Raw genomic sequence first — 255,316 nt, 5'->3', positions numbered from 1 at the left:
GGGAATTTTTTCGTTATTTGTAGGTCATCAAAATCCTAGCCCTATTAACGATATTAGTAGTACTAGTAGCAGCAGCAATAGTAGTATTAGTAGCCCAGATAAATCACCCAGCTGCTTGTCAGACGTGACACAAAATCAGGCGAGAGTCAGTCATTTTGAGGGAAATTTTTTTTATAAAAATATTGGAAGCAGTTCAAGAAACAGGTACTTGGAATGGCAGAAACTACAAAACAATTTATCATTTTTTAAATGACTCTGATATTGTAGCCAGAATTAATCAAGACGACTGTGTGAGATTGCACATCTCCTAGCAGCTCGGGATGAAAGAAGAGCAAAAAGAATATATATTATTTTAATGTACCAAAGTACATATGACATATCCAAGCAGATATTCTGCGTCATCATACGATGAAAGAGGAATGGTACGGAGAAAAATTCTCTCTGGCGCCGGGATTTGAACCCGGGTTTTCAGCTCTACGTGCTGATGCTTTATCCACTAAGCCACACTGGATACCCACACTGGCGTCGGACAGAATCCGACATCATAGATGTCTATGAACGTAGGACTGAAGTCCACACATGTACTGAGGTGCACTCGTTATGAGTGACTGGTTGGTCGGGATCCGACGGAATAAGCGCCGTGTTAAATCACGAAGTGATTTACGCATATCATATATATTATTTTAATGTACCGAAGTACATATGATATTTCCATGCAGATATTCTGCGTCATCATACAATGAAAGAGTAATGGAACGGAGAAAAATTCTCTCCGGTGCCGGGATTTGAACTCGGGTTTTCAGCTCTACGTGCTGATGCTTTATCCACTAAGCCACACCGGATACCCATCCCGGCGTCGGACAGAATCGTCTCAGATTAAGTTCCAACTCTTGGGTTCCCTCTAGTGGCCGCCCTCTGCACTACGTCATAAATGTCTATGAACCTAGGACTGAAGTCCACACATGTGCTGAGGTGCACTCGTTATGAGTGACTAGTTGGCCGGGATCCGACGGAATAAGCGCCGTCTTAAATCACGAAGTGATTTACGCATATCATATATATTATTTTAATGTACCGAAGTACATATGATATTTCCATGCAGATATTCTGCGTCATCAAACAATGAAAGGGTAATGGAACGGAGAAAAATTCTGTCCGGCGCTGGGATTTGAACCCGGGTTTTCAGCTCTATGTGCTGATGCTTTATCCACTAAGCCCACCGGATACCCACCCCGGCGTCTCAGGAGGAATGTAAAATACTTCAGGATATTGTAGTTTGAGTTACCCTACATCGATTTAACTTCATATACCTATATCCGAAATGTAACAGTTGGGAAAACTTATTTGTGGGCGAACTTTTAAATAGACGTATTTCTATATATTCTGATAGGATACATTACCGATATTGAAAATGCTGCATTTTACGTTGTTCCAACAGGTTTTTTTTTTCATAATGAAATACAAACTCTGTAAGAAAATAAAATAATTACACAAGACAAGTTACTATGATTACCCTTCTTATTAATTCCATTGATTGAATTCTTATCAAGTGCCGGTACCCGTTCTTTTTCCGACCTCAACATTTGGTAGCTTAGCAGTTTCAGATAATATCCGATAAACAAGGTAAAACACAGCTATATGGAACCATTCGATTGGGAAAACGTCATCTGTGTTCCTCAACAGCAGCCAATGCACTGCCTTCTTGTCCAGGTAACTCTCTGTATGTTGGGGACATAATTCTTGAGTGGGTCATAAGAGACTATAGTTTTAATTCATGCTCAGCATAGATATGTAAGTCGGCCTGGTTGCCGCAGTTGGTATAGTGCTGGCCTTCTATGCCCGAGGTTGAGGGTTCGATCCCGGGCCAGATCGATGGCATTTAAGTGTGTTTAAATACGACAGGCTCATGTCAGTAATTTACTGGCATGTAAAAAGAACTCTGCGGGACAAAATTCTGGCACACCGGCGACGCCTATATAACCTCGGCAGTTGCGAGTGTCGTTAAATAAAACAACATTTCCTTGTTTTTTTTTTTTACATATGTAAGCGAAGTGAGTACCTGGTCAACATATAACTAAAACTTTGAGCCTAGAGCGTGTGCAGTGAGGCATTCATCGATACGAAAACACTTGAGTTGCTCAACTATAGTCATTTGGGGTAACATTGTACCACTTATATTTTATACTTATCTAAAATAGTGTCTAATGAAATTTATGTTTAAAAGTAAATTATTTTAGAAAACTACTTATTTTATTGGTTGAGACATAATAAAAATCAAAATCCATATTTTAAATAGGTAAAATTTGGTATTTAATGATGGTACAAAGTTACACGGCTAAGTGGGAAACTTCGTACCACATATGTGTTTTCCTATTAAATTTAATTCTCTACATTCCCCTTAGTATCCAAGGTAACTTTTGACCAAACACTAACAAGATACATTAAATTTTATTTTATATGAAGTCACAAAAGAAAGATTACTGAAAACGTAGGACATTTGCTGTAACAATAAAATATACTAACACAAGAAAAGAAAATATTAACACAATTGTTATGTGTTTATTGTATACATATATGTTTGATATAAGTTATTTTCAATTCACTAATCAAATTCATAGTCCTGACATATCAGTTCATAAGTGCCCCTTTTAATTAGCAGCTTATCAACTTTCTTTATTACTTCGAACTGGTCAGGCCCCATCCTATGCAGTCCCTTCTTGACCTTACAACTGACTTTCTATCTGGAGATACAGTTCAATGTCATTGAATGTATGCCTACCAGGGAATAGTGATCCTTTATACGAGACTATTACAAAATCATCATAGCACCGAGCAACAACATTTTCGGTGAACACGTATTTGGCCTTCCAAAATTATTTCTGTGTTTATTTTTCAACTTATTCACTAGTGTTTGTCTTGGGATGGAATACAAACTTGCAGCTTCTCGTTGAGCAAGTTTTCTAGTGTTTATATCATCTAGTGGCTGCTACAGCTCTTCACTGCAATACCTTGTCTTTATTGCCTACTGTCTTCTCTCTGGAGAATCCTTTTGACTTCTTGTCATCAAAAAATTTCAACGCATTGTGGGAATCCAAGATGAGTGTAAAAATTAGAACAGTAGTTGAATAAATCAGATGAAAGGAAATTGCATTAATAAGCCAACTACGCTATGCAGTACTTTTAAAAAAATTACCCAAGTCTTCTATATAATACATCACATATTCATTATATGAGGTCTCGCCACCCTCATTGAATATTATCACGACTACTATGAAGTAGTCAATGTGTATTATCTCCTTTAATTCGAGAAAAATTCGTTCCGGCACCAGGAATCGAACCCAGGACCTCGCAGCTCTGCGCGCTGAGTGCTCTTTCTAACTGAGCTATGCCGGGACACAATCCACGGTGCTGGTTGAACTCTTCTCATTGTAATGTTTACGGCCTACTACCTGCATTTTAGACACACTGACTACTTCATAGTAGTCGTGATAATATTCCATGAGGGTGGCGAGACCTCATATAATGAATATGTGATGTATTAAATGTTAACAGTTGTCACAAACTGTTGTTGAATATGGCCATAAAGTCATTTATGCTCGACCATGCCGAAATGTAGTAATTATACACCTGGTAGCAGTCCTTTAATGCATGTCATTAAAGTACACCTATTCATTAAAGTTCAGGTTTTCGATTATTCTCGGATATGCAATCGAAAGACAACTAGCAAAACGTCATGTAGGCTGGAAATGCAATACTGTCGCAGAAGGTTATGTTCTGTTACTGTAATAATTAGAGTTAATTGTAAATAATATTCAAATAAATTCAATTTGTCATCTCGTTTTTCAATGTCGAATTCAATTTCAAGGTTATATCAAGTTTAACGTTTATTTTACTCTCTAGGTTATATCAAGGTCATCGACATTCGTTGCCCGGAAAAGATCAATACTTTCGCGTCTGCGCACATCTCACAATTTACGAGATTGCACAAGGTCAGTTCGCTCCCCAGTCACGTAAGAATAACACGAATACTTATGAATAATTTCAAGTTAGAAATATGGTCGAGCATAAAAAGTCGTATGAAACTTGCCTAAAATGGTAATTAAGACGCTCGTATGAAAATTAAGAAACTCGCTTGCGCTTGTTTCATAAACACCCTCGCGTCTTAATTACTATCGTTATAGGCTCGTTGCATAATGTACTATTAAATATGCGACCATGCATATTGATTTACATATGTTTAAATGCAGGTAGTAGGCCGTAAACATTACAACCGGCACAGTGGATCGTGTCCCGACATAGCTCAGTTGGAAAGAACGCTCTCCGCGCAGAAGTTAGAGGTCCCGGGTTCGATTCCCGGTGCCGGAACGAATTTTTCTTGATTTAAAGATCTTCTATATAAACTTAGTGTCTGTAATAGATCTAGTAGTTACATTTATATTAATTTTGTGTAATAATTGTCTCATATTATTCAATAAACAAATTGTTATGTTTATTCATAATCAAATTTAAATTATTATAATAGAATCTATGTTATGTTGCAGACTTTGTAGTGGTACAAAGTAATCCTGAAATCGTGCCAAATTGACACTGTTGGATTAATTTTATAATTTACAAGACATATTATATGTTTGTCACGAGGTTATTATTGTATTTTAAAGAAGAGAGAATAAGCATTAATATTAATAATAATTGTAATGCTAAGATAATATTATATACTTACAATATAAAGTTGAAATCGTTCATAAACCAGCTACCATACTATGAAGAGAATGCAACATTTAACCACATGGAGCCTTAAATAATATTCTTCAGGGACCAGACATAATAGATAGACAGCAAAGCACATAGATCGTATATTATGGAGATGGCCTCAGTCCAAATATATTAGACTTAGGATATGTGAAATTAAGTCTTCTAGTAAAATTGGTACAAAGTTACACTGACCTGTGCAAATTTACCCCAAATGACTGTACTGTGTCCCTCATTATAGGCCTACAGTTTCTGCCAGTACAATATACTCAAACTGTGCTTGAGACAACTATGAAAGTAAACTTCCATGAAAATAAAAACAGTATCCACTGTTGTATTTTCGATCTCTTGCATTTCCTCTCCAGTCAGCATCAGAGAAAGCTACTAGGCCTACACCTTTTTCTTTAGGCTTGTTTCCAATTTCAAGTGCATAATTCAAAGTTTTCTTCAGATATCGAAATACACCTTTCACTTCCTGCCAGTCTTTAATTCGAGGATTATTAACCCTTTGTGTTACAGTGGATTTTGCAGTTGCTAGATTAGGCCTGGTGTTTGTTGCTAAATGTAACAATGCTCCAATGGCACTTCTGTACATTACAACATCAAATTCTTTGTGTTTAACTATTCTTTCCGTGTTATAACCTGTGTCAAGTAGAATGCTTGATGGTTTAGCATCTGTAAGACCAATCTTAAATTTTTTACTGTGTAAGGTTTTTGATGTAATCTGAATATATTATCATCCCACTCATTGGGTTAATGTACTTCGTACATTTTGAGTTTTGATTTTTACTCGCAGCCGTGCTTCCAGTGACATATAAATTAATTGATTATTGTTTGGAACCACAAAACTCCTCGTGCAGTAAGTTCTATGTTGCATTATGTATGCATTATTCTACTGTCGTTTCTTCAAGATAAACATACCGGTACTGTTATCCTACATAAATGTACAGAACCCGTGTTAGTCTATATATATATTCGGCGTATTAAAAGTGAAGTGAATGAAAGTGTTAGTGCGTCCATCATACGGGTAAATTATACTTATATTATTTGTTTATATTTGTGTTGTATTAATACATTACGTTTTAATAATAATAATATATTGAACTATGGATAACACATGGAGACCCTGGGAAAATAATGACAATCATGATGGCAGTGAGAATAGTTGTAATGTGACACAAGACAATGGTGAACATGGTTGTGCTAATATTGAAGCCAGTGGGGAAAGCGTCGAAAGAAAGTCATCTGTAAAAAGCGTGGATAAACGAATACAGGGAATTGTATGTTACGTGCATGATTCAAATAAAACTCGTGTCGAAAAGCGAGGAGCAGTAGTAGAAACAGCAAAGGTAATTAAATTAAGCAGACAAACAGTCAGTGAGATTCTAAATAGGGGACCAAAAAATCAACCCAAATTCTGCAAATTAATGTCTCTTTCATCATTTTCTCTTCCAGTTGCGATGGATGTGATCAAGATGGAACATGAGGTCGACCCCTTGGTAAGTGACGACACTGGTTTGGAAGGAAAGAAGTTTGTGTCTCAGGTATATTTAAAGTATCTATTTCCTGAATGCGACATTTATGGGGATATACCATATGATGGAAAAGCATACAGCACTTCTCCCTAATTGAATGTAACTGTAAGCCTACCAGATTTCTACTGCTGAAAACGGAGATGTTTTCATAATAACAAGTGACTCACAGCCTATTCTCATAAAGATCTGTTACTGCAGTTGGTGTACTGAAAAATGGGCCCCACAATTTTTTAACTTGAAGAGAAATTTTTCAGTCCTATGGACCCTTTTCAGTAGCTGTTCTGAAGATGTTTATTTCTATACAGGATTAGTTTACATTGAATTTCTCATTTACTATTGGCAACCTTTGTTAATGATATTTACTCTTTTATGAAAACACCCTTTTAATTAGGACCTGACAACGAAAATGAAAATTTAATGACCAAAGGAAAGACTTGATTTGCTGCAAACATGAATTGGAATGACTAATGACATCCAACAGTCTCCATCTTTTCACCCATTCTTAGGAACATTAATCGCTTCTTTAGCCAAATTAGCCTCTTTCCTTTTTCTAAGCAACTTGTATGTAGTAAGTGTTTTGACTAATATAGCATCTCCTTTCTCTGTGTTCTTACGATTGTATGAAACATAAGCCAAAATTCACAATCTTTTTGTTCCAAAAATGATTTTATGATCAAAGGGTATTTTCTCCAAATTAAAAAAATTCCTTTAGTTTAGGAAACAGTTTTATTATTCTTTCAAGAACTGGCTTCATTTCTAGCCTGCGAGTGCTACTGTAATCAAGTGGAACTTCCTCATACTGAATGTTAACTAATTCTCAGAATTCTTTGAGATGTTCTGTGTGGGCAGTGAAAATATTAAAATATTGGAATACCTTTATAATAATTCAACCGGCCATTTTGAAAATGAGTCACATCCACTTTCTTAAACTTTACAGGAGAAGCAAAAAGCTATATTAAATCCTTTATAATGTCAACAAATTAAAGCAATAATTTTTTAACATTAAAGGACATTGCACATAATATGACAAAGCCCACATACAGCATGCCCAAGAAAATTATTTTTCTTTGCTGGAGATTACCCGTTTTCAAAATGAATCTCCACTTTTGTAACTGAAATTTATACTTTCATGAAAAAGTAAGATCAAAGGACACAAATAGTGCTGCAAAATCTTGCTAAAAGAACGTAAGTATATAAAATAATAGGCAAAATAAATGTGAGGAAAGTTGCAGATTTTCTGGAAAACTTCGTCCATTGAAGCCACTCCCCACTTACGAACACATGAGATCCGAAAAGATAACTTTATGGATGTGCATCATGCAATGCTTTTTTTACGATACCGTAGCATAGATTTACATTAAATAAATATTTCAAGTTGATTGGTTATAATATCACAATGTTATGGCCGTCTAAACTTAGAATCATTAAGAAATAAGTATCCATGGAATGCCATGAATGATGTTAGGGCGAGGGGAGGTGTCAAGGATGTATCTAGTGCTGCTTCCATCTCCTCGGATCTGAACGGTGTATTGTAATATTCTATGTTATCAGATCTAAAATTTAGCTCTCGCTTTCCTGCACCATCTTTGATTTTTAGAAATTCCGGGTCAAAATTCCTTGAGCTGCTTATTGTTGCAAATGTGTTAGCAAATATTTCAACAATTTTTATGGGACTGGTGGTCGTTACGCCATTGTTAAAAATACCCAGGATTACAGAACTACGTTTCCTCATTATTGCACAAACCTTGTCCCATATGATATTAGCTGGACGTTCTTTTTCAAGGAAGTGACATAGTTTGTCCAGGTTATCTTCTTAGCATCGCACACAGTGCGACGAGCTTTGGCTCGAAGACATTTAAACAGGACAAAATTCTCTTGGGTTGGATGGCGCTGAAATTGGCGTAAGGCACGTTTCCAGTGTCGGATTGCAACTTTGCAGACATCCGTCCACCAGGGAAAAGAGATGCATTTTGGCCTGCAGGACGACTGCAAGATAGACAATTCTGCCAACTTAATCACCACATTTGAGAAGTGTTCTATTAGGGAGTCCACACTTTCCTTCCTATTATCATCGAAAGAAATGGACTCCAAAAATCCGACCTCTTTTTAAAAACCCTGTTTGGAAAACGAGATTCCACAGGATTTAAAGTGGATATTCGTATTCAGATAGAGTAGTAGTCACTACTATGTAGGTCGTGAATAACAGACCACTCGAAATGCGTGGACGAAACTGGGCTACAAATGCAGATATCTATAATGGAGTAAGTCCTGTAAGCCAGGGATAGGTGTGTGGCCTCAACTGAATTCAGGATAATGAGATTTATACGGGTACATACCTCTGCTATTTTATTTCCTCTATCATCATCGGAATTAGAGCCCAAGAGTGATGGGATGCATTGAAATCCCTCACTAATAGGTATGGAGCAGGTACCTGCGTCAGAATATTTTTAATGTCATACACTGTGAAAGGTGTATCGGGGGTATATACACACAAAATATGGAAAACTAAATGCTAGATAGAGTTATTGTAGCGTCTATGTATTGATGTGTGGTGTTAATATTGATGAGATGACAGAGGAAAAGATACTTTGCCTGAGTAGGATGGCACAACCTCCATTGACCCGAATACCAGAAAGATGATCGTATTGGTAAACATAGTATTCTGAGATATTCAGGGAGTTTTTAGGTTGGAGGTGTGTCTCCTGAAGACAAAAAATAGCAGGGTTCTCATAATATATCAATTATTGTATTCTGATACGTACATTGTTCACATTCCACTGTACAATATTAGTCATCAAGAGAAGCTAAATCATGAAGGTGGCGTCACAGGGGTTTTTCTCTTCGTATTTTTTCTGTGATTTGGTGCCTTCAACTGCGACAACTTGGTCTTCGACTGACAACTCACTTGCAGTTTGTCGCACCCCTGATCGTGTTCTTGACTGAGGTTGGGATCGAGAGCATATTCTCGATTTCTCTTGTGGACGAGGAGTGCGACATCTTGACATTCTCTCAGGCCCAGTATCTGTCTGTGATATCACAGCAGATATCTTTTTTCGGCATATAAGGCCTGATGTCAAGGCCCAGCTGTCATCTGCCAAGACAATCTGAGTTGCAATGTCCACATATGTCTGGGTTGTGGTCTCAACTCGCTTTCCAGGTACACACTCAAGAGGTGGGATTTGAATTGAAACATTGATACCATCCGTTTCTTTTTCTAATGCTGCAGCATAGGACTTCTCTTTCTGTTTCTTATCTAAATCAAAATAACGTTTACGTGCCTTGAAGAGGGTAACATTGTCTCTGACTCGGAGCTCTTGTATTGCTTCCCCTACCAGATACTTCGGACAATCTTTGGAATTTTCTTTATGGTCCTTATCACAATTCACACAGTGCTCGGTTTTGGGATATGGGGAATCTCCATGGTCATCACTGCTGCACTTGCACATGTGATATAATTATTGCAATGTTTCTGTTTATGTCTGAACTGTCGGCACCTAAAGCAGCACATTGGCTTTGGCACAAACGCACATACAGAGACACGCTCTTAGCTGACAAATATGTACTCTAGCAGGAGGGATTTCTGAAAAGTCGAGAAAACGGTGCTCAATGGATAAGTTCGTCTGTGCCGCTTATGCAACAAATGATTGCCCTTGAACACGGACTGGTCTGCCAATTCTAGTTTTATATCCTCATCTGACATACCATTCAGAGCATCCGTATGAACTACTTCCAACGTGGTATTCAGTGAGGAGTGCCATTCAACGTTTATTGGGAATGGCTCCAGCAACTTTGCCTTCAGTAGCATCTCACTTTGTTTGGCAGACAAAGTTTCGATGAGCAGGCTTCCACTGCGGAGTCTAATGGCATTCTATACTTTTCCCACGAGTCCATCAAGTGCTCGTCTGACGTAAAATGGGCTGATGTTTTTCATCGTTTTCTCCGTGCTTATTAGTGTAATACTAATAAATCGAGAAGGTGTCATATATACTTTCATATTCTCAGGAGCCAGATCCATAGCATTTTTCGTCATAAGACCGTGAATCTCTGTACCTTTATGCTGTTCTTCTTTCCGTTGTTTCTTATATGTGTTAGGGGAAGAGGAGCGTGAAGAGGCCATTTTGGAACTGGCTCACCCCTACGGAACTCTCGGCGTAAGCCTGCCACCGGGGGGGGGGGGAAGAAAAAAATACCTAAAAATTCTTTATGGTCCGTGCTGGCTGTGAAAACCCTCCCACAGCTCGAACCCAAGCAACCCACCTCACGTAAGCTACCCTTCAAACTGGGCATTACACACCTAATGGCATCTCCTACACAACTTTATTGCCCCTAACACAGGAATAATCGCCCATGGCTCCCCACTATACACTGAACAATGCCACGAAACCCAGCTACCTTAATCCAAATCGTGAAAGCTTGCCCGCACATAAGCCAAATAACCCAGATCACATAGCTTTAGGAGACTTGTGGTTGGTTACATTGCGGTAACATTGTCAGAGCATTACATCTGCCCTGGCGAACAGAGTTGGTGTCCAGGGCGCCTAAATCGCCCCAATGTGACTGTACATGGCCAATGGTCCGGGCTCCGCACCTAGACTTGCATATAGTGCAGTACGAAGGGTACACTGTCGCTTCATTGCTGGGCGCTCTTTTGGGCCACACAAGTCGGAAGTCACGTAAAACCTTGGGAAAGATCCACAGAAATAGGAAAGATCCCTGCTTGTGAGACGGAAGTTATAACCCTAGGAAACTTAACCTACTAATGGATATAAATAACTAGAAGAGGAAGAAGAATGAAGCCTAACCAGGCATTCTTAACAAATCCCATCATGTAGGTGGACATGGAAGAATTAACAGCGGGTATGGAAAGATGAAAATTACTGTGATGATGTGGTGGGTGTGCCGCATGCAATGGTGGCCAGCAGAGAAATATAGTGATGAAAAAGAAGAAAGAACAAAAGAGACGATTATGTTGTAAATGCGTTTTTAATTAGTTAAATTTGTACGTTACATAAACGCAGCGTTTTTCGAACAAATAACAAAGGAATATTTTTTTTCGGCTTGTTTTTCATATTGATATCATACCACTTATATGTCTCAATACCCAATACTTTTACCATAAACGGGATTCAAACTTCAGACTCAATTTTTTTTTTGGCTAACCGTTATACAAACACCAAAATGACATTTGACTTGTAGTTAATTACAATCTAAAGATTCTGTTGTTAAAATTAATGCAGTTATACATCTTTGACTCTGTATACATATAATGTAGTATCGGTATTGATAATCCTTTTGCCCTCAATGTGAACGTAATGAATCTGGATCGTAAATGAGGTACATCAACAACTTTCTGTGTAGCAGTATGTAGCTCTGAACATCTGGTCCCCATTTAATATTTTTTACAGTTTTATTCTCGCCTTGCTACAAATAGTGGCCAAGCAAATATAAATTACCCATCATGGTGTGTGTGTTCTCCAGGAGAGGAATTCATTGAATCAGCCCTTAACTAAGATAAAGGCAGACTGCGAGGACCACGGCTATGATCTTACATCACAGATGAAACTAGAAGAAGCAGCAGTGCCAATTAATACTGCCACAATGAAGTATGAAGCTGAGGTGAGTAGAGTTCATGATGTGCGCTGGCTCTTCTCCCAGTTTTCAACTCTTATGCCATTCGTCATATGCACCTCCAGTACTGTTTGCTATATGAGAGCCGTTTGCTCTCTCACTGTATAATTAATTAGTTACTTGTTCCATATACATAGGCCACATGTAATACATTACTCATGATGTGCTTGTTTTTAGTAAATTCGGAATATGTAGATCATAACATGGTCTAAGATTACATTTTAAATTTGAAGAAAATCAATTGTCATTTAGTTGTCTCATGCTGAAATGAATGGCTCTCGTGACTGGAGATTGTGGGTGTTGTGGTTCTTCTCTTTCTTAAGATAGTGAAGTACTTATTTCATTAGTGAAAACTTCCATCTATTTCACCAGCTCTTAATCTTCTTTCCTAATTAGTAGTAGTAGTAGTGGTAGTGGCAGCAGTAGCTGTAGCCATACTAGTGGTAATGTCAGTGATACCGTACAGGCCATTCGGTGTGTCTGCGCATCAGGAAAAGATGAATGTGGACTCAGAAGCTTCCCTCCCTTGTTACGCTTCTATTTGTAGCAAGCGTGATCACTTATCCTCACCAAGAGGTTTTTACCCTATGCTACAGTGCACACAACCATTTCATTTCACGAGGTAAGGAATGACCACCTATAGTGTTAGTGATATGGCGGATTTTCTTTGCAGTTTTTGTGATGGAATAATATCTTCAATTATAAAAATGTGAAAATTATCCAGACAGGTCCTTTAAAGGAATACATGCTCTGTGTAAATTTGGAAGTGCTTTACGTAAATTTTCACTTGAATTTCTTTCATAACATAGAAGAGTATTGTAAGAGTAACCAAAACCAACTACAGGCTCTACTTAATGTGATCAGTTCTTTAAGGCAGACTAATATACATATACGTATATATATATATATATATATATATATATATATATATATATATATTCGTTTGGTTCCAACAAATTTTTCAGGCATTTGACCTTGAATAAAATGCTCCTGGATGGCATTACGGCCATAGCACAGTGGACCAGAATTCTAATCTAATGGGAAAAAAATAAATAAGTATGGAATATAATTTTAAATGATCCTATTTTACTAAATAATAATACTAATAATAATAATAATAATAATAATAATAATAATAATATTTTATATTTGATATTTATGTGCTGGACAACAGCCATTGGGTAATAAAAGTCCAGCACAGTGATACAATTAATACATTAAAATGAACAACTATGGTACAAATTAAATACTTGAGTTGACAACAAAGTATAGTACATAGATTACAATAATTAATTTACAAGAATTAATACTATAAAGTATTAGGGAAAGGAGTTGATTCTTACTATCAATTTGTGTACAAGGATTATGCAAATAATATTAGCAAAGACATTGCCATATTCTAATACTTCTATACATTGAATGGATCGAAATTGCCTACATGTAAGTTAGCATGTTTAATACATCTGGAGACCGGCAAGGAAGATTTAGAATTTCTAATATAGAAGAGTTTGTGATGTCTCATGTCCTTCATAGGTATACGAAGGTAGACACTGTTTAAGAAAGATTGACAATTAATGTCACCTTTAAGGACCTTAATAAGAATAAGTAATCGAGATCATGACGTTTGGCATACAGGCTTCGACATTTAAAGTGCTCGCATTTTGATCATAGTTATACGCATAGTACGAACATAATGAAATAAATTTCCTTTGAATATTTTCCAGTTTTGCCGAATCAGAACTAGTAATAGAGTTCCAAACTACAGATGCATATTCGAGTTTCGATCACATTAATGTATAGTATTAAAAGAGAGTCAGGTGTTGAAAAAGAATAAGTAATTGACCGAATTATTCCTTACATTGTTATTGCATGGTTATAAATATAATCAATATGGATGTGAAAATATAATTTATTGTCAATACAGCGAGGTCTCTAATACAATCTTTTCTGTTAATTAATACATTTTTTAGATGATAGTTATATTTTAGTGTAGAGGTTTTCCTTGAAAGTGATATTACGTAAGTTTTGGATTCATTAATCATCATGCTGTTATCAACTGACCAATTGGTAATTGAATTAATGTCATCCTGAAGAAATTGACAGTCAGCAACACTATTGATTTTTCTAAAAATTTTAATAATAATAATAATAATAATAATAATAATAATAATAATAATAATAATAATAATAATAATAATAATAATAATAATAATAATAATAATCCGAGGTATGACAGCCCATGAAAGACCATGACCGACCAACTGGCTGCTGATCTCATGTCCATATGCCGAAGCAGAGGTGGACGATCATCCAACCAGAATGGAGGTATTGTGTGGTTAGCATAATGATCTCCCCAGCCGTTATAACTGGCTTTCGTAACCGGATTTTGCTACCTATTGTTGCTCTCCAAGTGCATCACGATTCTGGGTGGGCACCACTGGCCGAAATTTCTTGAGAAAATTTGTTCCCCTGTGATTGAAATAATAAGTAATTTTAATATTAATTAAATAACAAGTGACGACATCTGAATGACAACATTATAAGCTTAAAAATGGGCCTAATATTCCATTCCCTGTGACATATTCAGTAGCAGATAAAAGGTGTGTAATAATGTTACACCCCCATTTCACAAAATTGTGAATGGAATATAAATCAAAATACCAGTATATTGCATAATTAAAAAAAATACGTGTTAGTTCTTTGGGCTATTAATGTATTACACAGAATTTGGAGATTATATAAAAATGTTGTGTTTTGTGGGCTTTGCTTGGATATGAAGATTGGAAGGCATTTCAATCATGGCACTTTGGTCACGGACATTTGGGTCATATTTTTTTGATGGAAGCCCAGTTTGGGTCTCGAAATTTTTGTCACTGTGGTCAATGTGTCCATTCTGTTGATACATATTAAATGTTTTTCTTTTTTTATTACATTTAACATTATAATCGAAATTAATAACTCTAATTTGAAATTTATTATTTCAGTACTTCTAAAATTTATAATTAACTTAAATTTATTTTGTAAGACTCTTATCTTTTCTGTCTCCCTCGTCGGTGATCTCATGTTGATCAATTTTCAGTTTGGTCGCTTTCCTTTTATTGCTGGCATTTTTGAACTGTAGCCAACAGTTGCGCTTGATTGTTAATATATTTCTTCTTCAATGGTGGCCTCAGATGTCTTTGGCCTTCAGGTAGCCAGATTATGTTCATTATCATGTTGGTCTTATATTCAACTTGTCTATGAAGTTCCAGTTGGAAGTGTGACTAACAGATACTGCTTTTTGAAATTTCTTATGCCAGCCTTCGACTGAGTTATTTCTTCTCTCTTCGCCAATGCATACATTCCACTATACATTTGATAGGATACATAAGGTGGTCTAGCTTGTCGCCTTCCGTGGGCATGTATACCTGTCCTACACCTGATCTATGTACTCAAACTCTTGTAAGTTGTCATCTCAGCTTTCTGCTATGAAGTCCAAGACATTATCTACATTGGGCAGAGGAACAAAAGGTACAGTGAAGCACATACTTGCCTGTCGTCGTACCTAGCTATCAATGGTACAGTATTCTGTTTGCAATTCCACTACTGCAGTGCAGTGAAATAAGCAACCCTTAATTTCTACACTGGGAAACATACTTAATCAGCCGGCATGTCTGCCGTTTCGAAGTTCATCATAAAAGTAAGTGTACCGATGTTTATGTGCCTTTGCCGTGCACTGTCTATGACTGACTGATATATACGTGTATAAGTGTCATTGGTCTTCCTTGTTGTTCAAGCATACATGCTCCCGGGAATGACCATGCAGCATAAACAACTGGATGAATTGCCTAGTGCACTCTTGAAGGTGCCAGCACAATAAATTGTGGAACTCTATGAGGTATTGTAGATTTTGCAAAGAGGCAGTTATTACGATAAGATAAAGATCATTGCTTCCAGTATCGTGGAGCAGGAAATTGTCACTATTATGTCGTCCAGTTACAGCAGTGTCTGCTAAATTGCTCGGATTGACTAGTCCACCTTTGTTTTACATTCTAATTACTTGCCATTTTAAGGTCTTCTTTAGAGGTAACATCTTGAGAACTTCTTATTTAGCAACTTGTGACAAATGCTTTAGGAGAACCTGACTAGGTGATTCGTTAACGTGTTCCTGTGATCATCTTCTCTGTCATTAAAAACATGTATGCTGACCCAATGTATTCCTGTTGTATATCTTGCTGTACATGAATCTCACGCCTCAAATCGCCATTAGCGAAGAATCTCTGTTTGTTGTATGGCACTGATAACAATATTGATTTAGGAGTTAATTATTTCACTCATTTTGCACTTCTTAATTTCTTGAAATGCAGGAAAGATTAGGTGGAAAGTTGTTCACAAAGCACTGTTCCCAGATTACAGACCACAAAATTGTGTGAACAATAATAGAAATGACAAAATTACTGTTTGAATGTAACTATCATAAATAGTTTGAACAAAATTAGACTTGACCCAAAATTGTGATACTGTACATAGTGCATTCAAGTTATAACACCTGCAATTTTTTTCCCACAAACTAGACGTAATCTCTCTGCAGCTATACACATTCTTCACAACGTCGACGCCATGTGATTCTATGGACGCTGCGAATGCTTCTTTAGGAATCTGTTTTGACCGCTGGAAAATTGCTGATGCAATAGCAGCACAACTAGTGAATGTGCAACCGTGGAGAGTGTCTTTCATCATTGGAAGCAGCCAAAAGTCGCTAGGAGGCAGGTCAGGTGAGTAGGGAGCGTGAGAAATCACTTCAAAGTTGTCACGGAGAACTGCTGCATCGCGTTCGTCTGATGCGCTGGTGTGTTGTTGTGGTGAGAACACACGTGCAGCCTTTTCCGGCCGTTTTGCACGCAATACTGGAAGGAGCTTCTTCTTCAGAATGTCTTGGTAGGATGCACCTGTCACTGTAGTGCCCTTTGGAAAGCAATTAGTAAGGATTACGCCATCACTGTCCCAGAATAGGGCCACCATAATTTTTTCAGCACTGGTGCTTACCTGAAATTTTTTTGGTGGCATTGAGTCTGTATGTTCCTACTGAGCTGACTGCTGCTGCGTTAGGATTGAAAATCGGCATCTATGTCTGATCCATTGTCATAATCGATGAAAAGAAAGTCCCATTCATGCTGTGAACATGCGTCAACATTGCCTGGCAACTTGCCATGTGCGCAGCCTTGTGGTCGTCCGTCAGCATTCATGGCACCCACCTGGAGGACACTTTTCGCATTTTCAGGTCTTCATGCAGGATTGTGTGCACAGATCCCAAGGAAATACCAACTTTGGAGGTGCTGTGTTCCACACTCATTCGGCGACAAAATAACTTTCTCCACTTGCTCGATCATGTCGTCAGACCGGCTGGTGCGAGGCCAAGATTGTCTTGGTTTGTTATCACACGACGTTCTGCCTTCTTTGAACTGTCGCACCCACGAACGCACATTATACACATCCATAACACCATCATGACATGTCTCACTCAACTGGTGATGAATTTCAATCGGTGTCACATCACGCAAATGGAGAAAACGAATGATTGATTACACACTGATCTGGTAATGAAAACTTCGCCATTTTAAGTATCAAAAACAGTCGTCACTCTCGCTGCAGCCGCTAGAGTTCTGTGTGCCATACAGCGCAGCCATCTCTGTTACGCACAGATATTTTAAAACAAACCGCTTGTTTCTATCTGCTCCCAGTCCTGTGCAAAAAAATCGGAGTTGTTATAACTTGAATGCACCTCGTAATGCCCATGTGACCGAAGTGTCGTAATGACCGAAAATATGTGTTACCCAATAAACATGACCGGAACGGCCGAAAGTGTTGTGGACTCACTCATGTACATTATAAGCTATCTTATTTCTCCTTCTCACGTGAAAGTCTGATGACATTTCCTTGTGTGACATTAGTTTTTTAGTTTTATGCTTCCATTTCGTTGTGTCATCTTGAAGCTCAGCGTTTCATTAGGATACATGTCGTGGATAACCGTAACATAATACTACCATGTCGTAGCATCATGATCTAAGGCGGCCTGTTCCAATGTTTGTTTGTACTCGGCACATTTGAATGATAACTACAGGTGCGCAGGTGTCAGGTTACGATTCCATTACTTCGACACTGCTGCTACTAGTACTACTAATACTACTACGACTAATAATAATCATCATCATCGTCAGCCATACAGGTTATAGTCCCAGAAGGACTTATGATCCACAAAAGTTTTCAGCCCATTTCTTCATTGGACGGCCAGTTGACTAATAATAATAATAATAATAATAATAATAATAATAATAATAATAGTGGTTAGGACAAATATATGAAATTATGTTTACCCACATAATAATTAGGGTGAAATCTGACACTGCATGCTCGCTGCAAGTTGAGGGAAAACTGGCTGTTCTTAACGTATCATCCAGGTGTGAGTCTATCAGCCAGAATCAGTATTTGTTTTTGATGATGTTCATAGACGAAAATGCAACTTCACAAAGATTGTTGAACCAAAACACTGGTACATTTTCAGATCAACACTATGGAGAATGGGATATTTTTCTCTGTTCACCAGAGTCCAGAAATTGCCACATGTTGCATAGGAGGATTTCAAAGAAAAGTCTGATTGAAGTCTTAAAATTTCCATTTCTAATTCTTCATGATTATAATTTTCGAAGATTTCACACACCCTACCTCCAAGCACACAAACATCAACAGAAGTGAATGGATTATTGAGAAACATTATCACAGGTTCTAGCAATGAAAACTGGCTAAATATATTACCAAACTCCTACTGAAGATGATTGATCTGATGAATGTACTTCGGTACATCACAGTAATCCGACTGAAGAGTTTCAGTATGTTTGGCAAAAGATGAAAGATCATGCTTGTCGCCATTTACCGCTTCTGCTATGGGTTTCAAATTTGGAATGTGTGAAGACGAATTTCTATTTAAATGGGCAATCCATAACTTTAGTTTATTTTCAAATGCATTAACAACACTTATCATACCTGAAATATTACGATCTTTTCCTTGCAATTCGAGATTGAACTCGTTTAATTTCGAGGTGATATCTGCCAAAAAAGCTGAATCTATTAGCCATGATATATCATCAAGTTCGTGATAATATTGCCTGGGAGATGATTTCAAAAAGTCTCCTATCTCAGTCAGCAGAACTGTTCCAGTGTTTTTCCCCTACTAAGTCACCTTACGTCTGCATGAAAAATTACGTCACCATACTCAGCATCTGATATATTCAAAATATTTCTGAATGATGACGAGTAGAAGACGATCTGATGTAATTCACCACATGAGTTACAATTTTCATAACATGATCGAACTTCAAAACCTTTGCGCATAATACTTTGTGGTGGATAATATAGTGATAAGAAAGAATTTTGAAAATGATTCATGCTTAGCACAAAGAGATAGAAATCCATTATTTCTACTAGTCATAGATGGCACCCCATCTGCTATTATAGCAACAATATTTGGAAGCAGTAAGTTATTGTCTTTGACATACTTAAGGACCACATTAAATATATTGTCTTCTCCTCTGGTACGTCCATGAAGTGGCAAGTTTGACAAACTCTTTCTTTACTGTAAACTCATTAAAAACCATTTTAGCAAATACAATTCAGCAATGTCAGACATATGAGTACTTTCATCAAACTGGAGTGAAAAATATTCATATGATTGCAAATCCTGATGTAATTGAGATTCCAAAATGTTCAACCGACCTAGCAACAGTTTGGTGAGACAACTGAAATCCTTTGACGGGAAGGGCGCAAATAGCCATAGTAGCCTCAGTAACCACTTTGATAGAAGACATAAGTGCAGATTTATCTTTGTGACAATCAAACAGAGATTGAGCGGCATTTATCATTGCTTCTTTTACTACTTTCCCACCAATGAAAGTTTTTTTTTTTTTTTTCCCCCCCAAGAAGATATCACATTATAGGTTTGCTGAACAGATCTCGTAAACACACATTGTTTCAATGTTAATTTAGATTTTAGGTCTTTCACTTTGTGTTTTCTTAGTTCAGAATTCACAGTAAATTCACTGTTACAATTTTTGTGATTAGCCAAAAAATGTCGCACTACAGTAGTTTTTTTAGGAACAGACACGCTATCATTATGCTATAAACACACAGGCTTTCCTGTGCTTTCAATAAAACAATACTGGTCCTCCCATTCGCTGTTATAGCTATAATTTCTTTGTCTTTTAGCCATATTAAAAAGAGTTATGTTTAAAGTATTACTTATTAATAGGCAGCGGAAAAAAAGTCATTCGGATGTGAAGGTAACTACAACGTGACAAGTTTGTCTCGTCAGAGGGTTATTGTTTACGTAAGCACAGTAGGTGCGTGCAGGTGTAGGCCAGGGAAAATGTAAATTGACACATAGATAATCACTGAATATTGGTTATACATTGATATAACTATTGTAATGGGATATTGTCATAGCTACTTATATGAAACAAATTAAAAATTCTGATGATAAAGTTGCAGTGTAAGTATTACGTTAATTTATATATACAAACAAATACACATATTTCTATCAAATTACCTCCAAAGAGAGAAGATAGTCATGTCATTCCACGTCCTCGGTCGGATCCATATTGCAATGCACAACAATATACTTCCGAAAGTTGTCAAATGTGAAGTTTTTCCGAATTCCTAGACAATGTTTCTATTGTGAAAAACTTCTTTCAACATCACATGATGTGATTATAGCATATTTAAAGTATGGCACGTCAGTAGCTTTGACTCCTAGTTCATTTTTTAAATCTATATACTATAATTGCATAGTAGACATAAGACAAATTGTATTGTATACTTATTAATTTCAATTCAGGAATCCGCCTCTGAGCACGAGTTCTCCTCTTTCAGGGGCGAGCTAAAGTTTTTTTCTGTATATATTATATTTTATGTTATAATTATTAGCAAAATAATAAATAAATAAATAAATTTAGCTGTTCTAATTGTTCGTTATCAGTCAAAGCACGTCTCATGGAACACACTGCAGAGTAATAATCATTTTTTTCAAGAACACTATTAAACTTTTCCTCCACTTTCAAGCTGACCTGTGACGGTACTGAGCTAGCGAGCATGCGTGACAGTTCGTCTACTACATTTAAAGCTTTTGATAGTTCTAAATTACTTTTTCCAGAAGTGTGATATTCTTTGACACAGTTGGAAAGTTATGTTTTATGAAATTGGTATTTGCCAGTAGACTTTCTTATATTAATGATTTTGTAACTTTAATTGAATTAAATACATTCACAATATTTACAATCTTATTGTAATGTTCAGCGTAGTATAGCACAGCATCTAACCACGTTCCCAGCGAATTAATACAGGTTGTGGAGGAAGGGCAAGTTCTGGTTCTATTTCTCTTATTTTCATTAATCTATAAGAGACTTTTAGGAATATTTTCTTGACACTAAATATAAAAGGAATATTGCAACTTATCATGATTTGACACAAATCCTGGCAAAAGTCATATTTCATATTTGAGGCGGAATTTGAACTTGAATACTTATTTTCTTCTAACATACGAGCAACATTTTTCATGTATTTCTGTGTATTACAGTGATGTTCGTTCGATTGTTTTGTTATCTTTTTTAATGCACTCATACATAACTGATATTTAATTGTTTCACCAGTATTACTACTAAAAATATCGACACCATATTCTTGTATTAACAAATACACCCTATGTTTTTTAACCTTTGTCTTCGGCATTATGATCACTTCACTGAACAAAAATGAAGAATATGTTATGTATCTCAGTGTTCTCTGTTCACGTATGGACGAGGACTGACTGAGAACGCAGAGTGGCAGTTGTTTTCGGTGTTGGCATGGTGCTTTCTGCAGACGGTGCAGTGTTGTACCTACTTGGGATACCTGCACAACTCATATTATAGTCTATGCGTACAGTACTTGTAAACTTGTAAACATGACTTTTATTAGACTTTTTTTCCCCTTATTACTTATTAATAACTGAATAATTTAAACAGTAATGGAAAAACACTGAGAACATGTTGAATATTCAACTTGTCACAACACAATACACGATAATATTGAACTAGCACTCTCAGTGTACTTCACAAGCTCACAAGTAATACTGAATGTTCGGCTGAGAGCAAGGAACTTGGAACTCAAAACTGTTTTCCATTCCTATTGTATGACAGTTAAAAATCTTTCGTTTGTTGTTTGAAGCACTGCTTTGTTGGGTTTCCCATATCGTCTTGGCAAATCTCTGTTACGGTAGGAAGTTTATGGCACTGCAATAATGTGAATGACAAGAAAGTCGGCCTGTTTGACAGAATAAAAATGGCGCTAGAACAAATTTACTGAGCTTGAGAATGATGCTTTTAAAATTAAATATATAAAATCAGTATCGCACAAATAAAGGAATGTGTAAGTAATGGCATGCTTCATTGAAATACTGCGAAAACATTTAACGTCTAACTCTAAACTTAAACCTTTATTCAAATGCTGAAAAAAAACTTTGTTTTAAAATATGAATTAAAATTGAAAATCGGCAATTTGAAATTTCATTGCCAAGGGCGCGGGCACCATGTTGGACAGGGCTGTCTAAGGTATCATGCCTGAACTAGCATTACGGAATGACACTGCTTCGAGTCTTTGTGGAGAAGGAATTTTCTCATGGGACTGGTGCCCACCCAACATCGTGATGAATTTGAGCAGCTGCAGTAGGAGCAAATCCGGTAGCGAAAACCAACTGTAATGATCATCATGTTAATTACATAATACATCTGTTCCAGTTGGATGATCGTTCACCTTGGCTGAGGCATGTGAATGTGAGGCCAGTTGTCGGCTGTTTGGATATGGCACTTCATGGGCTGTCATGATACGGATTATTATTATTATTATTATTATTATTATTATTATTATTATTATTATTATTATTATACTACCGTGGTTTAGCTATGCAAGTCTTAGCTCTCAAAAGAAGGAACAGAATAGCACTTATAACAACAATATGAAGCTACATTCTTCACAAGTCATAAATTATTGTTGCCACCATAGGAGAAAAGTGAACACGAGAGTTAGATGTTTAATCCACCAGACTGGATGTTGAATTTACCATGGCAGTCGAAGACATGCTAAAGCATCTATGAAGGAGCATCTCTGTTGTCATTGGGTTAAGCAAGATATAATGGAAGCGGGGGCTAGGTGAGGACCACCACATATGGACATCAATACAGCCTCTAAAGTTGTATAGTTTGATGGAGTTAAATAGGCAACGCATTGCTTTTTATCCTCCAAATCAGCAGGCTAAGATGCTATATACCCAGCCCTTCTACAATAAGAACTGAATATATTAATCAGACTGGTCATAAGAGCATTACTGTTGGATGTGTTCTGAGATGTCGGAGAAATGTAAGCTTCGTGTTTATATGAAAGGTAAGGAATGACACAGCAGCATTATGAAGCTGGTTACCCACTGTAGTCCCCCGGGTTGAATTCTAGTCTGTGAAACACACAATATTTATTTATTTATTTATTTATTTATTTATTTATTTATTTATTTATTTAATCCACTTAACAATAATTACAGAATAGAGAAAAAAATAACAGTAGTAATACATATAATAATGGCAATTTAAACTTAAACTTAAACAGTTACAATCCAATACTACTCAACAAATGATATCAAGCAAATATTACATGTAAATCTCGGTAAACAATAACAAAAGTATTTACAGTATGAAGAAACTTAGATTATATTAAAGTACCGGTAATAAAGCCAATGATGAAATGCAAATAACTAGTCACAGATTAGTAACAATAATACAATAACTGATGAGAGACTAGACCTACGTTAAGTCAGAATTAGGAATGAGTTAGTAATGATAATTGATATGAAATAATTTAAGAAAGAAACCAAAAATACAATATGCAAACCAGTTAAGACCTATTCATTAGCAAATTACTTATGGAGTGTTTTGAACGCTACCGGTATTTATTTCTCTCAAGAGTGTGGTTCTATCCTGAAAGATGTCAATATTGCTCAGTTTATTATAGGAGGAACAGATTCTAAGAAGTGGAGAGTACTTATAATAACATGTCCTAGCATAGTTTAAATTAAATGTTTTACTGGTCCTACAGTTCTCTCTTGGTACATGTATTACCACAGTATAGAGAACATACAGTAAAGACAACTAAGCCATTTCGTGGGAACCGGGTGTATTATCTGGAACCTCCACCAGATGGATCTCCATGTACGACAGGTCTGGCATAATTTAATATTAACTGAAAACATTCATTACTCATCTTTTAATAATTTTAAAGATATGAGGCAAAGGAATGGCAATATAACCATAATAATAATTACTTCCGTATGCAATCATCATGAAAATATTCACTAATTGACACTAACGTTCAAGTCACTGTTTGAGGTTTATGTTGGTAAAATTGATCCAAGTACAACATAATACATGATGGCGTCCGTTGTGGTGAAGTGCGAACATGAACGTCAACAATGGATATAAGTATTTTGACTTGCTAGCGACATAATATTAATGACAGATAATATACATACAAAATTATTTGTATTACTGACCAATAAAATAAATAAATAAATAAATAAATATTTTACTAATATTTTGATAGTGATTTGATACTAGTAATATAGTTGGATTCATTGAAAACTAGATCTTGCTGAGCTTGAATTTAGTACCAACAACATCAAAGGTGCCGACAAGAGTTGTCCCGACTGATTCTTCTTATACTGTGGTGTTGCTATCCTAGACAGTAGATGACTCTTTACAGAACTTTTTAATAAATTATGAAGGCATTTTATATCAATATTATTTCTTTTGTGTTGCAAACTTTCAAAATTAAAGAGAGACAAAAGAGATGAGTACGAAATACTCCTTTCATTATTCCAGGAGGAATAACCAAATGATTTAAGAAACAAAAATCTAATGAATCTTTTTTGAACATACTCAATTTGTTATTGAATATGTTATTCGTGTTTAAGTACTTTAATAGATGCCTGCCTTACTGAGAAAGAAGGAGACAAAGAGGTATTTAATGTCAGATAACACAGGACTGAAGTAAATGGGAATCTGAATGTGTAATTCTTTATTTGGAATTTGCTACTTACAAGGTTGGGTATTCAGTTTTTATGTTAATGACTCTATAATGCTCTTAATTCGTAACATAGTTATACTGTTCTTTTTCTTTTAGATTTATGACAATATTGTAGTAGTCTTTATATAGGCTACTATTTAACCATGGATTTAGTTCAGAAATGACGACCACAATGGGATGATAGTTGTTGTGGCTAGTGCATTACTAATGAAATGGAGGTGCAGAGAACAGAAGAACTCTATGCTAACTTTTCCAAAGAACTTTTCCATCTACTAAGAATAACTGTACTTAGAATCAATAGCAATTAATTTCATATCTCCAGCATATGATGTCGCCTAATATTGGCGCTGCATCTCCTGCTTATTTACAGGAAGAATTGTGTGATGTAGACACAGTGAAGGAAGAACTTTTGTTGGAAGCAGCAACACATGAGGGTGAAGTCATTGCAGAGGGGTGAGTGTAGTGTTTTGTTTCCGTAACTTCTTTTATTTCATTGTTTCAGTTTTTTGATGATGTAATGGATAAATTTGTGCTGTTTTTATGCAATTTTCTTCTCTATATAAAGAATTAATTCGTGTGTGTGCACGCAAAAAAGGGTTAAGTCACTAAAAGTAAGTTTTGGTATTATTGCAAAAAAACACTTTGACGAGATATGTAGGATCACTGAATCAATTTATTCGCATTGAAATGAAATGAGATTACAGATCTTTCCCAGTATTATCAGATGATCAACAGTGCTTCACATAATGGTTGATGCTGCACAAGAGTGTTATTTTTATTATATTACTTATTTCCTTTTCACATGTTCATGTTCATGTTTTTTTTATATAAAGGAGCTTAGAATTAATTAAATGGCATAAAGGTTACTTTAATGTACTATATGAGCCACTTTCAACCAGTGTGAGTGTGCCACGAATGATCCACTGGTGTGCCACAAGAAAATGAAAATATAAAGATTGTATTAGCAAACATTTGAAAAGTAGAAGTAGCGACTGGAATATGTAGCTCATTCGGCCAAGGTGCTTGCCTATCGATCAGGACGTGGGTTTGATTCTTGCTTCGGCTGATCTTCTGGTTGGGTTTTTTCTGAGGTTTCCCCCAACTGTAAGGCAAATGCCAGGTTATCTATGGCGAATCTTCGGCCTTACTCGCTATCACCAATTCTATGGACGCAAAATAAACTCATAGTTTATACAGCGTCGTTAAATAACCAACTAAAGAAAAAGATAAGTGACTCCACAACAATCTACTTTCAGTGAATGCGGCACAAGTCAATATTCAGTAAACACATTCCCTCCTAGAACCCTCAAAATCCCCTCCCCCAATTGAGGAAGTGAGTATGCCCCAGGATTTTAAATAAAATTATGCTTCTGGTGTGCCACATGTTGAGTAACACTGCACTATATGATTGCAGTAGGAATACTCTGCAGTATATTTGAGTTGTAATGTGCTGCATTCCTTCATTATTATTATTCTTAATGCTTGATGAATTAAAAACATTGAAACACACTGAACCCGTGACTTTAATTAAAAAATAAAGGAAGAACGAATATTTTGAACAACAAATCTTTACTATTGACACATCAATCACTCTCATTATATCAGAGTCTTCATAAGGTAAAATATTTTTCACATTAGCTTCTGTTTTCAAATTTTTTATAGGCGTCATGAAATATGAAAGATAGTGTTGTGCCCTCCTCCCATGAAGAGGGTGGATGGAATTCGAGCGGTGAGCACTGTGTTCATTACCTCGGATTATATCCCGATTATACTCAATGTTGTACTAATGTGAATTCTGACACCACTATTGCTATCAATAGAATTATTTATTTTATTTATTTATTTATTTACTTATTTAATCTGACAGGATTAAGGCCATAAGGCCTTCTCTTCCATCCCTCCAGATAGCACATATAAATACAAAAAAGAAATACAGACGCTGGTGAAAATAATACAAATTAAATTAGAGCCCTATAGAAGGTCAACAGGGTCAAAAGAACACTATAGAGCTCTCATCGAGCTAATGCAAGAAAAAAAAGAAAGAAAAACAGAGATAGCAATGATGATAGAGATAACTGATAATAATAATACCGGTACTTACTTACAAGTGCTTTTTAAGGAACCCGAAGGTTCATTGCCGCCCTCACATAAGCCCGCCATCGGTCCCTATCCTGTGCAAGATTAATCCAGTCTCTATCATCATATCCCACCTCCCTCAAATCCATTTTAATATTATCCTCCCATCTACGTCTCGGCCTCCCTTAAGGTCTTTTTCCCTCCGGTCTCCCAACTAACACTCTATATGCATTTCTGAATTCGCCCATACGTGCTACATGCCCTGCCCATCTCAAACTTCTGGATTTAATGCTCCTAATGATGTCAGGTGAAGAATACAATGCGTGCAGTTCTGCGTTGTATAACTTTCTCCATTCTCCTGTAACTTCATCCCGCCTAGCCCCAAATATTTTCCTAAGCACCTTATTCTCAAACACCCTTAACCTATGTTCCTCTCTCCAAGTCCAAGTCCAAGTTTCACAACCATACAGAAGAACCGGTAATATAACTGTTTTATAAATTCTAACTTTCAGATTTGATAATAATAATAATAATAATAATAATAATAATAATAATAATAATAATAATAATAATAATAATAAATATATTGCATATTAATTGTCCATTTTACAACAGCATAGTTACAATATTTACTATATGTCGTGGGTTAAGCCGAAGTTGCGCAACCTGACAGGTGTTCAACAAGCAATTCCATGAACTAGAATGTGATTTTTTAATTTAAATTTGAATTTTGATATTGTCCGACAGTCTCTGACATGGTCAGGGAGAGAGATCCAGAGGCGTGGAATAGATATGCTGAAAGATGATGAATAGAAGGATGTTCTGTGCAGAGGAATAGAGAGAAGGTACATGTTCCGGGTTCGAGGTAGTGAAAGGTAAACAAAACGAGATGCTAGGTAAGAGGGTGTGGATGATTTTAAATAGTAATGAGAGTGTTGAAGAATCTTCTTTCTTTAAGTGGATTCTAAGACAACAATTCTAGTGATGGTGTTACATGATCGAATTTTCTAATGTTACAAACGAAACGAACGCAGATATTGTGAACACGCTGTAGTCTATGGGCAAGATCAGTATTTAGATTCGTGAATAGAGAATCGCAATAATCGAAGTGAGGCATCACTGAAGTTTGGATCAGGTTATTTTTAAGGCTGAGAGGTAAAACGTTGGTTAAGTGTCTGAGGGAATGAATTATGGAAAAAGTTTTCTTACTTAATATATGTAGGTCACTTGACTTCGAAAATTTAAATTTGAATCCAAATATAGCCCTAAATTTTTTACTGGCTTACTATATGTAATTTTGGTATTATTTATTTATGTATTTGATACAGTGGCTAGATCTATTTTGTTTGATGCTCGTTGGTGGCACATTATTATAGCTTGTGATTTGTTTGGATTTAGTCTGAGTCCAAAATTTTGCGCCAATTGAGCTACAGGTGCTAGATCTCTTCAGGGTTCCGCCAATTCCTGATATGAGCTTATTTACTTTTTAATCTCTAAAATATAATGCTATAACACATGAAGAAGAATAAGAACAGAACTATAACTATTTATTCAGCCATTCTATTGGAAATTATTATGACAACAATGGGTACCATTTACGGCAATACGATTGCTAATGCACATTGTTGAAATAATAATAGGTGCGCTTGAATAACTTCAGCTTCTGTAGCTAACTCATTTTCCAACAATAATGCACAGGTGTAAATTGTATATGGAATTAATTGAAAATTATGTGAAGAATATTTCCCAGTGTTGTTTTGATGTTCCTTCAAGAAATCGCAGGAAACTTCTTCTGGAGAGGAAAGACCATTATTTTGAAGTTCAAAGTGAGTTAAGTGATAATTTTGTGTCTGAAAGTTTATATAATACTATCAGAAAACAAGATCAAATGTTTTAAAGAAAAATTGTACTAGTTTTGTCATTCCTCTTCCAAAATCGTGTAAATAGACAGCAAGACCGATCATTGCGAGCTGCGTCATCCTATTTTTAATACAGAGTGATACCGATCCTAACTCTACTTTTTTTTTAGTACAGAGTGACACAGAATCATGGATCGGTGACCTAAAACAGGATCATTAAAACAATTAACATCCAAGTGTGCCACTACAACTTCAGCTATCCCTAAACAAGTATGTGGGTTGATAATGGCGAAATGGAAACGCCAGGTTTACAAAATAGCTGCTCATCTTCTGAAAATGTGAAGGAGCCAACATCCAAAACACAACATGAACATGTAATTTAAAAACGTAAATATAATGAGAGTTACTTAGCCTTGGGATTCATAGATACTGAAAATTTCCCTCAGTGTGTAATATGTGGCAGAATTTTACCTAATAATTTGATGGCACCTCCAAAATTACGTTGCCATTTTGAAACAAATGATGCTCAGTATCATGACAAGAATATTGATTTCTTTGATAGAAAACCTCGTTAGTTACTAAATTCAGGAAAGTTCTCAGCTCAGACATCTTATAGTACAAATGAAAAAGCAACAGATGATCTTTCATTGTAAGCTACAGAGTGGCTCAGTGAGGTGAGTCCCATACAGTGTCCGAAAAATTAATAAAACTCTGCGTGATTGACATGGTTAAGTGCATTATCAATGAGAAGGAGGCTAAACAATTATCTTCCGTGTCACTTTCAAATGACACAGTGGCTCATCGCATTCAAGACATGGCAGCTTACATCAAGGAAGAATTAAACCGTCGGCTCAGCTCATGTCAATTTGCACTACAGATAGAGTCAAGTGATGTAGCAGATCTGGCAGTTGTACTAGTGTTTGTCCATTACCATTATGAAGATGTTATTCAAGAAGATATGCTATTATGTAAACTGCTGCCAGCTAATGCAACAGGATCTGAAATTTTCAAATTTGTTATTGAGTACTTGGAAGAAAATCATATACCTTGGGACAATTGTATTCATGTCTGCACCGATGGTACAAAGGCAATGGTTGGGAAAACAGCTGGTGCATTATCGCGCATAAAGTCAGTTGCAAAAAATTTCAAAAGCAGCACCATCAAGCTTTGGCCACATCAAAAATACCACTGTCCCTCAAAAATGTCCTCAATGAAGCAGAAAAAATCGTTAATTTTATAAAGTCCAGACCACTAAATTCAAGACTCTTCAAAATCATTTGTGAGGACATGGGAAGCCTTCAGAAAATCTCTGTTTCTCCATACAGAAGTGAAATGCCTTTCTCGCAACAAAACTTTAACTAGACTCTTCGAACTTAGGACTGAGGTGATGGCTTTCTTCATTGATCACCATTTCCAGTTATACGATCGTTTGAGTGACAAACAATGGCTCTTGAAACTTGTCTATTTAGCTGACATTTTTGTCAAAATGAACGAATTAAATGTGTCATTGTAGGGGGGAAAATGCTAATATATTCACAGCAGCAGATAAAATCAGGGCTTTCAAGAGAAAATTCCAGTTCTGGATGAGAAGTCTAGCCAGTCATGAATTTGAAAGCTTTCCTGTTTGAAAGATTTCCTTGAGGAGAACGAAAAAACTCTCCGAGAACTTGAGGAAGTCAATGAAGAATTTGTAAAGCATTTGGAAGATATGCGCGACACTATAGAACAGTATTTTCCAAAACAGGAAAGTGAAAACAATTCTCAAAACTTGTGGGTTAAAAATCAATTTAACATCAAAGAAAAACCTTCTTCCCTCGCTGCTGAAGAATACGAAGCATTATTGGAATTGACGTTTGATTCATCCCTGCAGTCTCAGTTTAAGAATCTCCCTGTGCTGGATTTTTGGCACAGCCAGAGAGTACCCAGTGTTATCAAAGAAAGCTATTACAATTCCACTTCCTTTTATAAGTACTTACCTATGTTAAACTGGGTTTTCTATGTATACGTCCATCAAAACTAAATACCGAAAGAGATTGGATGCAGAACCAGACATGAGACTTCAGCTTTCCAACATTAAACCCGATATTAAAGAAATATGCAGTTGTAAACAACAACAAAATTCGTCCTACTGATCTATTTCAAATAACTTAGGTGTTTTTTTTTCTAAAAAATAGATTAAGTACCTGAATTTTAGTGTGAACTACAAAACAGTGTTAACAATGCAAGTGGACTTAATTTAATTTATGCTTGTTACATATTTAGTGATCTTTGTAACAGCATCAAATATATTTCAGAAACATTTATAATTTATATATACGAGTATGAATAATGTGTGAGTTCAAAAAACGTGTTTAATGTTAGTGGTAAACATAAGCCAGATTACTAATCTTTGTAATAACAAATACAGTTCAATAACATTATTTATAATTTTTAATTATGTATAATTTGTGACACCAATAAAATGTGTAATGTTATTGGTAAAAATACATTTGGTAATTTAATATTTGTCTGTAATATATAATATACATAATACATACACGCAGAAATTACTTATATTCCGCTGGGTTCCACAGTTTTATTTTGGTCTTAAGAGGGTTCTGTTAATAGAAAAGTTTGAGAAACGCTGCTCTATAGTAAACCCTCGATTGTTTTTTATTATACATTTATTTACTGCATGTTGCTATTTCGTGGATATGTTTTGCTGTAATAGGAGCCGTATCTTTTACTAAATGCTTCTATTGATTGCAGCAATTTGAATACTGACGGGAATGAAACCCTGCAGAAGTGTACAACCCCTGAAAACGCTGTCTTAGAAAATTCTGCCTTCAGAAGTACATGTGATCGCCAGAGTTACGACCAAATGCTTCGAAGTAAGAAGAATTTGCAGTCACATTTCCCCAATCACACAGAAAATGGTTTATTTAAGTGTGAGATTTGTGAAAAATTATTACATACTCTCCACAGTCACAAAATGCATTTCCGCACACATGCTGGCGAGAAGAGATTCAAATGCGATATCTGTGGGAAATGTTTCTTCAAATCAACTGATCTAAGATCTCATATACGTACTCACACGGGCGAGAAACCGTTCACATGTGATATGTGTGGGAAATGTTTCGCTGAATTAGGTAATTTAAAATCTCATGCACGTATACACACAGGCGAGAAACCATTCGTATGCGATACCTGTGGGAAATGTTTCTCAACATCAAGTAACAGAAATACTCACGTACGTACACACACGAGCGAGAAATCTTCCATGTGTGATATCTGTGGGAAATGTTTCTCACATATGAAGTCCCTCATGATACACAATTGTACGCATTCACACGAGAAGCCATGCAAATGTGAAACGTGTGGGAAGTGTTTCTCACATGCAGAGGCTTTGCGAAAACATATTATTCGTACACACACTAGCGACAAGCGATTCAAATGCGATGTCTGTCAGAAATGTTTCTCGACAACCAGTGATCTAAAAGCTCATGTACGTATCCACACAGGTGAAAAACCATTCAAATGCGGTATATGTGGAAAATGTTTCTCCAAATTGATACATCTCAGAGAACATATTCGTACACACACAAACGAGAAACCATTCAAATGTGGTACGTGTGGCAAATGTTTCTCAAGTTCAGGAAATCTACGAAAACATAGTCGTACTCACACGAGTGACTAGCCATTGAAATGTGAAGCCTGTGGGAAATGTTTCTCAATATTCGTCGACAAGAAGCCACTAAAATGTGATATATGAGGCAAATATATCTGAAGTTCAGGAAAACTACAAGAACATTAGTACTCACGCGGGTGAGAAATCATTCCAGTGTGATATTTGTGGTAAATATGTCTCACAATCTGGAACTCAGCTCGTATTGGGTTGGTGCATAAGTTCGTAGCGTTTTTGTTTCGCGTGTTGGTACTCTGGTTGCTACGGGTTTATTGATCGATTGTCTTGTTTTTATTTGAAATTCAATTGTTGTGTTTGAGGTTACATATTGAAGTTTTAATTTTTGCAGATAGTGAGTGGAACCATGGACGCTAGAAAATGGAGTGTCAAGTGGAGAAAGTGGAACATTTCCGACATATTCTTCTTTTTGAGTTCAATAGATGGGCGAAGGCAGTGGAAGCGGCCAGAAACATTTGCGCCGTATATGGGGAAAATGCTATCGGAGGGAGTATGGCAAGAAAATGGTTTTCTCGTTTTAAGTGAGATCGTTTTGACTTTTGTGATACGCCATGTTTAGAAAGACCTTCGGGGTTTGATGAAGACCGTTTAAACACATTAATCCTCAATGATCCACGTCACTGTACCCGAGTACTGGCAAATGTTATGAACTGTGACCATTCCACCATCGTGCAACATTTGAATGGCTGCCTAGAATAACATAAGTCCGTTTTTGGCCAAACTGAGTTTTCGGCTGAAAAATGCTGTATCGCACATCTTGCATCATGTGCTGTCATCGTCTTGCTGATGTTCACACTAGCACTCGATCCCCGTTTGACCAGATTACCTGGTTGGATTTTTTCCGAGGTTTTCCCCAACCGTAAGGTGAATGCCAGGTAATCAATGGGGAATCCTCGGACTCATCTCGCCAAATGTCATTTCGCTATCACCAAACTCATTGACACTAAATAACCTAGTAGTTGATACAGCGTCGTTAAATAACCGACTAAAAAAACAAGGAGCGATTGTGGTTGAAGTAATATTAAGATCCATTGTCACGCATGCACGAATTATCCAAATTGAATTCCATATAATTAAACGATTTTAAAAGCTTAAAGTGTCGAGATTCATAATATGTTACAGACGATTACATTATGTATACACGTATGTTGTGTAACTTTTGGAAAATTATTATTTGCGTATAGCTACATATGTACAGTATCTACCTAATCAATTCCGTTTATAAACAGAGTCAAATTTTTCCGTTTTCTGTATTTCTTGTGTCCATTTGTGTGTTTTTCATTCCTTTTTCATTGATTTCTCTCTCTTTGCCCTGTTTTTATTCCTTGCAGAAGAACTATTTGAATTTGTTAGTCTGTGCGTGCGTTGTAAACTGTATGAGCATTTGTTTGCCTGGCGAGACAAATGACGATAGAATGAAAACTTTAAAGAAGAAATGAGGTTATTTACGTAGACAAGAATGTAACTGATAATAACTGATAACATGAAAAACCTAATTGCTTCGTAATGCATGTAATATATTTTCAGAGAGTGTGTCATTTTGCTGTCACTTTTTTTTTCTTTAATGTAAGCATTTCATTATTTCTCCTTCATCCTGATCAAAACTGCTCTTCCTATTTGTTCAACTTTTTTTTTTTTTTTTTGTATGTACCTGGAATCCCTTTCATATTTGTAATAGAATTCTGACTGCATACAATCAATAGAGAAATGCACATTGACAATTTAATTTAATCTTTGCTTTAGAATTGTCCAAATAATTGCGTTATCCCTCCTAGTAACATACTCTTCTATAAAGGAAGGACACGATTGATGTAAGACATGTAGCACTCTATATGTTATTGTGTCAGAATTTATGCAGTTGGACATGTATCAATCTTAAGTTTCCCAGCTGGTAATCTGGTATAATTATGTTAATGCAGCTTCCTCTTGACATGTTTCCCGTAATTATAGACGAAGAGCAACGCAAAGGATTCATATCAGGCATTTCACTTCTTTCTTTGCTAGTGGATGTGAATAACGGAAATCCTCTGTACAAACTTGTACTTGCTTACAATTTTATTGTTCTATTCTCATTTCGTTATTTGTAATTTCCTAATATCTGAGTAGTTCCCTTTCATTGTGTTACATATCTGTGTTAAATATATTACTGATTTTGTTCTTATCTTTTCACATACATAAATTTCGTTCTTTAGCACCTTCTTCACATGTGTGTATATTTGTATGCCACTTTAATTCTACAACTAAAAATGGCAGAAGATTGTAGCTACCGCATTCTGAAGTTACGATATTTATTCATGTCTTAATTCTCAGTTAAATGGTGGGCCTATTATTAATTCCTGTTGTGAGTTTTAACATCTCTGATGTAACAGATAACCCTTTATGCTATTTCATTAAACTATGAAATTTTAAAGATATTCACAATCGTCCACACCTGTGGAGTAACGGTCAGCACGTTTGGCCGCGGAACCAGGTGGCCCGGGTTCGATTCTCGGTCGGGATAAGTTACCTGGTTGAGGTTTTTCCGGGGTTTTCCCTCAACCCAATATGAGCAAATGCTGGATAACTTTCGATGCTCGACCCCAGACTCATTTCACCGGCATTATCACCTTCATCTCATTCAGACGCCAAACAACCTAAGATGTTGATAAAGCGTCGTAAAACAACCTACTATTCACAATCATTTTCGATGACTAGCTTAATTGAAGATAAATTCTTTACTTATATTATGTAAGTTAGTAAGCACAGCTGTTATGACGACCACATAAGCACTGCTGTTATGACGACCAAATGGCATATGAGAATCTACAATTTTTTTATGAATCGTATGACGAAGAGAAAACTTTGTCCTCACGGAGCCGCAAGGAATAGCCTATGGATGCCAAGGTTTTGTACATGGATAAGATCTATATTTTTACACAGAGATCTGTTCTTACCTTAGATGGTCTCTTGCTGTTACTAATAAGTCTTTCCAGCTGTTCATGAACATAAACGATCCACCTCCACAGTGCTAGAATCCAGAACCAAACACCAGCCCGGGTTCGATTCCCAGTCGGGGCAAGTTACCTGGTTGAGGTTTTCTCCGGGGTTTTTCCTCAATCCAATATGAGCAAATGCTGGGTAATTTTCGGTGCTGGACCGCGGACTCATTTCACTGGCATTATCACCTTCATCTCATTCAGATGCTAAATAACCTGAGCTGTTGATAAAGCGTCGTAAAATAACCTACTATATATATATATATATATATATATATATATATATATATATATATATAACTATGTTATTTTTCCAGAAATGCTGCACCAAAGGAGACACAATTTTCTTTTCTTTCATTGGTCCCTTTGGAAAATATGTATTGATAGACACATGATTTTAGTCTGCAGCCACAAATATTTTCAACAGAAAATAGTTTGTTACATGTTTCTAATAATGGACTCTTTTGTGTCCCCCCCCCCCCAACGATTACTAATTATCACCAATATAACATGCGTAAGGTTAAGGAAATTACTAGGAAAGTGGTCTTTTCTCTTACTATTGCTTCCTGGACCTCTTGAGTGTCATATTTGAAACAAGTGGAAGGGGCTAGTATAATGAATTACAATATACAGGTATCAAACGATTTTTATGTTGAAAGTATTTGCGGCTGCAAACTAAAACCACATGTTTATAGCTACATACATTTCACTAATGCCAGTGAGGCACTGGAAAATTGTGCCTTTTTTGGTGTATCCTTTCTGGGGAAATACCAAAAGAATAGTTGAAAAACACATTGTGCAGCAGACACACACGTGGTGCAGACACACATTGCACTGCAGACACATTGCACAGCAGACACACCGTGCTGCAGACACACATTGCACTGCAGACACACATCGTGCTGCAGACACATTTCACAGGAGAGACACATCGTGCTGCAGACACATTTCACAGCACACACAAATCGTGCTGCAGACACATTTCACAGCAGACACATTGCACTGCAGTCACACATCGTGCTGCAGACACATTTCACAGCAGACACATCGTGCTGCAGACACATTTCACAGCAGACACATTGTGCTACAGATACATTTCACAGAAGACCCACATTGTGCTACAGACACTTCACAGCAGACACACATCGTGCTGCAGACACATTTCACAGCAGACACATTGTGCTACAGATACATTTCACAGCAGACCCACATCGTGCTACAGACACATTTCACAGCAGACACATCGTGCTGCAGACACATTTCACAGCAGACACACATCGTGCTGCAGACACACATCGTGCTGCAGACACATTTCACAGCTGACACAAATCGTGCTGCAGACACATTTCACAGCAGACACATCGTGCTGCAGACACATTTCACAGCAGACACAAATCGTGCTGCAGACACATTTCACAGCAGACACACATCGTGCTGCAGACATTTCACAGCAGACACACATCGTGCTGAAGACACATTTCACAGCAGACACACATCGTGCTGCAGACACATTTCACATCAGACACAAATCGTGCTGCAGACACATTTCACAGCAGACACATCGTGCTGCAGACACATTTCACAGCAGACATACATTGTGCTGCAGACACACTTCGTGCTGCAGACATACATCGTGCTGCAGACACACATCGTACTGCAGACACATTTCACAGCAGACACACACATCGTGCTGCAGACACATTTCACAGCAGACACAAATCGTGATGTAGACACATTTCACAGCAGACAATCGTGCTGCAGACACATTTCACACCAGACACACATCGTGCTGCAGACATATTTCACAGCAGAGACAAATCGTGCTGCAGACACATTTCACAGCAGACACAAATCGTGCTGCAGACACATTTCACAGCAGACACACATCGTGCTGCAGACACACATTGCACTGCAGACACACATAGCGCTGCAGACACATGTTGCACTGCAGACACACTTCATGCGTCTACTGTTAGACCTTCATGGCATCTTCTTTAAATCAAGCTTATTATACAATTAAAAAGTAGAACAAAGCAATTTATTTTCTTCTTTAACATAAAAACATCCATTAAATGACTGTCGAAGTGCTTGAGAGACGAGAGTAAAATATATTTAAAAGGGGAAGAATGAGTGAGATGTATCCATGAAATAAATTGTCATAGTAAGATAACCTCAGTGGCTACTGCCACTTTGCATAATGCAGCCGACACTTCATGTTGAGAATATAGTTATGAATCTTCGATGAGAACGGTAAATTCAGCATCTTGATTACACACTTTTAACACTTGATACCACTTAGGAATATATCTAGAATAACCAGTTTCGTGTGTTAGAATAAAAACTGAGTTGTAACTTGCCTAGTTGACTAGGTTGAGCTTAGTGTTAGCCATAATCAGAACTAGTGATGTCCTTGCCTCTTCACTTATTCTGATGATGGCTGATATAAAGCTGAAACTAGTCAACTACCAACTAGGAAATTCATAACTTAGTTTTTAACACATAAAAGTGGTTATTATAACTATATTCTTAAGAAAAAGTCAATCTACGATAGAATACGTGAAAGCGAGAATTTTAGAGTTTATATGTGATTCCTTAGTTAGTTTGTATGACTGCTTCTGTATTTTATAGTGTATTTTATGATAGTTTTCCAGATATCCATGACAGTGCTGTATCATCAGAATGCAAATATGTTGCACTTGAAGACTACGTGAGTAGAAATCTTGATCTCAGTAATTCTGTTTCCTCGGCCAAAATTGTGCGGACTCTTACATACGAAAAACGATTCAAATGTGACCTGTGTGAAAAATATTTCTCGCACGCGGCAAGTTTGAAAAGACATGTGCTCAAGCACACAAGCAATACAAGTTACAAATGCAATATCTGTGGGAGGAGTTTCTTCGATGAGGATCATCTGAACCGACATACACGTGTACACACTGGAGAGAAGGCTTTTAAATGCGATGTTTGTGGAATGTGCTTTTCGCAGCCGAGTTACATAATAAGACATAAACGGCGGCACACGGGGGAGAAACCCTTTAAGTGCGATGTTTGTGGAAAGTGCTTCTCGCAGACGAGTCACTTAATATGCCATAAACGGCAACATACCGGCGAAAAACCGTTCAAGTGCGAAATTTGTGGAAAGTGCTTCTCGGAATCGGGTAATCATATGAAACATGAACGGCAGCATACAGGCGAGAAACCATTCAAGTGCGAGGACTGTGGTAAGTGTTTCTCGCAGTCTAGGTCCTTGAAAATCCATGAACGTCAACATACTGGCGAGAAACCATTCAAATGCGATACCTGTGAAAAGTGTTTCACACATAAAGGTAATCTCAAAAGTCACGTTCTCAAGCACACAAACTAGAATATATTCAGATGTGACGTTTCTGCAGCGCGCCTCTGATTCGTCACGCCGTAAACAAGGAAAGAGCCATTGAGTTGCAGCGCCCATAAAAATTGTCTTTCGCGATCTGGATTTCAAGTCGTGGTGTGTAGCATGCTGATGCTGAGACATATAAAGACAGAATTGTGCACAAATGTGCATAGACGTCACTGCAGCAAAAATTACTTAATCTGACACATTGGTCTTGCCGTTCACTCACTACAGAATTGTGTCAGTGATTCTTTCCCTTGTTTGCACGTAAGTACATAGTATCTGTCACAGAAACACTCGCAAAGATCACATATACACGTGGAGTATGTATTGCCAGGCGTGTGGTCACATGCCTGAGATCGTAGGATGCCCTCTTCCAGTCGTGTGAAGTCATTGCATGTGTGGTGTAGAAATCGTCCCAGATCTGGTTCTTCTTGCTTCTTATCTCCGATCGTAGTGTCACATAGTGTTCTGTTGCCGGTAGTAGCAGCTGGTGGCGCAGGTCCTCTATGTAGAAGGTCTCTCTGGCGAGCTCATAAGCTAGGCGCGATGGGGAAAATTTGGAGATGCAGAGTATCCTTTTCAGGTATGTTGCCTTGACTTTTTCTATTTGGTTAAGATTGCTTCTAGTTAGATCTTCCCAGATGATCTCCAGACCGTATGTAATTATGGGGTTGATTTTTGTTTTGAAGAGCTTGATGGCTGTGTTGAGCGAGAGCTTGTTGATATTATGTATGTCCTGCATTGCTCTTGTGGCGTGTGTTACATTGTCCCGGATGTGGGTGTTGAAGACAGTTCCCTGGGTCTGAAAAGTTATTCCTAGGTATTTGAATTTATTTACTTTTTGTAGTTGTATTCCGTCATTTAAGGTATCATCCGCAGCTGTCCTACCACCTTTCCGAAATATAAGGTACACTGTTTTTTCCAGATTTATTTTGAGATCCCTTTCTCTTGCCCATACTGCTAACCAATCGAGTGCCTCTTGGAGTTCTTCTCTGGAAGTGGAGGATATTGCAACGTCATCTGCGTACACATAGATTTTTACTGCTTCCTTTGTGATGATCTCTGATATATCTGCGGTGGCTATGTTGAATAATAAGGGGCTTAAGAGGTCTCCTTGGAGAACCCCGATGGTTTGTTGGGTATGTTTTGATATGCAGATGCCATCGTATATTGTTATATTGTTATTGTGTAGGATGTCTCTTGTTATCTTGGGGATGTAGTGTTCCCTGCCGATCATTTCTTCCAATTTGAGTATGATGAGTCTTCTGTCCAGGAGATCAAACGCCTTTGTATAATCTACGAACACTGTATATAATTTCCCTTTATCATGGCTTAGAGCTTCTGTTATGTCCTGTTTTAGACATTGTACCGCCCGTATTGTGGATCTCCCAGTTCTGAATCCAAACTGGAATTCGGGTATCATTGCGTCTACTAGTTGCGTTAGTCTCTGTGTTAGTATTTTGGTGAGTACCTTAAGTAGGGTGTTTTCTACAGCAATGCCTCTGTACGAGTTGGGGTTGCCTGCGTCTCCCTTTCCTTTATACAATATCTTGATTTTTTATGTTCTCCATTTGGTAGGGATACGACCTTGCCTTAGACATCATTCGTTCAGTAGGGCGGTCCAAGCTTCGATCATTGTTGGGGCTGCTGCTTTAAGATGTTCATTACAGATTTGATCTGGGCCTGGTGCTTTTTGGTCTTTCGATGTCCTTATTACCTCCATAATCTCTTGTTTCGTGATTGGTTGGAAGTTTTCTGATGTTGAGTAGGTAGCAGGCGGCCTTGTTTCTTTTCCACATATTGTGGTACTGAGGTGATCTATCCATACTTCCATTGGGATGTTCTTGGGGAACTTTGGGTTTCTTGGTTTTAGTGCTTTGAAAGTGTCTCTTTCTGCCTCTTCTTCATGGCCATTTCTTGTTTAATTTCGTAGGCTTCTTTGGCTGCCTTCAGTGTTTTCTTGTACTGTTTCCTCAGCTCACTGTAATTGCGTAGATTTGAATCTGTTGGGAATTCTTTGGTCATATGGAGTGCTTTTAGGGCCAACCTCCTTTCGGCGTAGCATAGCGTGTTGAACCATTGTTTGACGATTCTTTTGTTTGTTTCCAATGTGGGGATGGCCTCTATGATGATTCTTTCTAGGCCCTCCTGTGTTGAATCTATGCTTCCTGTCTGGATGCTCTGTAGGGTGTTTGACAGTTGTGCTCTTCCTAACTTCTCTGTGTCCAGCTTCCTGGTGAGCTTTGTTTCATGGGTTTGTTTTGTGTTTCCGTTCATCTTCAGAAGTAGAGTTGTCTCTACTGGGAGATGTTTCCTTATGACGATATTGTACAACATGTTTTGGGAGATGGCACTTAATCTGTCGTTCACAAAGAGTAGATCAATAGTGCTACTACCATTGTAGCAGTAGTATGTTTTGTCACTTGCTTTGTTTACTACGGATAGTCCTTCTTGTAGGTAGTCTAGTACCGCTGATGTTTTGTTTGATTGAGAATCAATGCGTGTGTTTAGGTCTCCTGCCAGTATGAGCGGTTCTGAGTTTGGTATTTTTGTTAGTGCTGCCCCTATTTCAGCTATGATGTCTGCTTGTTTCATATCTGGAGGGAAATATACACATATTACTGTGCAGAGATTCGCTTTTACCATAAGGACAAAGTCGAACTTAAGAGTAATTTTAAAAGGTGATAGTTTTGGTTTCATTAGTATTGATGTTCCCCCTTTCGGTCTGCCTCGATCGCCTTGCTTTGCCATGTTGTTTATACAGCAGAAACCTTGTAGATGCCATTCGCCTAAGAGGAAGGTTTCAGTTAGGAACACTAGGTCGTATATGTGGAATATATTTTGTGGTAGTAGTGATGTTGCGTTTTTCAACCCCTCTGAGTTCCACAGTAGTGTCCGCAAGGGGCTCTCGCTTCTTTGTGTTTTCCTAAGCAAGGCGCACTCCCTCGAAGGTGGTGCGGCGAAAGGAAAACCGTCTAACTAGTATGCCTTCCGACCAGATTTCTGGGGTTGCCCTTTCTCTGTCCTCGAAAGGGATGCCTATTTTGAAAGCTTTTGTTCTTCCCCTTGTCTCAATTTGCTCACATTCTATTTCTCCCTGTATACCCGCATCCTTGAGGTGGAAAGTAAGTGTTTTCGCATCTGTTGTCGGATGTAGTCTGCCAATGACATACATATGCGATGTGTATAGAAAGTGTTCTAAAGTATTTTGTAAAATTGATGACATCTTCATACTGGCAGAAGTGCATTAATATGCTAAATTTGTGGAAAATGATTGACAGAGTGGCACAATTCTATAGATATGAACGCCAGCATATTAACGATATCATTGAAATTTATATGCATGTGTCAGGAAATCAAACAAACCAATATACATACACATGCGATTTCTAGGAAATGTGTCTCTTGAAGAATGTAGTGCTCGTAGTTCATGCACAAAGGATTATTGGCGAGAAATTATTCGAATCATATTATTGCAGTTGTCACAGTTAAATACCGGTATATTTTCCCGCCACACACTGGGTAGGATATATATTTTTTTTAGTGCCGTGTTTGCAGATTACATTTGTTGAACACAGAATGTCTAAAAGGACATTCATTTCAGAAAACATGCGAAATTCCATTCAGTAGTGATGTTTCTGCAAGATGTGTTTGATTAATGGGAAATTTTATAATTCATGCAATTCTACACGTGGACGCGCCCTTTTTAAACCCCACTAACGAATGTGGGGATAAAAATATAGCAGGGATATCTTTATAGGGAAAAATGGAATTGAATAGATGCAGTTTCTCAAGTTTATAGAATTGTCTTTTTAAACCAAGTTAAAAAAAATAGGAAAAGAGACTCCTTCTCTCTTGTGGATAGGCAAATTTCGAATGCTATATTGAAAGAATAAGAGGAAAATGTGTTCCAGCATTGTTCATTACAGAATGTAATTAATCATTTATTGATTTCAACTGGACATGGAACACTTTGGTTTTATTGCTATAATGATTTCCTTACACAATGCCCATTTATATTTAGGAATGAAATTAATTTTTTAATTTCTTTTTATTAACTAACGATGCCAAAAACAATGTTAAAGACATTCTAGCGACATAATGTTAATATATTATTACAATTTCCGAGGTGAGAAATTTAAAATAGCTCTCCTGAAAAATTTAGTAAAATGGACTTGGAACAGTCTGGTTCTCAGCCATCGAAATATTGAGTTTGTTTTTGCGTGCATAGTTAATTTTGCACAGTTTGAAATAACTATTTTCTATGTATATTTTCCGTAAGAAACTAAAAAAAAAAAAATTCAAGAGTAACAGATGAATCTGAATTTATTTTTAGACAATTGTATTGAATTAGCTGAAATTCAGTATTAAGAAAAGACTCACTGAAATATGTACTTACTGATGGAATATTAAAAATTTACTCCTTTTTTTTCGCAGAGCTTTGACCAGTTTTGTATCAAAAGAATGTAAGAATAGCTCGAGATTAAAATAAGTTTTTGAATTTTTTATAGCATTTGCAAACTCGTATTCATGCAAATTAAGTTTCTCGCCATAATTATTGTCATCGTAATAGAAGCGAAAAGTTCTTAAAATTGAAAATGCTACCACTGTATGTTTGTATTGATTATAGAGTTTGAGAAGCTACCATCTCAAAAACAGGCATAGTTATCTCATTAATCATATTTTTTATACAGCTACTGAAACATTCTTTTAATTTTTATGTTCAAGATTGTTTATGTTTCTGAGTACAAAATAAATGTGTTATTAATAAGGCGTTTTTTTGTTTTACTTTGTAAATCATGTCGCGACCTCCCTCTGCTTTTCACACGAACCCTCAGGGGGTCGCGACCCACACTTTGGGAACCGCTGATGTAGAGTAGTATGGGACTAAAAGAAAAGAATGTCGTAGAATTTTTCATGTTGTTATGGAAGGTTAATGAGGAGTCACAGAACTGTCATTTTCGTGGCCATTGTGATACAAACTGTAGAATAGAATAAAAATATCTTTAAAATAATCGTGGCCAGATATGTAACACTGATCTACACATTAACAATATGTAAAGAAAATGTAAATTAAATAAATACATAATTTAAAATATCTGTGAAACTTATCTCATTTTTGTCCGATTTTGTGCATTTTAACTTTAATCATTCCTGAGTAGGCTTATTTATGACATAAATTACATATCCGGGTTCTGTTTCTATCTAGTTATCAATGTATTTTGGGTGGATATGGGCGTTGAAGTTAGCTTCTTCCCGTAGAGTTTGCTCCAACTGTCCCATATCTGCTTGGAACAGAATGTTGCTAATCATGTGGCCAACAACACGTGTTCTTTCACTGTACAAGCAATGTTTTGTGGCATCAAAGTCTCTGAATATGGCACTTGCGTCTTTTATTTGTTATTTTGTAACAGTTACTAGTAAAATGGCATAGGTATCTGAAATTCTTGCGTCTTCTTTCGATTTTTTTCCTCAGTCCCCCAGATATAACAGAAACTGCAGTGGAAGGCACTGGAGTTGAGGATAATGAACCCATGCCATCAGTAAAATCTTGTGACATGATTTCATCAGAAACATTGCGATTCTGACTTTTCAACTTTGTTCTCGTTCGAGAAACCCAAAATCTCCTAATAAAAAATTAATTATATGCAATTACGAGTTTCCAAATTTAAAATAGTAACTACAATTTTTCCCCTTAGAAATGCCTTTAATAATTCCTTAATATAAAAATAATAGTACTTAGAACATCTAAAAAAGTAATATCTTTATGGATTCTTTCTCTTCCCCAGATGTCACCTGTCACCTAGTCCTGAAGAATGGTGTGAAGTCAAAACGTTACAATGAGGGCTGGAATTTTCCACAATGCTTGGGGACATTTTAAAATCACCCATTACTAGTGGCACCAGTCCACGCTTGTGGAGTAACGGCTAGCGCGTCTGGCCGCGAAACCACGTGGCGCAGGTTCGGATCCCAGTCGGGGCAAGTTACCTGGTTGAGGTTTTTTCCGGGGTTTTCCCTCAACCCAATATGAGCAAATGCTGGATAACTATCGGTGCTCGACCTCAGACTCATTTCACTGGCATTATCACCTTCACTTCATTCAGATGCTAAATAACTTGAGATGTTGATACAGCGTCGTAAAATAACCTACTAAAATAGTGGCATCGAGTTCTTCAATTACAAAGGAACATTTAGTATAGTTTTGTAGGGAATGGTGGATGCTAACTAATCCTTACAGGGTGAGTCAGTACCTCTGTGACAAACTGTGAGTAACGATAGACCTCGCAATGAGGTTCATTGTTCGTAAAACAAACCATTTTCTCTGACGCGTCGTTTAGGAATTTTCCATCATAGAAGAGAAGACAAGTTTTGGTTACATTTACATTATTATGAAATGAATTATTCATATATTTCTTCAAGCATCCTTGCGGACACGCCACAGAATGTGTTCAAAGTGTCTTGCCTGAACATGATTACATTCATTACACCGTGTATCAGTCACTACTGCCGGACTCTGTCGAACGTTTCAAGTCTGTCACCAGCAAAGGTTTACCGTAAACATCTGGGCTGGAATTGCCGGTGATCATCTGCTGGGACCTGTCATTTTGCTATCATAGATATGGAGAGGGGGACCTATTACGTTGCCAGCGCGATCACCCGACTTAACGTCCATAATTCATTTTTCTTTGGGACATGTGAAGAGTGTCGTGTATACCACTCCAGTTGACACCAGAAAGGAAATGATTTTGCGAATATTCATTGCTTTTGATGAAATTCGGCAAAACCCTGAAATGTTCAGTAGTATCCAACATTCACTGCTATGACGATGAAATGAATGTAATAGATTCAGGGTAGACACCTTGAACACTTTCTGTAACCTGTCCGTAAGGGTACTTGAAGAAATAAATTAATAATTCATTTCTAAATTGTAAATGGCACTAAAACCTGTATTTTCTTCCATGTCGCTTAGCTCCCAAATGACGCATCAGAGGACATGGGTTGTGTCACGAAAAATGATCCTCATTGCCAGACCTATCACTCCTCAGCCTTCTACATATACAATGCATTCAATTTTAAAGATAACCTCACATTTAGGATTACATAACTATTTGTATATTTTGTTTAAAGTAATAATAGATATTCCTATGTTATACATAGACTCACATGTCATAATCAGTAACCAAGCAACAATGAATTGTAGTGGACAAATGCACTGAAATGGAGAGACATCATTTCCAGCATATTATGCTGTAGTTATCTATGGTGAATCTTTTTTTAAATTCAACGGGGGCTGTCATGTCACAAATATTGGGCGAACTGGTAATGAGACACATTTTTCTATAATGCTACATTAATGTGTAAATATAACATACGGGCTGTTCCATACGAAATCGGACAACTTTTCAGAAAACCTGACCTCGCATTTAAAAAAAAAAAGACAGTGCTTCTGTCATTGAAAGGCCTTCACTGGGCAAGCCTAATGGTGGACTAAAATATCCCCAACTAGTATTACTTTTCATTTTATAGAGCATCAAGTTTATCGTACTTTCCTAAAATTCTTAGTTTTGGAAGAACATTGCTCAGAGATATTTAGTGGTAGGATTTTCAACGGCATCTCTTTTTAAAGCAGACTCAGAGAGTAATATAATGACTTTGGAAGGATTTTTTTAAAATTCTTACTCATTTGACTAGGCAGATTTATTTATATTACTTTTTTCTCTTGATTAATAGCTAAAATATAAAAATACGACAATATGGGCGACTTCATATAGAGTAAAATACAGTTTCTCCAGATGGATTGACACATAACCAGATAGATCACATCTTGATAGATAAACGAACACATACTAGTATAGTAGACATTCGAACCTTCAGGGGGACAGACTGTAATTCTGACCATTATATGGTAATTGGAGAACTAAGAGAAACACTATCAGTAGCCAAGCGAGTAGAGCAACAAGTTAATATTAGAAGATTCAATATTCTGAAATTAAAGGACGAGGAAACTAAGCAACATTATCAGGTCGAAATTTCAAATAGGTTTGCCGTATTAGCAAGTTCTGTCGAAACTGAGAAAGAGTTAGAAGTTTATAGCGTGTTGGATAATATCCGAGATAATATCAAAATTGCAGCTGAACAGAGCAAAGGTTATTATGAAACTAAGAAAAAGAAACCGTGGTTTGATGAAGATTGTTGCATGGTAGTAGAAAGAAGGAAACAGGCAAAATTGAAATTCTTATAGGATCCAGTTGAGGCGAATAGAGATAATTATTTCAATAAAAGACGGGAAGCAAATCATACACTTAGGAATAAAAAGAGAGATTACTTGAAGGAACAACTGAATGAGGTAGAAACAAATAGTAAAAATAAAAACATTAGAGATTTATATAAGGGCATAAAGGAATTTAAGAATGGATATCAGGCAAGGGTAAACGTGATCAAGGATGAGAATGGTGACTTGCTTGCAGACTCTCATTCGATCCTGAACAGATGGAAAAACTATTTTGGGCAACTATTAAATATACGAGTACATAGGCCAAATAGAAATGATCGGGACGAAATTGAAAAACAAACTGCTGATCCATTTATAACCGAACCCACACTGTCTGAAGTCGAAATTGCGATAGAAAATCTGAAAAATTGTCTCCAGGTATCGATCAAATTCCAGCAGAATTAATACAAGAGGGTGGAAGCGCATTATCTAACGAAATTTATAAATTTGTACTTGCTATTTGGGAATAGGAAATTGTACCAGAACAATGGAAGGAGTCCATAATCGTACCTATCTTAAGAAAGGGGACAAGACTAACTGTAGTAACTTTCGAGGAATATCACTTTTGTTGACGTCGTACAAAATTTTGTCCAATATTCTTTTGAGAAGATTAACTCCATATGTAGATGAAATTACTGGGGATCATCAGTGTGGTTTTAGGCGTAATAGATCAACTATTGATCAGATATTTTCTATTCGACAGATAATGGAGAAAAAATGGGAGTATAAGGGTACAGTGCATCAGTTATTCATAGATTTAAAAAAGGCATATGACTCGGTTAAGAGAGACGTTTTATATATTCTTATTGAATTTGGTATTCGAAATAAACTAGTTCGATTAATTAAAATGTGTCTCTGTGGAACGTACAGCAGAGTCCTTATAGGTCAGTTTGTGTCAGATGCATTTCCAATTCACTAAGGGCTAAAGCAAGGAGATGCACTATCACCTTTACTTTTTAACTTTGCTCTAGAATATACCTGCACAAACAGCGCTGAACAAGCGCGCGCGCTCCTTCGGAGCGGGAGAGCTGTGTCTACCACTCGCCAAAACGGACAGAAAGATATGTCAGAATGACATAGATATGCTATAAGGTAGAGGAGAGGGAAACGACCACTCAGTTATCTAGTGGAATGCAGTGTGTAGGCCTATTCTCAGTAACTGTTTCACGTTGCTTACTTACAGCTACAGTACAGTATGGAGGAATGTAAAAGACGGAACATAACATTTAACATTTAAAGATTTACAGCTCGAACTTATTGATCTTCAGTGTAACCTAAGGGCTAAAGATCGTTTGAATAATATTACTAGTCTTGTTGAATTTTACAAGACTAAACATTAGCAATAATATCCACGACTACACAGGCTGGCTGTGAAAATGATTGCTATGTTTGCCTCGACATTTATATTTGTGAGCAACAGTTTTCTATAATCAAATTTAATAAAGGCAGGCATCGAACATCTGTAACTGATGTTTCAGTACGATCAGTAGGCTACTGTTCCTTTCACCTGCCAACAGCATAAAACCTCGTTTTGATGTTCTGATAAATAAAAATATAACAAAATGATATTGTACATTTAAGTAGCTATAGAATTTCTATTATTTCTGTAAAATAAATATTTCTTTATTAATTAATAATAGTCCAAGATAGTTTTGCAAACACTGATGGGAATTCTTTTCATAAACACTCGCAATAGTACTTCCTTATGTGTATATTTTGTACGAGATCACCCCTTATTCCAGTCCACCCCTATACAGAACGCAGCTAATATCTGCATTCTGCTCATGAGCTGTGAGCCGGCTTGGAGAGCGCAAACCTTGTGCAGGCCTGCTCTAGAATATGCCACTAGAAAAGTCCAGGATAACAGAGAGGGTATGGAATTGAACAGGATACATCAGTTGCTTGTCTATGCGGATGACGTGAATATGTTAGGAGAAAATCCACAGACAATTAGGGAAAACACGGGAATTTTACTTGAAGCAAGTAAAGAAATAGGTTTGGAAGTAAATCCCGAAAAGACAAAGTATATGATTATGTTTCGTGACGAGAATATTGTACGAACTGGAAATATACAAATTGGAAATTTATCCTTTGAAGAGGTGGAAAAATTCAAATACCTGGGAGCAACAGTAACAAATATAAATGACACTTGGGAGTAAATTAAACACTGAATAAATATGGGTAATGCCTATTATTATTCAGTTGAGAAGCTTTTATCATCCAGTCTGTTGTCAAAAAATCTGAAAGTTAGAATTTATAAAACAGTTATATTACCGGTTCTTCTGTATGGTTGTGAAACTTGGACTCTCACTGTGAGAGAGGAATATAGGTTAAGGGTGTTAGAGAATAAGGTTCTTAGGAAAATATTTGGGGCTAAGAGGGATGAAGTTACAGGAGAATGGAGAAAGTTACATAACACAGAACTGCACGCATTGTATTCTTCACCTGACATAATTAGGAACATTAAATCCAGACATTTGAGATGGGCAGGGCATGTAGTACATATGGGCGAATCCAGAAATGCATATAGAGTGGGAGGCCGGAGGGAAAAAGACTTTTGGGAAGGCCGAGACGTAGATGGGAAGATAATATTAAAATGAATTTGAGGGAGGTGGGATATGATGATAGAGACTGGCTTAATCTTGCTCAGGATAGGGACGAATGGCAGGCTTATACGAGGATGGCAAGGAACCTCCCGTTTCCTTAAAAGCCAGTAAGTAAGTAAGCAAGTAAGTAAGTAAGTAAGTAAGTTACTAAAATATGATGAAACAGCTATGAGTCAAAGGGAACTCCATACTAGTTATGTTATTGGTTTGAAAATCGCAAATGATTGAATTGCTGTAATTAAGGACAGTTCATTAAAACATGTCTGAATAAAGTTGCTAACATTATTTGTCCCGAATAACAACCACAAAAACAGATCTAACACAAAAGACAAATCACATGTCATTTAGCAGTCTGGAGTCAATTTCGATCAATGCGTCCTTCATGATAAGACATCCTCGAAGTCAGGATCTGGAAAACAGGAAGTAAATTTTTTAATTAAGGCGTTCCTTTCCTATTCAGTTATGGCAGTTTTCAGTAAATTCGTTGATACTGTAAAGCAGTTTTTGTTTAAAATTTCATAAAGAGCTTTCTTAAATTTTTTATGTGCAGATATTTCTTTAAGATAATTTGGTAGGCCATTATACATAAGAAGACCAGCATAGATGAAACTGTTTTTATATAGAGTTGTGTTAAAACTTTCAAGAAAAATAAACCTAAATCTAAGTACATATTTTTTGTCCTCTCTTTTTTAACAATGTCCTCCTTCCTCCTTTTTGAAACTTTGTGTCCTCTTTTTCATCGACGTGAATCTGGTCACCCTAAATATTCCACTATGTGTGTTGCATTCTGTAGAGATAACACAAATACCAACTTCGGTGGATTGATGCGTAATGGAAGCAATAACGTTTACCATAAACTAGAAGTAGAAATAGGAAAAGACATAGAAGGTATTGGTTGTCCAGCTCAAGTATTACACAACACCATATCAACAGCAGCAGGTAGATTATCCACAGATGTTGAAGCTATTGTTGTTAAGATATTAAACTATTTTTCCCTCTATACTATTAGGACTGAGAAGCTGAAAGATTTTGTAATTTGTCAAAATAATATAAGAAGTTCTGCTCTAAAACAAGGTGGATGTCACTCATGCCGGCAGTGGAGAGAATTTTTCAGTTGTGAAGAGCCCTAAAATCTCATTTTCTCACAGAAGATAAACCTCCTAAGACACTCTTTGATTTTTTCTCTGATCCAATGAGTGAAGCATATTTATGGTTCCTTCACAACCAGTTGCATCTTCAACAAACAGATAAATAAAATAAAAGGTTCAAGTGTGTCTGTGATTGAAGTAAAGTCATTGCTGGATGAAACATTGAATGTTTTACTAAAACGAAAAGAACATTTTGTGGGAATGAGAGTCACAGAAATATTATCCAATGATGCAATTAGTGAATATATGGTTTGTAAATTCAATGTTGAAACTGCTGATTTTTTGACACAGCATTTAACTAGGCCTGTCTTCAGAAATTGTCTTCATTGATGGGCCAACTGGACAGTTTTAATTGGATGACCTTGAACACTGTTCCCAAGTGGAGTGATATAGAAGAGACATTGATCCGTTTGTTTGCTTAAAAAAATTGTGAGTACAAACTTGGATATTATGAATGGGAAAGCATAAAATTTCGACACAAACACCGTACATTTTTTAATACTGTAAATAATACAGAAGGAAATCTTGAACACATATTTTCTCTGATGGCAGCACAATGGACTGATGAAAGAAATCGGTTGAACATAGACATTATAGAAAGCATATTGCACTGCCACTACTATTTAAACGTGACATGTTCTGAATTTTACATGTACGTGCAAAGATATCCATCCATCATGCAGGCTGTAAGCAAATCTGAAAAATATGGATGGTATGATTATGAAAAAAAGAAGCAAATAATATTGTATTAATTTCTTTGCAAATTTATTGTAATTCCAATAAAAATCCAATTTTGCACAAAGAACGGCTATTTTAATTACTGTATATGTCCCGGTTTTAGTTCCAAAATTTATGGCAACCTGTACAAAGGTCTCTGTCAAGATGACTGGGATTCCCGGTGACTGCATCGTATGTTTCGAAAGTTTTTTCAGGTACAGTATTAGACAGGGTTGCCAGATAAATGAAACGTAATCGTCGTACCAATTTACGAAAAATGTCGTACTTTAGCATAAAATTGTCGTACATTCATAATTTTACTATTTTGTAGGTAGTGTGCACAAATATAATTTAACTTAACACCCAAAAAAAAGTGGTTCATAGGTCTATAAATTTATATTCATTCATTCATTCATTCATAGTGTTGTCCAAGGACAGAGCTTTCACTGCAAACCCAGCATTCTCCAGTATTTCCTATCCATTTCTCCAGTCAATCAAGGATTTTAGTACTTATAATTGATATCCACAATGGCATTTAACATTCAAATTACCATTTCTTCATCAACACTGTCATTTTCGGTAAAGCATGCATGATGACGCTTGGTCCGAAACAACACCCTGCAGAAACTTTATCTCTGGTCGGCACAACGGCAGATATTTAATATCAATCAGTGTGGCAGCTGATGATTATATCAAATTAATCCACCTACAGTCGAGTCAAATCCGACACTGCTAAAATGTCAGCGCGTCTAAATTTCTTAATCCTAGCGCGGTACTATTTCATTCATAAAAAAATACTTCCATTGCCGAACATATAATGAAGTTAGCAGATCTCTGAACTTGTGTTACTTTGGCATAACCGCACCGTACGTGAAACCTGGAGCTCAAGAAGACGAATTTATGATTTGCATGGCAAGTGTTGTCACCATATGATTTTCAAAGCCTCTTTTATCCCTTTAAAGCATATATATGTGTGATCAGGGTTATTAGTCAATGACATACTGAATGAAGAAAAGTTGTCTAGAAAAGGGGCAAATTAACTTATTATGCAAATCTTACATTCGTTACTGGAGGTACGTTAACAGAAAGCCACAATTTAAGTCGCACAGCATTTGTGTACAGTACATTCACAGTTGAGTTCTGGCGTCTTGTCAGCTCATGTGAGTTGTGTGGATATAAAGGAAAAATTGTGATGGTGTCGTGTATAGGTCCTGGGGTAGCTCAGTCAGTAGAGCGTTCGCGCGCTAAGCGATTGGTCTCAGGATCGATACTCGGCCCCGGAACAATTTTTCCTTCAAATTATTCGAATTAACTTATTTTTTTATTATAGTCCGACATTGTCAGTTCCAAAATAATTTTGTCCCATCAGTAAAATAGTCGTACAAAATTGCGTACGACTTAAGAGTTCGGTCGTACCTCGTACAATTGGTCAAAATAGGTAGTCGAATGTATGGCAACCCTGGTATTAGATTTGTAGCTTTGCGAAGTTCTATGATCCATTATAGCGTCCCTAACATTTCTCTTTCTTTTTTCCTTTTTCTTTTTATAGACACACTTGCAGTCTTTTACACGACCGGCAGTCTTGATACCCCTTGTTTGCTGAACATGCAATTGTTGAAGTTTCTGTAATGTTGGAAATAGCGATAAAAATTTAGTTGAATACCAAAAATAGGTAAATAAGTAATTTTAATCGACACCATAGCACTGTATGTCGGTAATTAGCATTTTAATGAATCCTTTGTATCATGTTTTCATTTATTAGCATCGAATTGTTAAGTGAAACATGTAGAATCTTTTAATGTAACCACGTAAGTAGACTGACTTAAAATCTGGAGATACCATACACATTTGTCTCTTTAAATGTTAAGCCTACTTTAATTTTATTGCTTGGAAGTTAAAAGTCTTAGTAAAGGTTCAGTATGTATGCGCCACTAGAAAACATCCACAAAAATCCCTTGATAGAATTTATAGTATGACGTAGTGGAAATTGGATGTGATTAGTAAGTTAGGAGAGTTATATGTGGGTGACCAGATTTACATCAATAAAAAAGAGGATACAAAGCTTCAAAAAGGAGGACATTGTTAGAAAAAAGAGAATAGAAAATATGTACTTAGATTTAAGCTTGAGCTAACTTATATTATACTTTAAATTACGTCAATATCTATTTTATTAAAAAATATTTAGAGTACAGATTTTGGCTTATAGGCTATCATGCTTAAAACTAAGTTAATATCTAGGCCTATTTTATTACAAAATGATCACGAAAAAACTTAATGATAATGGTTTTACAGTGAGCTACATACAAAAGTCAAGGGACCTATAATTCACTTACTTAATTAGGTCTACTTAGGCCTACAAATGGGCGTCGTGATGACTGTTGCAACTTTTTACCCTTTTAAACGTCTCTTTTATATTTCATAAGCTGCACACATGTTTTTGCAGACTTTTATTCAAGGCAAAGATTCTGTAATTTAATATCTAGACTTTATAGAGGTTGAATTACTAGGGCCTACTACCACCACGCCTGTTTTCAAGTCATCATTTCACTTTGCCTTCTGTTTGTGCAGTTATTTTAATATTGTAATTTTTTCTCACGTAATGTATTTTATTACTTTTTACTATGTTGCATTTCATCTATGTCTTTATGTAAAAAGCATCATAATATGCTAACTAGACCTGAAGAGGCCATCTAATTGGCGAAAGTGCTAGTCACATATTTTATGTGTATAACCTAATGTAATTTCTTGTACTACTCATTAGGTTAAAAATAGACAGTTATTGAAGGATTTATGATACTTATTTTCATTTACATGTTAACTTGTCGCACCAACATGCCTTTTAAATTAAAAAAAAAATCTATTACTGGCAAAAAAAAAAACTGGCTATGTATGCCATTTTGTTGACATACATTTAGATTCTCTTAAAAATTATGTCCTTCAAATGGTTTCGTCTCTCTCTATGCACTCTTCAAGTCTTTACCTCAAGTTGCGTGTCGCTCTTTCCAACATTTCGCCGTCAATGTTAGTGATTTCCTGGAAAATAGCAATCTTCAGGTCATCAGTTGTTTAGGGCCTGTTTATGTACTCTTTGGACTTCAGTAACCCCACAGAAAGTAGTCACAGACGGTAAGATCAGGCGAGCGGGCAGACCAGGGAATGTTGCCATGCTGAGAAATGATGTGCCCTGGAAACATGCGGCGCAAAACTGTCATTGAATTTTCTGCCATATGAGCCATGGCACCATCTTGCTGAAACCATACTATTTATCTTGTCTATGAATCCCACGTAGATGCCTACGCAGTACTGGTTGAAGAAATGTCCTCAGCATTTCGACATACGTTCACTATTCACCGTCACAGTGTTCCGTTCTCCTAAAAAAAATACAGGCCTATGCCGCAGTATCTAGACACAGCACACCAAACTGTAACCTTGGCACAGTGAAGTGGACGGTTGTGTATGTAATTCGTTAGGATTTTCGAGAGCCCAGTATCTAAAGTTCTGCTTATTAACGTAATCATTTAATGGAAATGTGTCTCGTCACTCATGAACATAACAACTTCATTAGCCAAAATTTCCACCATTCTCTCAGCAAATGTTCTGCATTGGACGTAGTCTCTCTCATTCAATTGCTGAACAATTACAAGTTTATATGAATGAAACTTAAGATCTGAATGCAATATTCGGCGCACAGAACGGTTTGAAAGTCGCAGTGCTACTATATCCTGCTGTCTAGCTGATCGATGTGGACTCCTTGTAATAGCCACTCTTACTCGCTCAATGTTATCTGGCGTTCGTACACTTCGAACGTGTTCTGGTGGTTTCTTCTTGCAAGCTGATGCTGATAATCGAAAGTTTTGTACCCATCTCAATTTGATATTGCGAGCAGGAACGGCTCTGTGGCGGCCAATATTAAATTGGAGACGAAAGCTATGCTGGGTTTTCACAACTGAATCACCATTCTTGAAAAATGTCTCGATAACGAAAGCATGATGCTCCGAGCTCCATACTTCCATGATTACACAAAATAGCATAAAAAATGCTAACAAACGACGGTCGATCGATATCCATAACCCCTCATGTTGCTCAGTAAATGGCCTTCTACAACCATCCGATTCCTTTGCCACACCTTGTATAACAACGATGAAAATAGTTCGTGTAAAGTGGCACGAGAATTTTGAAGGTCTTGTAACCTTTCAAGATTCAAACTGGATGCAACATTTACTCCACTCTGCACCGCCAGTACTTTGGAACATTGGCACTGGGATATTTCATGGGAACTAAATTTTCTTAAGGCATGTTTCCAGTTGGAAAAGCCGGAGGAAATGAAACAAGGGTCCACTTTGGCGGCGAAATTTAATAGTTTTTTTTTTATCACTAGCTTCCTTGCATACTTTACAAAATAGCACTTTTTTGTGTTCATTGCACAAAATCCACTGATGTTTGTCCTGCCATGAATTTTGGAAAATTCTACCTTTACCAGCACCCTTTATTTTGCTTTTGCATAACAAAACAGAATCGCAAAGTTTTGAAATATGTGAAGAAGAACTTTGTACATCAGCTGATACTGTTTGGTGTTTGGTGGCACAATTTGGAATAATAGGACCATACTTTTGTGAGGTAGAAGGATGCACAGTCACTGTTTGAGGAGCGTATAGTTCGTTTGGGCGATATTTTCTTTAAAACAAAGTCATGTCAAAAGGCAAGCGTTCTTCTGTAAGATGGTAAAATAAAATTTCGAATGGGATCTATGTTGTTCTTTTTATTTATGTTTCAAATGAGAGAGATCATTCTGCCAGATCCTGTATATGACTCAATTAGAAGGTAAGGATTGCAATACATTTGTACGTTAATGTGGTAGGTTCACAGAAATACGTTTGCGTGTAAGCATTTTCGTAATTACTTCAGTTTTAAGTTATGGTTATATGAGTAAATATATAGTAATGAGCATAGTCATATGTCAGTATCATTAATCACCTCTTTCAGTTGTGATGGATTTAATCAAGATGGAACACGAAATCGACCCGTTGGCTATACATACAAGTGATAACACAGATGTAGAAGAGAAGAAGCCTTTATCAGAGGTAAATTAAAGATCAGTACTATATGTTATCCATGTTAGAACTTCTTGTAACATTATACCATGAGTCAACAAATATAAATCTCATAAATTAAATTCAACAGATTTGCTTGAAGTAGAGAAAGCCAGCTCTGGAGTTTCTCATCTTATTTGGTATTATGGCATATGTGTCTCATAGAGTTCCTCATCTTATTTCGTGCCTTATCACATGTTGCATATTCTAGAGTTCTTCGCCTTAATTGGTGCCATGTCACATGTTGTATATTTTTGGTTTTAATAGGTGATCATGTCTCCCGAATTTAATTTTGATTTATTAGGAGCTTTAATGCACGTTTCTTTTAAAACGAAACAAACATTGTCTTGTGCAGTGAAATTAAGAAGAGAGTGTGTGTTTGAAACTGTTGTTACAACGAAATGTCCATAAGGACAACTGTCAATCACACATGGTGAAGCAGATGAAGTCCGTTTTGCACTTTTGTAGCAAACCAGCATTTGTTCCCGTTTGGTCTGATTGGTTGGTTTCTTCTGAGGTTTTCCCCAGTCACGGGGCGGATACTGGGTGGTCTACGGCGAGTCCTCGACCTCACCTCACTTCATTACCATTAGGTTTGATTATCTGGTTGGGTTTTTCCGAGGTTTTCCTCAACCATAAAGAAAATGCCAGGTAATCTTAAAGCTTCAATGCTGATGTAAGATCTATGGAATACAATAAATGAAATGACACGTGCTGCAATCCATACACAAGTATGGGAGTATGAGTACTAGCTTGTGTGCTTGAATTGCTGTTGTAATATTAATTTCTCATTATCTGTGTGGTTATGTTGGTTTTTTTTTAATTGATTTATTTTACGACGCTGTGTGAACATCTAGGTTATTTAGCATCTGAATGACATGAAGGTGATAATGCCGGTGAAATGAGTCCGGGGTCCAGCACCGAAAGTTACCCAGCATTTGCTCGTATTGGGTTGAGGGAAAACCCCGGAAAAAGAAAAAACCTCAGCCAGGTAACTTGCCCCGACCGGGAATCGAACCCGGGCCACCTGGTTTTGCGGCCAGACGCTCTGATCATTACTCCACAGGTGTGGACGTTATGTTGGTAACAAGGTATTACATATTATCAGGAACACTTAAAGAAAGAAGAATATCTTTATTGAAGGTAACTCTAACCTGTAGCAATTTTTTTCGTGCTTTAAATGTCAGATTGTGGCTAAATTTGTAGTTGGACTCATCTGTTAGAGATTCATCATAGATAATAGTAAGTCACAATTTTTAATTGTTTATTTAAAGGCATTGTACCAACTGTGATGCTATCTGCTGTCAGTGGAATTAGTAAGAGCAAGATTGTTCTTGACGAGACAAGTTCGAGTGTTCACCATGTAATTACCTGTGGATTGGGCTTAACATTTGGGAGACAAGCAAAAATAGGTATTCAGAGCAAGCGACATTCCAGCGCAGCTTCGCCTTACAAGTACAGTTGCTTTCATCACAGTAGTTTCATAAAGTCATAGAAGACAGTAATTTTTACAGTCATATTTGAGAACATGGATTGTCACTTTTTAATGTGTATAGTAATAAAAGAGAGAGAACATGAACATGGATTATTGTATGTACATCTGTTCATTGCAGTTATATTCATTAACCCATTACTGCATAGCGTCCTAAAAATAGCACATGCGTAAAATACTGATTTTTATGGAAATTTTTCTTGTTTACTATAGTTGGAGGCATTATTTAGAAGGTAAATTATTACATTGTATTATGGTGTTGCAGTGTTTGAATTCCGCGCTAACATTTGTTCATACCAGCTAATTTTTGACAAGATGGCAGGTTAACAGTATTTTGTGATGCACTGCGGGTAAGTTTATTCTTGGTTACTCTGTAATGGTGATACAGAAATCTGATTTTTATTTTCACATAATGAGTTGAATACTTCAGTTTTCATGTGGTATGTAACAACAATAAAATATTCTTATATGTTGCTAGGTACAAGGTGAAATAAAGTGCCGTCCTAAAAATAGGACGCCATGCAGTGTGCACTCCTGTAGTATTCTTTATAATATGTATATGGTTTCCATTACACTGTTTTATTTCCAGTCTAACCGTGAGTGAAATTTTGGGGTTAATGGAAAATAAAAATAATAATAGTGAGAGTCTAATATATGTGACCCCTCCAGAAGTTTCCCATGATACAGATAAAGACAGTGATAAATCAGATGACGAGCATGAGACTAATTTGAATAATTTTGGCAGTAAAATGCTACTTAGTAAAGCGGAATTACAATATATATATATATATATATATATATATATATATATATATATATATATATATGTAATGATGATAATGAAAATGACATTGTTGATGAAAGTATGCCAGAGTCTTCTGACATAAAAGCTGCAACAAGTGATTTTGAAAGTACATTAGACAAAAATGAAACTGAGGTTTCTCACACAAGTTATTGCCATCCGAAAAGAAGGAAGCTAATATATAGAAGGCCATCATACTATTAGGCCTACAACTACAAGTACTATTATTACTACTACAACCACCAACGTACCGCGCCATGGCGTCGTGGTCTAAGGCATCCTGCCTCGGAATTGCGTTACAGAATGCGCGCTGGTTCGAGTCCACATGGAGGAAGAAATTTTCTCATGAAATTTCGGCCAGTGTATGGGACTGGTGCCCATCCAGCATCATCATGCACTTGTGGAGCTACGATAGGTAGCGAAAATCCGGTTTCGGAAACCAGCTATAACGGATGGAGGGAATCATCGTGCTAACTACACGATACCGCCATTCTGGTTGGATGATGGTCCACCTCTGTTTTGGCATGTGGACGTGAGACCAGCAGCTGGCTGGTCGGTCTTAGCCCATCATGGGCTGTAGCGCTACGGATTTTTTTTTACAATCACCACCATCAGCACCAGTGCTAGCAGCAGCAATAGCAGCACCATCACTAGCAGCAACAGCAGTACCAGCGCTAGCACAGAAACAGCAGCACCAGCGTTGGCAGTACCGATGTTAGCAATAGTGGCAACAACAGAGTGGTCGTCCATCTTCGCTTATATTCTTGATGTTGCCGTAGTAAATGCTTGGTTTCTATACAGAAAAATGAAGCCTCAAAACTTTTCAGAACCGCTCATCAACTTTTGCCGTCTCCTGGCTTTTACAGTACTGAAAAGGCATGGGGTGAGTTCCCACTGAGGAAGAATTGTTCCCATTCCACCAGGAGACATACGATTTGATGGTCAACACCACTGGCCAGCTGAAAATGAAACTCAGTGAAGGTGTGCTAATTGTACAGGGAAAGCAAAGTTCATCTGCAGCAAGTGCCAAATTGGAATCCACCCTAAATGTTTCTACCCTTACCACACAAAATAGTGATGTACAATACGTAGGCTTGTGTGAGAAGGGCAGTTGAAACACTGATTCTAATATGTATATGTATTTGCTACGTAATAAATACATAAATACTATTTGAACAAAAAAGGGGTTATTCTATTCAACTACTGTATCACTGACCATTATGCATAGCGTCCTATTTATGGGACGGTCCTTAATTTTTATCCCAGACAGTAAATAAAGTTAAAAATGGTAAGAAAGCATTCATAAGTCAACAACTAGCAAACTTAAACTCAGAAACCCATTTTTCAAGTCATTACTAACTTTATGCAGTAATGGGTTAAACCTAACAAATAAGTTCCTTGTTCATTTTCACTCTTTATTCCAAGCATAGGCGCCGACTTTTGAAATCTTGGGGTATGCTCATGCTTAGACCTCGGATTTTTAGGCTCTAATAGAATAGGTTGCAACAATTTTATGTAAAAATTCCTAAATGTATGCAACACGAGAAATTCTCGAGTGATGATATTGCCTAAAACTAGGTGCATTAAAGGACATATGTTTCAACCTACACTAAACGAGCCTAAATATCTTAGGTCCATGTTATAAACTGCGCTGCCTACATTTATAAATTTGTAATATAATTTTGTGTCCCGCGCCGTGGCGTCATGGTCTAAGGCATCCTGCCTTACGGAATCCGCGCTGGTTCGAGTCCTCGTGGGGAAAGACATTTTCTCATGAAATTTCTGTTAGTGTATGGGACTGGTGCCCACCCAGCATCGTGATGCAGTAGAGGAGCTGTGATAGGTAGCAAAATCGGTTATGAAAGCCAACTATAATGGCTGGAAGGATCATCGTGCTAACCACACGATATTTCTATTCTAGTTGGATGATCGTCCACCTCTGCTTCGGCATGTGGACGTGAGGCCAGCAGCTGGCTGGTCGGTCTGGGATCTTAAAGGGCTGCAGTGCCATGGATTATTATTTATTGATACAATTTTGTTGTGAAAATATGCAATAAATACTTACAAACATTATATAGGCCTAATCACTCACCTACGATGATAGAACCTGGAAGGTGTTTCTCCTGACAGCAGTTTTACTGATGACCTTGTTGATTACTTCATCGATGTTAAGTTTACACCGTCAAAATCGTCACCATAATATATAAATAACATAACTATTATCTTCTAAGCCTAGTAAAAATTGTTCCATCTTTACGAGATGTGACATTGTTTTGGGTAGAGTTCAGGTTTTCAAGCTTGTTGTTGTTTGATCCACTACCTCATAATATAAATCGCGGAACCTTTCCTGAAAGTCTGAGAAGTTACATGTCTCACCACTTCCTAACCTTAATGGGATTTTTCTTGGCCGTGAAAGTTTAAAGGGACTTAAGCCTGGAATGGTAACATGAAATTTCCTAACATAAATGGTAACGTGGGGTGTCATTAGACTCCTTATTATATTCAAGTTTGAAGACTGAAATATGGAAGAAATGTAATACATTCTTTAATATTACATAGAGCCAATATGCTTACACTAATAGAATTGGAAAAAAAAAAAAAAAAAAAAAAAAAAAAAAAAAAAAACAAAAAAAACCAAAAACAATAAAACTGTCCATTCGGCTGAGATATTCCAGGAAATAGGTATGTGGGGGACTGGTGGACCCCCCACGTTAGCATCCCAGGATTAATTGCAGTATATGAGAGTTTTCATTAGCATCTTTCCAAAGTGACAAAAATGCATCAGTATTTCTGGCTTCTTTTATAGAAGACAAAATAGCATCTGCAGAAGTACAAGCTAAGCGATAATTTAGTGAAACTTTTTGAATAATTGTCATAATAGGTAAAGTTACAATAATAATAATAATAATAATAATAATAATAATAATAATATCAAGAACTAGAAATCACATGAGCGGGTATGCTGAGAATGCCCAATTTCTTTCTAAGGTCTGCTCGAGCGACCGAGCATACCCATAGTCTGCACCTATGATTCCATGATAATCGTTGAAAAAGTTTCAGCTTCCAGTGAAATGGTATGTCTTTGCATTTGTAACTGCACTTGCAGGACACCAACCTAAAACCAATTTTAAACTAAATTAGCATAATGTAGAAATGGGTATCAGAAAGAATGACTAGTTTAGATACATTACAAAATAAACTTAATCCAAGCATGTAATTTCGTTAATGGTAACTACCATACTTACAATAATTAATTGTCTGAATGAAGTAAGTGCAAACATGAGCACTAGTGTGTATCACTAATAAAACTTACTAGCCCTATTGTCTGGTAACTGAGAGTTTAAAATTTGTCTTTCTCCTTTCATAACATTTTCAAAGTAGTCGTTGCTTCGTTTGTTCACTTCTCCAATTTTTTTTCTCTTTTCCCAGATCTCGAATTACTTCCTTCCTTCCTACAAATAATATTTTATGCACACAAGAGTGCACAGCTAACAATCAGCTGTCTGCCAGAGAGCTGGGAATTGTGATACATGGTACTTCGAACACGGAAGGACAGCATGGCTTGGCATTAGACCATACACCATCTATTGGTGATTGTTTCAATCTTTTGCTCCATGACTTCGCTCTTGGAACAAGGCTAGTGACATGTGCTGGGGACATAGAATGTGACTGTAGGAAAAAACGATTTTTTCACAAATGCTACTTAAACGTTTGACATTTCCACTCTTCATTTATTATCCATCTCATTTTCTTACTTAACACCTGGTGTTAAAGTTATCATATTATTATGTTGCAATCAGATCGAACGAAAGCTTGATTGGTTGCGGCACTTTTTTATCTCTTATTATCACAAAAAGATTATAGTGCATATTTTTAGAATTCTCATTTGTTGCGCAGCTGGCGATGTCTTCATTTGCGCCATTTGTCAGTGCTTTTCTTTTCCATAACTTTCCTCCTCTACTGCAAGCAGTGGCCCAGCACTAATGTACGGGGTCAGAGTGTGACCCCTAAAACTTAAAATCATGTTCAGAACAGCAAATGTAATTACTAGTTTATGGCATCTGTGTTCTGCAGGAAGTGAATGTATTGAATCTGCACACGACCCAGATAAAGAAAGAATGTGGGGATCGCACAGATGATCGCGATCTCATAACACAGATTAAAATTGAAGAATTTCCAGTGCCAATTACTGTTCCCATGGCAACATCTGAAGCTGAGGTGAGTTTGACTCCTAAGTTTTGCTGGCTTTTCTCTCAATCTCGAATTTCTGTTATTGTGGTCATCTCAGACACATCTCTTCAATCCTCTTTGCCATGTGAGAAGTGTTATTATTCTCAGTATCGCGTTAATTATTTGTTTCTCTATTTTACGATAATAACTTTACCTACTTTTTTTTTTAATATTCCTGAACAGATATCTAGTTTTGATTCTATAATTAAATATATTTGCCTGAATGTTATTCAGAGCCTGTAAATAGACTTTGATCTGTGAGTATGCAGCTGTGCATGGTGGCTGAAAGACTCTTTTTGCTGACAGAGTCTGATAATCATAGTCCTTTAAGCCCAGTTCATAGATCGCTCATGCAAATTGCAGTAACTACCTATGTTTCTTTTAGAAGATGTTGGAAATGATGTCCCTGTGCTACAACACAACTCTCACACCTTTAAAAAAATTTGCATTAACACATATTAATTGTTCTGAAATTGCTGCAGTATCCCTTCTGATCTTCTCTTTCAGTTCTTCCAACCTGTAACTTATGTGTTATTCTGATGCACTATATTTTACTTATTTCTTAAGTTCCCCCATAAATAGAAATCGCATAAATATTTCAAGAATATTCACTGTAAGGTCTGGAAATTAATGTTTCTAATAAAAATAGAAATACGCCAGTTTATTTCTTCAGGAATTGCAGCCATGTGATAATGTGAGCAGAGTAAATTGTTTTATTGAACCAGATTGAATTTTTTTTCATGGTTGAAGAATTGTTTTATTTACATGGTGATGAAGCTGCACAGATATGGGAGAAGAGAAAAACCCAATCTTGTACACAAAATGTCATTCATAACAAAAAAAAATGGTATATGGTGCGTAGTGGATGCTTAGAGAATTATAGGGCCTATATATATTTTTTTCACTATCCTTAATGTGCAGAGGTTCAGATTAACATTCCTAGAAGTGTTATCCATTATTCAATGCAGACAGGCATATTCTCAAGACTCTGCTGCAGTGTTTACAGCTGATCTCTCAGCACTGATTGCGGACATTTCTGAGGATAGGGTCATCAGTCACTAAGAGAATATGGTCAGTAAGATCCCAAAATCTTACTGTTTCCATCTTAAATTTTTAATTTCGGGAATATGTTTTTTTCGGCGTTCTTCGTTATTCCATATTGTGCATTCGGATAATAAAACAATTATTAACTTTTTTTATGTATAATGTATTCGTTCATGAATAATTCTTGAAACTATAATTGGTTGAATAGTTATTCTATGAGGAACAGAATTCATCATTCATTCATTTAGTGTTCTGCCTAAGGGCAGGTCTTTCACTGCAAACCCAGCTTTCTCCAATCTTTCCTATTTTCTGCCTGCCTCTTTGTTTCCTCATATGATCCATATATCTTAATGTTATCTATCATATGATATCTTCTTCTACCCCGAACTCTTCTCCCGTTCACCATTCCTTCCAGTGCATCCTTCAGTGGGCAGTTGTTTACGTCCAGAATCTTTTACCGTGGAAAGACTCATCATGCCATGTTTGCAGGAACAGAATAACCCCATAAAAAATATGTCCCAAAGATTGTCCGTATTACTCGAAATTCAGTTATTTAACCAATATGATTTGATGCAGTTTTATGGCATCTGAAATCTATCCACTTTTGTTCTTGTAAATTATTGTGCTAAATTTTTTTTTTTTTTTTTTTTTTTCACTCTCCATTTTCAGGAAGAATGGCGTGACTGGCACACAGCAAAAGATGAGCTGAAACTGGAAGTATCGGCAGAGGAGAACGAGGTATTGACTGATACGTGAGTGTGATGTTTGTATTTTGACTTGTCCTTTGTTTTATTGCTTCATCATATTGACTCCATTTGACAGTAATTTGCAATATGTTACAACATTGTTTACCACGTGCATGGTAACTGGCTGTAGTTTACATAAACGATTGAACATATTTTGGAACTGGAAGAAAATACAATGAAGTACCTTCATTTTTCATAAATGGGGGCAAAAACTATTAGCCAATCAAAGGTCATTTAATACGTTTGTACGTACTGTGTACTACGTTATGGGTCTTCTTTGCCTGCCCCTACCTTGACGATGCAACCACCCCTGAGAGATGACCTCAATGACTCTTAGACAGAGGACGTGGTGTAAAGAGCCAGGTGAGTGCAAACACTATTTACTGTTTTAATACTACGTATTACTTTATTTTTATTTTTTTTTTAATTGTTGACTAGGACACATGTTAAGAAGAGAGGATACCTCCCTATTTTTTTTTCCTTTCTTTGTTTCACAGTTTTCCTTTTTCTATTTTCTTTTTTCTTAAACTAACCTGAACACAACACCCATGTGCAAGGCGGGACTCGAACCCACAACCTTTTGGATCAAGCAGTAGAGTCATTCCATGTGCCACCAAGGCTGGCATATTGCTTAGGATGATGTATTTGTCTTTAAGCATTGGAAAGACCACACAGCAGATTCAACTTAATTTGTTGTCAGAGTGAATGTATTATGAAAGGGTATTAGTCTAAATTACTTAACAAATATTTTTGTCGTTAATATTCAAACAATTATTTTATTTAGAAGAATTACCACTGTAATTATTTATTCTTATATTTTTGTGTGTTACTAAAATATCTTCTCATATTTGTATGTGTGCATATTTATATGCTAAATAATTCTTATATAAATTTGTATTTTCATATATAAGTAAAAACAAGTTTCTTTCTTCTTCTTTACTGTATCTTTTGATGTAAACTCGAACATGATCAAAGCGATCACCTTATCAGTAACGTATTGAGTGGTGTTCCTGTGGTGGGCAGAGTCAGCTAGTTTTTCAAATCAGGAGTTTCCATAACAGAAGATTCCAATGGAAGGACTCCACTGTACTATATCTTAAAATTATGACTATAAGCAATACTTCTGTTGCTTCATTATCTACAAAACTTCAAGAGTGATGAACTCATTTGGAATGCCGATCCTCTCTTCTATATCCTGAGTAGGTGTCTCTCTTCCTGCCTGTGTTGGATTCCACCAAATTCATGACTAGAAACATAATTATACCTTTACAGATAGTAATTCCTGTAGCATTAGGTAATTCGGTTTTATTGTTATTCTATAAGGAACAGAAGTACTCCATGAAAAATCTCTCCCAATATATGTTTTCTGTTAATTAATATTCTAATATAACCTTGACTAACTCCTCTATGATTAACCAATTGGTGAATTATCCGACCCTTCCCTCATGGTGAGTTATTTTTTTTTTCACATTGGCAGCTATGCAGCTATATCTCAGACTAAAGAATTCAGATGCCGACAACAATAAGAAGTACACTAGTCAGTAACATGTCAAAGTAAAGTCTCTTACAAGAATTTCATAGTTCACATTAGACGATACTCCATTTTCGATATTCTTGCAAAAAAATGGACTGAACATACAAACCAAATTAAGCAGAGCAAATATGGAAAGAATAGAAATCTTAAGCATTGAATTGAATTGAATTTAACGGAGGGAGGCACTATGGCCCAGCACTGCGACCTGTTAAGATCTATTGCGCTGACCCTCTGATGACGCTTTCCCTAACCCATACCAGCTGACCACACTAAGGTTCTCTGTGTACCCAGGTTTCGAGCAGGCAACCCCACTCGTCCCTAGGCCAGCACCCTCCGTGCATCGCCAGCAAGCATTCGGGGAATGCTACGGAATGATAATGAAATGGAGAAATGGTGATGGAATGATGTAAATGCCTAATTTTGGGAAAAACGGGAGAACCCCAGGAAAAACTCCAACTGCGACCTCGTCTGTCACAAATGTCACTATGGATTTTTTCAATGAAAAAATCTCAGACCTGACCGCAGAGGGTAATCTTAAACATTATCAAAGTGTTTAGGAAAGCTGTGGAGATAGAGTAAATAAAGTGACATAATATACTTTTGCGTTGAATATTTTTGTTTTCTTACAGTATTGTATAATAATAGTTCAATCGAGTGTTTATTCAACTTATGTAGCAAGCAGACAATTGACATGCAAAATATTAGGAGCTTCCAAGTACTTCATCGAGTATGGTAGATGTTATCGTACTTTTTTTTTTTCGAGTAAGTGTTCAAGCCTTATACAGACCTGTTAAAGCGAAACTGCAGGGAAAAAGTGCGGGCGTCTGGCAGTCCACTACTAGCACGGTGATGGGCGATTTCGCATCCGTGTCTCTGGAACTTGTGCATATGAAGCAGTATAACAATAAATGTGCAATAATTTGGATTTACCATTCTCAGAGTCGATGCTGAAAATGCCCCCCATTCTTCGTAACATCGTCTGATGAAGGAATGAATAACATTCTGAAGTTCCACAGCACTGATAGCCTCGATTTCTTCACGTATATAGTCCTTTAGTTCCTCTAGAGAGTGGGGATTTCTCCTATACTATACTTTTTAGTGCCCCCCCCCCATAAATAAAAATCGCAGGGTGTTAGATCTGGGCTTCGTGGAGCCCACACATTATTGCTGATAAGTCGCGTACCAAAAATACATCGTAATTCTCGCCTTGATGCGGCAGCTGTATGAGCAGTGGTGGAATCTTGTTGGAAGTAACATGATAGACGTTCAGCATATGTCAGCTCATCGGAAAAGGGCTCCATAATTAATTGGATATACCACTCACAATTTATTGTCTCAGCATAAAAAATAGGCCCAATAATTCGATGTCCATTCAGCGCACACCACATCCCAATCTTCTCACCACGCAAAGGTGTTTCAAGCACTACATCGGTTTTTTCCACACTATAATAGCTGTAATTTTGTGAGTATACATGCAAAGAAAACCACGCCTCGTGAGGAAAAAAATCAAATTCGGATCAATTTCCTCTAAATTAACCTCTAATATCCAGTTACAAAATCGTACTTGCCTGTCAGGGTCTGCCTAGTGGAATTCTGTATGGCTTCAGTTTCAATAATTTTGTTGCATTTCTGGCAGAGGACACAGATACTCCAGTTTCCTGTGCTAAACGTTTTAGAGATTTCTGCGGGGTATGTTATAACCTTTCACCAATTTCATCGAACTTTCCCTCCGTAAGAATAAAACGTTTTGCGTTTGGTTTTCGATTTTGTACTGAGCCTGTTTCTTTGAATGGCTTAGCGAGGTTTCGAAGTGTATTCACAGTAGGCACTGGTCTTTTTGGAAACTTTCTTCTGAATTTGCGTCTTGTCTTTGCACAGGATTTTTTGCTTCTTATATACGAAATGTACATAAACACACGCTCACATAGTGAATATTTGTTGTTTGGCTTTATACCTCAACACACAATAATCACTCAACTGTATACATTAACACACCTTAATAATGACGATGTATACGTGTAAATGATGCGAACGATATTCTCCAACTCAGACTAAGAAATAACTGCGTATATAACGTAAGCGGCGCAGCAGACAATGCGCACATACCAGACTGCTTCGTATGCACAACTACCGGAGACACGGATGCGAACTCGCCCATCACCGCGCTAGCAGTGGACTTCCAGACGCCCGCACTTTTTCCGTGGAGCTTCGCTTTAACAGCTCTGTATTATAATAGATAACTGGACTCCTGCGAAGTATGGTTCCCTCTATAAACTTCATTTGCTCAAGATAATCTTTTATGTATTCCAATCACTTGTTCTTTCCAACTGTTTTGCAAACTGCATTTTGGCAACACTTCATTGACCAGTCCTTTTAGTTATTTACTAAAGGAATATCTCTCGCTCTTTCTGCAGTGAGGTTAGTTGGGGACACTCGGGTTTTGTCTTGAGCCGGCCTAGCTATCAATGTGTTGGTTATCACAAGGAAGTCGACCTGGTTGGCGAGTTGGTATAGCGCTGGCCTTCTATGCCCAAGGTTGCGGGTTCGATTTCCGGGCCAGGTCGATGGCATTTAAGTGTGCTTAAATGCGACAGGCTCATGTCAGTACCGGTAGATTTACTGGCATGTAAAAGAACTCCTGCGGGACAAAATTCCGGCACATCCGGCGACGCTGATATAACCTCTGCAGTTGCGAACATCGTTAAATAAAACATAACATTTTATAACAACCACAAGGAACACGAGCTCGTCTCTGGCCTATGGCCTTTTAGGCCTATAATCCAAGTCGCTCAAAATGTCCTCCATTTACTGCAACACACATTTGACATCTTTTTATGAAATTTGCAATCACTCTCGCAAGTTCTTCAATCTTTCACCAATCTCGTTTAGTTTCTCTTTTGACAGAACACGGCGTTCTCTTTTCGATTTTTCATCGCTTATCGTACCTGTCCATATGAACTTCTTATAAAGTGTTCTTATTGTACTGGCAGCTGGAACAGATCTCTCTGGAAACTTTTTCCGAAATTTGCGTCTTGTTGCCGCACAAGATTTTCGTTTCTGTATGTATGTATTATATAGATAAGCATGTTCAGGAAATGAAGAAGTCGTTACAGTGTAGCCTACACAGCACTTTAAACTTAACTTAAACTTTTAAGATTACAACTTTCACCTCCAACTTACTTCTCACAACACAACTAAAGTGAAACTGCAGTGTCATTCATTGCTTGTGCGCCAAGAATGCGGACGCACTATTCCCGATGATCATGCCATTTCTTGGCGGGGAACAGCTCCTGTCAAACCCGAGTGTCCGCAACTAGTTTTTGTGTGTGTCTGTGTGTGTGTGCGCGTGCGTGCGTGCGTGCGTACGTACGTACGTGTTTTTTATAACTGTTCTGCGTAATTCGTATTTATACGTAAGTTTTTATAGGTCCGTGTAAAATTACATTTAAAAACGTGTTAATTAAATATAATTTATACATAATGCATTTATGCGTAATTCTCTGTTATATGTATTAAATTTCATTGAAATAAATTGATTTTTGCGAAATTGTAATAAGCATATCATGTTGTTTTAAAATAAACTCCGGGCGAATTTTCCTTATCTCTGTCGACTTGATGCAAATAGAACGGGCAGCTTTCAGCGCGAAAACAAAAGACAAAGAGTGCAATTAGAGCGATTGGTTTTCAGAGAGGAAACAAAGACAAAGAGGCATGCTGATGTTTCAGACATGAGTATTTCCTTTGTGGAAACAATCGACCAGTTAAAAGTACACGATAAAAATTGCCGATATGTGGTGTTTTTAGTTGTCGATCAGCCATGAAGAACAGAAAGGGGAAACGTTATACACGAGATCAGAAAGTAATATTCATATGAGAAGTGGACGCTAATCTTTTTTTTTTAGTTGGTTATTTAACGACGCTGTATCAACTGCGAGGTTATTTAGCGTCGATGAGATTCGTGATAGCGAGATGGTATTTGGCGAGATGAGGCCGAAGATTCGCCATAAATTACCTGGCATTCACCTTACGGTTGGGGAAAACCTCGGAAAAAACCAAACAGGTAATCAGCCCAAGCGGGGATCAAACCCGCGCCCTAGCGCAACTTCAGACCGGCAGGCAAGTGCCTTAGCCGTCTGAGCCACGCCGGTGGCCAGCTAATCCACAGAAAACAGAAACTGAAATTGCTTCAGACTTAGGATTGCTATGTATAGTCATCAGTAAAAGAAGCGCTATTTCGGATGAGTTTTTAAAGTTGGGTGCAGAATCCGCAAAACGCAGCCGTCAGCAGGAAGGGAGATACATAGATTTAGAAAAGGCACTTTTCACTTCGTTGCCAGCAAAAACGGTCTGCAGCTCTACTAATCAGTGGCGACATGCTGAAAGCAAGGTGATAGATTTAGCTAAAATTATGATTTCAAGGTTTCATCAGGATGGTTGCAAGAATTTAGAGATCGAAATGTAATCACAAGGAGAAGAATTTACGGTGAATTGAAAGTTGTGGACGACGTCACGGTGCAAACTGGAATAAAGAGGTTATTGTTGCCTTACCAATTCCAATAAAGGTACTGAAAGTTTCAGAAGTACAGACTTACTAAATATGAAGTTACGAGCTCCGTAATATCTGCTTGGGTGTTCACAACACCCCGCGTGACGATTTAAGGGTTAAATATGCGCTCCTGCATATATATGGTTTGAATGTATTAAAAATGCAGGTAGTTAGGCTATTGGTGATACTAAGGAGAAGAGTTCAGCCGGCACCATGGATCATGTCCAGGTATAGCTCAGAGGGAAAGAGCACTCAGTGCGCAGAGGTGATGCGAGGTCCCTGGTTCGATTCCCGGTGCTGGAACGAATTTTTCTCAAATTAATAGATATACTGTATTTGTTTTTATTGGGAAATTTTAAGTTATTAGTGCATGATACCGCTAAGAAGCTCCCTTTCTTCTCATTCAGTTAAAAGCCAACGTAATCGTAAACATAGCTGCCATCAGAATAATTCATCTCAGGTTCTCCGCCGGATGAGTTGGAATGTTGCTTCCAAACTTTTGATGACTAGCTATGCCATCTTCTTCAGGGAGGCTTAGAACCCGAGAAGAATTATTTCATATCTACTTCTGTAACTCTTTGCTTATTTGATAGAAAGAGGAGTAATAATATGAAGGTTGACATAATTAGCTTTTTCTTTTGGAAAGAATTTAATATAAAAATTGAGTTGGAATTGCTTGATATAGGGATAACATTTTAATTTCTTCGTCACATTAAGATGTGTGAGGCTTCAAATCTGGTATTAGGTAATACTGTACAAATGTAAGTTCCTTGTACATTTTAATATTGGTGTGAATGATTTATTATGGATGTTTTATAGACTGATTCTATGTTTTCATCCCAGGATTGCAGTCTGCCATGCGAGTCCATCATCAGAGTTCAGCAGTACTGAGGGTGCAGATAACACGACTCTAGGTGGCATTCCCAAGGACTCAGTATCCTCGGAAAAACCTGTGCGGACTTCTATAGATGGAAAGAAATTCAAATGCGACATTTGTAAAAAATGTTTCTCGCTTTCTACAACTCTGAAAAGGCATTTATTTAAACACATAGACGAGAAAGCTTTCAAGTGTGATGTGTGTGGAAAACATTTCTCGAAGCAGAGGACTCTGGATCGTCATGCGCGTGTGCACTCGGACGTGAAGCCTTTCCAATGCCAAGACTGTGGAAAGTCTTTCTCGCAGTCAGTTTACCTAATAATCCATAAACGCCAGCATACGGGCGAGAAACCATTCAAATGCAATGTTTGTGGAAAGTGTTTTTCTCAGTCAGGACATCTTGTAACTCACGAACGCCAACACACGGGCGAGAAACCGTTCGAATGTGATGTCTGCGGAAAAAGTTTCTTGCAGTCTCAACACCTGTTAATCCATAAACGCCAGCACACGGGCGAGAAACCGTTCAAATGTGATGTCTGCGGAAAATGTTTCTTGCAGTCGAGTAGCCTAAGAATTCATAAACGCCATCATACGGGCGAGAAACCGTTCAAATGTGATAGTTGTGGAAAGTATTTTTCCGTGTCGAGTCACCTAATAAGTCATAAACGCCTACACTCTGGCGAGAAACCATTCAAATGTGACGTATGCGGTAAATGTTTTGCACATTCTTGTAACCTAGCAAGTCATAAAAATCTACATACAGGCATGAAATCTTTCAAATGTGAAGTTTGTGAAACTTGTTTTTCGCGTAAGACAAGTTTGAAAAGGCATCTACTAAAGCATACAGGCGAGAAACCTTTCAAATGCGATACTTGTACGAAGTGTTTCACGCGCTCTTGTTACCTAACAGCTCATAAACTCCAGCATTCAAATGTCAAATCTGTGATAAGCGTTTTGTGAGAGTGGGTAATCTAGCAAGTGATAAATTCCAGCACACAGGCGAGAAACATTTGTTATACTGTAAGTCGTTTGTGAAACTTATTTCTCTCATAAGTTAAATTTGAAAAGATATGCACTGAATGATGCATCCACAAAACTTTGAAATACAATATCTTTGTAGTGACTTTCTGCCATGAAATAATTTTGGAAAGACATGCACTCAAATTTACTGACGGGGAAACTATTCGAATTCTCCGTTTGCGGAAAGTGTTTCTCTCAATCTAGTGATGTAACAATCCATAAATGTCAGGATACATGCGAGAAACCGTTGAAATGCTATGTTCTAGTAAGCCACGAACGCTTGCAATAGTGCGAGAAACTGTTCAAATTCATACCAATATTTGTCCAGTAGACCTCGGCCTCTTAGGCCGGAAAATTGTTATTGTACTAACGCCGTTTCTTTCGCGGTTGACAGAAAAGAGAAAATTGTACTTTTGGTTTCAGCAGTACTCTGCCATCACACATACGGCTTAAGAATCATTACATAGAATAAGTGAACTGCTAGCTTATATGATAGAGTAATATTAATAAGTGTTGATTTGTGGCCGTCGCACTCTCTTAATTTAACCAGTTGTGATTTTTCTTTTTGGAATAGTTTGGAAGTCAGTGTTCGCACGAATTCGCAGACAGAGGAACTTCAAGCTAATACTGAGCATGAGATGAGACGAGTGACTGACAACATATTCTACCAATATCGAGCAGAAGGAAGGACTATGCTTTCAACATCTACTGAAATGTAGGTTTAATAATCCATTTCTGGTTTCGCCATTATAGGCAGCATTGTACCTGTCCACAGTGGGCCTTATATTCGTCCTTTAATTTGGATTTACTAACTCCTCTCTCTATTTTCTCGAGTAAATCACGCTTTCTCTTCAATGTGAGGACATTCCTCTTGCGCTTAACGGTTTTAGCCATGATGCTATCACACGATTAAACTTATATACGCTGTAGGAACAGAGAATTTCACACTTTCCTATTTAGACTCATCCAACACCCCCTCTAAATAAGCGAGTTCAAGTGGTAAATTTAAAAATACCGTCTCTACACATTGTTTACAAGGCACACGCAGCAACTTACCAATACTACCCGATCTACGCCAAAGACATACTGAGGTTTTTTGTCATTGTTTTCACGCGTGAACAGTGTAAACAGTAAACAATATGCAGCATGAGCGATCCATGAAAACCACTCACATCTTCGTCCGACTCTTCCTTTCGCATAAATGACTTTTTTTTTTGGCCTAGTCAAAAGTGCAGTTGTTTTAGTATTGCCGACTATTTGGGTGCCGGATACGAGGGATTTTACTGTACGTACATACTTTATTGTAGGCAGATTTCATAGTATTATTCTGCCTTCTATTACCTATGCCAAATGTGATTTTTTTATTCCTGTATTTTGAGTAGGCCTACTTGTACATGTATATATGACTTCGTTGTAATCATTTTAACAAGAATATATTGAATTGCAAAATCTTTGCATATATGTCAATTTACTTCCATAAAGACTCGAAGAGTTAATTTTTGATAATATTCATAATAAACTTCACTTGTTCAATATTCTAGTTGTAGGTCTAGCAGTAAAGCAACTTATGTATTTCGTGAAATGTAAATAAATATCGCCAAATGTAACTAATAATATAAAATTACTATAATTGTAGTTATTTTATAATAACGTCGAATTCTATTTTCAGTAATTGGCAACGACTACACCATTGATTTATTAGTTTTAGCGCTTGTAGGTGGATTAGGCCTACATGTTTAATTGTGACATTTTGTATGTGTTGATTGTTTTTCAATGTTAATTGGTTATAATAGAGTTGAATTTTTAATGTTTTTGGTTTTTCTCTTGTTTTTTGTTTAGTGATGTTTTTGTGGTGACTGTGTGTGTTTGACTGAATTTATTGAGCTGTAGTTGGTTTCTTGTGATTAAATGTTCAGATGTTAATGTACGTTAGATTATGGCTGTGGTTCGAGGTTGTTTATAGTGAGCGATTCATTCCATTTGCTTTTTGTATATAATATTGTGCGGTTGGTTTTTCTTCTGTAAGATGAACTGTAGTGGTTGTAAGAATTTATTTTTTGAATGTGTTAATAGAAGTTACGATGATATAGTTCAATTTTTATTTATCATTTGACTGTGAATCATAGTCTGAACTTTGTAGAGCCTGAAACTGGAAGGAAGTTCGTTCTAAGATATCCAAATTTGGAAGGAAAAAGTGTCATTTTGTTGGATATTTGGCCGAATACATGTTTAAGAGTAAATGTACTGTTGAAGACAGGTTGTGTGTAGGTCTGTTCTTTAAAGCAGCTCATCTCTTTATCCTCTTAGTTATTAGGGTAAGGTTTCTTTTTAATTTTCGTGTATTTTTGATTGGGATTTAGTATGCAGAATGAGGTGGCATACAGGGTGATTTACGAGGATTTACCGTCCCTCAAGAAGCTTATTTCCGAAGACATTTTAAGCAAAAATGTCATATAAACATTTGTCCTAATCTGAATATTTTTAGAGTTACACTAATTTGAAATTGTTTGTAAAATACCATTATTCTTGAGTTTTAAGGGTAAAAGAATATTACAGTTAAAGAATGAACTATTCAGGAGTATCATTTCTTTAATTAGCTAATATTCTGAAGCTAAAAATGTGTTCTGAATCCCATAGTTGCTTCGTACAGAATTGTTTTCGATTTCTAACTACAAAATTACATTTTCTTACGCATTTATCGCAACAATTGTTACAAATCACGCCACTCTTAAAATTCTTCAACACTTTACATTAGAATACATAATTAAACTGAAAAGAATCAGGTTCTAAGGTCGTATGATTTGTAACAATTTTTTTGATAAGTGCATAAGAATGATGTCATTTTTAGTTAAAAATTGTAAAACAAAATCTGTACAAAGCAAATGACAACCCATTTTTAGCTTCAGAACACTAGCCAATTAAAGAAATGGTACTTCTGAATAGTTCATTCTCTATTTGTAGTATTCTTAAAACTAAAGAAAAAGGGTATTTTACAAACAACTTCAAATAAGTGTAATTTTGAAATAGCCTATTGAGAGTAGAACAAATGTTTATACAGTACATCATTTTTTACCCAGAATATCTTCAGAAATAAGCTCCGTAAATCCTCGTGTAAGAAGTATGATTGAAGTATTTATTAATTTTAGCCTAGTTTAGGTTAAGTTAGAATATGTTCCTTTAACGAGTAGAATTAAACCACCTTAAAAATTAGTGTTGTGAAGAAAAAAAAATGTGGTGTAGGTTTTTCCGAAAAGAATTGTAAGTGCTTTTGAAAAACTCTTTTAATATGGGGTATTTTGAAAAAAAAAAAATCTGGTGGTGCAGTCGTTCTGAACTGTACCATGTATTCTTCTTCTTCTTCTTCTTTGCAGGTTCGGATGACGTAACTTGCCCATTCTGTGACTACACAAATTGGTGAATCTGTGGTGGGTCTTCCTAAATCCCTCCTTCCTTGTAGTTGGTAATTTAGTGCGTTTAAAGGTAGCCATTTCCCTGGCATTCTTAAAACATGTTCATAATTGTTTAAAAGAATACTTAAGTTATAAGGAGCCTGGCAGAATGGAATGAGGTTAAACTTATCTATGTAATAGAACATTGTGGCCTTGAGAAAACTGAATCAGCTGATGAACTTGCAAGACAAGGAGCAGCTACAAAATATATTGGACCATAGCCGGCTCTCGGAATACCTAGATGATCGGTCAGAGAGGCGATTAAAAAATGGTCCAAGACTCAATATTAAAAAACTTGGATCAGGACCTCAGGTATCAATCATGGGAAACAGTTTATTATTAGACCATGCAACAAGAGAGCTGAAATATTACTTCAGTGTAATAGATTTCAGCTGAGAGCAATTAGAGCTTTTCTCACAAGTAATGCTCCCATGAAAAAGCATCTTAATATACCGGTACCAGTAATGGGTATGCTTCAAGGTAACCTAGACTGTAGATTCTACGAGAAGGAGACTGATACAGCCCAGTACATCATTTGCTCCTGCCATGCTTTGGCTTGCAGAAGATACTTTATCTTTGGGAAAGAATCTCGAGAACAAAAAAATTTTGAACAGAGTTCTGTATCTGGACTGTAGCCTACTCCTTATAAAGCAAACAGGACTGATGAATCGGTATTAATTTAAATCAAAGAGTTTGTAATATATAATTAGAGACACCAACTGCGCTAGTTTCGCGTACAAAATTGAACCGCCATTAAAGGGAGTTGATGCTTCGCCGGGTGTGCGAGCAGTTCATGCTTAATTGAGGAGTATGAATAAATATAAGTACACTTGAAGGGAAATAATAAGAAATGGTGAAATACTGCGTCGCAAATATTGTTCTAACATAGCCTACTATTGTAGGATGCCCAGCAAAGCATGCATCTCTTAATATTTGGAAGAATGTTCTAAATGCAGTTCCTCCTTTGAATGTGTTTACAGAATGTCGGAACATTTCTTGGATAAAGTTTTTTCCAGAAACACATTCATCAGGTTTATAAGGTTTATTTCAACAATGTATGTAAGGGTTAGGTGCCATCATATTACAATGGATTATAATAGCAAAGTGCACAAGAAAATCCTCAGACAGCATCTGTATAATACTGTTTTGTTTCAGAATAAATGATATCGTATATGTTCCCGTTTTGTACAGTATGTACTTCTAGTTTATTGTTGAAAGTATAGCCGATGACAACCTATTTATTACCACCACCACTACCACAACTTGCCTTGCCACCACTACTAGCCTACTAGGCATACTAATACCACCAATACTAGGCCTACTATTACCATCACTACTAAGCCTACTACTACTACCACCACCACTCGGTCTCTATTATATCACTACTATTAGGCCTACTACTACTACTACTACTACTAGGCCTACTATTATTACTAGGCCTCTATTATATCACTACTACTAGGCCTACTAATATCACAAACACTAGGCCTACTGTTACTACTACTATTAGGCCTACTATTATATCACTACTACTAAGCCTACTACTACTACTACTACTACTACTACTACTACTACTGCTGGATTAAAAAGTCTGTACAGATCTCTAACCTGGTGGTCATCAACTATACAATTAATTAGATTATGATGATAACAATTTATTCTTACAATGTTTTAAATCAGTGATTCCAGAATTCTGATGATCTCATATTTCACCACTAAACATTTTCTAAGCACCATATACCTTCCTTTTCCTTTGCATGAAAGGACAAACGTATAGATTATTTTTAGATATATATTATTGTGGCCTTAAACAATACTGGTAATACTGACAATACATAATTATTCATGTTGGCATTGCCATTATTCAATATTTCACTTACTTATCCCGAGTATATATGGGTGATTTAATTAATTTTTTTATAATATCGCCAAAGATGAATCATATAATATTTCAATAAGTACAGCGCTCCTCTGTCATTCATATTTATTTCATCACGATCCATCCTTGGTAAAAGATGTTTAAAACAGTGATTATCATCAGGCTACATCAAAGTATTGTGGTACTGTTTTCGAATTTCGCGCCGCAAACACTCCCTTTAATGGCGGATGCTAGCCGATTCAAGTTGTGACATTTTCCTTGCCTGCCACTCACGGGTGTCTCTAGTTGTCTATGCTATTAAGTATTACAAACTCTTTGATTTAAACATAGGTTGCACAATGAGCTTAAGGTTAAGGTGCGTCCGGAGAAATTACGGGACTAATGTGGGGGGGGGGGGAGGTCATGAGAAGGGTGTAAAAAAATAGCATTCCTGGAGACCAGTAGTAGTAGTAGTAGTAGTAGTGGTGACAGCGACGAGACTTCCTTAACATCGGCGTTTACATGATCTGGTGTCACGGCAGTCTTGATATTCGTGCATACTGAACATGTTATTATTGTATACAATAGTAATGAATGGATTTGGCGAAAAATTACATTGAATCCCGAAAATAGGTAAATAAGCATATTTAGTTGATAAATAAAATATTCATCTACCAATACTGCATATTGTTAAACTGTTCTCCATATAAGACTGTACTCAATTCAAGATAAGAAAAATACTGAGGTAAACAAAAGGGTGCAGCTTTACCACTTCGCATCCATCGTACCAAATCATTCTTGTCCTATTCGCTAGTGTTGATGTAGACCTACACGTTAGAAATTGTTTCGCAATTCGCTAGCATCCAAGAAAAAGTCGCTGTTTTTTCGATCGACAAGTTGGATGACGTCCTTAATACGTCTTTACGACGTGAAGTATGTCCGGAGATTACATTGCAAGTATGAATAACACAGTTTTAAGAAAAAAATGTGGCCCTGTAGTAACGCCATCTTTCGAATAATTATATTAGTTTCTTAATTCGTGATCTATTTGCTACAGTATATTATTTACAGTAATAAGGGTTAATACCAAATTACTCACTTATATTATAAAGTATAATAATAAAGCCATATGTTTAATACCTTTGGACGTATTTAATGATAACCGTGCGTAAGTACAATGTTTAAGGGTTTGTTCATCGACGAATTCGTAGCGTAATGGCTATTATAGTAGTTTACTAAACGAAAGGTCCTAGGTAGGTAATTAGTAGAATAAAGTAGGTAGAGGAAGAAACTGAAAACTTAGCCGAATAGTCCCGTCGCGTCGGTTGTGTTCGGTGTAGAGTGGGGAGCCACGGGCGTTTATTCCCGTGGTAGGGACATAAAATTGCGACATGCCTCTGGTTTGCAAACTTGCCATTAGGTGTGTAATGTCCAGTTTGAAGGGTAACTTACGTGAGGTGGGTTGCTTGGGAGTGGGCTGAGTGGTGGTCCTCATAGCCGGCACAGACCGCGAAAAATTTTTAGGTGTCTTTTCATACCCCCCGCCTCGGTGTCAGGCTGATGCCGACGCTTCCATAGAGGGGACCAAATCAATATGTCCTCGCGCTTCTCTTCTCCCCCACAAAAACATCAAAAGAAGCAATAGCTAGAAAAAGGCAGTACAACTGGTGGTAAGATTCGGAATACTGCAATCAACTTGGACCCTTAGAATGTAGCAGTTAAAGTGCCGCCTCCAATGTTTATTGTATCATCTTGGATGGAAATGAAAAAAACTTTGAGAAACATCAGTCCATTCTACGTGAGACGTGCGCTCGATGGACTCGTTTGCAAGGACAGAAATGCAACTCGACTCCGCAACAGTATTTTCCTCGTCGAGACTGCATCAGCAAAAGAGGGTGAGATGCTGTTGAAAGCAAAATTGCTGGAATCATATCCCATCAGAGTTGAGCGACACTCCTCGCTCAACACCACGCGAGAATTTGTGCTTATGGTTAAAGCTCTTGCCTGCCGATATGAAGTTGCGCTCGGGCGCGGCTTTCATCCCTGCTTGGGCTGAGTACCTGGTTGGGTTTTTTCCGAGGTTTTCCCCAGCCGTAAGGTGAATGCCAGGTAATCTATGGCGAATCCTCGGCCTCATCTTGCCTAATACCATCTCGCTATCACCAATGTAATCGAAGCTAATTAACTTCGTAGTTGATACAGCGTCGTTAAATAACCAACTAAAAAAATAAAAGAACAATATTATATGTCCAGAGTGCGACAGAGCTGACCATGGGGATTCCCTATGTGCCGGCGCCGAGCACTGTGTTGATTGTTCTAGGGACCATGCCACTAAGTCTAAAAAGTGCCCGATGTATATGGTAGAGAAAGATATTTTTTATCAATAAGAAAAGGCGACGGAAAAGTCCTATTCCTCAGTACTGAAAAAAGGAACAATTGGAATTGATATCTCCACACAAACGCGACCTGTTGGAAATATACTTGGGAAGCGAATTAAGATTGCTACCCAGATGCATGTGGACTCTGTCACTCAGACTGCAGAGTCAGACGGCAATGTGGGCTTGATATCAGGTTTTACGTTCAAGACAATATCTTTGCCGTGGCGACACAGAGAGATTCAAGACCTGGTAGATCACAACGACGTCGCACTTCTTGTTCGGGTGGCGGATCGAGATCACGCTGTCGGTCCCGTCCTCGATCAAGATCACGATCAGGTGTGCGACGATCTGCAAGCGAGTCTCCGCGGTCGAGGGCTGAGCAGTCGCAGTCAAACTCACCAAATCATCGAAAAGATAAGAAGAGACGATCCCCTGTGAAGCCACCACCATGATTTAGCTCCTCGTGATGACCTATAACGTACAGTGAAATGTGAACGGTGTATGCAGCACATATACAGAACTACAATAATTGAGCTATTATGAGAACCCTGCTACTTTATGCCTTCAGGAAAACACCAGCCTGAAAGCTCCCTGAGTATCTCGGGATACTATGTTCACTGGTACGATCACCTGCCGGTACTCATGCCAATGGAGTTTGTACCCTCCTACTCCACTGAATTATCAATATCAACGCTCCACATCAATGCATAGCCACTAGAGTACTTTACCTACAATTTAATTTTCAATAGTCTCTGTTTATATGCCATCAGATACATTTTTCACAGTGCATGAAATGAAAGATATTCTGTCGCAGGTACCAGCTCTAAATCTGTTAGTGGGGGATTTCAATGCATCCCACCACTCTTGGGGCTCAAATTCCGATGATGACAGAGGAAATAAAATAGCAGAGGTATGTACTCGTCTAAATCCCATTACCCTAAATTCACGGGACCAACACACCCAACCTTGCTTACTGTACATACTCCATGATAGATATCTCCATTTGTCGCCCAGTTTTGTCCACGCATTTCGAATGGTCTGTGATTCACGACCTACATAGTAGTGACCACTACCCCATCCCAATGCGTATGTCAGCTTTACGTCCTGAGGGATCTCGGTGTCCAAACGAGGTTATAAAAAAATGCGGACAGAATCGGATTTTCGGAGTCCGTATCATTCGATAATAACGAACATGAAAGTGTGAACTCCGTAGTAGAACAGTTCTGGAATGTGGATATAAAGACAGCTGAATTATCAATTCCCTGGTCGTCCTGCAGGCCAAAACGCTTCTCTGTCCTCAGGTGGACGGATGCCTGAAGAGATGCAATCCGAGAACGCAAATGTGCCTTATGCCAATATGAATGCCATCCGAATGAAGAAAATTTTGTCCAGTTTAAACGTCTTCGAGCCAAAGCTCTTTGCACTGTGTGTGATGCTAAGAAGACGTGCTGGACAATCTACGTCACTTCATTGAAAAACAGTATCTCAGTTAACATAGTCTGGAACGAAGTCCGTCAAATAATGAAGAAACGTACTTCTGCAATTCCGGGTCTTCTGAACAATGTTGTAATGACCACCAGTCCCATAGAATTTGCTGAAATATTTGCTACCACTTTTGCACAAATAAGCAGCACAAGGAATTATGTCCTGAAATTTCTAAAAACCGAAGAATCTGCAGAAAATCGAAATGTAAATTTTAGATCTGATATTACTGAACACTACAATGTACCATCCACATCTAAGGAGCTGGAATCGGCACTAGACACATCACATGACACCTCCCCTGGTCCTGATAACATCCATAACTGTATGCTCCGCCATCTCCAACCAGCTTCAATATTCTCTTTCTTCTGGCAATGTACAACAAGATTTGGACTGACAAAGTATTTCCATGTATTTGGCGTTCCGCCATTATAATTCCAGTCCAGAAACCGAGAATGGAAATTTTTCTCACGAGCTGTGTATGTAAGGTTGTGCTACTCGAATCGGAAAACCGATTATCTAATATTCAGTGTGGATTTCATAAGCACAGATCAGGCGCAGACAATCATGTTCGGCTTGAGACAGGCATTAGAGATGCTTTCCTCAAGAAGTAATATCCTGTGGCAGCCTTCTTTAATCTAGAAAAGGCTTTCGATATGGCATGGCATTATGGAATTCTGCAAACTCTGCATATTTGGGGACTTCACGGCAGTCCCCCAACGTTTATTGCTGAGGTCATGGTAGAACGGTATTTCCGAGTGTAAGTTATGGAGTTTGACTATTTTTGGACAATTTTTCCTAAACTTCCATCCTCGCTGTATTTTACCATCGTAAACAACTGTCCGCCATTCCTTCGCACTCCACCTCGACTGCCACTGCCCTTCCCTGCTGCCTACCCCTTCCATCTCACCCGAGCAATCCCGCTTGCTGCACCTCTTCACCAGCCAACACTTTCACAACAAATTTCGACTCTTATTTTCGGTGTCAAATTGGCGTTGGCACTCAATTTTTTAATGATACATATGACTGAACTAGAAGCCGAGGATTTGAATATATTTGTGTCTACATGTAATGCAATAGTACATAATTAACACTTTTTCGTGGAAGCAACTGATAGTGAAAGTATCTTCGTAAAGACATGAAGTATAAATTAAACTTATATATTGTGTAAATGCATAGCAATGCACATAGTCATATGTCAATATTATTAGTTACCTCTTTCAGTTGTGATGGATGTGATCAAGATTGAGCACGAAATCGACCCGTTGGCTATACAGACAAGTGATAACACTGATATAGAAGAGGAGAAGCCTTCATCAGAGGTAAATTGAAGATCTTTACCATCTGTAACCCATGTGCAACATTTGTAGCAATATGCCATAAGTCAAGAGATGTACATGTCCAAAGTAAAATTCAAGAGATTTAATCAGAGTAGAAAAACTGGCCCTACAGTTCCTCGTCTTATTTCGTGCCAGTTATATGTTGTATATTTTCGTTATTAATAGATGGTCATGCCTCCTGAACTGAAGTGTGTTTTATAACAAGCATTAATCCAAGTTTCTTTTAAAACACTGCAAATATTGCCTTTTGTATTGTACTGGTAACCAAGCGAATATGTTTGAAACTGAATTGTTTTAATGAAAAGTGAAGGGCAACTGTCAGTCACACATGCGAAGCAGATGGAGCCTCTGTTTTGCACTTGGTGAGCTTGTAATCCAGGATCAGCTTAAACTGCACACATTGCTTACATTCATTACTAAAGTGACTCTTAGCATATTTGCTTGAATTATTGTGTTTTGTAATAATAATTTCCCATTAGCTGCAGGATTATGTTAGTAACAAAGTCTTACACATTATCTGCAGCACTTAGGTTTTCCCTATCGCTAGTTGCTACGCTACAGTATACACAATGGGACAATCTGCACTGTGTCGCTCCCCCTGACTTCATAATACAAACCAGCATTCCTTAATTCAATTAATTATTAGTTGAAAATATTGTAAGAACAACACTAAAATACACTCGAACATGTAATTATCAAACATCTGTGTGGCTGTATTTTATATTCACTAATCTACCTTATTTAATACGGTACTTCATTTTATTATTAATCTATTTTTTTTTATTGTGTACATTTTATTCAATTGTCGGTTTCTGATTTAATTATGTGAATCCTACTTACTTACTTGTAATCTAATACTAATATGTATACTAATGTGTTTATTTTTATTTTTACTGTGTACATTTTTTATTGAATTATCGACTTCTGTTTTTATGTGATTCGTATTTGATTCTAACAACATTAATATGCATTCCACTATGTTTACTTTTATTTTTTGAGGTAAATCTTATGTAATTTGATCTCATTATGTACCTAAATTGTATCAGTATGTATTACTTAATTCCGATCCAGTTGTATGTTCAACTCTATGTAAGCAAGTTTTAATCCTGGTTGAGTGTATGAGAAGGCCTTACGGCCTTAACTCTGCCAGGTTAAATAAAGCCATTATTATTATTATTATTATTATTATTATTATTATTATTATTATTATTATTATTATTATTATTTTATTTTCTTTTATTTTTTTTCTTTGTGTACAGCTTAGGGGGTGCAGGTATAAGAGGTAACAGCTACTGGTCTATCACTGATGGACTCAGTGCAAGTAGAAGGGAAAAGAAATGCCTTTGCATTCTCTCAACTTGTGTGAAATGTCATTTGTAGTTCCTCAGGTTGTGTATATTTTGTTTACAAAATTATGTGCTTTAAGTCTGTAGTTTGTACATGATTAATGATTTAGAGTTTACATTATAACAAATATTAATGGAAGTTTAAAAGAAACAATATAAATAATTTTCTTCTCCATTATAACTAACAGAATATGTACTCGTATTGTAAATTTGAAATTGAGTTTTCATTCAATTAAATGTCCATATTTACAACTGTCGAAGAGACTTGGTGTAGTAGGTGAAGCCTCTGTGTTGCAAACCAACCTCTGTCTTGTTGGGCGTGTCATTCTGGTGTTTCTGAAACTGTATACATTCATTACATTTCTTGTACAAGTGACAGTTAACATGTTTGTTTGAATTATGTTTTCTTATATTAATTTTTTCTTTAGAATATGTATTATATGTCTTTCTCGTGTTAAATTTTACTGTACCTGGTTACATGTTCAGAACTTCTGAAGAAGGCCAATAGCAGGACGAAACATGTTAATCAGGTACGGTAAAATTTGACACGAGAAAGACATATACTCTCAGCTCCATAAGTAAAGAACCCTGGCCTCATACCACTTCTACACAGATGACAGTGATTGACAGGCCAGTTAGGGGAGGTAAATTTGCTAAAACTTTCAGCTGTTGCCATGTTTGCGCTTGGCTTGACTCTTTAAATGTATTTTCTTTTGCAACTGGTTGGATTTTTTCAAAAATGGAAAATTCACAACACAGCATTCTCGGCGGTCTTCTGGCGGTATCTTTGTCCACAGTTTCACTAATTGGGGGAGCATGTCAGTCAGATTTATGGCTTCCTGAACCCAACCTTGCAACGAAGGTTCTTTACTTGTGAAACCAAGAGTAATACATTCCGAAATGGTATAGTGTTAAAAGTCGTGCAATCAAGATGTATTAATTTTTCATTATCTGCAGAGTTACGGCGTTCCTAAACCTTTGTCTTCTCTGACTTTACGAGAACACTGCTGTAGTTGTGATAGTAGTGAGTGTACTTGAAAAGTGATGCCACACTTAGACGTGGGTTCGAATCCTGCTGGAGCTGAATGCCTGGTTGGATTGTTCTCCGAGGTTTTCCTCAATTGTAAATCCATAGTGAATCCTCAACATATATAATAAAATAATAAATAATTTAATCAGATAATTAAAAAAAACTGTGAATTTGTTGTGTTTGTGAGCCATTTGTAACAGATACAGCTATGCAAATTTAGCCAGAATTTGACGTTTGTGTTTCGAAAAATGTACAATTTCAGTATCTGAGGGCTACCCTCATAAGGGTTTTTCTCTAGTTATTGAATTTTCGAAGATAATATGTATTACATTGTTGATATCTCGGGCTGGCAAGTCCTAAGACTAGACTGCATTGAACAATAGTTATCTGTTAATATCCCACGAAGTTTTTTGTTAAATCTTTCTGCATACTGTAGAGATATTTTTCTTGCTTCTAAAATTGTTGTTGTTTAGTCATCTGTTCGAAGACAGGTCTGAACCTAACAAGTGATACCAAAAAGGCATCACTTGAAAGGCAACTAAGCCAGCAGATAATGGGATAGGGTGGCCAATCCCCTTTCCCCTCCATTGGATACATCACCGATTAGCTACATGTTACACTAATCAGATTTCAGATGCATACAAACAATTGTTCTTCCTCTGACACATATCGTCATGTGAGATGTATTGTCTGATAATAATAGACGTACATATCAGCCAGAACATTAATCAGAGGATGCTCCTAAAATTGAAGTAATGATTATGAAATACAGCTGTACTATACATGTGTAGTGTGAACACAGCGCATTGGTTCTAAGCACCTCATAAGTTTTCCTCTCCATCCTACCTTGCATTTTTTTTTTTTTCGCAATTTCTAGCCTCTGGTGTAAGTAGTGACCAATTAGTGATACAAAGAGCCAAACTGCTTCATGTGCCACTAGAGGACAATTTAAAAATAGCAAATGAAAATCACTCATTAGTGACTCTTTTCACTTTCCAGGAATTGAAATTATTTAATCTGCCCTCACCTCAGATAAAGACGGAATGCGAAAACCACAGCTGTGACATCACATCAGAGATAAAATTGGAGCAAACTTCAGTGCCAAATAATTTTCCTATGGTGAAGTATAAAATTGAGGTGAGTATAACTATTTTGGTGTACTAGACGTTTTATTTGTACTTACTCTTGGACTTTTAACTTGTATTTTGATCATTAGACACCGTGTCTGTACAACTCTATCCCTGTGTTTTTTTTCTTCATATAGAGAATCATTGACATTTTCATTGTATTAGTGATGAAAAGTTTGTGGACAGAAGCATCAGAATATAATGATTATTCTTATACCGAAGTACAGTAGAACCTCTGTTTAACGTTTTTACGGGGACACAGAGTAATTACCCTTAAATGGGGATTCATGCTAAATATGGGTTTGCTACTTATCTTTAAAAATGTTTGAATACTTTTGCAAAACTGCAATTTATTTGCAAAAAGCTGCTATAAGTAAATAAAAATCGCCAATACTGTACAATAAATGGACAACATAAAGGGAAGCTGAGTATCAATCCTGTCTTTATCTCGCCATCTTGGATCTCAACATTTGGATTTTTTTCCATTTTTCGAATGAAATTCACTTTTTGCACGAGACAAAGCATTTTCCTCTTCACGGCCATTGGTTTCTAGTGGTATGTACAGCAACAGTAAAAAATTCATCTCTTCACTGTAGTAGTGCAGACTCCACACACCACAGTGAGCACAAAAGGGCGGGAATTAGCAGACGAATAGGAAAGCAGCTTCATATAGATATCCAGTCGAGGTGGGTTCCATCAAGTTGGTGACTGGGGGATGCAATGGTGGCCCTTGTGCTTTTCTTTTCTTACATTTATTGACTTGTCACTGAATTGGAAGTGATGGTGGACCCTTCATACTGCCCCTATATGCAATTTCAGGTGCAGAGCCAGACCAGTGGTCATGTAGAGCCCCCTATGGGACCCCAGGATGATTTAGGTGTCCCAGTGACTGAATCTGCTCACTGGGGCGCATATATCATTCTGACGTCTTACTGCTGACAAGTACGTATCGTGATTTAATCTCCTAAAGATGTGCGGTCTCGGATTATTCGGCTTATGGTCAGGCGAGCTTTCTACGTGTCAGGTTGTGGAAGCTGGGTAGTTCTGTGTAAAGTGGGGAGCCATGGGTGGTTATTCCCATTGTAGGGGCATAAAGTTGCGGCCCGCTTCTGGTGTAGGACTTGTCATTAAGTATGTAATGCCCAATTTGAAGTATAACTTACATGAGGTGGGTTGCTATGGGAGGGTTCCCGTGAAGAATTTCCAGGTGTCTTTTCTTTTCTGGTAGAGGTGGGTTCCTCCAAGTTGGTGATCGAGGGTGCAATGGTGCTTCTCATGCGCTTCTTTTCGGCAATTTTTGTCTTATCACCAACTACCCCTTTTCATTCTGTCGCCTTTTTCATCAATCTATTTCTCTCTCCCGGCCACCATTGCATGCGGAATGCCTACATATCATCAGAGCCATTTTCACCTCTCCATCCCCGCTGTTAGTTTTTGCCACGTCTGCCACCATGACGGGATTTGTAAAGGATGCCTGATGAGGCTTCATTCTTCTTCTCCTTCTAGTTTTTATATCTATACTTAGGTTAAGGTTCTTAGGCTTATAACTCCCGTCTCACCAGCGGGGATCTTTTCTATCTCTGTGTCCGACGGTTTCCAGCGCGACTTCCGACTTGTGTGGCCCGACAAGGCACCCAGCATCGAAGCAATACTGGACCCTTCACATTGCCCCGATATGCAAGTCTAGGTGCGGAGCCCGGAGCAGTAGTCATGTACATTCACGTAGAGCCCCAATGGGGGCCCAGGGCGATTTAGACGCCCCAGTGACCGACTCTGCTCGCCGGGGTGGATCTCTCCAACGTGTTACCGCTGACGAAAGGGTTACACTATGTAATCAACCACAAGTCCACTGAAACTTTGCGGTCTCGGATTATTCGGCTTAAGACGGTCGGGCGAGTTTTTTACGAATCGGGTTGTGGAAGCTGGATTGTCCTGGGATTGTTCAGTGTAGAGTGGGGAGCCATGGGCGGTTATTCCCGTGGTAGGGGCATAAAATTGCGTATCACCTCTGGTGTACGACTTGCCATTAGGTGTTTAATGCCCAGTTTGAAGGGTAACTTGCGCGTGAGGTGCGTTGTTTGTGATCGGGCTGTGGGGGGGGGGAGGGTCCCCCATGGCCGTCACAGACCGAGAAGAATATTTAGGCTGTCTTTTTCTTACGCGCCCCTAGTGGCACGCTGACTCCGACGGTTTCGTAGGGGAGGTCAGTTCCAAAATGGTCTCTACGCACTCTTCCTCTCCTCCAAAACAGAGAAAACAAGAACAGGGTCAAAGTACAGCAACTGGTGGTCAAGAAACGAATGTTGCTATGGATACGGACAACGCAAAAGTAAAGGTAAAAATGCCGCCTCCGAAATTTATTAGTATGACATTAGACGGAACAGAAAAAAAAACAATGAAGAACATTAACCAATTCTATGTGAGATGCGCACTCGATGGTCTTATGGGGAAGGTAAAGAATGCTAGACTTCCCAAACAAAGTGGGATGCCGCTGAAGGCGAAGATGCTGGGGTCTTAACCTATAAAGGTAGAAGGACAATCCTCACTGAATACCACGCGGGGAATGGTACACACAGATGCTCTGGACGGCTTGTCGGACGACGACATACAGCAAGAGCTCGCAGAACGGTCCATGTCCAAGGCTTATCGTTTGTTACATAAGCAGGACGGACTTACATCCCCTCAGCACTGTGTTCTTGACCTTTGAAACATCTGTCCTACCGGAGTATATATTTGTTGGGTATGAGCCTGTCCCTGAGCATATGTGTCGAACCCAGTGCGATGCTTTAGGTGCCAAAGGTTCGGACATAACTCAGAAACGCTGCACGAAAAACATCATATGTGCAAAGTGCGGCATGGTGACCATGTCCCAATACCGTACACTGTGTCAATAGTGATGGGGACCATAGCTCAAATTCTGAAGACTTTCCGAAATAAATTACAGAGAAGGCAATTCAAGAGCTCCAGATGAGAGACAGTATTACCTTCTTCGAGGCGCGTAAACGTATTCTCAAAGACGAAAAGAAACATAGAGAAAAATCGTATTCTTCAGTATTGCAGAAAGCAACGGAGGGTATAAATATGGGAACACAAACACCACCTCTTCAAGATCTATCTGAGAAGTGAACTGAGACCACAATCCAGACATTTGTTGACGCTGCCACTCGGACTACAGCTGTGGTCTTGAAATCAGGCCTTATAAGCCAAAAACAATAGTCGCTGTGACGTTCCAGATAGATTCAGTGCCTGTGAGGAAGTCACGACGAAGCTCTCCTCGTCAGGATGAGAAATGTAGGACACGCTCTCGATCTCGTACTCGATCGAGATCAAGATCAAGAGGGCGACGTACTGCAAGCGAGTCACCACAATCGAAAAGTTAGCTGTCGCAGTCCAAGGCACAAAGTCATAGAAAAGAGCAGAAAAAAATACCCTGCAAAGCCATCATCATGATTTAGCTCCTCGAGATGATTGATATTATACAATGGAACATGAACGTATGCAGCAGATATACGCAGAAATACAACAGTTTAATCTGTCAAAAGGACCCTGCTATTTTATGTCTTCAGGAGACACCTCCGACCTGAAAACTCCCTGAATATGTGGGGATACTCTGTTCACTGGTATGATCATCTTGCCGGTATCCATACCAACGGAGGTTGTGCTCTCCTACTTGGCCAAATTATCTTTTACTCTTTGATCAATATTACCATTGCATCAATGCATAGCTGCCACAATAACTTTACCTAACATTCAGTTTTCCATAATTTGTGTGTATATGCCCCCAATACACCTTTGACAGTAAATGAAATAGAAGACATTCAGACACAGATACCTGCTCCTTATCTGTTAGTGGGGTTTTCAATGCATCCCACCATTCTCGGAGCTCCAATTCTGATGATGACAGAGGAAATAAAATAGCGGAAGTATGTACATGTTTCAGTCTTGTTACCCTGAATTCCGGGGAAGCAACACATCTAACTTTGGCTTAGGGTACTTTCTCTATGATAGATATATCCATTTGTAGCCTAGTTTCGTCCACGCATTTGGAATGGCCTGTGATTCACCACCTACTTGGTAGTGACCGCTACCCCATCCGAATGCGTATTTCCGTTCTATTTCCTGCGGAATCTCGCTCTCCAAACTGGGTTATTAAAAAGGAGGACTGGGTCGGATTCTCGGAGTCCATATCATTCGATGATAACGAGCATGATAGTGTGGATTCCTTAGTAGATCAGTTTTCAAATGTTGTGATTCAATCGGCAGAGTTATCGATCCCCCAGTCATCCTGCAGGCAAAAATTCTTCTCTGTCCCTTGGTGGACAGATGACTGCAGAGATGCAATCCGAGACCACAAACGTGCCTACGCCAATTTGAGCGCCATCCGACCAAAGAAAATTTTGTTCAGTTTAAACGTCTTTGAGCCAAAGCTCGTCTCACTGTGTGTGATGCTGGGAAGACGTCCTGGATATACTACGTCAATCCATTGAACAAGAACATCCCAGCTAACATCGTATGGGACAAAGTCCGTCGAATGATGGGGAAACGTAGTTCAGTAATTCCAGGCCTTTTGAACAATGGCATAATGACTACCAATCCCGTAGAAATTGTTGACATATTTGCCAACACATTTGCACAGATGAGCAGCTCGAGAAATTATGACTCGGCATTTTTAAAAATCAAAGATTCTGCAGAAAAGCGAAACCTGAACTTTACATCTGATAGCACAGAACATTGCAATACACCGTTCACATCCGAGGAGCTGGAGGCGATACTAGACACATCCCCTGGCCCTGATAATATCCATAACCGCATGCTTCGCCATCTCCCACCTGTTGGTAAATCATTCCTGTTGACAATGTTGAACAGAATCTGGACTGAGGGAATATTTGCATTTTTTTGGCCTTCCGCAATTGTTATCCCCGTCCAGAAACCGGGAAAGGATCCTTCTTTGTCTGGAAGCTACAGACCAATTTCTCTCATTGGCTGTGTATGTAAGGTTATGGGAAGAATGATAATCAAATGCTTGATTTGGGTACTCGAATCGGGAAACCGATTATCTAATATCCAATGTGGTTTTCTAAAGCACAGATCAACTGCAGACCATTTTGTTCGGCTGGAGACCGCCATTAGAGATGCTTTCCTAAAGAAGGAACATCTTGTGGCAGTCTTCTTTAATCTAGAAAAAGGCTTACCACATGGCGTTATGAAATTCTGCAAATTCTGCATGATTGGGGACTTCGTGGTAGTGCACCAACGTTTATTGCGAAGTTCATGGCAGAGCAGTATTTCCGAGCTCGAGTAGGCACCACACTTTCTAACGAACATCTCAAGAAAATGGCGTTCTGCAGGAGTCTCTGTTAAGCGTTCTTCTTTTCTGCATTACAATCAATAGAATTGCCCACTGTGTGGGTGACCGAGTATCTTCTCTGTTGTACGTTGATGACTTCAGTTTATATTACAGCTCCCAATAACTTCCATCCATCAGTCGACAGTTGCAACTGGTCATCAACGTACTATCAGAATGGGCTGTTCGCAATGGGTTTGAATCCTCCACTCTGAAAATGCAGTGTGTGCACTGCATCCCCATCCTGAACTGCATGTTAATGGAGTGGAGTTGCAATATACAGCCACTGCGAGATCTTTGGGCTTTATCTTTGATTATAATGCGGAATGTCGAAATATTATCTAAAAAGAGAAATACTGTTATAGAGATATTATATTGTTAGAGAGATGTCTGAGTAGACTGACTGTGCAGTTAGACTTACGTGGTTATTTTTATTTAATTTTTACAATCACATTATCATACATAATTTGGAAGCAGTGGTCTATATTGTGGAATTTCATCGAAGGTTACCGCTGTCTAAAATAAAAATTATTGTAATAGTTTCACAGTTTGCATCATCAAATTGTATAAGACTGGAATACGAGAGCAACTACATGTACTGAAATTTTATGTCTATCAAACGCAAACTTCACATCACATAGATATGTAAACAATATAAACATTAATTACTGATTACAGATACGGCATGTAATATGGTTTATATGAAATGCCAATCATTCTACATGATAGAAATAAAAAATTGTAAACGAGTTTTCACTCACATGTAACTACTGGTATACAAAATTAATGATTTATAAAACAATATTGCATGATTTTAATTATGAACATACAACACAAAAATGTTTGTTTTATTAGTAAGTGAAGGCTCATAGTGTGTCTTTTAAAGTGTTTTCACTTTTTAACTTAATTTAAGTCTTTTAACATTCACCTTTTATATTGTGTTAACAATTCCTCTCTACTATATTACAATGAAATGCCATACAATTGAGGTTAACATATTGAAAATTGCATGTATCTGATGATGTCAGAATAGTGACGAAAATGTTCATACATATTGTAATATATATAATATAAAGAGTTCCATTCTATGATATATGATATGTCAATGACAGAAAAATATAGTAAAACATTTATTTGATATTACATAGAGACTTATCTGTTATTGTAACTTCGTATAATTAAGCTTAATGTTTAGTGACAATGACTTCGAAAATAGTTGCATTGAACTGCAATGTACCTGTATCTCTAGATTCACGGTGTTCTTAGTAGCGAGATTATTGCTTTGCAGCTATGGGTAAAAATATCTAAGACTCTAGTAAGATATTTATTGCAGAATATTTACGTGAATTATGTTTTATAAATTCACTGTCTCGTAAGTTCAAAGTGGAAAAACTTTTCAAGTGGCTTGTAATCTCATAGCTGCCAGTACCATTCTTCAAGATTACAGTACCGGTATTAAAATTGAGGTGATTTTACTGTATTATATCATTATCAGTACAATTAGGGCCAGTGTACTGAGACTTGTTAGAATTTATGAGGTGCTTGCAGTCTTTGTCCTGTAAGTTACAATATAAACATATAAATAAACAAATAAATAAGTAAAAAGGTAATAAATGAATGAATGATCTATGTTACTGGTATCTAATATGGTTACATTAGGAATACCATTAGGCGTTATATAGTAGAGGTAGGTACCTTCGAGTTGGTGACCAGTGAATGTGATGCTGGTTCCCAATCATTTCTTCAGTAGCAGTTAGCTCATTTCTTAATATATGGGAATGGAATAACGCAATGGATATGTTCCCCTACAACCATTTATATACAGGGTGTCTGTAACCTTTAAATTATACAGTTTATAGAGGATTCTAAACTGAGCATTTTGACGTCAGGAACCAGTGGACAGTATTGGATATTTCGGAAGCCACGAAATCTTGAAAATGTATATCAGGGACGTTTCTGTAAGCTGCTTTAATTTTCATAACAAACAGCTGCCTAGCACTTCCATGGTGATATTTGTTATTGCTTATAAAATTTCATGTGTCTTTGTAATATATGTATTGAGACAGGTGGTCGCCACTTACAAACAACTGCTCTGAGCTCTAAGTTGTTGCCATGTTGTTTTAGAAATAAACATGAAATATCTTGTTGTTTGCAAGAGAATATGGTTGTAACACTGCCCACTTCATATCCATGATCACCTGGGCAACAGATTCTTATCTGCCTGCCTCATTGTACAACAGACACCAGGGATATTTAAGAGAGTGGAGCAAAATGTCATGCGTTGTTCTGGATGTATCAAGGCTGGTGATCACCACTTTGAACAGCTGCTATGAGGTGTAAATTGTTTATGTGTGTAAAAAGTTAAACAGCTTGCAAAAATGTTCTTCAAACTTATTATTGTTCAAGACTTTATAGCTCCTGAAATGTGCATTTCCGACCATTGGTTCCTTCTGTCAAAATGCTCAGTTTAGAGTCCTAAAGGCTGAAGACATTCTGTATATAGGATATTCCATTTTGACTATAAAAAGAGTTAAAGTTTAGATCTCCCGTTATGGACTAGTTACAAAGTTCATGGTGTACCATCTCCTCTGGTGGAGTAGTTACAAAGTTCATGGTGTACCATCTCCTCTGGTAGACTAGTTACAAAGTTCATGGTGTACCATCTCCTTTTCAATTTACTCTTTCAGGCAGATTCGTGTGACATGAACAGAGTGAAAAATGAGGTGAAGGAGGAAGTCTCTGCAAAAGAGGATGAAGTGTTTATTCAAAGGTGAGTGTAGTGTATGAATCTTCACTTCGTTTTTTTTTTTTGTGTGTGTGTTTTCATTGTTTCATTAAAGTGTATCACATATGACTACAATTTTCAATATGTTACGGCAAAGTTTCTTGGAAGACATGGTGGTAAGAGTGCTTTAATGTAGTGGAATTGCGATGTTTGTGAGAAATGTATACTTTGAAAACTCATATTCTTCATGCAGAATAATACCTCCTTGATTAGTGGTTGTCTTCAGACAGAGAAAAAAAAAGAAATTATGAATTTTGCATAGCTTTTCTTGATGTAAGTAAAGCACTCTATTAGCCATAGTCAGATTAAAAAGTCATTGTTAGATTGGGACATACCTTAAAATTTGAGATCATTTATTTCTGAAATTATATGTGATAACAACATTCAAATTAAAATTCACCCACATGAAAGAAAACGAATTTTTATGAAACGACGAGGTTGCTTTCATCAGCTCTATTTGATGTAGTTATTGATAGGACATAAAAGCACTAAATTATTATGAAGTGGCTAACAAATTTTGATTTACTTTATGTGAAAATCTGCACAATTTGTCTTCCATTGCCTTCGCTAATAATGTAGCCTTAGTTGCAAAACATACTGTTAGTGTTACAGCTCTCATTGATCTAGCTGGTAATTATTTTGCTTCGATTGATCTAAAAGTAAATTCATCCGAGAGTGAGATATGGAATTCTCACCTATTTAGAAATAAAATACAGTATCAATAATTCTACATATATTTCTATTAGAGATAGAAATTAATCTACAAAATATCTTGGGGTGAATTTTAATGATGAAATTGTTTTGATGAGAAGGTGAATGTTTGTACTATTACAAAAAACATTTCCAATTCATGTAGCTCACATTTATTAAAGGCTGATAAAAAATTATACATAATAAAAGAATGTATATGGCGAGGTTTAATATATCCCTTACAATACGGACGGACCCCTATCCAAAATCAAGTTCACATTCTTAGATGATATAGGCTAGACAAAATTTTAAGAATCGCAGTCAAAGAAATGTAGGTCTGCCGCATAATATGTTATATGCATCCAATAAGTTTAGAGGTCTAGGTTTGATGAACGCAGGGTGGGAAGCATACATCCAGTATTACAACATCTATAAAAAACTAATGAACATGGAAGATCTACATCTTCATAAAATACGCGATTTTGATTTTGAGAAGCCACAAGCTCTTTCATCACTAGTTATGAGAGACATCAACCTCCCTGATCTGTTTCAACTTGGAGTGACAATTCTTTCACTGTTACGCGTTTGTCAGCCATAGCCAGGTTGTTAAAGCGCTGCACGTTGTCAGGTCTTCCACTGCAAAGAGTGTCCTGAATATTGGCGTGGCCTCTTTCACAAGATAATCTCCTTGCCCACCGACTAACCGTACTATGATCGACAGCTGCATCTCCATACACCATTTTCAACCTCTCGTGAATGTTTCCTACTGTCTCGTTCTCACAGCACAGGAACTCCATAACAGCATGTTGCTTCTGACGGATGTCAAATACAGCAGCCAATTTGTAGAAGTGTCATCATGGCGCCACTCACGGGAACGACTTAAATTAAATTTGAATACAAGGGGGAAGGATGTATCTATGACCTCCATAATTTGTAAAGGTTTAGAATAAAAAATAAATAAAAAAATATGTTGTGCATTACTTTTGGAGCGATCTTCGTAGAAGTGACTGTGGCTGATGACGCAGAATTTTGGAAAATGGGACTTATCTGGAAAATCATAAGGCATAAATCGAAAATTCTTATATCGAATTAAAGGGGAGAAAATTCTCTATTAAAATAGCTATATTTTGAAAATTGTAATATTTCATCACTTTTTGCGTTTTGTGGGTGTACATATACCTTAATGTCAGAAGCCCATTGACCACTATTGGCATAAGTTATTAGATCAGTTTGATTGTTGTTGATAGCCTTTGTGTAATATTATTGTTATTATTATTATTATTATTATTATTATTATTATTATTATTATTATTATCATCATCATATTAAACAGTGTCAGAGTGTAAGTTTGAAACAATAATGACACACATAAAAGATTTTGTATATAATGGATCGTTATTTTAAACGTCATCAGAATAGGAATGAAGATGAACTCATATTACTTCCGGTTCCTAATCCTAACAATGTGTGAATTCAAATTTCCCTTTATTAGCATGGACTGACATTGTCACCGAATAGGAGGAAGATCAGCTTGTTCAGTTATCGTCTGACACTGCTCGGAAAAACGTTTAAGTGAATGCCACCTTTTTTATTTATGGTTGAAAGTTAATGTGGGACAAAGAATTTTCAGAACAGAGCTTGAAAATGCTGTTTCTCAAGATTTATGGTGTGAGCAGGCATTTTTTGCTCCTTTCTGATATCAAGGCTGTTAAATGAAACTGAGTAAATATGACGGCAGATTTAAACATAACTAACATTTATCCTAAATATAAAAACATTTCAAGCACAAAAAAGTACAGAAAAACAGGCCCACCATACTCACTAAAAGAAGAAAACTCGTAAAAAATACTTGATTTCTGTTTCAGCACAAGAATGGGGTATTTTCAAGCATACTGAAAGTAGTGTATTGTTTTGCTTCACAAATTTTAATATAAACTCTGCTGTAACATATTGACCAAGGTCTTGTATTTTTTTGGGGACAATATTATATTTACATTTTAATTCATATATACAGTTAATATCGATTCAAATATGGATAATATGGCAGAAATATCACTAATATCCAGCTAATATCATCCCCAAAATCGAACTTAGATCTATAATATATTCAGACAGTAGGTACTTTTGGACAGTTTAAAAGATTTCCTGATCTGACCCGTTTTGCTAAATTTAGTTCTTGTTCTACTTCTTCAAATAAAATTGATAGTGTCCAAGGCCCTATATGTATCATATGTTGGTACTTATAGTAGACATTATAAGAATCCGCTTAAATTCTTTTAAACAATTTCTGCATATAATGTGTGTATCAAGATGTCCGATATTGTATTCTTAGTGCTGTTTTCCTAATGAAATTCACAGGAAACTCTACAAGCTGTAAAATTTTTAAAAAGTTTGTTTTTCGCCAATGAGTATATTTGTTTTTGCAGCTATGGCGAACTGTTTCACTCGAAATTGGCTAATAATGACGTATAATTGATAAGCTCTTAATATGAATTTTTATAAGTTGCTGCATTTTGAGTACCGATATGTTTAGACCACTGCAGGTGGAAGGAAGACAACAACGACTTAGAGGAAGGCCAATGGCTGACATATGTGACTGGTCGAGGTGGGTTCCTCCAAGTTGGTGACTAGGGGGTGCAATGGTGGCTCTCGTGCTCTTCTTTTCGACCATTTATCGAATTTACCACCACCCAGCCCTTTTCACTCTCTCGTCTTTTTCATCCCTATCTTTCTCACTGCCGGCCATCATTGTATGTGAAACGCCCACCACATCATCACAGCCATTTCCACCTCTCTATGCCCGCTGTTAGTTTTTTGCCACGTCTGCCTACATGACGGGAGGAACATAATTCCTCCTCTTCTAGATATTTATATTCATTCTTGGGTTAAGGTTCTTATATTTAGAACTCCCTTCTCACCAGCGGGGATCTTTCCTATCTCCGTGGTCCTGTCCCACGGTTTCGAGCGCGACTTCCGAATTGTGTAGCCTGTCAGGGCGCCCAGCAACGAAGCAATAGTGGACCCTTCATACTGCCCCTATATGCAAGTTTAGGTGCCGAGCCCGGACCAGAGGTCAAGTACACTCACGTAGAGCCCCAATGGGGACCCGGGGCGATTTAGACATCGCGTTGACTGACTCTGCTCACCAGGGTGCATATAGCACTCTGATGTGTTACCACTGAATTATGGGTATCGCATTGTAATCAACCACAAGTCCCCTGAAGCTGTGTGCGGTCTCTGATTGCTCCGGCAGTTGTGTTCAGTGTAGAGTGGGGAGCCACAGGCGGTTATTCCCGTGGTAGGGGCATAAAACTGCGACACGCCTCTGGTGTAAGACTTGCCATTGTGTGTGTAATGTCCAGTTTGAAGGGTAACTTTGCGTGAGGTGGGTTGCTTGGGATCGGGCTGTGGGGGAGTCCTCATAGACCGCAAAGAATTTTTAGATGTCTTTTTCTTTCAACCCCCCCCTCCCCCGCCGGTGGCAGGCTGACGCGGACGGTCTCTTGGAGGGGGAGGCAGTTTAAATGTCCTAGCACTCTTCTCTCCCCTCCCTCAGAAAAAATAACAGAAGACAGGAATAGACACGACTGGTGGTCATATGACGAAAATTGCAATGGAATTTGACCCTCAGAAAGTATCCGTTAAAACGCCGCCTCCAAAATTCATTAGTATCACCATGAACGGAACAGAAAGTACTATGAAAAACATCAGTCCATTTTACGTGACACGCACAATCGACGGACTCGTTGGGAAGGTCAAAAATGCAACCGACTACGCAATGATAGACTCATCGCGACTATATCTCCAAAACAGAGTGAGACGCTGTTGAAAGCCAAGTTGCTAGGGTCTTACCCTATTAAATTAGAACGGCGCTCCTCACTGAACACCACGCAGGGAAAAGTGCATACCGATTGTCTGGCCGGTATGTCATGAACAGATCCAATTAGAACTGGCAAAGCAGTCCGTGTCCAAGGCTTATTACGTAAGCGGGATGGACAGACTGTTCCCCCTGAGCACTGTCTTTTTGACCTTCGAAAAGCCTGTCATACCAGAATACATCCTTGTCGGGTACGAGCGTGTCCCAGTTCGTGCGTATGTGCCGAACCCAATCCAACGTGCCAACGGTTATTTCCGAGTTCGAGTAGGCACCACACTTTCTAATGAACATCTCCAAAAAAGGCATTCCGCAGGGGTCTGTATTAAGCGTTCTTCTTTTCTGCATTGCGATGAATAGAATTGCCCACTGTGTGGGTGACCGAGTATCTTCTCTGTTATACGTTGATGACTTCAGTTTATATTGCAGCTCCCGATATCTTCCATCCATCAGTAGACAGTTGCAACTGGTCATCAACGTGCTATCAGAATGGGCTGTTCGCAATGGTTTTAAATTCTCCACTCTAAAAACGCAGTGTGTCCACTTCTACAACCAACGTGGAATCCATCCACATTTTGAACTGGGTCTTAATCGAGTAATATACAGACACTGCGAGATTTTTGGGGCTTATCTTTGATTATAAATTAACGTGGGAGGCGCATATACGTGATTTCAGAAGATGTTGCGAAAAATCGTTAAATATTTTACGTCTTTTGTCAGAGGTTCGCTGTTCGCTGGGGTGCAGACCGCATAGTGCTTTTACGGCTTTATCGTGCTCTTATCTGGTCAAAGCTGGATTATGGCTGTTTTATTTATGGCTCGGCAAATAAATCCAAGTTACGTCTCTTAGACACTATCCATCATCGTAGGATACAACTCTCTATAAGGGGTCTTCCGAACAAGTCGTATAGAGAACCTGTATTGCGAAGCGGGGGAACCACGACGTAATGTCTTGTTGTGCTCGTATGTTGTTAAGCTCCGCTCACAGCCCGAGCACAATTGTTACGACTCCTTTTAGCATCTGTCTCTTTACGGCCGATACAGTGAAAATCCACGGAGAACTCGTTCAGCAGGTGTGCGGTTTCGTGAACTGCTCTCCGAGCTCGACATCCGCCTGCCAACAGTTTGCACACGGGAATATACGACCATTCTACCGTTGATTATGCGACGTCCCATGTTTGATGTAAGTCTGAGCCGAAGTTTTAAGAATTTTACACTGGCCTTTGTTTATAGACTTCGTTTTAGTGAACTTTTATCACAGTTTCCAAATTATGCATTAGTTTTTACTGACGGATCCCGAGTAAATGATTGTGTTGGTTGATCCTTCGTTGCAAATGGACACATATTTAACTATAAACTGAGCTAGTACACTAGTGTTTTTACCGCAGAACTATATCCTTTTTATAGATTTTTATTTTTTTTTGATTAGACAACCCCGGGACAGATTCCATATCTGCTCCGACTCATTAAGCACCATTCAGTCCCTGCAGCGTTTGAATTCTGATGATCCGGTTGTGTTGACAACCCAGGAACTCTTTCACACTCTCCTAACCTCTGATTATGAGACTGGAGTAGTGTGGACTCCGGGTCATGTTGGCATTCCTGGTAACGAGGCAGCGGATTCTGCAGCAAGGGATGGTGCTTTGAATGGGTCTGAGGTGTATTGGCGTGAGAAGTGGCAGGATATTCAAAATTACCTGAAACATAGATTATGGTGGCAATGGGAAGGAGAATGGTCTGCAAAAGTGGGACATCAACAAGAACGTCAGGACACAAAAGAGGTTTTACTCACCTGGTTGAGGATTGGCCACTGTCATCTTACACATGGCCATCTCCTACGTGGCGAGCCTCATCCGGAGTGTGATATATGCCATGTTCCTCTTACGGTGGAACATTTTTTATTGCATTGTAGGAAATATGACCATATTGGTCGACAGTATGAATTTCGGCCGACTCTACGTGACGCTCTTGGAAACTATTATAATTGTACAAATGCAGTTCTGAGATTTTTATCGAATATTGGACTCGACAGAATGATAAATTTTTTTACTGACCTGTTTTACTTATCTTCCAGATGCTTTACATCTGGAGGTTCGATTTGTTTTTTAGTATATGTTTTTAACAATATTGACATTTGGACCTTTTATATCCGAGCATTTTAGAAATGCACCAGATTATTTATTACTGGTCGTATTTGTTTTATTATTTTATTGTTTCTTTTTATACACCAGCTAAGGTATGTGAACTGCTCACTTTGATGGTTTTTATGCATCACCTTGTTGAAACTGCATTTGTGTACCTCGTTTTAACCGTGACAACGTTTATTCTAGTTCTTTTAATTATTCTGGTTATTATGTATATTATATTGTGAAGGGTTTTAGATAAGGTCGCGAATAGCCATAGTAGCTGACGCGCCCATTTTAAACCCCACTAACTAACTAACGAACGACATACGTGAGGTAACTAGTATCTGAGGTAAATGGCATGAGGTCAGAAAGTGGGAACGTAAGAAAGGAAGGGGTAGCTTGACCTTCCGTATGTTTACTATCACAAAAGTAACAAGCGGGAAAACCATTCTTATTACTAAAATTGACCTCATGCTTAATGACCCCCTTTATGTCCTTAAATTTAAAATGTCAATTTCCGATCGATGACCCTTTGCTGTGACAATTTCAAAATCACAATGCCGAACTTAGAAGAGGATTGGAATTTAACTCCCAAATCCTGTATTTGGCCATGGCCTCTATGTCGTCTTCAGCAAGGATACATCAATATTATAATGTTAAACTGCATGTCATAAATGGACGGAAACAAGGCGAAATCGAACAACACACGCATTGAACATTGTATACAAATAATTTTTTAAAGGATATAAGACAGCGAAATCATGGAAGTTGAGATAAATGCAAATATCGAATCCCCTTTCATTATAAGATATTCTCCCTTAAAGATTACTTCATAATAACCAATCCAATGACGGACAGTGAGCCTACATTGCGATCTTTTGATGTTTACTACAAACCGTCGATCTTCTGCTAAATATAAAATCAATGCATGTAAAATATCAGTGATGTACTGCTCTGGAGTAACGGTTAGCATGCCTGACTGAAACGATCGGTTTCAAGTTCAAATCCTGGTTGGGACAAGGTACCGGTTGAAGTCATTTCCGGGATTTTTCCTCAACCGGTTAAGAGTAAATGCAGGGTATCTTTCGACGTTGGACCCTGGAATTATTTCTCTGGAATTATCACCGTCATCTCATTCAGACGCTAGATAACTATAGCAGTTGTTAAAGCATCGTAAAATAACCAATTAAAAATTCCACTTACTAAAAATATGCGCTTCAGTTGTGTGCAGACCCCACTAGTTTTCAGTTTTCTCCAGTAGATTAAATTTCACACTTTCCATACTGCCAGGGAGAGCTACCCGAGGGGAATGAAGTATTCTGCAAAGTGATTCCTCACAGCCAATGTTAAAGGAAGCTCCTAGCAAGGTACATGGGTTCATAGGTTTAAAAGGAATCTTGTACAAGGTGTCATTAAAATTTGTTCAGTCTTTGCTGAGCACATAATTATGCAACAAGTTATAGGCGTCCCATTACAACCGTCTCGTAACCTCTACCATAACATAACCACGTTCAATATTATAATATACCGTGTCGAAAGCACTTGATCCTCGTAAAAAAATACGCGTATCAACATTAAGTAACTATTAAATCAGTACAAAGTACCATAATCCCAATTTGGCGCTGCCCCTGTATGGAAGTGCGTCCCAAAACTTATCAGGATGTTTCTTATAATGGCCAAAACTTATATAAAACAGTAAATAGGATATATAAAAAATTGACGTTCACGTCGTTGTTTTCTGTTCCAGGCTATGAGATCCAAAATAGCACTCACTTCTACATCCGTGATGACACACGTACAAACTTGTTCACTGAAAACATACACCAATGATGTGACAGTTTGTCCTTAATGTAATATATTAATACAAATGTCACTGGATGTGAGAAGTACTAAATATTTCACCTCTTATTGCTTGCAAAATGCCCTTATACAAGCATTTAGTACTGTTGCAGTATGTCTTGATCTTTATTCGATAACTTAATAATAACTTTCACGAATTGTACATTTGATTGCAGTTCTTGGAAGATAGACGAGGACGAATCGTCACATGTGAAGTGCCCGAACCTTGAAAATGGTCTCCTCTTAGAGAATCCTGCCAGTGGAAATAGTTTTGGTTCCCGCATTTATAATCAGTTACTTGGAAGAAAGAAAATGTTGCAGTCGTACACTCAGACGCATACAGACGATAGTTCATTTCCGTGTGCAGTTTGTATAGGTACCATACCAAATGCCAACAATCATGGAATACGTCTCTGCAGACATCTGAGAGGAAGAAAAAAATTCATTTGCTGTTGCTGTGGGAAGGGTTTTTCGAAATCTGGAGCTCTAAAGGAACATGTACGAACGCACACTGGCGAGAAGCCATTCAATTGTCCTGTCTGTGAGAAATGTTTTTCAAAATCGGGAACTCTAAAAGATCATTTACGTACTCACACTGGCGAGAAACCATTTGCATGCGACGTCTGCAGTAGATGTTTTTCGAAATCTGGAAGTCTGAAAGAACATTTACGCACACACAGTGGCGAGAAGCCTTTCAAATGCGATATCTGTGAGAGGTGTTTCTCACAGTCGGGATCTCTGAAAGAACATCTACGTATACACACAGGCGAGAAACCGTTTAAATGCACTGTCTGTGGGAAATGTTTTTCACAATCAGGAACGCTAAATGAACATGTACTCAAACATAATGGTGAAAAACCTTTCAAATGCGATATCTGTGGCAGATATTTTTCAAAGTTGGGAAATATCAAAGAACATTTACGTATACACACTGGCGAGAAGCCATTCAAATGTGATGTTTGTGGGAAATCTTTCTCGCAGTCGAGACACCTGAAAACACATATGCTAACGCACACTGGTGAAAAAAAATTAAAATGTGATATTTGCGGGAAGTGTTTTTCACAAACACAAAATTTAATGTTTCATATACGTACGCACACTGGTGAGAAGCCATTCATATGTGACTTTTGCGGAAAGTGTTTCTTACATCCTACAAGTCTAAAGAACCATGTACGTACGCACACTGGCGAGAAGCCGTTCAAATGCGATATCTGTCAGAAGCACTTCTCGGTATTCAGAGTTCTTAAAGTCCATTTACGTACACATGTGAATGAGAAGAAGCCTCTCAAACCCGATATCGGAGGGGAATGTTGCAGTTAGTAGGATTTTGTTCTAGCCCGCTTACGCATTCAGATGCCCCATTTGCGGTACACTTTCTTATAGAACATAGAAATATTCGCATTGTTTGCAAAAATGTGAATCAATTTTTAATATGAAATTGATGTGAAATCGTGTTCAAAGTCTGTTACGCACTCTGACCATCTCTACGCACGCAGAAGAGAAGCCGTCCGAATGTGATATACAAATTGCTTCTTACAGAAGCGAATTATAAAATTACTTAATGTAATCCAAAGGCCTCTGGTATTTCCTGTATTTTAAGTACGTCACAATCTAAACACGATGACACACTTATTCTATCGTTTTAATAGAAATGCGGTATACACAAAGAGTAAGATTAGATGAGAATCAAATATGATATATGTAACATCAGGTATTTGCAGGGAGATTGCGAAAGAATTTATAAATATATGGCTTTCCCCAGTATCTTCTTGTGACTGGTTGACGGTAAACAGTACTCGAATCATTTCCCTTGCACATTTTACTTAACTTAGACTATGACAAACTTGTTCTCTATGTCCCTGTAATAGAAATATCTTATGTACGAACAATAGAATCAGATGAGTGTGAAATAAGGTGCAATCAACATCAGATATATTCAGCAAAAGATTGCGGAAGTGTTCTTACATGTATGGATTTCCCTAACGAGTGCTTCCGAGTGATTGACGGTAGATAGATGGTCAATCATTTGTATTACAGATTTGCGCACTTAAGTTTAAAATACTTTATTCTAATTTATTCTAATTTTTCCCACGCAATTGCGTATGAATACTAATGTTCTTTAAAATGTTTATCTGCAATGTACAAGCATAATACTGCCATTTACCTTCAGTGGTAAAATTATTACAATGTAAAGAAAACTGGAAAGAACATATTGAACGTATACATGAAGACAGGTTCCCACAATTACTTTTGCACTATACCCCGGAGTATAAGTAGACCTTATGATAGATAGTAAGATCAATTTCGCTGAGAAGGAACGGACCAAATGGCCCAAACCTTGATGATGTTCATGATGATGATGATGATGACGACCTTCAGTGGGAAAGAGGCTTACCCGATTTTTCAGTATGTTGTATAAGTTTTACAGTGGTGAAGTCCTTTCGTATTAGAGTGAGCGGTTTTCTATATTCAAGATGATTGATATTTTAAGAACTATAGAAAATTACCGAGAAAACAGTTGACAGCGTTGTAGCTCGTTGCGTGTTCCAAATGTGAAAAAGAGCAGCGCAATCTGTAGAATATTGACTTCTTCCTAACATAAATGGCAACGAAGTTCATAGGAGACAATTTCAAAATGCATATCTACAGCTATATTATAGGGTACTTGTAAATGATATGTCTAAAGAGACTCTTGCAGAAAATTACTGAAGATGATATATTGTAAAATCGATTTAGTTAAGTTAGGATACCATGTAATAACTACAATGATGACGCAATAATAATAATAATAATAATAATGGTAGTGGTATAACAATAATAATAATAATACAGTAACGGTCATGAGAAAATTAACATTTTTCTATATCAAGTGTATGGAGCTATGTATTGAATTGTATTTGCCATAGTTTACAGAATGATGCATTGTCAGCCGAATAAGCTACAATGTTATTTAAATTAAGTCCATTTTCTACAACAATTGATTTTATTTCATTTCAATTGCTCTCTGCACTCTCATTACTATTTGAATTAAAGTATAGAAAATCGCTACATTTTCCTCTTTTTGCGGAAAGTTGTGTCACCATTAATGGGAAATTTTTTTTCTTACTGGTACACTTATTTGAGGCATCTGAGCCAATTGAGAATGGGACATTTTTAAGTCGTGCATAAGTCATAAGTATCTCCTGTGTGAATGGTAAAAGAACGCTCGTAACGAGAGCTTCAATTTTCGTTCTCCCACAGCCTATTTTTGTCACTATTGAAGAGTCATTAAAAACACAAGAGTAGCCTAAAGTTTGTTACTCTCAAAAGAATAATTTCACACTTTACATCGGAAAGAAAGTTCATTCACTCCTTTCACTAAACCAATCCTTGTATTTATCATTTGTCAACCACTCATATGAAAAGAACTTACATATCCTTTTTCCGGATTCATATTGAACAAATTCCCGCACTTCTGACAGCACTGCTTTGCAAAACTATAAGTAAGAATCACAGTTCATACACAGGTAAGAACTGAGCTGAGCATGAAGGAAGCAAATACTGAGCTTGTTTTGAATCTTAAATCGTTCCATTGTTACACATTCAGATTTCGTTAAAATAATGCTACAAGACTTGATTAATGACAAAATTTAATTCAAAATGGTAAGTTTAACACATATTTCTAATACATATTTTCAACATATCAAAGTTTTACGTTGATATTTTCGAAATTATCTTCGAATTGATGAAAACACATTTTTATACATTTGTTATCTCCGGCCCTGATAATTTGCAGAAGAAAAATACACATTATGAGAAGTGCATTTTGACACCTGTGTTTCATACCAACATAAACATGAAACTTGAAAATACTGACTCAGAAATCATCTGAGTTATACGTAATTTTTCATTGTTGCATGCAATAGCATAAGATAGTGTGTGGCTGTCTGCTTGACCGGTAAGTCAGTTGACGAGATGCGCTCTGCTATCACAGACTTCACTTCTCAAGTCACCTTGTTTGCGTCATTAAATGCCTGACTCAGATGCTCAATTTTAAAATATTTTTATGGACAGACGTTATTGTTATTAAAACAAATGAGAAGAGTTAATTTTCACTATACCGGTATTACTAATTGAAGTTGCAAAAGCAATTTCCCCGGGCAAGAATTTCCTGTCTGCTGGAGATGGATTCATGAAACTGGGCACTCCGGGGAGCACCTGGAGATCTGGCAATTCAAAATTGAACAGGTTACATCAGCTGCTGTCTATGTGGATGATTTGAATATGTTAGGAGAAAATCAACAAACGATTAAGGAAAAGACAGGAATTTTACTTGAAACAAGTACCGGTAAACAGGTAGGTAATGAAGTAAATCCCGAAAAGACAAAGTAGGCCTATATGATTATGTCTTATGACGAGAATATTGTAACAAGTGTAAATATAAAAATTGGAATTTTATCCTTTGAAAAGGTGGACAAATTCAAGTATCTTGCAGCAACAGTAACAAATATAAATGACATTCGGGAGGAAATTAAACGCAGAATAAATATGGAAAATGCCTGTTATTATTCGTTTGAGAAGCTTTTGTAATCCAGTCTGCTCTCGAAAGAGCTCAAAGTTAAAATTTATAAAATATTTACATTACTGTTGTTCTGTATGATTGTGAAACTTGGACTCTAACTTTGAGAGAGGAACAGTGATTAAGAATGTTTGAGAATAAGGTGCTTAGGAAATATTTGGTGCTAAGAGGGATGAAGTTACAAGAGAATGGAGAAAGTTACACAATGCAGAACTGCATGCATTGTATTTTTCACCTGACATAATTAGGAACATTAAATCGAAACTTTTGAGAGGGGCAGGGCATGTAGCATGTATGAGCGAATTCAGAAATGCATATAGTGTGTTAGTTGGGAGGCCGGAGGGAAAAATACCTTTGGGAAGGCAGAGACATAAATGGGAGGATAATATTAAAATGAATTTGAGGGAGGCGGGATATGATTGTAGAGACTGGATTAATCTTGCTCAGGATAGGGACCAATGGTAGGCTTATATGAGGGCAGCAATGAACCTCCGGGTTCCTTAAACGCCTTAAGTAAGTGATTCATTTAATTATGTCTTCTCCTTGGAAGGGATTTTGAATCACGGGTATCTTGATCTTGGTAGTGCTGAACATGCCGAGCATATAAGTTTCGCTAGTTAGTAGTGTTACGCTAATATGGAACTTAACTTGAAGATAAATTTGTTGCAGAACTCACATAACAGATACAACATTTATAATTTTTAATTATTCTTCGAAGAAACTAGCGCATTGTAGTTCCTATGATTTCGGAAATGAAAATCATTGTACCCTACGTATGATTTTTTTTTTTTTTTTAACTTATGTGATATAAGCCTATTAGAAGAGAGGAAAATTGTTCCAAAATGTAGTAAGTTTCGTTTAAAATGAGAAGTGCGTCGTACTAGAAGTTTAAATGTGGTGGTTTATATTGTGCACTTGTTCCTTGAGCACTAAAAAATACTGAACCATAACAATAACGAAAGAAAAAAGTTTTCGTAATGTACCGGTAACTTCTTTTGTAAATCCGTAATTACACTAGCTTATGACAAAGGGGCGGATTTCTATGAGATATCCTGTCTGTTCCTATGGTATTGTTGCGGTTTTTAGACTGATTTCAAATTGACTCCAAGCATTCTGAAGAAAATGGAAGGGTTTTCATTGGTCATATAGGCCTAAATGCATAATTGTACCTTTTTTAATTTTGTAGCATATTTAGTACGAAACTTCATATTAGGTCTAACGGTATATTCCGCGAATAGCTGTATGCATATTTAGGGATTTTTTAAGTTTTATAGCATATTCAATCAGTCATTTAAGAAAGGGCTCAATTCCATGTTTTCCCACAATTGAGTTTTCTACGTCTATATTTTCCTAGACGGTAGACCCAGCTATTCAGTATGAAACGGGCTCAATTCTGCCATATACAGAGGGTGCCAAAAAATGTATACGCACTTCAGACAAAGAAAAAATTATGTTAACATAACAAAGCTGAATTCACACAAACAGAAAATGAGCACTAGTCATCTTAGACTTTTACAGTTACAACAGTTGCTCAAAATGCCCACCATGGGCATCGACACACTTCTGAGTACGTTGAACTACTGTTCGAGCAACGTTTGCGAAAGAGCCCTCAGCGATTGCAGCACATGCCGTTTCAATTTCTTCCCGAAGTGCTTCCAATGTAGCTGGTTTTCTACGGTATACAACATTCCTAAGAGTCCCCCATAGGTAAAAGTCTAACGGAGTTAGATCCGGTGGAAACTCAATCGGGCCCTGGAAAATAATTACGACCCGGCGTTTTTAAAAATCAAGGATGCTGCGGAAAAACGAACCTTGAACTTTATATCTGAAACCACTGAAAACTTCAATGCGCTGTTCACATCCGAGGAGCTGGAGGCGGAACTAGACACGTCCCGTGACACCTCCCTTGGCCCTGACAATATCCATAACCGCATTCTTCGCCATCTTCCGCCAGCTGGAAAATCCTTCTGTCATTATACAACCGAATCTGGACTGAGGCTGTATTTCCATCTACTTGGTGTTCCGCCATTGTAATCCTAGTCCAGAAAGCAGGAAGAGATCCTTCTTTACCTGGCAGTTATAGGCCAATTTGTCTCACCAGCTGCGTATGCAAGGTTATGGAAAAGATGATAAGCAAATGCCTGATGTGGGTACTCGAATCGGGAAACCGATTATCTAATATCCAATGTGGTCAGTATTTCCGAGTTGGAGTAGGCACCACACTTTCTAATGAATATCTCCAAGAAAACGGCATTCAGCAGGGGTCTGTATTAAGCGTTCTTCTTTCTGCATTGCGATGAATGGAATTGCCCACTGTGTGGGTGACCGAGTATCTTCTCTCTTGTACGTTGGTGACTTCAGTTTATATTACAGCTCCTGATATCTTCCATCCATCGGTCGACAGTTGCAACTGGTCATAAACGTGCTATCGGAATTGGCTCTTCGCAATGGCTTTAAATTCTCCACTCTAAAAACGCAGTGTGTCCACTTCTATAACCATCGTGGACTGCATCCACATTCTGAACTGCGTCTTAATGGAGTGGAATAGCAATATACAGACACTGCGAGATTTTTGGGCCTTATCTCTGATTAAAATTAACGTGGGGGTGCATATACATGATCTGAGAAGGCGTTGCGAAAAATCGTTAAATATTTTACGCCTCTTGTCAGGGGTTCGCTGGGCTGCAGACCGCATAGTGCTTTTACGTGTTTATCGTGCTCTTATTCGGTCGAAGTGGATTATGGCTGTTTTATTTATGGCTCAGCAAATAAATCGAAGTTACGTCTCTTAGACACTATCCATCATCATGGGATACGACTCGCTACACGTGCCTTCCGATCGAGTCGGCTAGAAAGCCTGTATTGCGAAGTGGGGGAACCATCATTGTATCGGCGACGTAATGTCTTGTGCTCGTATGCTGTTAAGCTCCACTCACAGCCCGAGCACAATTCTTACGATTCCTTTTACCATCTGTCTCTTTACGGCCGATACAGTGAAAATCCACAGAGACTTCATCCAGCAGATGTGCGGTTTCGTGAACTGCTCTGTGAGCTCGACATCCACCTGCCAACAGTTCACACACTGGAATATATGACCACTCCACTGTGGATTATGCGACGTTCCATGTTCGAAGTAAGTCTGAGCTGAAGTGTTAAGAATTTTACACCAGCTTTTTTTGATAGATTTCGTTTTAGTGAACTCTTATGTCAGTTTCCAAATTATTCATTAGTTTTTATTGACGGATCCCGAGTAAATGATTGTGTTGGTTGTCCCATTTTTGCAAATGGACAGATATTTAAATATAAATTGCTACAGTACACCAATGTTTTACCGCAGAACTATAAGCTTTTTATAGAGCTTTTTTGGTTTTAATTAGACAACCCCGGGGCAGATTCCTTATCTGCTCCGTCTCTTTAAGCGCCATTCAGTCCCTGCAGCGTTTGAATTCTGATGATCCGCTTGTGTTGACAACCCAGGAACTTTTCCACACTCCCCTAACCTCTGATTATGAGATTGGAATAGTGTGGACTCTGGGTCATGTTGGCATTCTTGGTAACGAGGCAGTGGATGCTGCAGCAAAGGACAGTGCTATGAATGGGTCTGAAGTGTATTGACGTGAGAGGTGGCAGGATATTCAAAATTACCTGAAACATACAAAATGGTGGCAATGGGAAGGAAATGGTCTGCACAAGAGGGAAACAAATTACGAAGACTAAAGAACACTGTTCGAGTTTGGGATTCGTCTACAAGAGCGTCATGACAGGAATAAGTTTTACTCTCCCGGTTGAGGATTGGCCACTGTCATCTGAGACATGGTCATCTCCTACATGGCGAGCCTAAGCTGGTGTGTGATATATGCCATGTTCTTATTGCATTGTAAAAAATATGACCGTGTCCTTCGGCAATATGGAATTCAGCCTACTCTATGTGATGCTCTTGGATATGATTTTAATTGTGCAAATGCAGTTCTGAGATTTTTATGGAATACAGGACTTGACAGGGTGATTTAGTTTTTTAATGACCCATTTTACTTATCCTCCAGACCCTTTACATCCGGAGGTTTCATTGGTTCAGATATGATTTTAATAAACTTGACATTCGGACCTTTTACATCCGAGCATTTTATAAATGCGCCAGACAATTTATTTCTGGTGGCATTTGTTTTATTGTTTTGTTGTTTCTTTTTAAATACTACTTAGGGTCTGAGAACTTCTCACTTTTATGGTTTTTATGCATCACCTTGTTGAAACTGCATTTGTGATCCTCGTTTAACTGTGACAACGCTTTTTAGTTCTTTTAAGTATTCTGGTTATTGTATTGTATTTGTGTTTAGTGAAGGATTTTTAGATAAGGGCGCAAATAACCATAGTAGCTGACGCGCCCTTGTTAAACCCCACGAACTAATCATCGAGGCAACATTCAAAGGGAATGTTTATCTGGACATCTGCAGATCTTTTATTGTTGATCAACTCCCCCAGGATCGGTTTTTCAGCAACATGGGGCTCAACCCCATTACTATGGGGGAGTGCTTGGCTTCTTGAATGCAATCTTTCACAATAGGTTGATCGGGAAAGGAGAACCCTTGCCTGGCCACCTCGGTTATCCGACTTGACGCCCATTGACGAATGTTGTGTACCAACGTGGTACAGTTGACACTTTGGAAAAACTAAGACAACGCATTATAAATGCAGCTGTGCTAATCCCTCCACAAATGTTATGGAACACTTGGCAGAAGGTTGAGTACCTTTTGGGTGTCTTCAGGGTAGCTCGAGGCTCACACATCGAGTTGCACTGACCATTCTCCAAAACTCAGAGAGTTTTTACATCAAGTTGTACAAAAAGTTATGTTATAAAACCATTATTTATATTTTTTTTATACTTTAAATTAGCACTTATTTCTCGATCCCTCTAAGTGGGACACGGTGTGTAACATACAACTGGTTGGACATTGTATTTTAATCAATGTATAATGCTGAGAATTTAAAAAATCTAACATACATGTGTTACTGATAAGTCATATTTTTAATTTTATTGGTCATATTTTTATGCTTTTTAGGTTATAAATGCATGCATATATCCTGTTATTTAGGTCATAGAAATCCGTCCCCTACTTATGACAGAGCAATATTGACAATATCACTAAACAAATCATCATCAGCCTTGCCCAGCGCTTGAAGATCGTGATCTCAATTGCTGTCGTCTTCATATTCATGTAGAACCAGGGGTGTATTTCAGGCTGACCGGCCCTGTCGGTGCCAGGGTAATATTTTTCGAGGCCGGTCGGCACCAGGGCACTTTTATGATTTCCGTATTATCGTGAAATTTGGCAATTATAAAAAACAATATTTTATTCATACAATTTCATAGGGAATTCTACTCCGCAGACCTAACCTCTTTATCTAGATTCGAATCACTTATTTTTGTCTGACATTCCATAAGCATTCCTGCGGAAATGATGATGTTGATAATGTTGACGACGACGTCGTCGAAGAAAACTACTACTGGTTCGCCTAGCTATACTGGCTACGTATATAAACTGACAGAGCTGACTGGAGTGAGGAAAGAATGTTACGTATTTTGGATGCATAACTATGCAGTGTTCAATGTGATACTTATAACTGACATCGAAATTCTTAATCCTTGTGATACAATTTATGAAAAATGAAATTATTTTTTGATTAAGAACGTAACAACAATGCTGGAAAGTCAACTTATCAGAAAAAATACACCTAACACACAAGCATTTCCTTCTAGGTGGCTGTTAATGAAAGCATCTTTATAATCATATGAAATGTGGATTTATATGCTTTTATAAGAGGGAAAGTATTTTAGGACTTTTCCTAGGTTCAGCACGTTTTTGTAGATCCTTCAGCTCTTAAGTTGTTGTTGTTTTCTAATGCCAGGCGTTTGACAATAAAGTCATTTGACCTCTTGCACTCCAATATTTTCAGCTCTTAAGTAATCTCATTTAACCACAGCCTTCCTCTAATCCTAATTGTAGCATATAAACTTTGTTTAGGACAGAATTAGTTTGTAACAAGATGCTAAAAGTATTTCGCAGAAGCTCAAATTTTGCAAATGAATATCAGTTTCTCAGTGATTTTTTTTTTTCAGTTGTGATGGATGTGAACAAGATGGAAGCCAAGGTGGATCCGTTAGCTATGGAAAAAAATTATAATACTGATACAGAAGCAAAGAAGCCCTCGTCTGAGGTATATTGAAAGTAATAATTGAGGCATTGTCTGAAACAAGATCGTATCTGGAAAATTATGCATTTGAAATAAAAAGCATCAGTAATTTTAGATCTGGTATAACTGCATTGAGCAGAAGAACGCTCAAGTGTTTCTAGAAGGCCCTATGTTTGTTAGAGGAAATTATATTTTGTCATGAGAGAGGTGTTTTAAGGACTCAGTATATGCTGGGAACAGATAAGCAACATAATATAATTATGTTAAGTTGTTATTCCAAGAAATGCCTCAATTATTACATATTGCTTATGACGTTAATTTAAAACAATTTACTGAAAGACTGAAAAATATAGGTACATCTTCCAAATTATATTCAGCAGACATACTAAGTAAAATTAAGTCTAGGATGGATTGGCTCATTTAGCATCATGTAACATGTTGAATATTTTTTTGCGTTAACGTCATGTAATATGTTGGATGTTCTTTTGCATTAGCATCATGTAACATGTTGGATGTTTCTTTTGCACGTATGCTTTTTGAGATCTGTTCAGAACTATTGATTTAAAGTATGTTTGCAGCACACCAGTTTATTTAAATTTCTTTTATAAACCATGACATCATTTTTAACTTTTCTGTATATATATCTAATGGATATGTAAGTTTGCACACAGCTTCAGATTGGTGCCTTTTTAGCATGCCAACTCAAGTCTTGGTGTTCAAGTGAGCTGCTAAAGGAATATTCCGTACCATACATTCTTTGCAAGAGCTGCACTTGACATTTTGGCTTGATTTGAAATTTCTGGGAAAAATTTATATTAGTTACCTTTCAAGGTATATCATGTGCCAAAACTGTCGTCTTCCATAACTTTGTTGATCAGCATTTCTGATGGTCATGGACTTTGATCAACTAAATGAAATGGGTGATTTTGCGTATCTTGTCATTAGTTTACTTCTCTAGAATATAATGTTCTTAATACTGCGAATACATATGATTGAATAATAGCTACTGCTGATTCTAAAATTAGTAATGCAATTTTGGTTATAATTAGTAGTCTTAATATTGTGTATTCAGAATAAATCCATTTAAACATAACATTAATGTCTAATGTAAAACAGTAAAAATAGTAAGATAAGTCGAAAAGTGTCTAAGTGTATTTATTGACTAACTCGATGTATTAATGAATATAACGAAAATAAAATCCTAGTTTGTCCACTTTCTCGCGTATTTGCCACTGAATGTATATAAAAACGTATTATATTATGTTCAACTGGCTATGTTCAGACATAATGCAGCCATTAATATCTGATGCACATCCAATCAACATTTCATTTTTCCTGTATAACAGTTCACCTCTGCTAGAAATGGTGACCTCATGCTGACATATGAAACTAGAGTTCAACCTTTAAAACTCGTCATTTTCGTTAATATTGCAAATAAAAATTACTCATTTATAATGTGTTTGTGATCTCCAGGAACTGAATTTATTGGATCTGCATTCAACTGAGATAAAAACGGAATGTGAAGACAGCATCTATGTCACGTCAGTGATTAAATGTGAAGAAACTCCAGCCTGGACTGCTTTTCCCTTTGTGAAGTGTGAAGCAGAGGTGAGTTTGGCTCATGCCTTGTAGGCTACTGGCTCTTCTCCCAGCACTTTACCTCCATTCTGATCGTTGCATACACTGACTCTTTATGGGCCTCATACTATGTTGTTTTCATAGTATGAGAGTTGTTAATATTCATCACTATCGTGATAATTATTTATTTCTTTCTTCCAGTATATCCTGGATTTGAAGTGTAAATATGTACGGTAACTTGTTTTAACACATAGACAGTTCTGAACTAATAGGGTTAGGCCTATGTTTTTAAATTTCAAATACCCTGTGATTTTTTATGCCAGAAATCTTAAAATAATATAATATAATATTTTGTCATCACTATTTAACTTTAACAACCGTAATGTCTTTTGTCATAAGAAAGAGATACCGATATTAATATTCTCTGAAGACTTTTAATTAATTGATTCCTCTTTAGATATTATTTTCTCAATATGAACAGTGATTTTTAATCAGTTTTGAAATTAGAGACAATTGAATATCAACACATAACTTTCGAATGTTCTGAAGCTGCAGAGATCTCTGTCTTGTCGTCTTAATAAAGAAGCACTTTATACTATACGAACTAATAAAATTATTTATTTCACATACATAATTAACTTGGTACATCTTTGACTTTATTTTAATTTTCTTCATCTTTCACATAATAATTTTGGCAGAAAAGGACAATCATTTTGTCCAGGTTCTCTACTGCGAAATCTCTGTTATCTGTCAGAATTAGTTTAACTGCCGAGATCGATGATGTTCCGAATTTCAGTGACTGGTTCACATTTGACACTGAGAATGTCAGCAATGTGTAGCATTTCTGCATAGCTGGGATGATTCTGTAACAAGTGCTTAAATTTTGCAACAATTGCTCTATCTTGAGATCAAGAAACTTCTTCTGGTATGTATTAAACGAAACCTAAGACACATAACTTTAATAACAAGAACACTATTGGTACTTATAGCTCGCGCAAGGAACGATTACCAAAAAACAGTGGTGGCGTTATTGTCTATCTTGACGTGTGTATTAGAGCTGTGCGTTTTCCCTTTCAAGCCTGCCTGCCCCGTGCCATTCAGAATACGTCTGACATTCCGCTCTTGTCTATGTAAACAACAGGCCGAGCAAAAGCTTGCCTGGCAGTACCCGCTCCTTCTCATACCAAGCATAGTATGACCCAAGCGAGCCCAATGGGTTGTTACGAAGCCTGTGTGTAGTTTAACTGTACGCTATGGATTCTCAACAAGTGCAAGACAAGTTAAGGTGCGGAGAGGAGACTATGTTTTGGTTGATGGAAATAGGAATTGATGTGAAGCCTGGAAAAAATTCTCTTGTGTAAATGAAAAACAAACACAAAACCAGAGGATGCTGCGAAATGCAATACGTGTGGAAAGATTTTAAAAGTGAAAACAGATACCTCAGGCATGTTGCGTCATATATGTAAAGTGGAAAGAAATGTTCAAGATGGGTAAAATATTTTGAAAACTGTTAAAGATATTGTAGTAGAAAGATGTGTGGAAATGTGCGCGAAAGACTTTTCTGCTGTGGAAGTTCTTAAAGTTAGGACTGGCCCTATTAGATATAGGAAAGAAGTACAGGTCTGTAAATATTAACACTATTATTCCTTCTCGTACTACCGTGTCCCGTAAAGTGAAAGAATGCGCTGACCAGATAAGGGACAAGGTAATGCCAAGTATTGTTAATGCCATTCAAGCTAATAATTGTGCCAGTACTACTGACATGTGGACTGACAACTATAGAGGTGTGCATTACATGTCAGTTACAATGCATTACATCAATACAGAATGGGAGTTAAAGAAACATGTAGTGCAGTGTTCAGCTTTTCCTGAGTGCCCTAAAACTGGTGAGAATGTTCGAGGGGAGTTGGAAACACGTTTAGTACGTTTAGGAGTTTCCCCCAAAGATTTAGAAAGAATCACATTTGTGTCGGATCAAGGCAGTAATGTCGTGAAGGCACTCGAAAAGAGCAAACATCTCCCTTGCGCTGCACATATGCTCAACACTGTCCTCAAGCATGTGTTAAAGGAAGCTTTCCTGGAGGAGCTTCTCAGGTGTGAATTCTAATGCAGCAGCTGTCCTTTTCATTCTTAAGTTTTTCCATATTCAATTCTTCGTCACCTGTCTTTCTCTTATCTTCTTCAGACGAAAAACTACTTCGCCTATCAGCAGGACATGATCTGAGTTAATATCCGTTCTTGGTAGAGTTTTTGCATCTTTTAAGCAATTTCGAAATCTTTCCTTTACCAGTATATAGTCTATTTTATATTATATCCTTTCATCCCTTGGGCATGTCCATGTGTATCTTCTTCGTTTATGTTGTTGGGGTAATATATTTCCAACAATCATTGAATTTCTTTTACAGAAATTTAGCAGATATTCTCCTCTATCATTTCTTTTTCTCAATTCATATTTTTCAACTCTTCTTCCATCTTGTCCTTCTCCTACAACTGCATTCCAGTTGCCCATTGGATTACGCATGCTCCCTTCTTCACCTTCTCAACTATCTCTTCTATCTTGTCATAGCTTTCTTCCACTTCCTCGTCTGCTAATCCACTATGTGGCATATAAACTTGCACTAGCACTAAGTCCGTCTTCTTCCCTTGTAGTCTCAACATTACCATCCTGTCATCTACATAATGCACTGATATCACTTTATCTTTCACACGTGGTCCCAGTAATACATCAACACCATGACTTCCTTTGCACTTACCGTTTGAATAAACCAACCTAAATGCATCACTCACCAACTCACCACTATTTTCCCACCTCACTTCTGATATTCCCATCACATCCACTTTGTTTCTTCTCATTTCTTCCTTCAAGTTTTCCAACTTACCTGCTTGCAGAAGAGTTCTTACATTCCACGTTCCAATCCTCAATCTTCTTTTCTTCTCTCTGTTGGGTTGCTTCATAATGTGTCCTTCTGCAGCATCCCCCTCCCGAACATCCAAATGGGGGGATATATATATATATAGGGGGAAGTCTTCCAGCGCCAGTCAGCATGCAGTACCGGTCAGTGTGTGTTTTTAAATACCGACAACAATTAGCAGGACACGAAATATAGTGTACGTTACTTCTAACAGTCAGTAATCACTGGTAAATAATTCAAACTTAAATCTACATTCATTCGTTAACAAAGTCCGTTGAAAGACTTTTCTGTTTGCTGTGGCGCGAATCGACTAAATCTAAATTGACTGACACCAAGGCAATTCGGTAAGTATTGTTATAAATCTTGTTTCACTCGATTCAGTCATGATTTATGAATTACTTTTGTGCATGATCCATGTTACATAACATAATGATGCTATAGAAAAAAAATATTATATGTTTCGCTGCATGTCAGCCAGTACCGGTCACCTCTTGATCTTGCAGTACTGGTCATATTCTTCCATGTTAGTTATGTTCGTTTAATATTTTTTATAGGACGTTTATGATTCCTCCAGTGATAAGTAGACCTTCCAAAGGAAAATGACATCCATATTCTATGAAACAGGCTGTAGAGAAAGTGTTAACAGTCCAACTTTCTATCCGCAAAGCTGCTGAAATATACAATATCCCCCAAAGTACATTGATTGATCATATTTCTGCCGTAAAAAGAGGTAAGGAAATTACATTCACTCCTGTGCCAGCATTCCTGACACATCTGACACGTATGAATGTGATTTTTGTCAAAAGTAATATGTGACCAGTACTGCCTGCCAATTTTCTGATTGTATCGATTTTATGGACATTTAATTTGTTTATGTTTTGTATTAATATTAATTTCTGAATTTTTTTTGTATTTACCATTGAGTTCAACAATATATGTACTTACATTATATCAAAAAAGTGTGTCAAAAAGTTTAATGTTTTCTTATTTATAACCCAAAAACCTTAAGCGGTCGGTACTGCAAGACTTCCCCCTATATATATATATATATATATATATATATTAAATGTCAGTCTAATACTTAGGCCTACTTTATTCTCAAAATTGTGGTTGAACAGTACATAGGCGATCATATTTGAGATAATCCTGATTAAGGTTACTCGTACTTATTGCCATTTTCAGTTTAAAATGTCCATCATCACCAAAGAAATAATTTTCAGTTTATTCACGGCCACCTGTAACAATCAGTTGCTCGCTGCATGCTTCTGTTGAACGAAAAATCCTCTAGAAACCCACCGGTGATTGGTAGCTTTCAATTGTTGCATGCCTCCCATTTTTACTGGAAAAGAGATATACACAATTGAATGCATTTTGTTCACTTTTGCATGCATTGCTTGAATGCGTAAAGTTAAAAGAAAACTTGAACAGTTTAGATGCACCTTTATGGTTTCATGCCATTTCCATACAGTATATAAACCATACACGTTAAATATGGTTCTGCAAAATTTCAAATTAGTAAAAGAATAATTTTTGCACTTATTGTTCAAGTTACAATTATTTGGTCCTGTCTGAACATCCCCCACTCCTTGAACATGAAAACCTTTTAATTAAACATCGTTCTTCCATTCTCACAAGTGTGAGTTACTTAAATATTATATTAGATTTAAACCATGAAGAAACAATCCACCATTATAATTTTAAGTGGGATACAGGAAGACATTGCTTGGCTGTTTCTACCAACAATGACCAATATTTAGAATAAGAAATCACATTTCCTATTGACAGGTTGTTTTAAAACTGACCGATGATTTTCAAAGAAATTATGAAGCTATCTTTCTCAACATAATAATTAGATTTATTTAGGGTCAAGATCTGTTCATTCAAGTCCGCACTGACAGAGAATCGATTTTGCATTGTAAAAAATTTTGGGGTGTCTAAATTTATTTCAAATTTCATAAATTACGCAATAATTTTTATTATTTTCTTACAAGTTTGTTGCAGGGAAGTTATAGCAATATTCCTCCCCCCCCCCCCCCATCTTAAATTCCTAGCAACATTACTAATTCTGGCTTTGAATTTATAGGCGTTACTTCTATATGTTGATATTTCTATTGCTATATTCATCCTCCCTACAAGGTACTGGAATTTTGGTGGAAATTAGCACTGTATGGTTTTGTGATGAGAAATACGGTTTGTTTTTAAATTTTGATGCGATATTCTGGCTTTCGAAATTTGGCAACAGTGCTTTTGCATAAACTTGCGCCATCTTTCTGTTCTCTTCGCTCTTTATTTTAGGAAGACTTGTGTGACTTGGACACAGTGAAGGAAGAGCTAAAGCTGGAAGTTACGGCAGAGGATAATGAGATTTTGACTGGAAGGTGAGTATGATGTGCGAGTATTCACATTGTCTTTTCTTGCATTGCTTCATTACAATTATGAGATACGATATTAATTTGAGAAATGTTATGGAATGGGATGAAATGTCAGTTTATTAAGAATAAATAAGGAAAGATGGCCAAGGACCATAACAAGTGGGAAGGAGAAGGGTAATACAGAACTGTAGACCAGGAATCATGGAAGAAGTTGTGAAGGCAATGGGGGATGGGAGTTAAATATAAAGCACATGCAAAATCGACGAAATATTTGGGTATTCAAGTGACGAAATGTGATATAGAATTTAAAACTACAACTAATAACATTACTGCGAACACTGTCACTACAAACTGCCACTCTTGCTTTAGGTCCATTATCCTACAAGCTTCAAGAACCTTGGATACAGATGGCTAATAAATCTCAAACCGATATTTTGTCACAGGTACGAGGCTGTCATTTAGGTATCTGTGACTGAAGACGGAAAATATCAGTGACAAAATATCACTGTCGATTTCTGCTCCATGTCATCACGTAGTACCAAAGGGTATTGGATATTCAGTGCACTTGATATTTTTATGACTTATGACCGAAAAATATTCTTATGACTATTACCTCCTTTGCAAATCTAGTCTTTCAGGTAATGCTCCCTGTAAAGCAGATTTGAATAATTTCAAGGGAAAAATTGTTCCAGGGCCGGGTATCGATCCCGGGACCTCTGGTTCAACGTACCAGCACTCTTACCAACTGAGCTACCCGGGAAAATATTACCTCCTTTATTCCACTTCCTCATACCTGTACAGCATTGGTCTGTCCATGTGCATAATGCAATATCAGCAATCTGGCAGTGATATTTTTATCGATCTGCACATACTTTGGAGGTTTTGTTTAATATTATTTTCTACAAAGTGATGGTTTGTTGTAAAGTTATTAACTGCGGTTTAATAATATAATCATTAGTCTGATATTTTGTTTTTATAGTTACAGTCTGCGTAGGCCTATAAGTTTTCCTAAATATTTTATGTATTTCTTGAAATCCTTACATTTTCATTTAACTGTGAAGTTTATTAACTGGTATATATTTTCACCTTAATTGTTACATAGTTAGATTTTTTATTACAAACTGAATAATTAAATAAGGAGCCTACAACATTATTTCTAATAATTTGATTACCTAACCCTTCCCATTTGTTATTAGAGAAGAAAAATTCAATCCGGCTCTGGGGATCGAAACCGGATCCTTGGTTCTACGCACCAAGCGCTCTAACAGCTGCGCTATACCGAAGTTCAATCCACTGCACCAGATTGAATCCTCCTTCTCTAGTATTTTTCCCTTTCTGGCCTTACTCCATGTTCGACATATATGTTGACATATTATATTAAGTCAGCTGCCATTATACAAGGAGTATAATGAGTGACTTGGTGACCGGGATTCCACAGTATATGCACTGTTGGGCGAAGAATCTACGTAAAGATAACAATTGTTACCATAACAGATAAATTCTGTAGGACCAAAAATTAATCTTCACGTAAATTAACCTCTCTCCTGTTATGTATGATTCATTTTCATTGTAGGTATAGCATTAACACGAACATAACATAGCACGGTATTACTAATTAAAATAATTAAACTTAAAATAAACTCATTTGTAGTAAGTTCATTATGTTTATCGGTTATTAACTCTCAGGAAGTCACGCAGTGTTTCCTAATTTTTTTACGTGGTTTTTTAACCACACTGTATCAACTACTAAGTTATTTAGCGTCAATGGGATTGGTGATAGTTATATGGTATTTGGCGAGTTGAGGCCTAGGATTCGCCATAGATTACTTGGCATTTGCCTTACGGTTGGGGTAAACCTCGGAAAAAACCCAACCAGGTAATCAGCCCAAGTGGAGATAGAATCCGCACCCAATTACAACTTGCTGATGGATCGCATGGGATGTTACTGCAGCCCAATTAATAGGCCTAATCAATGTACAAGACTTAATATTTATTTTATTATGTGATATTTGTGTTGATATAGTTAAAACCACCAACTTGCAAGTAACTTCCAAGTTTTAAATATAATATTATTGGGTTAGTTACCAAAATTGGCAATTTTATAATTTTCAGAAAATCTGTCACATAGCAGAGACACACACGTTGTGGGGTATGTTAGATGTAGGAAGTACATATTTGGGATCATAATGAGAAGAACTTCGACGTTTTTATTGCTACGAAAGGATTTTCATTGTCGAACAGTCGAACATTGCACACAGTTTCCGAAAACCAAGCCTCTGGGAGACGATTTCGTGCAGCAGTGAGCGAGACGTCTGGGGTAATTCACCAGAGAGTTCCAAAATTGTGAAGTGCTGGTTCTGCAAAACTTCTTGCCGCACACTTTCCATCAATTCTGGCATCACCAGGGACCGTCCCAGTCAGCCACTATGGCTTCGTCGTGCACATTGGTTCGGCCTTCAGTGAATTGCTTGCACCATCATCTGACCATACTATCGCTCATAATTTCGGGTCTATACGTTGCACAATTGGCAGTGGATCTCTGCTGCAGATTGCTCCTGAGCATGCAGAAAAATATGAGAACTGCACAGATCTCGCAGTTGGCGGGAGACAATATGAGTGCAGACAATTTCTCCTAGTGCTGTGCAATAACTACTGCTGTCACAAGACTGAAACTGCACTGCATTATTCCCACATACCCCTTCTCTATTGTTACGCATGCGCATTCTCGTCCAACTAGTCATGCCATCTCTGGACGCGATAGGAATTTACTTCCTGGATGAACCTCGTATGTAAGCCAGCGATGCACCGTTGCCAAACTATACAGACTTTCAGCCTAATTTTCTAATTAACTGTGCACTTAATTACATACGCATAATAGATTCTTTATTTATTTTCATAGCACCTTCAATCTGCAGATTAAGGCCTCCTCCCTCTTAGCAGAATTGAACTGAACCGAACCATGTTGCAGTATATGCAGGGATTTACGGTTCTCCAAAGAGGCAGAAAAAGAAGAATTAAATATCTAAAACATGAAAAGGAAATACTAGACTCATGATATTTCAATTAGATATGCACTTATTCCGAAAAACTAGAAAACAATCGAAGTGACCCTAAAAAATTTTGGCAGACAATTAGAGAGGCAACTAACTTAGAACCGAAAGTGAAAGACGATATTACGGAATTGTATAATAAAGATGGTGTATTAATTACGGGCAAATTTTAAATCGCTCAGGAGTTTAATAATTATTTTTCAAACATTGGCATTGAAATTGCTTCTAGTATAAGAACTAGGAAGAGTGGTAATTTTTGTAGTAATATGAAACAACTACATTCTTCTATGTTTTTGTTCCCTGTAACAGATAATGAAATAATTAAACATATTTTCTCATTAAAAAATAACATAAGCCCTGGTGAAGATGCTATACCCTCCAAAATATTTAAACTGTTCAGTATTTTCTTGGCTAAACCGCTTGTTCATGTATTTAATTTGCGCTTCTTACAGATACATTTCCAGATAAATTGAAAAATGCTATAATTGTCCCTATTTTCAAATCAGGAGATAAAAAATGCATGAACAATTACCGACCAATATCTTTACTCTCATGTATATCTAAACTCTTAGAAAAATGCATAAAAAGTCGTCTATTAAATTATTTGGACAAATACAACGTACTTTCTTCAAATCAATTCGGTTTTAAAAATAAACTTGGCACAGATGACGCTAGTTCATGTGTTACAAACAAAATCATATGTGAGTTAGACCGAGGGAATAAATGCTTGGGTATATTTTTGGATATTCGAAAAGCATTTGATACCATTAACCATGATATTTTATTAGAGAAATTAAACTTGTTAGGCATTAATGGTCATGTTCTAACTTAATTTAAGTCATATTTGAATAACAGAAATCAAGTAACTAAAATTGTTAATGAATTTAGTTTTACTCAAAACATAAAAATAGGGGTCCCTCAGGGCACAGTTCTTGGTCCAATTTTATTCTTGATTTATATAAATGATTTGTTATTAACTGATTTACGCAAATATAATGGGGTTATATATTCATATGTGGATGATACTGTAATCCTTTTTGGTGAAAAATCTTGGGAAGGCACTTATATTAATGTGAATAATGGATTACAGGTAATTAAAGAGTGGTTTGATTCAAATGCTCTTTCCTTAAACACATCCAAAACAACTGTTGTTCCATTTTCACTAAGGTCCTGTGATCTTCAATCTCCTCAATCTTCCTTTAGGCTCAAAATTCATCATTCAGATTGTTCTCAAAATTGTGAATGTCCCATATTAACCGAATCCTCAGAAGTTAAGTATTTAGGCATTACAATCGACCAACACTTACGATGGAACAAACATATTACATATTTATGCAATAGATTACGTAAAACAATTTATATCTTTGTTATACTTCGGTCATATTTACCAATTAATGTTTTACGTCTCATTTATTTAGCTTTATTTCAATCCATTCTCCAGTATGGAATTTTAGGGTGGGGAAATGCTTGTAATTCTAATCTCACTCCACTAATACATATACAGAAAAGAATTATTAAAATATGCCTTAATAAACCAATTGATTACTCATCTGAGCATTTGTTTACTGATTTTAATGTTTTGAAAATTAAACAGATTTATTATATTGCCTTATTAATCTTCATACATAAAAACCGTAATAAATTCAAATTGTATCATCATAAATATGGAAATAAAGCATCCGATTTTATACGACTAGAGGAACCAAAGTGTTTTACAAGCACAGCTCTGAGCCATGGTACCTACTTTGGTCCAAGGTTGTACAATAAAATAATTGATAAATACCCAAATTTGGAAAATTTTAGTATCAGAAATTTCAAAAATAGCGTTAGGAATTTAATTTTTAAAGAATATATATTGATTTAATATGTATATGTATTTGTATGACTTAAATTGTTAAAATTGAAATTATATATTTAAATTTAATTTATTCCTGTAATTTTTTTTTCTTGACCCAGTTTTTGTCAAAAAATTATCTTTGTGTTTAGATATCTCCCTGAGCATGAGTTTTTTTACTCCTTCAGGGAAGAACCAAGATTATATTTTTGTCAATGTTACTTTATTAACAATAAACAATATTAACATATTATTAACAATATTAACTTGGAAAATTTTTCATTTTGGCTATATTCACAAAAAATTAATTAAAATTTCGTTCTACAGTGCTTCTTTCGATTTTAATGTTTAGCTGATGCTTCCGATAATTTACTTATTTCGATTCAAACATACGTAGGAAATAATTATTACAATAGTATTTTTTGTTTTATCACACAATAGCAGATAATCTGTAATAAAATTCATTAATGCTTTTTCGTTCATATTATTGAATTGAAAATTTGTGTATATGTACTATGTCAGCAATAGCTTTCAATAAACAAATTATGCTACCTAGAATGGATATGGATAATTTGTTCTCTTCACGAGAACTTATGATTCTCTCCGAAACAATAAATTGTGTTCCCGCAGTGGAAAAAAGTATTTTAAATCATGAATTCTCTTCCATTTGGTTCGATTCGTGCCACTATCTACTATCTTCCATTTAATTCCTTGTGATAAGAAACTCTGTTATTCAATTCCGCTAAGTGAGAGTAGGCCTTTGTATTCCTCCCACTGCGTGTATATCAGTGATATTACATCTAATTTTGGACGAAATTTAAAAATACTCGATAGAAATAGTGTATAACCTATTCATTCCTACTGTTTACATGTGATTCCTTGTAAAATTTTTGTTTTATGAATGCTTACTTTTCTGACTGTTTTATAGACTGATTGTGTATTTTAGTTTTGCAGATACGCACGACAGTATTATAGCATCAGAGTGTGAAGGTTTTGCACACGAAGGGCACATTGTTTCTCATCAGGCTGCGAAACATTCTGCTTCGTTGGCAAACGTTTCGCGGGATCATATAGACGAGGAGCGATTTAAATGCGAGGTCTGTGAGAAATATTTCTCGAGTTCGAAATATCTGAAAAGGCATGCGTTGAAGCACAGTGGCGTAAAACCTTTCAAATGCGATGTCTGTGGAATGTGTTTCTTCGAGTCAGCTAGCCTATTAAGGCATGAACGCGGGCATACTGGCGAGAAACCATTCAAATGTGACGTCTGTGGAAAGTCCTTCTCGGATTCTACTAATCTGAAAAGGCACGTCTTTAAGCACACAGGCGAAAAACCTTTCAAATGCGAAATCTGTGGGAAGTGTTTCTTTGAACCAAGACTGCTAAGATACCATGCGCATTTGCACACAGGTGATAAGCCTTTCAAATGTGATGTATGTGGAAAGTGCTTCTCGCAATCCTCACACTTAACAAGCCATAAACGCCAGCACACAGGCGAGAAACCATTCAAATGTGTTGAATGTGGAAAGTGTTTTTCTCAGTCTGGGACCCTAATAAACCATGAACGCCGGCATACTGGGGAGAAGCCATTCAAATGTGATTTTTGTGGAAAGTGTTTCTCTCAATCTGGTCACTTAACAAGCCATGCTCGGCAGCATACCGGAGATAAACCATACAAATGTAATATCTGTGGACATAATTTCACCCAGTCTAGTTCTCTAGTTAAACATGAACGCCGGCATACCGGCAAAAAACCGTTCAAATGCAATATCTGTGGATATAGTTTCACGCAGTCCACTACTCTAATAAGACATGAACGTCGGCATTTGGGCGAGAAACGATTGTAATGCGATATGTGGGCAATATTTTTTGGAATCTTGGCATTTTTATTTACATAGAAGTGCGAAACCATTCATATGCGATGTGTGCGTGGAGTGTAAAAAGCCGCGAACGTCAATATAATCAGAACTTTGACTATAGCGCATTTTAATGTAATGTCCCTGGATTGTGTTCCTGGAAAAACGAACGTTTGAAAATCTATGCATGCTAGAGGCGATATGCCATTCATATGCGATGTGTTTAGAGAGAGTTTGCCTCAATTGGTAAATTTTTTGTTGCATAATGACCTACACACGGGCTAGACATTGAGAAGTGGTAGCCCTAGTATTAAAATCGGGGGGGGGGGGAATATTTGGTTGTCTTGCTTGCGACTGTGGTCTATATTATTCACTGACCACAGTTTCACACCCGAGAAAGACAGGTCTCAATTTCAGTTGAGATTATGTGGTTCCTTGTGCCCTTCTGAAATTAGTTTCACCATCATTTCAGACATTTGGATCATTTCACAAGAAAAGAAACGAATTTTGTAAAAAAAAAAAAAATATGTATTTGTTCAATATTCATCTTCTGTGTCCCACAGAAGTGGTCTTAGATGGAGCAACATTAGTCATAAATATAATCTTGGCATCTACATGATTAAGTAGAGAGAATACTCCCATGGCTTTTAGAGAACCCGGAGGTTCATTGCTGCCCTCATATCAGTCTTTATCCTGAGCTAGAAGTAGAGAGAATATCTTGTAAAATTAAGATAATTTCGAAAGAAAAATGATGGATAGAATTTAATGTTTGAATTTTTGTCACTGTAAATGAAAATTCTACAATGCACTATCAGGTAAAGCTACTATTACTATATGGTGGATAACCACATGTGTTCACATGAAAGAACAATCAGTCTCTGAAGCTGGATATCAGAGGTAAATATTGGTATGCTATAACCTACTTATCTATTAAAATCGATTTGAGGGAGGTGGGATATGATGATAGAGACTGGATTAATCTTGCTCAGGATAGGGACCAATGACGGGCTTATGTGAGGGCGGCCATGAACCTCTGGGTTCCTTAAAAGCCAGTAAGTAAGTATAACCTACTTATCATGTTACTTACAAAATACGAATAACTTTCTCTCAGCATTGTAATATGTGCACTTCTTAGATACCGTGAGGTATAAGAGAATTCTGTACTTCTAACCAATAGCCCTGTGTCTATAAGTTACCATTAAGTAAGAAAGTTTATCTTATAATTAGTAACTCAACGTTACACAATTTCTCTGTAACTAACGTCACTCTTTTCTTTCACTAACGTTACATGTATGTTCCAGTCACTAACACAGAACCTACCATGACCAGACTTTTAAATATATCATTGACTATGTTGAAGAAGTTCCTATTGACCATCCTGTCAAAGTAATGTAATTGAAAAATGGAAACCTGGTGGAAGAAATTTTCACATCAGTGATGGCCATTTAATTTTAGAACATTTAAAAATATTCGTATAACATAGCAAGGCAAACTTCACAACTGGGGACAGTAATTCTGCTGACAAATTATGCCATTCCATACCAAAATGAAGTCATGGCAGTCACTGTTATCCTAATGACGCAGCTCTAACAATATATTAATACAGTTTTTGCTTATTTTCAAGAAGGAAATCTACAAGAAAAATCTTTTGTTGTCATACTATCATACTATATATTAAGGCGTTTTTCCACAAGCACTCTTTGTTCACTGCTATGCACACTGTTTAAATTTAGCACTGTCCCAAAGTGCTTCAAGTATTCCTGAATGCCGTACACTTTTTGCTACTCTTTTTGGGCTTGCAACTTTTTCTCCAAATCATCAAAGCACACAAAATTTCTTGATGAATTTCTGGATCGAAGATTACCACATGTTCCCTCACCAAGATTGAATTACTCGTTACGACTTACCAATACTTAGAATAGTCTTTTATAATAGTACTTTTAATTTTAGGCAGTAATTGCAGTAGATCTTATAGATTTTGTAAAAAAAAATGGTAGAAAATGCCAACGTATTTTTATAATTATTAACGTTATAAGTATTTGAATCCAATATAAATAGTAAGAAGAAAAAGAAAATTTGACTACGCAACTTCTTGTGTGATCACTGATAATGCTACAGCATGACTTTAAAAATAGAGGCATTTCCTCAGTACCATTATCCTAACGTCCATAAAGGAAAATTACAAAAGAATAAACTGCAGACACAAAGACATAGCGAAATAAATTGTGTGCAATAAATAATATTCAAATTCGAAATATTTAAAAAAGCAATATTCCATATAATAGACAGAAGAACCATGTAACATATAAAAGGTGCAAAAGTCTCAAGTTCATAAGAAGAAGTAGACTCATTCTGAACCTAACTTACAATGCAGGAAATACTATGTAGGCATCAAACTTTAACTATCCTACACTGATCAAAAAGGTATTGAAATACCTTTAAGAATGTAAGAAAATTTGTGTAAATTGTCCGAAGACAGATCTGAACCTCACAAGTGATAGGTCTACCGACAAGACACTACCTAAGACACAACTAGGCCAGGAGATAACAGGGTACGTGGTCAGTTCCTTTCTCCCTGCAGTGTATACATCACCGATTAGCTTACTAAATATGTGGCAGATTTTTGTTTAGCTCTTTCGGGCATGCAGTATTTCGAAGTTTCAGAAATACATGATATACTCACGGTCAGAATAATCTTTTTCCCAGCAACTCACATTTTGGGTAAATAAATAATTTTTTAACTCTTCCAGTTGTGATGGATGGAATTAAAATGAAACCATAGTTTGACTCGTCTGTTGAAACAAGCGACAACAAAGATATAGGAAAGAAACTTTCATCAGAGGTACTGGTAAATTGAAAGGCTCGTTTTAAATTATCGTTTAAAATGTGTTATATTGCAGATGTCTTGTAAATTATGCTAGATTTAACTTTTTTATTTAAGTAAGTTGGATATGTAAGACTTAAAGTAGCAGTATATCATATGTATATAGTCATATGAACACTTATTGGGAAATATGTCTCTATAAAAAATAAAGATCAGCATTATTGACAGAGTGAGCTACATCTTATTAAATCACAGCATCTTTCATGCGACACATTTCACATATGAGTGACATCTCCTATGGTAACTAAAATTGGAATTGCAAAATTAATTGTGATTATCGCTGATGGAATGTGGAACCGGTACCTCAAAACAGTTTGCCTTCTTTGACTTTGTTGGCCATTATCAGTGGTATGCGTCCAAAATAACCTACGTAAATTTGAATGTGATAACACGTTTCTAAGTAAGAAATCACCCGTGAAGGGTAGTCAGAAAATAATGTTTCCAATCAAAATATGATTAATTAGGCCCTATTATAATGTACTCCTGACTCCTGGTTGTTCCTCTCTGACGTGTCATCGTCGTGGAGAGAGGGTAAACGAGAGAGAAGGGACAAGAGGGCTGAAGCTTGGTTTCGGGGAGGTGATGATACCCTGATACTGAAGAAAATACTGTTACAGATTCAGGTGTTTATTTGACCATTTGCGTACTTCTCTAGTTCGTGAGCAGGGGAAACGGGAGTGCCATTGAGAAAATTTAGAATATCGAAAGTGTGGCCCTCTGACTCTGACTGAAGTTACTCGAAGCTGAGCTGTCAGGACACGATATGAGAGAGGTAACGGGAGTGCCTGGGGAGAACTGAAGACAATACAATGGGAGAATAGCTGTGGGGCTGGTATGAAATGAAGGGGATGACAACATAGAAAAGAGAGAATAAGGGAGTATTTGGGGGTGGGGGAAACAGGAGTGGCTTGAAGTTTCAAGATGTGGGGGGGGGGAGAGGAGAGCGAGAGAGATGGAACCGGGTTCGAGGTTAGTTCTCTTAATCGAGGGATCAACAAAAGTGCTTTGCGACTTTTCGAGAGAGAACAAGCTCTATAGGTGTCGAGGGATCACGAGCCTGGCTTCGCGACTTTTCGACACCAGGAGCGGGGAAACGGGCAACTCTTCTGTCGAGGAATGAACAAAGGTGCTTTGCGACTTTTCGACAGAAGAAGGGGTTCGAAGGCAGGACTCGGGTTGGGCAGACTGAGGCCGGAAAGATTGACGGGGAGTAAGTAGGGGTGCTCGGAACTACGGAAAGAAAGATTAGATGGCGAACTGTGTAGGAAAGAGTGAGAGAGATATGAGGGCTAGTCGGAGATGGAGCGCAAGTCGGTTCTCCGTCCCGGGGGTGGTGTACGTGCCGAGACACGTACGAACAAAAAGTAAGTATCTGCGCCTAAGCGAGAAGAGTGAGCACTGGACGAGGGTAGCTTGATAGCTATCCCCCGTCTGAGCCAGTGACTAATTCTGTTAGGTATCGCACCGTTTTATATACACCTTTCGGATTATAACGTCAACCAAACGTCTATTCTTTGTTTGGCGCGTTAGCGTGGTTTGGCGTCATGCTCTTGGCTTTACCGAGTTCATTCACTTCTGCTGTTTGTCTCTTACGCCGCGTGGCAAGCAGATAGCCGGCGGCATCGTCCATAATCTTTTACTCGCGCAAAGGTGCTCAGAGAACGCAACTAAGTAGTCTGCACGGGCATAAAAGATGACATACACAACAACAAGGTGGCAGTACATTTATTATACATTTTCTTAAATCCTCTTTATTTTCATTCTCAGCACAATTCATGCATTTCCAGTACAAACAGGTACGACGTAGGCCCACCTTCTCTTTTAATAATAACAAAATGGAGTTTGATGAGAATTTGATGGAAATTGAGGATAATTATGACAGGAAACGTAAAAAGGCTGTGAGAAATCTGGAGGAATGTGAACGAATTAAAAGAGCTAGACTGCAAGGAAAGGCGTATATTAACTGCAAGGGAAATGTGAAACTGAAGATTAGTACTGAGTCGTGCAGGTAACCTATTTGTACCCAGCATTCCAGTACAAGTGTTGTTTTACTAACGCCAACTTTCGGTATTCCTTTTGCCATACATAATCTCAAAACAGATGAGGTCAGTTTCTTCCTATATTATGAAGGGCAGGCAAATAAAGGACCAAATGAAACTTGCTCCTTCCTTGATGAGTACATAAATGAAAATTTGTCTCCAAGTATCAAAGAACAGAACCTCTCCAGCGATTGATGTGGAGGCCAAACTAGAAACCACTGCATGTTAAAAATTCTGCTTATCAATTACCGACTCTGTAAAGTTTGAACAAATTATTCACAGGTTTCCTAGACACGGTTACTCTTATCGTTCTTGTGATAGCGATTTTTTGGAATGGTGAAGCGGGCATTCAAAAAGAAAAATAGATTTTATGAGCTGATGGAAATCTGTGAAATAATTACATCTTCAAGTTTTCCAGGTAAAGTCACAGTTAATATGCTATCCTCTCAGGATATATTGGCCTTGTACCTCGTTTTTACCGTGACAACATTATTTAGTTAGTTTTAGCATTCATTTTATTTTGTACGTATATGTTTTGGGTTTTGTTAAGAATTTTAGATAAGGGCGCAAATAGCCATAGCAGCTAATGTGCCCTTTTAAACCCCACTAACTAATATATTGAACTTCAAGTCATGGTAGCCCAAACATTACAAAATAATTTGCTTGTCATTGAAAAACCGGGTAAAATTGTTCCTCAGAGCCGAAAGCAAGACTTCACAATTTCAAGTTTCATGGAATTCCAATATCATAGCTCCAAGAACTGCACAGTTGTTGCATCCCAATACATTGGTGGCATTGCGAAGCATACTGGAATAGGAATATCCACACGGGACTGACAAGAGGTAATATTTACTTCTGAAACTAATATCGCAATTATAAGAAATGGCGTATAATTCGTAACATAGAACAGGGAAGATCATCCAAATACAGTGTCTAGAATTATTGTCTTCTACGATTTCAATAGGCCTATTTTATTTCAAGGGTCAATGTCATCTAATTGTACAACGAGTCTAGTATATACAGTGAAGAAGCTCAATGCATAGGGAATATTCATCCATAGATGCTACTATCGCCTCATTACAGACAATGTGAAACAGTATCGGCACAGTCTATTGTTCCTAGTAAACTTACTCTAATCAACTCAAGCTTCGTGAATCTATATACTAGACTGTGGTACGTACCACAGTCTAGTTCTAGTATATAGTCACGAAACTCGAGTTTTGAGGGTACTAGGAACAATAGACTGTGCCGGTACTATTTCACATTGTCTGTAATGAGGCGATAGTAGTGATCCTAGTGGTTTGGAACTTTTTTTTTTACATTGGGGAATTTCATTGAAGTGAATTTATTTATGGCTGGCAGAGTAACTATCTCATGCCCCTTGTTTTAAAGTTGCTACCAGTGCACTTCATTAGAATCAGGTACCCAGCTTCGAAGCTGTTAGCCCTGTGAATTTACAGTATATTTATTTTCCCCTATTATCATAGTACAGGGTTGTTATCTAAGAAATTAGCAAGTTCTTTGTGATAGTAGAAGAGAAAGAGTGGGGGAAGGGAAGTGGTCCGTGGACCATTTCTTTTAGGGCTCATCCCGACATTTGTCTTATTACTCAAGGGAAACCACGGAAAAATCTTGAGCAGGATGAGGTGTCGTGCTGACGACAAGCCAATTGGCTTCTGTAGGGACTGTATATGTTGAGGTGGAAGGTTGTCGTTTAATCATGATTTATAATACAAATACAATAAAAAATACTTCAAAATTTTATGCAAGAAAATATCTAAAATGCATCTATGCAGCAAATAACGTGATGACCCTGAAACAGAGAAATAACATTATTAATGCATTAGTAGATTTATGTCTGTCTGTAGAGTCAAGTGATTGTTAAGTGTTCAATTTGATTTGCGTCTTGTACGTTGTCGTTCCAAGCTAGAGGGTGGAGTATGCTCTTAGGTCTTTTATGTTTATCTAAAGAAGGGTTGTAGTTACCCAGGGAAGAAATTAGTGGGTTGTTGCTTCTGTACGACTTTGTGTACGTGCAGAAGGCTTGATTTGAGATAATATTCTTGAATTGTCCAAATTTCTAGTTCTTTATGAATTAATCTAACAGGTGTTACTCTAGGCAGACCTGTAATGAATCTTAAAAGTTTGTTTTGGAAAACCTGTAATTTTTTAAGAAATGTAATAGGTGCATGTCCCCAAGCAGGACAAGCGTATAATATTACCGACCTAATTAATGCTTTATACAAAATCAAGGGAAAATTTTAAAACACGAACTGCACCTACCAAATTATGTCTTAAAATACTAAAAAGAGCAGATTTGTCTGCGTTTGCTGTATGTTTGTTTAAATGCCTGCTTGTATTTAATATTGGGTAGAGCTACACCATTCTAGAATTGGCAAGTCTGAGCTTTTGTAGTATATGTTCAGAAAAAGTGAGCCAGCAACTATCTATGGAAGCATGTGACTTATATACTAGACTGTGGTGCAACTTAGGACAGAAAAACTTCCGCTGTCTTGTACTTGAAAAAGTTGTCTATCTCCACTTTTACTCACCATGGTGTCATGGCTGCCTTGATATCTGTGGCTACTGAACATGCAATTGAATTGTTTCTGGAATATCTAGAATTGAACGCAAAAAATAGGTAAATAATATAATATTATACATTATTTTAGTCGGTAAATCACCATATATTCATCATGATAGAAACTAGCGCAGGACATAATAGTTTTCAATTAGTACCGTATATCGATGAAATATATTTTGATTTACAATAACGATTCAATTGACTGGCTTTATTATCAATAGTAATCTCACTAGAGCTTTTGATTTGTCTAGAGAAAATCAAAACTCGAGTGTGATTTAATTGACTGACATATTTTAGGAGAAAGGAAATTAATTGGGAAAATTTTAGAACATGGATTGCACCTACCAAATTATGTCTTAAAATACTAAAAAGAGCAGATTTGTCTGGGTTTGTCGAATGCACATCATTATATTTACGAAAAGGCACTTTTCAGTGCCAATAATTTATTTTGTGTGCACAAGGTTGGAATTTTGAAGTAAGAGGGAAAGGGTGCAATCCATATTCTGGAGTTTATCCAATTAATTTAATGGACATATTTCTGTAGGCCTATATTTACTACCTAGACACATTTCACTAATCAAGGATCAAGTTTATTCAGCTATTGGATGCAATAATTTATTGTTATAAATGAATGCTTCAGAATTATTTTTTGCACCAAGTCACATTGTATTGTATTTATTTACATTCCACGGTATTCGTACATAGCTTTACAGCTAGAATATGGAACACGTCAAAAAATCTTAATACTACCGGTACTACACAGTCTTAATTATAGCCTAGATATTATAGTCACAGTCCTGTTGAAATATAGAAAGAATGGTTTAAAATATAATAGTATAATACAAGTGGTTAGTATTGGTACGTAATACAAGACAAATATTCGTTCAGTGTTGTTGAATGTCATAAATATTTCATTAATCCTTTATCTGGAGAGGTCTTCAATTATAGAGCTGAATGCCGTCAGATCATGTGCAGGGTACACCACGAGGAAGTGGATTATGTTATACCCCAACTATACTAATAATAAATCTGTAGCCGAAATTTTTCTTGTAATTTTCGATTTTCCAAAAATAATTGGTCCTAATATATATATAATTAACCACCCTGAAACCGAAAATCGCATTTTTGAAATTTTTGTTTGTATGTCTGTATGTTTATTAACTTTTCACGCGATAATGGCTGAACCGATTTATATGAAAATTGGAATATAAATTAAGTTCGTTGTAACTTAGATTTTAGGCTATATGGCATTCAAAATACTTTATTTAAAAGGTGGATTATAAGGGGGCCTGAATTAAATAAATCGAAATATCTCGCTTATTATTGATTTTTGTGAACAATGTTACATAACAAAAGTTTCTTTAAAAATGATTTCTGATAAATTTTATTCTTTACAGAATTTTGATAGGACTGATATTTAATGAGATAAATGAGTTTTAAAATTAAAATAACGCCATCTAAGATGGTGCAATGAATTAAGAACAAATGACTTCGTCTATAAGGGGCCTTGGACAACAACAATCGAAACAGGGGCCTTGGACAACAACAATCGAAACAGGGGCCTTGGACATCAACAATCGAAAGCTATTAAACATAGCCTACAGAGAATGTTTCTGTGTTTGTATGAAGTAATATCAGAAGCTAAATTAACCGATTTGTATAATTAATTATTATTTCACCATTGGAAAGTGTAGTTTCTCTAGATGGACATAAGCTATAATGTTATTACAGTAACGTCTGAGTAAATCGAGGACAGGTAAGATTAAAATAGCTTCTTATGCACAGAAAATTTGATAGGCTATTTTGTACATTCGTTTTCTGTATTTCTTAAAATAATATTTATGTACACTCATTTTAATCTCAGAGAATTAACGAACAACGAGAGTGTATTGATTTAGTGTGCAGTAATAGTACGTTAGCTTAGCAATCCATTATTTTATAATTCAAATTTTAACTATGCTCAATTGAATCGTGTTAAAATACATAAAATATATATGTAATAAATGCAATGCAAAAAATTGGGTAATGAGCCAAGCAGATTATCTTGCGCTCTTGTAAAAGTTGTTCCCTGGATCAAACGTCCTATTTTAATTATGTAATTACTCTATATTTATTTCTAACAGGTGCAGCGGAGCGCACAGATACGGCTAGAAGATTAATAAATGAGTGAATGAATGAAGTCTTTAAGAATTGATCCATTACGAGTACTATCTTGAAAACTTTCAACTTTAAGTCTAGCATTTCCGTTATGAGCTACCGCACCATCTGTGCCAGCTGACTTATTGAGTGATGCAATACTTTAAGGAGATAATAGCAACACATTACCGGTACTCTAAGAAGTTAAAACCATTTTCCCACAGAAACGCTCACATGTACCTAAACCGCGCTGGAAACGAAGTGAGCCAAAATTCAATTTCACTAATGTTGGCTTCACCAAAACGTTTGAAAGGAGCCGCCATTTTCAGATGACTCTATGCTGTAAACAAATGACAATCCAAAGCATGTTTTATAGTAACGTAAAGAATTTGCAGTTTGAAATGCTGACAAACAAATAAATGCTAGGGTAGTGATAAAAACAAACAAGTGCTAGGGAGGCGATAAAATTAAAGAAATGCTAGTGACGCGATAAAATTGCGCGATAAGCAGCCATGATTGGTTGAAAGACGTCTTTTCCTACCGTTTTATTTATCAAAAGTAGTATGACGTAGTAAAAGTGTAATAGCATAAATGTTTCCTAAATGAAATTTCCCATATAAACTCCAGGTTGTTTTGAAATTTTGTGTGTGTACATATATTTCACAAAGAAAATGTTCGAATTAAGGAAATTAAAACCCGGGACATTTCAGGAACAAAAATTTAGCTGGCACCGGTAACTCTATTCTAAATAGGTACCTACCATACTATATTAAGATGACACAATGAAATACATAGACATTGTGAGGCTGAGATGAATTCCACCATACTGATGACTGGAAAATGAAATATTCCTTCACAAATAATTGTTATAACACTTGTTAATTCAATTGATGCTGTATTGCTTATGGAATAGAAGAACCTCATGAAAAAATGCCCCAAGAATTGTATTCCACTATCGGTATTAAACATTTTTCAAATTTTGGCGATTTGGAAGTGAAAGTCATAGAATTTTTGAGGAATTTTCTTTTGTATATGGCATGAATATTTAAGGATTTGATAGTGCTATATTTAAAAAACAATTATTCGAAAATGTAGTAAATTAACTTTAAAATGAGAAATGCATAATAATGGAGGTGAATATGGTGGTTTCTAGTTAAAAGAAGGAGACTTAGGAATTTTCCAGAAATTCTATACCAAAGAAGGCTGGCAATACTTCTTTTTTTTTTTTTGCTTATATAGATTGCGTGATATTAGTAATAAAGAAGTGGTTTCACCTTGCAGGGATACATACTTTCCACATAACTGTTCTGTAATACTTGCCTGTATTTGTATGCAGTTTAATCAATTTATGTGTATCATAATCGTTTCTGTTCACATTAAAATGGAGTACTGGTTGAAAAGTAGAAGTTTTAAAGGGAAACAGGGTTTAACAAAATCGCAAGTTAGTGTTGTGTCAACAGGTCATTCAGCTTCTAGTGATGTGTGTCAATCCGACAAAAGTGAACTGTGTGTAAAGAAAATAAATTACGATGATAATTACATTAGGTTTGGATTTTCATATATAGGTGACAAGAACTGTCTAAGACCATAGTGTGTTTGTGGCGGCATTCTTGCTAACAGTAGTCTGAAACCTTCTCTACTTAAACGCCATTCAGCAACTAAACACCCCACCCATGTAAACAAATCTGCTGATTTTTTTTTTAAACAAAAAGCTAACGAGTGGAAAAATTATTTAACTACCTTTTTATCTGCTGCAAACAGTGACATTGAGAATGCTCTTGAAGTGTTTTAGCGCGTTAGCTACAGAATTGCTAAAACTGCAAAACCTCATTCAATAGCTGAAGATTTAGTGCGGCCATGTATAAATGATGTGGTACAGTGCATGTTTGGAGAATCTTTCACAAAAAAGTCAGTATGATACCATTGTCCGACAATACGATCAACCGCCAGATTAAAGACATGGCAAATTATGTCGAAAATTAATTTTTGGAAATAGTTCGTGCCAGTCCTTCTTTTGCGATTCAACGTAACGAATTGACGGATGTTGCCAATTTAGCCATTTTGTTACTTTTCGTCCTTTATATTAATGGGGAGTCTGTAGAAGAGGAGCTACTATTCTGCAAAACCTTAAAAAAGAGAACTACGGGAGGAGATACATTTAAGTTAACCGACGAATACTTTTGCGAAAATTCAATAGACTGGACTCTCTGTGTAGGCATTTGTTCAGATGGTGCGAAATCTATGACAGGGTGTTATCCTGGGTTTGTTGCCAAAGTGAAATCTTTAGCGCCGAACACTTCTTCGACACATTATTGCATTCATAGACAGGCTCTTGTTTCTAAACGCTTGCCCGATGGATTGAAATGTGTGCTGTACGATGCAGTGAAAATAATTAATTTTATTAAGGCTCGCCCTACAAATTTCCGCATCTTTGCAGTGCTTTGTGAGGAAATGGGAAGTATTTATAAGTGTTTATTGTCTCACACTGAAGTTAGGTGGCTATCTCGAGGTAGAACTATTTCCAGACTGTATGAGCTTGGAGACGAAGTTTATGTTTTTCTCACCAGCCATGCCTTTCACGAAGCAAAGTACATGGAAGATGAAATCTGGCTTCAGACTTTAGCTTATTTGGCAGACATTTTCTAAAAAATTAACAGTTTAAGCTTATCTTTCCAGGTGTCAAATATAAATGTATATATTGTGCAAGACCGCACCGAATCATTCATTAAAACACTTAATTTTTGGGAAACGTGTTTCAATAGCAATCAAACCGAGTGCTTTGATACCCTTCACGACTTCCTGGTGGAAAATCATCTTTCTTTGGACGAAAATGTCAAGAACATGGTTAAAGAACATTCGAAGGGACTTGGGAAAAACCTTCAGAGATTATTTCCCTGCTATGTCCAATAATAACAATTGGATTTGCAATCCCTTCGAAGAGTCAACAAATTTAGAATCCACATTAAGCGTAGATGAAAAAGAGCAGCTTCTTGAAATTTCCACTGATTTTCAGTTACAGAAAAGTTATAAATCTTTGTCATTAATTGGTTTTTGGTTGAGTTTAAAGGAGTTCCCAGTGTTAGCGAATAAAGCCATAATGGCTTTATTACCCATTTGATCCACATATTTGTGCGAAAAGTCGTTTTCTTCATACGCCTATTTAAAAAATAAATACAGAAACAGACTTTGTGCTGAAATTGATTTGAGACTTTATTTAACTTCTGTGGTTCCTAGCTTCAAAGCTCTGTGCCATGAAAAGCAGGCGCAATCTTCTCACTGAATTCCAAGGAAGAGGTGAGTAATTACAATGAAAACTTGTATTTATTATTGCAACTAGGCCTACACGTTGTGTAACTTTTAAGCCGTAAATAGAGTAACTATATGTTTTAACCGTTAAGGGTTAATTTCATTTAAGGTTATTAAACCTTTTGCTTGGAATTAAATTTTATGTATGTCTACTGTATGTATAGTTAAAAGTCAGTGGTTCACCCAGCTCAGATCGTTGTGGAAGGGGTTCATGAGTCGAAAAAGGTTAAGAACCGCTGATTTTATTGTATTAATTGTATGACTGTGCTGGACGTTTATTGGCCAATGGCTGTTGTCCAGCACATGAATATGAATAAATAAATGAATAAATAATAATTATTATTATTATTATTATTATTATTATTATTATTATTATTATTATTATTATTATTATTATTATCATCATCATCATTATCAACGTTTCGAGTCCCCCTTATAACCCAAAGCCTCTGGCAGCTGCTGGGTCTCTCATACATTAAATGGTCTCATTGTATATAAACACTGCAGTAAGAATAATCACACTTACGAATGGCTTTTTAAAAAATCTGGAGATTCATTGCCGCCCTTACATAAGTCCGTTATTGGTCCCTATCTTGAGCAAGAGCAATGCATTATATCCCACGTCCCTCAGAACAATTTTAATATTATACTCCCATCTATGTCTCGGCCTCCCCAAAGACTTTTTCCTTCAGGTACCCCAACTAATACTCTGTATGTTCATAATGACCTACCCAATAATATTAAAGATGTTGATACTTTACTTTTGTATTGCAGAGAATTATTTGTAAGAAGAAGCTAGTAAGGCATTTCTATCGGATAAAATTCTGCAATTGAGTACCAATTTACTTAGTCATCTCTTTCAGTTGTGATGGATGTGATCAAGATGGAACGTGAAGTCGATCCATTGGCTATACAAGCAAGTGATAACACAGATGTAGAAGACGAGAACCCTTTATCAGAGGTAAATTAAAGGTCATTATTATGCATTACTCTTATGCAACAATTATAACAATATGCCATCAGTCAGGAAACTGTACATCTTCCCATTAAACTCAACAGACTTAATCAGAGTAAAGAAAATCAAAGCTAATTTGTTCGTCTCATTTGTTGCCCTCTGACATGTATTTTTCGTGTAATAGTTTATCATGGCCCTTGATTTTAAGTTTGGTTTATTACAGACATTGAAACCAGCTTCTTTTAAAATGATGGAAATATATTTTCAATTTAAATTATAAACCAACACAATATGTAAATTTGAAACTGATTTAATTTAATTAAATGTCAGTATGGACAATTATCGATGAATATGGTGAAGGGGATGAAATATTTTTTTCACCTTTGTAGCAAACAAGGATCTCTCTTGTTGAGGTTGTTATCTGGGTTTAGCTAAAACTGGACACATTGCTTACATTTCTTATACACGAGTGAAACCTAATATGTTTGCTTCAATGACATTGTCTGATATTAGGGCCTAATTTCTTATTACTTCTGGGGATATGATGTTCCAAAACTTTTATCTTCTATAATTTTATGAGAACTGAAGTAGTTGTGATGGTAGCGAGTGTACTTGTATGGTATGAATACCCGATTAGACTGTTCCCTGGGATTTTCCCAGCTGTAAATCCAACACGAGCTAATTACATGATGAATCCTGGAACTTGCCTCACTAGTACTAATTTTCTTGATGGTGCTTAACATCACAGTTGGTCGCCTTTAAATTAATATTAAAATAGTTACAAGTTTTTAAATTATTATCTGTGATGAATTCCTAATAGATAACATAAGTGCAAATTTAATATTTCATATTTAAATCATTAAATGTTAGAGGTTAGAGAGCTGAGGACTACCTTCATTAATGATCATCTTCTGTTGTTGAAGTGTTAGAGATAATATCTATTACCACGTTACTATTTTTATCTCGAATTTTTCTGCATGCTGTGGGTATAGTTTTCTTTCTCTAATAATGAAAATAATAATTATGAATCACCGCCAAGCAGGGTGTTAGAAAAAGGCATTGAATATATTGAGAAGTGGTAGGCCTAGTATTCAACAAAACAAGAAAAAAAGTCTTAATAAGTATGGATCCTAAAATTAATGGCTTCCAAGATACGAGTAGGCCTACTTGTTCATCAGCATCATAGGAGATGTTCAGTGTGATCTGTATTATTAAAATAGGCATTTAATATTCTGAGAGATGGTAGGCCTACTATTCTTCAAAACAAGAAAAGTATGCATTCTAAAATTACAATATGTACGAAACAAGGGCTTTGGAATTGCTATTGCAAGACTAGCATATCTTCTAATGTGAGCTCTTTGCTGTTTCTTATTGGTTACCGGTACACAGCATCATATCAAAAATGCAGTAAACAAAATGGTAACAAGATGTGAGTCCATAAAGGTGCATCTACATGGTTCAACTTTTCTCTCAATTTTAGGCATTCAACCAGTGTGTCCAAAACACATTTAATTGTTCTTGCCCTTTTCCACTAAAAATGATAATGCATGTGGCAATTGAAAGCTTTCCATTGCCGGTGGGTACCTTGCACGTTTTTTCGTTCTACAGTAGCATGTAGCGAGCAGCTGATTGTTCTAGTGGCCATGAGTAAACTGAGAATTGTTTTGTTTGATGATGTTTAACTTTTAAGCCGAAAATGGTGGCAAGTACGATTAGCTTCATCGAAGATTATCGCAAATACGAGTGCCTATGGAATGTTGAACCACAGTTTTGGGAAACAAGTAGGCCTAAGTTTTGGATTTATATTTAATATTTAATTTAATATTTATTAATTATATATATATATATATATATATATATATATATATGTATGTATGTATGTATACACACCATGTACTTAAAGTAATATAGCAGTTTATAGTCATATTATCACTCATATGAGGCGTAGAAAGTTCTTTGTAAGCTCAAATGAAAAAGGAAGGAAGACAGTTTTAATTGTATGCATGTGCTGATAGCTTTCCTTTGTTTTGTTCCTTGGCAGCGATAATAACAAAGATGGCGACTCCTCAACAGAAAGCATTTTGTGTTTTCAACTTTGAGAGTTGTAAATTGGTTATAACAGTTCAACGTGCGTTTTGTAGACAGTTTAATCGTGATCCCCCATATGCCAACAATATCAGTCGATAGCATAACCAGTTGGAAACGACCTGTTGCCTGTGTAAAGATAAAAATGTGGAATGATCAAGAGTGTGTGAGGAAAATGTTTCAGCGCATTTGGGACTCTTTCTTACGAAGTCCTAAAAAGTCAGTTAGGAAGGTTGTTCGTGAACTTGCAATGCCAGTGATGACAGTATGGAAGGTCTTAAGAAGATGTTTACATATGCGTTCCTACCGTTTACAATTGTTACAGGCTTTAAAGCCTACTGACTATGCTGTGAGCTACGACTTTGCGCTTGAAATGTTGCAGCAGGAAAATGATGACTTTCTTGATTGTGCTGTGTTCAGTGATGAATCAACATTTCATCTTGGTGGGAAGGTTAACACGCACAATGTCAGAATTTGGGAATTTGAAAATCTCCAAGAAATTGTACAATCTGAACGAGGCTCCCCAAAACTTAATGTGTTTGTGCTCTTTCTCTGCGAAAGGTTTATGGACCATTATTTTTTTCATTGAAGCTACCATGACTGGAATTACGTACCTGGATATGCTACAAAGAATGGCTCTTTCCTCAACTGCAGAATGAACCAAATAACTTCATTTGGCAACAAGATGGTACACCTCGACATTGGCATCACCTTGTACGAGATTAGTTGAATGATGTTGTCACTGACCATTGGATTGGTCGCCATGCACCCGATGATAGGGCTTATCTCCAGTGGCCTCCAAGATCACCGGATCTCATCCCATGCGATTTTTTCCTTTGGGATTTTTGTAAAGGACGAAGTCTACGTGCCTCCATTACCTGCTAACCTGCCTGAGTTGAGAGACAGGATTCGAGAAGCTGTTGCTGCCATCACTCCAGACATGCTGATTAAAGTATCGGAGGAATTAGCCTACAAGTTTTCTTTTTAATTTTTTCATTTAACAGAAGGGGGGGGGCACTATGGCCCAGCACTGCGGTCTGTTAAGATCTATTGCGCTGACCCTCTGGTGACGCATTCCCAAACCCACAACAGTTGACCACACTAAGGTTCTCTGTGTGCCCAGGATTTGAGTAGACAACCCACTCGTCCCTAGGTCATCACCCGCCATGCGTCGCCAGCCAGCATTCGGGGAATGCTATGGAATAATGATGAAATGGAGAAATGGCGACGGAATGATGTAGATGCCTGATTTGGGAAAAAACGGGAGAACCCCGGGAAAAACTCCAACTGCGACATTGTCCTCCACAAGTGTCACTATGGAATTTTTCAATGAAAAAATTCCAGAACTCATCGGGAATCGAACCCGGGCCGCCTGCGTGATAGTCTGAAGGTCTGACCATTCAGCCACTGCAGAGGGTAGCCTACAGGTTAGATGTGTGTCGCGTGACAAACAGGGCTCACATTGAACACTTATGAACTTATAATGTAAACTGGAGATTTTACTCTTTCATTTAACATGAGTTTTGTTCTTGTCATAGTTAAAGTATCGTTAAACACCTTTAAAATCGGTATATTCTTTTATGCACACACACACACACACACCCACGCACGCACAGCTATATATATATATATATATATATATATATATATATATATATATATATATATATATACTGTATACATACATACATACATACACATATACTGAAGATGACGTTCAACACGGTGCACTATTAAGACACAAAACCTGTATGCATTTTACTTGAACCTGCTTTTTGAATTTGCAACTTTCAATATCCTCCCCAAATTGCATGCATATATGCACAGATAGTGAACACTCTAGATCAACCATGGGGAAAAATGGCTCTGAAGGGCCACTGCACTCAAAGCCTCCTTACCTCACTCCACCGACCATCTCCTCCGCCTGATGCTCGTAGATACGCTTCATTCAGTGGCGGGTATGTCTTCGATGTTGGGACATAAGTTTCAGAAAGAGTGGCAGAAAGAATTTTTTATTACTTACAAAAAAAGAAAATGTCTGCTGCTTAATATGTGGGTTTAAAATTGCGCATGTGAAACGCTTTAATATTAAATGCCACTTTGATCAGAAGCATAAAGCGGACTTCGGTGATCTTACAAGTATTTATTTACAATTTTAAAAGCTATTTTTGTAATATTTGTGAAAAGATACAAATGAAGATATGTTTATGGTATTTTCAGGATTTAGTTACCTATTATTTTATTAAGTACCTATCTGGAACGGAACTTATTTATTTAAAACTTTGAGTGCATATTAGGCCTACTTGATGTGTTCTCTTTCATGAAAGATCTTCAGAAGTAGCCGCAATGGACAAGGAGATGTGTCTGTTCAATAATCCATTTGTATTTGATGTTACCCAAGCAGCAGAGCCACTATAGAGATGCAAAAGAGCATGCCACTAAAGTGTTTAGAAAAAATGTATTAGATCTTTTTAAATACCTACCACAGGAGCAATTCCATAATCTGCGCACATTTGCAATGCATATTGTATTTATGTTTGGCTCAACTTACTTTTGTGAGCAGTTTTTCTTTTCAAAATGAATATGACCAAAAGTATCTCCAGGTCTAGGATCACAGACATGCACTAATTTCAGTATTACGGTTGAGTTGTACTTTAGAGCCAAATATATACTTTTTAGTTAATAACAAGAAACTCCGAGGGCCATCAATAACAAAATAAATAAATAAATAAAAACTAGCAGTATAAGTCTACAGTAGTAGCCTATTTCGTTTCATTCATATCTCATATTTGTTTAATATGTTTTCAAATTAAATGACAATGGAACTTAGTTACTTTCCTTAATGATTTTAAAAATAAATAATTGATTAGGCCTATGTTGATTATGATATTGTGTTTAATATGTTTTCAAGTTAAATGACAATGGAGCTTAGATACTTTATTGGTTTTAAAGGGAAGAAATTTATTATGTTGATTATTATATTGTTTAATATATTGTACAGTTAAATGATAATAGAGCTTTGCTTTTTTCTTTATTGTTTTTAAAAAAGAAACAATTTATTATGTCGGTGAATGACAAGGCAGTTGAAGAATTTTTCGTGCACATGATAAAGGAATGGCTGTCTAATGACAGTAGGTGGCTGTAATAATTATTGTACTTCATATAAACAAAGGACTGTAAAGATTTTGAAACAAGAAATAAGAGCGGAGTAATTACTGATGCGCAAGATGTGTCGAATCCACCACTGCACTTGACTTAGCAAAACAACTGCGTTACCCCTCGCCTGCCAATCAAATGAATGTGGGGTGAGTAGAAACGTTCCCTCCCTACTTTGCTGATAGTCCCCATATCTGGTCTAGATGTATCGTAAGACGTAGGAATGTGTTGCAATGAATGGCAATCACATTAAACATCTCCTGTGATCCATGTTAAATTGGATTGTTTTGATTAATACTACAGGCTGTATTTGTCATATTTTCTGTGCAGCTTGTTACGCTCTACTGTTCATTCTATCTTGATTTTTTTTTTTTTTTTTTTTTTTGCAATTTCTAGCTGTTGGTGTAACTAGTGACCGAGCATTGTTGTATCTTTGACACTATATTTGAGAAAAGAGGAAATAAAAATTACTCATTTGTGACGTATTTCTGTCCTCCAGGAATTGAAATCATTTGATCTACACTCAACTCTGATAAAAATGGAATGCAAGAACCACAGCTGTGACGTCACAGGGATAAAATTTGAGCAAACTCCAAATAATTTGCCCATGGTGAAGTATGAAATTGAGGTGAGTGGAGGTAACACAATCTCTGACTTTTTAACTTGTATTTTGTTCATCAGATACAATCTGTGTAAGCTCTCTTGCATGTTTTCCCTATATAATTTTCATTGTAATAGTGATGAGTTATTTCTTTATTCTAATATGCCCTAGTTATGAACTCAGATTTCATTCGCTTATTCTGAAATAATCTTCCATTACTTAATCCTAGTTTGGAATATATGACAATAGTGTTACAATAAAATTAAAAACAAGTTTTCATTTAGATTGAAACTTGTTATTGTCTCAAGACTTAACTTTGTCGGCATTTAGCCGTTACTGTACAACCAACGACATTGTTTTCTAGCTTTGAAGTGAGGCGCTTATATTTTCAGAATTATATGAATTAACTGTTTCTTTGTGACAGAGACTCAATTAAAACAACATTTGCTATAGTCTTCAATAAGGGATCCTACTGTTTACAATTTTATATGTAGATGGAACTTAGGAGGGTAAGGTGTGATAGCTGGTGACGCCATTTCTATTTGATTTTACAAATTAGTTTGAAGTTGCAGAACATTCTAAAGTATCCAATTAATAAAATAAGTATTTGTTGTATGTTCGAATATTATAATATTTCTTGATTACACCTAATCTGCTAATCCTCTGTTTTTATAATTTTAATATAGTTTGCGTAGACACAATGTGATGTTTATTGTAATACTAGAGTAGCCTAGGTAATTTAACATTTCCATTGTATCATTATTCTGTTGTTATTTTGTTTTACAATATACTATGTTAATAATAATTTAACTGCGATATCATTTTAATTTGTAACTTATGATACGATTCATTCCGGTACTTTTAGTTATACAAGATGTGACTATAATATATCCAGACTGATGCTATAAAAATTGCTTATCGGTACCGAAAAAATTTACTCCACGAAAATGTTGTCTCCTTCAATGTACTCCTCTCCTCGATCCCTGCACTGTTCCATGCGGATCTTCCCCTCTTGAAAGCAGTGCTGCAGGTCCTCTTGTCATATGCTGTGCAAGAGCTGCATCACTTTTGCCTTCTCTGCATTTACGGACTCGAACCGGGCCCCTTCTAATGCAGACTTGACCTTGGGGAAGAGAAAGAAGTCACACGGGGCTAGGTCTGGTGACTACAGGAGATGATCTTACACAGGGTCCTTGTTCTTTGCAAAAACCTCTTGACACACAATGCATTGTGGGTGGGCGCATTGTCTTGATGGAGAATCCAGGGGTTGTTTCCCCACAATTCATGTCTTCTTCTTCTTACTTGCTCACGTAGGTTTTCAGAACCTCTTTGTAGTACACCTGGTTTAACGGTCTATCCTTCAGGTACCCCAGTCAATGTGAATGACTCTTCTGATATCGAAAAACATGATCATCATCGCTTTGAACTTGGACTTGCTCATCCGTGCCCTCTTTTGTCTCAGAGAAGCGGGACTTTGCCAATGCATAGATTGGCATTTCGTTTCTGAATCATATTGAAACAACCAAGTTTCGTCACAAGTAATGACGTGTTCCAAGAGTCTGGGGTCATTTTCAATGTTGTCAAGGATATCGACACAAATATTCATTCTGGAATCCTTTTGCTCCTAAGTGAGAAGTTTTGGGATAACTTTTGCACAGACTTTTTTCATGTGAAGATTTTCGTGTAAAATTTGCCTGACATTTCCTTTATCAGAATTTGACAGTTCACCAATTGGCCAATGCTCAGGTGACGATCTTTTCGGACAATTGCAGCGACTTTTTCAATGTTAGATGCAGTCTTCGATGTGCAAGGACAGCCAGAGCACGGGTCATCTTTTACATATTCCCTTCCCTCATCAAATCTTTTGACTCATTCGAAAACTCGAGTACGAGATAGGCAGTGTTCCCCGTATACTTCCCTCAACGAATTGTATGTTTCTGTAGCAGATTTTCGTAGCTTCGTAAGAAATTTGATGTTCACTCATTCATTTACAGCACTTAACATGATTTCTACGTGGGTTAGATATGCGCTCTTCTTCTTTCCACTGCTACACTCTAACTAACGAGTCGCGCGTGATACAACTTACGCAGCATGCAGAGGAGGGATCACAGGCCAATGCCTCAAAATCCCCTGTGTTGGCAGATGTAAGCAACGCTCGCATTTAAATCAGTGCAGATACTTTATAGCCACACCTCATATGTAATGGGCAAGGAACAAGACCCTCAGTTGTGTGCGCGAATGTGTGCTGTTAAAGGATACATATTGAATTTTATATTTACAAGTTAATCTATTAGTGATTTTCTCTTCATTTAAAAATGGTAGGCTATCAGATATCAATTTTCCCCCATTTTTAGCTGAAGTAATACGTGTCTTTAAAATGTAATAATTTTTCAACCGACATTATCTGGTGGTATTTATTATCATATGAATAGTAATCACTTTGCAGTGTTTCACTTTGGCATATGTGAGCCACTTAAATTATCAGCATACTAATAATTAGTTGTTGGTAGCAAAAATATGAACACTTGTTTGGCTTACATTTTTTTAATTTTAACAATTTATGCCTTCAATATTATATACAATATATATATATATATATATATATATATATATATAATATTATAAACTTCCTTCACTATAATGGAAATGGAACAAAACCTGATCTTCTCCGTGCTGACGGTGCAGCATTTCAATTTTTATTTACTCTTTCAGGAAAATTCGTGTGACTTGGACAGAGTGAAACAAGAAGTTGTTGCTGAAAAGGAGGGTGAAGTATTTACTGAAAGGTGAGTGTATTATGCTAGTTTTCGCTTCGTCCTTTTTTTAATGAATCATTTAAATGATCACATATGACATTACTTTGCAATGCGATACGGCAGTGCTTCTCGGAATGTGAAAGCCTTAAAAGAAATGCTCCTTGACGCTGGTGAAAAGCCTTGAAACTGACGGAATGGCTGTGAAAAACCGTACATTAAATACCTCGACAAAACAAGTAAGAATATTGTATTTTTTCAAAATTTCTAAATAACTAATTAAGAAAACATGCATAATACCATAATTATTAGACTAATATTACATTTTAATAATTTCCGTCATTGAATTTTACATTTCTATAGTGAACTTCAAATAATAATACAGAAAAGTGTGTTATATCAATTTATCGTACTCATTTATATTTTATAGTTTTCATTTCCTTCTGAAACCCTCAAACTTCTCCTCTGGTTAGAAACCTGTGGTATAGATTACTCATATATCGTCGGTCTACAGATGAAACACACTAAATCTGACTGACTGACAAACTCTCTTAGTGTGTTTAACTTTTAGGCCGACGATATGAGTGAGCCGCGAGGTTTGAATTTACGCCATTAGTTGAATAAGGTTGAGAATCGCTGCTCTAGGCACATTCAGATTTAAGAGCTATTTGAACTAATGTGACACGTCATATGGTCTCTCATCACTTGCTCTTTTATTTTTGCAGTCAAAAGTACTCACTAGACTTCCATGACTCCTGTAACAGAACTCCCTTCCCAATTTTAACTTTAGAACATCTGTTGGTTTAAATTGGACCTATAATTGTAGCCCAAATCTACTCTAACTTAATACATTACCCTAAATGCATTGTCAGCAGATGTTAGGACAATATTTCTCACCTCATCCATTCAAAAGTCGACCTGGTTGGCGAGTTGGTATAGCGCTGGACTTCTAAGGCCAAGGTTGCGGGTTCGATCCCGGGCCAGGTTGATGGCATTTGAGTGTGCTTAAATGAGACAGGCTCATGTCAGTAGATTTACTTGCATGTAAACGAACTCCTGCAGGACAAAATTCCGGCATATCCGGCGACGCTGATATAACCTCTGCAGTTGCGAGCGTCGTTAAATAAACCATAACATTTCCATACAAAATCTCACATACTTTAAGTTGTATACCTTGTCACCTATTTTGTGTGCTAGTAACTTAAAAGTGATTTCCATTCCACCAATGGCAGCTTTCATTGCAGTTCTTGGAATACGGACGGAAACGAAACACTACAGCTGAAGTTGCCAAGTAATGAAATGTGTGTGAATTCTTTCTGTGAAAGTGCTTCTGATCTGCGGAATTGCAGCCAGCAGCTTGAAGTAGAGAACAGTTTGCCGTCTTACATCCGCAGTCGCACAGACAGTAGTTCATTGAAGGCTGATATTTCTGGAGAAATCGTACCGATGGCTTGTAGTCCCGAAATTCATCAGCGGAAACGTGTTAGAGACCGCAAATTCAAATGTGACATCTGTGGGAAATGTTTTTCACGATCGATTATTCTCAAAGAACATGTACGTACACACACAGGTGAGAAACCATTCAAATGTGATGTCTGTGGAAAATTTTTCTCACAATCTGGAAATCTCAGAACACATGTGCGTTCGCACACAGGTGAGAAGCCATTCAAATGTGACATTTGTGGTAGATGTTTCTCGCAATCGGGAACCCTTACAGACCATGTGCGCACGCACACTGGCGAGAAGCCATTCAACTGCGACTATTGTGGGAGATGTTTCTCTGTGTCGGGAACTCTGAAAGATCATATTCGTACCCACACGGGCGAGAAGCCATTCAAATGCGACATCTGTAAGAAGTGCTTCAGCGTATCCAGACTTCTTACTGCTCATCTACGCATTCACAGCGCGGAAAAGCCTTACGTTTGTGATATATGTCAAAAATGCTTTTCACAAAAACGAGGCCTCAAAGCCCATTTATGTAACGATTTGGCAAGAAGACCCTGACAGTCCAAATAGCATGAAAAACTCTTCTCGGTATCTTTATAATTGAAATATCGCGAACTTGAAGGAAATACTTATTACTATACAATTTTATTGTGGACAATTTGGCAAAACTTTCAAATATGGAGTATAAAAGTTTTTCTCACAATTAGTGCCATCCAGCTATCTTTAACGGCCCCACATGTACGGGAAGCGACTTTGTGTGTTGCATGTCGCATATTTCTACATATTTAAGAAGATTGAAAGCCGTGTCAGAGATACCCTATCATTTAAGTATGTTTCTTAAAATAAAATTGTCTGAAATATAATGTTCACGCCACTGTGCTGTGAAATGTTATGCAAATGAATCTTTTTATAAATACATTGATCTAAATCCGAGTTGTACACATTCTATTGTGCTAACGGATTTTAGTTCGTGTTCGCATTCTTCGTATGATATTGTTTGTGTTTTTTAAAAGATTTTAGATAAGGGCGCCAATAGCCATATTTGCTGATGCGCCTAATTAAACATCACAGTTATCTTCATCAACACTTGGGCACGTACATATTTTCGTTGCGAACTCAGAAAAGTTAATCGTCATATAAAGCATCAAGAATTCATATTCCTAAATCAGGACTTTTCCACCACGTTAACCTGGAGTATTAGCACCTTTATAGTCTTCCAGTGACTTCCGTTATTTCCTAACCATAATTGCCCAGTGACCATTCCACTTACTGAAATAACTGCTGATCCTTTTGCCCCTCCATTTTATCCACTGTGACTACGAATAGAAGTCCTCAATTTAAATCGCATATTTTTAATGCTGTCACGTTCCTCATTGATAGCCATTATACAAGTTCAGCTGCATATCATGCTCAGACAAATGGCATACTTGAGAGATTTTATCGATCTTTGAAAGCTGTTTTGATGTGCCATGGAATTGATAACAGGACAGACATGTTATTTAAGTACAGTTATTCTTGATCTACGGAACAGACTCAAGAGATGTCTAAAATCCGCTCTACGGCTGAATTGGTCTCTTGATGTTCTTGGAAAATTTATGTTTTCGAATCTACATGCGGACCAATAAAATATTAATTGTTAAAAAATTCAGAGTTCATGCGTGAAAACAGATCCACGGAGAGAGCAGAATATTAAATAAACAAAGGTCTTTACATGATCTCAAGTGTTCCTTAGTACAAGTGAACCTGTACGACGTCCCCTTGAACCACCACATACAGATACACACAAATTTATATCTCGTATCAGTGATATGACTTTCGATATTCAGGTTGGAAATAACAGTGTTAATATACAGTGACACTGTTTTGTTTAGCCACGCGGTTTTCATTTTCTATCGCCCACCACTAGAAGCTTATCTGTGGCCACCCAGTCTGGCGGCACTGAAACATTTAGTATAGGAATTTGTACTTAACCAGCTCAAAGTAGGTGTTCAAAATGTCCCACACCAACTGCTACACACTTTTGACACCTTCTTATGAAATCGTTAATTACTTTAAGAAGTTCTGATTCACTGATTGACTCGATTTCAGCTCTTATAATGATAATCTTTAAGCTCATTTATTGTATGGGGCTTTTTCGCATCAACTTTATTTTTAAGTGCCCCCCCCCCCCCATAGATAGAAATCGTATGGTGTTAAATCTGGACTTCCTGGGGCCCACAAATTTTTACTGATAATTCTCCTTCTGAAAATTCGATGCAATTCTCTCATGGATTCTTTAGCAGTAAGAGCAGTGGCGGAGTCTTGTTGGAAATATACTAAGGAATGTTCTCCATAAGTCAGTTCATCTAAAAAAGGTCAAGAATGTCATTCACATAATGCTCGCTGGTCATTGTGCCAATAATTCCTTGTCCATTCATACCACACCACACATCAATTTTTTCACTGTACAAAGGTGTTTTGAGTACAAGCTTGGATTTCTCCTGACTATAATATGGATGATTTTGTGAGGATATGTCTCCATTTAAATGAAAATAGGCCTATCAGAAAAATAAATTAATGTCGGATCAATTTCCTCAGAATTTACTTTCTCTGAAATCCAATTACAAAAACGCAACCTCTTACTGGAATCTTGTTCATTTAACTTTTGAAATACCGGAATTCTATATGACTTTAATTAAAGTAATTCTGTTGCTTGACATGCGGACTCGTAACTTACTTCTGTTCCCTGCGCCAATTGCTTAAGAGATTTTTGCGGCGTGTGCTCTAGTTTGTCTTATCTCGTCTAATTTTTATTCTCTAAGAACAGCCTCGTCCTTTGTATTTTACGATCATTTACTGAATCTGTCTGTTTGAATTTTTTGGCTAATCTTCTTATTGTAGTGCCATTAGGCACGGATCTATTTGGAAATTTGTTACGGAAGTTCTGTCGTGTTCTCGCACAAGATTTTCTGTATTTTATGTACGTAGTAAGCATATACTCACGTTCACGTAATGAAAATCGCATTGCAGCAACGCCGAAAACACACACACACACGCAACACAACATGACTAATTCAACCTTCACGAACGAGTGCAGATGATAAACTAACTCGCAACTGTCACTGTATGGCGCGGTGTTCGTTAATGGAAGCAGGCAGGAAACTCACTAGCTGTGCAGGCAACGCAGCAATGAAAACCCTGCAGCGTAACAAAACAGTGTCACTATATTTAATATATCCACTGAACGATTCAAGCCAGCCTACATTATTGTTGAGATTTCTCCAGATGAATGATCATTACATGTTTATCCGATAGCAAGACAGAAACACACGACTTGGAGAAGTCGCACAAAACATTGAGATGCGCACGATTATGCTGTCGTCTTGGTTACTTTGTTATGTATGTTTCGTAAAAATAAACAATTTTCATTTTTTATCTTTTACTGGATACAATACCAGTACCGGTAATGTAAATTGTATTATTATCCTTACACCTAGGGTTTCCGGGTTTATCCAAGTGAAATTGGGATATTGGAAGATAATTAAATAAGTTATCAAGATTTTACCATTTATCATTTTCGTGCATCCACATGAGTATTTCTCAGAAATGTTCGAAACCGGAAATAACTCTGGGAATAAATTGCTGAACAGTCTATAGAAATAACTATGGACATGCTGAACTGAATGATGTACAAATGATGCTTCAGCAGTTGTCACATTTCCTTGTTCTACACTGCTATGCGTGGCAAAAAACAACTAACGTTCTTCAGCATTTTTGAAGCTGACTATAGAACTAAACTTTTATGTTTTGTAGTGCTTGTGTGCTCTTTAATGGAGTTGATCTGTATTTTTCGCTTCCATGAGGAACACTGAAATATGAAGGGCACACAGTACAGTCAGCATTATAATCATCTTTTCCTTTTATTAACCACGAATATGAACAAAATTAAAGGTAAAAACAATGGCTCATCTTAGTTTCCTCACTATACTAAAAGCCAGGTTATGAACCGACTAAACCGGAAGCAACGTTCTTTTGCTCTCTTTCTGAGCTCTATTGCCACATAGTGGCGCGAGATTCAAAGCATGTTCAACGTTTGTCACCCATATGTTTAAAATAACTACTGTCTATAGTTCTCGATAACACTATCAACAATATTAGTAATTAAAATTACTGTTTTTAAGAAAGCACGAGCTAATGACGCTGGTACGAATTGCGACTCGTAATGCACGTGGTACTGAAAATGAACTGGGAAGTTTGGCTACACTGTCTCCGTGATTCCGTTGCCAGATTTTCGTTAGCAGACGACATTTTCACGTGAGGTCCAATGAAAAGCTCCGTTCTCCTTCCCCCTTCCGACCCGCCATACTCAACGTGTCATCGCTGCGCAGCCTACCCCTCTAACCCGCACTTTCCTCTCGCCCTGCCAACTACTTCCTGCTTAGTCGGTTCATAACCTGGCTTTTAGTATAGTTGCTGGATCAGTATTACATCTATACCCTACTTATCGTTGGAACCCACTTTGTGCATTAGAGCCTGTAGAGGCAAGCTTCTATCTTGCAACAAATAACTATGCAACTGTTCACAGGACATGTCCTTGAAATTATATTTCACATGCTGAACTGAATGATGTACAAATGATGCTTCAGCAGTTGTCACATTTCCTTGTTCTACACTGCTATGCGTGGCAAAAAACAACTAACGTTCTTCAGCATTTTTGAAGCTGACTATAGAACTAAACTTTTATGTTTTGTAGTGCTTGTGTGCTCTTTAATGGAGTTGATCTGTATTTTTCGCTTCCATGAGGAACACTGAAATATGAAGGGCACACAGTACAGTCAGCATTATAATCATCTGAATGTCTGCATTAGCATGCATTTTCTTTCTTTTGTCCATTGAGCAGATATTATGGAAAATACTCTCTCAACACTTCCATTGTGACTTGGAATAAATAAATAGATTTGACATATTCTTAAGAGTTCTGTGAAAGTTTCAATGTTCGCAGAACTATTGGAATTGAAGAATTTGCACTGTTGTTTATCTAAACTTAAATCTTTGTCCAAATGAACTTGATTGGCATATCTTTGTACATTGCAGAATAAAAATGATAAAATAGCTTAGAATCATAAATAGTGACATTATTAGAATGTAAGAATTCAATACATGGCAATAGGTCATGATAGCCTATTTTATGTTTTTTATGTGCTTCAGCTTCAACCATTGAAAGCAGTTAAATTCTTTAATAGGTTTTCAGCATTTGTTTAGATATTCTATCGCAAATTATTCAATATTCATATTAATTCTAGTTGAAATGCGAAATGCCGGACATTTCAATTTTTTTAAATGCCTGCCAGATAGGATGAAATGATTGAAAAAGAGGACATGTCCTCCTTTTGCCCGACAGATGGTAAACCTAAACATAGGTGGTGATTCACGTGTATTTCAGCTATTGTATAAATTATTAGTATAAATAAACGATTTTTGAGATCGAAAACCCACGTCATGGTAAATATAAACAAACTCAAAGAAAAACGAAAGAAAAAGATTAGATGTTTAAAAAAATTCAAGATATTTCCATCCGCACAAATTTCACTCGCCAAAATTTCTAGTAGCCCAAAAATTCGCAAATCGCCTGAAGTAAACATTAATCGCAAACAGGGCTGCGGAGTAGCCCAATCTGTCAATCCTGTTCGCAACAATGTTGTCAACTTGATTCTTAAAAATCCGCTGTGAAATGCAGAAACCGCTAAATTGCTATATTGTCAGTGCAAAATTATATAATTTTGCCGCTGTGATTGCTATAAATACCCGCTAAATCTCTGTATCAGCAATACAAATTTAATACATTTTACCCGCTAAACTAACGCCGAAAAACGCTAGATCTAGCGGGAAAACCGCTGAATTGGCAACACAATTCGCAAGAAGTAAATCCAGGTAAGGATCATACTGACAATGCATGAGATATGTGACATGCGCTGTTGACAGTGTTGCCAATTAAGCGGTTTTCCCGCTAAATCTAGCTTTTTTTTTGGATAACCGTCTCGCGGGGTAAAATTATATTATTCCGCTTAGCGGGAATACTAGCGGTTTTTAATCTTTAAAGTTTCTGAAATTAAATTCATATTAGCATTATTGACGGCTTTGAAAATTACCTACATTTAATTCGTTCAGTGTGTGTTTTGTGAAATAATGGATGTGTTAATGTAGTGATAATTCCATATGTATGTTACCGTTAAAACCCAAAATCCGTCAAAACCAGTTTCAACTAGTAAAAACTAGTTTAAGCAAATATAGACACATAGGTTTTTGTTTGATAAAAGCCTAAAAAAACCTAAAGAAACCAAACCTAACCTGTCAATGATTCTAGATCTTACGAAAATTCGCTTCCTATTTATCTGCATTTTTAAAACTAGTTTTTACTAGTTGAAACTGGTTTCGTCGGATTTCGGGTTTTAACGTTAACATATAGGCTATGATGCAGTAAGGATAATTGAAATATATATGTTGTGGCTGGATAAAAGTGTTCAAAATTGCTTTATAAGGCCACATTGGAAATGATGAAAGTATACAAAATTCGTTACATTGGCGGGTGGATGCTCTATATTGAATAATTAAGTTCACATTGAAATCTAGAGATATTTGTTAGAAAATCGCGGGTTTTCGAAAGCCATCTAGCGGGATTATATAAACAACTGTTGGCAACGCTGGCTGTTGATCATCTCACAGCCTCCCTGAAACTGTCTAGAGCAGGGATCGACAGAAATGTTATCGTTAACACCCTAGATCATATATATATATATATATATATGATCTAGGGTTAACACTAGTAATAGTGACGTCGCAGGGGCAGCTGTCTTTGCCTAACCCCCTCCCTTCCGTCCAAGTTTCATACAACTCCAGATCACAAACATCTATCAGTGGCGGGTTACCTGATTAGACTGAAATTGATTCTTTCTCAAAACCTTCAACGTCTGTTCGGAAACTTGTGTTTAAAAAAAAAATGGGAGGAACAGTATTTGTTGTGCAATGCTGACAATGTAGACGCCTCTTCTGCTCTAAAATTCTAATAAGCATTTATAAATCAAACAATTAGCGACATCACGACACGTCATAAGGTTATCAAGAAATCATAGGTAAGCATGAACATATCCAATGTAATTGTAAACGGAAATGTATGCTGTAGTAGTAATATAAAGATAATTTTCTTTTCATAAGGCTGGACGGGGTGAAGCAATTAAAACATAAAAAACTAAATTCAAATAACAGTTCCGGTACTAAAGTATGATGAAAAAGGTATGAGTCAAAGGGAACTTCATGCAAGCTTTGTTATTGTTTTGGAATTCGGAAAATCATTGAAGTGCTATAATGAAGGACAGTTCATTAAGACATGTCTGAATAAAGTTGCTAACATTATTCGTCCCGAATAATCTGATGTTTTAACAGTATGAAATTATCCACACGGACAATACAAAGAAGAATAAGGGATATTGAAACACTAGCCGAACGAGAAATAAAAGCGAAGATGCATAAACAGTGGTCTAATCTCTCGTTTTAGGTGGAAAAACAGATATTGGACAGGACAGGGAATGTTCACCCGCGGAGTTACGAAGGATCTCTCTGTATAAGAATATTTGCTCGATGTCATTGCACTTAAAGGAAATACAACAGGAGAGGAGTTTTTCCAAGCATGAAGAAAATATATAGAAGAAATGAATGTGAACATAAAGCAACTTGTATTTGTAGTAACATACGGGACTCGAAATGTGAGTTTTAAAAAGTCTTGGAATAACGTGTTATTAAGAGAGCTGGAAATAAGTGAGGACATGAAACATTGCAGAACCTCGGAGCAGATTTCTTATCTGCTTCTATTCTTCAAGCGCCATTCAGTCTCTACAGTCCTTCTACTCCGACGATCCTCTTATTCTACGAATCCAGGCTCTTTTCCACTCACTCCTGTCGACGGTTCCGAAGTTGGAGTAGCGTGGATTCCGGGCCATGTTGGGATTCCAGGAAATGAGGAGGTAGATGCTGCAGCCAAGGACACAGCACTGAATGGTACACTGGTGTATTATCGTGAGGGGTGGCGAGACGTCTTCAGCGCTTTGAAACATTTAATTTGGCGGCAATGGGAGGACGAATGGTCTGCACAACAAGGGAATAAATTACGTATGATGAAGGAAAATGTTCGTCTAAGAGAGCGTCACGACGTGAAGAAGTTTTAGTTACGCGGTTGAGGATTGGGCATTGCCGTTTTACACATGACCATCTTTTAAATGGTGAACCTCCTCCGGTGTGTGACGCATGCCATGTTCTAGTTTCTGTGGAACATGTGCTACTGCACTGTAGGAAATACGGCCGTTCTCGACGTCAACATGCGATAGGTGCGACGCTGCGTGACGCTCTTGGAAACGATTTTAATCGTGTGAACACAGTTTTAAAGTTTTTATCAAGTACAGGTCTTGACAACGTTATTTAATTTTTTATCGGCTCCTAGACTCTACATCTAGGGGATACACTATCCACTTTTTATGTGCCCTGTACTCGGACTTTACATCCCATTACATATTAATATTTATATAGTCACCAGACTTTTTACATCTCGTGGCGGTTTTAGTAACTGACTCCCTTGTGATTTATATATATATATATATATATATATATATATATATATATATATATATATATATATATATATATATATATATATTCTTGTTTGTTTGTGTTTTCTTGTTTTTGACACCGAGATTTTAATTTGTGTCGATTTTACTTCTACCAGTTTTAAACTGAGTTATTGTACTGACTCGTGGATAAGGGCGCAAATAGCGCACCCTTTAAACCCCATTAATAATAATAATAATAATAATAATAATAATAATAATAATAATAATAATAATAATAATAATAATAATAACAACATTCAGCATTTCTCAGAAGATACCATTTTTATTGCTTTGTGAGTAAACAATAAAAGTTAGAAAAATAAAAGTTTCAGTAAAAGTTGTTTCTTTTAAAAAGCAGTTTGTTATGGTACCTTCAATGACCCATGTTCTCATTTTAATTTTCGAAGTTGACCATAGGTACCCCTACTTCCGGTTTGTTACGGGAAATGGTACTACCCAACGAGCACAGAATGCATAGAGTAGATATAAACAGCTTGGAGGTGAAGCCGCTTTTGTAGACAGTCGCCATTATGATGCTACCAAAACATTGCGCTCCCGGTTAGCACATGGGCAGTTGATTGTGATGTTGCATCGTTGTTTTAATTAATAAATTAACTAATTTCAATATGCCTACATGTTCTGCGTATGGCTGCACAAACAGGTTTCCAAAAAAATTCCTGGAATAACTTTTCACGGGTAAATATGCATGTGTGAAATGTACTTATTACCGGTAGGCTAGATACGGTAATGAATGATTTAGCCTAAGTTAGTCGGTTAGATTCGTATTGTTCACGTATTTGTTTGATTAAGAGAAAGGATTAGTGTATTGATATTATTGTAATTAATTTTTATAATCACGAAATCAGACATGCTTTGCAGACTTAGCATTTACGAGCGAAGCTAACCTAACAACCCATGTTGGAAGTTTGTGTCGAGTGCTATAGAAAACTGGTGTACCGAGGTTTCTCTTAAACCGAATGCACGTATTCGTTTGATGAAGAAAAAGAAATAGTGTATTAATATTATTGTAATTAATTTTTACAATCACGAAATCAGACTTACGCTTTACAGACTTAGTAGCTTCATTAACTCGGTCGTGAACTGACTTGACCCACTTGGTAATAAAACTTCACTTTTGTTCGCCGTTATAATCTAATTATATACTATAAACGAAGAGCCTATCAAATATTATATGGTTAAGAGCATTCCATTTTTTCTCTAAACAAAATCGGGACATCTATACGAAATACTGGCAAAAGGAAGAGAATGATAATTTGCGTTAAGAAGCAAGTTTCATTATTAAATCGAAGCAAATGGATCAACCTATAAAAGTAATTATTATAGGGTAGCATTTTTATTAGACTAGTAGCAAAATAAGGTCAAACTGTTATTTTCCTTTTTTATCATTATTGTTTGTTTAACCTTCCAGATTATCTATTAAATACCATACTGCAATTTGAAGAGCTGCCAATTTAAATAACCTGTATATATGTGATTTATCGATTAAAGTTTCGTAATTTTTGCTAAAAATACGTGCATAGCGATTCTGTATTACGAAACAAACAAGAAAGTGTGAGTCCTACAAGAAATTAGGGACATATGGAATTCTTATTATCATAAGATCTTCTATAACGTAATAGCTATTTTGCAATGTTTTGGTAGCAACAAGATGGCGTCAGGTCCATCAAACCGGCTTCACTCCGTCCAATGGTATTAAGATGCTAGTGTCTACTCTATTGTATTCTGTACTCGTTGGTACTACCACCAATAAATTCTTTACATAGGTTTCGGTTATCAACATTTTTTATGAACAAACAGTATCATATAATTTTCGAGAAAAAAGGCTGATACGAGTGGTCTGAAACACCCAGTGTATATATAATATTCCATGGTTACGTGGTGTACTTCGGCCTGCTCATATAAATTCTGGAGATGATGTGAACATAGCACAAAATATGTAACATATGTAACTGCCTGCCCACTGTTACTTAAGATGTTTCATACCTTTGTACGGTATATACAGTAATTTGTAACAATATGCTAATAAGTTTTTCCCAACATCTCACATTCTGAAAATGAGCCTCTTTCTCAATCACCTGTTCCAGGTGTGATGGATGTGATCAAGACGGAACGTGATATTGACCCATTAGCTATAGAAACAAGTGATAACACTGATTTGGAAAGAAAGAATCCTTTGTTTGAGGTAAGTGGAAAATAGTTACTGTTTATTTTGTACATGCTATAGCCTATTTAAATCAATAAACCATAAGACATTCCAGATTATATTCAGCATCTTTATTGGACTAAAGAAAATCAAAAGTAGAATATTCCACGTCTTTGCCAGCATGAGATATATTGCAGTTCTGACTGTCTGTAGGTGTTCTATTAATTTTCCTACAGTAAAACTGATAGATTCGGCTTTAATAAGCTTAAAATTAAAAGGTTTTGCAGAGGCTGTACATGAACCAAAAGAGTGTGATGTTAAATGATTTAATAATGGTGAGATACAGGGTCTGTCCTCACTAAGAGGAAACCTTGTCCGAAGTATGCTCTAACCTAATAAACACTTGAATATATGCAATGGGGAAGGAGTTTCCTCCAAGAAATGTAGCCTACCCGCCAACAAGCATGCCAGACGCGCTAACCATTACTCCACTCTCCCGAGGTGTAAGATGCTAATTTTGCCCATAACAAACACTGAAAAGATACTCCAAAAGGCATAGTGTGCAAAATGTAATAAACTGAAAACAATAGGATATTTTATTACTGCAAACCAATCCAATATATCTCACTGTGACTTTGTAAATTATAATGGAATGTAATACGAACACTGCAACAGCCTTAACGTGTAATATCCTCAAAATGAAATACATTGTTGTCAACATATGCTGTAGGCATTATCAGTGATTAGAAATAATGTCTTTAAGGAAAATATCATGTCTTACACACTGTACTGTACATCATAAATAACTGGATTTAGTTTAAAATTCAGCATTGATTTTATTAATGTAGCCAGGTACTGTATAATGTACGTTATTTAGTTCAGGCGCAGGAGAAATGTCTTATTTAAGAAATTCCCAGTACAGTTGTATCGCAAGGCAAGTCTGTGCAAACTGGAACTAATTTACTTTCAATTCGATCACTGACTGGTAGGGTTTAATTCCGGCCATTGCCTTAGAAGTACTGATTAAAATTAAGGCTATGGCAAACAAAGCTGTTTAATACTACTTAGTGTTCCTTTTTTTGCATCAGTCTGGGCTGCCATATTACAATGGCAAATGAACAGTGTTCCAGACACCACAGAAAACGTGGATTTTTTCGTTGTGGTATTCTTAGTGTCTAATTCGTTAATAACGAATAAAATAAATTGGTATTCTTTTAACCGAACAGGGCCTTTAATATCAGTCCTTTGTTGCAAGTACTGGTAAAACATTTATTTACAGAACCAGGGAGCAGCATGTAATCGAGTTCAAAAGAGAAAATTGAAATTACGTATTAATTTTCTTCTCTCTTTGTTCTACAGGAAGTGAATTTATTGACTCTCCAGTCTATTCCAATCAAAGTAGAAAGCGAGGGCCAAAGCTATAATCTCACATCAGAGATAAAATTTGAAGAAACGCCAGCGCAAATGGGCAAGTGGGAACCTGAGGTGAGTGAGGCTCATGACTCTTCTATTTCCAATTTGTTACTTGGTCGTCACAAATGCCATCAGTATAGAATTGTTTGCAGTGACTTTATTTCTTTGTTGCAATGTGTTCTAATTTTGAGATGTGATATTTTTTTCTCTTGAACAGTGAAAGCGTCCTCCCTTTCAGTATGGATAAAATAAAAACTTTAAAAATTGTAGTCTTTTACTGCATATTATTCGAAAATTTACATAATTAGTATGTTTTTCTCTTTATTCATATTATACCTTAACATAACCATCACTGATTACATGACACAAATCTAAACATGAGAATAATTGCCGTCATGTAATACTAAACCTCTAACACGTAATTTCTGCGGAAGCTTGGTTCTGAAATTAACAATGTCGTTGGGTTGTTATGCATATAGAATATGCCAGTGAACTCAGATGCCACCATGACCTCACCAGTTATATCAAACATGGTATTTGCAGTAACCATCACTGCGGAATTTTTGTCCTGACTTTTATCGACAATTGTCGTAACAGCACTAAGAGCAGCTCCTGTCTAAGGTACACACCTATACCCAAGTCTTTAACAGATGCATGGTTCCCGTTTCTTAAAACTTGTAATACAGCAGCATTATTCAGTAGAAATTTGGAGATTTTCGGAATCATATATATGAGAACACTGATGTTTCACTCCTGTAAATCTTTCAAGCTAACAAAATATAAAACACGTGTAATTCTTTGCTTTACAGTATTAGTATTCATTCATTTATTTTATTCCATAGATCTTACATGAGCAATGAAGCTTTAAGATGTGGAACATGTCAACATTTTACAATATTACAATTACAATTTTTACAAATTTTTATAGTTTTACAATTTAGTAATTTTCTACAATTTTTACAATGTTGTACAATTTTTTTTTTTTACATTTTTTTTTACATTTTTTTTTACATTTTTTTTTTTTTACATTTTGGCGAGATGTAGTGAGATGAAATGAGGTCCGAGGATTCGCCAAAATATTACCCGGCATTTGCCTTTTCGGTGGGGGAAACCTCGGAAAAACCCAACCAGGTAATCAAATCAAAGGGGGTAATCAAATCAAAGGTGTTGATGCCAAGGACTCGCCATAGACCATCCGGCTTCAGTCCCACGGCTGTGGAAAACCTCGGAAGAAACCAAAGTCCAAAGGGGGATCCAACCCAAGCCCGAACGCAGCTCCGGAACAGCAGCCCAGCGAGTCTGCCGACTGAGCTACATCGATGGCTCTACTAAAAGTATACAATACATAGCCAATCAGATTATTAAATTTACAAACGCAAACGATCATTCATAAGTTGAGCTATATTATAATACAAAACAATTTAATTAAATTTAAGGTATAAACAATTCAACCAGTTGTGATATACAGAAATTGATAATACATATCATGCAAACTACTTCAAGTTACAAACACAAACAATTTATCAGTAGAGCTATATAGATTACTATTCAATTTAAAGCATATACAATTCATCGGCCAAAACTATACAAATATATACAATACAAAGTAGCATACTTTCATTAAGCTATACAAATTTGTGCAATTAATATCAAGTAGATTAATTCAATTTATAATCATAAACAATTCATCAGTTGAGCTATACATATTACCATTCAATTTACAGTAGGTCTATATACAATTCATCAGTAGAGCTACACAGACTAGTAATCATTTTAAGAACATATACAATTCATCAGCCAAACTATACAAACATATACAATCAAATTAGTTCAATTTACAAACTTATTTTCGTTAAGCTATACAATTCATATGAAGTAGATTAATTCAATTTATAAGCTTAAACAATTCATCAGTTGACATATACAGTACATACAATTCATCAGTTATGCTAAACAAAAAATACAATACATAGTAAACAGATTAAGTCAATATAAAAACATATTTTAGTTGAGCTATATAAAATTGTACATGTCATTTAAGTAGAATAATTCAATTCACAAGCATAAACAATTCATCAATTGTGTAGAAGGTATGAGTATGTAGAAATTTGGTTAATTCTTTTCTGAACCTTTTCTCGTTGTTCTTCAAATCTTTAAGATTATTAGGCAGTGCATTGAAGACTGTTATACATGAATAGCGAACTCCTTTTTTAAAACAGCTTAGACTAACAGAGGGTAGATGAAGATCTGATTTATGTCTTGTATTAAAATGATGAATGTCTTGATTAGTACTGAATTTATCTTGGTTCTTAATATACAGCATCATTAGGGAAAGAATGTATTCACAAGGTAAAGTCAAGATTTCTAAGTTTCGGAAGATATTTTTACATGAGGTCCTTTTATGCACACCGGCCATTATTCTTATAGCTTTCTTTTGTAAAACAAAAACGTGTTTAGCTTCAGACGAGTTACCCCAGAATATTAATCCATATTTCATTACAGAGTGAAAATATGCAAAGTATGACATTTTAAGTAAGTTTATATCACCAATAGTAGATAAGGATCTTAATGCATAACAGGCAGAGCTCAATTTACGAGTAATACATTCTATATGCGTTTTCCAGTTCAAGTGATTATCCAATTCTAAACCAAGAAACTTTGTGCTTATAGATTCTTTGAGATGAGTTCCATTTAATCGAATACTGTAGGAAACCTGAGCACTATTGTGTGTACTAAATTTGACTGCACTGGTTTTATCAACATTAAGTGCTAGTTTATTTGCATGGAACCATTCATTCATTAGATTCAGCACTGTATTAGAAGTGTTTATAAAATGATCGTATTGTTTGCTTGAAATAATTACACTTGTATCATCTGCAAATAAAATTACATGGGATGAATTGTTTATGGTCAAGGCTAAATCATTAATATAAACTAGAAACAACAATGGACCTAAAATTGACCCCTGCGGAACACCATGTTTAATATTTCTAAATTCTGAATAAGTAACTTTATGACTATTTGGTACATTACTTTATGACTATTTGGTACATTTATTTCTACTTTTTGTTTTCTATTTGATAAGTACGATGTAAACCAACCCAACATCTCATCTTTAATACCATAAAACTTCAATTTTTTTACTAATATACTATGGTCTACACAATCAAATGCTTTAGCCAAGTCACAAAAAATCCCACCTACATGTAGTTTCGAATTTAATGAATTTAGTATTTCATCCACCAAACTAAAAGCAGCATTCTCTGTCGATTTTTGTTTTCTAAATCCAAACTGTTCTAAAACTAATATATTGTTGGACTCCAGGTAATGATATAATCTATTATACATAACTTTCTCAAACACTTTTGAAAATGTTGTTAATAATGATATGGGTCTGTAATTAGCAATAGTACATTTATCTCCCTTTTTGTATATTGGTTTTACTATTGAATATTTGAGTCTTTCTGGAAAAATACCACATTGCATTGACAAATTGCATAGATAGCTTAACGGAGGGGATAATATTTCAGAACAAGCTTTCAGAACTTTACTTGGAATTTCATCATATGCAGAGGAATATTTTGTTTTTAGCTGTTTTATCACATGCATGATTTCTGCTGCGGTAGTGGGAATAAATTTGAGACCTAAAAACTCAGTGTTAAATGCATCAGTTAGGTAACCAAGTGCAGCATCTTCTGAACAATCTTGAATGTTTAAGTTCTGAATAATATTTATATAGAAGTCATTAAAATGATTTGCAATTGATTTTGGGTTATCTATTTTACTATCATTGATTTTAATGCAAGTAATATTTTCACTCTTTGAATATCGATTAGTTTCATTTTTAATAATATCCCAAATAGTTTTAATCTTATTATCTGAATTTTGTATTTTTTCATTCAGATACATTTTCTTTGCATCTTTTATAACTTTTGTCAAAGTTTTACAGTAATTCTTGTAGTAATTAAGAACATGAGGATCATCACTATTCCTACTCATTAAATATAGATTCCTTTTTCTAGCACATGATATTTTAATTCCTTGAGTTATCCACATGTTTTTACTTTTACATTTTTTCACCACCTTGACTGGAAAACATTCATTGAAATAATTCGTAAATGTAGTGAAAAATGCATTAAATTTAGTATTAATATCAATGGTATCGGTACTATATACATTTTCCCAAGATTCATTTTGTAGACATGTATTTAAATGATGAAGAGATTCAGCATTTATAATCCTTTTTTTTATTTTTAGATTAACACTTTGGAATTTTTCACTCATATTGAAAACACTTAGAATTTGTGCATCGTGATCAGACAGGCCATTGACTAATGGTACTGTTGAATAGGAATTCAATCTACTTTTATCTATAAATATATTATCAATGGCAGTACTACTTCCAGCTTGTGTTCTGGTTGGAAAACTTACTGTGTGACTAAGTTTATAAGTTTCAAGAAGTGAGTTTAATTTTCTTTTACGTGAGCTTTCTGATAGATAATCTATGTTTATGTCACCACAGATTACAAATTCGGTATGTGGTTTATAAAGTCTTTTCAATAATGAATCTAAGTTAGTTGTAAATTTCTTATAATCTCCCATTGGCGCCCTATAAACACATAAGATAATTAAATTTGATATCTCATAACCAATTTGTATTCCGCAGATTTCAATATCTTGTTCAAGGCAAAAATCAGATATATCAATTTTACTAAATAATAGATCCTCTCTGATAAAAATACAGGCACCCCCGTTTTGGAAGACATCTCTACAGAAATGAGAACCTAATACATATCCATGTAAAGACAGTTGTAGTATTTCCTGTTGCTTCATATGATGTTCAGTTATACATAATATCTGAGGTTTATGCTTTTGAGTTGCTAAAGAAGTGATCAATTCATCAGTTTTTTGTTTTAATCCCCTAATATTTTGATGAAAAATAGTGAAGTTACTGTGTTCATTACTAGAAACATCAGAGCATTTACAATTTAGTTGAACTTGTTTCAAACACCTTCCTGGTGGGAGGTTTAACCTAAAAAAGGAGAAGCCCTAGCATTAACTAACACAGGAATATTACAACTCTGCTTTTTAACATGGCTGCCTCTGATGCTATTAGCAATAAGAACCGAAAGGTGCTCCTTGCCTCTGCCATTCAGATGCAGGCCATGTGACGTATATTCATATCTTCTTATAGGGCTTACATCTATCAAACCAATGTGTGATGCCCCAGGTCTCATCAGAGCCCGCTCAAGCCGCACATTCACACTCCGCACCCTCCTGTGAAGATACGGCTTGTCGTACCTGCTGAAAAGACTGAGAAATCCCACATTGGTATGGCTGCTCATCTCAATTATGTTGTTGACATCTTTCTCAATAGAATAGTTACAATCGTTATCAATACTATTACCTGGCCCACCCACTATAACTACATGATCCCTCTTAGAAAAATCTGAACTCAATTTCATCATATCCTCAACAACATTCTTGAGAGGAGCATTAGGCTTACATACACTAGATACTTCAAACTCATCGCCCAGTTTCGACTTCAAAAGAGAGGAAATACCTCTTGCATGGCTGCTTCCTGAAATCAATACTTTACTCCTACAATCATTAACCTTATCTGTTTTCTGACTTACCTTTACTAGTGTCGATACTGGGTCTGAGTTCTCCTGATCAACATTCATTGCTTGAAGAGCACTGAATTTGTTGGTCAGTTTGATTGATGCAGCATCATCCGCAGAGAAACGTCTACTCCTAGATTTGGAATTCTTCGGTTTCATCCAAGTGTGAGATCTCCCTTTATTCGAAACACTAATGCTATCCTTCAAAGCTCTCAATTTATTAATTTCACACTTTGCCTCATCTAATTCCAATTCTAGGGCTCTGATTCTCTCCAGTTGATCGCGCATCTTTCTATCATATATACAATCACTACATTTCCAATGAAAACAGAAATTACAATTATTACATACCAATCCTTTCACTACAATCCCTCTACAACTACGACAGTTTTCTTTTTCATTTGTTGTCATGGAAATTTGGATGTTTATCTCCGTCATACTACAAATACGAGATGTTGGTTCATATTACCAGGATACAATATATATTGAAGATGATATTGTTACGGAGTATAATTTTATTTAACTTCTGATAGAAAGTTCATAATAGTGATTTTGTTTCATCTGCTCTATACTTTTGCTACTTATATAGGCTATGGGATGTTTACGTGGTCCTTCCAAATTCCCAGTCAACTATATTACCTTTCACAGTAAGTGTTGCCAATGTCCTCCACGGGCATCCAGACACTTAAACTCAACAGTCCATATTATCAAAGGTTCTCTGCAGCAATTCCTCAAAAATAGTCCAGATTGCTGCTCTGTGGTTGTTTTCTAATTCTTCTATCGTGGGAGGCTTACTCCTTAAGTAATTGACGAGTCAAGTTCGTGAACGAGGTGGCAGCAGTCCTATCAGGATTATTTGGTGACTGTAGAAATAGAAAATATCATTCATGTTCACACGGAACTTGCGGCTTGTTCCGCCTTCCTGTTGAAGGTACCCTGTTGTCAAATCGATGTCTGTTAATTTTACCACATATTATCTGAAAATATTTACCTATGCCTCAAAATTTAGTGTATTTCTAAAGAAAGGAGGTCGAATTATTCTGGTTCAAATACAGCATATCTAACACACTTCTCAAGGAAGTATATCCTGGGTTTTCATATAATGCTTTTCGATTATTTATGGTCTAGATACGGAAATTTCAAAATTGACGTAACTCTCAAATGAAACCAATGCAAAATGAAATATGTTCGGCATAGAAGGTAAAAATGTCGGAAACGGTGGCTGTTGGGATGCATGGTGTTCAAGCTCCTATTCTTGCAACTCTTACACAGCTGTCACGTAGTACAGCTGAAGCTTTCCATATAGGTAGAAACAGAATATTCAGTTTCTTAAAACAAATACTTTAGGGACCTTTTGGTCGTACAAGCAGCCTATGACAAGGCACTTCCACCTTTCAACTTATAAAGTCAAGGACATTGCCTTCTGATAAAATTAATAGAGGGGCTTTGCTCCTCCAAATAGACTGAAGACAGGTTATTCGTGATAAAAATAATTAATTTGTTTGAAAGATAAACTGCGACATAAGCCAAAAATGGTTATTTGAAATTCATAGACAGAATGAGCTGTCGCAATGAACATGTTAGTAATGCATTTCACAATGCACCCTCCTTCCGTTTCCTCCTGCATTTAAGATCGGTGAATACACACACGATGCTATGGTCACTCTACTTGTTTCTGTATGATGCATTTTTCTTTAGTTCAGTTCAGGTCTATGAACTATTGCTATATAAAAATAACTATCGTAAGTATTACCAAACATCCAAACATTACCAGTCGAGGTGGGTTCCTCCAAGTTGGTGGCCGGGGGGTGCAATTGTGGCTCTTGTGCTCTGCTTTTCGAACATTTTTCGTCTTATCACCAACCACCCTTTTCGTTCTCTCGTCTTTTCCATCACTCTATTTCTCTCTGCTGCCCACCATTGCATGCGGAACGCCCACCACATCATCACAGCCATTTCCACCTCTCCATCCCCGCTGTTAGTTTTTGCCACGTCCGCCACCATGATGGAATTTAATAACATATATCAATATAATTAATTATTTATTCTTTCTTATGGCTTGAGCATTGATTATACATAAAACAAACACTTATGTTTTACATCTTATTTAGTCTTAATACTAACGTTTTCACCATTATAGGGCATCTTCAGGTATGAGATATAACAAATATCCATCTAAAATCAATTACAAAACATTACCTTACATTTGGAAATGACATAAATAGAGTGTAATATAACATAGTAACATAATCATCCAAAACAACATTAAAGAAGATCCGGTCGAGGTGGGTTCCTCCAAGTGGTGACCGGGGGGGTGCAATGGTGGCTCTCGTGCTCTTCTTTTCGGCCATTTTTCGTCCTATCACCATCCACTCCTCTTCGTTCTCTCTTCTTTTTCATCACTATTTCTCTCTGCCGGCCGCCATTGCATGCGGAACGCCCACCACATCATCACAGCCATTTTCACCTCTCCATCCCCGCTGTTTTTGTTCTTGCCACGTCCGCCACCATGACGGGATTTGTTAACAATGCCTGATGAGGCTTTATTCTTCTTCCCCTTCTAATTCTTATATCTATTATTAGGTTAAGTTTCTTAGGTTTATAACTCCCGTCTCACCAGCGGGGATCTTTCCTATCTCCGTGGTCCTGTCCCACGGTTTCGAGCGCGACTTCCAACTTGTGTGGCCCGACAGGGCGCCCAGCAACGAAGCAATAGTGGACCCTTCATACTGCCCCTATATGCAAGTCTAGGTGCGGAGCCCGGACCAGTAGTCATGTACACTCACGTAGAACCCCAATGGGGGTCCGGAGCGACTTAAACGTCCCGGTGACCGACTCTGCTCGCCGGGGCGGATATATCGCTCCGACGTGTTACCGCTGACGTATGGGTGTCGCAGTGTAATCAACCACAAGTCCCCTGAAGCTGCATGCGGTCTCGGATTGCTCCGGCTTTGGGAGGGTCGGTCGGAGTTAGCCGCAGTAGTCTGGCACTTGTATTCGGTGTAGAGTGGGGAGCCACGGGCGGTTATTCCCGTGGTAGGGGCATAAAACTGCGACACGCCTCTGGTGTAAGACTTGCCATTAGGTGTGTAATGACCAGTTTGAAGGGTAACTTGCGTGAAGTGGGTTGCTTGGGATCGGGCTGTGGGGGGGTCCCCACGGCCGGCACAGACCGCGAAGAATTTTTAGGTGTCTTTTTCTTTCGCCCCCCCCGGTGGCAGGCTGACGCCGATAGTTCCGTAGGGGGGGCCAGTTCAAAATGGCCTCTTCGCGCTCCTCTTCTCCTCCCTCAGAAAAAAATAATAAAAAACAGAAGACAGGAATTGATACGACTGGTGGTCAAATTTTGACGAAAATTGCTATGGACTTGGACCCTGAGAAAGTAACTGTCAAAGTGCCGCCTCCGAAATTTATCAGTATCACCTTGGACGGAACAGAAAAGACAATTAAAAACATTAGTCCATTTTACGTGAGACGCGCACTCGACGGACTCGTTGGGAAGGTCAAAAATGCAACTCGCCTACGCAACGGTAGTCTCCTCGTCGAGACGGTATCTCCAAAACAGAGTGAGATGCTGTTGAAAGCGAAGTTGCTAGGGTCTTACCCTATTAAAGTCGAACGGCACTCCTCGCTAAACACCACGCGGGGAGTAGTGCATACGGATTCTCTGGACGGTATGTCTGATGAAGAGATCCAACTAGAACTGGCGGAACAGTCTGTGTCCAAGGCTTACCGTTTATTACGTAAGCGGGACGGACAGACTATTCCGCTGAGCACTGTCTTTTTGACCTTCGAAAAGCCTGTCCTACCAGAGTACATCCTTGTCGGGTACGAGCGTGTCCCAGTTCGTGCGTATGTGCCGAACCCAATGCGGTGCTTTAGGTGCCAACGGTTCGGACATACGCAAAAACGTTGCACAAACAACATCGCATGTGCAAGGTGCGGCGGTTCTGACCATGGGGAATCCCCGTGTGCCAGCACCGAGCACTGTGTGAATTGTGCTGGGGACCACGCCTCCAATTCTAAAAATTGCCCGAAGTATATGGTAGAGAAGGATATCCAAGAACTGAGAGTCCGAGAAAATATTACGTTTTTCGAGGCGCGTAAGCGTATTTTAGATCAACAGAAAAAGGCGACGGAAAAGTCCTATGCAGCAGTTTTGCAAAAGGCAACACAAGCAATAGATGTATTTACGCAAACGCCACCTCTTGTTAGTATACCTGAGAAGCGTATTGAAAGCGCAACCCAGACGTATGTAGACGTTGCCACTCAGACTGCTGAGTCAGACGACTCGTGTGGCCTTGACATAAGGCCTTATATTCCAAAAAAGATTATTACCGTGGCGACAGAGAAAGACTCTACACCTGGTAGATCGCCGCGACGTCGCGCTCCCTGTTCTGGTGACGGGTCGAGATCACGGTCTCGATCAAGATCACGATCGGGCGTGCGGCGATCTGCGAGCGAATCCCCACGGTCGAAGACCAAGCAGTCTCAGTCAACGGCATGAAATCCTAGAAAAGATAAGAAGAGAAAATCACCCGTCAAGCCACCATGATAATTTAGATCCACATAATGACTGATATCATACAATGGAATGTGAACGGTGTACGCAGCAGATATGCAGAACTACAGCAATTGATCTATCGTGAGAACCCTGCTATTTTATGTCTACAGGAGACACACCTCCGACCTGAACATTCCCTGAAAATCTCGGGATACAATGTTTACCGGTATGACCATCTTGCCGGTATTCGTGCTAACGGAGGTTGTGCCCTCCTTCTCCGCCAGAATATCTTTTCCTCTGTTCTAAACATTAACAGTCCTCATCAATGCATAGCTGCCAGAGTAACCTTACGTACCATACAGTTTTCAATAGTCTCCGTTTATATGCCCCCAGATACACCCTTTACAGTACTTCATATTCAACATATTCTTTCACAGGTACCTGCACCATATCTCTTGGTGGGGGATATCAATGCATCCCACCACTCTTGGGGCTCAAATTCCGATGACGACAGAGGAAATGAAATAGCAGAGGTATGTACCCGTCTAAATCTTGTTACCCTGAATTCAGGGGAAGCAACACACCTTTCCTTGGCTTATGGTACATACTCCATGATAGATATCTCCATTTGTAGCCCAGTTTTGTCCACGCATTTCGAATGGTCTGTGATTCACGACCTACATGGTAGTGACCACTACCCCATCCGAATGCGTATGTCCGCTTTACGTCCTGCGGAATCTCGATCTCCAAACTGGGTTATTAAAAAGGCGGACTGGGTCGGATTTTCGGAGTCCATATCATTCGAAGATAACGGACATGAAAGTGTGGACTCCGTAGTAGACCATTTCTCAAATATGGTTATCAAGTCAGCGGAATTATCTATCCCCCGGTCGTCCTGCAGGCCAAAACGCTTCTCTGTCCCCTGGTGGTCGGATGCCTGCAGAGATGCAATCCGAGACCGCCGATGTGCCTTACGCCAATTTGAGCGCCATCCGACCCAAGAAAATTTTGTCCAGTTTAAACGTCTTCGAGCAAAAGCTCGTCGCACTGTATGCGATGCTAAGAAGACGTCCTGGACAAACTACGTCAATTCAATGAAAAGGAATGTCCCATCTAACATCGTATGGGACAAAGTCCGCCGAATAATGGGGAAACGTAGTTCTGTAATTCCGGGAATAATAAGCAATGGATTAACGACCACCAGTCCAATAGAAATTGCATAAATATTCGCTACCTCGTTCGCACAGATTAGCAGCTCAAATAATTATGACCCGGAATTTCTGAAAATCAAAGATGCTGCGGAAAAACGAAACCTCAATTTTATATCAGATAATACAGAGTACTACAATACACCGTTCACATCCGAGGAGCTGGAGGCGGCACTAGGCACATCCCCTGACACCTCCCCTGGTCCTGATAACATCCATAACCAAATGCTTCGCCATCTTCCGCCTGCTGGAAAATCCTTTCTTCTGGCAATGTATAACAGAATCTGGACTGAGGGAGTGTTCCCATCTGCTTGGCGTTCCGCCATTGTAATCCCCGTCCAGAAACCAGGAAAGGATCCTTCTTTGTCTGGAAGCTACAGACCAATTTCTCTCACCAGCTGCGTATGCAAGGTTATGGAAAGAATGATAAGCAAACGCCTGATGTGGGTACTCGAATCGGAAAACCGATTATCTAACATCCAATGTGGTTTTCGTAAGCACAGATCCGCCGTAGACCATCTTGTTCGGCTAGAGACCGCCATTAGAGATGCTTTCCTCAAGAAGGAACATCTTGTGGCGGTCTTCTTTGATCTAGAAAAGGCTTACGATACCACATGGCGGTATGGCATTCTGCAAACTCTGCATGACTGGGGACTTCGTGGTAGTCTACCAACGTTTATTGCGAAGTTCATGGCAGAGCGGTATTTCCGAGTTCGAGTAGGCACCACACTTTCTAACGAACACCTCCAAGAAAACGGCGTTCCGCAGGGTTCTGTATTAAGCGTTCTTCTTTTCTGCATTGCGATCAATGGAATTGCCCACTGTGTGGGTAACCGAGTATCTTCTCTGTTGTACGTTGATGACTTCAGTTTATATTACAGCTCCCGATATCTTCCGTCCATCGGTCGACATTTGCAGCTGGTCATCAACGTACTATCAGAATGGGCTGTTCGCAATGGCTTTAAATTCTCCACTCAGAAGACGCAGTGTGTCCACTTTTACAACCAACGTGGACTACATCCACATCCCGAATTGCGTCTGAATGGAGTGGAATTGCAATATACAGACACTGCGAGATTCTTGGGCCTTATCTTTGATTATAAGTTAACGTGGGAGGCGCATATACGTGATTTGAGAAGGCATTGCGAGAAATCCTTAAACATCTTACGCCTTTTGTCAGGGGTCCGATGGGGTGCAGACCGTACAGTGCTTTTACGCCTTTACCGAGCTCTTATTCGATCAAAGCTGGATTATGGGTGTTTTATTTATGGCTCAGCAAATAACTCTAAATTACGTCTTTTAGATACTGTACATCACCATGGGATACGACTCGCTACAGGGGCCTTCCGAACCAGTCGGATAGCGAGCCTGTATTGTGAAGCAGGAGAACCATCACTGTATCGGCGACGTCATATTTTGTTGTGCTCATATGCTGTTAAGCTCCGCTCGCAGCCTGAGCACAACTCTTACGACTCTTTCCATCATTCGTCTCTTTACGGCCGATACAGTGAAAATCCACGGAGAACTCTTCCAGCAGGTGTGCGGTTTCGTGAACTGCTCTCTGAGCTGGATATACATCTACCATCAGTCCGCACACTGGAGTATACCACCACTCCACCGTGGATTATGCGACGTCCCATGTTTGATATAAGTCTGAGCCGCTGTTTTAAGAATTTTACACCAGCTTTTGTTTATAGACTTCGTTTTAGTGAACTTTAATCCCGATATCCAAATTATTCATTAATTTTTACTGACGGATCCCGGATAAATGATTGTGTTGGTTGTTCCTTCGTTACAAATGGAGATATATTTAAATACAGACTAAGCCAATATACTAGTGTTTTTACTGCTGAACTCTATGCTTTTTACAGAGTTTTATTGTTTTTAATTAGGCAACCTCGGGGCAGATTCCTTATCTGTTCCGACTCTTTAAGTGCCATCCAGTCCTTGCAGTCTTTTAATTGTGATGATCCGCTTGTCTTAAGAACTCAGCAGCTGCTCCATACTCTCCTTTGCTCTGATTATGAGATTGGAGTAGTGTGGATTCCTGGCCATGTAGGGATTGCAGGAAATGAGGCCGCGGATGCTGCAGCCAGGGCTGGCGCACAGGATGGCTCTCTGGTATATTGGCGCGAGAGGTGGCAGGACATTCGAAACTACTTGAAATCTAAAATTTGGTGGCAATGGGAAGGAGAATGGTCTGCACAAGAGGGAAACAGATTACGAAATATAAAGAATACTGTTAGAGTTTGGGATTCGTCTACAAGAGCGTCGCGACACGAGGAGATTTTACTCACCCGGTTGAGGATTGGCCATTGTCATCTGACACACGGCCATCTCCTACGTGGCGAACCTCAGCCGGAGTGCGATATGTGCCATGTTCCACTTACGGTGGAACACTTTTTATTGCGTTGCAGGAAATATGACCATGCACGGAGGCAATATGGAATTCGGCCGACATTACGTGACGCTCTTGGAAATGATTTTAATTGTGCAAATGCAGTTCTGAGATTTTTATCAAATACAGGTTTGGATAAGGTGATTTAGTTTTTTATTGATCCGTTTTTCTCATCCTCCGGACCCTTTACATCTGGAGGTTACATTTGTTGTGTTATATTTGATTTTACATTGTTGACATTTCGGACTTTATACATCCGAATATTTTATAAAATTTTATGGTTTTAAAATATGATTGACAAGTTATCCTCGGTGGCCTTAGTTTTATTGTTTTATTTGTTCGTCTTGAATACCACCTAGTGTGGTAGAATTGCTCACTTTTATGATTCTGTAGAAATCACCTTATGTATACTGCATTTGTGTGCCTCGTTTTATCGTGACAACGCTTTTTAGTTCTTTTAGCACTCTGATTATTATATTATTTATGTATTTGTTACATTAAGAATTTTAGATAAGGGCGCAAATAGCCATAGTAGCTGACGCGCCCTTCTTAAACCCTACTACTACTATTAAAGAAGATTATGTCAAATATTAAAAGCAAAATTAAAACAACGTAAGCTTGCATAGCTATGAAGTAATACTGAATACGTGATGTTGGCATACAAAGTAGATCTCAATACATTGGTATCCTAAATATATTGTACTGTTGCCAATAATTTGTTGAAAGTGAATAGAGAAGCATGCAGAGAGTAGAAATCAATGTGCTGATCATAGTAAAATCATTAAATTACTAGAAATATATAAACCTGATATTATTAAATGTAGAGTCGTAAAAGCAAATATGAACTGGCCAATTTCAGTGGAGCGAGTAAAACTCGTGTTAAGTGTTCTATGCTCAACTATCTGAAAAACAAATGTATATTTATGATGGGTAAATTAGAGAAATTACTGAAAATGAATGCCATATGAAGGAATTAATTTACTTACAAAATCATGTGAAATTCTAAATCACCGTACACAGGTTTTCTGAAATGTCGAAATGAAGGGATGTATTTGTTATAAATGTGATCAGTTTAATTGAATAATATTGTCGAATATTCATTCTTATCTGCAACACACGTTTATATATCATAAAAATGGATTATTTGACAAGGAGGTCAAAAGGAATATATCGGTATTCAAAATTTACTTACGTACCTGAGCGATGAAACTGTATGTAGTTGTTGGCTTGCGTGTTTGCTTACAACTAACCAAATGTAACGTGTTTTGTGTAGTTCGTGTATCCGCGTAGTGATCTGAAGGGATGAAGGAGGGAACTATGTTTTTAAAGGGTGTACAATGGATTTTGGTTATGGATAAGATTTTCATTAATTATAGTGCCGTGTTTTAATTGTTGTTTGGTAATGTAAAATTCTTCTGCACTATTTATTAATTTGACATTGGAACATGTATTTAAAATTTTGAAGGTGTCTTTTCAAAGCCCTAATTCATGTCCTGTATCTATTAAATGGACGGGATATTTAGATTTTCTACGATTATTCTTAAAGTCTGACACATGTTCACTGTACCTGACTTTAAAATTCCTACGGGTTTGACCAATATATTTATTTTTACACGTTGTGCATACTAAACTAAGTGCCATTATTAAGTAATTTATTATGTTTATGGATATCATTGGCTAAATTATTTCTAAGTTTATTGTTAGGTTTATGGGCTATATTAATGGTTTTTTTTTTTTTTTTTTTTTTTGCAAAAAATTACTTAATCTGTTGGAAATATATTTATTATATGTGAGTGTTGCATATGTTTTGTGAGTTTTTTCTTTAATAGTAGTATGAGTTGTTAACTGTCTTTGTTTTATTTGTCTCTGTTTTTTCTGAATTAATCTTTTTATTGTTTTAGTATTATATCCATTCTCATTTGCCATTTTTATAATTTTATTACATTCTTTTTTGTAATTTTCTCTACTTGATGGTATGTACATGAGTCTGTCAATCAGAAAATTAAACATACTAAGCTTATGTGTCATGGGGTGTATTGAATTAGTTGAAATACAGTGGTTTGTATGACCTGGTTTTCTGTAAATGTTGAAGGCTATTTTTGATTTCTGTTTCATCAGTGTAATATCTAGAAAATTTATGGAATTATTCACTTCATTCTCCTGGGTAAACTTTAAATTACTATGTAGGCTATTGAAAGAATCTAGGATTTTATCGTCTATATTTGCATTATCGTAAATAACCAATGTGTCATCTGAATATCTTCTGTACAATTTTACATTGTGTCTTTGTATAATGTCGTTTATATTTTCTTCTTCCATATGTTATAAAAATATTTCAGCCAATATACCTGATTGGCTAATCCTTTGTTTTGTTAGTAAATTCTATCATTGAAGTGAAAAGGATCATAATTTGTTCTATTTTTATTTATTTTTTTTTGTACCTTAACTTTCTCTAATTTATTTTGGATAATGTCCAATGTTTCAGTAATTGGGATATTGGTATATAAGTTTTCTATATCAAGCGACATCATCCTAGTATTATTATTAATCTTTAATTCTCTTAATTTGTCTATTAAATGTTTACTATTGATTATAGTGTATTTATTTTCAAGTTGTAAGACCTGTTTTAATAACTTTTGGAGAAATTTACACAATTTATAATTGGGAGCATTTGTACTGTTTACTATAGGCCTCATGGTTACTGGGTTTTTATGTGTTTTCGGTAACGTGCTAAGTATTGGAATTTTGGGATTTTGATTGATGCACTGAGATCTAACTTTGTGTGCCAACACTACGTATTCAGTATTACTTCATAGTTATGCAAGCTTACGTTGTTTTAATTTTGCTTTTAATATTTGACATGATCTTCTTTAATGTTGTTTTGGATGATTAGTATTGTCACTATGTTATATTTCACTCTATTTATATCATTTCCAAATGTAAGGTAAAGTTTTGTAATTGATTTTAGATGGATATCTGAAGATGCCCTATAAGGGTGAAAACATAGAATTAAGACTAAATAAGATGTAAAACATAAGTGTTTGTTTTATATATAACCAATGCTCAAGGCATAAGACGGAATAAATAATTATATTGATACAGGTTATAATTAATTATCTCTTCTTTTCATTCCTCGATGCTGCACTCAACTGACCATTCACAGGATCGGAAGTTACGAGTAGGATATCAAAACAGTACCCCTACGAGAAAACTTTTTGGCATGGCTTTCCCTGTATTTTCTTTAATGTTTATTTCTTGCCTCTTGGGTCTCGTCTGATAACATTCCACTGGCAACATAACTTTTCTCCCGTTTACCATTCCTTCAGTGTATCCTTCAGTAGGCAGTTTCTTCTCAGCCAGTGAACCAAGCAATTCTTTATTCACCCACTCTTTCGAACAAGCTTGCTTTGTTATTCTGTCTGTCAATTTCACACTCTCCATTCCCACTTCAAAAGGTTTTCTAGTCGTTTCTCTTAATTTCGTCGTAATATCCATGTTTCTGCTCCACATAGAGCACTTCACTTGTTTCTTCTTTAGTTCTTTTTCCAGAGGTCCGCAGAAGATGCTCCTCTTTCTATTAAAAGCTTGCTTTGCCATTGCTATCCTCATTTTGACTTTCTGGCAGCAGCTCATGTTACTGCTTACAGTACACCCCAAGTATTTGAAGCTATCCACTTGTTCTACTGCCTCATTTAGAATTCAGACTTTTGCCTGCTTTATTTTCCTTCCCTCTTCGACTTGTTTGCATTTATCTTCACAAGTCGTTCAATTATATAATCTAACAATGACTGTAAATCTATTTCGTCGGAATATTCTGTAATTTTCATATTTTCTTTTTGTGGATAACTTCTTAATTTTGCTTCCCTGACAGTATTGTAAGATGAATATATATTATTGTGCTTCTGCTTACCTCCCATGCGTGTATTATTGTATTGGATTTTAGATAACTTGTCTACAAGAAATGACAAAGCTTCTTCTGGAGAATATGGAATGGGAAATATGTTGGATGACTCTGTATCTACTAGTTCTGGAGGGGTAGTTTCGGTAATGTCCTTAATTTTTGCTGCGTCCCTTTTACGGGAAGCTTGAGGTGAGATTTGAGCAGCCACTATTAATTCTTATTACGTTTGCTCTTTAATTAAAGCTTCTAACCTTTTCTTGTTTAGTTATATTCCTCTTTCTTCAAAGAGTTTTCTAGGCCTTCCATGTTTAGGGTGGACGGAACTAAACTGGCCGTTTTAAAATTTTGGGATGCAGCTTTATAAATTTCATCAAAAAAATGTAACTCTTTTTCTAACCAGTTGGAATTTATTGTTAGAAACCTAGTTTCATTCTATTACTTTCTTTCCATAGTGTAGAAATCTGCATTTCAAAACACTCAAGTGTCATTTTAATACAACGTAACACATCAGAAAAACAGTCCTCTATATTTAGTTTAGATTCTACATAGTGCACCAGCTGATCCTCACTCTGTGATTGATCACTCAACACTTCACATAGCTCACGGTGTGTTATGGGAGGTCACTGCGAAATTTGCACGTCTGCAATGAAAATAAAATTTCTACGAATTGGGAAAATTTGGGCACATACTGAAACTTTGCCCTTAATCATTATGAGTTTCTTTACATTTTGGTATGAAAATGTAAACAGATATATTTGTATACATTTTGAAATTACTGTGTAAATTTAGAAAATAAGAATTTCACTCACAATTACATTAGCTTGTTAACACCTTCAATATAAATGACTGATGAAAAAATTAGAATTTTAACCATATTGATTTGCAAGTGCATAACTATAGCTTTCTTTTCCATACTTCAGTTATTCACAATAATACACTGGCACCAAATTAACAACCAACAAATTTTTTTCCTGCTAGATTCGAATTCTGGCCCACTGTGCGCGATCCCCCATTGGGGCTCTACGTGAATGTACATGACTACTGGTCCGGGCTCTGCACCTAGACTTGCATATAGTGGCAGTATGAAGGGTCCACTATTGCTTTGTTGCTGGGTCACACAATTCGGAAGTCGCACTCCAAACTGTGGGACAGGACCACGGAGATAGGAAAGATTCCCGCTGGTGAGACGGGAGTTATAAGCCTAAGAACCTTAACCTAAGAATGGATATAATAACTAGAAGGGGAAGGAGAATGAAGCCTCATCAGGCATCCTTAACAAATCCCGTCATGGTGGCGGACGCAGCAAAAACTAACAGCGGGGATGGAGATGTGGAAATGGCTGTGATGATGGGGTGGGCATTCCGCATGCAATGGTGGCCGGGGGAGAGAACTAGAGTGATGAAAAAGACGAGAGAACGAAAAGGGGTTGTTCGTGGTAAGACAAAAAATGGACGAAAAGAAGAGCACGAGAATCACCATTGCACCCTGGTCACCAACCTGGAGGAATCCACCTCGACAGGCAAAAGAAAGATAAATTTTGATAAGAGTTAAGACAGGCTATATCTAGGCAGGTTATATCTAGGCAAAACAGTATTTATTAAATAAGTATATAATAAATTTTCAATCTGAAGACATATCAACTTGCAAATGTTTATTTGCTATTTAATAAGATATATGAACGTTTTCGCCGTTTGGGGCATCTTCAGATATAACAAAAAACATATAATCTGGACCTCTAATAATAAATTATGCACATAACAAAGAATAAAGAACAATGTATGTATGCAATACATGAGATTCATGAGCTTTATGTAAAATATGACATAATACAGGATAATTATTGATATAATCTTTGGATTTTGAAATTGAATTGGACGGATATTTTATACATATAGCTCATGTTACAAATAAAATATACGGTTATGATTAAAATTTGTCAATAATGTTAAAATTTTTAAAATTTATAATGATGATTGATAAAATAGATATTTTAAGAGTAATCATTAGTTGAGGATTGTCGTAGGATATACGATAATTTGCGTAGCTGATGTTCATGTGTTATGTGTGTGTTTCATTGAAAAACGTTCGCTAATGAACTAATGTTATTTTACGTTGGAGATTGCTGTTTTAATTATCTGACTTGGTGACATCTTATTGATTATAAATGACTGTTACGTGTAATCAGATTTGTTGAGATATTTGAAATGAATGCTCGTTGGTTATAGATGTCGTGGAGTATACGATGATTTCGTAATAGATAAATCATAAGTTAGATATGAATTTCAATCATTCAAGAGATCGTTCGCTTATGAAATGGATGTTGTTTGACGTTGGTGATTACTCTGATTTGATGGCATCCTATTGATTATGGCTATTGCGTGTCATCAGATTTATTGAAGTATACAAATGAGGATATTATTTGTATGTGTTGGTGTTGGTGTGTTGGTGGTTTTAAGAGAACTCTCTAGAGAGTTAAATCGAAGTTACGTCCTTTAAATATTGTCCATCATGGGATATGACTAGCTACAGGGGCCCTCTGAACTTGTCGGATGGAGAGCCTTTATTGTGAAGTGGGAGAACCATCACTGTATATGCGACGTAATGACTTGTACTCGTATGCTGTTAAGCTCCACTCGCAACCTGAGCACAATTTATACGACTCCTTTCACCATTCGTTTCTTTACTGCCAATACAGTGAAAGCCACGGAGATTTCGTCCAGCAGGTGTCTGGTTTCGTGAACAGCTGTCTGAAGTTGACATTCGTCCAGCACGAGTTTGCACACTGGAGTACCACCATTCCACCGTGGATTATGCGACGTCCCATGTTTGATGTAACGCTGAGTCAGAGTTTTAAAAATTTTACACCAGCCTTTGTTTATAACTTCGTTTTAGTGAACTTTTATCACGATTTCCAATTTATTCCACAGTTTTTACTGATAGATTCCGGTTAAATGATTGTGTTGGTTGTTCCTTCATTGCCAATGGACAGATATTTAAATGTAAATAGATCCAGTGTACCAGTGCTTTTACCTCCCAACTCTATGTTTTTTACAGCTTTATTGTTTCTCCTTAGACTATCTCAGGGCAGATTCCTTAAGTTTTCCGACTCTTTAAGCGCCATTCAGTCTGCAGTCTTTGAATTTTTATGATCTGCTTGTGTTGTGAACCCAGGAGCTTTTCCACACTCTCTTAAGCTCTGAGTCTGAGATTGCAGTAGTGTGGATTCCGGGTTATGTTTGAATCCTTGGTAACGAGACAAGGATGCTGCAGCAAGAGACAGTGCTATGAATGGCTCTCAGGTGTGTTGGCGCGAGAGGTGGCAGGACATACAAAATTGCTTGAAATATACAATATGGTGGCAATGCGAAGGAGAATGGTCTGCACAAGAGGGAAACAAATTACGAATATAAAGAATGCAGTTCGAGTTTGGGATTCGTCCACAAGAGCGTAATGGCACAAATGGAGTTTTACACACCAGGTTGAGGATTGGCCATTGTCGCCTGACACATGGCTATCTCCTATGTGACGAGCCTCAGTCGGAGTGTGAGTCGTGTACCACTTCCAGTCGAACACATTTTATTGCATTGTAGGAAATATGATCGTGTCCATCGACAATATGCAATTCGGCCAACTCTACCTGACGCCCTTGAAAATGATTTTTAATTATGGAAATGCAGTTCTGAGAATTTTATCGATTGCAGGACTTGATAACTTAATTTAGTTTTTATTGACCCATTTTACTTATCTTTGTGATCCTTTGTATCTGGAGGTTACATTTGTTGTTTTATATTTTTGTTTTTAATTGCCTGAAATTTCGCAGCGTTAGGATACGAATATTTTATATATTTTTTCTTTGAAATCCGCCTTATAATTTGTATTTGGTGGTGTTGTTTCATTATTTCATCGTCTGTTTTCAAACACTACCTGGGTCTGACAACTTCTTATCTTTATGATTGTTTACGAATCGCCTTGTTGCTACTGCATTGGTGTACTTCGTTTTTAATGACAACTTTTTTACTTCGTGTTAGCATTCAGTTTGTATTGTGTGTGTTTTCGATTTCTAAAGAATTTTAGATTAGGCCGCAAGTAGCCATAGTAGCTGATGCGCCCTTTTCAAACCTTACTCACACAAATTTTTGCACTTTTTCATCTTTTGTTGCAAGTTGTATACGAATTTAAATTTTTTGAAACAATTTAGAACTATAAAGCCTAATTCTGAAGGTTAGCACTGTCTGCTTCGAAAGCCTGAATCTGTTTTGAAAAACATGTTCATTTATATTTCAAAGTGGTGCACTCTACTTCGAAAACTTCTTGGCCCCATTGGCAAATCAGTAGTTTGATCACTTATTCATCGTCACTCATAAGTTCTTGGGAAACGTGTCACATCCATATGTAAGCCTATAATTGGAACCATCATCTTGTCCCTTGAACTGCAGTTTAAATGACAAAGGACTGCCGATCAAGTTAAACTCAAGTTATCTCAAAATTAACTGGTAGTTACGGTTTATAATACGAAGCAGAACAAGAAGTTGATTTTTTACTGAATGTAAGGTATAAACAGCGTTTATAATTCCGGTCCTTAAGTGGACTTTATTAAGATAAGATCTCACTCCATTTTAGAAATAGAATTCAACACTGTGTAGTCATGAGTAGCATTTCGAATATCCTCTTCCAATAAATTGTGATATTAAACATTTATGGAGCAGGTTCATGTAAAAGATGCGTGTCATTACTATAGTAATTTAAAACAGAAATACTGATTTAACTCTCTCTACATATCGCCATACGAAGTTTAACTTTAAGATTCTCTCTCTTATTGAATTACGTTACTTCCCTTTCAACACCTAAAATCTTTTTCTGAGCATTTCTTTGATCATTTGGTATAAGTTTTATATTTCCACATTAAGGTCGTCCTCATTACTGTAACAAACACATTTTGCAAGATGACTTCATCCCTTGTATGATATATACTTATCTCCTTATTTTACGATACGTTATTCATCTTCAGAATATAAACATTGGCCTCTCCGAGTCGTTCTATGTGTCTGTTCAAGTTTTGTCCCTGTTCATTATTGATTTTGTTCAGTATTTTAACCTATGCATCAAGGAATGTCTGTACGCAAAATCAGAATTTAACTTGCAACATCGAAAGTTACCAAATGCTGGTAACTTTCGGTTCTGGACCCCAGACTCATTTCACCGGCATTTCATCTTCATTTCATTCAGACGCTAAATAACCTAGATGTTGATACAGCATCGTAAAATAACTCAATAAATTAAAAAAATAAAATAAACTTGCAACATTGGTAATCTATTTCAAAGTCAAAAACATAATTAACCATCTATGACGGTCTTATTTTCACCAGGAAAGGAACCTTTTGGATCTGCACACAACTCCTATAAAGACGGAGTACGTTCATCAGAGCTGTGACCTCACACCAGAGATTAAGGCTGAAGAAACTCGAATGCCAGTGAATTCTCCAGCACCAAAGAGTGAAACTGAGGTAAGTGGAGTTCATTTGCTGTGCTACCTCTCATTCTTCCAATGTTTAACTTGTGTTACATTTTGCAAATTGACGTTTAGTGTCTCCTGGTATATTTCAGAATGAGAGTGGTATTAATTCAACATTTCTTTGTATTTGCCAACTTATGAGGTCAGAGCTTACGTAAACTACAAGTATAAAAGAGGATAGGAAAAGCATTAGAAACATAGTTCATAATGGCAGGAACATCAACCGAAGCAGTAGCCGCAGTTCTGGAAGCAGACGAGCTATACCAGTCGTCCGATGAAGAAACTACCACACAACCACCGGCACCTCCGATGGAAACGACAAAGTGGACAACAAAGAAAAAGACGCCAAGCTCCAAGCGTAAGCAAGAGCTAATAACCACCATCACTATCTACGTAACTCTGTACGAGCCAAGCTTGGAAGAAGCAAATGTAATAGAGTTTGTGCAGTTGATGCAGCAAGACCTACCACAGCTAGGAGATTATAATGTAATATACACAAATATTTTGGATGAACACCTGTTCAAAAATAAAGATCCACAACGTCTGTATACCCATATGCACCTTTGCATGCATCATTGTAAGAAAACTATTTGCGGTCACTGTGATGTAGTACACGACATTATCCAATCATACCAGCGTTACCAGTTGACCACACAAGATCAGTGCAAAGAATGCTTGCTAGAACACATGTGATGTATTCTCTATTGTAGGATGCAGACATTGTAGAGATCGCCAAACCAAAACGAAATACCAAGACTATAGCTGACTACATGCAAGGCACCACAGATACCCACGTCAAACTTTGCATGTACCTTAAATCACTCATCATATTTTATTATGATATACTGTTTTCGCTTCACAGTGCTTTGAGCAAAGTGTTGGAGAGTCACCGCCAACAGATGACAGCGACCACTCTGGTTACGACCGAGAATTTTCGGTCAATGTAGAGTATCCAATGCCCACTGAACGAATATTTCACTTTTATCACTGCCAATATTGCACTATAAAGCAATTTTCGGCAATCTAATGTAAAAGACTGCCTACAAATATTTGGATAGTTTCAGAGAAAATACACAAATTCAATATTCTAACACGATTTTTTTGTTTTTAACTTAAGTGTTTGTTGGGAGACATCGTTAGATATAAGCCACTCTTACACTAAACTGGAGTAATTTAAGCTTATTAATCAGATATGATTCTGCTTACTGTTTTTTATATGCTCACCTGTATGTAATTTCTATTTTATACATATTTCATTGTTATTGCCCATCCAAAGATCATTAAGAACGATGATTATTACTTAATATCTCGTATCTTTCTTCAAATAGTGTTTATATGCCATGTTAATTTTCATTTTATTTCATAAGTTAACAATGATGCACATTGGGAGCAACATATAAGAAATTATTTTCCTACACAATCCACGCTATATTCACGTTGTTTTGAAATGATTAATCGAAGATGGTTTGCTTATTGTTTATTACACGCACATTTGTATGTAATTTCTATTCCATACTTTTTTTTTTTCTTTCCCACGATCATTAAGAATGGTGAATATTATTCATGCTCTTTTCCTGTATTTCTTAAAATAATGTTATGTGGCATATTTGTTTTTATTTGTCGTTATTTACGTAAAAATGATGCGCCAAAAAATAATAATAATTTCGTACTCACGCGACATCCCTAAATTAACATTAATTTTTTAGTGATTTATTAAAGAAAGTACCGGTATTTAAAAGACTAATAATTTACAAACATGTTACATAAATCATCCTTGTGCCAAAAGATAATGCTCCCTGGACCAAATTATATTAAAGAATGTACCGGTATTTAAAAGACTAATTTAGAAACATGTTACATAAATCATCCTTGTGCCAAAAGAGAATCCTCCCTGGACCAAATTGTCGTATTTTGCGGTGGTTGTCAGTACTCGCTGAAATGGGTAACGGGTAAGAAGTGTTTCGTAATATGCACCATAGTGCAGAAGGGTGAGGGAGAAAGCATACCCGCCAGCAGCCACGGATGCACGCTAGTATATCTCTTATTCGTGGATAAGAGATGCTAGCCCGAGGGTGTGCTGTGCTGATGACCACTGATATATTCGATGCAATATCAATTTAAGAAGCATATTAAAGGAATTATCCTTGCAGTAAAATGTAGCCTATGTTATCTGGACAAAAATGATCGTGTTTTAATAAAATTATTTAAATACATTTGCATGTTAGGTTAGGTTAGGGTGGATTAGGTGTGTAGCATTATAAGAAAGGTATTATATGAGGTTTGTTTGGTTAGATTATGTGTGTAGTGTCCTCAAAGGTTAGGTTAGGTTAGGTTAGGTTAGGTGTGTAGCATTATATGAAAGATATTATATGAAGTTATGTTATGTATAGTATTATATGAGGTTATGTTAGGTTAGCTTATGTGTGTAGTATTCTCAAAGGTTAGGTTATGTTAGGGTAGATTAGGTGTGTAGCATTATATGAAAGATTAGGTTATGTTAGATTAGGTGTATAGTATTATATGAGGTTATGTTAGGTTGGTTAGGTTAGATTAGGTGTGTAGTGTTATATGAGAGGTTAAGTTGGGTTACATTTACAGTAATACATTTACAGTAATACATTTACAGGCCTACTTACGATTTATGGTTGTGGTGGATATAGGAGTGCCGTCCTTTTGTAGAACTTTCGCAACAGACGGGACCTGGGGAAGTTCGCCTGGAATATGTGCTCGGCAAAGTATTCCTCGAAATGCTCCTTCCTTCGGCCGAACATAGGCATTGAGTACTTCACGGACAGCCACTTCCTTTCGATGTTTTGGGTGTGAATGGGCAAAGTTTGTCCCGCTAGGTGCGTTAAGTTGTCGATGTGAATCTCACCGCTGGCGGCAGTGTCAACAAACTTCACAGAATGGTTAACACGAAGATGCACGAAGCCTTCATTTTGCAACACGTTATAGGCTTTCCGGTAGTCAGATACTATAATCGTTCCAGGAAGAATCCACTGCCTGATTATATATATCAAAGTTTCAGCGTTGCGGTTCTGTACAGGAACCAGGAAGAAGTTACCGGCATTTTCGCGTTCTATTTCCCCAAAAACCCATTGGCCCTCAGCGCGTCTGCCCCTGTTGTATTTTCGGCGTCCAAATTTACTTTCATCAATTTCCAATACACTTCTGGGGCCTCCTATCTGTCGCCTATTGTTGTAAACCCAGTCCAGGCACACCTCCTGACAGAAGCTAGACCAGTCTGTAGCCGTTTTCTTCGAAATTCTGGTTTCCTTGGTCAATACTCTGTACCTAGTAGGTACAGAGGGCAGAACTTCAGAATTTGCTCAACAGATAACTTGCTTCACCCACAAAAGAACCTTGTCTAGCACTGCGTTCAAAATTACATCTCGGTACGTTTCCGTGGCGTTTTTTGCACCTGTAATAACATCTCTGTTGTTCCTGGCTATTATCAAATGTTTCATGTCGCCACATGTTGGGCACGCTACTCATTGCCGGAAAATACCGTGTGAAACTAGATAATCCTTCCATTCTACTGTATTTCGCAGTATAGCTGCGAAATCCATTAAATTCATATCACATCCCTGGCACGCCATTACAGTTTCCAATCACAAACTGCGCGCGTCTCTTGTCACACTGAAACAATTGACTCTCCCTACCTCATATATGTCACAAGAAATATGGCTGTCTTCTTTATTCACGGACGAGGATTTTGATATTATAAATAAGGTACATGTGTTGGGCGGGTTGGATATGGTTCCAGCTCTTCCAGTGATCACATCTAATTTCTACTATTCCATAGTATAATTCAAAGGCATTTTCAGTTTGCAGTTTGCAAGTGTAAAATCGCCGGTAATTTTATTTACCAGAGTTGGCAACCCTAAACTTACATCGCAAAATCTCATTATGTCCAAAACTTGACATTCATTTTTTGCTTTGGAACCACAAATTTTTTTTGCGAATTGTTTACTGAGTAGAATTGTATAAATTTAATTTATTAAACGTAATATATTTATTAATTTGTGCTTTGTGAAGTTATTCCATTTCTCTGTTTAATATGATGAGTTAAAATCCATTACTCTGTTTAATATGATGAGTTAAAAAAATGGATAGAAAATCAGTTATTATAATATTATTATCTTGTACATAGCAAGATCTATTATTCAATTTATAGGATATTTTATGAGGATGTCATGACTGAGATATCTATTGTCAATTTGCTTTTATTTGCCAGAAGGCCTTGACTGACGGGTATATAAGTACTGGCGCTCTTGTGGGTGGAGGTCGGGGTTTGGGACGGCCCACAAGCAACAAGTTATACTAAATATGTTTAGTGTAAAATTGGCCTATGTCTCTATAGTGGGTGGGACATAAGTAACATTCACCGAATTTTCTTACGGCACTCATTTGTCTGATGGACACGCCGCAATCCAAGAATTCGTGGACAACGTTGCTTCGCTGAGTTACCCAGCTACCGTCTTTCATGATGTCATCTATAGCAAAATAGAATCGAGATTACACGAATACTATGGAACAGTATGCGAGAGACAGAGACATCGCCTGTCTACCTGGTCCCTCGTCTATTTCAACCGCGCCGGTAAGAGATCACATATCCACGTTGTCCACCAATGTCTTCAGCAGCGATGCCAATGTAATCTCCTCCGAGGATTAGCAAGATTGCGACGTCATGCACCAGCGTGTCATAAACAAATCAATTCCGCTACGGAGTGGACAAGGTGCATCCGCAATGTCTTCAAGTATTTCATTCATAAACGCCGGAGAGTGCTCCACATACAAAATACAGAAGAGTCGTCCAGGATCGCAGTTCTTCGACATCTCCATATACAACACGACCAATATTCTAACTCTACCCAGGATGGACTGGTGGAAGACGAGACAGAGTCATTATGCAGTCGCGTTGCCGGAAGCGACCTACATGGATCGTGCAAAGCATCATCTGAAGATGACGGAGAAGGTGATCCTGGAGCATCTCGACCATATCCTTACAAGCGATCCCGACGCGGTAACATTTGATATACGCTCAAACAAGACATACTGATGTATATCATACCTCATTCGTGTGTTCTTTTAGGCAACATTGTATATTTCATCGAAAAATTTGGTCTCGTAGATACAAAGATCGTAAGGCAAGTTATTCAAACGTGTGAAAAGATTATTGTCCATATGACATTTTTGGAAATGATCAGTATGTGCATAATCAATCAAAATATGGTTTTGTAAAGTGTTGTTTTGAAGCTACAAAATAACCGTTTAGTGAGATGTATTATACTGTATCGGAAACTCAATACCTTGTTAACAAATTACTGTTGCACCAATTCGATAACGATATTTTAGCAATATAGAGTTTTGTCTTGAATCTTTAGCAGTGGATTACAAAAGCAGCAGGGAAAAAATTATAATTCAATTGATAGGGCCAAAAAATTGTTTAAAGACAAAATTTACAACGTGGGTATGCAATAGTGTTTTGCAATGTAAAAAAGTAACACTTCTTAATAAGACCAGTAGTAGTTTTAGTCTGCAAGTCTTGGTCGATGCTAATGTAGCATTATTCGATGATCCGAGCATTAATTCTGGTCATCTACAGAGTTTATTGGCACTATTTAGTGGAGATGCCATTACTGTAGATGTCAAATCTGAGGCTCCAAAACAAATCCGACATGTGCCGGTATTTATATGTTCCAATAATTATATTGTCAGAGGCGAAATGTGGGATGTCCGCATCCAGCGGTACACGTGGAAAGAAGTCGTATTTACTAACGATTCTTCCCAAGTGACCACAACCAATGGTGTATTTCCAATATTATATAAACAATTTAATCCAATGTATGTATATGCCTGGTTTAAGGAATATGGTTTTCGGATATCGGGAGATATTGAAGAATCCTTTTCGATAAAAACACAAATATGGTACATCTGTTTATTTATTCACTATCTTCATCTTCCTCTTCTTCTACAATATCATAATCATCCAAAACATGGCAAGTGTCCTTTACTTGCAGATCGTCCATACGTAATGTTTCAGAAGGAAAACGCTTCTGAATGACCTTTTCGCCTTTCTCATATGGTGAACCATATGCCAAAGTATTTTACCCCATTTTTTAGGCAACATGTATAAGCTGACTGCAATTTTCCTTATTTGTATCTACATCTAGTTCCACATAAGATGAATCATAAAAAAATTGCCAATAATTAGGAATGCAAGGCTGTTTCAAAAAAGGAACGTAAGAATCTAACTGCACTACAAGCTGTGTATTGACTAGCCAATCTACATGTGACATGATATATGAATTATCGGCTGTCGGATTAGATGCATTGACAGGATTGCTACCAAAACATAAGATGGCAGGTACGTCACTATGCGCATCCAAATGCGGCATATTAATGGCAAAAGAATTGTGTTGCTTTTCTATCATTTGATTCCACGTAAAAAATTCTACATCTTTCAATGTCGGTTTTGTACCGCCGACAGGACCTACATCTTGTTAAACGCTTTCGTAATATCCAATAGGCCGTGTTGTGCCTTTTGTGTACCAACTGTTTTGACGGTAGCTGTTCCTTTCATGAAACTTAATGGATTTTTTACTACCCGACATATTATTCATGACTTGGTTATTTAAAAATAAACCTTGATCTGTAACAGTTTCCCATAGAATACCATTAATGAACGTGTGTTTATATGACCACGTCTTGCCATCGGTTATTGCACCGTGAATAGGAAGACGTGTCATATGACGTACAAGATTTGGCGCTCCTACGTTAGGTTGTTGATTATAACTGCCACTTTCAGGCCAGGTCTGACTTTTTCTTCCATCGGTTTTTGTACCACTACTGCAGTGTAATGTGGAAATGATTTATGACCTATAACATGGGCCGAGGCTACAGTAGCCTATCTCCCAATAACATGTCCGTTATTTCTATTAAAGTACCGTGACTAGATGTATCATAGTCTCACGTACTACCATCTTTATATGTAATTTTCATAGGCATGCTGATATATGATTTATCTAAATGGTGGGCTACAATACCTTCCACATAATGTGCAATAGATGCAGTACCCGGCAATGTAGAATTAGCTTCAAAAGATGCACTCACAGCTATCGGCCGTATGTGATATGGCTTTGTATTGCACGAACACGCGGAGATGATTTTAATTGACTAAATTCTGCAGGAGTCATATAATAAGTCAATATATTACTATCTAAATATGTTAATTGTGTGATCCACATCTTCCCTACGGGAATCTCTGGACCTTTTTTTTTATTTTAAATCCAAGTCTTTCACTTTGTACGGATGACCCCACGTTGTAAAACGATAATACTGTTGGAATGTCATTGCTGTTCCGCTGGGTGGTGACGCACCGTATTCAAAGTGCATCTTATTTTGTCCGACACTGTTGTTTGGTACACTACCGCCTGCTGCACGCGATACTCTCGGTCCTTCGATTTGCATTTGTTCCGCACTAACATCTACGAACGGATTTTCTTTTCGTTCCATCGGGCGTTCGATATTTGTTTCCACTCGCATCTGCTTCGCCGATGATGGTTCGTGGTCAGGATCGTAGCCTTCTACTTTGAGTTGCTCGTTTCAGTCCTCCTGCCCTCGTCGTCTCCTTGTGCGTCTTAATGGCGTACGTGATTTTTTACCTATTCCCTTCTCTTTTCGGGCGGCGTTAATTCCTCGGATAGCAGCCCAGTTTTTTTTTTTTTTTTCTGGAGGCATCACATGTTGTGGATATTGTACGCCGATTATATTTTCTGCTATATACTTGATACCGAGTCCCAATGCACCTATTCCTGCGTGAATATTGCCGTGGTATAGATATTCGTTACCAAACTGTCCGATGGCAGTCCAATCTGCGTTGCGGATTTCTTCTTGTGCTATAGCCCACTTGTATAAATTTTCGTGTTCGAATGCTACTTGGTCGTCACGGTCGACTGCCTTCTCGACCTCGTCGTCTTCTATGTCGTTACCCGGAACTAGATAGTTGTGGCCTATTAAACGTGGCATTATACAAATACATAAGTTTTCTTTTACATACTTGATGACCTCATAAGTTGGCTGTCTTCGGCGATTCATCAGCAGTGCGTGTGTGCTCATACGAAGTGCTATGTATTGCACTTTCATTTTTTTTTTTATTTGGGTAATGTTTTTTCAGTACTTAGTATTTTGTTTTTGGGATAGAAAGAGAAAAATAGTACTAAAATTTATTTTATTCACCTTAATCTGTCTGCTTAACAGATAGCATTTATTATCAATAGTGGTAAAACAATTTTAAAGTAGGTTAATTTTTATTTCCATCGTGTTTACCCATTTATGCCCATAACTTTTTTTATTGAATATTTTCATAATTTTCGCACCGCCACATGAAACTGAAATGGAAGTTAATTACTGTGCTGCAGGCTCCTTTTATTCTTCTAGTATACACAACAATGAAATAAAAGTTAAATTTGTAATTCATTTCTTGAATTTTTGCAGAACAATAATTAATGCAGAATGTTGCGAAAACGCAACACTAGGCAGATATGGGTTAAAAATACAGAAGAAGCACATTTTGTTAACTACTTCGTAGTCATGTTTATGTTTTCATGTTCTGCAAAAACACTCAATTTGTCATAACTCTTGTAATTGATATTTATGTAGAATTCTTAAACTGTCTGTAATGAAATATTCGGATGCACACTAGAGCTGTAGAACATCATTACTGCCTACAAGATGGGTGGTCTTCTTAATAAAATATTTCATTGTTGAGAATATTTTCTGCACTGCAGTCTAGCATACAACACTGCTCTAGTTCAGCTGTTTGTTACTTTTACAGGAAGTATCGCGTAACGTTGCCTCATTGAAGGAAGAGCGAACACTGGAACAATTCAAATGCAATGTTTGTCAAAGATGTTTCTCGCAATCTTCACATCTAAAATTGCACGCACGCCAACATAGAGATGAGACGCCTTTCAAATGCGATGTCTGTGAAAAGTGCTTCTCGCGATCTTCAAGTCTAAAACTGCATATGCGCCTACATACTGGCGAGAAACCATTCAAATGTGACGTTTGTGAAAAGCGTTTCTCACAATTTTCAGATCTAAAATATCATGCACGCATACATACAGGCGAGAAACCTTTTAAATGCGATATTTGTGAAAAATGCTTTTCGCATTCCTCTGATCTTAAAGTGCATTCACGTCTTCATACAGGCGAGAAACCATTCAAATGCAATGTATGTGGAAAATGTTTCTCGCAATCTTCGAAACTAAATTTGCATGCACGCACACATACAGGCGTAAAACCATTCAAATGCATTGTTTGTGAAAAATGTTTCTCGCAATCTTCTAACCTGAAATTGCATGCACGCCTTCATACAGGCGAGAAACCATTCAAATGCAATGTTTGTGAAAAGTGTTTTTCTCAATCTTCCAAGCTAAAACTACATTCACGACTACATACAGGTGAAAAGCCATTTAAATGTAATGTCTGTGGAAAGTGTTTCTCGCAAGCTGCGAAGCTGAAATTGCATACACACTTACATTCTGGCGACAAACCTTTCAAATGCAATATTTGTGAGAAGAATTTTTCGCAGTCTTCACAACTGAGATTTCACGCACAACAACATACAGGCGACAAACCATTCAAATGTGATGTGTGTGAAAAAAGTTTTTCGCAATCTTCAAAACTAAAATTGCATGCACGTATACATACGGGAGAGAAACCATTTAAGTGTAGCGTCTGTGAAAAGAGTTTCACACAGTCTTCGAACTTAAACTTACATGCTCGCTTGCATACAGGGGAGAAGCCATTTAAATGCACTATTTGTGGAAAATGCTTTTCTCGATTGGCACATTTAAAAAAACATTCACGTATGCACATGGAAAAGAAGGCATTCTAGTCTCGCTTTTGGGATCCCATTGAAATGCGATATAATTTTAAATTTCCTATCAGTATTGGGACGTCTCAGGTGGCGTACAGGACTACACTTGGACAAGAAATCATTCAAATGTAGTATGTCTAGTATATATTTCTCCAGAATTTGATATTTTTATATAGACGGCAGAAGTTAATAAATAATGCTCTCTGACGTCAGCGAGAGTGAAGTAAATTTTGTCAAAAGTAAGTGTCTGCCATTAGTGTCAACACAAAGTGTTATGCTCTCCATTTTATTATCTTTTAGTGTTAAATTTACGTATAAAAATTACGTGACCTATTAGTAGGTTATTTTACGACGCTTTATCAACAGTTTAAGTTATTTAGCGTGTGAATAAGATGAAGGCGTTAATGCCGGTGAAATGAGTCTGGGGTCCAGCACCGAAAGTTACCCAGCATTTGCTCATATTGGGTTGAGGGGAAACCCCGGAAGAAACCTCAACCAGGTAACTTGCCCCGACCGGGAATCGAACCCGGGCCACCTGGTTTCGCGGCCAGACGCGCTAACCGTTACTCCACAGGTGTGGACGTGATCTATTATGGAAAGAAAAAAAATGCACCGTTAGTTTCAAAGGAATGATTTATACACTTATTATTTAATCGTCTTTAGATCCCGGTCTTTTTACTTTGTTGTACTTTTAACGTGAGTTTCATCAATTAAAGTAGATTATGTGATGTACAGATGTCTTATGCATTTAGAAGAATGTTTTAAATTTAGCTTGGATACGAAATCTTTAAAAATCTCGCAAATAATAATAGTAATTATAAATAATTATAATAATTATTAATGTTGTTGTTAATATTATTATTATTATTATTATTATTGCCGTAGATTTTTATATTTTTGTTGGTTATTAAACGGCGCTGTATCAACTACTAGGTTATTTAGCGTCGATGAGATTGGTAATAGCGTGATGATATTTGGCGAGATGAGGCCGAGGATTCGCCATAGATTACCTTGCATTCACATTGCTGTTGGGGAAAACCTCGGAAAAACCCAACCAGGTAATCAGCCTAAGCGTTGATCGAACCCGCGCCCAACGCAACTTCAGACCGGCAGGTAAGCGCCTTAACCGACAGAGCCACGCCCGTGGCTTTTGCCGCAGAAGCAAAATATGTGATGCCATGGAAATTAAGAATATCGTTAATATACGAGACGAGGTTGGATCGGAAACTAATGCACAATATTTTTTTTCTGCGCTAGTATTGCGGCTGGGATGTTGACATTTCACCGAGATATAGTTTGAAGTTTTCACTATAGACGCAATTTGTTTTGCATGTGCAGCTCCAGCGAGAGAAGCGTTTAGTACGCAAAAAAGATGGCGCGCATGTTACTGTCGTCAATTTGTGAAGAGCAGCAAAGTGTTTTGCGATTTTTGTATGCTAAAGGATATAACCCGAGTGAAATTCACAGGGACATGTGTGGCGTGTACGGGGAAGACTGTATGGACCGTAGGAACAGGTGGTGCGCATTCTTCTCAGACGGCCGTTAAAACCTTTCTGATTCGCCACGTTCCAGGTGGCTGGTAACAACTGCAACCTAGCGGAAAGTCACAGGGAATGAGGCGGAAATTTTTAACGTCCCACAGTGGGGTCAATTACAGGAGAAGCTCGCAGAAAGTCCAAAAATCAAATCGAGGAATTATTTTAAATAAACATTGTTCAAGAAAGCTAAAGACCACCTGCAAAATATGTAGATAAGAAAATGACATAAGACGTAACCTACTCCTCACTGTGGAGGTCAAAACTTGCACATTGCACTGACGACTGATTGAGAAGTTGATAAGCGGAAAGAGCGCTGTGTTTTGCAAGTTGATATCATTTTGTTGTGTGTTCATCCAATGCATAGTAATTGACACGAGTCTTCACGTGGAGGTATGTACTGTAGTTTGCTATTTTACTATTTCTAATGTTATTTAAAAAATACGGGGCACAATTTCAGGTATGTATTTCCCACATGTAGACAATCAAAATAGTTCATTACAACATGTGTCCGGAAATGCTTTATTTCCGAGTTATGGCCTTCACAACATTGAAATTCACCGGAACGTTTTTCTTTCCGCAGGTCGTTGCCGTCAAAGGAGACATTAAGAGGGCACTCTGACAGTTCATTCCGAGGCGAAGGTTGCATTCAGTGTTGTGTAGGCATTAGACTGTGCGACATGTATTCAAATCAAGAGCTGGCAGAGATACACTTCATGTACGGTAAGGCAGACGGCAATGCTGATTACCGTCTGTGCGAGTATGGAAAATTTAACTCTCCTGGTTTGGGAAGGGGACGACCAAGATCTACAACTCCAGAAGTACAGGAGGAGATGCTGGAGGCTGTGAACATGACTCCTTCTATCAGCACACGAAGGGTAGCGTTGCAAGTCAATGTTCCTCATACGACTGCCTGGAGACTGTTGAAAGAGTATCAATTGTATCCTTATCATTTGCAACGTGTACAGGCCCTGTCACCAGCAGATTACCCTGCACGAGTTAGGTTCTGTCAGTGGTTCTTGCAGCAGTGTGGTGTAAATCCGAACTTTCTGCCTTAGTATTATTTACAGATGAAGCACAGTTCACACGAGATGGCATAACAAATTTCCACAATCAGCATGTATGGGCGTATGAAAACCCACGTGCAACTGTTCCATCTCATCACCAGGTGCGGTTCTCCCTCAACATGTGGGCCAGTATCATTGGTGATCGATTAGTTGGACCCCATGTACTTGTAAACAGACTTACACAAACTTCCTGGAAAACACCATACCACATGTTTTAGAAGACACTCCACTGATCAATCGTCAACACATTCACTTCTTGCATGATGGCGCACCTGCACACTTCAGTCGTACGACTCGCCGGTACTTAGATCGAAGGTTTCCTGATCGATGGATAGGTAGAGGTGGCCCAATTGCTTGGCCTCCACGCTCACCTGATCTGAACCCTCTCGATTTCTACTTGTGGGGCCATTTAAAATCATTGGTTTATTCGTCTCCGGTGCCTGATTTGGAATCCCTTCAGAATCGAATTGTGGCATGTGAGGACATACGCAATACTCCTGGAGTTTGGGATCGTATTCGCAGGTCAATGAGACATCGATGTGAGATCTGTATTCAAGCAGGAGGTGGACATTTTGAACATCTAATGTAATGACAACGACCTGCGGAAAGAAAAACGTTCCGGTGAATTTCAATGTTGTGAAGGCCATAACTCGGAAATGAAGCATTTCCGGACACATGTTATAATGAACTATTTTGATTGTCTACATGTGGGAAATACATACCTGAAATTATGCCTCGTATTTTTTAAACACCCTGTATATTCAGGAAAAAACTTCGTAATTACAAATAGAAACACTACGTGTTAAATTAGAACAAAAACGCTGTCCATAGATATATTGTTACGATTTCAGTTATGTTTCGGGCATGTCCGGGCTATAATTTTAACTTCATCTGGTACACAAATTAGTCATGTTTTAAAAACATTAATTTCATCTTGCGGATATTTGCGGAATTCTGCTGTATAATAATTTCTTTAGAGCGTGTGTCGGCCAGTTATTTTTAAACTCTTAGATAAATACATCATTTTCTTTATTCTTTTCTTCAAAATCTGACTGTAATTATATTTTTTTAACAAGACGGACCCTGTATGACGTAATAAGAACTGCTGACAAGAAAAAAAATAGAAGATAAATTGTGATCCTTGAGGGAATTTGTACAGACACACATTAAATGCCTGAAAAATCAGAATTCGGATTTCAATAAGAGGCTATTTTATTTTGTTTTTGATTTCAAAAAGAAATGGCAGGAGTCCAGCGAAAAGAGGAAGAATTTCTTCAAAGTAATAGAAAGTGTCTGGAAACTTCGATGAGATTCCCAAACTACTCGACTATCGAAAGAAAGGAAATTGATTGACCACGAAAAATTTCAGAAAACTGGAAATATAAGGCTTCAACATTCGTATGCTGGGGAGCTTTCGTATGCTGCCCAAATAAGTCTTCATTCCGTTGGTCATTTGGAAGGTTCCAAAGCCGTTAAAGATGTTACGATGACTTCACCAAAAGGAGCTTCAAAATATGGAACTTCAAAAAAGCAGGTAAATAGTCAAATGACCCGAGAACTTCCAGCAATCGAAGCATTATCTATGTCTATTGAAGCTAATCTTATAAGAGAACAGTACGAACAAAATTAGGAAAAAATGATTTTTCTCGATTTCCTTCTAACAAAAGAATTCAGTCTTCCAAAAAGAATGTTAGCCCGAAAGAGAAACAATTATTTTCACTGAAACTTCTGCCGAAGTAAAATTACAAGCAGTGTTAGATCTTACAGATTCACTAGTTGTACAAACTCAAAAAATGTATTAATGAATGAAGGATTAGAAAGAGTGGGAAAATTATGTTTGGTTAGTAAATGAATATTTGATGTATCTAATCAGTACAAGCAGAGATTACGACGAACCCCAAAGAAACTGATGAAAATATATTCATTTCATCTCTGGTGCCTTTGCGACTTACTGTAGACAAATCTGGGACGAACGAGCAAATTTTAATTTTGCAAAATAGGTGTTCATCGACGAGATTCTGTAGACCCATCAGATTTCAGTTCTAGCGAAGAAGCACAAGAGGTTAGTAATAAAGTGTTCAAAAGATACAGAGAACGTTTCACAAGACACATCTCTCGAGAGAATACCATTCAAGATGTGCTTACTAGGCTGTTGATTGCATTTGAACCGTACATTTCAAGCATATAAGAACTGCACATTAGGCCTACTAGAAAGTCATATTTTGATAAAGAAGTGTTAGATATGATACTGCCACCAAACATTAACTAGGGCTCTGAAAATTAGTCAAACAAAGATATTTTAGATTCTGACTGAGAACTCCATATGTAATCTTTGTTATTCCCTATTTTTGTATGTGTAAATCTATACCTATATGTTTAGTTCATTGTAATGGTTATTCGTAATTTATTATTTGTATAATTTTATTTAAATCCGCTAAGTTATAATTTTAAGAATTTTATAACTGTAATATTTTGCCAATAAGTTTATCAGAATCTGACTATTGACAGGTAATAAATGTTAGGCCTATTGATTATTATTATTGTTATCATTATTTTGTTATACATATGTATTTCTGCCCATTACCTTACCTAAAATTCACTAAACTAATTTTTGCCAACTTTTCCCCCTCTTGGCCCCATTGTGCGTCCGGCGGATCCAACTGCGAACCTTATCTCAACAGTTCAACATTTTATACGGTGTGGTGTACGATATCGTGCATGACACATTGAAATTTCATAAAGTTAGTGCCCACTGGGTGCCTAACAACCTACAGACGACCACAAGGGCCAGCAAATTATAACATGCTTGGACCACTTAAGGCGTTACGCTGCAGAAGGGCATGACTTCGTGAAAGGAATTGTCACTGATGATAAGTCCTGGGCGTTCTACTACATGCCCGAAACAAAGCAGGTCTCTATGGAGTAGAAACATGCTTCCCCAGTAAAGAAAAAATTCAAAGTGGCGCACTCTGCTAAGAATGTGCTTGAGACAGTGTTCGGCGATATGCATGGTGTTTTGTTGTTCGACTTTGGTAAACACGGGACCATTGTGAATGCTGCAGCCTACATTAAAACGTTAAAGTTGCGTCGTGCCCTTCGTGACAAATGCCATTATATTAATGCTGACGATGTCGGACTTCTTCATGACTATGCTCACTCACATTTTGCGGTTTCTGTTCGTGAGAAAATATACATATTTTGTTTGGAGGTGCTCCAGCATCCACCATACAGTCCAGACCTTGCAACGTCGGACTTTCATCTGTTCAGTGTCCTGAAGAAATTCCTGGCCGGCCATCGCCTTGCGACAGATGCAAAAGTGGAATCAATTGTTCGGACATGGGTATACTCCAGCCGAATGGACGTCTATGAACAGGGTATACTGAAACTGGTACCACGAAGGGAGAAATGTGTTGAGAAACTTGGAGCCTACGTAGAAAAGAGCTAAAAGATAAGATTTCGTTTGTGTATTTTTTATTTTTGTTCATTTATTAAACTTTTTTTTTTTCAATTGTGCATTACTGGTACTTTCCTATCCACCCTCGTAATCCTCTTATTACTGCAGTAACTACAATGAATAATTATTAAGAAATAATTGATTTTGTTTATACAGGGCTGGTCGTGGAAAACATACAGTAAGTTGTATGCTATATTGTTATATTTGCTATTTTGGTAACCATGGAGTACTGTGGTATTGAATAACTTATCGTTCTTTTGTGATACATATTTTTTAAATGGTGACTCGGTTATTGCGCAACAATTATATCGTTGTTATTGCAATGTTTTACGCTATGTTGCCACTCCAAACGGAAATATTATAAAATTCTCAATGGATAATATTGTGTCAAATTCTGCAGTAGGAAAGGAACCATCATGTCCACTGCATAACGTGAGAACATAATTTTTTTATGTCCTGGCACAGTTTTCAGTCATATTGAGACTGTTAGTTCAGCCTGTGCAGTTTATTTTAGACACACATGAAATTGCGTTCTCGGCGATATAATCGTGAACTTCCATATCCTTGGCTACTTAATATTTTGTCTTTTGATTTCGTTGTAGTAATTTTGCTGTACAGCGTTTCTATTCTCGCACTATATTCAGTCCGAACTCATTGTTTCTCCAGTCATTCTACTTTAACTCTTCCCATCTGATGCAATTAGAGATTTATCTTCCTGCCGGCCATGATATGCAACATAATCGAGGACAGTTACTGACTATTGTGCTAAGTTTGTGCATAATTTCTTATTTAACCACTTCCAAAACTATGAACATCTGTCTGCAATTTCTTCCTTTAGTAACAAAGTAAGAAGTGGTTAAAAATCTGTTATTTTGAATGGAAATCCCTAAGATATATTCTTCTATGTTGATATTCAAATTACCATCGACGGAATATACTCGCCACCGGCGTAGCTCTGTCGTTAAGGTACTTTCCTATCGATCCGGAGTTGCGCTCGGGCGCAGGTTCGATTCCCGCTTGGGCTGATTACCTGGTTGGGTTTTTTCAGAGGTTTTCACCAACCGTAAGGCAAATATCAGATAATATATGGCGAATCCTCGGCCTCATCTCGCCAAACATCATCTCACCATCACCAATCTCATCGGCGCTAAATAACCTCGTAGTTGATACAGCGTCGTTAAATAACCAAGTATATATATATATATATATATATATATATATATATATATACACTCTTTGCCAACATAACTCTCTTTGCTCCTTTTTGTTATGGTCGTTGCTCACAGGCATAGACTTATTAAATAACCGCTAGACCGCTCACTGGCGCTAGTGTTATGCTCCCAAATTGAACAGCCGGCGGGCGGCCATTTGTTTGTTAGAGCTGAATAAGCACAGTTCTTTCGTGCGCTGTTTTTAATTGCAGTAATGCACAGGTTGTAAAGATAAAGTAGGAAGGAATATTATATTTCACTGATTAGTTAATCCTTCATTTCTAAGACGATTTTTTCTCCATATTATGTTACAGAAGACAAATTATTGTACTTGTCATGTGACTTTATGCTTCAAGTTTCCTCTGAGTAAAGATTCTCTTAACCGAAAGTGGATAGGTGCATTCCGCAGAGAGATTTTCTACCCTACAATGAATCATTCAGTGTGTTCAAAGCATTTCGAAGATAGTTTTTACCTTTCAAACTATGCTATTACCATATACATTGCTATTGTCCTTCATCTACTCCATATCATTCATTTTCTTCAAACAGTTCTTTTTTTAGTGCATACATGAATAATTATTCACCGAATTTAAAGCTACAGAAACTGCATAAGTTATAACATTTTTTTAATATAACTGATTGAAAGTAATTCTTATCTTAGTTACGAATTAATTAAACATTTTCTTATGCTACTACTGCTACTACTACTACTACTACTACTACTACTACTACTACTACTACTACTACTACTACTAATAATAATAATAATAATAATAATAATAATAATAATATTAATAATAATAATAATAATGCATTTTGACTTCATGCAGCAGTTTAACCTATAGATTGAATTTAAAACTTGACATCAATTCTTTTATTAACCGTGGTTATGAATATTCACATTCAGAGTTCCTACGAAAATGATACAAGTCTGACAGCCACGCTTTCCGGGTATCCCAATTTAGGCGGGATTCTCCCAATTTCCTGGTTGAGTCCCGATTAAAGCGAGTCGGGATTGACAAAAAACCCAATTTTACAGATTATTATTTAAATAAATTATGTCGGTATTTCCTATTATCCGATATTTTTATTTAGGCCTATATATTGATTCAAATGGTTACATTGTAAACATAGAAGTTACCACGGATATTTAGTAAGTCTGTGAGGTAGCCCAGCTGATTGCCGTAAGGCAACTAAACTCGCAAAATAATACCTACTTCTCCTAGTTTTACCGCATTGTTGATTAATCCGTTTCGGTCCCTGGTCGCTGCTCTCACAATTATTAAATATTGTGTACTTTGAGTGCGTTGAGTGGCAAAAAAAATAGCGTTTTGATATCGTGTAAACAATTGCTGTGTTTTAAAATTTAGTGAACTATGTTTAAACATGGATTCATCGTCAGCTAGTGAAATTGTTGCAGTAACGGTTACAAAGTTAATTTAGTAGCAAATTGTTAAAACATATTCGTGGTTAATAAAAGAAAAACTTATAATGTTCATTGTACTGTGTGTTCTTTGTACTTTAGTGTTTATCACGGACGCGAATAGGCCTATTACATTAAAAAGCACGCAAACACTACTTTGCAGAAAACTGCTATAAATTTTATGGTAAAGTGTTGATAAGACTAATGCCTTAATTTAGCTTCTGATATTCCGATTTCCGTCGCAGAAAATCTAGCAACTCTGCTGACAGCAGAAACACGGTATTAAAGGTATCTCGCAAAGGAAGTATTGTTCCTTTACACAAAAACATTTAGCTTTAGGATACGCAATACACGTATTCAAATAGCGGTTTCGAAATCTCGCTCGTTTTCTACCAAACAAATGGCGGATTTCTGCTGCTTCAATTTGGGAACATATTTCTCACTTCTCCGCTACGGCGTGGTAGGGGCTCGCTCACAGGCAGCTAGTAAATCGAGAGATCGAGGTGCGAATGTAAATCCGTTTACGCATTTTCGCCTCGCAGTCTGTCAATTCTGCCATTTTCTGTCCACTTTAATAATTTATTATAGTTCCCTTGACTTTCATGTAGCTAACTTTAAAATCATTATTATTAAGTTGTATCTAATTATGTTGTAATGAAATAGATATTAACAAACTTTTAAGTATGATATAAGCCTAAATCTGTACTGTAAATATTTCGTAATAAAATAGATATTGACAAAATTTAAAGTGTAGTATAGGCTTAAGCCTAGATCTAAGTACATATTTTCTGTCCTCTTTTTTGCGAAAGATGTCCTCCTTTTTGAAGTTTTGTGTCCTCTATTTTATCGATGTGAATCTCTTCACCCTATGCTTAAAGGAAAATGCAAACATTGCCTTTAAAGGGAGATAGATGGATAGGGTATTAAAGGGAAGAAGACGTATTCAGTATAAAGGAAGAAAGATGGACTACATGGAATAGTTTAAATGTGACTACACGGGGTGCACGATTTATAGTGTAGTAAATGCTACTACACTGAATACAACAGTAGACCATTATAATATTATATCGGCACGTTTTTATTATTATTATTATTATTATTATTATTATTATTACTACTACTACTACTACTACTACTACTACTACTACTAGTACTACTACTGCTACTACTACTACTACTATTACTACTATTATACAAAGATTGGAATGTAATGTTGCACAGGATGGCCTATTTGGTGCAGCAACTGACTACTGATTGGAATGTTTTGTGTTCGATCCCGCGTGTTGATGGAATTTTTTCTTGTCAAAACTTCCAGAACGGTCCTGAAGTTCTCTCAGCGTCCTTTGAAATTGAGTGCCGGATCTCTCCCGGCGGCAAACGTCTCATTCTAGTGCCTAAGTCAAGAAAACATGGAGTTCTACGTCCGTGCCCCGCAAGAGCATTTACGGCATGTAAACGGGATACCTTTCATTAAATTATTAAATTAAGTTTGTAAATCGGTAGGAAGATAACCTCGAAAGTGACCAGTGCACAGTGTGAAGCCATATTTGTGAACAGTTGCGAGTCATTACGCTATTAATTACTTAATTAATTTATATTTGTGCCAGGAAGTGGGCCTCGTGTGCCCTGGCCGTTATAGAGGATTCCGGGTGAAATTTGTTGCCATTTCAGGACCACGTTAAAATTTCAATTCTTTATAGCAAGTTAGTTGAAAGCGTCGCTAGATAAAGTACTAATGCTGCTATTTAGTCAGGAAATTTGACTTTTATTAAGTTGTAGACTTAAAATTATGAGATATTTTTGTAATAAATATACGCACTTTCGTTGGAATGTGATCTCCCTGGATATACCTTATAGCCATTCTTCACAGAGTTTATTGTTGAGGTTATAAAGTTTCATTTTTAGGCCACAATATATAACAGTTACCATAGAAACTTAAAGTAATTTCAAACTTAAGGGATGATTTATCGATGCGACAAATGTAAAATATAAATAATTCCTTATGGGTACGGATAACTCTCAATTCTGAAGTCTTTCATCCATCCATCTTGTATGAGACTTAAATACTTTATAGAGAACACAGCCGTATAGAATTGCATAATACAAAGCTTAGTGTGCAGCATTTTACGTCATGTATTGCAACATGTTGTGTCAATTTAGGAACGGGACTCTCAGAGGTAAGGTGAGTTCATATGTAATAATTATTTTCCAGCTTGTGCACAAGTTTCCGGCGGAAGTTTTAATTGTATGGTACTGATAATACAAGATAATGTTTAGAAAATCTTGCAGAATATCGAATATTTAGGCTAATTATGTAAGTACTTATATTAATTGCTGGATTGCTTAAACATTAATGATCGTAAAATTTGTTATTCAACAATCTACTGTTTAATAATGAAATAACTGATCTTAAAGGATAAAAACCCATGGGCATAGTGAGCTTTCGTGTTAAGATGTTACAGCTATCAAAGCGAGCACAATATTACCAGCATTTGTACAATAAATGTAACCATGCATCCAGCTATCTGCACTGTCTGGGACTGTAATCTGCTAGTTAGAGAAGTACACTGGTGTGTACTGGAAATAATACTGTAGTCACTCAGAATAAGTCTTTAATGAGAGGTTTAAAGTGCTTTAAACGTTATGACGATATGTTACTGAGTAAATACAGGGTGGTGGTATCTTATAGGTCATCACCAGCTATCCAAATTCTGTTTTACTTTTTCGTAATTTACACCTATTCGTCGCTTTTTTGTCCCCACACTCTTCTAAGTCCACGCCCGATATATGTTTTCACTAATAGTAGCCATAATACTATAGTGATATCGTGTCCCAAAATTACTACATTTTATGTTTCGCAAAACCTTTGAAAAGTGAAAACCAGTAATATGACACACATTAATGATTGTCTACTCAAGTTTTCGTGCCAACACTAGACGTTCTTGTGACCTTCTTTGCACTCAGTTGCAACACGTAAATCTTGTTCCCTGCTTGAAGATTTCACAGTCCCTTCCCTTCCCTTCCCTTCCCACCACCCATCCCTTCCCCCTCTTCTCTTCTCTTCTCTTCTCTTCTCTTCTCTTCTCTTCTCTTCTCTTCTCTTCTCTTCTCTTCTCTTCTCTTCTCTTCTCTTCTCTTCCCTCCCCACCACCCCTCTTCTCTTGTATTGTCTTCTCTTCCCTCCCCTCCCCTCCCCACCACCCCTCTTCTCTTCCCTTCCCTTCTCTCCCCTCCCCTCCCCACCACCCTCTTCCCTTCCCTCCCCTCCCCACCACCCCTCTTCTCTTCTCTCCCCTCCCCTCCCCTCCGCTCCCCTCCCATCCCCACCACCCTCTTCCCTTCCCTCCCCTCCCACCACCCCTCTTCTCTTCTCTCCCCTCCCCTCCGCTCCCCTCCCCTCTCCTCTTCTCTTCTCTCTTTATTTTCGCCTTTTCACCTATATGTCTCTATCTCATCCTTTTATCATCGTCTTTACTCTTTTCTATCATAATTTTCTTCTCCGCGTTCTCTTTTACATTCCTGTTAAGACAATTTATTTTACTCCAATTCCCCAATTCCTTTTCTTTATTTCAGTCTTCTACTCTCTTCTTTTATTAAGTCTCAGATGCTTTTCCGTTTCCACTACTTCCATTCCTTCTTCTTGTTCCTTTTGTCTTCCCTTTCTTACTCTTTACATTGCTTTTCGTCTGTAGTCATTGTGTATGATATTCTATTATGTTTATGCTTCCCGTCTGTCTCTGGGGCACTACATGGCCTACTGCAATATTATGCATTCATGATTTGTAGGTGACTTTGTTGTTTAATTCTCTTCCCATTCATGCTCCATTATTCCCGCTAGACATGCAAGTTCTAACGATCTGGGTTTAAATCACTTGAGCTTTATTGTCTGAGCTGCTTGCCAGTGTCATAGTTTTTACAATTCTAATTGGTTGCATATTGCTTAAGGTCATTGCCATTGTTAGGTGGGAATTCGGGCGCGTAGCGACACATCCTGTGCATCGCCATCACTACAAACCACACAGACAAAGCTTCACACAAGCAGGCGACAGGAGCGCGGGTATGTACAAGCTTCAACACTTCATTATATGTTGCTGTTCAGGTCTATAGCAGTCTATAGCTCATGCAATCATCTGAGGCCTTCAATATCTAGCATGTGAGATGGACACGGGAACTGTAAGCTATATTCCTTCGAAGAACGTCAGTCATGCTCATCTATAACTGCTTCATTATCGGTAGCATATTTACTATTAAAAATAATCTTTTAGGAACGTAATGTCACCAGTTTACTATTTATTTAAGGAGGCTGTTCAGAGACAATAAGATGACAATATAATTGTACTTAATTCTATATTTAATGTGCCTTTCTAAGCTACGGAACTTAGTCGGTGATGGTAAGATTATAACTTAAATATAACTAATTTAATATCTCTTTTCAACTAACCAGTAGTCCACACCTGTGGAGTAACGGTCAGCGCGTCTGGTCGCGAAACCAGGTGGCCCGGGTTCGATTCCCGGTCGGGGCAAGTTACCTGGTTGAGGTTTATTCCGGGGTTTTCAACCCAATATGAGCAAATGCTGGGTAACTTTCGGTGCTGGACCCCGGATTCATTTCACCGGCATTATCACCTTCATCTCATTCAGACGCTAAATAACCGAAGATGTTGATAAAGCGTCGTAAAATAACATACTAAAAAAAACTAACCAGTATAGTCAGAGACAATGGGTGGAATGATAACAATGGGAGAAAATGAAGACGTTTAGTGCGGTGGAGTTGTTTTAAACCTGCTTAACACATCTCGTTTGGGAATAAGGTGCATACATCGTTTGGGACAGTTGCTTTTTTTTTATCTAACCTAGAGTTAGGAAAAAATGTTCACAATAACGATATTTGGTTAAGTTAATATTAGTATTACATAAATGAAAATGTTTTGGATTAATCTTGACATCTACATTGCAGAAGACTTATCATTTTCATCGAGGGTGTGGGCTGGTGAATCTTGTGAAACCCCCTGTGTTACTATTGGACAAGAGACTGTCCACGTGTTTTCAGTGAATGATTGTAGTGTCTACACCGTAACATAAACACCTTTACACACAGGATTCTTGCATTTGAAGGAGAAACTAAACTTAAAATGATTTCAATTGATCATAATTTGCTAAAGTTACCCACTGTGCTGCAAATAAAAGTAGGTCTATAATCAATCAATTGAACAGTTCAAGTCTACAAAATGACATATTTTCCCTTTCAGATTGGTACCTAAAAGGAAAGACATCCTTCCAAACTCAGAGACTGAACACCCATCAGCAGTTGACATTGCATATACACAATTTAAGCGTTTGCTTGCTGATGCGGACCTCCATTCTGGAGATATTTCGATTTCCATTTGGGCTGATGATGTACTAGTTTGGATTTTTTCGAGTTCTTCCCAACTGTAATATGAATGTCAGGCAATCTATGGTGAATTCTTGGTCTCATCTCGCTAAATTCTTTCTCGCTATCACAAATACCATCGACGATAAGTAATTTTCTATTTGATACAGCGTTGTTAAATAAATAACTAAAAGTGTACAGTTAAAGTTACAACGGCCTAGCACACACCATTTGCTCATTAATCATATTAAATAAGACTTTGTGAATAATAATAGAGGACATTTGTAATTAATTACACAAGAAATTCATTTATCCTGGCAATCCAAATTATGTATCAAATGAGACGAGAAATGTTGATTTTATTTTTACTGGATTCCAGCATATTAGGCTGGTGCTCCTCAATTGTATGAAAGATTTTTGCAATAATCCCAACTAGGAAGCAGAATACTAGGATTCCTTAGTTTTACGAAATACTTTTGCCATAGTTTGAAACGACGTGGCTAAATTGATTTACCCACTCCCAAACGCACTGCATCAATCTTCTCAAACCTCGTGCATTTTACTTCTATCGTCCCAGACGTGGTATATCGAAATGAAGTGATTGAAAAATCAGCACCTAGGTTTTATTGCAAATGTCTTTTTTGCTTGCTAATAATGCATATCGCCAGTCATTGTGTCACCGTCTAAAGAAAACAGGTTCGTTATTAGATCTGATACTCCACATGTTCACTGACCACTGACTTTCATTCTTCGTTGTTTGCAGTTCGCTCACTCGTCTTCCTTGTATCATGTACTGTGATTTGCTATCCAAACTCGTCTCCCTCCCCATATTTGCCGCCTCCTTCACTCGCCCGTATCGACCCACTAAATATTTTACATAACTCCTCAGATCTTTTTTTCATTAGACTTATAAAATTCTCTAAATCCTTAACATGCGCTGGATTTGAATCTTCTTCATTCTCCGTCCTCCCTGCTATATGTTCGCATTATTTTTTCTTCTCTTCATCTAACCCCTTTTCACTCATTGAATCACATTCACTTCCACTCCTAGCCCTTACGTTATTTTCACGTGTATTATTTGATCTTAAGCTATAGCTTTGCGGATCATCATCTTTGACCATATGTTGCTGCGTACTTGGGGTAGGTCGTCTGTTTACATACTGATTTCTGAATTGTTCTCGACCATGCGTTCGGTTGCGTACATTGTGCCGACGTCCTCATTTTATTCGCCATGGTGTTTTTGTGACGTCAGCTGAATTTTTTTTATCCACCTATGCAATCTTTCGTTCGTTCTCGCTTCCTGTTTTTCGTTATTCACTGATGTTAGCTTTCCAGCACTTTCTGCTCTGTCTTGGGTGATGACACTCTCATCTTTTGTTTCTTCCTAGTCTTCCTATCTTCGTTTGTTCATCTTTATTACGTCTTGCTTTCTTCACTAAGTCTTCACTTCCCTTTGCGTTGTCATTTAACCCAAACTCCGTGTGATTTATATTTTCTTGACATAAATCCATATCCTAAAATTTCTCATTCACCTTCAGCTTGTCCTTATAAATTCCAGCAAAATGGCCTTTAGTCCTTGCTGCTTTCAAGAATGGAAGCAGGACTCTTCTCCTGTTTCTTGTTCCATAGTCAAAATCACATTTAAGTCTAATTTTTGTTCTTTTAAAATTTCTCCACTTCATCATGATTAATTTTTTCGTTCACATATTTGTAAATGTAACGAAAATTAATCTGTCTCTTCTCTTATCTAATCTGTATGTGTCTTCAATATATCCTTCACTTACGACAAAGTTAAGTAGTTCCCATCACACGTTACACACTGTCTCATAAGCCTCTATTCCACATTCACGTCCTACTTCTTTTACGCCGATAATTATCATGTTCTTTTTTCTTTGATAGGCTACTCTTCAAAATAATTGATAGGCCCTACTATTTTTCATTTTCGCATTTTCCTGCAGTAGTTCTTCATTATTCCTTTTGTTTCCTTCACTGTTTTAAGTTATCAATTATTGCCTTTCTTCTTGTAGTTTGTGTAGCCTCTGTAGCTTTTCCAAAATTTGTGTCTTGTGTTGAGGAGTTTATTTCTTGAACTATTATGCTCCATTCTTCTCTAATTAATTCAGAGATTATTTCCATTTTTACTGTTCAACACCTCACTGTTCTACTTATATCTTAATCGTAGAGTAACTGCTCTCTATACGTAGGCCTACATGTCTCTTCCTCTCTGCCGAATCTTTCCTTCAAGCGTCCGTCCTCTTTCCACTGCTATTCCTGATTGCGGTTTTTATCATCTTGCCAACTGGAGGATATAACTTTTTCTGCACAGAATACCTCACGTTTACACGGGAGAGACCCCAACATAGTAGTGATAGCAAGAACTCGATTCATATATAACTTGTTTTACATTTGATCGCTTTTTAATTTATTTAAGTTGGTTATTTTACGATTCTGTATCAACGTCTCAGGGTATTTAGAGTCTGAATGAAATGAAGGGGGTAATGCCGATGAAATGAATACGGGGTCCAGCACCGATAATTACCCAGCATTTGCTCATATTGGGTTGAGGGAAAACCCTGGAAATATTCTCAACCAAGTAACTTGCCCCGACCGGGATTCAAACCCGGGCCACCTGGCTTCGCGGTCAGATACGGTAACCGTTTCTCACAGGTGTGGACTTGAGATCTTCATATGCACCTATTTATAGAGATAGGAATTAAAAAAAGAAACTTCAACCACACACAACTATCCAAAATGAATTGTTTAGAAAATTACATGCCAAGATATCAGTTTTTAAAGCAGTATCACACTTTCATAATTTTATCATAATTCATAATATTTTAAGAGACATTCTGTTTCTATTGAAAATCCTGACCCCATACTTAGTGTATTCATTATCTTTACTGTTTGTAGATTCACAAGTAAAACATTAACGTCACATTTCGTTCTGATGAAGCAATACATGATACGTACTCGTAATATAACGCGAGGAGCACTGATAGTAGTAATCATAGTAAGACTGGGAACTACGTACTCCTACGTGCCTAGCTAACTACCATTATGTAAATGTCGCAAAAATGGATAATGTTTTCACGTAGATATATACTGTATTCTTGTTCAAATGTAATTGTTAATTGTGTAACTATTCCACTATTGCAATATGCAGTGAAATGAAAATATTACGGAAATAACAGGACAATAGCAATATAGCAGACATACAGATATTGATAAAATATATGAGCCAAACACTTGTTGTCGCTGTCGTGAAAGGAAACGTCTATTATTTAAATATATATATATATATATATATATATATATATATATATATATATATGTTGAAAGATGGCTTTAAGTAAAGTTACTACTAGTCACTATTGTACTTGTAAATATGCTGTTGAATTTGACAATTGAATATAATTATCCTTCCCATTGCTTGAAAATGCGATATACTGTATATGCAGAAAAGATATGATGCCATTAAATTCATAGACTCTGAGGAATGTAACAGGAGACGTGGAGGAGCACTGTTTAGTAATAGTTGGATATACAGAGTGATTCATACCACCCGTACCGTCATTTATTTCGGAAACCAATGCATTAAAATTTTCGGTATAAAAGTATTTCTAACTAAAGCACGTGTGAACTTTAACTTGAGTTTGATTTCATCAATCAGCCTTAACAGGAAGTAATCTTAGTGGCGTATCACTTTAAAATTTCAAATGGGATTCGGGGTCGAATAGAATACATTTCATAGAGCTCTTCAAAACAAACAACTTTCGTAGGAAATGTTTCTATTAATTCCTACTCTTTCAATGAGAAAACGTACGAAAAGACAATACTGTTAATTTGAGAAATGTTACAACACAATGTATACAAGATAAGTCCATTTAATGTTGACATAGTACATATGCACAATTACCTGGCCGGCAGCACTGGCGAGGGGTGAATACAAGTAAACTATCCCTTCCTCTTTGCTCGCTCAGCAGTGTTTCCTTTATTAAGTCACCGCAATACAGTATCTACAGCTTTTCCTTGGTTGCCCTTTCTTCTTACTGAACTTAAAGTTCGAATTTCATTACAGAAAAGCTAATCTTTGGGTCTTCATTCTATGGAAATGTCCATAGCCATATTTTTTTTTTTTCGAATGGATATCATATGTAATTGTGATTTTTATTCCGTTTACACGTATATTATGCTTTACAAAATCCTGCAGAAGTAATCCGAAATTGAATTTCCCACGTTTGTAATTCTTTGCTTACTTTCGAATACTGAATGCTATCAAGAAATCATATCTGAATATCATCAAACACAGACTACTGTACTCCATAAAATTCAATATCTTCCCTAAAACTGTAATCAAACACAAATTATATTGATATCCTCTTTGATCATGCCGTGTCAGAAGAAGAATTTACTGTTTTGAACAGAGGTCCAAATCTGTGGAGTAACGGCTAGCGCGTCTGGCCGCGAAACCAGGTGGCCGGGGTTCGATTCCCGGTCGGTGCAAGTTACCTGGTTGAGTTTTTTTCCGACGTTTTCCCTCAACTCAATATGAGCAAATGCCTGGTAACTTTTGGTGTGGACCCCGGACTCATTTCACCGGCATTATCACCTTCATCTCATTAGACGCTAAATGACCTAAGATATTGGTAAAGCGTCGTAAAATAAGCTACTTAAAAAATTGAACAAAGGGCTGAATTTCGCACTCTCCAAACCTGTGTCAAGCTCGGAAATAGCAAATCCATTTGAGGCTGCTACTTCAATCTTCCTTCTTCTCTAGCATCTGAGTACAAATGTATGATCATAACTATGCGTGAGGAATCAAAACTTTCTAAAACTAATATAGGTACTGTACCTACGATTAAGGGAAGCTGCACCGTTATCATTAATACTTCGACAAACAGGAAAATATTCAATCTCCTTCCAGATCAGAAGTAGACTTATAATTTAATTAATTTAATTGGTTATTTTACGACGCTTTTTAATTTCTGTGGTTATCTAGCATCTGAATAAAATGAAGGTGATAATGCTAGCGGGATGAATCCAGGTTGCAGCATTTGCTCTTAATGAGTTGAGCGAAAACCGTGGGAAAACCTCAACCTAAATTTGTAAACTATACTCAGCTCACTTATAGTTATTTCCTTGAATTTGTATAAACACCATCTGCAGCACAAAAGTATGTCATCAGCATTAGTGTTCTCCTGTCCCGAGGAGACAAGAGCGCTTCGTTCGAGTCCCGCGCACGTACGAGGACTTCGAAATCTTTGTTCTAGTAACTTCACTTCTCGTGAATATTCATCACTAGTAATATAACAAAATGTTACACATGTCTGCGCCCACTGATATAAATCCATGGGGACCGTGAAACATTTTTTATTACAGTGTCGAAAATACGACCGTGCCCGTCGGCAGTGTGGAATTCGGCCGACTCTACGTGACGCTCTTGGAAATGATTTTAATTGTACAAATGCAGTTCTGAGATTTTTATCGAATACAGGACTCTTTACATCCGGAGGTTATATTTTTTTGTGTACGATTTTAACAAATTTGACATTCGGACCTTTTACATCCGAGCATTTTATAAATGCGCTTGATAATTTATCTCTGGTGGCATTTGTTTTATTGTTCCGTTGTTTCTTTTTAAATAATACACAGGGTCTGAGAACTTCTCACTTTTATGGTTTTTATGCTTCATCTTGTTGAAACTGCATTTGTTTGCCTCGTTTTAACCGTGACAACGCTTTTTAGTTCTTTTAAGTATTCTGGTCATTGTATTGTATTTGTGTTTAGTGAAGGATTTTAGATAAGGGCGCAAATAGCCATAGTAGCTGACGCGCCCTTTTTAAAACCAACCAACCAACCAACCAACCGACCGACCGACCGACCGACCAACCAACCAACTCCATGGGCTATGTATTTGAAGATTGGCATTTGCCGCGAGTTTCGTGATCGTACCAACCAACCAACCAACCAACTCCATGGGCTATGTATTTGAAGGTTGGCATTTGCCGCGAGTTTCATGATCGTACCTCCGACACCGTCACAAGGACTCTTAAACCGTGAGATTTGCAAAGAAATGCCATTCTGCCTTTATTCAGAAGTCTTCTACGTGAGAGCAGAAATTGTTAAAAGTAGCCTACTTTTGTTTTTGTAATAAGAAGATGCACCGTCATTGAAATATAGATTTTTCCCACAGTGTTGAAATTTTAGTTTAAGAAGCTAATAATCTTTTTTTAAACATGTGGACAGCGGTTGTGTCGTGTTTTAGGGAATCAGAAATATTAAAGTGATTAACACTTAACTGTAGAATAATTTTTGTAATCAATAACAAAAGAGTGTAGAGTAGCCTGATTGTTGTTCGAGTGGAAGCCATACACCTCATCTCATAACGAAGGCATAGTACTCTGAAAAATCTACGATTACAAAACATTCTCCGGGGATTTGGTTTGCTTAATTTCCATTGTAGTATTTATTCTTCTGAGTTGCTATAAAAGCGCCACTTTTAATGAAACTATTTTTTTTTAATGAACACATGTACCTACTATGAACTCTTCTCTGGCACGTTTGTACAAGAAGCGCGTAGCCTATATTTATCACTCAAGAACGGCAGGCAGTCACGTGCTCTAGGAAGGTAATGTAAACATCTGATGCCCGTCAGCAATGCAACTCATGGCGGTTTGCATAAAACTGAGGCGCAAGTTCCGAAAACAAGTGAAACTCAGTTTTAACATACTTTATGGTAATGAACCCGAAGTTGCGAAACCCGCATTTCGTCTTTTGCTTTGAATGGGAAGAAACTAGTTTTATGATCTGGGAAAATAGGTCATTTTTTATAAATATGTTTCAAGTATACAGGGTGAATAGGCTACTTATACCGTCTTCGAAGACCGGGACGTGATAGAGGGATATTGTGGCGATGAAATTCGAGATAGGAACAGTCGTGATGATATTATTATTATTATTATTATTATTATTATTATTATTATTATTATTATTATTATTATTATTATTATTATTATTATTATTAAGCTGCGGATTTATGCCTATGTGCCTATTTTAATCCTTAACCTGAAGGCGCAAGATTTTAGGTTACATATCCATTATATGGCATTGTGAGTATAATATGCGAATTCTACAGTGCCTATAATTGCCTATTTCACTAGTAAATGCCTATTTGCTTATAAATGCCTAAATGTTGCCTACATATCCGTATTATATATTGTACTTGAATTTATTGATCATTCTGTCGATATTTTTTTAATCTGTAATTTGTTTCTTTTTCATCCAGCATAGGGCAGTGATATAGAACTATCAATAATTCTGTGTGTTACATCTTACTGCCAGCCATGAGAGTGCGGAGAAATCTTATAATTTAAAATCAACTAATAACAAAAAATGTATTTCGAAAGCCGCGTGAATCATTGGTGGTAGTTGACTAGGGTTGTTGTTTTAAACTGTGTATCCGTTTTGTGAGTTGAGTATGGAGTTGAGGTTTTCTGCTGTAGTACGTGGAGATATGCCAAGTAAAAAGTCATCAGAAGCACTGATAGGAAAAGACATTGACAATATTGCGTTCCCACTGGTTTGGTCCCCAGCAGAAATTGGATCACTGAAGCATATGCCCCCTCACTTAATGTGAAGTTGGAAGGAAGGTTCTCTCAATTTAAGAACAGACAGATAATAATCAGTTCTCATTACAACATTTGAAGGAATATTTAGTTATTCACTGGCATAATGACATTCCTATAAAAACTAGTGTACAATGCTACGCTATGATCGTGTTAGCCATTAAGAATTAGAAATTGTTAGTGCCTTTTTAAATGCCTATTTTAGAATTTTGAATGCCTATTTTGCCTGCCTATTTCAACTGTTTTTAGTGCCTAAAAATCCGCAGCTTGATTATTATTATTAGTTATAGAGATATTAGAGGCAATACCCACAAATCAAATGGGGTAATTGTTACTTTTGATCGATAGCGCGTAGTTATTAGGAGTTAAATATGAAGAACATACCGATATGATATGTTCGTAAATGTCGGATTTCTTGGCCTCAGCGCAAGAACTGCGAAGAAAATAGGTCTAAATATGTAGCTGGTTTGTCTTGAAGTAGGCGTACTCTGTTTGAGTTCTCTGTGCATTGTTCCAATTCAAAATGTTGTCACAATACGTATCTGTCTCTAATTGTGGAGTAAAGTAAGCATGTGATTTATAACCCTGCGAGCTGCGCGACCCACCCGTTGTCCGGCATTGAACTTAATGCTAGCAGACCTGTGTGTGCGGTGCTTGGAGTGACAAAAGTGCCATTTGGAAGTGCGAGATATTCGACAAGGACATGTGGGAGTTACAATCTGAGCTTAAACCCGTGTATATAGAAGCCTTATCCACGGAAATGACACTTGCCCTATTACACACTTGCGAAAACTGCAAAATGGAAAATTGGTTCCTATCTTATTTATGCATGTTTTGACGTGATCTATAACGCTCTGGTCTTCGAAAAACGGCATTTAGTATTCACTCTGTATCTTAATATATAAAATTGAATGTGGGTATGTATGTATGTATGTATGTATGTATGTATGTATGTATGTATGTATGTATGTATGTATGTATGTATGTATGTATGTGTGTATGTTCACTATACAAATCTACACGCTTTGACCGATATGTGCCAAAGTTTGCACATTTAACCTTCATAACCAGGAGAAGAACATTGGCTACATTAAAATTGTGCAAATGAAAGTAAATTAATTAAAATAATAAAAAATAAAAATAAATAGATAAGATATTCTTGTATAATATTAAAATGCAAATCTTCTACAGTCAATTGTTTTTTTTATTATTGTCTGTTGTATTCAACATCGACTTTCACGAGGCCATGGAAATTTTAAACACGAAATTAAATTACATTGTTGTTACAGATCATGAAGGCTAAAACTAGATAATTCATGCAATAGGTATCTTTACGCAGTCCAGGACCGTATTATGAATTCCTCGATGCAGTTTTGTAGATAGTGAGCAGACTGTCTTATGCAACTGAATTCTACAATTCTTTCAAACTACAAGGTTTGCTACCACATAATTTACTTAATATTGAATAACCAATAGTACTATTGCGAAATATTGACCCACCAAAATTATGCACGAATAGGAATTGGTGTGAAAAATTCATACGAAACGTAATAGAATTGGCAATATTAACTGCAAAAATAAAAGGAGTTGTTTTTATTCCACGTATTGCTAGGATACTCATTCAATTTTAAGCAACTGCAATTTCAGTGCCACTAGCATTTGTAATGGCCATATTAAAATGAAGCACAAGGATAGTCGCTCAAAGTTGCAGACATTAACTTAAAAACTGCGTGTTTTTCACATCCTCAACTATATTTTATATGAAGAAGTGAAAAAAAAAGATTTTACACATATCGATAAGCAATTCAATGATACTTTTGTCATGTTGCTAATGTAGTATGTGAATGTACATAATCCCACTGAAAATAACATTGTATTAATTCTCAAAATATTGTTGTTCACGTCCGAAAATGTGTTGCTGCGAAATTATATCTGTATAATCACGTTGCAAATTTAGTATGTTAATTTTTAAAATTCCGGTAGGCCTATACGTTTTTCAGAATATTAGTCTTTACGTTAAAAAATTACTTATTGCGAGTTTATATTGTATCTGTATTCTATGTATAAAATTAGAATTAATATAATATGTTCTGAATTTATGAGATATAGTTTCAAGTTATATTAAAAAAACTGGGTATGATTATAAGTGGGTGTACAGCGGTCAAGAGGTAAACAAATCTTCCAATATAAATTAAATTATATATGTATACATATAATGATTCGATGCTGAAGCTGATCAGAAAAAGGAGGAGGAATTATATTTTGGATGGGTTTTACTTTGTTTATAGTTTGATTTTTCTATTACTTTATTTGTATTTCTGGTGGTGTGGAAGAGAAGGCCTAATGACTTAACTACACCAGAATAAGTAAGTAAGTAAATAAATAAATGAATGAATAAATAAATAAATGAATAAAAACAAATAAATAAATTTAAAACAACAGTTTAACGTCAGGCATATGATGAAATGTTTTCTTTTCGGTGACTGATTTACAACTGTTTTAAATTGAGTTAACCCTGGCAGGCATTTGGCTAAGGAGTTCATTAATTCATGTAAGTGACGTTAGGTAAAGATTCATCTTTATGGGCGAGGAAAGCTTAGTAAAGATAATTCGTTTTGGTTGTGTATAGTTAGGTTTCCGAGATTTCCGAAAATTTAATAACCAGTTTAATTAAAAATAGAAGCATAAACGAAAACCCGGGCAACGCCGGGTGCTTTCAGCTAGTATTATAATAAATAATTGACTTCTTCAGACAGTTATGATTTTACTGAACTTAAAATTGTCTTTTCACTGATGAAGAAGTCGGTGTTCCATTTTTAATCTTTGTCTAAGTAGTTGACTTGCGGAAAAATATATTACGTTCAACATTTATATATCAGGAAGACTATTGCACAGAGGAAGCTGATATTGTGCAGAAATGAATTTCTCTATTGACTTTATTTTTGTAATACAGTAACTTATTGCTATACAATTTAAAAAAATGGCAGTTTATCTTTTTTTTTTATTTTTCTAATTTTTTTCTTCCCGATTAAATGTGGAATGTCCCGAAAAGAAACCTTCTTGGCAGCTTATCGCAGTGTTACGACATACCGACAACACATATCAGACTTCTGCCTGACCAGGATACATTCTGTATACCAAATGTAGCACAAGAGATATGAATAGTTCCGGGTAAAACGTCAATGTTACCATAATGTTACGCCACAGAACTCTATATAAATGTTAGCAGGGACGTTATTTCTCGTTAATAAAGAGACTGAAAACTTGGTGGAAAGAGTGAGTACTGTCTTGTAACCTAATTCTTGTCACATGGAGGATTTTGAAAGTGCATGTTTGTAAATTAATCCATTCTATAGCAATTTTTATAAATTGTGAAACAGGTCTACCTAACTAGTAAAATCGGTTAATATTTTAAGTTTGTACTTCACCAGAAGACAGAATAGCCATCCAGATATTTTAGAGATAAGACACAAATGGATACTGCTTAAGTTTATTACCTGCCTAGGGACTATCTGGGGATTTTCGCAGCTTCATATCAGGTAATCCGATGGCATACAAGCTTCTTTTTCTCTAATTTAAACCATTTTGCTCTGTTTTGACCCCTCGACAAATATTGTTTAGCTAATATCTTCGCCAGAGAATCCGATGGCGAACTTTGGCTCTTCTCGCCAAACTACGCTCGTACTTTCTGCCATCAATTTCTTCGACCCAAGATGTGCTCTCAAGTCGTTAAGAAATCTGAAAAGTTTGTAACTTTCTTCAACATTGTACTCTTATTTTTATTATTGAAGCCATTGTGAGAACTTACACATTAATTTATTCAAATTTTATACGGAAAGAATGAAGTACGATAATAATGATTTGGGTTCATTATAGTGAAGTTCAGAGCAGAAAACGTATTTTTCAAAGTTTTCCAATGTACGGTGTGGTGTTATAGCAATAACTTTACAGGTTAATGCGTAAGTTCGTAGCCTTTTAGTTTTCTGTGTCAGTAGATATTTTGCAAGGAATTTGTTTAGAATCTGTCATATGGCAGGGTTTAGGATTTGATGACCTGAAAGCTAAAAATGATAGTGAGTATGTAATAGTCGTTTCTCAGAATGTGTAATGTGAGCACCTTGTTTACACTGCTTTGGAATTCAAAGAGTCTTTCCTAACACATGGTATTTCAAATGAAAATAATTTTCTGTGTAAACAGTGCGCCATAGAGTTTTCTGTAACCTTCCTTTAGTTTAAGTTCATTGTGAAAGAATTATTGAATAGATTTTGGAGTCAATGTTCACCAGGGGGGCGTAACGAAGTACGCAGTGACAATGAAGATTCTATATGAGATACAGGAAATGCTGGCTGATCTTGAATTATGCTACGTTGCAATATTCACTTTAAGGTCATCAAACTCTCAGCCCAATCATATGTTATTTTTACGTGATAGAATTTTGTTACTATATACACCTTGTGCATAAAATAATGTAACAAAATAATATCAAAGTATCTAGTAACATGATCAGAATAATTTAATTATGGTTATTGTAAGATATTAACAAAAGTTGGGAGATTTTATTCATTGGCAAAAATGACTGTTGCTTGAACCGTATGTCATTTCTTTTTTTTTCGCATGTCATATTTTTTCTGAAAATAGCGAATTTAGAACATAAAGCTCGTTGTGTAGAATGGCTAATTCAGACTCGTCATGCACCTTCTTGACGTAATATTTGGCTATGGTATAAGAAACTTATCCAAACTAGTAGCGTAGGAAGAGCAATACCTACAGGAAGACCGAGTGTACGTGAAGCTCAAGTTGTAGCAATACATGAAGCTTCCAATACAGTCCAACGAAGTCTATTCGTCGTTCATCACGAAAATTACAAATTCCACAATAAATTATCCACAAAGTCCTTCGGAAGCATCTTAAGCTCTTTCTTTACAATCTTCAAATTGTGCAGGCTATTACAGACGATGATAAGGTAAGAAGAATGAATTTTGCCGTTGATATGTTGCATAGAAGAGATGAAGATAATTTCTTGCAAAGAGTGCCGTTTTCTGACGAAGCGACATTCGATTTGTGTCGGGACGCGTAAATCGTCACAATATGGGGATCTGAGCTTCCTCGTATAGTGAGGGAACATGAGAGAGAGAGAGAGAGAGAGAGAGAGAGAGTCCTAAAGCCAATGTGTGATGCGAACTGATGTGTGATCGAATATTTGGACCATTCTTTTTTTTCGCAGAGAAAACTGTGACATCTGACTTATACCTAGATATGTTACAAGAATTCTTACTACCTCAAATTGCGCAATTACGAAATATCTTGTTTCAACTACATGGGACGCCCCCGCAATGGTCTCCCCTTTATGACTCTTTTTCCTGGACGATGGATCGGCACAGATGGTCCAATCCCTGGCCTGTGAGGTCGCCAGATTTAACACTATTACATTTCTTTTTTTGGGGCTGCGTAAAGGACAAGTCTATAGAACACCCGTAGTAAATCTCCAGGTCTTACATGTAATAATAAGAGATGTAACTTCTACGATCACACCAGTTATGCTTAAAAAAAACTTGAAACGAAATTAACTTTCGATTAGACAGTACATAGGCAACCAGAGGCGCACATGTAGAAATTGTGTAACAAAACTCCCATAATCTCTTAATCTCAAAAAGCAAACAATAAAAATATGTTCATTGGTTTCAAAGTTACTGCTGTGTATTCTTGTTACATTATTTTATGTACACGATGTACATCTTGAATTTTTCAATTTCTAAGGAAGTTTGTGTTAATAATGGCTTAAAACAATGGAGTTCCAAGTAGCAAAACGAACATTTTCGATATAAACATTTGTTTGATTATATATCGAGGAGTAAAAGCATCGGAGGCCAAGAGACCCATTTGTGTCATTGACAGGCAGAACGCTGTTGGGGATAGTACGGCACGAAAATGGTTTTCTCGTTTAAAAGATAATTATTTTGACAGTAATGTTTCTCCACGTTCAGTACATTTGTCCGCCTTGGATGAAGATTGTTTAAACGCTGCAATTCACTGAGGAATTGTTCAGTTTGATGAACTGAGGCCAATCACCCATCGTGCAACAGTTGAATTCCATGAGAAAAGAAAAAATGAACTCAATGATGGGTATCGTACATTTTAAATGAATACAATAAAAATCAGAACGTTACTACTTGTGCTTCTTTCCTTGCTCGTCATTATTTCGCTTGTTAACAATATAGGGCCTACATAGCCTACATTGTTTTCATGCCCGATTATTACTGGTGACGAAAAATGGTACCTCAATATAACATCAATAACAAAAATGAATAGCTGAATCCTAACGAACAGTAACTCCCCCGTGTAAAATCTGGTGTCCATACAAGCAAACTAATATTGTGCATCTGGTGGGACAAAAAAAGAGTCACTTACTCATACTATGAATTTCTTCCCAGTAACGTAACCAGCACAGCTAAGATATACGTAGTGCCAGTAACAAAGTCGCCTTTAGGCAGCAATTAAAAAAAAAAAAAACAAACAAACGAGCGCCAATCACTCCTTGCAGCGTTTGAATTCTGACGATCCGCTTATGGTGAGAACCTAGGAACTTATCCACACTCTCCTAACCTCTGATTATGAGACTGGAGTAGTGTGGACTCCGGGCAATGTTGGCATCCCTGGCAACGAGGCAGCGGATGCTGCAGCAAGGAACGGTGCTATCAATGGGTATGAGGTGTATTGGGATGAGAGATGGCAAGATATACAAAATTACCTAAAACATACAATATGGTGGCAATGCGAAGGAGAATGGTCCGCACAATACGAAGAATAAAGAATACTGTTCGAGTTTGGGATTCGTCCATAAGAGCGTCACAATACGAAGAGATTTTACTCACCTGGTTGAGGATTGGCCACTGTCATCTGACACATGGCCATCTCCTACGGGGCGAGCCTCAGCCGAGTGTGGTATATACCGTGTTCCGCCACTGTCATCTGACACATGGCCATCTCCTACGGGGCGAGCCTCAGCCGAGTGTGGTATATGCCGTGTTCCACTTACGGTGGAACATTTTTATTGCATTGCAGAAAATATGACCGTGTCCATCGGCAATATGGAATTCGGCCGACACTACATGACGCTTTTGGAAGTGATTTTAATTGTACAAATGCAGTTCTGAGATTTTTATCGAATACAGGACTTGTCAGGGTGGTTTAGTTTTTTATTGACCCGGTTCGGACTCTTTACTTCCGGAGGTTACATTTATTGTTTAGTATATGTTTTTTAACAAACTTCAAATTTGGATCTTTAATATCCGAGCATTTTAGAAAAGCGCCAGATAATTTATTTCTTTTGGTATTTGTTGTATTATTTAATTGTCTCTTTTTAAATACTAGCTAGGGAATGAGAACTGCTCACTTTTATGATTTTTTATGCATAACGTTGTTGAAACTGCATTTGTGAACCTCGTTTTAACCGTGACAACGCTTTTTACTTCTTTTAAGGATTCTGATCATAGAATTTGTTCCTGTTTTGTGAAGTATTTTAGATAAGGGAGCAAGCGGCCATAGTAACTGACGCGCCCTTTTTAAATCCCGCCAACTAACCACGATGTTCAGTACCTACCGTTTAATTTGTCTGTTTAAACTGTGATAGAGAAGGGAGAATGAACACTGATGATTTTACGTTAAACAAAATCTTGGAAAATTAAAAATAGGCTCTACAACCTAATTTAAATTAAATGTGCATAGAACACAGACAATAAGTTACTCTTATCTGAAAATAAATTTAAAAGGTTAACAATATTTCTACACTCTGATTCCAATTGACTATTCTAGAGAACGAAAACAGATTATTGCTTATTTATAGTTATAAAAAAAATAAATCTGTTATATCTCTACAGGCAAAAATAAATATACGTTATTGTGTTGTACGTTAAACGAACAAAATTAAAAGTAATATTTTTAAACTTTTTCGATTTAATTTTAATTAAATATTCGACGAAGCAATAATAACTCCGTTGGTCGTACTGCAAGCATTTTCTTCAGGCAATTAGTTCCCTCCCACTTTCATTTTTAAAATGGTAACCGGTAAACTTACAAGAAATCATATCTCGCGATACGTCTTTAAAATCAATCTTATATGTTATGTTTATATTTCTCGTTTTTTCATTTGTCATCTCAAGCACGCCAGCTGTTCAGAGACCTGGCCTACGACACGTATATCTGCATTTACAGAGTTGTCACATCGCATCACGTTTTAGAATTCATTTTCAGAAAGAAAACTTACATTTGTTCTATCAAATTTGTGCACATTTAAAGCACAAAACTAAAATTATTCTTTCAATCATTTATTACCCTAATACACGTCTTTCTTAAATTGACTGAGCATATTGGGAACCGATTCAATAGCTTTCGCTAAATACGCTATGAAATGTTTCAAATATTTTTTTTTTCTTAAAAAGGAAGCAAAATCGAGAAAATTTGAAATGGCTCAAATAATAACACCTTAAAATTAATGGCATTATATATACAGGGTGTTTAAAAATACGGGGCATAATTTCAGGTATGTATTTCCCACATGTAGACAATCAAAATAGTTCATTACAACATGTGTCCGGAAATGCTTTATTTCCGAGTTATGGCCTCCACAACATTGAAATTTACCGGAACGTTTTTCTTTCCGCAGGTCGTTGCCGTCAAAGGAGACATTAAGAGGGCACTCTGACAGTTCATTCCGAGGCGAAGGTTACATTCAGTGTTGTGTAGGCGTTAGACTGTGTGACATGTATTCAAATCAAGAGCTGGCAGAGATACACTTCATGTACGGTAAGGCGGACGGCAATGCTGCGCTGGCTCGTCGTTTGTACCAGGAGAGGTACCCACAGCGACAATGTCCAGATCGGAAGACATTTGTAGTCTCCATTACCGTCTGTGCGAGTATGGAAAATTTAACTCTCCTGGTTTGGGAAGGGGACGACCAAGATCTACAACTCCAGAAGTACAGGAGGAGATTCTGGAGGCTGTGAACATGACTCCTTCTATCAGCACACGAAGGGTAGCGTTGCAAGTCAATGTTCCTCATACGACTGTCTGGAGACTGTTGAAAGAGTATCAATTGTATCCTTATCATTTGCAACGTGTACAGGCCCTGTCACCAGCAGATTACCCTGCACGAGTTAGGTTCTGTCAGTGGTTCTTGCAGCAGTGTGGTGTAAATCCGAACTTTCCTGCCTTAGTATTATTTACAGATGAAGCACAGTTCACACGAGATGGCATAACACATTTCCACAATCAGCATGTATGGGCGTATGAAAACCCACGTGCAACTGTTCCATCTTATCACCAGGTGCGGTTCTCCCTCAACATGTGGGCCGGTATCATTGGTGATCGATTAGTTGGACCCCATGTACTTGTAAACAGACTTACGGGGCAGGCGTACACAAACTTCCTGGAAAACATCACACCTCATGTTTTAGAAGGCACTCCACTGATCAATCGTCAACACATTCACTTCTTGCATGATGGCGCTCCTGCACACTTCAGTCGTACGGCTCGCCGGTACTTGGATCGAAGGTTTCCTGATCGATGGATAGGTAGAGGTGGCTTCCACGCTCACCTAATCTGAACCCTCTCGATTTTTACTTGTGGGGCCATTTAAAATCATTGGTTTATTCGTCTCCGGTGCCTGATTTGGAATCCCTTCGGAATCGAATTGTGGCATGTTCTGAGGACATACGCAATACTCCTGGAGTTTGGGATCGTGTTCGCAGGTCAATGAGACATCGATGTAAGGTCTGTATTCAAGCAGGAGGTGGACATTTTGAACATCTTCTGTAATGACAACGACCTGCGGAAAGAAAAACGTTCCGGTGAATTTCAATGTTGTGAAGGCCATAATTCGGAAATGAAGCATTTCCGGACACATATTGTAATGAACTATTTTGATTGTCTGCATGTGGGAAATACATACCTGAAATTATGCCCCGTATTTTTGAAACACCTGTATATATACCAAAGTGAAACTAGTAATAGATCATGAAGGGATTTGAAAAATCTAAAGAAGTTGTTTCCCTAACATTCACCGTTTTAGAGGAAATCGTTATGTTTATAAGAAGAATTTGGTATCATTACGGCTATTGCAATAACTAGAACAAGAACGGCCTGCACTCTTACCTTCCCTTCTCCCTCTGCTGTACCGAGTCGGTAACGCGCGACAGTGCACTGCGTTACAAGATTTATTTTAACGATTTCCGAAATTATTCAGTTTAAATTTATATATATATATATATATATATATATATATATATATATATATATATATATATATTCACGGCACTACCTGTTCAGATTATTTTTACCTATCTGCTTGTATTGCAATCAGCCATTTCTCTTGGACCTTTACCGCAATAAACCGCTGCAAACAATATGCACTGACTATTTTTATTCTGCTTAACGGTGCTTCATCGAAGGTAAAGTGCAATAAAAGTTTTGTTAGAATCACCTCTTAAATGTTGGTTCATCGGTCCCCTTCCACCCCATAAATTAGGTTGATACATTAACTCTTAGCTTTTTTTTTAATTCCAAATTATTTGTTTTATATGTAAGCAAAATACATAAAATAGTCAATAATGTATTCTGCAGCATTCTTTACGATTGATTCCCAATGCTCTGGAAGCTTTTTAGAATCTACGTCTGACGGAAGTGGATGATTTGGAGTTCAGAATTTCATCTAACCAAATGTAAAGAGCAGTTCAATAATTATTAAAATACATTACCCTCGGTGTGTTGAATAGAGAGCAGAGGAGATTTAAATCTAATGGGGAGAGATCAGAAGAATAGGTGGAAGTGGAACAATCTCTCAACCGAGATCGTACCGTTTTTGTGATGTTAGCACTATGCGGACGGGCATTATCATGCTGCGAAATGAATTGATGCAGTCTTCCTTGTTGTTTTTCTTAAATTTCGGTCTGAAGACAACTACTGTATAGTTTACTGTAAAATCATTGTTAATATAACATTCCTATCTCTGTATATATTTTGTTATTTCCTGTAATTGTTTATTGTAAAGACACTGTCAACGTAAGGATCCTATTTGTTACTTACTTACAAATGGCTTTTAAGGAACCCGAAGGTTCATTGCCGCCCTCACATAAGCCCGCCATCGGTCCCTATCCTGTGTAAGATTAATCCAGTCTCTATCATCATATCCAACCTCCCTCAAATCCATTTTAATATTATCCTCCCATCTACGTCTCGGCCTCCCCAAAGGTCTTTTTCCCTCCGGTCTCCCAACTAACACTCTATATGCATTTCTGGATTCGTGGACAGCCGATAAGGGGTGGTCCTCCAGCTTGGGGGTTGGGCGAACCCATCACCGTAAAAAACAGCTTGTTACGAATCCCTATTAATGATTATGCTATTTAAATATTCCTATTTCAATTTCAGTGTCCACACACTGTACAGTGAAATGGAAAATACATTACTACAGTATTTCTGTTACTGGGTTTTTGGCAATAAAATGTCACCAGTGATATTTACATTCCTCGAAAGAAAACCATAGAAGTGACATCTTTTTTCTCCCACCAGATACACAGTATTAGCTTACTTTGATGGACGGGGAGTTGCTGTTTATTACGCCACAGCAATTGCTTTGGTTTCTTGTTCGTTATAAAGTCACCATTTCCCTTCACCAGTAACAATCTGGGACAAAATCAATGACGAGCAAGCAGAAAAGCACAAAACTGACAGTCTAATATTTTGTTGTTTTCGCTCAAAACATACCTCGTCATACATTAACTATCTTAACTCTTCCCATGGAATGCAAATCTACTACGTTGGTGCATAATTCCGCAGCGATTTTTCATAAATTTATTAAACACATCAGATACACATAAAAGAGAAGTTAATCAGCAACAATATTATTCTCCTTCACTATTTACAACAGACTGCCAACGCAGAAGTAGTTTTTCGATTCCACATCTGTAGAAATCGCGTGGAGAAGTCCTCAAGGTGTGTTCGGAGCGTATTTTCATCCGGAAAGGAAGGTCCTTGTTCCACAGAGTGCGAAAAAGGTGAAAATCTGAGGGTGCAAGGTAATGTGAATAAGGTGGGTGCGGAATGACTTCCCAATCCAACTCCTGGATAGTGTTTTGTGTCAGGTAAGCAGAATGCGTACGGGCGTTATCGTGGAGTAGCATCATTTCACGTAGTCTTGTTGAATGTTTTTCTTGGATTGCGTGTGCAAGACGTCTCAGTTGGTGGCAATGAAAGTCGCACGATGGTAGAATGGTCACAGTTCATTACATTTGCTAGTTCTCGGGTACATTGACGTGGATCATTTTGGACTAATGTGTTCAAACCCCGAAGGTCTTCCTGAACGTGGAATGTCACTAATGTCAAAACGATCCTCCTGAAAACGAGAACATAATTTTCTTGCCGTACTCCCTCCGATAGCATTGTCCTCATACACGGCGCAAATGTTTCTGGCCGCCTCCACTGCTTTCGCCCCTCTATTGAACTCAAAAAGAGAAATATGTCGGAAATGTTTCACTTTCTCCACTTGACATTTCATATTTTCTAGCGTCCACAGCTCTACTACAAAAATGAAAACTTCAATATGTAATCTCAAGCACAACAATTGAACTTCAAATAAAAAATGGCAGTCGATAAATAAACCCTTAGCAACCGGAAACAAAAACGCTACAAACTTATGCACCAACCCAATAGTACAGCGGTTGACAACTGATCACAGTTCAATATATTGGTCAATATACAAGATGATTGACGTTGATCATCGTGAATTTTATTAATGTGTTTAAGGAGAGTGTGTAGTGAAGAGGGGGGAAAAAATCCTATTTTTTTTATTGTATGTTACGAAAGTACAAAACTTGTTCTTTAAAACAATATAAGTTAATATGTATTGTGGGATATCTCCGCATAGGCCTATAAGCTTATTAAATTGCCTCTTTGAATTTTGAGGTGCATATAATTCATATGCATTTTTAATGCAGTTTTCCGTAAGTTGATATTTTTCAAACATAAGTGAATTCTTTTCTGTAACTACTGAATCTATTAACATGATTTTACATTGTTTCTTTCAGCCTATTTCTACGAAATAGAAATAGACCTACGAGTTTATGAATATCAATCACATAACATGATGTGTGTGCGTGTGCGTGTGCGCGTGCGCGTGTGTGTCATAAAAATGAGTTTGAAAACAACAGCCTTATTACAAATAATTTTCACACAAAACACATCAACTGCTAGTATGCTTTGTATAATTTAAGTTGTGTGTCCATCTGGGGAACAAAATTCTATCTCACAAAAACACACACGCGCACACACACACACACACACACACACACACACACATATATATATATATATATATATATATATATATATATATATATATATATATATATAAAGAGGAGACTGCTCAATAACCTTTATATGAAACGAGTCAAAGTCAAGATAATAGAAGAAATGTCAGAAGGAAGAGAAATAGGAAGAGGAGTACGACAAGGATTCCCTTTATCACCTACCCTGTTCAAATCTGCTTGGAGGATTTAGTGAAGAACTGTTCTCAGAACATGGGAGGAGTGATAGTATGGTAGTAGAAGGAAGAAGAATAAAGTGCATTAGATTTGCTGATGATATTGCGTCGTTAACAAAAGAGGAGACAATACTATAAGGAGTATGCTACTGGAGCTAAATGACAACTGTGAGCAGTATGGGATGAATATAAATGCAAACAAGACGAAGACCATGTTGTTGGAAGAAATATAGAGAAGATAAACGTGCGAATACTAAATGAGGCAGTGAATTAAGTGAGCAGATTCAAATACTTGGGGTGTACTAGTGTGTGCTATAAGCTGTATGATAAGCTGCTGCCAGGAAGTCAAAAGGAGGACAGTAAAGGCAAAGGAAGTTTTTAATAGGAAAAGGAGCATCTTCTGCGGATCTCTGGCAAAAGAATTACGGAAGAAAATAGTGAAGTGCTTTCTGTGGAGTGTGGCATTGTGTGGGGGCAGAAATATGGACATTACGACAAAGTGAAGAGAAGCAAATAGAAACATTTGAAATGTGGATATGGAGAAGAATGGAACGTGTGAAGTGGACAGACAGAATAAGAAATGAAACTATGTTGGAAAGAATGGGTGAAGAAAGAATGATACTGAAACTGATCAGGAAGAGGAAAAGTAATTGGTTGGATCACTGGCTGAGAAGAAACTGCCTACTGAAGGATGCAGTGGATGGATGGTGAACAGGAGAAGAGTTAGGGACAGAAGAATATATCAGATGATAGACGATTTTAAGATACTCGTATATGGATCATATGCGTAGACTAAGAGGAAGGAAGAAAATACTGGGTTTGCAGTGAATGACCTGCCATTTTGCAGAATGCTGTTTATGTATGTATGCATGCATGCATGCATGTATGTATGTATGTATGTCAAAATTTTAAGGGAATAATCCTCTCATGTGGAGGATGAAAAAATGTAATATGAACATTGATCTGAAAACGCTTTATTTCCTTTTTACAACCATTTTTCTACAATTCTGCTTACTTTGTATAATGCGGTACATTGTGGAAAAAAAATAGCATACCACAATGTCAATGTTTGGGCCGGGCATTGCTGGTGTGACCTTATGTTCTCCACCCAGGCTCAACAGAAAGATACAAGTGTTCTTACAGTACATCTTGCCTGTTCTGTTACACCATGTGCCGTTATGAATACGATGATACACGTACTTCATGCACGATGGAGCTTCTGCACATTTCAGTATAAGTGTTCGTCGATTTTTAAATCAAAGATTCCGTGACAGGAGGATAGGTAGAGATGGACGAATTCCTTGGCCTCTGAGCTCTCCGAACCTAAATCCATTAGACTTTTAAACTTGCGTTATTTAAAATAGCTTATGTATGGAACCCCGATGCAAGATGAAGAGAGTCTTCGAGCTCGTCTTTTGGAAGACGAGACAATACAACATTCTCCAAGGATACATTAGCGTATCCGGGATTCATTGGAACCCGACGGCGAGTTGATGCATGTATCCAAGCTAACAGCAGCCTTTTTGAGCATTTCTTGTAAGACTGATTTCTATGTGGTATGCTATTTTTACTTCATTATGTACCGCATCATAAATGTAAGCTGAGTTGTATGAAAAAGACTGTATTAAGGAAATAAAGCGTTTCCAGACGAATGTTCATAGAATATTTTTTCACAATATATATATATATATAATAAAAAATATGCCCCTGAAGTTTTGACGTACATTTTAGTTACACCCTGTATATTGCTTTAATTTATTTAATTGGCTTTACGGTCTTGCAGAAGCATACAGGTTTTATGTTGATTGTAATTAGATATTCTGAAAAATAATATTGTAATTATCTGAAAGTATGTGAAATTCTACGAGTAATACGTCTACAGTAACCTGTACATTACAACTATAACATTTAATGAAAACAGACAGTGTTGAAGAGAACTCATAAACATATACATTATATTACACAGATTTCATTCCCTAGTTACAGCTGCTGAGTGTCGTCATGGCAACATTTCACGTGTTTGTTTTGCTCCTTGCGCTGCATGCGTCTATGGGACAAAATCCGTGTCTGCAGAAAAGTGCGGATTTTGCCAATTTCGACATTGGAAAGGTGAGATACATTAAATATAGGTCCAATTATTGTAACTCATAATCTAATAACGAATAGACTTCTGTGAGTTAAATATAATAATAATATTAATAATAATATAATAATAATAATAATAATAATTACTATTATTAATATTATTATTATTATTATTATTATTATTATTATTATTATTATTATTATAATTTGAGCCGTGCCTACTACCACGGCCGTTTACCTAGTACGTCACTTAATCCGTCAGAGCGCTCTCATACGTCACAGAATAGATAGCGCTATCAATCCTTTCATTTGTTTTGCCCAAATAATCCTATTGGCCGGGTCAGTACGTCTCACGAGGATTGAGGGGGAGAGAGTTTACCTGTTTTAACGGAGATACACAGAACGTCACTTGAGTTCCGGTACGCGGCAGATACACTTAACAAGATTTAGGCTCTCGTACGCGGGAGATATTCGGAAACAATTGGCTCAGATTCAAGCTCTCGTACGCGACAGAAACATTTAATAAGACTTAGCATTTTGGTACGCGGCAGATATAGACAACGTGATTCGGGCTTTGTACGTGTTGGAGATAGATCAGTGGAGTAGTTAAATTGCGTTGTGTGTGTTTGGGATTTTAGTGAATCGTAGTTTGAAATATCGCTTGCTAGCGATACGTCTTGGGGGCAAGTTTTAGTATTTGCATCGAGTAACATATTTGTGAGATATATGTGTTTGAGGTAAATTGTATTGGGAATTATGTAAGGAGATGTGATTTGAAATGTGAGTTCATGTTCCGAGACGGTTAGAGTGATAAGGCAGCGATTACGGTCTCACATATGGTTTTAGTGTTTTCCCTGCTCCATTTTGATTGTTGCTTTCCTTCGCCGCTATTTTATTATCATGTGCGTCGAGTTTAGTTGCTATTTAAATTATCCTTGAAATTGGAATTATCGTCCGTTACTTATTACGTGCATCTGTCTCCATCCCTCTCTCTCTCCGTTGGGTGTTCATTTTGTAAAGTGCAGAGATTTGTGTTAGTGCTATTTGCACAGTTTATGTGGCCAATATGTGCAATGGGTAATGCATAGTGATCTGTCATGTAATGCCTTATGCTGGGTAGAGATTGTCTCTTATTGAGTGTACATGTATTTTTAGTTTGGTTAATCAGACTGAGTGGTATCTATGGTCGAATGGATCATGTATTAAGTTAATGTGCTGGCTGGGTGTTGTGTTCAGATTCATACTCAGATAGTTAATATATATATATATATATATATATATATATATATATATATTTATTTATTTATTTATTTATTTAAAGAGTGGTTCATGAACATATGGTTAATAAGTTAGTCACTGATGGTCGAGAGACGACCATATTAGATGGTTTAATCACTTATAAGTGTGTTGGCATCAGCCTTGTGATACATGATTTACATATCCTGGGGATATCATTTCAGATTAGTTTGTCCTATTTCCACTCACCCACTTCATATTTATTGTTATTTAATTTTTTCATTTATGTACATTGTTATTTATTATTGTTAATTGTATTTGTTTTACAAATTCACACTATTCATTCTAAAAGTCTTCCATTGCGCACACCCAATCCTTTCAATGTGCCGTCCACCTGGCGAAAGTAGCCAATAATAAGAAAGATAAAGAGGAGGAGTGGATGAACGTACCACCGCCCTCACATTATTATTATTATTATTATTATTATTATTATTATTATTATTACTATGTCTATCTATCTATCTATCTGTCTGTCTGTCTGTCTGTCTGTCTGTCTGTCTGTCTATCTATCTATCTATCTATCTACCTATCTACCTACCTACCTACCTACCTACCTACCTGTCTGTCTGTCTGTCTGTCTGTCTACCTACCTATCTACCTATATACCTTTCTATCTATCTATCTATCTATCTATCTATCTATCTATCTATCTATCTATCTATCTATCTATCTATCTATCTATCTATCTATCTATCTATCTATCTATCTATCTATCTATCTATCTATCTATCTATCTATCTATCTATCTATCTATCTATCTATCTATCTATCTATCTATCTATCTATCTATCTATCTATCTATCTACCTACCTATCTACCTACCTACCTACCTATCTATCTATCTATCTATCTATCTATCTATCTATCTATCTATCTATCTATCTATCTATCTATCTATCTATCTATCTATCTATCTATCTATCTATCTATCTATCTATCTATCTATCTATCTACCTATCTACCTATCTACCTATCTATCTATCTATCTATCTATCTATCTATCTATCTATCTATCTATCTATCTATCTATCTATCTATCTATCTATCTATCTATCTATCTATCTATCTATCTATCTATCTATCTATCTATCTATCGTTTGTCTTGTCTGTCCGTCCCTCTGCCCGTTTGTCCGTCTGTCTGTCTAACCATCTATCCATCCATCTAATTTTTATGAAATTTATGAGAACATAATATTTAATTTTATATTTTGTATATGGAGACCAGTTCGTTTCATGGATTTGTAGAATTCTTTCATTACAGTTTTCCGTCATCCTGTGTTTCTCCGAATAAAATTATATCGTCATTATTATTTTGTAATTTTTATATTATTGTTTAATATTTCAGAAGTAAGTGGAAATGTGCCGTAGTCATTTCAATGACCATGACAGTGCAAGAACGAAACAAATTTAACATTAAATACAGTTCCTTCATCTACATCACTTTTAATAGTTTCGACAGTGACATTTTTTAAAATTTCTTTTTCTTTCTCGTTTCCAGTTTTCGGGAACTTGGTACACTCTGTATCACTCATACAACAGCACGGACTACATCTGTTACATCGACACCTATGAAGCGCTTTCTAGATCGGAGGCGACTCTGCACACGAGTCGCATAGACACAAAGTGAGTTGATGTGATAGTCTGGTTGACTTTGTGAGTAAAATATGAAATAGCATAGGGCCGTTAAAATGTTGATAATCGAATATTGCCAATGTACAATGGCGGCTCGTGACTAAAATACATTGCGTGCTACAACATGTAATGTGACAGAAGAAGAAAGTTAATTAAAGAATTGACACTCACTGACTTAATGACGAAAAATGAAATCTATTCGCCAGTCTTTAAGCTTGCAGAATTGATCGGTCGCTTTGCTGTAACTTTTTTTTTTTGATTTTGATGTATAAACACTTTAAATAGTGTAATTTAATCCAAAAATTTGCGCATGTTTTATATTACTATTTAATAATTTTATTTTCGATGGATTTAACGTAGCCAGTGCAAAAAATACTTTTTTTTTTTGTCATGATATTCCTTAGGACTTTTTTGTCCGTCGAAGAGTTGAAAAATATATTTATGGTTATTCTGTGGTTACAGTTATTGTTATCAAAATTCTGGCGAGTTTTGTAACTTCCCGAGAGGCTTACTTAAATTCCATGACATACTAAATTTTAGGGAAGGGACAGTTCTTTCAATGCGGCGAAAATCTTACCTTCTGTACAAGATACCAAGTTCAGCTTTCAGTCTATAGTTCTGTCCACAATTTTGTATTGGTGAACACTGGCCATATAGGCCCGGGCCTAGAAAAACAGATTTTGAGGGGCAGTATTTTTATAATACAAAATATGTCTTTTATGCCGTTTACGCTCATACGTGATAATAGAAACGTATTCGTTTCTTCATTGTAAGCTGTAACGATAGGCATGTATTTTGACTTGTAATCAGATTCGTCATCTTCATTATTATACACGCCGACACACGAGCGCATGCGGACAACTCTTATTGTTACCGGTAAATTAACACGTACATACACTTTAAGAAGATCGAGTTTGGGAGAGAATTATGTTAATTTATTAATTTTGTGTCTGTATTGTTCTTTCTTCCCTTCCTTCTGAGAAAGAGTCATTTGACAACAATTGGTGTAGAATGTACTTCATAATATCAAATTCAAATCAGTATTCTTGTTTCATTAATGTTCCTCCTCTTAAGAAATTCGTAATTCCGTTTGTTGATATCTTTGTGACAGTCATGACGTGCTGAACACGAAAGTTATTTTACAGTAATTTTCAATGATCGTTATATAAATATATTATCATCGAGCTGGAGATGTAAATTTTATTCTTTTGATTTATGAAAAGTTTTAAATAGTGTAAATTAATCCAAAATTTGCGCAGGTTTTAAGTTACTATTAAATTTTAAAACATGAGTGGCGGTACAAAACGACTTAGTGGCAGTGATTGTAAAAAGAGAAGGAAAGAGAAGGAAGCGAAAGTTAAGGGAATAGTGTCGAAGACAAAAAAAAACTGAACGGTTTTTTTTTTGCGTCAGTATCTGCTAATAACAACAAAAATAATAATTTATTGTGCTTTGAACGAACAAGAGGTGGTTTTGATGGAAATTCAGTCTACTTCATATGATGTGTCTACAACAAATGTGAACAATTTACCAGCATAGGTGGTAGTGGGCAATAACCCAGGTGAGTGGATTCTAAATGACGCAACGTGCGAATATATCGCAGTTAATGGATTTTCACAAAAAATGTAGACAGTTACTTTTCAAAATCACAGAGAGCTTATCCTGTCAAAGTGAGATAATATGTTTCTAAAAAAACTCATTGAAAGGAATTTGATTAATGGCAAGAAAATAATAAGGGATTTTCTTGTTTGCTCTCCTAGTACCAGTAAGGTGCGTCCTCTTTTGTCCGGGCATGTCTTCCTTTATAGACCTTTGTCCTGAGTCCGGACGGATTTTTTTTAAATCAAGAAATGTCCTCTTTTTCATAACTTGTATGCCTGATATTTTCAAATTATCTGATTTGACGCCTTTCTCAAGCAGTTTGCTTGCAGGTAGCAGCAGCATCGACGGAAAGATCATAACTCTTTTTGCTCCTATTTGTTGTGGTCGTTGTTTTCATTAAGGGGAGGCAGAGGTGAAATTTTCGAACAAAACTGAAGAAAAAATGAAAATTTGTTTTTTTTTCCATTTTTATTATCTTTATTTTGATATTCCGATATTAGTTTTTGATTTTGTGCCCTTAAAAGTATGAAATTAAAACCAAGATAACTGTATTACTATATTATTCCCATAATAAACTAATACTTATCATTATTTATATACCTTCTCTGAACATATAAATAAAAAGAAATATTGAAAATTTCTTACAATATGGTGCATGGAGCATTTTATATCAAACGATATCAAGTTTTATAAAATTATTAATATTTACAGAACTATTGTACTTAGGAAGTTGAAACTTAGTATGTCCATTACTAATAACATACTTAGTATCCATGATGAATTTCAAACAAATCGGATAAATTTTGTGGATTTTGAAATATTCACCTCTGCCTCCCCTTAACTGTAAAATCATTTTATATTAAGTTTTATCGTAAGTATACTGTAATAAAATAGATATTGACATAATTTTAAGTATAATACATGCTTAAGCCTAAATCTAAATAGATATTATCTGTGCAAATCAAGATTTCAGGCATAACTCCCTGTAAAGTTGATTTGAATAATTTCGAGGGAAAAATTGTTCCGGAGCCGGGTATCGAACCCGGGACCTTTGGTTTAACGTACCAACGCTCTACCACTGAGCTACTCGGGAACTCTAACCGACACCGATCCAATTTTTCCCTCTATATCCACAGACCTCAAAGTGGGCTGACAACTGTCAAGCTACCAACTTCGAGTGCACACTAACTCCGTGTGACTTAAATTGTGGTTTTCTGTTAACGAACAGTGACGTGTATTATGCAAATCAAGATTTCAGGCATAACTCCCTGTAAAGTTGATTTGAATAATTTCGAGGGAAAAATTGTTCCGGAGCCGGGTATCGAACCCGGGACCTTTGGTTTAACGTACCAACGCTCTACCACTGAGCTACTCGGGAACTCTAACCGACACCGATCCAATTTTTCCCTCTATATCCACAGACCTCAAAGTGGGCTGACAACCGTCAAGCAACCAACTTCGAGTGCACACTAACTCCGTGTGACACAATTTAAGTCACACGGAGTTAGTGTGCACTCGAAGTTGGTTGCTTGACGGTTGTCAGCCCACTTTGAGGTCTGTGGATATAGAGGGAAAAATTGGATCGGTGTCGGTTAGAGTTCCCGAGTAGCTCAGTGGTAGAGCGTTGGTACGTTAAACCAAAGGTCCCGGGTTCGATACCCGGCTTCGGAACAATTTTTCCCTCGAAATTATTCAGATATTATCTGTGTTCTTTAATAAATTATAGTTCCCTTGACTTTCATATGTAGCTAACTGTAACATCATTATTATTACATTCTTCATAATTATTTCGTAATCAAATAGATATTAATATATATTTAAGTATGATATAAGGCTAAATCTCAATTGTAAATATTTTGTAGTAAAATAAATATTGACGTAATTTAAAGTATAATAAGCCTAAATCTAAATACATATTTTCTTTTCTCTTTTTTCGAACAATGTCCTCCTTTTTGAAGCTTTGTGTCCTCTTTTTTATCGATGTGAATCTGATCACCCTAAGTACCGGGAAGATGTAGTGTGCACCTTATCGGCTTTTTGGTGGAGGTGGAACTGGTGATAGTCAATTTGTCCATGGATTTAATGACTGGAAGAATTTAGAATCACATATAAGTCATCATGAGAAGGCAACTGGTCATAGTCTTACGAAAATGTTTGATAGTTTTGAAAAAAAAAACAGCAATAATTGATTTGAAAATAACTCGGCAAATGGAAGAAATTAAGTAGTGGAGGACGTTGTTGAAACGAGTAGTTGCAATCGTAAAAACATTTACCAGTCGAGGGCATCCTCTTGAGGAAAAGACGACAATTTTGGTTCTGTGCATAATGAAAATGTAATGATGTGTTTGGAGTTAATTATTGAGTTTGATCCATTTCTTGCGGAGCACATTTCCTAAAGCGGCAATAAAGGAAAAGGTTTCGTTTCCTATCTTTCCTTTTGCCACGTTTAAGGAATTCATTAAAATAATGAGCGAGAAAGTAATCAAATTTAGTGTGTAAGAACTTAAAGTAGCGAAGTATTATTTCATAAGTGTTGATTCTATCTACAGCAGACTTATGTTATGTTGATCAGATATGATATGTGAAAGAAGTTGGAACTCCAGCGGAGCGTTTCTTCCGTTTCATTCCTAATGGACTGATCTGAAGAGTTACAACAACCGGTTTTGATTTCAATAAACGAGCTTGAAACTGATGTAGCAAATTGCAGGGGACAGTCATATGACAATGCTAGTAATATGTACACAGGGCTGCAAGCAAGAATTATTGAAGTAAACCCACTGGCAGAGTTCAGACCGTGTGCAGGACATTTCTCATCTCTAGTTGGTATCTGTGCTACTGAATCTTGTCGGTCTTCTTCCACGTTTTTTTATGTCTTTTAGAAACTTTATGTATTTTTCTCATCTGAAAAAGCATCTGGAAACGTCTGCAAAAGCAATCTAAAGTCCTTCGCCTACTCGTTGGCCAGCTCGTGATAATGTCTGTCGAAGTCTTCTCGAGGGATGGAAAGAGATAATTTCCACTTTGTTTGACATTGAAAATGGCATCACCCAGAATAATTTCACGCGATGCGAAGCAGTTGGGATTATACAGCAACTTTAGTCACTGGAGATTGGAATCAAGACCCATCTATGGGGTGATATTCCTACAAGAATGAATGTCACAAGTAAGAAATTACAAAGTGTGAATATTGATATAGGAATTGTGTGTGAACTGTATGGGTCCCATGAAGAATATTTCTAAGAACTCCAGTTATTCTACGATTGCTATCAAGAACAAGGCAAGAATCTTAGTGCTGTTGATGTATATGAGAAAGAGAAAAGGAAGAAAAAGAAGTCTACCAGATTTTTCGACGTCAGTCCAGGAGAAAGTGAAAATGAAGACCAATACAATCCTTCGGAGAACTTAAAAACATGTGAAAAAGATGTCATAAAGGGAGCGAAAAACCTTCACGAACACATTTCGACTGATATTGAGCCTAAATTTGTTAACAAACATTTGCACTTCAAAGCGCACCTGAAATCAAATGGCCAAGAAATTACTTCTTTTATGCAACTTTCACAAAAACTTCGACAGGATCCTTACAATGCATATAATATCCTAAACTGGATACTGCTTTTACGATTTTTCTGTATACGTTGGCAGCAAACTGCTCTGCTGAACGATCTTTTCTGCTCTCAAACGATTGAAAGTCTACCACAGACGATAATGACAGAAGAAAAGCTTAGTAACTTGGCAGTTTTACAAATTTAAAGTAATATTACAATGACACTGAACTATGAGGATGTGATAAATACCTTCGTAGAGCGAGGAGCAAGACGTAGAACATTGTAGGACATTGCCACAGGTGTTGAACTGCAGCATCAAGCACTTTGTCTGGGAATTTCTTTGAATATTCCCAAAAGTTCTCACAATGAATTAGTTGTTCTGCATAGTGTCGATCAAAACTCTAAAAGCAAGTATGAGCCTCCTGACAGACGCATGCATAAATGTCCTTTGACTCAGCAATCCTCTGTGTGCTTAATGTGCATTTATTTTCGCACGTTTGCACTGCATTCATGTTATTATTATCCTAGCTATCTCTGACACTAGCTGTTGCATTAGAAAAACTCTGCTCATTGTTTCTTGCTCTCAGTGGATCAGTCTGTCTTGACAGTAATTGGTTTTACAGGATTTCTAATGGTGCATAATATTATGAAAGAAATAAGACCTAAAAATAAATTCATCATCTTTCAAATTTAGTCTTAGTCCCCTTGCTTCTTGAATGCTGGTCTTTAAAGAAAGAGACCTCTCTAATTTAGGGAAACATTGAATTAATGAGTCTTTTTGTTTATACACAACATTCATTGTTCACGGGTTGGAGCACCAGTAGCAACCTTCTTTGTGACAATTTCTTCTAATTCTTCCGCTTGTTGCGAAGACCTGTTGAAAAATGCAGGAATGCATTACAAAGTACCGAAAAAGTACTCTAGCCTTTAAATTTTTGGATGCCGCGCATCCCATGACTAAATTTAATTGGTGAACTTAACAGTGTATTTAGTACGCATTTGGATAATGCCGCTTTATCTTTCCTTCACCCCGCCTCTCTCACCACTCATAACACCTGCGCCGTCATATGGTGCAGTTAACTTATTAGGCTTTTTTTTTTTAATGGAATCTAGGTTCTTTTATAATGCATACAGACATTGCAATAGAATTTTGCCTATTTGGAGTTTAAAATCCTCAAAATTTTTCGTACAGTGTACCATCTATTTGGTATCTGAAAACCACAACCAACTTAGCATGTCCTAGCACATCAGTTCATCGGTCATTACTGCAGTGTTTTCTGTTTTATTAATTTCTTCTCGGATTTTTTTCCTGGTAACTTCTAACATACAATATAGGAATTAATGTTGTATGGTTTTTTTTATGTTTCTTTAAATATATTATTGCAATTAATGTGTTCTTTCACAATCACAGCACTGTCCAATTCGCTCACTAAATCAAATACTCCACGAAAAAACACTTGAATTTTCCGATTCCTCACTTTCATCCTGGCCGCGTAAAGCTATTTCAAAGGCACCACAAAACCTGTCACAACCCATAATTCTTGATAGAATATATCTGTTCTTTTCAATTTGTTTCATATATTTTTCCAGACTTTCATGGTAGGTGTTGCTCAATATAGTTAAAATGATTGTTCTCCCTAAAGTATTGAAAGTTACCACCTTATCGATATGTTTTCTGTTGGTCTCGTGTTTTCTTATATATTCAGTCATGTGACCAATATTAGTCACCCTAGTTTTGGTCCACATGTCTGTACTTCCAAACAGTACGCATGGAAAACAAAATAAGACATTTATAATACAGAGCTATAAACAGAGGAAACTTTAATATTGAGCTGTCATGCATACTCACAACCTCTTCCGCCTTTTGCTTTTTGCGTCAGAACAGAAGTTGTCCTTCCCAATTTTTTTTATTTTCACCATTTCTTCTAAAATTTTAAGAGAAAACATCGTAGTCAATAAGCTTTCAACACTATTCATGTTTTAGTTTCTTGAGTGTAACACAACATTGAGCAGCACTAGTAGTATACAACAGAACATCATAAAACTGAGGAAAACTGAGTTAAGACGGGAGGAGGATTGCATCTCTACAAGGCAGCCAACATGGCAACGAAAGTCACTTTTCCTTTTTATTATACTATCAGAATAGTTCAGTAGCAGCAGATGAGAAAAAAAAAGGATTGAATTAAGAGAAGAGGAAGGCAAGGAAGGCAGGCAAGAAATATTGAGTAAAACATTCTTTTCGTATTAAAATAAAAATTATCAACATTCTACGTTATTGCTGCTGTGAGAATAGCGTTGCCTTGTTGACGGACAGAAATTCACAGCCTGAAAACGGGAAGAATGGCCGTGATCCGAGCAAATTCGCTGGTCTGTGGACCTGACTTCGTGTTTCGTAGTGTGCTCTGTAAGTAAGTAAGAGGTAGCAAAGGACTTGGCGCATGCGCAATCAATACAATTCAGCGTACGAGGGCTGAGCTCTGTGCAATATGGGTTCCATATTTTCAGGCGATGTGAATTGTCGCACATCACTGGAAGAATCTTCGAGTCAAGACGTACATGTCTACACAGACACATAAACAAAACACATTACACACTAGAAACTGAGAACAACACATCATAAATTTTTATTTAGACTTCACAATAACAAAAACAGACAACAAACATAGTTCAAAATATACAGCAAAACCCACTACTACGGTAACACATACACAACACCTCCAATCACCCCACACAACACTAACACTAACATACAGTATTACGATCCATGATACACAGACTAATCAACATCCCTATGAGCCAATTAGGCTATAAGGAAGAAATACACACTACCAAATACATAGCACATTCCTGCAACACCAACTGCACAAATTGCTATGTATGCAGACGATACAGCTATTTATGCAACCCATTGCAACATTAACATAGCCTCAAATCACCTTCAGGAAGCCTTAAACATCATATGCCCTTGAATTGAAAATTGGCGCATCGCACTGAACTGCAATAAATGTGAAGCAATGATATTTACTTTGTGTCGTCCTGCTAATCCTCCATGCATAAATTTTTCAACCAACGTGATACCGTGGAAACCAAAGGATGAAGCTGTAAAATATCTTGGAGTGCACTTAGATCGCCGTCTATCATGGAAACATCACATCAACAACAAACTTAAATTGGCCTATTCAAGACTCACTAAATTATATTATCTGCTCCTCAACAAGAAATCATCTCTAAAGCTACAAAATTGCATGCTATTACGACCTCTACTGCTTTATGCCTGTCCTGTCTGGGGAGGAGCTGCAATAAGTCGAAATTAAACACATCCAGCCATTTCAAAATAAAGTCCTAAGAATTTCAATCAATTCTCCTTGGTTTGTCCGTAACAGCCAACTACACAGACAAGCTGGTATTGACACAATCAAACAGTTTATTCATTCACAAGCTAAGAAGTTCTATAACAACCTAGAAAATGTTCCAGGCGCCATCCATTACTCTCTTGGAAGGAAGTCCACATTTCCCACCAGAATCAAGAGCAGACTTCCAATGGACCTCATATTATAATCAAAATTTATCATCACACCAACCTATGTAAATAATTATTTATTAACAATTATTTTTGTTCATTGAGGAGCCCAATCTAGGCTGCCCTCAATTCAGTGTCATATATTTTTAGAAATTATTTGTATAGCGCTAAATGCGCTGATCGATCAATAAATTGTTTAAAAAAAAAATACATAGCACAGGAAAATGGATACAACCACAACATAATAGATATCATAAGAAAAGACAAAACCCAAACAAGAGACATGACACATATACAGGGACACATAAATACATCACACTAACATATAAGGATGAAAACACGTATAAGATTGCATCATTTTTCAAGAAACTAAAATACAACATTGCATAAAGAACAGAAAACACATCACAAAAACATATCAACACATAAACAGAAACAACCTCACAGGTGTATGTAAACTATCATGCAATATGCAAATCTAGCTTTGAGGTAAAGTTCACTGTGAAGCAGACTTGAATAATATCAAGGGAAAAATTGTTCCGGGACCGGCTACCGATCCCGAGACCTTTGGCCAAAAGTGGAGTGGAGTCGTTATTTATCTAATCTAAATAACTTAATAGTAAGTCAGTAACTCATACTTTGTCCATATCCTATTGTTTTTATGAGCTTTTTATGAGTCCGGTATTCAATATTACTCCGAGGTGTGAATTTATTATAAATGATCGATTTTCTCTAGAAAATTCTCTAGAATATTATCTTTTTTCCTACTTAAGTTTTTCCATGTCAAATTTCTTCTCACCTGTCTTCCTCATATCTTCTAAGACGAATATCTAGTTCGCCTGTCAATTTTAATGATCAATGACTTCAAAATAGTTTCAATATTCTAAGGAATTTTATACTTCTGAGTAAGTAATTTTCAAACCCCTGGCGTAATATCAATATATTGACATTATTATGGTATTACGTTGCTACTCATAAGCCTAGAAATATTGTGTTAATGCATTCTTTCAGTAATATTTTTGTAAAGTTTAAAGAGTAGTTGTTTTTAATTACTGCAGAGACCGCAAATATAAAAGTTCACATGTACATAGTGCACAATGACCGCAGGAATAAAAATTTCGCTTGTGCACAATATGGTTTATACTTTCAGCTACCCTAGTCACGAATTCAGACGTGCTGTCCTGGTAAGATAGTTTGTTTTTATTTTGCAGGACTGGTGAGCGCAACAATGCCACGGGCGTTGTGCAGGTATCCGACAATGTGCTCAGCGCCACCATCTCCAAGTACCGCACCCCGTCATACCACGTGTTCTCCACAGACTACGTCAATTACGCCTTCGTGGGACTCTGCCGAAAAGCGTACAGCCGTGAGTAGACACTTAGTAGTTGTGCGTGCTGGTCTGTCACATCCGAGACTGGTTTCCTCAGAAAGAGGTATAATTTACATAATGTTAAGATGAAGACTATAAAAAATGTACTATTATCATCGGCATTATTATTATAATCATCATCATAGTCATCCATATAGTTAAAGTGTATATTGCAGGTTAATAGTACTTTAACAACATGGCAAAGATGTTTCCAGCCGAGAAAATGAAGTGGTATAGAGAGTGCCTGAAACAGTCGGGGAATTATGAAGATGCTCAAATTAAGGACGCAATAAGGAAGAAACATGCACGGGCTCTGAGGGAAAAAACTATGACACCGAGGGATATTAAAAAGCAAAGAAAATGAGATCGTGAAGGAAACGTGTCTACCGGCAAAAACTGAATAGCCTGAGTTTCAGTAAATACAACCTCGTGTCCAGTGAAGAACCAACTTGTTCAAGGTATTCTGTTCCTAACACTAGGGCTAAAACTATCTATCGTGCTCTCCGTAATCTTCCCCAAAGTCCAAGAAGACGTTGTGAGGTTTTGGATGTATTAGTGAGAACCTGTGAATTACGAATGAAGGAAAGCAACATACCTGCAATAGGAAACCCTGTGACAGATGTCGAAGATGTTGCAATTAATTTCTATTGCAAGGAAGATACCAACAGAGTGGCTTCTGGGAGGAAAGACTGTTTAACAATTTACACAGATATTGGGAAGGTAACAATGCAGAAACGACATCTTGTGATGACCATTAATGAAGCTTATAATCTATTTGCTGTAGGAAAAGGCACAAACATAGTACCAGTAGGACTTTCAAAATTTGCATCCCTTTGTCCCAAATACGTTCTTCCGATAGACTTAACCCCACACAATATCTGTATATGTATCACTGTAATGTCGAATATCTTAGTCAGAAACTTTGTCTTTCTACACTGAATACTGTTCGAGCTTACATGGAATCAGTAGTTTCTGATGTAGCAAATGAAAAGTGTATATATGTTCAAATATTACTAACAAATATGGAGACTATGACAACTTGGACAAATGATTAGAAATTAAGGAGAAAGATTTAAACAAACAGATTACATATAAAATGGGCACATGCAAATGGAAGAGTATAAGAAATTGAAATCAACAGTCAAATTGCAGAAGATATGCAAGAACTGAAAAAGCGGTTACCAACCCTTCTGACACATTGCTTCATCACAAACCAACAAAGTTAATTTTTTAATGAAGTATGACAAATTTCATCTGAAGATTGAGGTGTGCTACCAGTGGAATTTTCGGAGAACTGTTCCGCTATGTTTCAAAATGACATACAGGCTGCCCATTGAAATAAGAAGCAAATTACAGTTTTCACAGCAGTGACATAATTTGGCAATGAATCTTGTAATTATACCTAGATTTCCAACAATGTGATGCATGTCTTTGCTTTCTTAGACCAAATTATTAAATACCTACACGTATACCGGTATTCTGATGGGGCTGCTTTTTAATTCAAGCAGAGATTTAATTTCATCAACATATCATTTGTAAAAGAATGTTATGGGATACAACTTTTCTGGCATTTTTTCTCCACGAGCCATGGGAAAGCAGTTGTAGATGGTGTAGGGGCAACTATTAAAAGGCTTATTTGGACTCGAGTGAAAGTAGGAAAATACACAGTTCAAGATGCATAATCATTTGTCGAATGTGCTGTAACTTCTTCGATGAAGGTAATTTTGATTACAGACGAAACAGTGAAACATCATGAGGATATGTTGGACATGCATTGGAATAACACAGCGTCCCTTCCAGAAACACACAAAAAAAAATGCATTACATAATTGGAATACCTCTATACAAAATCAAATGGAAATATTACTCTTACAGCTCTGATGACCATGAATTTACATTAAAAAAAAAAACAAATCTTCAAGTACAAAACAAAAATAGACCTACTAAATCCATTTACGGTATCTTCAATCTGATTTTTTTACTCTTTCTTTTATTTGTACTTGCATCAATCAACAGTTTTGATATAAAAGGTAAAGGTAAAGGTATCTCCGTAACATACCATGAAGGCATTTGGGGGGCATGAAGGTAGAGCCCCGTGCTTTCCATGACCTCGGCACTAGAATGAGGTGGTGTGGTCAGCACCACGCTCTGACCGCCTTTTACCCCCGGGAAAGACCTGGTACTCAATTTTATAGGAGGCTGAGTGAACCTCGGGGCCGTTCTGAAAGTTTGGCAACGAGAAAAAATCCTGTCACCACCTGGGATCGAACCCCGGAACTTCCAGTCCGTAGCCAGCTGCTCTTACAGTTTTGATATTACAAAGTTAAATGATTTCGTTGTACAATATACGAAATTATAGACATATTCAATTGTATTATTTTGTTGTTATAATAGATATGCTAAAGTAATATGTGCAGATATAATGTCTGTTAATTGTTTAAAACTTTTTCATAATAGTTCACTGTTTTATTCAGTTGTTCTTTCCATTCATTACAAGAAACATTCATAAAATATCCCGTCCGTTACCTGTATGTCCCGTATGTTAACCATCCTTGGACAGCTTCTATCAATACACAATTCATATTGCACAAAGTTTGAATGCACCCATGAATAGCTGTGTACACTCCCAATATTTGGTAATATTGTGGTATTTTTGTATTTCATAGCAGGACAGAGATTGTATGGAGTTTGTGTTCATTGTATTTACTGTGTCATTTTTATGTCCCGTCTGTTACCTTTCTATAAACAGATGTAAGTGTTACCAAATATTTTATAATTTGCTTTTTCACAGAAATAATATCAGCTTATTACCTGATGCAGGCATTCTGACTTTTATTTTGTATATTAAATAATTTCCGTACGAAATACAGTGTATATATATATATATATATATATATATATATATACTTTACACTGAACAACTTGTTTAATTGTCCCGTCCGTTACCGTGGATTTACCCTGCTGTAACTTTATCATGTTCAACTGAATATTGTGGGGATATAAATTTGAGAATAGAATCATTCCTACTTTGTACTCTGTAGTGTTCTTTGTGCCTCTCTGATTCCAAATGCTTATTATCAGCTTTAACGCCATCATACTTTACTGTAAATGAAACATTGCACGAAAGTTCATTCTCTCTTTTTTCTAGCCAGTCCTTGTACTTACCATTTGCCAACCATTCATCACCAAAAGAACTAATGTATATTTCTTTGCTGGATTCATATTCAACACAACACAATACTTAAAAAAAAAAAAAAAAAAAAAAAAAAAAAAAAAAAAAAAAAAAAAAAAAAAAACCTCACACAAATTCCCACACTTCGCATAACAGACTGCACTGCACTGACTGATTGTCTTGTGAAGGATCAAAAGGAAGTGAATATTGAATTTTAAATTGGAAATTGTTCTATTGTTACGCATTCAGGTTGCATTAAAATACTGCTACAAAACTTTATTAACGACAAAAGTTAATTGAAAATGGTTGATTGAAGTCGTATTTTTTAAATATATTATCATCATATCAAAATTAACTGTTTTAATTTTCTATTTACGTCATTTTTCATTATAGGTGATTGTTGGCATAATGTGAGAGACTAGAGTCTAATTGGCGAAAAGAGAAGCGCTCTGAAACTTCTACACTACCACAAATGCTCACGTTTAAAATTATATGCTTTTTTTTTTTTTAATTTTATTGAACAACATGCTACATTACAGAGTAATACAACAAGTTTTTAGGATTTTCCCTTTCCTACGATAAATATACATTTTGAATTGAATTGGTGAATACGCCCAATTTAGTGTACTTTGCCTATTTGTAATGATCATACCTAAGCAAAATACAGAGTTATTACAATACATATACATGGGTAAACCTAAAAAAAAAGAAAAAAAAAGGCATATATGCATATTATGAATATATTACAATTGTGAGTATTAAAAAAAAAGACAAATGGTTAAGGCGAAGTATAAATATTTACATTTTATAAAAAGTTGAATGATAAGTATGTATAACCTAACAATAAATGCATTTCTACAATTGTTCAAAGTCTATTGAATTGATGAAAGTGATGAATGGTTGAAGATGTAATTTTATAAGCTGACATTTGGTAGGTGGCCACTTTGCTGTCTTCGAAATGCTGTTTCTTAGAATTTCCCTTTGTTTCCTTAATATTCTGCAATCATATAGCAAGTGATCTACAGTCTGACTTCCAATATTACACGGACATGTTGCACTCTCCAGTAACTTGAATCATTCCTTGTCCTGTCACCATTGACGTGAAGATGGCAGTAATATTTAATTCCATCTTAAGCCTCTCTTTTACATTAGGGAAGTAGGATTTTGTTATCACTGCCTTTGTGGTCTCGTCCCATTCCTTTTGCCGTTTTAGTTTTTCTTCTTCTATTTCAGTTTGAACTATACTTTTTGGAATTTTGTCAAAGCATACTGCTACATCCTTGTTTTGTGCCGCTGCCTTCGCTAGTCGATCCGCAAGTTCATTACCGTATGTTCTCACATGGCCTTGATCCAGAAGAATTCTATTGTTCAGTTTACCTTCTCCAAAATTAAGATTTTCTTCCTGATTTCTTCTATAAGATATTTGTGGTTGTGATTGTTCTTTAAGGAGTCTATTGTTATTCTGCTGTCTGTGAGAATTGCTGCTATGCGTGGTCTGTTGTCCGTGATGTCAATTGTTGCTATTGCTTCCAGTGCTCTAATGATTGCTACCTGCTCGGCTTGATTGTTGGAACATCTATAATGTGGCTTGAATTTCAATTGGCTGGTGAGTTCATTTCCAACGAAGATGGCGATACCTGCTCCAAATCCATACTCACTCTTACTCCCATCTGTGAATATTTAAGTGTGTAGTCCTTATCTTCTGATCCCTCGTTGATCTTGACAGCGTCTGCTGGGTGAGGCCAGTTTCTGAGTTCCACTTCTCGGTCTATGGTATATGTTTGGTTTTCTCTTCCTTTCATTATGTTGTATTACAATTTAAGCGACTCCTCAATTTTTATGGTAATGGGAGTTATTCCTGACAGCATACTCAATGCTTCAGTAGATGTTGTGCGAAAGGCTTTTGATATCCTTACATTGATGAATCTTTGGACTCTAGTATATTTCGTTTTATTAGAAACAAACTTCATTGTTTCAGCCCATACTGGTGCTCCGTATAGCAAGAGAGGTAGTATGGCTCCCTTATATATCGTCTTGAGAGCTTTATGTTGCAATCCCCAAGTTATTTTGGCCGATCTGGATAAAGTATGGATTAATTTTGCACATCTTTCAAGTGCGTAGTTTACATGTTCACTGAATTTAAATTTGTCATCGAGGATTATTCCTAAATACTTCATCTTCGTGATTTGTTATATGCTTGTATCATTGTAAGCCTGACACAGATGCTCACTTTTAAAGTTATTTGATGGACAGTGAATTTTCATACAACGTTGCTAATTATTAACATTCAAACGCAATTTCCCCAGGCAAAGGTTTCCTGTTGGCCGGAAATGGATTGATAAAACCGGGCACTCCGGACAGCATCTGAGATCTGGCAACCCTATTGGGACAGCAGGCCTACTGCAGAAGAGTATTTTTTGTTCAATTCTGTATATACTGCAGTCGACTGTAAATATCAGTATTGAATTGCGTACACAAACTCAACAGTCTGATAGACACAAGAGTTTAACCGTTATCCCAGATTAAATATAAACTGAATAATATTATATATCATATTAATCAAACAAGAATTTTTGTCGGCGTATGGCATGAATGTATTGTATTGTAATGATGGAGCCAATGCCTCGTACACGCTTTGTATGTTAAATGCCACACATTTTGCTATTTTGACTTACGGCCATACCGAAGGAGGCTGGCTATTCGCCTAATGGTTGGATAGTCACCTAGATGAGCAATCCAATTACACTAACAATCGGGACTGGCCGCACCACGCGGTCTGCAATATGGCATTTTGCCTGACAACTATCCAAGCGAATGAACCCAACTGTTTTCCTTGGGTAGCTACCAGGCATCTAACAAAATTTTTCATGTCATAGCTTAATTATTGTTGTGTGTTTGTAATGTTTACGGACAATAATGTGGTTGAACCAATGATAGCAGGTGTTTTCAAAGAGTGACTCTTCGCAATCCATCCTGTGACTTGCACAAAAATCTCCTATACGGAAAAAATTGTGAAAAAATTCAGCACACAAATTAAACAAACAGAAATTTAACTCCCCGTGCAATATTGTCGAAAGGTTAACATCATGCACCCACAATGACGATCAATACAGAAAATCATATTGTAATTTTTCAAAGAAATATTTTCCATAAAAAGTAGTTTTCTAGTTAATTCTGAAAGGGACATATTTGTTGAACGAACAAGCTAGAAATGATTGGCCACCAGGCGCCTAGCATGACAGTTTGACCACCATGCATGTCACTACCCAACCATCAGGCAATAAGCAAGCCTCCTCTAGTGTGGCCGTAGCCTATTATTGACATCAACGTGATTAATTCTATTCATTACAGTGACCTGGCTGGCTCTCCGAGAAAAGATTCCTTCATCTGTTGCGATAACTGCTGCCGAAAAGGGATTGAAGACCTACGGACTTAATCTCGATGATTTCATTAAGGACTGCAAATATAACAGCGTGTGAGGAAGCACACAGACTTGCTGGTGAAGTTTGAGAATAAACAAACAAAAAAAAAGTATCGACTTATTATTTATTCTGCCTTGAACATCAACTTATTTACGAAACACACGCAATTAGTCAATTTGAAGACGCAACTCCAGAACTAGAGATATTATATGGAAATTAGATATAAAGAACGATATGGAATTCATGTTAACATCTTGAAAGATACGAATAGAAATTATTCTCTCTCGGATTGTTCTGAAATTTATGTTATATAGAAATTGGTTTAAAAAATGTAACTGCGAAGTATTTTGTAGATAAATATTGAATATACAATTCTAAATCGCATTTAAGATGACATTGAAGTGTTTTATAAACACATTATTTATTATGTCTGAGTAATATGAAGCACAAACTTATAATTACTTAGTTTAAAATAGTGACTGCAACATACAGCTTATACATCATCATCCAAACAAGTATAATGCCCAAGTCATTCTCGATCCACCTTTTTTTTTTTTTTTTTTTTTTTTTTTTTTTGGACAGCCTAAAGACCTCTTCCCTTGGGGACGGTATTGAAGCATGGTTTTGGAAGTGTATACCGATTCATTCGTTGGACATGGTTTTTCCATAGCTTATACTTAAAAAGAGAAGATTTCGAATTTCTCAAAACATTTAGAAGAGATGTAAACAAACCGTTTCTTAATTATTTGCCTCTCAAGACTAACTGTATAAGTAAATATAAATAAAGGTATCAATGGCCCAGTTCAAAAGGGAAACAACTCAAAATTTAAAATTTTGAGAAACTGCATTTTAAATCTTCATGTTGGTTTGAAGAAATCAATTAACATACTCTAATTTGAAACTTTTAGTAAATATAACACATCGTTAACAGAATTGAGTAATTTCAGTGATCCTTGGATTTTTCACAGCAACATGAAACTTTTAAATTCAGGTTTCTCAAAACTTTTAATTCTGAGTTGTTTCCCTTTTGAACTAGCCCGTCCAAATATGGAACTGGAAAATATAGCAACCGCAAAACAATTCATTATGTCGAAAAAAATACTGACAAT

At 36.9% G+C, this 255,316-nt stretch overlaps 3 protein-coding genes across 20 annotated transcripts; all 3 read left to right on the top strand.

Annotated features, from left to right (window-relative positions):
- Positions 1-5,844: 5,844 nt before the first annotated feature.
- Positions 5,845-74,598, top strand: LOC138710266 (zinc finger protein ZFP2-like). Of its 13 annotated transcripts, none has more exons than XM_069840999.1 (7): positions 5,889-6,248; positions 11,763-11,900; positions 25,420-25,502; positions 56,744-56,841; positions 63,219-63,362; positions 65,088-65,170; positions 66,990-72,070. In XM_069840999.1, exons 3-7 carry the CDS (start codon positions 25,478-25,480, stop codon positions 67,018-67,020), a joined length of 381 nt encoding a protein of 126 aa, XP_069697100.1. In that variant the 5' UTR covers positions 5,889-6,248; positions 11,763-11,900; positions 25,420-25,477; the 3' UTR covers positions 67,021-72,070. The 13 variants fall into 13 exon arrangements, with proteins under 13 accessions (XP_069697093.1, XP_069697096.1, XP_069697088.1 ...); XM_069840998.1 differs by lacking the exon at positions 66,990-72,070 and adding an exon at positions 72,088-72,273 and having other exon boundaries at positions 5,892-6,248; positions 65,088-65,156; XM_069840992.1 differs by lacking the exons at positions 56,744-56,841; positions 63,219-63,362; positions 65,088-65,170; positions 66,990-72,070 and adding an exon at positions 31,733-32,989 and having other exon boundaries at positions 5,845-6,098; positions 6,205-6,248.
- Positions 74,599-87,023: 12,425 nt separating this feature from the next.
- LOC138709950 (zinc finger protein 271-like) lies at positions 87,024-156,687 on the top strand. Its single transcript, XM_069840635.1, has 11 exons — positions 87,024-87,161; positions 95,183-95,265; positions 114,483-114,580; positions 116,030-116,164; positions 121,342-121,424; positions 127,249-128,147; positions 141,036-141,095; positions 141,971-142,068; positions 147,803-147,931; positions 150,617-150,690; positions 151,902-156,687. The coding sequence occupies exons 2-11, from the start codon at positions 95,247-95,249 to the stop codon at positions 152,659-152,661; spliced, it is 2,355 nt and encodes a 784-aa protein (XP_069696736.1). The 5' UTR covers positions 87,024-87,161; positions 95,183-95,246; the 3' UTR covers positions 152,662-156,687.
- A 2,129-nt stretch (positions 156,688-158,816) lies between these two features.
- Positions 158,817-254,601, top strand: LOC138710269 (zinc finger protein 235-like). 6 transcript variants are annotated; one of them, XM_069841005.1, is made up of 8 exons: positions 158,937-159,212; positions 162,845-162,942; positions 164,263-164,388; positions 187,315-187,452; positions 234,551-234,673; positions 237,444-237,568; positions 247,456-247,610; positions 254,137-254,601. In XM_069841005.1, exons 2-8 carry the CDS (start codon positions 162,850-162,852, stop codon positions 254,262-254,264), a joined length of 888 nt encoding a protein of 295 aa, XP_069697106.1. In that variant the 5' UTR covers positions 158,937-159,212; positions 162,845-162,849; the 3' UTR covers positions 254,265-254,601. The 6 variants fall into 6 exon arrangements, with proteins under 6 accessions (XP_069697101.1, XP_069697106.1, XP_069697105.1 ...); XM_069841004.1 differs by having other exon boundaries at positions 234,545-234,673; XM_069841000.1 differs by lacking the exons at positions 234,551-234,673; positions 237,444-237,568; positions 247,456-247,610; positions 254,137-254,601 and adding an exon at positions 196,300-198,172 and having other exon boundaries at positions 158,817-159,212.
- Positions 254,602-255,316: the final 715 nt, after the last annotated feature.

Source organism: Periplaneta americana, chromosome 12, assembly GCF_040183065.1.
Source record: "Periplaneta americana isolate PAMFEO1 chromosome 12, P.americana_PAMFEO1_priV1, whole genome shotgun sequence".
NCBI classification, from domain to species: domain Eukaryota; kingdom Metazoa; phylum Arthropoda; class Insecta; order Blattodea; family Blattidae; genus Periplaneta; species Periplaneta americana.
This window is presented reverse-complemented; position numbering and strand designations above follow the sequence as displayed.

Bases quoted from the DNA above. Each gene is read 5' to 3' on its own strand.
- LOC138710266 (XM_069840987.1), top strand. From the start codon at position 5,856: ATGGATAACACATGGAGACCCTGGGAAAATAATGACAATCATGATGGC. The intron at 11,901-25,419 runs GTGAGTAGAGTT...GCTTATTTACAG, and splicing joins CAATGAAGTATGAAGCTGAG to GAAGAATTGTGTGATGTAGA. The intron at 25,503-31,732 runs GTGAGTGTAGTG...TATTGATTGCAG, and splicing joins GGTGAAGTCATTGCAGAGGG to CAATTTGAATACTGACGGGA.
- LOC138710269 (XM_069841003.1), top strand. From the start codon at position 162,850: ATGGATGTGATCAAGACGGAACGTGATATTGACCCATTAGCTATAGAA. The intron at 162,943-164,262 runs GTAAGTGGAAAA...TTTGTTCTACAG, and splicing joins GAAAGAATCCTTTGTTTGAG to GAAGTGAATTTATTGACTCT. The intron at 164,389-187,314 runs GTGAGTGAGGCT...TATTTTCACCAG, and splicing joins TGGGCAAGTGGGAACCTGAG to GAAAGGAACCTTTTGGATCT.
- LOC138709950 (XM_069840635.1), top strand. The intron at 121,425-127,248 runs GTGAGTATGATG...TGTGTATTTTAG, and splicing joins AATGAGATTTTGACTGGAAG to TTTTGCAGATACGCACGACA. The intron at 150,691-151,901 runs GTGAGTGTATTA...CTTTCATTGCAG, and splicing joins GGTGAAGTATTTACTGAAAG to TTCTTGGAATACGGACGGAA.